Source organism: Rhinoderma darwinii, chromosome 2 (genome assembly GCF_050947455.1).
Source record: "Rhinoderma darwinii isolate aRhiDar2 chromosome 2, aRhiDar2.hap1, whole genome shotgun sequence".
Classification (NCBI taxonomy): Eukaryota; Metazoa; Chordata; class Amphibia; order Anura; family Rhinodermatidae; genus Rhinoderma; species Rhinoderma darwinii.
The window spans coordinates 110584933-110845798 of NC_134688.1; the positions used below are offsets into that span (position 1 = coordinate 110584933).

Consider the following 260866-nt stretch of genomic DNA (forward strand, 5'->3'; position numbering starts at 1 on the left):
ATTCTGTGACCGCACCTCAGATAAAGCAGGTGGGCAGGATAAAAAAAAGGGGAAGGGAGAACTAGTGGGAGGACCAATAGACATAGAGGGGGTCAGAATAATTAGTAAAGAACAGCCCTGTGTTGATACGTAGGTCAGTGAGGTACCGACACAGGGCTGTGTGTATTCTAACACTCGTGCACGAGCCTGTGTCAGGGGGAAAAAAGACACAGATGAAAATCAGAACTTCCGGCAGGGCAGAGTTAGGGAGAAGTAAAGTGTTCGGATTTAATACAGACTGTACATTAGGAATTTTATTAAATTGTTACATAGAATATTAGGTCAAAAATGTTGTGTCCCTGGAAAAACCCTTTAAGACACGTACAACAGGACTCTAGGGGAAATGCACCTTCCCTCAATGACCTTACCTGTCACTGTCTCACAGTACTCAGATTTACACCCAGATACTTACTATGTTTAGTTCTGCTTTTGACACATAAAGATCTGCCCTAGATTTTATTCAACTACATACTATAATGTTATATGCAAAGACAAAACCAGTGCTATTAGTTACATCGTTGATATCATGTATAAGTTGAATAATAATTATCCCAGCACTAAATTGGGGTACATCTACATATCAGTAGAAACACTGACCATAATCACCTGGAGTCAGTTTTTTTATCCAAATACAAACTAAACTTTCCAAACAAATGGACCTCAATTTGTAAAGTAGGTGTCTATGAGACACAAAGACCTTTGTGTCAAAGTGTCTACGAGGCTCCGCACAAAATTAAATCAGTTTTGTTTGATGACATCTATTTTTTATAAATATTGTGCTGGGCTATAATATTATTTTCTGACATGTACTCCTTTACGTAATCTCGTAAATCGTACCTAGCTTTTCAGGCCACTTTTCAGAATAAGCTGTCATGTGCGTGTTTGTGTGTGTACATGATCATGGCCGGCGTCAGCACTTGGTGAACCGAGGCAAGTTCCGGGGGCCCACTCGTCCACCGGGTGCTTTACACTGCTGTCATGGCTCCTCCACGCATTGCCAGCGCTCTGGCCGGGGATTCTGCTCCTGGAGAAGGCAATGACGTCACTATCCATATATGTGATGTCAAGGGCTCCTCCTGGAGCGGAATCCCCTGCCAGAGCGATGCCGACGCTCTGGTCGGGGATTCCAGTCCTAGTGCGAGTCCCAATGGCGCTATCTACAAGGCGGTGTGTTTGGCACTATCTAGAAGGTTGGTGTGTGTGGCACTATCTACAGGGGGCTGTGTGCTATTATCTACAGGGGGGCTGTGTGGCATTATCTACAGAGGGCACTGCGGCATTATGTACAGGGGGTGTGTGTGGCACTATCTACAGAGGGCACTGTGGCACTATCTACAGAGGACACCGTGGCATTTTCTACAGAGGACACTGTATATATGGGGGCACAAACTGGGGGCGTAACTTGTATATGGGAGTATAAACATGGTCTAACATCTATATGGAGGCAAAAACTGACGTTTTCTGTTGTTTTACTGACGCCGTAAGTTCCCCCGCAAAGGGGCCCACTAAGTCTGTGTCGCACAAGGGCCCACATAAACCTGGAGCCGACCAGTACATGAGGAACACTTTCTGACCATTACAGTATATAACTTTTACATGACATTTTTAGAATTTTTCCTCTCTGCAGGTTCTATCCCTAATTCTGTTTTCCCTTAGCTTTAGTGGAGCCTAACTGTTATTGTGTCTGCCATACACAGCACACACATAGCAGAGAACATTTTGCTCTTCTCTCTAGCTATCACACATATAGAAGCTGCAGCAGCCTGGAGAAGATTATACATCTGTAAGGAGCAATCTAGTTTTGAATCCAGCACTGGGGAGAGTTAAAAAAAAACTTACCAGCAGCTGCATGTCTTTGTCTCCTCTCTCACTCTGCTCTGTCTCCCCCTCCCACTTCCATAGACTTCTATGGGCAGCATCTGTGTCTCACGCTCTGCTCCAACCTTCCCAGACTTTTATGGGCAAGTTGTGAAGAGCCCACCCCCTACTTCCTGCAGTCCGTCTCATTTGCTCTGTAATTAGAGATGGACTTAGCTTGACAACAGGAGGTGGACAGGAGATTACAATAAGGGTGACACCTAGTGGCAGTAATTTGAAACAAAATTTGCATGTATTAAACAACTAAATTTTAACAGTAAATGAATTAAAAAGTTGATCTATATCAGGTATACTATAAGATTAGCATATGTTGTTTAAAATGTTAGTGCCCATTTAACAGATTTAATATATTTTCTATATTACATTTGCTTTGCGCCAAACCGTTGTTACTATGCCAGTCAATAGAAAGCCTACAAATATTGTACATGGGTACAGAATGACCAATATCTGAACCTGGCTCTTTGAGAACTGTTAGATGTAAGCCATCTCTTTCCATTGCTTCACATTAACTTTATCTAACTTGCTTGGACCACAACCACATTCAGCCAATTTAATGAGCTAATACTAGCACTGAAACAACATAACCCAGCACTGTTTTCTTATTTTGTATACACAGAACTAAAGAACTGACTTAATAACTCTTTAATAAGTCTTCTCTTTATGCTCAGTGAGTAACTCCTCAATGTCATTCTTTCAGTGCCCTACATACTCTGACCTTGGCTTTTTAGCATTTATATATTTAAAGATTTTTGGGGATATTTGTCTCATTGTGTTTGGTTACTTTTTACATATCCACTTTTTAAATGCCCCTTTCTTGTCATTTATAGGCTTTTTAACATTAGGAGTAAGCCAAATTTTACTTTTAGATTTTATATGTGTTACATTTAGGAACAAGTTTTGCAGTGTAAATTACTCCAATTAGCATCTGTATATTTATTAAAGGGGTTGTCCACTACTGGACAACTGATGACCTATCAACCGGATAGGTCATCAGTACATGATCTGTGGGGGTCTGACACCTGGACCCCGCACTGTTAAGCTGCTCCGGCTGTCTCCGGGCACCGGACCTCCATGCCTGAAGCAGATATCTCCAGTCATGGAATTGCAGCCGAGCTGCAGGAGTGCAGCTCTGCGCCTATTCAAGAGAATAGGAGCAGAGCTGTAGTTCGGCAGCATGGCCGCTATGCAATGTACGAAACCAACTGCTTCCGGCTCCATACATTGCATAATGTGCCATAACATCCGTTGCCCGCAGGCCACCAGAGCAGCTGATCGGTGCGGGGTTCAGGTGTTGGATCCGCACCGATGATATACTGATGATCCATCCGGTGGATAGTTCATCAATTGTCCGGTAGTGGACAACCCCTTCAATGACGCTTTACAATCTTCCATGATGTGCATGATTCAGCAATTCGACCACTGATTGTGAAGGAAGTATACATGAGTATACAGTATACAGTTCTTTACATGAGGCTATTATTTGATATTGCAATGTAGTTGAAATCGTAGTTACATGGTAAAGAGTTGTGTAGAAGAGTCAAATGGTTCACGCTACTAGATTGTTTTCCATGGCAACACCATATTGCAAGACGATTTCATTTACGCACAGTGATATGCTAATTTACAATCAAAATTTTTAGCTAAAGTGGTCGCCTGTGATTCTTTACAAGTTGTGACAATCATAAAATTACTAATAAATTGGTAAATTGTACACATTATTAAAGTGTGTAAACCCAGGGGCGTACTAACCATAGAGACAGGCCGTGCGCCTTCTATGGGGCCCTTGGAGGGAGGGGCCCAGTTCTGGTTGGTCCTATACCATTTGTTCCTGGGTGGAAAGAACCGGTGCAGGAGTCCTCTCTCCAGAGGGGTAGGAAGTCGGCCCAAGGGTCATGAAAATGGCAAAGACGCCTTTCTTTCCTGGATGGTAAAAATTGGCATCTAAATAGCGGGAACATTTTAATCTTTGCTATGGGGCTCCATCTTTTTCTATGTATGCCACAAAACCCACCAGTGTATGTGTTGAAGTGCAATCCCCAACCTGGAAAAATTGGTCCTGATTTTTGTTCTTCCAGTATGTATTTTCAAATCTGCAGCATGCTCTCTCTGACTGTTTATTCTGGTTTTGGTGCAGGTTACATTAATTTATTGCTATGCAATGAGTGAATTCCTGCAAATTTTTCAACACATCCAAATTGTGCTGCTAATTTCAGGCCACTCCGCAGAAGATAAAATCTGCTGCATGTCCACGTGTCCACATGGCCGATACAGGAAGCAACAGGCTAAGGCGCTGTTCACATCATGTTTATGATATGTGTTTAGTGTGTACGCCAGGAAAGCTCTCGGGGAAAATGCTAAATGTGTCAAGAGAGTAACATTACCGCACTGTATATGTTTTTTTTAACGTGTGAGTCTATGGGTAATGGATGCCACTGCATGGCATCCATTACAGGCATCCATTTAACATATATCTCATGAGCAGGACCCGAGTTAGGGGGGGGCAAACAGGGCAATTGCCTAGGGCTCCCATCCTCCCTGCCCAGTGGCGGAGCTAACACTATAGAAGCCATAGCAGCTGCTATGGGGCCCGTCGCAAGTAGCCCGGTGCTAGCAACTGCCAGATACAATTAAATACTATGTCGGAGTTCACTAGGCTACAGGCCACTCACTAGGCTACAGGCCACGTTAGGCCTGCACCCTATAAGACACTGGGACAGAATTCCTGTGCAGGCCGACCTGATAACGTCACTGGATCATGCCGGCCTACGCAAGGGTCCCATCTCGGCATCTCAGGGCTGTGTAGCAGCTCAGTCCTTCGCGTGAATGGGGCTAGGTGAGAACAATTTTATTTTATTTGTTTGTGGGGCTGTGTGGCACCATCTACAAGTGGGGGTGTGTGGCACTATCTACAAGGGAGGGCTGTGTGGCTCTATCTACAAGGGGAGATGTGTGGCACTATCTACAAATGGGGGGCTGTGAGGCACTATCTACAATAGGTGGGCTGTGTGGCACTATCTACAAGAGGGTGTGTGGCACTATCTACAAGGGTGGCTGTGTGGCATTATCTACAAGTTGGGTTGTGTGCCACTATCTAAAAGGTGGGCAGTGTGGCACTATTTACAAGTGGGGCTGTGTGGAACTATCTACAAGTGTGAGTTGTGACAGGGGCCGTGGTGTGGCACTTTCTACAGGGGGCTTTGTGTTCCACTATCTTCAAGGGGGCTGTGTGGCACTATCTACAAGGTGGGCTGTGTGGCACTTTGTCTAAAATCATCCCTGGTCATGAGCCTTTCTTGACGTATATGTTTACGGAGGCCATAATAACTTAGGGGTGACGGAAGCCACAGTATAGCATCTATCACAGGCATCTGTTTCCCTGCGTCAACGTCACACGGAGCCAAAAAACGTGATGTGAATAGGGTCGAAAAGCTAAACAGATGTTCTGAATCCTTCAGACTCTTTCTACAGGGAGCTTTGTGTGGCACTCTCCACAGGGTGCTTTGTGTGGCACTATCTACAAGGGGGGCTGTGTGGCACTATCTACAGGGGGGCTGTGTGGCACTATCTACAGGGGGTTTGTTTGGCACTATCTACAAGGTGGACTGTGTGGCACTGTCTACAAGGGGGCTGTGTGGCATTATCTACAAGGTGGGCTGTGTGGCACTATGTACAAGGGGGCGGCTGTGTAGTACTATCTACAAGAGACTCCTGGACGCGCTAGAAATCCATGATGCAGATCTCTGCACACCATCTTCTGAATTGACTGCATTATTAATACAATAATTCAGCCTTTGGGGCCCCACTTTTAACTTTGCCCAGGGTTTGTATAAAACCAGCTCTGGTCATTAACTTTTCCATCTATGGATGATGGATGCCATTGTATGGCATCTCTCAAAAGCATCCGTTTCCCTGCGCCAATGTCACATGGAGCCAAAAAACGTGATGTGAACAGGGTCTAAAAGCTAAACAGATGTTCTAAATCCTTTAGACAGGGCCACGCAAACAGAAAACCTAAAGCCAGTTCGGATTTGAGGCACCTGCAGACCTTGCAATTTTGTAAAAGTTGTAAATTGTGTTATATTTTGTTGCATCTTGTATGTTTCCTCTACTACTTACATAATTAACGCATCTTGCATTTTAATTTTGTAAAATCAGTCTGTTCTCATCTGACCTGAAATCTATTCCAAATGTTGCATGAATTATTTTGCTTCTTATAAAGGTTGCTCAGCTGCTTTAATTCTTGTCCATTATTTCTTGTGTATTATTAAGTATGCAGGACTGTAACATTTTATAAAGCTAAAAAATATTTCAAAAGTTTGTTTTAATCTACCGTATTTTAGGCAGGATCAGACACAGGACTATGCAGAGTTTTTGAAGACATTTTTTATGGACAGAGCGCTGTGGCCAAATGTTAGCTTAAACTCTATAGCTAAATATGAAAATATCTACAAATATAGCCCTATAGTGCCTAGGTATGGCGTCTTATAAACACAGAACAAAAACCCTGTGTGAGGGAGGCCTAAAAAATGACTACATGATTCCAATGGAAAAATTTGACTTTCTAGTCATTTGGTTGTTAGCTCTAACAGATGAATGTACGTGGTAAGTGTTTCTTAATAGAAGAAAGAAAATAACCCAAAGTATTGAAAGCATTTGGCTATATTAATGCACTTTATTGTACAAAACAAAGTCTATAAAAATGGAGGAGGTGGTGCTAGGGGGCATGAAATTTACAATAACAAGTACTAAAACATATTATAGAGTAACACCATTTATGCACGGCATGAGGAGCTTGAAAACCATGTTGTTTCTCTCTACTAAAACAAAGATAGTCATTCACAACCTTTATTGTGTTGCAGTAAATTTTTTAAAAGTGATATTGAACCAATAAAGAAATACACAAAATAATTGAGATGAAGTATAGCAGACAGAACAAGTAATATATGCTACAGAACAAATCATAATGTATGTGTGATTAGTAACGGATATTACAATGGATTATAATTAATGCTGACTGGGTGCTTCAAGTTCATCCATATTTCGTATTTGCAACTCTAAAATTAAAAATAAAACAAAACACAGCGGTTTTCATGATGGATCAGTCTTTTATAGCATGACCTTCACTAACAGCTTCTTAACCACAGAGAAGTTGTCCAAGCTTAGTAAAAACAGCCATTTGGCTAAATGTTCACTTCTTTGAAGTTTAGAGACGGGATATGTACTCAATGCAGTAAATGTTTTGTAATAAGGTTTATTGAACAAACCTAAAGCTCAACTTAAATGAAAGTGGACAATTCCAAATGGAAATAAACTCCCGGCCCATGTTTGGGGACATGCAAGAAGTTATTTCACAGAGTTTAAATGAATTCTAAACAAAACATATCTGCTAGAGGCAGGGCTGGTAATTTATACTGTATGCCACCATGTCCAGAGGAATGACTTAAAAATCCTGTCCCCCCCGACTATCACACGTCATTTACAATACTGGTCCCCTCATATGGGGCAGATGGACCTTTTAGGCCCTCTCAGGCTCCAGAGCCACTATATCTATGCCCCTGACCACGTCTTTTTCAGTTGCCTTACCTGAACTAGTGCTTCATTGTTATTGTCAGAAGTTCAGATATGCAAAAGCATAAATAGTTTAGCTTAGACCAGTGATGTACTAAAGTATTTACGGTAATAAAACGCCATCCCAAGTTACCAGTGCTAGCAGCATCTAAATCCAGGGTGACTGTAATATAATTCTATACTTTGTGTCTGAGCAGCTCATTGTTAAGTTATACTTTGGAAGCCCAGTTCAGTCCTTTAAGACTCCCCACCATGTCATCTGAGAAGTGACCAAACTGCAACATAGCCAGTCTGGGCGTGGAAGCCATCCAGATATATTGTCCGCAAAACTATTTTAGCATTCATAACAGCTTTCAGGAATATGGAAAAATAAATTTGAAATATATAAAGTCTCTACAAAGAAATAATAAATTCTTGAAAGATTGGTGTCATTGTATCTGCAATATGCATATGGAATAACATGTAATGTATTGTTAACATGGTTTAGAAAAACATCTTTAACCAATTCATGTTTCCATTGACATCTGCAAAAATGAGCTGTCATAATTTGAGTGGACTGCTACATTAAAATTGAACAACAACATTGGGAGATCCCACAGTTTGTCCTTGGCATAATTTACGTTATTTAAATATTTAATTAAATTAGACACAGAACTGAAACAGTATTTGTGTGGATGAAGAAACATGTTTACAGGAATATAATTCTCAACACCAAGTTTCCTCCATTTTACGGATGAGCTCCAGAACAAAGAAATAACAACAGACATAAAACATTCCTTCCCAATATAGACAAATCAAAAGCCTTTTATAAGAACATGTCTGCCCAGTTCTTAGACACAATTTTGTATGGGAGAAATACGTGTCATCAAATCCTACATAAATTTACACACATTGATAAGGCAAAAGATCTACTAAAGTCCCACTGGTAAGCACAGGTTCCTTCCTCAGAGTATCTGTAACTGATAAATAACAGTCACATTGGGCAGTGTCATTTTGGCAGGTCAACACTGAAAAAATAATCCTCCTTCCATCTTCTTTTCGAAGAGCTGGCAGAAAATCCATCTGTTTAGAGTATCCAGCCACCAAATGCAAGTGCAGTAAATGGTGTGTGCTTTTGCACGTAGTTACGAGAACATTAGGTAATGATAGCAATAATGATTATATTGTAGCTCAAAGCTTGAAGCTGCAAACAACTGTTCAGTGATCACAAACAGACAAGTCAAGTTTGTGACAGATAAAGTCCAAGTTTGTGGAAGCTTGCACAGCAATACAGGGCTTTATTAGCATTTGGCATAAGGATATTGTCACCCCTACAGTAGGCATTAGATTGTTTTCTTTCTGTTCTAATGGCAGGCAATCACCTACCTGCAGAAAAACAACCTTCTTTTTCAACTCTATACATACCTGCTACAAACTGTTCCCACTCACATAGGTAAATATACACAAATCAATGATGGACAGTCCCAGCTTGGAAGGGACTACCTCTAGTAGTCCTGGATGTACAATTCTGATGCATGTGGGTGCTTACAGTGCAATGCCTACTATAGAGAATTTACAGCATCTGGACAACCTGTCCCTTCAAGTCTGGAGCCTGTTGGAGACTAAACAGGAATAAAAAAAATGGCATCTGTACTTCCACTGGTCCAAAGACCTTCTATAGTGCAAATGGTGCCATTGACCACCCCAAAATAAAATAAAAACGAGATCCTTTGGATCCCCAATACTAAAGAAATATCCATAGATGTCTCAAAAAATAAACTCAACCTATAGTCTGTGATTTTCTTCTCTACGTTTCTGAAGTATGAAATACAATGAAGAACATCTCTTCTGCCCAAGCTATCATTCCAAATATCTACTAATAATTACAATTTTATTGCTGGTACTAGGATTGCAGTAAATTTGTTCCTGTGACTCTAAAATGTTCTAATACAAATGATGGAAAAAAAAAGCTTAAAAATATAATTATTTAAGTTTTAATTATGTTTTCTGGACATTGAAAATGTACCGAGCTTGCTGTAAAAGTTTCCAGGGCTTATTGTATGCTAACTCATCTCTACCTATAAGTACAGTTCTCGAAATGTCAGATCTTTTAAAGCTATTCGACTTTTAAATCAGGATTTGGGTTACATTTTGCAGCACCTACATATGTTATAGATTTTTTACAAAAAAATGGGATTTAGGAATGACAAGATACTCTCATTGTAGCTGCAAACAGTAGTTGATATGTGAACAACTCCCATTTTTACCCGGGTCAGTATAATTTATTGCCACACATGACATTAGAGGAATGATTGTTTTCCCACAGTGTCCTAATATACCCACATTAGAAGTGCAATTATGGGTGGGTACTTAGAACTTTTTATATTAATGCAACTTAAAAGTATTGGGTGACCTCAGGTGATATGGGTGCCCTGGTTTATCATTTCTTCTTTTTGGGTGCCCTATTTTATAAAGCTAGATATATAATAAAACTGCAAATTTTGACTAATGATGAGTGCAAGTGGTTTGAAATAATAGAGTGGGCACGTTTCTTTGTTAAGATAGACCCAAAATATAAATGAGTTGAAGTTTGCTGGTCTGTTTATCACATACTCATAACGCAAACCAATGAAAAAAACATGATAAATAGGAACTTCACTCAAATCTGATGTTAGCCCAATCCCTGAGAAGCATTAACACTGTGATTCCTTGTGATTTCATACTCACTGGACTGCTATAAGAAGAAAATCCAGGGTAAGCAATTAACATTTTTGGACAAAGTATCTTCCTAGTGTAATATATTTTCAAGTTTTAAGTTTACCCTATTTATTGTGGATCCAGACCTTTGCCACCGATGTTCATACAAGATTTCTGTTACATATGACGTTACATGATTAGCCAAAAGTGGAAACTTACAAGGAATTCTTTATTTAACGTATGCTTTTCATTTTGTATTGCACCGAGCAGTAGATTCAGGCAACCTCCAGAGGATATTCTTCTGGAGTCTCCCTTTAAGGGAATAGTTGCAAAAGATTAAAGGTAAGAGGGAATTTCCAGTGATTTTAGGGCAGTTATGCATGAGTGGGTGGAAAGTAAAGCAAAAAGCAAACCATGCTATGCACTTCCGAGAAGACCAGTATGAGAAAACGTGTATAATGCAACAGGCAGTTGTCAAGTGCAAAACAGATCTTTTTGGTCCCAGTTTGCAACCAACAACTTGCAAGAAATTATTTAAAAAAATCTTAGAATTGAATATATCCCCTTCATACCCATTACATTTGCAGCATTACACAATGAAAAAGATTAGCTTTCATTGTAAGCTGCCTAAATGATAGCAGGTCTCTTTTATCTAGTACAATATGACACATCATGATTCGAGCTGCCACTAGTTTTTTTTCATAATCACATAGGAATAGACCCAAACACTGAGGTGCCAGATTGACTAGATGTAAAGACAATGGCAGTCACTGCAAGACTAAATGCAGAAATAAGACATAAAAGTGTCAAATCTCTAGCGGCTTAACTAGGTTTGGATAAAGGGAGTGGTAGCATAAATACTGCACTATCCCCAAAACCAAATTTTGGTCTGCTTGTACCCTTGAGAGAAAGAAAAGAGTTGAATATGAGTAGTTAGAGGACAGAGAGCCAAAGTCTTAAGAGCATCCACAACGATCTACCACCATTCCAGGAATCTTGCCATAAATAATTTGTTGCTTGTCATTAAAATATAGCATATTAATGGGTGACATTTTGGTAGGGGTACAGCATGGACCAGCAGACCCCCGTGGATTCGCTTGTTGGACCAGATGAGTGTGGGGGTACTTTTGCATGAACATGTACTCGCACTGGCCAGAACAGTAGTTGGCTTTATAGCGTTTGGGAGCAATAATCCAGTCCCAGCCAAAGGCCTCAAAGTCGACAGTAAGCGGGTAGCGACAGCAACGTGACTCAGTAGAGTGCTCATCGCAGTCAAGGCCCAAGTTTCGCTTTGATCGCTTGTTGTTCTCCATAACACGCAATTCCATAAAGGGGTGCTGTATGGGAGGGAAAATAAACATGTTTGAAAATAAAGCTGTGTGGAAAGAAGAGAAGACTGAAAAAAAATTAACAGTTCCTATCATGTATTTATAAAAACGGTAATATTCACATTCCTAAAGCTGGCAATAAACGAGGCTATGTATACCATTGAAAAGAAAAATCATTGTGTTTTGTGTTTTTAAGCAATTTTGTTACTGACTTTTATTTAAAAAAAAATTGTTTTACTTTTTACGATACGATATGTGTCCTGAATCCATAGAAGTTGTATGGTTCTCTTTCAACTGATTACGTCATTTCAGGTGAACGGACGGCTTGGCTGAAAGCAGGTCCTGCGTGAGAGTGGGTCCTGTGTGTCTCTGACACACAGGATCCAGCTAATATCGATATTTGCTAAATCCTGTGTGTGATAGACACGCAGAATCCGCTCTCAGCCGAGCCGTCATTTTTGCTGAACTGACAGTATCAGCTGAGAAAGAACATACAACTTTTATGTATAAAAAAAATTAATAAAATCAATTAGAAAAGTGATTAAATACATAAAACACATTGATTTTAAAATAAAATTATTCCTTTCAAAAGTAGGATCAGCCTTAGTGGAGTAGATCAATTGCATGTCGGATCGTTTGTACGCACATGCCAGACTAAACTAGAAGATCTGAGCAATAAAGAAGACAGGCAGCACTCAAGGGGTGAGGATGAATCACCAGTGGTTTAATCCAATATGCAACGTTTCGGCTTGTGAAATCCTTTATCAAGCATAATAACAGTTTACACAAGCCGAAACGTTGCATATTGGATTAAACCACTGGTGATTCATCCTCATCCCTTGAGTGCTGCCTGCCTTCTTTTTTGTACTATACGTTTGGGGGGTAATTGGGACCATGCCCTTGGTTTGGCGTGCACCATAAGGATCCAAAAGAAACAAATAGGAGTGCTATTACCATCTCTATTTACTAAACTAGAAGATCAGCGACATAGTTTAATAAAATGGTGTAAAAAATTCTGCAGTACACGGTAAACAATGAAAGAATATCATGTTGTATCCCTGGTGCAAAGGAAGATGGTAGTGGTTGCCTAGGCAACCATCTAATTCTCACACATCTTAGAGGCCCTTTAGAAAATGATAGCAGTAACCTGACTGGTTGCCATGGGCAACTACTTCACTTTTGCTTTGCACAAGTTTTGATACATCGCCATTGTTCCTACAGGTTACAACTTTTTCATTTTTTTTCTACTAAAACTTTCCCTTTCTAGTAATTTGTATTCGCTAATTGGCAAGGCTTTGATGCAAGGAAGCAATTTATGTATTGTGGTCATCAAATGAGAGGAAGACAATCATCTTTCAACTACTTTGATGTCATTTTTCCAAACACATCATGTTCTTCAAGAATATGGTATTTTACCAATATATTTCCTTTTTTTACTGTACAATATATTTTTGGTGTCTTATATAAATGCTATTTTATATATCATACAAAAGTAATCAAATTATTAATATGATTGATTATACTTGATTTTTCTGCTATTTAACAGAAAATATACCCACCAGGCCTTCTGCTCCAGGTCCAAGTGATGTGACAGCAAGATCATTTCCATTGGGATCAAAGGCATTAATCTCAATACCCCAGTTGTTGTGTGGCTGCTTGAACCAGTTTTGTAGCACATGCTTGAAATCAATACTTTGCCAATGGCCTGTACGGGAATGTAAGTCAATCTTCAAAGATCTAATGCGAATGTGCTTGCTGCCTTCTTCTGTTATAGGCTTCAGGCGCAGGATCTGCAGGTAGACTGTGGAGGTGTGCTGCACAGGTCGCAGGTAAACCCACAATTGGGCTTTTACAACCTTGGTGAACATAATTTTTGGGCTAAAGTTAAAATAGCAGCAGTAAGGATTCCCATCCAATCTCACCACTGGGTCCGCTGAAAAAGGGAAAGAAAGAGTAGCAATGAGAACGTTAGCAATTGCTATCATGGAAATCTTAACAAAAATATAGGTTTTGATCACTGACTCCCCACACAAACTTTTCTTTCTCTAAAGAAATCAAACTCAGAAACCCTAATTTGTGTCTTCAGTGTTCTCCAACCATCCCAAGGACACTCTTGCTTATTTTGTCTTTTCCCTTGTGGTTTTTGCTTTATGTTGTTTTTTACACAACATAAAGTAAAAGTTTTCTCGAATTTCAGATCTAGGCAAGTTTTTACTGTCTGCTAACAAATGACAATTTATGTAACAATATTCAGCAATATCTAGAAGACATTTGTCATCAAGTAGTAAGATGGTGTGGTGCTGAGGTCCCCATCTCTTCCTGTTCTCCGCCTTAAGGCCAGAAGGGAAAAGAGCTCTCAGCAGAAGTACCATCAAGTACTGCTGTAAGCTGTTATCAACCCCCCCTTCTCCCACTACTATTGCCAGGTCAAACCAAGTGCATTACAGATGTAGAGGCAACGAGTTCAGATGGAAGGTAAAGAAACTTAAAATATGTGGCTAGTATGTTGCGAAGAAATGTAAAAAAAATAAATATTGAGAAGAACTAATTTTATAAAAATGTCCTCACTATTAGACCTGTGAATGTTCATTGGTACAATGAACTTTCTTTTGAATTATCCATGGTCTATCTCTTTAAGAGAAAACTTGAAATCCTGGAAAATGAAATGGACATCACTGGCATTAAAGATTGATAGTCTTTTCTCATTAACATTAAATGTATAAAACATTACAATATTTTGAGACAACAAAGTAATATAGAGGAACACTATAATCTAGAGAATATAATAATTTCATAAGGTTGGTTGCAGGGATAACTACAGTAAAACTGAACCTGCAACTCACAGTCTTCTGAAGCTTTTCAATAGCAGACACTTGGAATGTATTGCTGTAGTTGGCTTTAAGCCTTTTCTTCTTACAAGGTTTCTGCATCCTGAAGCCATGGCAATGATTTTGAACAGTTTGTCTCTATAAAGGTTAAACAGAGCATGACAGCCCTGGACAAACTGTTAATCAAACATGAGAAAACTCATCCTGTACTTTTGTCCATGTAATAAAATGACGAGGATAAAGATGCTAGTATAAGTGAACATGTCTGGCTTTATTAGATTGTTTTCTTTTTAGAATTCTTACATTACGTAAGTGATACTGCCCTATTTTACCTATTTAATAACCCTCACTTTTCTTATTCATCCAGCTTTTGCAATCACTTTTTTTTCCTTCAAACTTGTTTCTCCACCTCTCCCTCCTTCTTTTTCTATGGCAGATCTTAGTGGCACCAGTTCTTCAAGAGACGGAGCCCCGAGGGACAGACGAAGGGACATCTGTTTCTAATAAAGTTTCTGGTGCAGCAGGCCGTTTCAGAGCTCCCCGAGGAGTAATGAACACTGGGGAACAGAGCCAGAATTCCTCCAGTATGGAGCCAAGCCAAACAATCAACTCATCAAAGCCCAGAGAACCAAAGACAAGAGGAGAGGGCAAGTGAAACAGGGGGGACAGAAATAGAAATGTTGAGTGTACAGTATAAAATAAAAAAAATTAAATAGTAAGACAAGAGAAAGGAGGAAAAGTAGAAACAGAAAGGAAGAAGCACAAAGAGATTGTAAATTAGAAAAAGGTATAGAAGAAAGCATGAAGGCTAGAAGAGAAGAGGTAAAGAAATATATAGCAGAAAAGAAAAAGAGCAGCAAAGCAACAGAAAAAAAGAAGACATAAATAGAAAGCGAGAAAGATAGGAAAGACATTAAATAGTAAGACAATAAAAATTGGAAAGATAAGGAGCGAAAGAGACAAATACGTTGTATTTAAAGGAAAGTGGTGGGAGGGAAGGAGTTGGAAATGAGTCAAATGTCCATCTTTGGTAGATTTGCTATTACAGTGGTTTAGACAACCAATGTTGGCTTTTTGACAACATCAGTAACGTGCATACACGTTGCATTGAATACTATGGATGGGTGCTGGAGATCTCCAGTCACAAAAATCTCCAAAAGGTTATTTGGAAGAGTTAGGGTGCTCTATAGTGTATTATTCTTCCTCAATTTGGGAATTTGTAGAGGTCCAGGCTCACACCCACTAATAACATCTCCCTTTTCCCTTTAATTACTATTCTCTCTATTATAAGCAAATTCACTTTGAATTACACCTTCCCCAACATTGGAATTACTGTTTATAGACATAGAACAATTCCCTCATGAATATAGAATATAGAATAGTGATAGCTAGACACTGGAAAAGCCATCATATTCTATCCATCTCTTCATGTGACCGGCTCATGCAGCTTTATGTTACCACCCCATGTGTATAAAAAATTGCGAGAATATTGTACAGAACAAACACTGTTACACTTTGTGTCTCCCTTATTTCCTCATAGATTGTAAGCTCTAGCGGGCAGGGTCCTCACTCTAGTTTGAATTGTAAATTAACTTTGTCACTATGTAATGTCTGATATTGTTTGTTTCATGTAATTGTAAAGTGCTGCATTATATGTTGGCGCTATATAAATAAAGATTATTATTATTATTATTATTATTATCCATCATGGATATAATCCATATGAACACTACTACTACTACTACTACTACTACTACTACTACTACTACTACTACTACTACTACTACTACTACTACTATGATCACTACTACTAAATCCTATTAAAGAATGATAGCCTCTAAACACAATATAGTTCTTTTATTTAATAAATCTTGGAAATGCTGGATATAATTCATATCTGTGACCAAATTACCAACCTAAATATTTCTAATTCTTATTTGATATCCTGAGATTAGGGTGTTATTTGTATTCATTTCTGTATGTGTATCACATTTGTTGTTTTAAAGTTTATTTTCACCTTTTATTCATCCACTGTACTTCATAAAGCATTATGAGTACATAGACGAAATACTACCCAAAAAATTTATTTTTCCAGCAGATCAGTTTCACCCGAGCTACTCATCTGATCAAATTCTTCAGAGACTCTCATCTTTAAATCGGAACTCTATTGTTTGTGTTGAACTTTTACCTTCTATGTACATTGAATTCTGTAACTTGAAAATCCATAATAAAAATTTACTGTTTAAAAAACAAACTACTTGGATAGTGTATGCCTATCATTATTAAATAAGTAGAAGTACAGTTCTACGAACGGAAATTTTTCAATAAGATAAGAAATGAGACATCATGCTACCAAGCCTGCCATTAGAGCAGCAGCAAGGATCTTGAACTACATGTAGTATTATATCCATCTAACTTGTAATTATTCCATTATTATATAAGTATTCTGCTGTGAAATTACCCAATATCACTAGCATTTCTGGGTACAAAATAATGCTAAGCTCCTTTGAAAACAACAGTCCATAGTTTACCGTCAATGATCCCCACGTAAATTGTAAATTAATTTTGAAGGGTGTCCAAATGTTCAGATGGCGTTTGGACTGCATTTTCCACCCCGACTGAAAAGTATATTTGTGGAGATTTATTAAGACTAGTGCAAAAAAATGTTGTGCAGCTGCCTTAAGCAACCAAATCTTTTTTTTCTTTGGAAAATAAAGTAGAAGTCAATTACATTCCTTTACCTCATCCCTATAACCTCTTCTTATTTTATATTTTGTTCTTTATAGCCAGCACTGTCTTCTGCATACAGTGAAGGAAATAAGTATTTGATCCCTTGCTGATTTTGTAAGTTTGCCCACTGTCAAAGACATGAACAGTCTACAATTTTAGGCTAGGTTAATTTTACCAGTGAGAGATAGATTATATTTAAAAAAAAAAACAGAAAATCACATAGTCAAAATTATATATATTTATTTGTATTGTGCACAGATCCCCTACCAACCATTAAGAGTTCAGCCTCCTCCAGACCAGTTACACGCTCCAAATCAACTTGGTGCCTGCATTAAAGACAGCTGTCTTAAATGGTCACCTGTATAAAAGACTCCTGTCCACAGACTCAATTAATCAGTCTGACTCTAACCTCTACAACATGGGCAAGACCAAAGAGCTTTCTAAGGATGTCAGGGACAAGATCATAGACCTGCACAAGGCTGGAATGGGCTACAAAACCATAAGTAAGACGCTTGGTGAGAAGGAGACAACTGTTGGTGCAATAGTAAGAAAATGGAAGACATACAAAATGACTGTCAATCGACATCGATCTGGGGCTCCATGCAAAATCTCACCTCGTGGGGTATCCTTGATCCTGAGGAAGGTGAGAGCTCAGCCGAAAACTACACGGGGGGGAACTTGTTAATGATCTCAAGGCAGCTGGGACCACAGTCACCAAGAAAACCATTGGTAACACATTACGCTGTAATGGATTAAAATCCTGCAGTGCCCGCAAGGTCCCCCTGCTCAAGAAGGCACATGTACAGGCCCGTCTGAAGTTTGCAAATGAACATCTGGATGATTCTGAGAGTGATTGGGAGAAGGTGCTGTGGTCAGATGAGACTAAAATTGAGCTCTTTGGCATTAACTCAAATCGCCGTGTTTGGAGGAAGAGAAATGCTGCCTATGACCCAAAGAACACCGTCCTCACTGTCAAGCATGGAGGTGGAAACATTATGTTTTGGGGGTGTTTCTCTGAAAAGGGCACAGGACTACTTCACCGCATCAATGGGAGAATGAATGGACCTATGTACCGTCAAATCCTGAGTGACAACCTCGTTCCCTTCACCAGGACATTAAAAATGGCTCGTGGCTGGGTCTTCCAGCACGACAATGACCCGAAACATACAGCCAAGGCAACAAAGGAGTGGCTCAAAAAGAAGCACATTAAGGTCATGGAGTGGCCTAGCCAGTCTCCAGACCTTAATCCCATCGAAAACTTATGGAGGGAGCTGAAGATTCGAGTTGCCAAGCGACAGCCTCGAAATCTTAATGATTTACAGATGATCTGCAAAGAGGAGTGGGCCAAAATTCCATCTAACATGTGTGCAAACCTCATCATCAACTACAAAAAACATCTGACTGCTGTGCTTGCCAACAAGGGTTTTGCCACCAAGTATTAAGTCTTGTTTGCCAAAGGGATCAAATACTTATTTCTCTGTGCACAATGCAAATAAATATATATAATTTTGAAAATGTGATTTTCAGTTTTAAAAAAAAATATAATCTATCTCTCACTGGTAAAATTAACCTAGCCTAAAAATTCTAGACTGTTCATGTCTTTGACAGTGTGCAAACTTACAAAATCAGCAAGGGATCAAATACTTATTTCCTTCACTGTACATGTCTCCTGTGATGTACCCCAAGGCTTCAATAATATTTTCTACAAATATCATAGCAAGATTTTCTAATACATGAAGCGTTACATAATGGAAATGTCTTCACAATAAGTTTACGCCTTTCATTTCAAATCTATTTTGCAGAATGCGATTTTACCCTTATCATATAAATAGTTGACCTTTCTTTTTATCAGTTCTTGTTTTCGTATTGCATGTTAGTAACAAATATGGTAACCAAAGCCATTTCTAAGAAATCCTTTTTATAAATATGCATATGTTGACATTACTATTTTTATATGCATAGTTACAATATTTTATTTGCTAAATGAAAAACATAAGGCAACAAGCGCATTCTGTAAAAAGTTCCATGTAAACAGGAAAACATTTCATATAATTCAATTTATTTTGGAAAAGTATTGCATGATATTTAACAACACTTTATCTCATTCGGATAAAACTTGCATATAAATGAAATGATGTTTAATGCAATAAGTCACATCATTGTTCTTTGCAGGAATGTTTTTTACTTTGAAATTTGACTAAATAAAAACATAAGCGTGTTACTGGAAAATTTATAATGTACTGATAGTTTGATATATTACCTTACTTGACCCGTTTTATCAAGATATTGCCCATACCCGCCATCTGCAACACCAACTTTTAATTGGGGACCATGAAGTGGAAACCCTACCGGTAAAGTCCATACATCCTTGCGGGTGTTAAGGGTGGAGAGCAGGGGATTCCTTAGTCTCTGCACCCAAGGTTAGCCTGTGGCAGCGCAATAACGGTTACTGTGATTTAGTCTCTTCACCTGCTGCCAAACTTTTCCCGCGCTACCTTCAACTTCACTTTTGCCAAGTTCGTTTTAGTGCCACTGAATTCTATTCCTGTTCTGCTGTGCTAATCTGCATTACAGCTTGTGAGCCATCACCCAAGCTCCGACCTACAGTAGCCGGGGACCGCCAACCAGGCACGCCCTTGCCTATGCTTAAGGAATTGAAAGATGAATATGTGCAGCTAAGATGAGAGGTTCAACAATTATAGCATCCAAAGGTCTTTGCCACCGCACCTTTTATTGAACCTCAGCCAATGTTACCTCCAGTGGCAGACCTGGATGCGCGTAGACCTGAACTTAAGGTAACCTTATCAGAGGTACTTCCAACCTTTTATCTACAGCTGCTGCTTGCTCTTTTACCTAAAGCCCCATACCTATTAAACTACCCAGGTAAAGGTGGGCACCATAATTATTTTGCTGTAAGGCGACAATCTGTCCAGGGCACAATAATTTCTGAAACAGGATAGCCCTCTCCTCCTTGATCTCAGTGTCTTTCTGTGTGGTGCCCTTCATGTCTTCTGTGGGGGTCGCTGGCTGCCGCAATGACCTTTGATAACCCCCGCGGAACTAACAGAGTCTACAATTAGCTTCCTACGTCAGGGCCTAAGGCCTGTGGAAGGCTACATTATGGAATTTCAAAGGATTTCTGCCGATACACAATTGGACAACTCTGCACAGGTTCTAATTTCATATAGGCTAAGCAACGATCTCAAGGATGAACTGGCTTGCATTAGGGTTCCAGAAGGTTAATTTTTACCAATAATGATTTACAACTTCTCTTCTATTGTACAGCCATTAACCATTCTGACCAGTTCCAAGGCTCCCTTTGTCTGGTCCCAATTTGCTCAAGAAGTTTTGATGACCTCTTCTGCAGATTTACTACAGCAACACTACTCATTCATCCAGATCCTTCTTTACCAATAATTGTTGAGATAGATGCATCCAAGCGATCTGTTGGAGCTATCTTTCCACAGAGAGCGGGATCAGGTCTTATGCATGGTATTGCCTTCTGATCCCCCTCCCCCAAATGGGAGCTGCTCACCCATTTATAATTTTCACCGACCCTAGAAATCGGGAATATCTTAGAACTGCCAAAATATTAAGAGCACATCAAACTCGGTGGGCTCTCTTCTTTTCCAGATTTTCATTCCAAATAACTTATTGTCCAGAAGCGAAGAATAGTAAGGCTGATGCCTTATCCCGTTTTCGGGATCACTCTTGACATCTAGATTTTACAGAACTTCCTTGCTACCTTTCATGACCTGATAACCCTTCTTAAGGATTCTTCCTCACAGTCTGCCTCTGAAATAAGTAACCAAGATAACTGTCAATTGAAGGATAACCTTCTCCTCCTTCGGAAGCAAATACATTTCTTGCTGGTCATGGAGAAATAAAAAAAAACACTGGTTTAGTATGCAGAACCTTCTGGTAACCCCGTTTCACATCGAACTATAGATCAATTATTAAGTCCTGTCTTATCTATGCCTGGAAAAAGGCCTCCCAAATAAAACGTATAGGACTTATCCAATCTCTCCCAGTTCCTTCTAAGCATTGGAGCTCAATTTCGATTGACTTTATTACAGACTTTTCTGCTGTCTGAGATTACATGGCTCACTCATTCCCTTAAATGGGTTGTGTCATGAGAGACATTTATGGCATGTCCGCAGGATATGCCATAATGTTTGATAGCTGCGGGTCCGAACTCCAGGAACTGCACAGATCTCCTGAATGGGGGTCCCCTGAAACCATCATGCCTGGTGAAGGAGTCGCTGGCCGCCGCATCCAGCCAGGGAATCAGTGCATAGCAGGACAGGTTTAGGGAAATAGGTGCGGTTCCCAGAGGTGTCACCTGTATCTATCAGACATTTACGGCATATCCACAGGATAAATATATGGCATATCCACAGGATAAATATTTGTCGTGACACATCCTTTAAACTGTCTTCCATCCACTGCCAAGACCGTTGGAACCTTCAGAGAAATTGTTAAGCTACATTGTGTTCTTGAGATCATTTTTTGATACCGTTCTTTTGCTTCGGCTTCTCCCGAATGTTTTTCATTCAGTAATTATTTAGACTACTTTCCTGAACTACTGTTTCCACCCCCACAATAATTACTGCCAATCACTGGTAGACAGGATATCTCTGCACCAGTTGTACAGGATTAATGAAAAAAATTTCAGGATAACATCATCTGTATCCAACAGTTACTCTGATAAGCTCAGGAGCGTTACAGGATTCACGCAGACCAGAAAGACAAGATTCATCTACTGTAAGTAGCAAGTTGGTTGACAAGGTATGGTTATCCACAATGAACCTACGCTTTTCCATTCTGCCTAAGAAATTAGCACCAAGATATATTGGACCATACAATGTAAAAAAAAATCTATCATAATTGATAACTTGGAAGAGTATAAAGTGGAAAATCTTTTAGACTGCAGATGGTACGGTAGAGGATTGCAATATTCAATTGCCTGGAAAGGGTTCGGACCTGTGTGGAATTCGTGGGAGCCTCTTTGAAATATTCACGCCACAAAATTGATCAAAGAGTTCCATTATTTTCATCAAGGTACATCTAATCTGCGCATCAGGAGGCCGTCCTCGAATAGGGGGCAAAGTCGGGAATCGCGACCCGACATTACCCTCCATCTTCCCGGCAAGTTGCATGGCAGGTATTACACCCAAACTGCCCAATGGTGTACGTTAGCTATGTTGATTCCGGTTGTGATGAATATAGGGCTGTGGCGTCCCTTTACTAGGCCACAGCTCTCTGCTTTACACTCTCCAGCTGCAGCTGATGATAGCAGAGGCTTAAGACCATAAAGGCTGTGTAAAACTTAGAACTATATATATATATATATATATATATATATATATATATATACATACATACATACATACATACATATATACAGTATATATATACACTACCGGTCAAAAGTTTAGGGTCACTTAGAAATTTCCTTATTTTTGCAAGAAAAGCAGTTTTTTTCAATGAAGATAACATTAAATTAATCAGAAATACACTCTTTACTGTGTTAATGTGCTAAATGACTATTCTAGCTGCAAACTTCTGGTTTTTAATGCAATATCTACATAGGTGTATAGAGGCCCATTTCCAGCAACCATCACTCCAGTGTTCTAATGGTACATTGTGTTTGCTAACTGTGTTAGAAGGCTAATGGATGATTAGAAAACACTTGAAAACCCTTGTGCAATTATGTTAGCACCGCTGTAAACAGTTTTGCTATTTAGAGGAGCTATAAAACTGACCTTCCTTTGAGCTAGTTGAGAATCTGGAGCATTACTTTTGTGGGTTCGATTAAACTCTCAAAATGGCTAGAAAAAGAGAGCTTTCATGTGAAACTCGACAGTCTATTCTTTTTCTTAGAAATGAAGGCTATTCCATGCGAGAAAGTGCCAAGAAACTGAAGATTTCCTACAACGGTGTGTACTACTCCCTTCAGAGGACAGCACAAACAGGCTCTAACCAGAGTAGAAAGAAAAGTGGGAGGCCCCGCTGCACAACTGAGCAACAAGACAAGTACATTAGAGTCTCTAGTTTGAGAAATAGACGCCTCACAGGTCCTCAACTGGCAGCTTCATTAAATAGTACCCGCAGAACGCCAGTGTGAACGTCTACAGTGAAGAGGCGACTCCGGGATGCTGGCCTTCAGGGTAGAGTGGCAAAGAAAAAGCCATAACTGAGACTGGCTAATAAAAGGAAAAGATTAATATGGGCAAAAGCACACAGACATTGGACAGAGGAAGATTGGAAAAAAGTGTTATGGACAGACAAACCGAAGTTTGAGCAGTTTGGATCACACAGAAGAACATTTGTGAGACACAGAACAACTGAAAAGATGCTGGAAGAGTGCCTGACGCCATCTGTCAAGCATGTTGGAGGTAATGTGATGGTCTGGGGTTGCTTTGGTGCTGGTAAAGTGGGAGATTTGTACAAGGTAAAAGGGATTTTGAATAAGGAAGGCTATCACTCCATTTTGCAACGCCATGCCATACCCTGTGGACAGCGCTTGATTGGAGCCAATTTCATCCTACAACAGGACAATGACCCAAAGCACACCTCCAAATTATGCAAGAACTATTTAGGGAAGAAGCAGGCAGCTGGTATTCTATCTGTAATGGGGTGGCCAGCGCAGTCACCAGATTTCAACCCCATAGAGCTGTTGTGGGAGCAGCTTGACCGTATGGTACGCAAGAAGTGCCCATCAAGCCAATCCAACTTGTGGGAGGGGCTTCTGGAAGCTTGGGGTGAAATTTCTCCCGATTACCTCAGCAAATTAACAGCTAGAATGCCAAAGGTCTGCAATGCTGTAATTGCTGCAAATGGAGCATTCTTTGACGAAAGCAAAGTCTGAAGGAGAAAATTATTATTTCAAATAAAAATCATTATTTCTAACCTTGTCAATGTCTTGACTATATTTTCTAGTCATTTTGCAACTCATTTGATAAATATAAGTGTGAGTTTTCATGGAAAACTGTGACCCCAAACTTTTGAACGGTAGTGTATATATATATGTATAATGTTTAGGTAATTTTAAGTAACTTTCTTTTAAACTGGTTTTTAGGTCATGAACTTAGATGTGATCATTATTAGCTGGATCCAGGGACACGCAGGACCAGCTTTCAGCTGAGCCGTCAGTGCAGCTGACCTGCTGAAATTGGTTTTGATACATAAAAGCTGTATTTCAAAAAGTAAAAACTTTTTTTTCAAATGGAAAAAAAAACCCAATATAAAAGTTGTTTAAAATCACCTAAAACATTGTTTTATTTAAATAAATCAAAAATATTTTAAATGCCATCAAAGGAAAACTGTACCTTGAATTACTTGCTTGTTTTTTTACCCTAGTTGTGAGTTTCTTGGAGTTTTTCCTGTTGTTCCCTCTGAATTCCTGTGTTTGACCCAGCTTTGACCTCTGGCCGGACCTTTCCTTCTGGTGGTGTTTTCTGGATATGAAGGTGCCTGCCTGTTATCAACCCAAACTCATGTCAACTAGAATATTGCCTATACCCACCATCTGCAGCATCGACCATTTATTGGGGCGGTGACCTGGCAGCCCTACCAGCATAGTCCATGCCTCCTTGCAGTGATTAAGGGTGAAGAATGGGGCGTACTTTAGACTTCACACCGCAGTTCAGCCTGCACCAACACAACAATAGTTACTGTCATTTATCCTGTTTACCTGCTGCCAAACTTCTCCTGCACTACAATCAACTTCCCGTTCGACGTATAATGACACTAAAGTCTATTTCTATTCCATTGTGCTAATCTGCAAATCCTGGCCATGCTGTCCTCACTGAGTGTTTGCAGAGAGAATTTGCCAAGCCTGGAAAGAGATTTGAGCAAGGTGCAAGGTTTAAATCCACCTAGAAAATGGATTCTCATTATGTGGATCAGTGGGACTCTGTACCAAAAATGGATGCCAAGCGCTCAAAAGAATCCATATTCCCATCAGCAGATTCTACCCTGCTTCCAGACCCTATGGACAGGAAGGCTGATGGGTTATTAAAAATTCTTTATCTGCAGCTGCTTCATGTAAAGTGGTTTTCTCTGCAGTTCCGTGGCTAGAGCCGTACGTGTGTGGTTAAGCCAGTTAACCCAAGATTTAGAGGATGGGGTGCCTAGAGATGACATTTGGGAGTCACTACCTCTCACTAAAAATGCGTCTGAATTTCTTTGTGATCCTCCCCTTGATATTATTAAAAAATCATTTAAAACAATGTCTGCGCTAATTCAGCCAGAAGAGCCCTTTGGCTAAAACTCTGGAATGGGGATATTCCTGCCAAGACAAATTGTTGTAATTTGCCTTTTCAGTCAGGTAATCTGTTTGGTCCACAGTTGAAATCTCTTGCGGATGGGAATGGTCACTTCTTTCCTCAAACGAAAATACCTAATCCCAGTATTTAGGTCCTTTTCGTTTTCAAAAGAAAGAGGTCCCTAAAATTCAGAAAGAATTCCAAATTCCAGAATAAGCAGTGGCGGTCCAGACCTCGCCAAGACAACCCGGGTAACTTCAAAAAGAAGCAGAACCAAAAACCCAATGATTGATGATGTCAGAGCTGTAAAAGCGCAGGTGGGAGGAAGACTACATCTTTTTTTTGTCCATTTGGTCAAAGACCTCCTCAGACGAGTGGGTGTCCTCCAAAATTCAAAGGGGGTTCTCCCTAGAATTCAAACGCTTCCCACCGGACAAATTTTTCATCAGTCAAGAAACTCCAGTATTGATTGATCTGGTTCAATAATTTATAGATAAAGGAGCTTTGGAATTGGTCCCATCCAAACAAAAAGGGAATGGAATATATTCCAGAATTTTTTTCTTGACCCAAAACCAGAAATAAAATAAAAAATGGCGCCTAATTATAGATACACATTAAATATCTAAACAAGTTCTTGACAAAAATAAATAAATTCTAGATGGAAACTATTCGATCTGTCCTTGCCATTCTTCAAAAAGACAGTTTATGGCATCCATAGATCTAACAGATGCATATCTACATGTTTCCCATCTTACAAAGCCCCTGGAAATATCTCAGGATAGCCATCCAGAACAAGTCACAAACTCTTCACTACCAATTCAAGTGTCGCCCGTTCGGCTTCACCTTAACACCTCGGGTGTTCACCAAAATTGTGGTAGTTCTCACTGCAGTTTTTCGTCTCCAAGGGGTAACAGTGTTTCCATATCTAGACGACTGGCTGATTGTCTCCTCCTCCAAAGAAGATCTAATTCTCCATCTTCAAGTGACTGGGAGCTCTGAAAGATCATGGGTTCCTGATAAATCAGGAGGAATCTCAACTCACTCCGGTCCAGGAGATAAAGTTCTTGGGGTTCTTGATCAACTCCAAATTTATGTCCCTAAGATTATCTGTAGAAAGGAGAAGGAGAATTGTGACAGAAGTGACTGACTTAATCTCAGACCGCAGAGTCTCTATCTGGTCATCCATGAGGGTACTGGGGCTGTTAACATCATCCATAGAAGCTGTTCCCTGGGCCAGAGCCCACATAAGAGGTTTACAATCGAACATACTGGCCCTATGGAACAAGAACCTGACCAGTCTAGACAAAGTCATCTTTCTCTCCACACCATGAGAGCTCTACAATGGTGGCTAAATCCCCTCAGACTTTCCTCAGGCAAAACTCTGACTCATCATCCTCAGGGTTATGGTCACCTCAGGAGAAGTTTCTTTCATCCAACCTAAGAGAATTGAAAGCGGTCAAGCTAGCACTTCATCATTTTCACTCTGACCTTCACAATCGCAATGTCCTAGTCCAGACAGACAACCTGGCATCAGTCTACTATATAAACAAACATGGCGGCACGAGGAGTCATCAACTTTCCAAAGAGTGCAGAGCTATAATGACATGGTCCGAATCCAATCTTCTGAATATTCGGCAGTTCATATCCGGGGTTCTCTCAGAGCAGACTGGCTTATTCGGAACACTCTACATTCAGGAGAATGGAGCCTGAATCCAGAGATATTCAGACCGATCACCATGAGGATGGGAGTACCAGATCTAGACGTGATGGCATCATGGGACAACATGGAAAAAAATAAACAAAGAAAAAACAAACATTTTTTGTTCTCTGTCCCCAATAGGTAACACAGTAGCCATAGACGGACTGTCGATCAGTTGGTCCAACAAATTGATCTGTCTTCCTGCCTCTTCCTCTAATTCAGAAAGTCCTCAGGAAAATCTTAGATGAGAAAGCAGAAGCCATCGCAGTGATACCCTTCTGGCCACGCCGGGCTTGGGTTTCTCTCACATTATATCTTTCGAGAGGCAGATTCTGGAAACTGCCAGCCCATCAAGACCTCCTTCATCCAGAAAGATTACTTTCACCAACAGGTCCGCAACTTACATCTGACGGTTTAGAGACTGTTTTAGGGACTCCCGCACAATCAGGCCTGTCAGAAGTGGTCATTAAAACACTACTTGTGGCTAGAAAACTAGCCACCATTTCTGTGTACAATAGAGTCTGGAATTTCTATAAAAACTGGTGTGTCTCAAACTCTGTCACTATGGACGTTCTCGCATCGCTTCTTCAATTTCTCCAAGAAAGTTTCAACAAAGGCCTTAAATACAACACGCTGAAGGTGCACTTCACAGCCATAAATGCTCAATTAGAATCAAAATTTTCTAATCCGGCTCTGATCCGGAGATTCTTCAAAGCTATAAGAAATCTAAAACCTGAGGTTCATAATCCTGTTCCTTCATGGGATTTGTCCTTGGGCCTCCAAGCATTAACAGGTCCTCCGTTTGAACCTATTCTCCAAGCTAGATGAAACACATATCCTTCAAAACTCTATTCTTATTGGCAATCACTTCGGTAAAGAGAGTAGGAGAACTGCAGGCCCTGTCATGCAAAGAGCCATATCTTCGCATATTACATGACTGCATCATCCTTCGAACTCTTCCAAATTTCAGACCTAAAATTCCTTCTGCATCACACATTGAACAGGAAATCATCCTAGCTGTCTTTTTTTCCTGAACCAGAATTGGATCATCAAACCTCTCTACATACTCTACATGTAAAAAGAGCAGTGCTCTCATACATTCAGACGACTCAACGATTCAGAAATTCAGAATCCTTGTTCTTACAATTTCATGGCAAAGCCAAAGGTCAAAGACCAGTGAAGCTACCATGGCTAGATGGATAAAAGACACCATCAGTCTGTTATTCTCTGTCCGGGCAGACTGCTCCGATCCATGTAAAAGCTCACTCCACCCGTTCTATTGTAACCTCATGGGCAGAATTTGGTCGTATGCCCTTAGAACAGATCTGCAAAGCAGCAACTTGGGCATCACCTTCAACCTTCATCCGTCACTATAGGTTGGACGTTTCTGCTTCCGTGGATTCAGCTTTTGGCAAAATGGTGTTAAATAAAGCGACTGGATCTCCCACCCTATAAACATTGCTTTACAAATCTCATTTGTGTGCTGCCGACGGACGATCAGGAAAGCTGAAATTTGCTTAGCGAAATTTTCATTTCCTGGAGTCCGGAGGCAGCACAGCTTCCCACCCTAATTAATTATTTTAACTGCTACATACCATACAAGGAGGTGGGGTTTCTCTGGGCCTTATATAGGAGGTCCTTGCATTACTAGTTAATTGGTTATTGCTTGTTAACCTGTTCTCTTCTAATTACACCTTGGGAGATAACATCTCATTTGTGTGCTGCCTCCGTACTCCAGGAAATGAAAATTTCGGTAAGCAAATTTCAGCTATATATATATATATATATATATATATATATATAAAAATATATATATAGATAGATAAATATATATATATATATATGTATATATATATATATATATATATATATATATATATATATATATATATATATATATATATATATATTACATAGTTACATAGTTACATAGTTAGTATGGCTGAAAAAAGACACATGTCCATCAAGTTCAACCAAGGGACGGGAAAAGGGAATGAAAAATTTCTACACATAGGAGTTAATACTTTTTTGTTCTAGGAAATTATCTAATCCTTTTTTAAAGCCATCTACTGTCCCTGCTGTGACCAGCTCCTGCGGTAGGCTATTCCATAGATTCACAGTTCTCACGGTAAAGAAGGCTTGTCGCCTTTGCAGGTTGAACCTTTTTTTCTCCAGACGGAGGGAGTGCCCCCTTGTTTTTTGAGGGGGTTTTACAAGGAACAGGATTTCACCATATTTTTTGTATGTGCCATTAATATATTTATATAAGTTAATCATGTCCCCCCTTAGTCGTCTTTTTTCAAGGCTAAATAGGTTTAAATCTTTTAATCTTTCCTCATAACTTAAATTCTCCATGACCCTAATTAGCTTCGTTGCTCTTCTTTGTATTTTTTCCAACTCCAGGGCATCCTTTCTATGAACTGAAGCCCAGAACTGAACTGCATATTCTAGATGAGGCCTCACTAATGCTTTGTAAAGTGGCAATATTACATCCATGTCCCGTGAGTCCATGCCTCTTTTAATACACGACAATATCCTGCTGGCCTTTGAAGCAGCTGATTGACACTGCATGCTGTTATTGAGTTTATGATTTACAAGTACACCCAGATCCTTCTCAACAAGTGAATCCGCCAGTGTAGCTCCCTCTAGGACATATGATGCATGCAGGTTGTTGGTACCCAGATGCATAACTTTACATTTATCTACATTAAACTTCATCTGCCAAGTGGATGCCCAAACACTTAGTTTGTTTAAATCTGCCTGCAATTCATGAACATCTTCCATAGACTGAACTATATTACATAGCTTGGTGTCATCTGCAAAAATAGAAATAGTGCTATTAATCCCATCCTCTATATCATTAATAAATAAGTTGAATAATAGTGGTCCCAGCACTGAACCCTGGGGTACACCACTTATTACCGGGGACCATTCAGAGTAGGAATCATTGACCACAACTCTCTGGATACGGTCCTTGAGCCAATTCTCAATCCAATTACAAACTATATTTTCTAAACCTATAGTCCTTAATTTACCCATTAGGCGTCTATGGGGGACAGTGTCAAATGCCTTTGCAAAGTCCAAAAACACTATATCCACAGCGGCCCCTCTGTCTAGGCTGCTGCTCACCTCTTCATAAAAACAGATTAGGTTAGTTTGACAACTTCTGTCCTTAGTAAAACCATGCTGGTTGTCACTTATAATACTATTTTTTGTCACATAATCCTGTATATAGTCCCTCAATAGCCCCTCAAACATTTTCCCCACGATGGATGTTAAGCTTACTGGTCTATAATTACCCGGGGAAGACCTAGAGCCCTTTTTGAAAATCGGCACCACATTTGCGCTGCACCAGTCCCTTGGCACTATACCAGTCACTAGAGATTCTCTGAATATTATGAAAAGGGGGACAGAAATAACTGAACTAAGCTCTTTAAGAATTCTAGGGTGTAACCCATCTGGTCCCGGGGCCTTGTGCACATTTATTTTATTTAATTTAGCTTGGACCATATCTACATTCATCCAATTCAGTATATCAACTGATATATTAACAGCACTGGCACCGGCTACATCAGCTGCTCTTTCTTCAGTTGTATATACAGAGCTAAAGAACCCATTTAGTAACTCTGCCTTCTCTTGATCCCCTGTGACCAACTCCCCATTACCATTATCTAGGGGTCCTACATGTTCAGACCTTGGCTTTTTAGCATTTATATACTTGAAGAATTTTTTGGGATTTGTTTTACTATCCTTGGCCACCTGCCTTTCATTTTGTATTTTTGCTAATTTTATTACCTTTTTACAGATTTTATTAAGCTCTTTATATTTTACAAAGGCTGCAGATGTACCCTCAGATTTGTATTTTTTAAATGCCCTTTTTTTGTCATGTATTGCCCCTTTCACAGAAGGTGTAAGCCATGTGGGGTTTAATTTGAGTCGGTTATACTTGTTACCTATAGGAATAAATTTAGCACTATAATAACTCAAAGTAGATTTGAAAATCTCCCATTTATCATTTGTACCATTATTTGACATTAGTTCTTCCCAGTCTATATCCTGAATTGCAGCCCTCATCCTGGGGAATTTGGCTTTCTTAAAATGAAATGTTTTTGCCCTCCCAGCCTGCGTTTGTTTTTTACAGTATAGGTAAAATGTAACTATATTATGATCACTGTTACCGAGGTTTTCACGAACATTGACATTCCCAACAAGATCTGCATTATTAGAAATGACCAGATCCAACAGAGCTTCACCTCTAGTCGGGTCTTCCACAAACTGGCCCATAAAATTATTTTCCTGCAACAGGTTGAGGAAATGTCTCCCCTTTGCAGCTGAAGCTGAACCATGACACCAATTAATATCCCGGAAATTAAAATCTCCCATTATCACTACAGTACCCGCCTGTGCAGCCCGCTCCATCTGTTTATATAGCTGAACTTCCATCTCCTCAGTTATATTGGGGGGTCTATTGATTACACCAAAAGTAATTTTTTCAGTGTTTACCTCCCTTTCTAGTTCCACCCACAAGGTTTCAACCTCCTCACAGTATTCACCCACTATTGTCTCTTTCACACTCGCCTTCATATCATTTCTCACATACAGACATACACCACCACCTTTCCTATTTGTCCTGTCTTTCCGAAAAAGTGTAAAACCCTGTAGAGTTACAGCCCAGTCATGTGAAGAGTCCAGCCATGTTTCAGCAACACCAACTATATCTATATTTTCTTCCAGTATCAAGGCCTCCAGCTCCCCCATTTTGCTTGCTAGACTTCTGGCATTTGTGAACATACACTTTAACTTGCCTGTCAGTTTTTCACTTTTATCAGAAATGTGATTATTTGACATTATTTGGGCATTTTTATTTTCATTTTCACTGCTGTTCTGTAACGAAAGGATCTCCTTATCTTGTTGTCTAGTCCTCTCCCCACATTCTGTTTCTCCTCCCACCAATATAGTCTGACCCCTCTCTAACCTGGCTACCCCTTTTTTTTCTACATTGACCTCCCTCCTCAGCCCTAGTTTAAATACTCCACCACCCCAGCTAGAATTCTCTCCCCCAGCACAGCGGACCCCCTTCCATTTAGGTGCAAATTATCTGCAGAATACAGTTTGTACCCCAATGAAAAGTCAGCCCAGTGCTCTAGGAACCCAAATCCTTCTCCTCTACACCAAGACTTCAGCCATGCATTTAACTCCCAGAGCTCCCGCTGTCTTTCCTGTGATGCGCATGGCACAGGCAGTATTCCTGAGAATACTACTTTGGAGGTCCTTCCCTTCAGCTTGTAGCCTAGTTCTTTAAAATTATTCTTAAGGCTCCTCCACCTACCATTTATTCTGTCGTTGGTACCGACATGGACCACGACAGCTGGATCATCACTATATATATATATATATATATATATATAGAGAGAGAGAGAGACTGTGGGATAAGCTTTAAAGACAAATGATTTACTGTCATTCTTGTGTTTATTTGAATAATTTTGGAAATGGCCTAGTGAGACTAATGGATTATTTTGGCTAACTGACCTAATGATTTTTTTTCTTGAGGTTTTCTGCTGTGAGGCTTTGATAAATGACATTAGTATATCAAATTCTTCTTCTCTGTGTGTCATCCTGTCTTCTTTTATGTGTCAACACTCAATGCCCGGCCTGAAAAGCATATGCCTTTCTTGCTGGTAATCTGCGTGAAATGTAAAGATCTAAACAGCAAGTCATTTACATGTAACGGAAGAAGAGATAAATGCATTACACCAAGAGCACATTTTCTTGATGCCCCAGTTTGATTCTTACCCTATGCTGCTAAAATTCATAGCAAGCCACAGTCCAGAAGCATCCTGTGAATAGAGCTAAATTCCTTTCTATGTTTATTTCTTGTTTGTTTTTGCATAACTAAGTAAAATATAAACTGAAGGCTGGGATTTGAATTCCAAACATCCAAAAGACAGCTTCCCAAGCCCTTTTCTAATTCTTCTTCCCATTCTTTATTTATGATTTATTTTTATTTTTTTACTAATTACTTTTTTGCAAGATGTAGAATTTCTTAAGAAAGGGAGGGGTTTTAATATTTCCTTGGAGGCAGTGGTTACCACTTAGTAATACAGTCACCTGAATATTAGACAAATTTCCAACAGAAGAGCAAGCCAACATTGCAACTGTGTTTTGAAATAAGCAGAACAATCGTCAGATAAAAATTGTTCTCATTGAAACAAAAATTGTAACAATGGCAGCTTTGCCTTGACCATTTAGGAAATTTGTCATTGTTGGTTAAAATATACAATTGTACCTATAACAAATGAGGACGGTGCTGATTTTAAAATATTTTCTTTTTAGGCTCTGTTCACAGTTTGCTTTTTTAATTACATTAGGCATAAGCATCGGGGATGCTCCAGCCCTTACACCGAACTTATCCATGGGGCCCCATGCACACAGCATATGCCAAAAGAGCGTCCGCATACCTTTTTTTTACTTTATAGAAGGTGTAGTGTGATGTGCTTTCCTATACAGTGGCATGCAGAAAAAAATGTATATTGCGCGGGGAGCCATTAGCAACGTATGCCACTGTATGCCTATACGGGGGTCAGCAACCTTCGGCACTCCAGCTGTTGAGAAACTACAACTCCCAGCATGCACTGACAATCAAAGTCTTTATTATTCAAGCCAAAGGCTGTCAGGGCATGCTGGGAATCGTAGTTTTATAACAGTTGGAGTGCCGAAGGTTGCTGACCCCTGGCCTATACAGTGACATATATCCCAAACTTACATCAGAGGTACTCCCGATGTAAATCTCTGACGGAAGAAAAAAAACAAAGTGTAAGCAGAGAGAACATTTTGAACTGACAGAACAGATTTTAATTAGTAGGAAACAATCAGATTGTCACAATGAACATTGGAATTTTCATTTCAATTCAGGTTACCCAATTTTAATGTTGATAAAGTTGACCCTAATATACAAATGTAGTGATCTTTAAATTTACTTTTAACTCGTTAAATACTCAGTGGTAAGAAACTTTAGCTTGACTTTTTCAATGGTTTTCAATGGCTCAAGTGATCAGTTATCACGCGGCAGCAAGTTATCAGAGTCAAGATAAGGATTGCTACATCTGTATGTGAGATACAGGACATTTGGATGAACTTCATGAATCCATTCTTGAGAAAGTATGTGTGTGGATAAGCAAGAATTGTAGGGCTAAGGTTTCCGTTTGTTTCAGTCAGGGTTCCGTTCTGACTGGTAGCTATGACGGAACGGCAGAACGGAACCTGTGACGCAGATGTGAACGAAGCCTAAACTCATCTTTGTGACAGCACATATTGACTGGCAAATAAAGGAAATGCCAAATGCCCTGACCACAAAAATTAAAGATGTTTGACAAAAAATAGTCACTGTCCTAGAGGCCAAAGATATAATCTTTGTTATATTTACAGATGTAGCAAAGTTTATCTTGACTCTGATAGCTTGTTGCAGAACACACAACAAAGGCCATTGAATAGCCATTGAAAAAGTCATGGTAAAGTTTCTTGCCACTGTGTATTTAATGCGTTAAGAGTCAAGATAAAGATGGCTACATCTGTAAAAAAAATAAATGGTAAAACAGGTGACTGTGCTGTGTGGCTGTGTTTCTTCGTATGACTTTGGTCCTCTGACAATGGATGGCAAAAATGTTCAAGAATATCTTAGAGGAGATTAAACTGACATTGATCACAGCTTGTGACAAAGTGGTTACAAAATATCAGTTATGCAAATCTAAACCTGTAAAGTAAAGACAACTTAATTTATTACTCTACAATAGTAGGTTAGTGGAGAGAAAAAAACGGATCTATCTCGGCGCTGCTAGGTGGTATAGGACGAGGAAGAAACAGGTAGTCTCTTGTGATATTGCTGAAACTTTTTTTATTGCAGTAGCAACGCGTTTCGACGCCGAACTGGCGTCGAAACGCGTTGCTACTGCAATAAAAAAAGTTTCAGCAATATCACAAGAGACTACCTGTTTCTTCCTCGTCCTATACCACCTAGCAGCGCCGAGATAGATCCGTTTTTTTCTCTCCACTAACCTACTACCCACCAGCGGTTTCCTTCGGCAACCGGTATTGGATCTGGCAGCAGCACTCGTGGTTATACCGCTTTTACCCTAAAGCCTTCTGGTGAGCATGGTATTTATTCACCCCATCAGTTTACCTCACTGAGTTACGCTATGTGGCGCCGTGGTCTTTTTTCTGTACCCCGCATTACTCTACAATCTAAGGGCCGGTTCACATCAGCGTTGGCTTTCCGTTGAGGGGTTCCGTCGAAGGTTTCCGTCGGATGAACCCCTCAGCGAAAAGTCAAACGGAAACCTTAGCTTCCGTTTGCATTACCATTGATATTAATGGTGACGGAAACTTTGCTACTGGTTTCCATTTGTCACCATTCCGGAAGGTTTCCGTTTCTTCGACGGAATCAATAGCGCAGTCGACTGCGCTATTGATTCCGTCACAAAAACGGAAACCTGCCGGAATAGTAACAAACGAAAACCATTAGAAATTTTTCCATTACCATTGATATCAATGGTGATGCAAACGGAAGCTAAGGTTTTTGTTTGACTTTCCGTTGAGGGGTTCACCCGACGGAAATCTCCAACGGAACCCCTGAACGGAAAGCCAACGCTGATGTGAACAGGCCCTAAATCAATGTTCCATTATTGTGCTAATGTGAAAAAGCTAAAAGATATCTGACCAAAATTAAAACCTAATTTCGACACATACTCTACCTTTTACCAATCTGACAAAAAAAACGATCTTCATGCTCATTAAAACCTTTTTTTTTACCTGTCTGCATTTTATTCCCTTGTTCACGCACACATCCTCCCAACGTAGCCAATGACCTGGAGCCATCTTTCACACTTCTTTTGGATTCATGGTTGGAGCCATCTTGTCCTCTTCTTTCCAGGGCCCTATTTGAACTAGTGTCTGTGACCACGAAAGTTAAAGGGGTTCTCCACTTTGGACAATCCCTTCTTGTTCGAAGGTTTCCCTCACAATAAGTAGATCACAAAGGATTCCCCCCAGCTTAACCAAGAACCTGGAGCCTTCTTTCATACTTTTTCTGGATTCATGGTTGGAGACTTCCAGTCCTCTTCATTCCCAGTCCCCTATCTGAATTAATGTCTGTGGCCCAATACTTGTTAGAATGGTCCCTTGACAATAATCAGATCACAATGTGTCCCCCTGCTGGAACCACCAGCAATCAAATGTAATCTTTTGGGAAACCTGACAGTAAGTGTTCAATTTCCCTGCAGCGCCACCAAAGATGAAATTAAGCATTACACAGTGCCCATTCAAATCAATAGGCTGTGTTGTGTAATGCAGGACAGGTTCTCCAGAGAGAAAGAGAGATCCTGAGGACCCCCTCTATTAACTCAGAATTCCCTAATAGGGTGTATGAAAATGGGTTTTCTAAACTGGACAACTCCTTTTAGTCTTGTAGAAGTCTACACTCTGTGGTCACTAAAACAGGAAGTGATGTCATTTGATTGACAGTTGAAAATGAGAGGGCATAATTTGGAGCATAAGAGGGTATCCCAAATGGAAATGACTGCAGTCATTTTACATGGCATGTTGTACCTGTTACATAAGTCACATTTTGTTTTGTCACAGAATTTTGGCTTTGAAATGGCATTTTCCATTTCTTGATTTATTTTCTTGCTAATGAAAAAGTGATTAAATAAACATATGCTTTCAAAAGACTATTTGAAAAAGCAATAACTGTGCGTCCAGGAGACCTGTAAAGCAAAAGTAGCACAATTGTTTCATTCTTATTTATCCAATCTATTGACATCATAAACAGTGGGTTACATTAAGCAATAAACAGAAAAATATTTCAATATAGATGGTTATCTTGGTTCAACACAAAACATCCCAGTAGCTTGCAGCGTTTTTAGTTTTTTAGTCGCTGGGTCAAATACTGAGGTGAAAGAAAATAAACTAAAAAAGGTAGGTAGAAAATATAGTTTAGGAAGGGACTGATATGAATGTAAAGGAATATACTGTATGTACTATACATAAAGGAGAATTTAAAGTAAAGTTATCTCCAAAGAGCTTCTTTAGCTAAATTTTGTTTTGCAACATTTTTGGGGATAAAAAGGGTTACGTGGGACTTTTAATTGATGGCCTATCCTTAAGATAGTCCATCACTGTATGATTGTGGGGGTCTGATGTCCAGTTAAGAATTGTGACCCCCTTCAATGTTTATTCAGGCACAGTGCATACTGGTGTGGCAGTGCCAGAGGCTTAGCTAGGGGTTTACTATGGGGGGGGGGGGGGGGCGGGACGAAACACATCTGAGTGGGCTGCCCCACACATTATAATGACCTGTTAGTGGTCCTCACACAGTATAATGCCCCTATAGCTTGTACCACAAAGTATAGTGCCCCACAACTGCTCCCACAAATTATAATGCACAATAGCTGTCCCCACACAGTATAATGCCCCTATAGTGCCTCCCCACACACACTATAATGCCCCTAAAGGTGCCCCTCCACACAGAATAATGCCCCCAAAGCTGCCCCCACACACAGTATGATGAATCCTTAGTGCCCCCACATAGTACGATGCCCACGATAAGTGGAGATCCATCTGCTCCTCTGGTCTGTGCAGTGTGTGGCTCGGAACAGACAGGCTCGATGAAGTCCCTACATCACGCCTGTCTGTGCCGAACTGATCACAGCCGGCATTATACAGTGAATGCTGGCGTAAGGAGCTGTCAGCTCCCTGATCCAGCATTGGATTCAACTGTATCTGTGACCTGAGAATGCAGATACAGTTGAAACCAGGACATACCACCGCTGTGGGACTGGCCCTGGGCCCCACCTTCTCAATGGGCCCAGGGTCACTGCCTCCCCTACCCCCCTGCTAGCTATGTCTCTGGGCACTACGGCAGCTCAGCTTTATTCACTTGAATGGGCTAGATTGAGGTACCAGGCAAAGTCATACCTGTATGTGCGTGGATAAACAATGAAGAGACGATGGCACTCCAGCAATCTCTATGGGCCCTTCATTATGCTGATTGTGGGGGTCCCAAAGATCCCTCATTGATGGGTTATTTTAAGTTAGGGCACCAATTAAAACTAGTACAGCAAATGTCATGTCAGAGTATATCGTGTTGTGCTTGTGTATGGTTTTTTTAAACAGTCTAAGCAAAAGTCTAGTTAAGTTGTGAATCTAAAACAAGAAACAATAATGTAGGAAGTTTCTCATAGGCAAGCCATTAAATTTACGGACTGAATAGGCTGACGCTCAGGACTATATGCCTGTCATTTTTAGAAAATCACAGGTAATGAAGTCAATGTGGCTGTGTTGCCACGACCACGACATGACAGTCACAAGAAATCCAAACCTGCTAGGTTTTTTGTGACTGTTGTGTCACGATCGCGGCAAGCTGCTTATTGCAACGCGGCACAATGACATTCATTAACTGCGATGCAGGCAGGATGACACGCCAATTTTCGGCAATCTGTGTAGCCCTAGCCTAAGTCTCAGTTGCCTTCCACTTTAATAGAGACAGATTATGAAGATGTTTCTTAGATTTATTGAATTTATAAATGCTGACATGCCCTGGCATTTTTCCAACGCTTTCCTAAAATAACGAATGAACGCAACTAAAACATTGTTGTATAGCAGATATTTAGGTGTAGTAGCTGTATCCTCATTAAACAGTTATGTGTCACGGCCAAAGTTGCCGTGTAGCTCTAGCCTTATTGTTTTGACCAAAGCAAAAACTACGCACAAAAATAAATAGCTTCACTATTTGGTGCAAACTTTTTTTTCCTAAATATTTAATTTCATTATTCAGTCAGAGGCAGACAATGCATCTACTGTACGTCAGCGCTGCATTTGTTATAAACAGAAACAACGATGCAGATGTGAATAGAGCCTGAAGGCTCTTTTACACTACACATAAACATACTATAACGCTACTCATGTGTTATGACAATGAATATACATTACCTCTAGCCAGGACGTTATAGTATGTTTATGTGACTCCACAGCTATATCGCTATCTGCAGTGTAAATGAATGGAGAGAAATGTATGACGCTGATTGGTCAGCGTCATACACTCCTCTGTACAACGCCCACTTGGTCATATAATAAAACACGCCCAGTTGTCCATTGAGAAACTCATTAGCATAAAGCTAATATAGGTCATAACTCAGTCAAAAATTATAGTTTTTATAAATAAAAAACACTGCTGTAACCTACATTACAGCGCCGATCACATCATGTACAATATAGGCCTCTTATAATGTGGTGACAGAGCATCTTTAAGGCTTAATGACGCAGTGACATTTTTAGATTTTGTCTCTTCGCATTTTGAAAGCCATAACTTTTAAAAATTTTTGTGACGTGGCTGTTACACAAGAGAAATTTACATTTTGTTAGGTGCCATTTAGGGGGTACATATAATTTCTGTGAAATTTATAGCATTTTTGTCTTTTTTTTTTTCTATTTTATATACTGTTTCAAGTCACCTTAAATAATCAGTTAAATTAATTCTTCAGGTTATGGTTGTAGGGATATCTAATATGTGTATGGTTTTTATCTTCATGTAAAGTCAGTGTAACAAATTGTATATTAAATAATCACGTTTATTGTAATTGTTTTTTTTTGCTGACTTTATTTTATTATTATTTGTTTAGCACTTTTTTTAAAGCCGATTAAGGGATGACTATTTTTCTTCTATATTTTACATTTTTTATGTATTAGCATACTTCTTTATGCTGATCCATTATGCACTGGGTCATTATGATACACACTGCTGCTAGGGCAACGCTTAGTGTGCCCTAACAGTAGGCTTTGTGTAAAGTTAGCCATGAGGCCCTTTCTAGGTTCCCAGGGCTGACTGTACAGGGTTCCCCAGTTCCTGATTGCGAAACCGGGAAACTTAGTGACCCGATAAAAATGTCCTCACTCTTAAATGGCCTCCTCCAATCCTGGTCGTTAGAGCGGTAGCTAAGACAGCCAAGCACCAGCTCCCGGGTGGTACCTGTGCACTCTGTAATCCCCCTTTTTCTGCCGTAGACTTTTTATAAATGTTCATGAAGCAACAATTCCATCATATGCAATACAGTAGAAAAAGAAAAGGAAGGTGGTGGATGTAGCTGCAGTTTCCCTGTCTTTCAGTGTTTCTGGGAAACACATGAAGAGGGAGCAGCAGGGTGGATACATCTGATTGGCTCAGAGCACACATCACAGCTCTTGCATCACATCAGTAAGAGCCCATCCACTAAACATGCCTGGACTGAGAAAATCTGCATTTCTACAGAAGCCAGCAAAAGGAAGGAAAGAAACTCAAAATATGTAGGTTACACAACACAACTGTTTGCAACACACCTAATATACACCTACAGCTACCTAAAGATTGACTGGGAGTTTAAAAAATTTTTTTATGAACGCAAATGTTACCAGACACTGAAGCCGCGATGCAGAAGGGAACAGAGCCTAACAAGGAAAAATGCTATATCTGGGCTTATGCGATAATCATATGGACATCGCCATTTCCAATAATGTGAAGTCTCCAATTATCACTTACATGTTACTATTATAATGATCATGGAAATCGGATCAGGAAAATGTTTATTTACATCAGACAAAGATTAGATCTGATAGTTAGGACCCATTTTTTCATAACAATTGGTACTTCAATCTGACAATCTCAGTCAGATTGAAGTGAATAACGCAATGGGTAAACACAGCCTAATATAATAAGGGTATTCCATTTTGAGCAAAATCAAGTTTATTCATTGTACGTATAATGAAAAGTTATGCAATTTTCTGATATATAATGCTGGAGATTTATTAATACTTTCCTACAGGATGAAGCTAGACCTGAGTGGCAGAAAATGCGTCAAATTTATCACAGTGGTGCGTGCTGTATAATAAATTTGGCGCATCTTGCTAGACCTGTTAGACATTTTGCCTCATGCCATCACTTGGCTGGTGTATTTTACATTAATATTTCAAACCAAAAGAATAGGGCATCCATTAATAACTCTGGAGCATTTAATTATGCCTCTTAGCTAATTCCCCTTTTCTAGACACATTTTTAAACTTTCAAGAGGCGTAAAAAGTGTCTAAAACACATAATAGATTTGGTTAAGCGAATGTACGCTAGTGTTTTACAGTACTTCGAGAAAGAATTCTCCCCCACTGTGTATCAATTCCTTGCCATCATCAAGATCTCGGCTTGGAACCAATGGTAACGGGAATCTTCATCAGTCCAGGTCATGTGATGACACAGGGGCACAGGTCGTTACAAGACACAACTCTGATAATTGTATGAGCCGTGCACCTGTGTGATCATCACATGACCAGGGCAGATTTTTTTTTTACTACAAGTTGCCTGCATTTATGACAAGAGGGCAGTATCTGAAGAACATGTCATGAGGACAAGTTATTACATACACGGTTTTATCTTCTTAGGTGGTGGTTGTAATTCCAGTAGATTATGAGCTAGGACTTCCATCGGAGTATGGCATTTTTAAACAGGTATATGCGTTCTATATTTTGAATGCTTTCTACCTTATTAGAACTTTACATTGCCCCTCATACAGGATAAACAAATTGACAGATCTTCTAAATGTCTTCGTTTTTATTAGTTATTGAGACACTATATCCTTATATCCAAAGAATGCTGCTAAAAAAAAATACATATTTATGCGGCTGAATTTTTCTGGTATGATATTTATATATGTGGTATGTAGCAAGAACAAATATACATACCAGCACTAACTCCATGATGTTATTATAACGGCCGTGCTGCAGAACTGCAATTGTGCTCCTATTCACTTGAATAGGAGCAAAGGTGCAGTACTGCAGCTCGGCCGCTATTCGGTGACCGGAGCCATCTGCTTCCGGTTCAAACTACTACATACTGTTCAAGCAGCTGATCGGTGCGGGGTCTGGGTGTCAAACCCCAACCGATCATACATACATATTTATGCGGCTGAATTATTGATTCACTGAATTATTATGATATTTATATATGTGGTATGTAATAAGAACAAATATATATACCAGCACTAACTCCATGATGTAATTATAAACACTAGAATGCCACAGGCAAATAATAGCAGTGGTGCTCAGTAGACAATAAAAATAATAATATCTGTATATAGAATGAATCATGCAGCACTCAACGCTCAATATAACATTTGTTTTTATCAATTATTTAAAGGGGTTGTTCACGACCGGACAACTGATGACATAATTTTCTTCTATATATATATTTTTTTTTAAATGACGTGGGGTCCCCCTTATTTTTCATAACCAGCCAGATAAAACATAGCAGGCTAGCATTACCAAGGTGGGAAGTCACACTGTTTTTTGGGCTTTCCCAGCCTAATAATACCAGCCTGTGGCCGCCCCAGTGCCCGACCATCACCAGCACCCCTGGTGGCAGAGGGTACCGGGGTAATAATGGGGGTTAGTGTTAGCTTTTTCACTGGCTAACATTAAGCTCCAGCCTTAATTATGGACGCTGTAAATCATCCATTTGGACTGCTGCAACCCCTATAGCTACGCCCTTATGTGGCAGTCGCCCGGAGATCCGGCACACCAGGCCAAAGATCCGAGGCTTGGTCCCCGAAAGCCCGGTGCTAGCGACGCCACTGCTCTCCACTTTTACAAACTGAAGGTTCATGGCGCAAATAGCTCTAAATTTTGGCGCAAATGGTTGATAAATAAGTCACATAGCTGACTAGACGCTGTTTTGGATTAAAATGCACCAAAAAAAGGCGTATCAGAAACATGGAGCTCCGAACACTATATTTATATAAAAAAATTATCAGCAGAGAATTTTGTACCTAAAAACAACATAACAATACAAATTGGAGATTTACTTTGGAGAAGCACTCCAGCAATTTTTGATTTTTTTTTTTCCAATATAGTGCATCATACGATATTATTAAAGAATATTGTAGAGGTTCTTGTGTATAGTTTTAGTTGAAGTGACATTTATGGGTTGTCTGCTATCTGGTTCCTTCTTTCCCTCTGATATGGTTCCCCTAATGCAGCCTACATTTTCCATGATGCTTCTGGTTTTGCAGAGAGGACGGAGTCTCATAACATTGCACTTGCTCTACTATTAGTCCTAACTAAGGCTAGCAAATGATAGATTAGTGACGTAGAACTTCTGTACTCACACTGCAGAGTCTTAGAGTATTCTACGAAATACAGCTCAACCTGTTTAATGCTTGTGTCAGTTTTACACAGGAGGCAGTGAGGAGCAGCATCTCATAGAAATACACTGTACTCTCTGCACATAGCACTCACAGATAGTATAGTCAGTTAGAGGGAGTCAGGGGAGTTTTATAAGTCTGCACCTAATCATTGTATGGACTCACCTTCTAAATCACTGCACCACTGCCCTCTTAGATAGGGCAGAAATAATATTTTCAGCAGCACTATGTGCATGGAGTTACATACAGTGGAATAAGAAGGGTGGAGCTGGGTGGTGAGAGGATGGGTCTCAGAGCTGCAAGGAGGGATTTGATAGGTGATGATGAAATCCCGTAGTTCAAGTCAGACACACAGGGGAGGGTGACCTGTCTACATTTGAGAGCATGGTATATTTTGGTGGTCAGAGTGAAATCCCATGACACAGCTGCTCATAATAAAAAGGGTTCAAAATATATAGATGGAACTGACTTGGGAAGAAACAAAACTGCTAGAAAATTGCTGGTAAGTAAGCAGGATATGTGCAAAAAAAAAAACAACAATATTTGCCACAGTGCTCCTTTAAGGCCAAAAGTACTGCTTTAATTGCTGCTGACAATGAGGCGAGAATCTACACAGCATTTTACACATATATTCTTGTCATCCAAGATCATGATTTGAAGGGCCAAAGGGTTTGAAATATCCATACCAGTGTTTCCCAAACTGTAGGTCGTGACCCCAAGGGGGGTTGTGTGAAGACCTCCGGGGGTTGCGAGCCATTCCCCTTTGTCCCATTTTCAACTGTATCTGTGTCCTCAGGACACAGATATAGTTAAATCCAATGCTGGAGCAGGGATCTGACGACTTCGTGCCACAGCATTCACTGTGTAATAACGGCCGTGAGCGGCTCGATGCAGACAGGCACGATGTAGAGACGTCATCGCGCCTCTCTGTGCCGAGCCACTCATAGCACAGCCCGGAGGAACAGAGGGATCTCTTTCAATTGTTGTGGGAACAGGTATCAGTGAGTATTTTTTTTTTTATTAAGCACTATGGGGACAGACTGGGTATGGGAGGCCACTATGGGGCAATATACTGTATGAGGGCAACTGTGGGGGCATTATACAGTGTGGGGGCAGCTATGGAGGCAACATACTGTATGGGGGTAGCTATAGAGGCATTATACTATGTGGGGGCAGCTATGAAGCATTATACTGTGTGGGGCAGCTATGGGGGTATCATACTGTGTGGGGGCAGCTTTAGGGGCATTAGACTGTGTGGGGGCAGCTATAGGGCATTAGACTGTGTGGGGTCAGCTATGGGGGCATTATACAGTGTGGGGGCAGCTATAGGGGCATTATACTTTGTGGGGCAGATATAGGGCATTATACTGTGTGGGGCAGCTATATGGGCATTATCTTGTGTGGGGCAGTGTAAAGGGAAGTGTTTTCTATGTCAGATATTAGTTGTGTGTGTATCTCTGCCATCTGGGGGAGAAGACATTAGACACATCCAATGCATTCACACGAGCTGCCCTTCCCCCCTTTCTCACCAGGTAATTGTATTCCATGAGGTAGCCATAAGCCCATGCCCCCCCTTGCTCGTGCATGAGCATGTGATGTCACACATATGTGAACGGGAGGGTTTAAAAGGACAAACGGTCCCACACCTCTCTCTCTCTTTTCCTGCCTACCTGAAGACACACCAACTCACCAACTTGGACCACATGAACCGCTAAGTATCTTCTCCCCTATACACCCTAAGTAACCCTTTCTCTCCAGCTCCTCATCTGCACATTCCCATACCCTGTTAACCCTTGTAGCCCTGAGTTCCCTAAGTAACCCTTGCAGTCCTGACCACCCCTACTACCCCTTGCGGCCCTGAGTAAATCCAGCAATAACCATTGTTATCCCTAAGTAATCCCTGCAGTAACTTGCTAGCCCTGCAGTACCTGCTATCCCCTGGTATACAGCAACCCATTCCCCTTGTTATCCCTATTTCCTCCTGAGTTCCTAAGTTAACCCTTGATGTCCCGGTTACCTGATTAACCCTTAGTGTACAGGGATAGTTATTGCTAGGTGGGAGTGGGAGAGAAACAGTGAGCATGTACATGTGTATTGTTTTGTAACGTAACTTTTATGTATGTTTAGGTAAGTGGGTGGCGGTATAATTAGGATTGTGATACCGTGTTTATACTGTACTACGTATAGTGTGAGTATACTCAGTATATATTAATTGTTATGTTTATTTGGTTATACTGAAACTATACTGTGATCAGTTACTGTGTTCTGTGTATTTTATATGTAAGTGTGATTATTGTTAGTAATAAATATTACCCTTTATTTACTACACAATTGTATTTACTGAGTCGTATACACTTACGTAGCAGCAAAGCAAGTAGATTAACGTTAGTATAAAGAAAAGGTAGGGGAACTAGGCATAACCCTAGTGACCTTGATTATAAAGGAGGTAGTAATGGTGGCAGACACAAGCAAGTGAAATCCACTATTATACCAGCCCTTTTACACACGTGTGTGTGTGTGTATATATATATATATATATATATATATATATAAATATAATATATATATATATATATATAAGAGCCCCTTTTTCAGGCAGCTATAAGGGCATTATACCGTGTGGGTTCGCTAAGGACTCATTATAGTGTGTGAGGGCAGCTATAGGGGCATTATACTTTATGGGGGCAGCTATAGGGGCATTATCCAGTGTAGGGGCATCTATGAGGGCATTATACTGTGTGTTGACCATTAAGGGGTCACTATACTGTGTGTGGGTGGCCCACTGAGTTAGGGCCCACTCAGAAATGTTTTGCCCCCCGCGTGCAAAACCCATAACTATGCCTCTGATGGCCACCAATGGACGGGTCAGGTACCATCCAATTCCCTCCCCAAATAACACACCAATAGAAAAAGGTGAATAGATTCTAAACAAATTGAATTCAATCCGAATTTTCCAAAAGTTTTGGATTGCGGCACACAAATCAGCAAATGGCCACTTTGCATATTAGAAAAAGAAGAGGGGAGAAGAGGAGATACAAAAAATACCTTACCCACCTAGTAGCAATGCGTTCCAGACTCCTTGGACGACATTGTTTTGTCCCGTTTGACCGCTGCTGCGACACGTCTCTGATGGCCTCCTGAAATGACACCGATTTGTCCCATATGAGGCTAGCAGGGACGCATCGCAGCAGTTTGTCACATGGGACAAAACAACGTCATCTCAGGGGGCCACCAGGGATGTGTCGCTACGTGAGACCAGGAGAGGGAAAAAAGGTTGTTGTTTTTCATTTTAGGGGTGGAATCACAGGTGCCACAATTGCCCTGTTTCTGTTTGACCCTTTGATGTCTTCTAGAACTTAATCCAACTTGGATACCGTCCTAGAAAACATCAGTCAGACAGAGCAATCGGGGGATTTGTAATTCGTGGTAAATTTATTGAATTGGACAGTCGATATGATAGAATCGGCCCGAAACGAATGTTTTACATCCAACTTTCTGGTTTCAATGATTTTTATTGAGATTTTACAGAATAATGAACAGACAAATAAATGTGCATGTCTTAAATCAACATATATCAATACAGGCCAAATATCCGGTATCATCCTGTGTACAAGTCACTAGAGAATAATATTTCGACCTTTGTAAGCATCATCATAAAATGCAAAACGAGCACATGTGCAGCAGTACAAAGACAAACAATCCAAGTTTTTTAACAAACCAGCTTACATATCAATGTGAGAAGGCAGTAGAGAAGTCTCTACAGGGAGAGAATAAACATTTCATCATGTAGAAGTACAGTAAGAGCTATGAGCCCACCAACTCCATCTCTTAACAAATGTGTCAAAAGTAAAATTGCCATGCGTAATAATTCTCTCATATACATAAGACATATTAATCAGCTAAACTAGTTCAGGTAGAGGTGGAGCCGAGGTAGATTTCCAATAGCGAGTTAGAACCAATTTAGCCATGACCAAAATTTTACATACTAAGATCTTAGAGTGTGGAGGGACCTCCTTCAACTCAAGGAGAAGTAAGGCTGTCTGTGGTGACATGGGGACCCGAATCCCAATCAGTTCTCTCAAGAGGTCAAACACCTCCTTCCAATAGCCACAAATAACAGGACATTCCCATAAAATATATATCAGCGTACCGTTAGAGGCATAGTTCCTCCAACATTGGGCTGTGGTGTGGGGAAGCATCTGTTGCAGACGGTCTGGTGTGTAGTACCACCGGAGAACAGTTTTAAGCACGGCCTCTACATGTGAAGAACATGATAAGGAGGCATGTAGTAGTTTAAAAGCCTTGAGTCATTCCTTGTCTGCAAACGTTGTCCCTAAGTCCCTCTCCCACAATTTAATAGGATATACGTTTTTACAAATGTGGCTTGAGTATCAATTAAGTCATAAATATATTTAAGGCCTTTAGGGCCCTTATTCAGCCAGCTAAATAATTTAAGGTTGCATACAGAGTCCAAGTTGTTATGTCTCACCATAAAATTTCAAATTTGGAAATACTTATACAAGCCCCGTGTAGGCAATAAGTATTTGGATCTCAAACAGGAAAAGTCTACTAGTTGGTTATTCTCAAGGATCTGGGAAAGATCCATCACACCATAGTGTTTCCACACGGCAATATTAATGTCCGGAATAACCAACTCAAAAAAATCTATGGGCATACAAGATTTGGGCAAAGGAAGACAATCCTTGGAATATGTATGCAAATATTTCCAGCAGTGTAAGGCAGCCAAAGCAAGCGGAGATATATCTGACACACAAGGTAAATCCCAGTGATGGAGAAATAAAAGTGCTTTAAGCTAAGCTGGAAAAATATAGGAAGTCTCAATAGTAACCCAATGTTTTGTTTTATCAGATCTCCACCAAGGAGAAACTTGAGCAACCAAAGTAGCTATGTAGTACCTATCTATATTCGGGATCCCCATACCACCCCCCCCCCCCAGTTTCCTGTCTCTGGTCAGGATGTGAGAGGCAATCCGAGGTTCCTGTTTTGCCCACACAAATTGTGATAGGACTTTTTGGATATGTTGCAAAAATGTCTTGGGATGATGTATGGGAAGGGTGCGAAGTAAATATAAAAGCTATGGAAGTAGAAGCATTTTAAAGGAGGCGATTCTACCCATCCAGGAGATCTCACATTTTTGTAGCCTGTCAGCCTCACTTTTTATGTCACTAAGGAGCGGTACAAAATTAGTCACATATAAAGACTTATGCAAAGGAGTCAAGTGAAGTACCAAATATGAAATATCGTCTGTCCTCCAATCTAAGATATATTTGGTTTGCAAAAAGTTTAATGTGGACGGAGATAGACACAAGGGGAGAATCTGTGATTTTTGGGTATTAAGCTTATATAGGGAAATATTACCAAATAACTGTATGCATTCTAAGACTGCCGCCAGGGAAGTCTCTAGTTGCGACAAAGACAAAAGTATGTCATCAGCATATAATGAGATAGTATGAGTTAGAGAGCCAACCGGTATGCCATGTACATTTTCATGTACTCTCAGCATCTGAGCAAGGGGTTCCATAGCCAGTATGAATATGAGGGGTGATAGAGGGCAGCCTTGTCTCGTGCCGTTAGTCATTTTTAAATCATCCGATAATACTCCATTAGTCAAGACTTTTTCAGACGGATTTGAGTACAAGGCTTGAACAGCTGTGAGAATTCCCCCATTAAACCCCATAGTGTCCAGGACTGTAAATGCATAAGACCAGTGAATACGGTTGAATGCCTTCTCGGCGTCTAAAGCCAACAGTACAGCTGGTATTCTATGTTTATTAATATGATTGAGTAACCCCACTACCCATCTAGTGTTATCAGACGCTTGGCGACCTGTAACAAGGCCTACTTGGTCTTCTTGTATCATGGATGGAAGTAGAGGAGCTATTCTAGTCGCCAAAAGCTTCGCATAGACCTTAATATCTGTGTTCAACAGAGAGATGGGCCTGAAATTCTGGGGAGTATCCGAAGACTTCCCTGGTTTAGGGATCGTCACAACCAATGCCATTTGATTTTCTCGAGGGAGCGACTCCGAGGACATAGCTTTTTGGAAAAATTTGCTTAGAAAAGGTGTTAAAATATCATGGAACGTTTTATAATACGCGTTAGTCAGGCCATCCGTCCAGGAGACTTACCAGACGGCAGCCCGCGAATAATGTCATATATCTCTGTCTCCGAGATTGGGGCATTAAGGGCAGATAATTGGGATGATGTCTTGGAAGCGAAATATGTTTCAGAAAACCCTCAATTTCTAATGGAGTCGGGCGGGTCGTGAATGGGTCATCCTCCAAATTATACAGGGACGAATAGAATGTTTTAAACTTATCCGCTATGTCTTTAGGGTGCAAAATTTTTCTTTTAGTGTGGGGGTCAAGCAGGAACGGAATTCTAGATTTTCTATTCTGAGCTTTAAGTCTGGCTGCGAGCAATTTACCTTCTTTATTATTTTGCGAGTAGTATTTGGCTTTCATTTTTCTAAGAGATTTTTCATACTCTGTCAGTAAACATTGACATAGGTCCTGTCTAAGGTGAAAGAGCTTCTCTGCATAACTCTGAGACAGAGCTGATTTATTTAACACATCCAACTTATGTATGTCCTCCGTTAACAAAGCGATCTTTGCTAGTCTTTGTTTCTTGACAATATGTCCAAGACGAATCAAAGAGCCCCTTATAAATGCTTTATGAGCGTACTAAAGTGTGTCGATATTAATATCAGGGGTATCATTAGTCTGGAAAAGTAGATCCGGAGTTTTTTGTATATAAAATATAGCTTTTACTTGTTTCTCTTAAAAAATTACTTTAGAAGAAACACAATAGTACAGACGATATATAAAATGTGCTGAGATTTTGATGCTCATTCAAAGCCTGTATCCAGTATCGTGAAGTGATACGACATTAACAGCAGTTCATGCGTGTGTATAATGAATAAAGAGTGTTCATCAAATTTCTTGTCTAGAGATCCTTTCAGGTTAGTGACCAACAGGTAATAATAATGAGTGACCAACAGGTACAAGAGTATGGGGCTCAGTGCCCCCCTACCCGTATGGATGTCATCCGTTTTCTCTGACAAACTTGAGAGCTTGCTGTCCGATGGATCAGAAGAAGGCTTATCTGTATAAAGGATCTCCTCTGTGAACTCTCTTAGTGTGGTTAAAATCTCCCAACGCGTTTCCTCACGGCCACATGATTCTTCAGGGGAGAGGGGCCGTATCCAGCTAGATCCAAATTCTCAGGATTGCTGGAGCAAAATAAACAGGCTGTATGTCTGCAGGCCTGCTTGCAGTGGCAAGAAATCGCTCAGGTACGTCTGTAATTCCTTATCTGGCGCCTGTTTCCTGGCGTCTGACAAGTAAAAGCTATATTTTATATACAAAAAACTCCGGATCTACTTTTCTTTTCTATTTATATTATGGAGAATTCATTAAAAAGAAGTCTGGATGGTGGACTTTATCTTTCATCATCATTCATTACTTATGTATCATTAGTCTGGAAATATTCCTTAAGATCTCGCTCAAGTTCTACTTTGTATTTACTATGGGACAAGAGAAAGGGGTTACAGCGCCACAGGTAAGTCTGATTAATACTGTGTCATTCCTCAAGTTTCAGCGTCACGGTAGCATGGTCAGATCATGTAATATCCTTTATCTGCGACTCTTTAGTCAAGAGTAGTAAATCTATATCCACAATGAATGTCAATACGGGTGTAAAGGATCTGCCAGACACAGCTCCTGTGTCGACGCCCGTGGGTAATCAGTCTGCACCTGCTCCTAGGTCTGATAGAGTGACTCGATCTGCTACCACTCAGGCTGGTAGGCTCAGGAGTGGGAGAACCTATCACAGCCTGGCCAGACGGTTCTAGCTCCCGCCCTCGGTCTATTTATACCTTCATTTCCTGCTTGTCCTCTGCCTGTGATTCTTTCCTGTTTCCTGGCTCTGCTGCTCCTGCTATTATTATTGACCTTGCTTCCATTTGACCCTAGCTTTACTGACTATGCTCCTGCTCTGCGTTTGGTACCTCGTACACTCCTGGTTTTACTCGGCTCGTTCACTACTCCTGTTGCTCACGGTGTTGCCGTAGCCAACTGCCCCATTTCCCTTAGCTTCTGTGTACCCTTGTCTGTTGGTCTGTCGTGCACTTATTGAGCGTAGGGACCGTCGCCCAGTTGTACCCCATCGCCTAGGGTGGGTCGTTGCAAGTAGGCAGGGACTGAGTGGCGGGTAGATTAGGGCTCACCTGTCTGTCTCCCTACCCCATCATTACATAATCACAGGCCCATATACCTTTTCTACCCTGGTCCCTGACACAACTATTGACCCCCTTGAGACCCTGGCTCAGCAAATGCAGGGCCTCTCCTTACAGGTCCAAGCCCTGGCTCAGAGGGGCAACCAGCGTGATGCTACCCTGATAGTGCCCCCCACCTCACCTCTTGAACCCCACCTCAAGTTGCCTGACCGGTTCTCAGGGGACCGGAAGACTTTTTTCTCCTTTCGGGAGAGTTGTAGGCTCTATTTCCATCTAAGGCCCCACTCCTCAGGTTCTGAGAGCCAGCTAGTGGGTATAATTATGTCCCGGCTCCAGGATGGCCCCCAAGAATGGGCCTTCTCCTTGGCTCCTGATGCCCCTGAACTTTCCTCTGTTGATCTTTTTTTTTCTGCTCTCGGGCTCATATATGACGAGACTGACAAGACTGCCTTTGCCGAGAGTCAGCTGGTGACCTTACGTCAGGGTAAGAGACCCGTTGAGGAGTACTGTTCTGACTTTAGGAAGTGGTGTGTACCTTGAGGTGCCAGTTTAGATTGGGTCTGTCGAACGCCCTGAAAGACCTGTTAGTTAGCTATCCCTCTTCAGACTCTCTAGATCAGGTTATGGCTTTAGCGGTACGTCTTGACCGTCGTCTCAGGGAACGATGACTTGAACGTTTTTGTGCTTTCTCCTTTGGCTCCCCCATGATGGCTCCCGAGGTTCCGTTGCTTCGTTCTTCCACGGAAAATTCGGATGAACCAATGCAACTCGGGGCCTCCGTGTCTCCCCAACAACTTAGAGAGCTCCGCAGGAAGAATGGTCTCTGCTTCTACTGTGGGGATGACAAGCATCAAGTGAACAACTGTCCTAGGCGTAAGAATAAGCAGCCGGAAGAACTTCCGCGCCTAAGTGAACATCGGGGAGGTCACTTGGGCGCACAGGTATTTCCCGTAAATATGAAACCTAATAAGATCTTGCTTCCCTTTCAGGTCTCTTTTGAGGATAGGTCTGCTACCGGCAGTGCCTTCATGGATTCAGGGTCTTCTGCTAATATCATGTCTGTGGAATTTGCTATGTCTCTAGCTATGCCATTGATTGAATTGCCTAAACCTATCCCGGTAGTGGGTATCGACTCCACTCCACTTGCTAATGGTTATTTTACGCAGCATACCCCTGTTTTTGAACTCCTTGTTGGCTCCATGCATTTGGAGCAGTGCTCTGTACTGTTGATGCAGGGATTATCGTCCGATTTGGTTTTAGGCCTTCCCTGGTTGCAGTTGCATAATCCCACATTTGACTGGAATACTGGGGATCTTACCAAATGGGGTAATGAATGCTTGACGTCATGTTTTTCTGTTAATTCTATTTCTCCCCCTGAGGAGGTGAACACGCTACCTGAGTTTGTTCAGGACTTCGCTGATGTTTTCTCTAAGGAGGCCTCCGAAGTGTTACCTCCTCATAGAGAATACGATTGCGCTATCGATTTGGTACCAGGAGCTAAGCTCCCTAAGGGTAGGATATTTAATCTCTCTTGTCCCGAGCGTGAAGCCATGAGAGAGTATATCCAGGAATGCCTGGCCAAGGGTTACATTCGCCCCTCTACTTCTCCGGTAGGTGCTGGCTTCTTCTTCGTAGGGAAGAAGGATGGTGGTCTTAGGCCATGCATTGACTACCGTAACTTGAATAAGGTCACTGTAAGGAACCAGTATCCCCTTCCTTTGATTCCTGATCTCTTTAATCAGGTTCAGGGTGCCCAATGGTTCTCTAAGTTTGATCTACGGGGGGCGTATAACCTTATCCGCATCAAAGAGGGGGATGAGTGGAAGACTGCGTTTAACATGCACGAAGGTCATTTCGAATACCTCGTCATGCCCTTTGGGTTGTATAATGCTCCCGCGGTCTTCCAGAATTTCATAAATGAGATTTTAAGAGATTACCTGGGGGTATTTCTTGTAGTGTACCTTGATGACATACTTGTGTTTTCCAAGGACTGGTCCTCCCACATTGAGCATGTCAGGAAGGTGCTCCAGGTCCTTCGGGAAAACAAACTGTTTGCAAAGACCAAAAAATGTGTGTTTGGGGTGCAGGAGATACCATTTTTGGGTCAAATCCTCACTCCTCATGAATTCCGCATGGACCCCGCCAAGGTCCAGGCTGTGGCGGAATGGGTCCAACCTGCCTCCCTGAAGGCGTTACAGTGCTTCTTGGGGTTCGCTAATTATTACAGGAGATTTATCGCTAACTTCTCGGTCATCGCTAAGCCTCTTACGGATCTCACTCGCAAAGGTGCTGATCTCCTCCACAGGCCTCCTGAGGCTGTCCAGGCTTTTGAGATCCTTAAAAGGTGCTTTATCTCGGCCCCGGTGCTGGTTCAGCCCAACCAGATGGAGCCATTTATCGTGGAGGTTGACGAGTCCGAGGTGGGAGTGGGCGCTGTCTTGTCCCAGGGTATCAGGTCCCTTACCCATCTCCGTCCCTGTGCCTACTTCTCCAGGAAGTTTTCGCCCACTGAGAGTAACTATGATATTGACAACCGCGAACTCTTAGCCATTAAATGGGCATTTGAAGAGTGGTGCCACTTCCTGCTAGGCACCAGGTAATGGTCCTTACCGACCACAAGAATCTGGTTTTCCTAGAATCTGCCCGGAGGCTAAACCCGAGACAAGCTCGATGCGCGTTGTTTTTTACCAGATTCAACTTTTTGGTTACCTATAGTGCTGGGTCTAAAAATATTAAGGCTGATGCACTGTCGCGTAGCTTCATGGCCAGCCCTCCTTCGGAGGAAGATCCTGCTTGTATTTTGCCTCCAGGTATAATCATTTCCTCTATTGATTCTGATTTAGTCTCTGAAATTGCGGCTGATCAAGGTTCAGCTCCCGGGAACCTTCCTGAGAACAAGCTGTTTGTTCCCCTGCAAGGGTACTTAGGGAAAATCATGACTCCGCACTATCTGGTCATCCAGGCATCCTGGGTACCAAGCACCTCATTGGCAGAAACTATTGGTGGCCTGGGTTGCCTAAAGACGTTAAGGCCTACGTCGCCGCTTGTGAAGTTTGTGCTAGGTCCAAGACTCCCAGGTCCCGACCAGCGGGCTTACTACGTTCTTTGCCCATTCCCCAGAGACCTTGGACCCATATCTCCATGGATTTTATCACCGATTTGCCTCCATCTCAAGGCAAGTCGGTGGTGTGGGTTGTAGTAGACCGCTTCAGTAAGATGTGCCACTTTGTGCCCCTCAAGAAACTACCCAATGCTAAGACGCTAGCTACCTTGTTTGTCAAACACATCCTGCGTCTCCATGGGGTTCCTGTCAATATTGTTTCTGACAGAGGGGTACAATTTGTTTCATTGTTTTGGAGAGCCTTCTGTAAAAAGTTGGAGATTGATCTGTCCTTCTCCTCTGCCTTCCATCCTGAAACTAATGGCCAAACAGAGAGGACTAATCAGTCTCTAGAACAATATTTAAGGTGTTTTATCTCTGACTGTCAATATGATTGGGTCTCCTTCATTCCCCTCGCCGAATTTTCCCTTAATAACCGGGTCAGTAACTCGTCAGGGGTCTCCCCCTTTTTCTGTAATTTTGGGTTTAATCCACGGTTCTCCTCCGTTTCACCTGGTAGTTCCAACAATCCCGAGGTAGAGGTCGTTCATCGGGAACTGTGCACAGTCTGGGCCCAGGTTCAGAAGAACCTAGAGGCGTCACAGAGCATACAAAAAACTCAGGCAGATAGAAGACGTTCTGCTAACCCCTTGTTTATGGTCGGGGATCTGGTGTGGCTATGGTCTAAGAACTTGCGCCTTAAAGTCCCGTCCAAGAATTTTGCTCCCCGGTTTATAGGGCCATACAAGGTCATTGAAGTCCTCAATCCTGTCTCCTTCCGACTGGAGTTGCCCCCATCTTTTTGAGTACACGACGTGTTTCATGCCTCCCTCCTTAAACGCTGCTCCCCGTCCTTGGCTCCCTCGAGGAAACCTCCTGTCCCCGTTCTCACCCCTGAGGGGGTAGAATTCGAGGTGGCCAAGATTGTGGACAGCAAGATGGTCCAAGGCTCCCTCCAGTACCCGGTCCATTGGAGAGGATACGGGCCTGAGGAGAGGACTTGGGTACCCGCCCGGGATGTTCACGCTGGGGTATTGGTCAGGAGGTTCCACCTTCGTTTCCCCAATAAACCAGGTCCACCTAGAAAGGGTCCGGTGGACCCTCATAAAAGGGGGGGTACTGTAAAGGATCTGCCAGGCACAGCTTCTGTGTCAACGCCCATAGGTAATCAGTCTTCACCTGCTTCTATGTCTGTGAGACTGACTCCATCTTCCACCACTCAGGATGGCAGGCTTAGGAGTGGGAGAGCCTATCACAGCCTGGCCAGACGGAGCTAGCTCCCGCCCTCTGCCTATTTATACCTGCCTTTCCTGTTCCTCCTTGCTTGTGATTCTTCTCGTTTGGTTTCCTGGCCCTGCTGCAGCTTCTTGAACTATTTGTCCCTGCTTCATACTGACCCTGGCTTACTGACTACTCTCCTGCTCTGCGTTTGGTACCTCATACACTCCTGGTTTGACTCGGCTTGTTCACTACTCTCCTGCTCTGCGTTTGGTACCTCATACACTCCTGGTTTGACTCAACTCGTTCACCACTCTTATTGCTCACGGTGTTGCCGTGGGCAACTGCCCCATTTCCCTTAGCTTCTGTGTACCCTTGTCTGTTTGTCTGTCGTGCACTTATTGAGCGTAGGGACCGTCGCCCAGTTGTACCCCATCGCCTAGGGTGGGTCGTTGCAAGTAGGCAGGGACTGAGTGGCGGGTAGATTAGGGCTCACTTGTCTGTTTCCCTACCCCCATCATTACAAGAACAATTAGCATTGCCCTGCTTTGTTTGGAAACCATGGAGACAGGAGATAGTTATCCCCTGTCTCCATTTCAAATCTCCCGCGCGCACATACGGACTCGCGCGGGCGCTCATGAGTCGGCTGGTGATACATTATCACCATGCCGACCCATGCTAGCCGGGGGAGCGCGCCACTCGTACCCCGTTGCGAGCGTACTGGCAGGGTTAAATAGCCCTGCGTCAGTACGCTCAGCAGCTGAAGACGACCACACCACTCCACCAACGAGGAGCAGCTGGGACCTGCCTCCCACACCACCACGAACCGGCTCACCTCTCCTGCTTCTGTATCAAGCTTCTGCTACGTATCAAGTGTAGCAACAGCTACACTTAACCCTCTCTCTCCCTGTCTCCTCCTGCTGTAACCCTTGCTTCCCTGAGTAACCATTTGTGCCCCTGCTGTCCCTGAGTAAGTTAACCCTTGCTCTCCCTGAGTCCCTGAAGTTACTGTCCCTAGGTTAACCCTTGCTTCCCTGAGTAAAGTTAACCCTTGAGTCCCTGAGTTTACCCTTGCTGAACCCTGTTTACCCTTGCTACCCTAAGTACCCTGCAGTGACCCTTGACCTGCACATCCCCAGGTACACAGAAACCCATTCCCCTTGTTCCTCCTTATCCCGTATTAACCCTTAGTGTATAGGGAAAGTTATATTAGGAGGGAGTGGGACAGAGCTAGTGAGCGTGTGAGAATTACAAGTAACTTATGTGTATTGTGTTGTAATGTAACTTCTGTGTATGTTTAGGTAAGTGGGTGGCGGTATAATTAGGATTGTGATACCGTGTTTATACTGTACTGTGATTAGTTACTGTATTTTATATATGAGAGTAATTACTGTATGTTAATAAATATTACCTTTATTTACTATACGGTCTTATTTCCTTGAGAAGCAGCAAAAGCAATTCGATCGATGTTAGTATGAGGAAAAGGTAGGGGAACTAGGCATAACCCTAATGACCCTGATTATAAAGGCGGTAGTAATAGTGGGTGTCACTAACCCGTGAATCCCGCTATTACCCCACCCCCTTTAACACCGCCCATCTGGATCTATATGTATCTAAAGAAGCTGAAAGACCACAGTTTTTTAACAGCTATCAGAACGCCTCTGGATTATTGGAATAATGTGATTGATAAATATCAGGAAAGAGGTAATTCTTTATGCGATTAGCATCTTTTTTCAAGAGATGTGTTTCTTGGATGCATAAAATGTCACACATCCTAGATTTGGCTTCATTCCACATGTGTGAGGACTATTAAGGCCATTTACATTCAGGGAAGCAAACGATATAACCATTATTCAATATGGAGGCGTGCTGATGTCTGATCTAATCCCTAACGGTAAGTATTTGGGAGAAAGCTCCGTACTCCCCGCAAAAGTGGAGATCCCCTAAAGAAAGCATAACTTATCATATGTAAAGCAATGATGTAAGCTCGGGTTAGAATCCGAACTGTAGAAAACAGATGTGAAATAAAATAAATTGAAAAAACAAAAAAAAACAACATCGAAACAAATTCCAAGAAAGGACAAACTGGGTTGTCCCGTGGATCGGGGGTAGAACAGTCCATCCGATGACCGCCAATTGGCACTGAAAGTGGCGGGTGAGAACCGTAAGATCAAGAGAGAGTCCAACAAAATAGCGCGGAGAGCCATACTACGACCATCCAGACATCAAGCCAAGTGCTCAGTGAGGTGACCGCCCACGATGACCAACCATACGCCACTCTTCTCTGATACGTTGTGGAGAGCCCATCGGTAGAGGCTTAGGAAGAGAAACTACAATGTTCCATTGTCGCAAAAGGTTGATGCCATCCGATACAGATTTAATGATATGAGACAAATGTTTGTGTGAGACCATGAGGTGGACCGGAAATCCCCACCGATAGAGAATGTTATCACGTAGAGCCAAAGTTATAGGGTTTAGTTTTCTGCGTAGCTGCAGAGTCACAGCAGAGAGATCTGAATATACGGACACTTCTTTAAACTTCGCCGGAATAGAGATACCCTTTCTTGAGGCATTCAGAAATCGATCCTTGATATGAAAAAAATGCACTCTGGCCAGCACATCTCGGGGTATGAAGTCTGCCAGGTATTTAGGCTTGGGTATTCTGTGTACTCTGTCTATAATTAGGTCTCGTGGGGTACAGGCAGGTAGCAGAGCCTGAATAAAATCTTGGACATACTGACTAAGGTCCTTCAGCGCAATTTCTTCCGAAATTCCCCGGAATTTGAGGTTATTGTGTTTAGACCTATCTTCCAAGTCTGCAATTTTGTCTTTAACTTGTGATAAATCATCTTCCAAGTCATAGTGTGCATCAATAAGGGTGTTATGAGATGAAATGATTTTACTCATTTTCATTTCTACATGTTGCACTCTATGTTCCACTGCTGCTATAGAGGTTGCTAAAGGGTTAATAAGCTCAGCCATGCCTGAATGCAATGACTGGTGAAGCGCCTGCAGCATTGTTTTCAGCATAGATTCTGTGACAGGGTTGGAAGATAAAGGCAGGTGATCAAGAACATGCCCAGGTACATAATTAGAAGAGTCATTATCCCCTACCGTGTCCTGCGTCAGATCGGGATCCTGCAGTCTCATCCTCTGTTTCACAGGACTTTTGGAGGACGGGGAAGATGGCGCCGATTGAGCCGGCCCACGTGGCAATGCAGAGCTGCGGGGGGAGCCGTCTCTGCTTGTGGAGGTCGCGGTAATGGTGGCTGTTGTCGGCGATGTCCTCCCACCAGAGGGGGAACTAACCTCTGGTGACGGCATAGACATGCTCCGTCTCGGCATCGGATCCTCCGGTTTACCCACGAGCAGCGATGAGGCGGTTCAGAGGTAGGTGAACTGGCCTGCGATTCGGATGCCCCCTCGTCTCTCTCCCCCTCAGATCGGCGGGGGTAGTAGAAGTCCGTTAGCTTGACCGGTTTAGCCACCGGTTTTCGTCTCCTCGGCATCTCCAGTCTCCAGGTAAGGTCTGTAGGAAAAATCTCTCCTATTCTCGAGGTGTAAGTTGCTAATTCTAGATGCTAGGTGCTGGAGCTGATCTATCAAGTGGCCATCAGGTTTAGCTGCCAAACCACACCTCCTACTTCCAACTTTCTGGTCGTGCAGTGTTCCATAAAATCCTTTAAAACAAATAAAGTGTGAGGAACACTTTAGGTTTCTTTTTTGGAGAAAACTTCCGGTTATTATTATAAAACATTTAGTCCCTCAGGAGGCTGCATTAAAACACTATGGTTTTGATATATAAAAAAAAGGTGAAAGAGGAGAGACAAGGGACAATGCATTTCTATTAATTTAGAATTTGCGACCCTCTGACAAATATATAGATTCATGGCTGCTAAAAAAAGGCTGCTGTAAATTAGCAACTTCATAAACCAGTGTACAACAGAAAGTTTAGGGAAAGAGCAAAACTGAAAGACACAGTTGATTACAAAGGGGTCCCGCAAAAAAAAGTATATTGTTATTTTACAATGGAGCTTTATGGATGACATATTCAACTATATGGCATACAGATAAATACCCCTGGGCATCCATTCCGCATATATATCAGGAGACAAAAAAGAGATGTGAATAGAGATTCACTGTTTATTTGTTCAATGTTAACAGCGTAAAAATGTAAACATAAAATTTGGCATGTGGAAAATGCTTAGTAACAACCCTTTTGGTATCAATCATAGCCGCCAAATGTATTTTTTATAGTCAGCTAACAGTCTTTGTATTCATGCTTTCGATTTTTTTCCTTCTAGTTTACAAATATTCTCAAGTTGTCTTGCATGTACAGCATGCTTTAATCTATCCACAGATTTTCAAAAATATTCAAGTATGGGGGCAATGAAGACCAATCCAAAACCTTGCAGTAGTTCATGGTAAATGTTGTACCTAACATTCTTTTTATAGCTTAAATTTCTGTTTGGACTGTGGGACATTGGCAATGATTATTTGCTGATATTTCGTAGAACCCATTAGTTCCTCTATCTAAAATGCTTTTCCTGCCAAAGTACTTTTTGTTAAAGAAGCCAAAGCATTCAATCTTTCTTTCATCAGACCACAGCACTTCGTTTTTAAAACGAGCTTACCAGGACTATTGTGTGGATAGATCACTAGTAAAGTTTTTTTCTGATGACTCTTGTATGCAGATCATGTTTGTAATTACCTTCTCCTGCTTTTTGAATGTCAATTTTTTTTCAGATCCTCAGTCAGCCACTTAGAGGAACCGAATGGGATTTGATTGTAAGTGCAAGAGGCTTGAAGGGCCACAGAATTGATTAAAGAACTCTGGTCATCACACAAAGTGATGGCATATCGCTAGGATATGTCATCACTTTGTGATCGGTCGGGGTCGCACTACTGGGACCCCCACTGATTATAAAGTGATGGCCAGGGGCGTTACTAGGAAACACTGGGCCCCATAGCAAACTTTTGACTGGGGCCCCCCTCCGCTGGGTACCACACAACACCCCCCCTTGTAGATAGTGCCTCCCTATAGATTCCACCACACAGCGCCCCCTATAGATAGCACCATACACAGCCTCCTGTAGATAACGTCTTACAGCCCCAATCCCCCTGTAGATAACGCCATAAGCCCCCCTGTAGATAACGCCATACAGACCCCCCTGTAGATAACACCATACAGACCCCCCCTGTAGATAACGCCATACAGAATCCCCCTGTAGATAACGCCATACAGAGTCCCCCTGTAGATAACGCCATACAGAGTCCCCCTGTAGATAACGCCATACAGACCCCCCCCGTAGATAACGCCATACAGAGTCCCCCCTGTAGATAACGCCATACAAACCCCCTGTAGATAACACCATACAGAACCCCCCTGTAGATAACGCCATACAGACCACCCCCTATAGATAACGCCATAGAGACCCCCCTGTAGATAACACCATACAGAACCCCCTGTAGATAACGCCATACAGACCCCCCCTGTAGATAATGCCGTCCCCCCCAAAGAAAACGGCCTATAGTTTGTCCTACAAAAGAGATGTATCCCCTGGATAGGGGATACATGTGTGATCGCTGGCAGCGATAAGGAGAACGGGGGACCGAATGTCCCCCCAAGTACTCCATGACTAACCTCGGACGGGTGGCACGGACCCCCTCATGCTGTGGGCCCCGTAGCAGCCGATACGGCTGCTATAGCGGTAGTTACGCCACTGGTGATGGCATATCCTAGCAATCTAGAGTTTCACTGTTTTTCCCAGCACAATTGAATGGGGCCACGGTGCAGTTCCTTGCAGAGCTGATGTCAGGAAACACCACTGTGCAGGGAATAACTAAGTAGGAGATGCAGCTCTAAATCAGCGCTGCTGCCCCTTCAATCTCAGGTATGAGATATGCCGTCACTTTGTGTGATGAGAACACCTCTTTAATTTCTACTATTGTGTACACTTGACTTGCAATAAGGCCTAAAAAGTTCTCTAAGTCCTGAGAACTTACAAAAACTGTTTGGTTAACTAAAAAGGCACTAAAACTTTTATAAAGGAAAAATATTATGTTTCATTTTTTTCTCTAAAAAAGATCATGCAATTTGACAAGTGATGTCTAACATTTTGCACAACAGTGAATACATAAATGATTACTCTTTAATTACTGTATATAGCCCTAACATATTCTGCAGTCCTTAACAATTCATGAAAGAGAAGACCCCCGTCCAAAAGCTTACAGTTAAAAGGATACACGGTATAAATTTTATCCATTTAATTATGGACTTTTTGATGTTGTATTGTGTAAAAGCATTGACAAATTATTTATTTGACACTGATCCACTGAAAGTCAAGTTAAATTAAAAAAAAAAAAACTCCCCAAAGTGATCTACTTCCATTCTAATTAGTAACCCCTTGGCAGCCACCATGGGGAAGTATGGAGTGGGCTTAGGGGCTGTGCGCGTTCCATACTGTGCGTATGTTACAGCCGACACCTCACTGCAACGGGTGGAATAAAAAATCACTTTGATTTAGCCTATTTAACCACTTAGATGCCACGGTCAATAGCGACCGCGGTATTTAAGCTGTTAGAAAGAGGGGCAACCCCCTCTGACAGTCCATCGCCCCCATAATGCGATCGCGGGGTGACGATGGCTGACATGGCAACCTAATGAAGGCTATAAAAGGCCCCCAGTTCTGCGACCTGCCATCTTTGTGCTCATATTAGGCCCTGCCAGAGGGGGGGAATAGTTTTTTTTATAAAAGTTCCCCATTTTTTCCATTTACAATTAATGTTAAAAATAAAATCAACATAACTGGTATTGCCACGTCCATAAAAGTCGTAACTATTCTAATATAACATTATTTAACTCACACAGTTAACGGCGTAAATATTTTTTTTTTAAACCACCAGAATTTCCGTTTTTTTGGTCACATTAGCTCCCCCAAAAAATGGATTGAAAAGTGATCAAAAAGTTGCATGTACCTCAAAATGGTACAAATAAAAACTACAGTTTGCCTCGCAAAAAAATAAGCCCTCAGGCCACATGCACACAACTGTAAGGGTATGTTCACACGATAGCAGGCATTTACGGCTGAAATGACAGCCTGTTTTCAGAAGAAAACAGCTGCGTCGTTTCAGCCGTAAATGCTCCTCCTCGTAATATACGAGGCGTCTGTGACGCTCGTATATCTTGAGCTGCTCTTCATTGAGTTCAATGAAGAACAGCTCAAATTACGTTGCAAAGAAGTGCCCTGCACTTCTTTGCCGAGGCAGTCAATTTACGTGTCGTCGTTTGACAACTGTCAAACAACGACGCGTAAATTACAGGTCGTCTGCACAATACGTCGGCAAACCCATTCAAATGAATGGGCAAATGTTTGCCGACGTATTGTAGCCCTATTTTCAGACATAAAACGAGGCATAATACGCCTCGCTTACGTCTGAAAATAGGTCGTGTGAACCCAGCCTAATAGTTTTTACTGTAGGCAAATACACATCTGTAGCCATCCGCAATTGCGGAAGCGGCCATAGACTTCTATGGGCGAGTCTGTTTCGTAATTGCGGACAAGAACATGTTCTATATTTTGCAGATCATTTCTATGGCCCGGCCCCACATTTGTAAATATACGGAAAGGTGTCCGTAGCCAATAGAAATTAATGGGTCCGCAATTTCATCCGTAATTATAGATTCTGTAATTACAGATGAGAAATGGGGTCATGTGAATGGGGACTCATACTGCTCAAATATAAAAAAGTTATGGCTTTCAGAATCAAGCGACACAAAACTAATTATTCTTAACAAATAGTTCTTTCTTTATAAAAGTAGTTAAACATAAAAAAACTTTTGTGCGTTCTTCTCGATATTGGAAGATGGTGACATCTCCCCTGAAAAACGCAGCAATTCAGTCCACTTTCCGCAGCAGGAATTTACATGTTGTTGTATGAAAAATATGCACCGCAGGTGAGTTTCTGCTCGAAAATTAGCGTGTGGATGAGATTTGTTAAATCTCACCCACTCTGTTGCTACTGTATTCTGCTGTGTATTTGCCGTCCACAATTGCGGACAGAATATACGCAGCAATTCTGCTACGTGTGGACAAGCCCTTACAGGTACAAATTTACATGGGAAACAATGGTTTTCACCAGAATTATCTATATATACTATTATTTATAAATTACTCAAAAAATTGTTGCAGAACTGTGTGGTGATACAAAATGAATAACAGAACATAGACAAAACTGTTATTAGCCACCGGAGGCAAACAAAAGGGCATTCCAAATACTGATGATGTAAACGCCGCGGTCGCAGACCGCATACCCCTCTCATCCTGCGGACGTCTTCTTCCCCGGAGATGCCAGCACATGTGGCCATCCTGTCCTGCAGTGACCGATAGGGTGCCCACGTGAGCTCATTCCTGGCCTTAAAGGGCCAGCATGCGCACATGTTAAAAATTAACTAATTACTCCCAGATAACCCTGCCCTTTCACTCCTTGCCTGAGCGTTGTTTGTATTCCTCTGTTAGTCTTGCAAATGGTCCCTTAGTCGTATCCTGCTCCCTGTGTTCCCGTGCCCTGCTACCTGTATCCCATGCTGTATTTGTTCCTGTGCCATCACTAGTGTTGGAGTCGTGTTGTGCCATCTGCTACGCCTGCTGACTTACACCACGTCTGGTGTCATCTGCCACATTTTGCATCACCTGCCGCCAAGGTCCCATCTGCGCCTAAGCCGTTGCTACTGTCTGGACTATTACAGGTACCCTTGTGCTTGGACTTTATATTGACTTGGTACACTGTTGTTTGGCCAGCTGTGCGGCATAGTGTGTCCACATACCCACAGATCGTGACAGATGTGTATAATAGAATTAAGATTCTGCATTAAATAACCTAGTATACAGTATATCTTCAAATACCTGCGGATAAAGCTCACTTTTGAAGTCTCTAATGTTAATTTTGTATAGTATGAAATACCTCTCCCAAGATGCGTTTTTTCCTATAATTTATGGGATTATAATACAATCCACAAAATGTATCAAGTTGTTTGGGAATGTTGCATAAACCTAATGTTTCACCACTCTCTGCAGTGCCTTGCAAAAGTATTCAGCCCGTGGTGATTTTTCCTGCATTGTTGCATTACAACCTTGAATTAAAATGTAGGGGTTTTTTACCTTTTGATTTACACAACAAGCCTACCAGTTTGATGGTCTTCAAGTCATGTCACAGATTATCAATTGGATTGATGTCTGGGTTTTGACTAGGCCTTTTCAAGACACTTACGTGTTTTCCCTTAAACCACTCCAGTGTTGCTTTAGCAGTATGATTAGGGTCTTTGTCTTGCTGGAAGGTATTTACTGCCATCCATCTTTCCTTCAATCCTGACCAGTTTTCCAGTTCATACCGATGAAAAGCATCTCCACAACATGATGGTGTTATCACTTTGCTTCATTGTGGGAATGGCATTTTTGGGGTGATGGGAAGTGTTGGGTTTGCGCCACACAAAGCATTTTCCATGATGGCCAAAACCTTCTTTCATATGTTTGGAGAGTTTGCCAAATGCTGTTTGGCGAACTCAAAACTTGTTTTGTTATGTTTTTTTTTCTTTAAGTAATGGGTTTTCTCGTGCCACTCTTCCATAAAGCCCCACTCTGTAGCGTGTACGGCTTATAGTGGTACTCTTAACAGATACTTCCATCTCCACCGTTGCTCTTTGGAGCTTCTGTTATTGTTGGTGTCTTTGTTCAGGGGCGTAGCTAGGGGGGTACGCAGAGCAGCCGTATTAACACAGCTGATCGCTGTTGATAGACGCCCTGCTGCAGCAGTGATCAGCTAGCTGATTTTATATGGCTGCTCTGCGGTGGTCCCATCCTCTCAGGACCCCGTGCTGCTATGGGGCCTGTGCCGCCTAGCACATTACATTTATGGACCGGGCCCCGATGCTAGCGACTGCCACATTCAATTGTATCTCAGGACGCAGATACAATAGAATACCATGGCGGAGCAGCTCCCTGCTCCGCCGTCACTAGGCTACAGGTCATATCATACGCTGGGACGGAGTCCCAGCGCAAGCCAGCGTGATGACATCACTGGTTCTACGCAATGGTCTCGGAGCAGGGAACGGGGCTAGGTAAGTATTTTTTATTTCGTTCTACAAGGGGGGCTGTGTAGCACCATCTAGAGGTGGGGCTGTGTGGCACCATATAAAAGGGGGTGCTGTGTGGCACCATCTACAAGGGAGGGCTGTGTGCAATATCTGTAAGGAGGCCGTGTGTTGCACTATCTACAAGGGGTGGCTGTTTGTGGCACTATCTACAAGGGGGGACTGTGTGTGGTGCTATCTACAAGAGGGGGGCTGTGTGTGGAGCGATCTACAGGGGGCTGTGTGTGGCGCAATCTACAAGGGGGCTGTGTGTGTCGCGATCTACAAGGGGGCTGTGTGTGGTGCTATCTACAGGGGGCTGTGTGTGGCACTATCTACAAGGGGACTGGGTGTCACCTCTCATTTATTTTCTTTTAATTTATTGTCATGCTAACTCCCTTATATAACTATATTGCTTGTAAAATGTAGAAATGGTTTTATGCTCGAGTTACATTAAAAAAAAGTTAAAAATTACAAATCATTTATTGGTAGAGACAGCAAACATGGCGAGGGGGGAAGGAAATGTCAGGAAAGAAGTTGGGGATGCGGGCTCGCCAATCTGAATCTTTTCCCCGGGTGCTGTAGAACCTAGATGTAACGTCCATGGCCACGAACTCCTCCCATCCTGTCGACGCCCTTCTCTCCAGATATGTCTGCACATGTGGCCGTCCTGTTCCACAGCCACCACTAGGGTGCACTCACAAGCTCAGTCCAGCCTTAAGGAGCCAGAGCACACACGTGTGAGATTGAACCGATTGCTCCCAGATCACCCTGGACTATAAGAAGGGCTCTGCCCCTCCCTGCATTGTCTGAGCTTTGTTGTCGTTACCCTAGTTTGTCTTTGCAAAGGGTCTCCTAAGTGTTTTCCAGTTCCCAGTGTTTCCCGTTCCTGCTACCTGTAACCCGTATCCCGTGCTATCTTGGCCCATGTGCCGTATTGAGTTGGAGTCGTGCTGCGCTGAGTACCACGCCTGCCTTGTCCCAGCCGAGCCTGTCTTGCTACTGTCTGAGCTACCACAGGCACACCTATACAAACTATAGACTGTGAGCTGTGTCCTGTTGGCCAGCTGCCATACCGTTAAGGCAGTACGGCCCAGGGGGTACATGTACCCAATGTAACACTAGCTACGCCTCTGCATTGTTGAATCTCTGATTAATACCAATCTTGCCCGGTCTGTGCGCTTTGGTGATCATCCTTCCTTCGTCAGGTTTGTAGTTGTGCAATATTCTTTCCATTTGGTTATTATGGGTTTAAAGGTGCTCCGTGGGATGTTCAAAGTTTAAGATATTTTTTTTTATAGCCTAACCCTGATCTATACTTCTCCACAACTTTGTCTCTGACCTGTTTGGACCTGTTTCATGTTCCTTGCTTAGTGGTGTTGGTGACTCAGGGGCCATTCATAATAGGTAAATTTATGCTGACATCATGTGACAGGTCATGTGACACTTTGATTACATACAGGGACCTTATTCAACTAATTATGTGACTTCTGAAGTTAATTGGTTTGACTAGAAGTTATTTAGTGGTTTCATAGCAGTCACATTTTTTTAAATTTTTTTTTAAATAAGGTATTTTTTTTCTTCCACTGTAACAAATTGGACTATTTTGTCAGATCCGTTAAATAAAATTGAATTCAAAATCCATTTTAATTCCAGGTTATAATGCAACAAAGCAGGAAAAATACCAAGGGGTGAATACGTTCACAAGGCACTGTATGTGACTGTGCTGAATTTATACTCCTACCACAAACCTAAAAGAAACCTCAAAAGAAGAACAAGGGGGTCCCCATCAAACTGGAGAAACAACCTAAGAGCACATAAGCACAGGGAACATAGCACCCCAATGGAATGTATAAATACACTACGGTTCAAAAGTTTGGGGTCACCCAGACAATTTTGTGTTTTCCATGAAAACTCACACTTAGGGTATGTGCACACACACTAATTACGTCCGTAATTGACGGACGTATTTCGGCCGCAAGTCCCGGACCGAACACAGTGCAGGGAGCCGGGCTCCTAGCATCATAGTTATGTACGATGCTAGGAGTCCCTGCCTCGCTGCAAGACAACTGTCTCGTACTGAAAACATGATTATACTACGGGACAGTTGTCCTGCAGCAGGGCAGGGACTCCTAGCATCGTACATAAGTATGATGCTAGGAGCCCGGCTCCCTGCACTGTGTTCGGTCCGGGACTTGCGGCCGAAATACGTCCGTCAATTACGGACGTAATTAGTGTGTGTGCACATACCCTTATATTTATCAAATGAGTTGCAAAATGACTAGAAAATATAGTCAAGACATTGACAAGGTTAGAAACAATGATTTTTATTTGAAATAATAATTTTCTCCTTCAAACTTTGCTTTCGTCTTGGAATGCTCCATTTGCAGCAATTACAGCATTACAGACCTTTGGCATTCTAGCTGTTAATTTGCTGAGGTAATCGGGAGAAATTTAACCCCATGCTTACAGAAGCCCCTCCCACAAGTTGGATTCGCTTGATGGGCACTTCTTGCGTACCATACGGTCAAGCTGCTCCCACAACAGCTCTATGGGGTTGAGATCTGGTGACTGCGCTGGCCACTCCATTACAGATAGAATACCAGCTGCCTGCTTCTTCCCTAAATAGTTCTTACATAATTTGGAGGTGTGCTTTGGGTCATTGTCCTGTTGTAGGATGAAATTGGCAACAATCAAGCGCTGTCCGCAGGGTATGGCATGGCGTTGCAAAATGGAGTTATAGCCTTCCTTATTCAAAATCCATTTTACCTTGTACAAATCTCCCACTTTACCAGCACCAAAGCAACCCCAGACCATCACATTACCTCCACCATGCTTGACAGATGGCGTCAGGCACTCTTCCAGCATCTTTTCAATTGTTCTGCGTCTCACAAATGTTCTTCTGTGTGATCCAAACACCTCAAACTTCGATTCGTCTGTCCATAACACTTTTTTACAATTTTCCTCTGTCCAATGTCTGTGTGCTTTTGCCCATATTAATCTTTTCCTTTTATTAGCCAGTCTCAGATATGGCTTTTTCTTTGCCACTCTGCCCAGAAGGCCAGTATCCCGGAGTCGCCTCTTCACTGTAGACGTTGACACTGGCGTTTTGCGGGTACTATTTAATGAAGCTGCCAGTTGAAGACCTGTGAGGCGTCTATTTCTCAAACTAGAGACTCTGATGTACTTGTCTTGTTGCTCAGTTGTGCAGCGGGGCCTCCCACTTCTCTTTCTACTCTGGTTAGAGCCTGTTTTTGCTGTCCTCTGAAGGAGGTAGTACACACCGTTGTAGGAAATCTTCAGTGTCTTGGCAATTTCTCGCATGGAATAGCCTTAATTTCTAAGAACAAGAATAGACTGTCGAGTTTCACATGAAAGCTCTCTTTTTCTAGCCATTTGGAGAGTTTAATCGAACCCACAAATGTAATGCTCCAGATTCTCAACTAGCTCAAAGGAAGGTCAGTTTTATAGCTCCTCTAAACAGCAAAACTGTTTACAGCGGTGCTAACATAATTGCACAAGGGTTTTCAAGGGTTTTCTAATCATCCATTAGCCTTCTAACACAGTTAGCAAACACAATGTACCATTAGAACACTGGAGTGATGGTTGCTGGAAATGGGCCTCTATACACCTATGTAGATATTGCATTAAAAACCAGACGTTTGCAGCTAGAATAGTCATTTGCCACATTAACAATGTATAGAGTGTATTTCTGATTGATTTAATGTTATCTTCATTGAAAAAAACTGTGCTTTTCTTTCAAATATAAGGAAATTTCTAAGTGACCCTAAACTTGTGAACGGTAGTGTATATAACTACCACGTATCGTCAAAAATATAAATCTTTATTGATAATAAATAACAACAATACATGGTATCACAAAAATGTATATAAATGCACTAAATAAAACAGGTCATACACGGAGAGCAGCATCAGTACGGTACAGATGTAATTATACCCAGAGGTTGACAAAGACAACCCATCTCAAAAATGACATTCCATTCCCTACCACACCATAAATACGAGAGATATAGCTGAATAGCAGTAGTCAAAAAACCCAAATAGAGGGCTAATAGGTACGCAGAGTAAATCCTAACTGGTGAGAAGTATGACAAGACCAAAATACAGTAAAGCCAATGGATGTTTAAAGTAGCAAAACTACATAAATCACCAGGGATGTAGATAAAAAAACGTACCCAAAGACATGGTGGAGGGAGGAGGCGTAGAGAAATGTGGCACACAAAAATGCCTCGACGCGCATTTCGACTAAGAGCGGCTTTGTCAGGAATTTATACTCCTAGCCTCAGTGGAAAAATCACCTCATAACTTGTCAGGAGCGGGGCAATGGCTGTATTACAAAGCCATAGCCCTGCCCTAACGGTGGAGATCAGAGAAACCTCTAATCTGCGCCGTTATTCCCCTGAATGCTGCGATCAAAGCTGACCGCAGCATTCAAGGGGCAAACGCGAAGGGGTATGCCCCTTGGATCGTGTCACAGGGAATCCCTGTGTCACGACGGAGGGACATACCATATGTGGGCGGACATTGATGGACCCCAGGGCTGTGTCACCATATTTCCTATTGTTAGGGCATACTTAGGTATGTGCTAACAACTGCCTGTGTATTCTAAATATATATAGATATATGCCAGTACATTAAACGGGTATTCTTATTACAACAAGTTACCCCCTATCCGTAGGATAGGGGGTAACTTGCTGATAGGTGGGCGTCCGACAGCTGGGACCCCACAGTTTAGGAGAACGGGGTCCCGTACCGCTCATTTGAACCGAGCGGCAGGTTGCTCATGTGAACTGCCACTCCATTCATTATGGCAGCGCCGGAAACAGCCGAACGCTGTATGCACCTATCTCTGGCACTCCCACAGAGAATGAATGAAGCGGCACTGCGCACAATCGACCTGCCGCTCGGTTCTAACGACGGGTACGTAAACGGTTGGTGTCCCAGCTGTCGGACACCCACCGATCAGCAAGTTACCCCTTACCCTACGGATAGAGGGTAACTTGTTGTAACTGGAAAAGCCCTTTACAGTTTAAAAATAAAAAAAGTAAAAATAAAGTAATTTTAAATAATTTTATACACAAATAAAAATACAAATATTTTTACAATAAACCATAAAATAAAAGTCTCAATACATAAAATATACACACATTTGGTATTGTCGCGACCATAATAACCTGCACAACGAATTTATAGCGTCATTTATGATGTGTACAGTATAAAAAAAATAAAATAAACTGCTTTCTTTCACTTATTAATGTGAGGCACGAGTAATTAACCCCATCATGTACCTCACACATTAACCCAATGTTGTCCATTATGACTGAGAAACACAATGGGGTTAATTATTATTAATGTGAGGCACACGGAGGTTCAAAATTCATCACACCTTGTGCCTCACATCAGAAAATGGAAGAACTTTTTTATTATTGTTGGCAAAGTATCGTTTTGGTATCGAGAATTGCAATACTAAACAAAGTATCGGTATCAAGTCAAAATTCTGGTATCGTGACATCCCTAATGTAATGTACTGTCTTCAATTGTATCCGCGTCCTTAGGAAGCGGGTACAATTGAAAGAGCCGGTGAAGCAAGGGAACCATTAGTTCCCTTCCTCATCATTCGACGCTTTCTTGTGGCACTGCCTGCCATCGTTCCGATGGAGCAGGCCTGATCACAAAAGACCGGGCCTGCATCAACAGAAACTTTGTTGCTGACTGCTGAGCCCCGCCGACGCTAGTAACTCCTAGTGCGGGGATTCCTTTGTATCTGAAGGAGTCCCCGCACTAGGTTTATAGTGGCACACGCACCCGAGATGCGCCAAAATTCTGGTGCATTTCGGGTGATCCTGTGTCACTTACAAGGCTTAGTAAACTAAGCAGTGACAGCTCTAAGCTGTCATTGGTTAGTTTACATCACGTGGTGGCCGGTCACCTAAGTTCATCGGCCTACTTTTAAAAGTAGGTAACCTGGGACCACATGATGTAAATGAACCAATGATAGCTAAGAGTAGGGGGTTTTATTTCAATAAAATATTTTTCATGTGTCTGTTTATTTTAAAAACTATATTACTACTGCCTTATTAATGGTGGCTGTCTGATAGATAGTGTCCATTACTAAGGTGGGGCTCAGTGTTAGCTGGTGCAGAGGCTAACACTAACCCCCTTATTATTACCCCGGTACCCACCGCCACCAGGGGTGCCGAGAAGTGCCAAGTATGAAAAATAGGCCTTCCCACCCTGGTAATGCTAGGCTGATGCTATGTTGTATCTGGCTGGTTACGAAAAATGGGGGGCACCCCTCTTTGTTTTATTTAAATTAATAATTGAAAAAAAACCTTTTTTTCCATAACCAGCTAGATACAATAAAGCAGCTGCAGCCTAGCATTACCAGGGTGGGAAGCTGGGAAGCTTTTCCAGGCTAATAATATCAGACTGCATCCACCCCAGTACCCAACCATCACTTCAGATGGTTGGGTGCTGGATTGTATCCAGCTCTTCCTAGCACCCCTGGTGGTGGTGGGTAATAATAGGAGGGTAGTGTTAGCCTCTTCACTGGCTAACACTAACCCCAGTCTTAGTAATGGATGCGCTCTTTCAGCCAGCTGCCATTACTAAGGCAGTGGTAATGAAGTTAAAAAAAACACCTACAAAGAAAATATTTTATAGAAATAAAAGCCCCCACACAACCCTCGTTAACCATTTTATTGAAAATAAAATCGCCGTCATCAAAGTAGTCCTTGAATCCAATGAAGTCCAACAACCGAACCTGTAAAAAAAAAACCCACGACACATTAGTAACACTAATAACTGAAAAAGCAAAACGATTATTATACTTACCTTCCTGGGTCTGTGACAGTAAACTACGCAGTGACAGCTCTAAGCTGTCATTGGTTAGTTGACTTCACATGGTCCCAGGTTACCTCCGTTCATTGGCCTACTTTTAAAAGTAGGACGATGTACTGAGGTAACCGGCAGGGCGTTTTTTGCTCCAGTCGGGAAGGGGGGCCGCTGCAGGACTGTTTTTCTTTTCTAAAAAAGAATAAACTCTGACCTGATAAATAAAAAGGGAAATGGGCCCCAGTGTTCATGTAGGGGGCAGAGGAGGGAATGTTAATGGGGTAGCACTGAGCATTTCTTTTAGGGTATGTCCACATGTAGTGTAAACACTGCAGATTTTACGCAACGATTTTCATTGCGAAAGATCCGCAGTGTAATACAGTAGCAGTAGAGTGGATATTTGAACAAATCTCATCCACACACTGTAAATAACCCACCGAAAAAACATTCATAAATTGACCTGCGGTGTGTTTTTTCTAATCCGAAGCATGTCAATTTATGTTGTGGTTTTCTGTTGCAGGTTTTTCCTATTGAATTCAACAGGGAGGTAAAACCCACAACAATTAGAACTGCCATAAATGCTTTATATGGGAATACCTCTTTAACACATATTGTGATATTAATTCAATCATAAACGTATCTTAGCATATTTCTGCCTGAGTTTTTCAAGGTTTGTATAATTTTGTTAGTAGAACATTTTGTATCTGCCCAAAAAATTACAATCTTCATTTTCTGTATTTCATTCATTGGAAACAACATCCCTGCTGTACGATTGCTGTAAAAGCTTTAAAGGGAACCTGTCACCAGGATTTCACCTACTAATCCAGCAATACCTGGTGGTAGTGGATGAAAAATAATTTCTATATAACCTATAAGTGTCTCCTTAGTTAGCTCTGTAGCTTTAGTATTCAGATTTTTTAGTGCTCCCACACCATATGCTAATGAGCATAAAAGAGTCAATTCTTCATTTGAAAAGAGTCAAATCTTCATTGCTCAAGTCTTTCAGAGTTTTTCCCGCCTGCTTACTTTTGATTGACAGCTCGTCGCCTTCCCCCAGCACACAAAATACCGCGCTTGTGCATTGATGTCCACTTCTGGTGTGTGCGTACTACGGGACACCGGATTATTACGATAAAAGGCGCAAAATGTTCGCAGACCGTTATTTACAGTTGGAGGAGGAGTTTAGGAGAGGGGATAACGGCAATGAATTTTGATAGCAGCGGCCAGTGAGGGATAAGTAAAGTTCAATAGGGGAAATGCAGATGACATGTTCCCTTTAAGTACAAGAAGTGCCACCTAGTGGTAGTAACCTCTAGTACAGTTCATTTTTGTAAGGTACCTCTGTAGCTAATCCTACTGATCTAACATCATGAAGGGCCAAGTTTCCAATGACTTCTATTGTTACAGCATTGCAGAGGCACATTTTGTTACTATATTAGAATCTTAAACTATAGGGATTTGTCAGCACTATAAGCCCTTACACCAAAGCTACCAGCCAGATTTGATGGGTGTATATATATATATATATACTGTATTTCACTTAATATGGTGAGCAAATATTCAATACATAATTGTGTATACATTTAAAATAGCACAAAAAAATGGCCACCCCCGCTCAATGTGCAGTTTTTGGTACAGATTTGAGATCCTACAGTGCTAACAAAAAATCAAAGCCTGATTCTACTCAAAATCTAAACATTTGTATGTTTCGTGTTTACACTCCAGTTAGTCTCAATATACTGGTCCCCTATGTCACAATCACAAAGAAGCTGAGGTATGGGAAGCTGTTTGGTGAGGTGATCGCACTTTAGAGCTGTATAGTTGTCCTTGTGACATGGAGGAACACTGCAGTCACCAGTCAAGTACTTTTCTCTGACTAAAAACAGAAGGGCTCTGCAGTGTCAAGGAGTAAAACAAGATTACCCTTATGCCATGGGCAGACCCAGGAACAGCTATACAGTGTGAGGACCTTACCAAACCTGGTATTTTTATATCCCAGCTCTCTGGACTATTGCAAGGGGGATATAAGGGTTAAATGCATTAACACCTAATGTTTAGAATGAGTTGGACTTTAATATGGTCATTAGGAGAGCAGCAGATAAATCCTCAACAGTCAAACCAACACAAATCATGTATGACTAATGAGTTCTCCTAAGCCGCTAGGCACCTTACCTAACCTCTGGTGTATTCTCTAGGGATAGTTTATAAAATGTATTGTAAATACATAAATAGTTTATAAAGAATTGCAAGGTTTAATCTAATTAATATCATAATTATTAGCATTACAATGGTTGAAGATAATCTCTTCCAATATGTCCGATTAGGGTATATGGACTTCATAAGGGGCTTACCTACTATGGACCCACTGGTGTAGCTATAGGGGTCGCACGGTCGCAATTGCGACCGGGCCTCGAAGCCAGGGGGGCCCACAGCCCCCCGCACCACATCAATAAAAAGTTACTATAGTAACTCGGGCCGCGGGCCCCTGTTACTATAGTAACAGACTGTACTTACCTTCCTGGTTCCGGATCGCAGCGGAGGTCCTGACATCAAGCGCTGTGCGCAGCGCATGACGTCACAGCGCTATGCGCCGCGCACAGCATCGAGACGACAGAACTACCGCCGCGGCTGAAGAGGAAGGTAAGATTAGCCCTGACTGGCGGGGTCCGACTCCCGGGACCCGCCAATCAGCTGTTTTGAAGGGGCCGCAGCACTCGTACGAGAGCTGCTCCCCTTCATTCCGGTCATTTCATTCCGGTCACACTGTGAATCGGTGTCGGCGATTCACAGTGTGAGCGAGTAGTGAAATGAAGGGGAAGCAGCTCTCGTACGAGTGCTGCGGCCCCTTCAAAACAGCTGATTTGCGGGTCCCGGGAGACACATCAGCTATTGATGGCCTATCCTGTGGATAGGCCATCAATGTTTAGAGACTGCACAACTCCTAAGCCTACGATGTAGCAGGCTTAGGGGGCCCATGAGACAGGATCACAGATTGTGTGATGCTGTATGCTGGGCCCTGTATCTAAGCCAATCACATGGTAGGCTTAGATACATGGCCCATGCGTGATCCTGTCTGCTGGGCCCTGTATATAAGCCAATCACATGGTAGGCTTAGATACATGGCCCATGCGTGATCCTGTCTGCTGGGCCCTGTATATAAGCCTACCACACTGTAGGTTTAGATACAGGGCCCCAGCACACAGTAATCTTATACTGTATAAGATTACTGTCTGCTGGACCCTGTATCTAAGCCTACGTTGTGGTAGGCTTAGATACAGGGTCCCACAGACAGTATCACACATGGGCCCTGTATCTAAGCCTAACACATGTGTTACTAATCGTTTTTCTTGTGTGTTTTCTTACAGGTTCGGTCGTTGGACTACGGCGGATTCCAGGACTACTTCGATGACGGCTTTTTTTTGTATTATCAATTAAATGGTTAATGAGGGTTGTGTGGGTTTTTTTTTTATTTCAATAAAATATTTTTTCTATGTCTTTGTGTTTTTTTTTTAAACTATATTACTACCGCCTTAGTAATGGCCTCCGGTTGATTGACAGTATCCATTGCTAAGGCGGGGCTTAGTGTTAGCCGGTGCAGAGGCTAACACTAACCCCCTTTATTACCCCGGTACCCACCGCCACCAGGGGTGCTGGGAAGAGCCGGGTACGATCCAGTACCTGACCATCTGTAGTGATGGTAGGCCACTGGGGTGGCCGCAGGCTGGTATTATCAGGAGGGGAAAGGCCAGATACAGTGGCCCTTCCCACCATGGTGATGCTAGGCTGCTGCTGCTTTATTGTATCTGGCTGGTTATGAAAAATGGGGGGGACCCCACGTCATTTAAAAAAAAAAAAATAATAATTGGAAAGAACGATGTGGGGTTCCCCCCCAATTTTCATAACCAGCCAGATACAACACAGCAACAGCAGGCAACATTACCAGGGTGGTAGGTGCCACTGTTTTTGGCCTTCCCCAGCCTAATACTACAAGCCTGCGGCCATCCAGGTGCCTGACCGTCACTACAGATGGTCGGGTGCTGGTTCGTACCCGGCTCTTCCCAGTACCCCTGGTGGCGGTGGGTACCGGGGTAATAATGGGGGTTAGTGTTAGCCTCTGCACCTGCTAACATTAAGCCCCGCCTTAGTAATGGAGGTTGTCAATCAGCCAGCGGCCATTACTAAGGCGGTGATAATAAAGTTTAAAAAGATACAAGCACATATAAAAAATATTTTATTGAAATAAAAAAACACAACCCCCATTAACAATTTTATTGAGAATAAAAAAAACGCCATCATTGAAGTACTCGAATCCGACGTAGTCCAACAACCGAACCTGTAAAAAAAACACAAACACACAAAAATAATCAGTAACACATAAAGAAGCAAAATTATTATTCTTACCTTTCCTGGGTCCAGCGCTGGAGCCGCAATGTCAGCGAGCTGAGCCCTGTATCTAATCCAATAATGTGTGATACTGTCTGCTGGGCCCTGTATCTAATCGTATCATGTGTGATACTGTCTGCTCAGCCCTATATCTAATCCTATCATGTGTGATACTGTCTGCTGAGCCACTGTATCTAATCCTATCATGTGTGATACTGTCTGCTGGTGTAATGACGGGGGGTAAGGAAGTTTTCCGGCTGCTTATTCTTACGCCTAGGACAGGTGTTCACTTGATGCTTGTCATCCCCACAATAGAAGCAGAGACCATTCTTCCTGCGGAACTCTCTACGTTGTTGGGGGGACACGAAGGCTCTGAGTTGCATAGGTACCTCCGAGGCTTCCGTGGAAGAACGAAGCAACGGAACCTCGGGAGGCATCATGGGGGAGTCAGAGGAGAAAACACAAAAACGTTCACGTTGTCGTTCCCTGAGACGTCGGTCAAGTCGTACCGCTAAAGCCATAACCTGGTCTAGGGAGTCAGAAGAGCGATAGCTAACTAGCAGGTCTTTCAGGGCGTTCGACAGACCCAACCTAAACTGGCACCTTAAGGCAGGGTCATTCCACGAGAAGCTACGTACCACTTCCTAAAGTCAGAGCAATACTCCTCAACAGGTCTCTTACCCTGACGTAAGGTCACCAGCTGACTCTCGGCAAAGGCAGTCCTGTCAGTCTCGTCATAAATAAGTCCGAGAGCGGAAAAGAAAAGATCAACGGAGGAAAGTTCAGGGGCGTCAGGAGCCAAGGAGAAGGCCCATTCTTGGGGCCCTTCCTGGAGCCAGGACATAATTATACCCACCCGCTGGCTCTCAGAACCTGAGGAGTGGGGCTTTAAGCGTAAATAGGGCTTACAACTCTCCGGAAAGGAGAGAAAAGTCTTCCGGTCCCCTGAGAACCGGTCAGGCAACTTGAGGTGGGGTTCAAGAGGTGAGGTGAGGGGCACTACCATGGTAGCATCAGGCTGGTTGACCCTCTGAGCCAGGGCCTGGACCTGTAAGGAGAGACCCTGCATTTGCTGAGCCAGGGTCTCAAGGGGGTCCATAGTAGTGTGAGGGACCAGGGTAGACTAGGTATAGGGCTTGTGATTATGTAATGACGGGGGGTAAGGAAACAGACAAGTGAGCCCTAATCTACCCGCCACTCAGTCCCTGCCTACTTGCAACGACCCGCCCTAGGCGACGGGGTACAACTGGGCGACAGTCCCTACGCTCAATATGTGCACGACAGACAAACAGACAAGGGTACACAGAAGCAAGGGAAAAGGGGCAGTTGCCCACGGAAAAACCGAGAGCAACAAGAGTGGTGAACGAGCCGAGTCAAACCAGGAGTGTACGAGGTACCAAACGCAGAGCAGGAGAGTAGTGAACAAGCCGAGTCAATCCAGGAGTGTACGAGGTACCAAACGCAGAGCAGGAGAGTAGTCAGTAAGCCAGGGTCAATATGAAGCAGGGTCAAATAGATCAAGAAGCTGCAGCAGGGCCAGGAAACCAAATTAAAAGAATCACAAGCAAGGAGGAACAGGAAAGGCAGGTAAAAATAGACAGAGGTCGGGAGCTAGCTCCGTCAGGCCAGGCTATGATAGGCTGTCCCACTCCTAAGCCTGCCATCCTGAGTGGTGGAAGATGGAGTCTGTCAGCCAGACATAGAAGCAGGTGCAGACTGATTACCTATGGGTGTGGATACAGAAGCTGTGCCTGGCAGATTCTTAACAGCTGGGCCCTATATCTAATCCAATCATGTGTGATATTGTCTGCTGGGCCCTATCTCTAATCCTATCATGTGTGACACTGCCTTCCGAGCCACTGTATCTAATCCGATCATGTGTGATACTGTCTGCTCAGCCACTGTATCTAATCCTATCATGTGTGATACTTTCTGCTGAGTCACTGTATCTAATCCTATCATGTGTGATACTGCCTTCTGAGCTACTGTATCTAATCCTATCATGTGTGGTACTGTCTGCTCAGCCACTGTATCTAATCCTATCATGTGTGATACTGTCTGCTCAGCCACTGTATCTAATCCTATCATGTGTGATACTGTCTGCTGAGCCAATGTATCTAATCCTATCCATAGTTTATAGGGTCATAGTGCTATAGATATGCTATGCTGTCTCCTATACACACATCTTTTTTTGGGCGGACACATATGTATTGGGGCTATTTCCCCTGACATTTTAAGCCCTGAGGGTATGTTCACACGGCAGCGTCCGTTACGGCTGAAATTACGGAGCTGTTTTCAGGAGAAAACGGCACCGCAATTTCAGCCGTAAAGGCATGTTTAGGCGTCTTTCGCTGCGTCCATTACGGACGTAATTGGAGCTGTTTTTCCATGGAGTCCACTTAGGAGACCCAGCGATGCAGCTGAAAGCTGCGGACCGTCGGCCATGAGAAGTTTGCAGGGGGGGGGGGGCCCAATAAGAACTTTTGCATCGGGGCCCATGAGCCTTTAGCTACGCCCCTGTATGGACCACTCTATTAGCCATAACGAAGAACCTCTAAGCAATAGCTTTTTCCACTCAGATGAACAAGCCCGTCCATATATTACATGATCAGCCATTATATTGAATGACCAGTATATAATACTACAGTTTCCCTGCACCAGGGTAAATGTATGGCCACATGTAGCTTCCCTCAGCGATAACCACAGATTGACCGGGGTGAGAGAAGCCCGGCCATTGGTGATCAGCTTATCATTGGGCTAGCTTCTATTTAAAGATGTGCTGCACAGACAAATAAAACGATAGCAATACATACATCTTAATGGAACTAATACATGATTTAATTTACTTAAAGGGATTGTCTTATCACAGACAACCCCTATCATATGGGAGCCGGCTGATTTAGCCGGGGAAGCCGTGGCAAGGCAGGCATTTGTAGCATTATATTGCAGCTATTTAAATAAATGGCTGTCCATGTAATATGTGGACGGCTTGGTCAGCCAGAGCGGCTCTCCATCTTGGCTCATAGAGAGGAGTCCTGGGGGGCATATAGACAGGGTTGTCTTTATGAAACAACACTTTTGATGAAAAAATGTAAGGTCTCCTACTTTAAGGGAATCTGCCATCCACATTATGCTGCCCTCAGTGATTTCAGCAGTTTGTCAAACCTTTTTTCTTAGATGAAGCCATTTGTGAGAACTGATATGCAGAGCCTGGGCAGCGCCACCAGAGATGAGTCTGTCGTATTCATGAGCAGCCGCTAGCTCTTCTCACTCTTGACTGAATGACAGACTTCTCCCTATTACTGTGCATAGGGAGACATCTGTCAATTACTAAAGAGTCAAAAGCAGCAGAGTGGTGAGGTTAGTCAGGTACTTAAGCTGTCTGTGTTCTGTACAGCCGACAGCTCCAGTGCAATTATTTTTTTTTATGTGCCTTCCCTTACTGCTTCACAGAGCCCCTATCCCTCTACAAAGCCCTTGCCAGTTAAACTCTCCTATTTGACCCTGCTCCTCCCCCACAAAGCCCTGCCACTATGTTTTCCTGCTGCCACTATGTTTTCCCTCTAGCCCTCTCCCCACGAAGCTCTGCCACCTATTGTTGCCACCTATTTTTACTCTCACCAGAGCCTCTGCCCATCTACTGCCTCCCCCTTCCTCTCCACAGAGCCCCTGCCAGGTCGCATCTGCCCCCTGCCACTTTCCATCTCCTTGCCACCACAGTGCCCTGCCTCCTAGTGTCTCCCCCTTGGCCCCTGACAGAACACCTGCCCACCTTCCTCACCCAGCTACTCCACAGAGCACCTGCCAGGTTACATCTCATCCCCCTACATACCCCCCAACAGAGCCCTGCCACGTTTGTGTCTCCCCCTGCTCCCCCCGCAGAGACCCTGCCATCTTGTGTTGTTTACCCTTCCAGAGCCTTTGCCCACAAGTTTCCCCCTTGCCATCCCCCTGGGTAATGTGGGGTAGCAAGGGCCCAGACACATTGGCTGTATGAGGCCCAGAAATTCCTGATGGCGGCCCTACGTACATCATCTGCATATTCTTTTTTTATTATTACATTTAAGTCACATCGATTGTAAGCTCTTGCGAACAGGTTCCTCAATTCTCTTGTTTGAGTTGTTAACATTTTTTGTCACTATGTAATGTCTAATATTGTCTGTACTTGTTTCCTCTGAATTATAAAGTGCTGTGGAATATGTTTGGGCTTTATAAAGACTATTATTATTATTAATATTATTATTATTATTATTATTATTATTGTTATTAAGTTACTTGCAAAATTGTTTGTTTTAATATCACATCCTGCTAACTTAACCATAAATGTTACAGTTGAGCACAATTACAGAATCTATCTGTTCTGTGCTAGATTTACCACAGTGCAAATTCACCAAGCTCCTTTTATTAAAGAATAATTTAACAACCCACTAGTTTCCACATTTGTGATGTACCAAGTCACCAAGTCACATCCTAAGACAAACGAATACTACAATGCAAATAGAAATGACAACCTCACATGTATAAGCTCTATAGAAGCTACTTAACAGAAGGAACACTCTACATTTTCCAAATATTTATCCAACAATAGAGTAAGAACGGCTCTTGTATTTCTTTAAAAGAATGTGCTGAAAAACATCTTCAGGTAAGGGCATCTAGGCAACTTATTTTCTAAATGCAGACCCATTGGCAATCAACCAGCCGAAACCAGGTCCAGCAGATTGTTGCAGAAGTTCTATGAAAAGTTTACCTTTATATAATAATGAATATAGTATATTTTCTCCCATGAGTTATAAGAGGAATTAAACAGAACAGAACATTAGTTTAGGAAATAAAAGAGCAGTTCTAAGTTAAACTTTCAATCATAAAAAATTTGTTTCATGTATGATTAATGGGAGCTGCAAATGTTTTATACTTCTGATTTTCAATTTTCTCCTATCACTAAAAACATTTTCTGCAAACCTATCCTAATATATACCTATTTGCAACCCATTGTCATTTACAAGTTAGCACATCTAAAGTCTACTGTAAAAACCCTAGAAGGGATACTTACAAAGGAAGCTTGGACTTTAGGGAAATTATACCCCCATCCCCTATATTGCAAGATAGGCAAAAAACAAGGATTGCAACCTAATAAAGATTTCTAGATCATTTTAGTGATCTTCCTTGTCCACAAGTCACAATTATTATTTTTTAAATTAATAATATTCTTTACAGCTGCTCAATACCCTGATGGGGACCAGTTTTACATCGAGCTATTCTAAGGCTTTATTCACACGACCAGGTGTCAAATCAGCCATGAAAAACTGCAGTTTTTCACGGCCGATTTGCACCCGTGCAGGACCCGTTTTCATGGATCATGGATCCTTCATAGACTTGAGTCTATCGAGGGATCCGGCAAAACGGGCAAAAATTGTTAAAAAAACAGCTGTGTGAATAGCCCCATAGACATGCATTGATTTTAATGCAGCCGTGTGACGGCCGTTAAAAAAAACGTCCGTCACACAACTAATTATACCTGTCGTCTGAATAGGGTCTAATTTATTTCCTTTTTAGAACTACTAACAATTTTTAGTCCCAATTTACTCAGAGAAAACCTGGTCCTCTAGAATATTATATTAATAATCTAAATTTCTTATATAGTGGTAATATGGAACAGTTAGAAAACTTTTTATTTTATTTATATTGACTCAATAATTTGAACTTGAAAGATATAGTAAACATTTCAGATAATAGCAACTCTAAAAAAAGACACAGACAATAATAGCTATTAGGGTGGATAGTTGCCATTGAACAAAATAGCTTGTAAATGTGCTGTAAGGATAGTTTAAAATTTTACAAAGCAATTGTGAATTGGACTTTCATGATGGGTCTACCTTTGCCTACCTTTATTTAGCCACACTTGCTACAATTTAATAAAAATCAAATTTGAAAAAATAAATTGCACAATGGATACTGATATAAGCATTGGATACTGCCATAAGCATGGAACAGAAAAAAAAAACTGTAACAAGAGACCTCTTCAGAAGAATTTATTCAAAGTTTTACATCTGGTTAATGAATAATTGTTCAAAAACAAAACCTAAAAATATGAGACACATAAGTATGGGAAAGATTTAAACCAAAATTTAAAACCAGTGAGAGAATAATTCTGAAACACTGGTCCATTCTTTAAGAAGATAAAACTTTGACCCACTCTCTTCCTCTCAAGCCAAAGTTCATTTATAAAAGAGGCAGTAATTTCAGACTGGAAGTCACTACAACAGTAAAAAAAAAATCCAATCTCATTAACATAAAAATTGTCTGGTCCATTTGGTAGTATTTTATAGATACAATCATATGTTGTCCTGGAAAAGTTTGCTGATTGAATCTTGGAGTACATGAGACTTATCAACAAACTAGAAACTGAACATATATGGTAGGGGTACAACAACATTAGTGAAACAGGGAAAGTTGAAATCTATAGTCATCTGTTTCCTAAATTTCCTAACCTCTCCTTTAAATCCCTGGAGTCTTCTTTTGTTAAGCCCTTTAATATACTGGACCAATTTTGGCTATCTGCTTTTATTCGCCAAATTCCATCTTCTTCGTTCCTACCTATTCAGGCAGGAATCCAATCCAAGAACTCAACAACATTGGGGAAAAATAATGTTATATCGCTAAGAATTTCTGAACTCCCACTTACAGAGACATATCATACCTAATATTGATTTATCCAATTAGAAATACTTCTGGTATACTTACTGTTAATCAAATTTAGAATTGTGATAATCTTGTCCCCTTATTAGATATTGAAAGCTATTTCCAGATTCCCAAGCGGGATTTTTATAAATTATATGGACAGTGATGTCAGGAGCAGAGCTGGAGTCCCAGGCAGAGCACTAGTAGCTCTCTGCCCAGGACTCCGACTCTGGGCTTTCCCCTGACATCACTGTCCATATATGGACAGTGATGTCAGGGGCTTCCCTAGAAATCCCGAGCAGAGCCTATACTCGTGCTCTGCTCTGGGACTCTGGCTCTGGTGTTGCCCCTGACATCACATTCCAGTCCAGGAGGATCCCCTGACGTCACCGTCTATGGACAGTAACGTCAGAGGCTCCTCCAGCAGAGTAATCCCCGGCCTAGGCGTCGGCAACGCTCTGTCTGGGGATTCCACTCCTAGAGGGAGCCCCAATGAAGCTATCTACAGGGAGGTGTGTGTGTACTTACTATACTGTTGAACTATCTACAAAGGACACTGTGGGTCTATCTACAGAGGGCACTGTGGGTCTATCTACAGAGGGCAATGTGGCACCATCTACAGTGGGCACTGTGGCAATATCTACAGAGGGCACTGTGGCATTTTCTACAGAGGACACTGTGGCACTATCTAAAAAGGGGCTGCCCAATCTTACATAGTTACATAGTTAGTACGGTTGAAAAACGACACATGTCCATCAAGTTCAACCAAGGGATGGGAAAAGGGAAGGGAAACATTTCTACACATAGGAGGTAATATTTTTTCGTTCTAGGAAATTATCTACTGTATTTTTCGGACTATAAGACGCACCTGACTATAAGACGCACCCAGGTTTTAGACAACAGAAAATAGGGGAAAAAAAATCATATTTTACTTCTTTTACAAAGAAAAAACTTATTGTATATAACTATTTACAAAATTATTTGTTCAGTTTCACCACATTCTGAGAGCCATAACTTATATTTTTCTATCGTTTGAGCGGTGTGAGAGCTTATTTTTTGCGGGACGAGCTGTCGTTTTTATTAGCACTATTTTTTAGATTTATTTATTTTACGCCGTTCACTATGTTAGTCAAATAATGCTATATTGTAATAGTTTCAGACTTTTACGGATGCAGTGATACCAATTTTTTTATTAGTTTTTTTAATTTGTACATTGTGCTTGGGGAGAAATGGGAAAAGGTTTTTTTTACTTTGAAACATTTTTTACACTCCTGAAAATTAATTTGACTTTTTTTTTTTACACATTTTATTAGTTCCCCTAGAGGACTTGACCCAGCGATCATTAGATTGCTGGCACAATACACTGCAATACATGGATGAGTGAATAGTAGTGAATGGCAGTTACAGAAGCAGCGTAGCATGCTACGCCATTTCCGGAACTACTATTCAGTTGTATGGGAGTTACGGAAACTGCGTAGCTCAGCGAGTTATGCTGTTTGCGTAACTCGACCATGTAACCAGGAAGTGAAGTGGCCGGATGGCAGCGGAGCCGGGTAAGATAAAACGGGGCCCCGTTCTAGAGATAGATGCGGGTCCCAGAGGTGGGACCTGCATCTATCTGACATTTATGACATATCCTGTGGATATGTCATAAATGTCCTTCATGGAAAAACCCCTATAAATTCCGCGGTCTCTATTGATTGCGACATTTAACTAGTTAAACGGCCAGGAACAGTTCCTGGCTGTTCCTGACCGTTAGAGCAGCATGTCAGCCGTGAGCCCGCTCCATACATCATCCTCGCCACTCCATGATGTGCTGGCACATCATGAGTTGGGGAGGGGTTAAGTAAGGAGCGGTGAGGGGGCTGGCGCTGCCAGGTCCCTTGACTGCCGACTATAAGACGCAGGGACTTTTTAGCAAGATTTATTCTTGCTTAAAACTGCGTCTTATAGTCCAAAAAATATGGTAAGCCTTTTTTAAAGCCATCTACTGTAGCTACTGTGGCCAGCTCCTTCGGTAGACTATTCCATAGATTCACAGTTCTCACAGTAAAGAAGGCTTGTCGCCTCTGCAGATTGAACCTTTTTTTCTCCAGACGGAGGGTGTGCCCCTTGTTTTTTGAGGGGCTTTTACATGGAATAGGATTACACCATATTTTTTTATATGTGCCCGTCATATATTTATATAAGTTAATCATGTCCCCCCTTAGTCGTTTCTTTTCAATGCTAAATAGGTTTAATTCTTTTAATCTTTCCTCATATCTTAGATACTCCATGCGCCTTATTAGCTTCGTTGCTCTTCTTTGTATTTTGTCCAACTCCAGGGCATCCTTTCTATGAACTGGAGCCCAGAACTGAACGGCATATTCTAGATGATGCCTCACTAATGCTTTGTGAAGTGGTAATATTATATCCCTGTCCCGCGAGTCCATGCCTCTTTTAATACACGACAATATCTTGCTGGCCTTTGAAGCAGCTGATTGACATCGCATGCTGTTATTTAGTTTATGGTCTACAAGTATATCCAAATTCTTCTCAACAAGTGACTACCCAGTATAGCTCACCCTAGGACATATGATGCATGCAGATTGTTGGTACCGAGATGCATAACTTTACATTTATCTACATTAAACTTAATTTGGCAAGTGGATGCCCAAACACTTAGTGTGTTCAAATCAGCTTGCAATTTACGAACATCTTCCATAGACTGAACAATACTACATAGCTTGGTGTCATCTGCAAAAATAGAAATAGTGCTATTAATCCCATCCACTATATCATTAATAAATAAGTTGAATAATAGTTGTTCCAGCACGGAACCCTGGGGTATACCACTTATAACTCGGAACAATTCAGAGTAGGAATCATTGACCACAACTCTCTGGATAGGGTCCTTGAGCCAATTCTCAATCCAATTACAACTAAATGTCCTAAACCTATAGACAGTAATTTACCCATTAGACGTCTGTGAGGGACAGTGTCAAATGCCTTTGCAAAGTCCAAAAATACTATATCCACAGCGGCTCCCGTCTAGGCTTCTGCTCACCTCTTCATAAAAACAAATAAGGTTGGTTTGACAACTTCTGTCCTTAGTAAAACAGTGCTGGCTGTCACTTATAATACTATTTTTTGTCACATAATCCTGTATATAGTCCATCAATAGCCCCTCAAGCATTTTCCCCATGATGGATGTTAAGCTTACTGGTCTATAATTACCCGGGGACACCTAGAGCCCTTTGTGAAAATAGACACCACATTTGCCCTGCGCCAGTCCCTTGGCACTATATCAGTCACTAGAGAATCTCTAAATATTATGAAGAGGGGGACAGAAATAACTGAACTAAGCTCTTTAAGAACTCTAGGGTGTAACCCATCTGTTCCCATGGCCTTGTGAACATATATTTTATTTAGCTGGGACTATATCTGCATTCAGCCAATTCAGTATATCAACTGATATATTAACAGCACTGGCACCGGCTACATCAGCTGCTCTTTCTTCTGTTGTATATACAGAGATAAAGAACGCATTTAGTAACTCTGCCTTCTCTTGATCCCCTGTGACCAACTCCCAATTACCACTATTTAGGGGTCCTACATGTTCAGACCTTACCTTTTTTGAATTGACATACTTGAAAAAATTTTAGGGATCTGTTTTACTATATTCGGCCTTTCATTTTGTATTTTTGCTGATTTTATTACCTTTTTACAGATTTTATTAAGATCTTTATAATTTACAAAGGCTACAGCTGTACCCTCAGATTTGTATTTTTCAAATTCCCTTTTTTTTCATGTATTACCCTTTTACAGAAGGTGTAAGCCATGTGGGGTTTAATTCTAGTCGTTTATACTTGTTACCTATAGGAATACATTTTGCACTATTATTACCCAAAGTAGATTTTAAGATCTCCCATTTATCATTTGTACCATTATTTGACATTAGTTATTCCCAGTCTATATCCTGAATTGCAGCCCTCATCCAGGGGAAATTGGCCTTCTTAAAATTAGGTGTTTTTGCCCTCCCAGCCTGTGTTTGTTTTTTACAGTATAGGTAAAATATAACTATATTGTGATCACTGTTACCAAGGTTTTCACAAACATTGACATTCCCAACATGCTCTGCCTTATTCTATATGACCAAATCCAACAGAGCTTCACCTCTAGTCGGGTCTTCCACAAACTGGCCCATAAAACTTTCCTGCAACAGGTTGAGGACATTTCTCCCCTTTGCAGTTGAAGCCGAACCATGACACCAATTAATATCCCGGTAATTAAAATCTCCCAATATTACTACAGTAACCCCCTGTGCTGCCCGCTCCATCTGCTTATATAGCTGACCTTCCATCTCTTCAGTTATATTGCTGGAGTCTATAAATTAAACCAAAAGTAATTTTTTCAGCGTTTACCTCCCTTTTGCAATTCCACGCACAAGGTTTCAACCTCCTCACAATCTTCACCCTATAATGTCTCTTTCACACTCACCTTCATATCACTTTTCACATACAGACATACACCACCACCTTTCCTATTTGTCCTGTCTTTCCGAAACAGTGTAAAACCCTGTAGATTTACAGCTCAGACGTGTGAAGAGTCCAGCCATGTTTCAGCAACACCAACTATATCTATATGTTCCTCCAGTACCATGGCCTCCAGCTCCCCCATTTTGCTTGCTAGACTTCTGATTTGTGAACATACACTTTAACTTGCCTTTCAATTTCTCACTTTCAGTATCAGAAATGTGATTATTTGACATTATTTGGGCATTTTTATTTTAATTGCTGTTTTGTAACAAAAGGATCTCCTTATCCTGTTGTCTAGTCCTCTCCCCACAGTCTATTTCTCCCCCCACCATTTTAGTCTGTCCCCTCTCTAACCTAATTACCCCTTTATTTTCTACATTGACCTCCCTCTTCAGCCCTAGTTTAAATACTGCCACCCCAGCTAGAATTCTCTCCCCAGGACAGCGGACCCCCTTCCATTTAGGTGCAAATCATCTGCAGAATACAGTTTGTACCCCAATTAAAAGTCAGCCCAGTGCTCTAGGAACCCAACTTGCCATTCTTGGGTCTGCCAAATGCTGCCAACTGAGCAGCCGGACTGCATTTAGCGACACTTAAACTGGAAAACTGGATTGTTAAAAAAAGGACGTGGAGTAAACTCGCAAATTTCCGTTAAGTTTAAACTTAGCGCTATTATTATAGTAATGTAGTATAGTTATAGTAATGTAGTATTATTATAGTAGTATAGTATTATTATAGTAATGTTGTCACAATCTGTGGGTATGTGGACAAAGAGTGTACCAAGTCAATGTATATATAGTCCAAGCACAAGGGTACCTGTAGTAGTTCAGACAGTAGCAACGGCTAGGCTCAGATGGGAACTTGGCAGCCGACACCAGGTGTGGTGTAACACAGCAGGCGTGACCTGTGGCACAATACGACTTCAACTTTCTAAGGCACAGGAACAAAGGTAGAACGGGATACAGGTACAGGAACACTGGGAACTGGATAACTTGAAGGGACCATTTGCAAGACTAACACGGGTAAACACAACAATGCTCAGGCAAGGAGTAAATGGGCAGGGCCCTTCATATAGTCCAGCGTGATCATGGGCTAATTAATGATTATTTCCATGTGTGTACACTGGCCCTGTAAGTCCGGGCACGAGCGTGCGCGCACACCCTACGGAACACAGCAGAATGGAGCGGAAGTGTGCGCTAGCGTTTCCTAGGGAGGAGATGCGGGCCAGCGCTCACAGATCCATGGCTGCGGCCGTCAGGGGGTGAGTAATCCCGACGGTCTGCGGCCGTGGATGCTACAAATGTAGTATTCTTATAGTAATGTAGTATTATTATAGTAATGTAGTATTATTATAGTAATGTAGTATTATTATAGTAATGTAGTATTGTTATAGTAGTTCGAATAACTAATTGATTAACAATACTTTTGTATTGTATCAAATTTGAAAGTACTGCTGCCCGTCAACTTCACATTTTTTCTATGTGCGACACATTTACCCGGTCGCGTTTAAGGCCACTGGTCTAGGGCCTTTATCCCAGCTCATAAATATTCTAGATGTGCATCCTATCTTGAATCCACCAGGAAGCTCCTATATAAATGGTACTATACACCCTATAGACTCTCACTAATATAACCTAATGTATCTGGAGTTTACTGGCGATGCGACTTGGAGATTGGTAATATTAAACATGTATTTTGGGATTGTTCACTCGTAGCTCAATTTTGGATGGAAATTCAGTCCTTCCTATAGAATCTCTTGGGAGAATCAACGTTGTTTTGTATATTGTAGCCTTGTGTGCTTATAATTTTTGTAGGTTGTATATTGCATTGCCGAGCACAGCTGTTACTATTATTCCTGTCAGGGGTTTTCACAGTTAGTTAATTCAGCTGCATATTTTCCCGCATATAGGACAGGGGTCGCCTTATTGGTATCTCTTTAATCAATGTTGGGCTGGAAGACGTACATCACACTGATTGTACCATTGTATTTAATACACTTACTATGGCTAAAATACTCATTGCCAAATACTGGAAGTCTACCACAATACCCACTTTGTCTGAACTAATCAATACGGTTAGTTAGAGTTGTGTTATGGGAGGGATGCCGAAACTCCAACTATTTACCCAGTGGAAACCTTGGATTCACAAACCTTGGATTCACACATGTTATAATTACCCCAAGGGTAGAGGGTAGGTTTCGAGCGGCAAGCTCTTCTTTGAAATCGGAGGAAAGACTTTGTCTATTTGTGGTCTGCCAGGACTTCTGCTTTGTGTTTTGTTCTGTTCTTTTTCTTACTTTTCTTTTCTTTTCCTTTTAGTATCTATGTTTTCTACAGGTTGCCTTAAACTATTGCCATGTACTGTGGATTTGTATTCATATGACCAGCTTTCTTTTGTACTGATTCTCTCTATATGATATTGTATTGCATTTAACATCTATAACAAAATGTCTGTATTGACCTCTGTTAGATTTTCACTTTTGTGTATTGGTCTTAATCTACTTATTCTGTATCTTGATGATTCTTTGATACATATGGCATAGTTTTTACTCTGTTTTAAAATAACTTTTGCTAATAAAAAGAACGTTCATAAAAATCATTGCAATCATTTTGGAAGTTGTTAAATTTAAATGTTCATTGTCCAACTTTTCCTTTTAAAGTACACTGCCATTGGGAGCGAATTTCAAAAAATGGTGGCATATTTACCATAATTATAATGAGGAAATATCCATCCAAGGCTTGTAGGAATTTTTAAACCCCTGATGTTATATGCAGAAGATGGTCATGAGCATGGTGAAATTGCATGTAGGATTAGTCAGGAAATCTGTGCAGGAGCAGAGTAATACATGGCTTTGAAGGTATGGGGAAAGGATTTCCTAATTAATGAGTGTGACTGTTTTAACTAGAAGAGATAAAATGTGTTACGATGCTGGTTCTCAGATCTGGTATCTAATAGGAGGGGCAAACATGAGTTCTCAATTATAGTTAGATGTAATGCGGGGTATAGCACACAAGTAGAGAAATCAGCAGTGGTGAAATGTTATACAGGGTGCGGAACAGAAGTAGAGACATCAGCAGTTGTCAGACGTAATGCAGGGTTCGGTACACAAGTAGAAAGATCAGTTGCCGTCAGATGTATTTCAGGGTTAGGTACACAAGTAGAGAGATCAGCTGTGGTCATATATAATGCAGGATTGGTACACAAGTAGAGAGATCAGCTATGGTCAGACATACTGCAGGTTTCAGTACCCAAGGAGAGTAATAGTGGAAAAGCACAGTAAACATGGATCACTGACAAGCTGTATTAATTACGCATAGGATGAACTACGGTGTGGGTTAGTATAAGGCAGAAATTATTGTGATTGGTCATAAGGCAAGTGCAATCCATTAACTAATCACTAGGTACAAAAGCCCACGGTTGGGCAAAGCTAGAAAAAGCAAGGACTCTGCCTAGCATAGTGGTTAAAGCTGCAAAGTATGACTGTGAAGTTTAGGTACGTTCAATTACTGACAAAATGTAGAGCTTGTTCCAGCAGTTGTTGCATACTCTATGCATAAAGGAGATATTCTCTCTCTTAGAGTATCCTTAACTGATTTTTAAATGCTAAAATATGTAATAGAGATTTCCTGTCTTGGTACATGGAAAAAGCAAGATTAACCCCTTCCTGATATTTGCTGTATATGGTGGATGCAGGGAGGGAAAGAATGGAGCGGGCTCACTTACTGAGCACATACTATAAGATGTGGGTGTCAGCTGTATTTTACAGCTGATACTCAACTGAAATGGACGGGATCGTAGATTACTGCAATCCTGTTCATTTACCCCCTAGTTGCTGCAGTCAATTGCGACCATGGGATCTAAGTCCTTAGAAAGAGGGAAACAGTCCCCACCGGCATCTCCAATCCAGCTGTTGCGCAGGACCAGCGTGCACCCAAGCTGTCAGTGGCAACTAAGGGTTAAATGAATGGGATCGTAGTAATCTGCATGAGGAACGGTTAGCCCAAGAATGTATATATAAAGAACAAGAATTTATATTAGATCCCAGCGACGCCAAAAAACAGGCGTGGTTAAGTTTGGGTCACCAATAATTAGCACTGTTACAAGAAAAAGCACAGAGGAAACTATTCTTTTCTAAACAATCCTACTTTGAGCTAGGTAACCAGGCAGGAAAGTTTTGGGCTCATATTGTGCATCAGAATAATGCCTCCCCAGCTATTCTCAAAATTTCATCGGAACAGGGTGATGTCCTTTTAGATAATAACCTAATTCTAAATAGCTTCAGGAAATTTCAACTTTACTCGACACATTATTCCAATTCCCAGGCTTAAAGAGAACCTTTCACCTCCCCATACATGTGCAGCTGACTGCAGCATGTACTGGGGAGGGCTGAACAAACCCTGGGGCACTTTACATGTTTTTGCTACCTCTCTGTTATTTAGATATCGGTGCCGTTATATTTGGCCCCCGATATTTAAATAACCCCCTGAACAGTCAACGGGGCGTGTACTGGCAAGGGGGCGTGTTACTATGGCTGTGACACTGTCCAATCAGATATGGACAGTGTTACAGCAAGAGCAAGGAGAGAGAGAGAGTGTGCGCGCGTGCGCACACTCTCTCACTCTCACTCTTCAGCTTTCAAGATTAGTCTCCTGCCGAACTGGTATGGGGGTGTGTCACTGCTATGAACAGTGTAAGAGCTGTGGAGAGGAGAGCGCGCTCTCATCTCTTCAGCTCTTGCGAGAGATCAGTCTTGTATTGTCTGCCGAATTGCCAATGGGGTGTGTCTCTGCTACGGACAGTGTAAGCGCTCCCCAGCTCTTACACTGTCCGTGGCAGTGACACGCCCCCTTGCCAGTTCAGCAGACAAAGTACAAGACTGATCGCTCACAAGAGCTGAAGAGATGAGAGCTCCTTTCCACAGCTCTTACACTTTCCGTAGCAGTGACACACCCCCTTGCCATTTTGGACTGCAATCGCACACTCTCTCTCCTTGCTCTTGCTGTGGCACTGTCCATATCTGATTGTACAGTGTCACAGCCATAGTAACACACCCCCTTGTCAGTACACGCCCCTTTGACTGTTCAGGGGGTTATTTAAATATCGGGCGCCAAATATAACGGCACCGATATCTAAATAACGGAGGGAGGTAAAAAAAAAATGTAAAGTTCCCCAGGGTTTGTTCAGCCCTCCCCATTACATGCTGCACTCACCTGCACATGTATGGGGAGGTGAAATGTTCTCTTTAACTTGAAACATACTTAAATGAGATCTCCTTTCCCCAACTATTGGACTCAGACTTTACATTAACAAAGATCGAAAGTGCTATCTCAGACATTGATAAGGGTAAATCTCCAGGCCCTGATGGCCTCCCATTGGAGGTTTATTCTAGATATTCTCCTCAATATGTTTAAAGTAGCTCATAACTCAGCAGTGCTTCCGGACTCTTTATATGAGGCTACTATTTTGGTGATCTTAAAGCCTGATAAAAACCCACTAGAGTGTAGCTCATACAGACCCATTTCACTACTAAGCGTAGATTACAAATTACTGACCAAAATATTAGCTAACCGTCTCAACCCTGTCATTCTTAGCATTATCCACTCAGACCAATCCGGCTTTATGCCAGGTAAGAGTACCACAGATAACATATGCAGGGTACAGATCATCTCTCAGTTAGGTAGAGCCCATTATAAAAAGTGGGCCTTGGCTTCACTACATGCAGCCAAGGTTTTTGATTCAGTAGAATAGCCATACATGTTTACAGTACTAAAGAAAGTTTGGTTTTGGTCCTCAATTCATCAAGTGCATATCTATTCTTTATAATAAAAAAAACCTAGGGCCAAGCTGTTAATTATTGGTCAATGCTCTGCTTTTTGCAATTTGGGAAGGGCACCCGTAAGGGATGTCCCCTATCTCCATTACTGTTCACATTGGCGATTGAACCTCTGGCACTCCGGCAGGATACTATATTCCGTGGTATTTCCCTGGGGGAAAGAGAGGATCGCATCAGCCTATATGCGGACGATCTAATTCTATTCATAGCAGACCCAGATATTTCCTTACTTAGGGCTATTCATCTTCCAGTGGTAGAGGACTTTAAATACTTAGGCATTTATATTACTAAACAGGCTAATAAATCTCATGCAAATATATTTACCCTCTACTAGATTATACAGAATCCAAATGTAAAGTATGGGGGACTTTACCTTTATCTACTCCTGGACATATCAATCTAGTTAAAATGCTACTTCTCCTGAAAGGGTTATATCTCCTTGAACATGTCTCGGGTCCCATTTCCAAATCCTTTTTTTTTCTCCAAATTACAGTCGTTATAACTTCCTTTATATGGGGAATTTCCAGACATAAATTAAGTGTGAGTATTCTGCAAAGACCGAAAACACAGGGGGCATGGCCCTGCCTGACTTCTATGTATATTTATTAGCTGGTCAGCTCCGCTTTCTTCATGTATGGACCCAAACTATCAATCCAGTTAGTGTTGAATACTACCTAGCAAATTATTTGGAGATGGACACGTTTTGACCAGTCTTGGAGAGACCAAACCTCTTTCCTCGCTGTCTGCTGTTGCTTCACAGGTTGGCCATTCAGCTTTGGAAAGCTGCTAAAAATATATCTAATTACCGTGACCTTCACCCCACAATACCTCTCTAGGAAAACCTCATGTTTCCACATCTTTCACTTGTTGAAGAGAATATGTTTTGGATCTCACATGTTGTCCGGACTCTGGGGGATTAGTACAGTGATGGGACTCTTCTCTCCTTTACACAAACACAAGAGTTATATGATGTACCACGTACATAATTTTATAAGTATCTGCAATTATGACACGCTCTTCTGAGCCGGTTTCCAAATGTGTCTTTCCCCATATATGATTATCCTTTCATTTGAATTTTTATTTCTCAGGGACCCAGAGGCATTATATCAGCCTTGTACACATATATCTTGGGAAATAAACTGAAATCTACTCAGTTAGCATCCGAGACTAGGTGGAGAACACTTGTTCCTGGTTTATCTTCGCAAGACTGGGAGGAAGCACTGGCATCCCCACTTTATTTTTCTCCTGCAGTTAACAACCACATGACCCAACTGTATTTTCTACATCTATGCTACTTATCTCCAACACGTCTTCATAAAATGGGGAAAATCCCACACACTAGATGTCAAAGATGTTCTGAACTGCAAGCTGACTTCTGGCATATGGCATGGGAATGCTCATATATTAATTCATTTTGGAAAGAGATCGTTTCACATTTGACAACTATTTTGGGGATTCCGGTGCCACTCAACCGCGAAGTGTGTCTTCTTGGTCTCTTAGATGAGTCGTCGTGGCCACATCATACTATTTTTCTCAGGGAATCTTTATTTTTTGCTAGAAAGGCCATTGCACTCAGATGGATGGGAGATACATCTCCAACCTTTGGTCAATGGAAGAGACTAATCAACATGACCATTCCCTATGAGAAAATTGTATATGCCAACAGAGGCTGTCCCAAAAAATTCCAGAAGGTGTGGGGGATATGGAACACATCCCCATTAGCTCTTTCTTCTCCGAGATCGCTGAGAGCGGGTCTTCCCTTTTGATATTTGAGGTTTTGGGAGAGTCCAACATCGGGCTATATAGAAGGTCCCATCGCTGTACATAGCTGTGACCGGATGGTTTGGAGGTCTTGTATCCCATGTACATCAATCTATCAGATTATCAAAATATGGTGATATATTGTTGTGTGCAGAACTCACATGTGCAATGTTAGGTACTGTTATGTTTTGTTTTAACCCCTTCATGACCAGGCCCTTTTGCGCGTTAATGACCAAGGATTATGTTTTGTCTTTTCACTATCGCGTTCTAAGAGTGCTAACTTTTTTTTTATTCCACCCACATACCCGTATAAGGGATTATTTTTTGTGGGACGAGTTGTATTTTTCAATTGAACCATTTTTGGGTGCATAGAATATGTTATTTAACTTTTATTAACTGTATTTTAGGAAAGAATTGAAAAAAATGTTATTATTTTAGTTGTTACGATCACGGCGATACCATATATGTGTATGTGTTTGTTTTTTTTTTTTTTACACTTTTGCTAAATAAACCCACTTTTTGGGGAAAAGAGTGGTTTTATTTGATTTTTACTGTAATCTTTTTATTTATTTTTTTCATAAACTTTATTTAACTTTTTTTTTCTTTGTCCCACTAGGAGACTTCACTTTGCAATCTTCTGATCGCAGATATAATGCTTTGGTATGCTCAGTATACCAAAGCATTATTGCCTGTCAGTGTAAGGGTGGATTTACACGAACGTGTAATACGTCCGTGCCACCCGCGTGTTTTTCATGCGTGTGGCACGGACCTATGCAAGTCTATGGGGCAGTGCAGACTGTCCGTGATTTTTGCGCAGCATGAGTCCGCTGCGTAAAACTCACCACAGGTCCTATATTTCAGCGTTTTTCGCGCGCACCACACAGAAGCACTTCTGTGGGACGCGCGTTATTCGCGCAACAGCAGTCAAAAATATGAATGAAAACAGAAAAGCCCCACCTGCTTTTCTGTTTACAAACATCCAAACGGAGTGTCATAATGATGGCGGCTGCGTGAAAATCACGCAGCCGCACATCCTTTGTGATGACACAAGCGGAGCTGTTAAGTGCCTTTTGCGCACTTAAAACCCCGCGTTTTTTGCGTGCGCAGAAACGCACACGCTCATATAAATCCCCCCTAAAACTGACGGGCAATCTATTAGGCCCCCGGCTGCCATGGAAACTGATCGGCGCCCTGCAATATCGTTGCGTGGCTGCCGATAGGATGACAGAGGGAGCTTGAAGTACTAGGCTCAGTGCCTAAGTTTAAAGTACTGAGAGATCCCGATGATAGCATGCCCCCTTAAAATTTCTACCTAGTGAAGGGTTGTCATTAAGACATTATTTTGTGCATTTAAATCATCAAATACATTCATGTTCACACAGATAAATCCACTATTCAAGTCAGATAGGATGCACATATTGCTATATTTTGTGATTTTAATCCATAAAAGGTCATTGTATGTATCGAAAAGGAAACAGTTTTTAAACTATGTATACTAAGGGGCCTTAAATTTAAATTTCTTCTGATAAGACTCCTTCAAAATTTTTAGCTAAAGTGCTCATTTAGAAGTTTCAAGTTGCAAAAGTGATGACAACTTGTGACAACAAATGGAGTACAAGAATGTCCAATATGTGAACTTACCTCATGAATAAATGCTGTCATCGCCAAAAACATTGATAGGTAAGACAGTCTAGGAAAAAATAGGGATAGCAGAAAAAAAGTAAGGGGTAAAAAAAGGGTGGAAAACAACAAGAAAAAAATAAGTGTTTGGTAACATGTGGACATGAGAGTTGATAGTGATGTATGGGCACAGATTAGGAAGTCCAGCCTAAATTAAGGCTGGTTTTCCAACGTTAGAAATCCCCAAAACCAAGTTCGGTCAAAGTGACAATCACAGAGACGCTACAGAAGTGGTCAGGAGAATGAATTCACGTCCTGGCTGGAGGTAATGTATATTCATTGTTATGACACATGAGTAGCGTTATAGTGTGTTTATGTGGCTGCAATTAGCGATATAACTATATCGCTATATGCAGTGTAAATGAATGGAGAGAAGTGTATGACGCTGATTGGTCAGCGTCATACACTCCTCTGTACTACGCCCACTTGGTCATATAGTAAAACACGCCCAGTTGTCCATTGAGAAACTCATTAGCATAAAGCTAATATAGGTCATAACTAAAAAATTATCGTTTTTCTAAATAAAAAAACACTGCTGTAATCTACATTACAGCGCCGTTCACATCACGTACAATATAGGCCACTTATAATGTGGTGACAGAGCCTCTTTAAGTGTTCTTAGACATACCCAGAGCTTTCATATGGTATATAAAAGTTCTTAAAGTGAATCGGTCACTTGCAGAATATTATATAGGTTCAAGATGCATCTGTGCCAAATGGCAAAATAAAATATGCTCTTCGTTTAAAGAGGCTCTGTCACCAGATTTTGCAACCCCTATCTGCTATTGCAGCAGATAGGCGCTGCAATGTAGATTACAGTAACGTTTTTATTTTTAAAAAACGAGCATTTTTGGCCAAGTTATGACCATTTTCGTATTTATGCAAATGAGGCTTGCAAAAGTACAACTGGGCGTGTTGAAAAGTAAAAGTACAACTGGGCGTGTATTATGTGCGTACATCGGGGCGTGTTTACTACTATTACTAGCTGGGCGTTGTGTATAGAAGTGTCATCCACTTCTCTTCACAACGCCCAGCTTCTGGCAGTGCAGATCTGTGACGTCACTCACAGGTCCTGCATCGTGTCGGCACCAGAGGCTACACTTGATTCTGCAGCAGCATCAGCATTTGCAGGTAAGTAGCTACATCGACTTACCTGCAAACGCCGATGCTGCTGCAGAATCATCTGTAGCCTCTGGTGCCGACACGATGCAGGACCTGTGAGTGACGTCACAGTGCTGCACTGCCAGAAGCTGGGCGTTGTGAAGAGAAGTGGATGACACTTCTATACACAACGCCCAGCTAGTAAAAGAAGTAAAAACGCCCCGATGTACGCACATAATACACGCCCAGTTGTACTTTTACTTTTCAACACGCCCAGTTGTACTTTTGCAAGCCTCATTTGCATAAATACGAAAATGGTCATAACTTGGCCAAAAATGCTCGTTTTTTAAAAATAAAAACGTTACTGTAATCTACATTGCAGCGCCGATCTGCTGCAATAGCAGATAGGGGTTGCAAAATCTGGTGACAGAGCCTCTTTAACATCAAATTAGAAGGTATACAGCCCTCTCATTCTTATAAGTTCACTGTATTTATGAGATGAGCGTTGCCGTTTTCTACTCCCCGCCCTATGTAGTTCTGAATGACAGCAATTTCTGTATAAGCATATCTAGCCAGGTGGCTTAACCCCTTCCCGCTCCTTGACGTACTATTACGTCATGGCAGCTGTATCGTTCGCGCTCCATGCCGTAATAGTACGTCTCGGGAATAACGGCCGTTTCGGCCGTCCTCCCGACACATACAGGAGCTGTGACGCTGCTGTCTTGTTCAGCAGCTGTCACAGCTCCTACAGCGGGGACCGATCGCTGTGTCCCCGCTGATTAACCCCTTAAAAGCCGCGTTCTATAGAGATCGCGGCTTTTTAGGGGTTAAGCTGCCATCGCCGGCCTGCTACGCGATAGCGGCCGGCGATGGTGACTATGGCAACCGGACACCAAACAATGGCGTCCGGCTATGCCATAGACGGAAGCCTAGTGGGTCCTGACAACGTCAGGACCCACTATGCTTGCTGTCAGTGAGTAGCTGACAGTTCTAATACACTGCACTACGCATGTAGTGCAGTGTATTAGAATAGCGATCAGGGCCTCCTGCCCTCATGTCCCCTAGTGGGACAAAGTAATAAAGTAAAAAAAAAGTTAAAAAAAGATGTGTAAAAATAAGAAAATAAAAGTTTTAAAAGTAATAAAAGTAAAAGTCCCACTTTTTCCCTTATCAGGCCTTTATTATTAATAAAAATATATAAACAAACAAATAAACTATACATAATTGGTATCGCCGCGTCCGTAACGGCCTGAACTACAAAATTATTTTGTTATTTATCCCGCACGGTGAACGCCGTAAAAAAAAATATTAATAAACCGTACCACAATCACAATTGTTTGGTCACTTCACCTCCCAAAAAATGGAATAAAAAGAGATCAAAAAGTCGCATGTACCTAAAAATGGTACTGATGGAAAATACAGTTCGTTACGCAAAAAATAAGTCCTCGCACGGCTTTATTGATTGAAAAATAAAAACGTTATGGCTCTTAGAATAAGGTAACACAAAAAGTGAATGATTGTTTACAAAACGTATTTTATTGTGCAAACGCCATAAGACATTAAAAAAAACTATAAACATCTGGTATCGCCGTGATCGTATCGCCCCGCAGAATAAAGTTAATATATCATTTATAGCGCACGGTGAACGCTGTAAAAAAAAAAGTATACAAAAACAATAGTAGAATTGCTGTTTATTAGTCACCACGCCACCTAAAAATAGAATAAAAACTGATCAAAAAGCCGCATGCACCCCATGAAAACTACAATGGATTCCTCAAGGGGTCTAGTTTCCAAATTGGGGTCACTTTTGGGGGGTTTCCAATGTTTTGGCACCACAAGACCTCTTCAAACCGGACATGGTGCCTAATAAAAAAGAGGGCTCAAAATCCGCTAGGTGCTCCTTTGCTTCGGAGGCCGGTGCTTCAGTCCATTACCGCACTAGGGCCACATGTGGGATATTTCTCTAAACTGCAGAATCTGGGCAATAAGTATTGAGTTGCGTTTCTCTGATAAATCCTTTTGTGTTATAAAAAAAATGGTATAAAAAGAGTAAATGTCACCTCTACTTTGCTCTAAATTTCTGTGAAACACCTAAAGGGTTCATAAACTTTCTAAATGCTGTTGTGAATACTTTGAGGGGTCTAGTTTCTAAAATGGGGTGTTTGATAGGGGTTTCTAATATATGGGCCCCTCAAAGCAACTTCAGAAATTAACTGGAACCTAAAAAAATAAATAAATGAGGCAATACTTCGCTTCTTACATTATACTGATAATGAGCCGTGCCCACTCCGAGATGACCCCAGTTTTGACCGTTTGTATAAACGGAGACCCCTATTAGACCGTTCCAGTGCCCGGTTTTCCCAAGCATACACCCCCGAGAAGTGTTTTTCTATTGATGAGTCCCTGGTACATTTTAAAGGGAGGGTTCAATTCCGCCAGTACCTGCCAGGTAAGAGGGCAAGGTATGGCGTGAAGATGTATAAGCTGCGAGAGTGCATCAGGGTATACCTACAGATTTAGGATATATGAAGGAAAGGCCACCCCCAAACCAGACTGCATCCTGGACTACAATAGGTACATGGGAGGGATGGACTTGTCAAATCAAGTCCTGAAGCCCTACAGCGCCATGCGGTGAGGTATAAGAAGCTGGCCGGGCACATCATACAGATGGCTTTGTACAATGCGTATGTGCTACGTCGATGTGCAGGCCAGAGGGGAACTTTCCTGGAATTTCAAGATCTAATCTTTAGGGACCAGGAAGGGGGGGCGCATCGTACCAGGGCAACACTTTCCAGGAGAAGGTCCCCAAACCGGTGGAAAGGGAAAGAGTCAAAAGAGGTGCAGAGTCTGCTATAAGAGGGGGATAAGGAAGAACACAATATACCAATGTGACACGTGTCCCGAAAAACCAGGGCTCTGTATAAAAGATTGTTTTAAAATGTATCATACATCCCTTGATTTTCAATTTACCCTGATGCACTCCGCACAGCTTACCCCCCTCATCTTTCCCTTCTGAGCCCTGCCGTATGCCCAGGCAGCTGATAACAGCCACATGTAGGGTATTGTCGTACCCAGGAGAACCCACATTACAATTTAAGGGGTGTATATCTCCGGTGGCGCATGCTGGGCACACTATATTGGACACTGAAATGGCATATACATATATAAAATTGCAAATCTCACACTGCACCATCTGCTGCGCATTATCTTTTACACAGTACCTGTGGGGTCAAAATGCTCACTACACCTCTAGATGAATGTCTTAAGGGGTGTAGTTTTTAAAATGGGGTCACTTCTCGGGGGTTTCAACTGTACTGGTACCTCAGGGGCTTCTGCACACATGACTTAGCACCAGAAAAGCTCCAGTAGGCCAAATGGTGGTCCTTTCCTTCTGAGCCCTCCCATGGGCCCAAAGGGCAGTTTATCACCACAAATGGGGTATTGCCGCACTAAGGACAAATTGGGCAACAAAATGGGGTATGTTGTTCCTTGTGAAAATTAGAAATTTTGATCAAAAATGACATCTTATTGGAAAAAATATCATTTTTTTCATTTCACAGCCCAATTCAAATAGGTGCTGTGAAAAAACTGTGCGGTCAAAATGATAACAAAAACCATAAATGAATTCCTTGAGGGGTGTAGTTTCCAAAATGGGGTCACTTCTGGTGGGTTTCCATTGCTTTGATACCTCTGGGGCTCTGCAAATGCAACATGGCACCCGAAAACCAATCCAGCAAAATCTGGACTCCAACAAACACATAGCGCTCCTTTCCGTCTGAGCCCTCCCATGGGCCCAAACGGCAGTTTATCACCACAAATGGGGTATTGCCGCACTAAGGACAAATTGGGCAACAAAATGGGGTATGTTGTTCCCTGTGAAAATAAGAAATTTTGATCAAAAATGACATCTTATTGGAAAAAATATAATTTTTTTCATTTCACAGCCCAATTCAAATAGGTGCTGTGAAAAACCTGTGCGGTCAAAATGATAACAAAAACCATAAATGAATTCCTTGAGGGGTGTAGTTTCCAAAATGGGGTCACTTCTGGTGGGTTTCCATTGCTTTGATACCTCTGGGGCTCTGCAAATGCGACATGGCACCCGAAAACCAATCCAGCAAAATCTGGACTCCAACAAACACATAGCGCTCCTTTCCTTCTGAGCCCTCCCATGGGCCCAAACGGCAGTTTATCACCACAAATGGGGTATTGCCGCACTAAGGACAAATTGGGCAACAAAATGGGGTATGTTGTTCCCTGTGAAAATAAGAAAATTTGATCAAAAATGACATTTTATTGGAAAAAATATCATTTTTTTCATTTCACAGCCCAATTCAAATAGGTGCTGTGAAAAAACTGTGCGGTCAAAATGATAACAAAAACCATAAATGAATTCCTTGAGGGGTGTAATTTCCAAAATGGGGTCACTTCTGGTGGGTTTCCATTGTTTTGATACCTCAACGCCTCTTCAAACCTGGCATGCTGCCTAAAATATATTCTAATAAAAAAGAGGCCTCAAAATGCACTAGGTGCTTCTTTGCTTCTAGGGCTTGTGTTTTAGTCCACGAGCGCAGTAGGGCCACATGTGGGACATTTCTAAAAACTGCAGAATCTGGACAATACATATTTAGTAGTGTTTCTCTGGTAAAACCTTCTCTGTTACTAAAAAAAAATTGAATAAAATTGAAATTCAGCAGAAAAAATGAAATTTGCAAATTTAATTTCCACTTTGCTTTAATTCCTGTGAAATGCCTGAAGGGTTAAAAAACTTTCTATACGCTGTTTTGAATACTTTGAGGGGTCTAGTTTTTAAAATGGGGTGTTTTATGGGGGTTTCTAACACATAGTCCCCTCAAATCCACTTCAGAACTGAACTGGCACCTTCAAAAAAAGGCTTTTGAAATTTTCTTAAGAATATGAGAAATTGCTGTTTATGTTCTAAGCCTTGTAACGTCCAAGAAAAATAAAAGAATATTCAAAAACGATGCCAATCAAAAGTAGACATATGGGAAATGTGAACTAGTAACTATTTTGGGTGGTATAACTGTCTGTTTTTCAAGCAGATGCATTTAAATTCTGAAAAATGCTATTTTTTGTAAATTTTCTCTAAATTTTGCAATTTTTCACAAATAAAGACTGAATATATCGACCAAATTTTACCACGAACATGAAGCCCAAAGTGTCACGAGAAAACAATCTCAGAATCGCTTGGATAGGTTTAAGCATTCCGACGTTATTACCACATAAAGTGAAATATGTCAGATTTGAAAAATGGGCTCTGAGCCTTAAGGCCCAAACTAGGCTGCGTCCTTAAGGGGTTAAAGTCTGGGAGGTGGGGACTGTGCTCTCCTCATGAATACAGCGGACTCGAAAGTTCACAAGTCCACTGTATTCCTTCTACCTTGATTTTCAGCAAACTAAGACTATGTTTACATTCCGTTATGTGGACATGTTCGGCGTATGTGTCAGGAAAGCTAAACACAGGCATACTGTAAGCTGAACGCAGTCACAGGCCCCCATTAAACCGACGGAGGCCAAAAGAGTGTTCTTGTTCTTGACCTCTGTCGGGGCAGTATGCGTGTAAGATACAGTGCTATGAAAAAGTATTTGCCCCTCACCCAATTTCTTCTATTTTTGATAATTTTCCACATTTAGCAAATTATGTTTCAGATCATTCAAGTGATTTTAATATAAGATAAAGTCAATATGAGCAGAGCTGCAGTAACCCAGCAAGGCCGCTATACAGTGGTTGGAGCCTTTTTCTTCTGGCACTGACACCTGCATAATTTCTGGCACCTGGGGGTCCGGGTGTTTGACCCCCACTGATCATATACTGATGATCTATTCTGCAGCTAGGTCATTAGTACAAAAAACAGCTCCCAACCTGGACAACCCCTTACATTTTTTATTTTTTTTTAGCCATTCAGTGGTGGACTTGCTTGTGTGCATTGGATCTTGTGTCCTGCTGCATTACCCAACTACGCTCGAGCCTTAAGTCATCCATTCTCCTTTAGGATTTTCTGATAGAGAGCAGAATTTAGAGTTCCATCAATTATGATAAGTCATCCTGAAGAAGCAAAGCAGCCCGAGATCATCACACTACCACCACCACCATGTTTGACTGTGTTAATATGATGTTCTTATGGCAGAATGCAGTGTTGGCTTTATGCCAGATGTAATAAGACCCATTTCTTCCCAAAAAGTTCCACCTATGACTCATCAGTCCACAGAATATTATCCCAAAAGTCTTGGGGGTCATCTGGATATTTCTTGGCAAATGCGATGTTCTTTATGGTCAGCAGTGGTTTGCGCCTTGCAACTCTCCCATGGATGCCATTTTTGTCCAGGGTCTTTCTTATTGTGGAATCATGTACAATGACCTGCAGTCAGTTCTTTAGATGTTCGTCTGGGTACTTTTGTGACCTCCTGGATGAGGCGTCGGTGCACTCTTGGTGATATTTTGGTAGGCCGGCCACTCCTGGGAAGGTTCACCACTGTTCCAAGTTTTCTCTATTTGTGGAAAATGGCTCTCACTGTGGTTCGCTGTAGTCCCAGAGCCTTAGCAATAACTTTGTAACCCTTTCCAGACTGGTAGATTTCAATAACTTTGTTTGGCATCTGTATTTGTATCTCTTTAGAAGGTGGCAGCATGGACTGCTCTTTGAGACCTTCTTACCTGCTTAACATTGCCAGATGGGTTTTATTTAAGTGATGTTTAGATTCAACAGATCTGGCAGTAATCATGCCTGGGTGCGGCTAGTAAAATTTAACACAATTGTTAATTGAATTAGGTTAACTGCTTGATTTAGTATAACACCTACTAAGATAGTTGGGCTAATAAATGCATATAGCAACTCAAGTGAACTGTGTGATATATGAATATGAACACCTAAATAAGAAATCACACATGAACCATTATAAGTGAAAAATAGGCAATATTTTATTGAAGACAAAATCGTTAAAAATAAATACATTGGCAGTAACATTGCCCATAGAAAAAGGATGCGCACATAGGTCGGATCCCACAGCCTCTATAGTAAAGTGCAAATAGTGCATGCAAAGACTGGAACATAAGTAATACGGTGAATATGGATGGAAACCATCCAAAGCAAAGAAGTATAAAAAAACAGACAGCAGAAGTTTTTAAGTTGTAAGGTTTTTTTTAACACTGCAAGGAATGGCTGACTTATGTCACTGTATGGCTATATAGTAGCATATGTCAGAGGTATGCATCAGCGGTATACATCAGGGAATATACCCCTGAAAAATAGATTTGAACAGTCATACATTTTTTGTGCAATTTGCCATAAACACAGAGCCGTTTCTAGGTCAACATAGTATTTACAAGTTACAGATGTGCTTTGTTCACATTAGGAGGTGTAATGACGCAAAGAAAAGTAGAATATCAGAGAAATCATAGATAATAAACAGAGCATAATAGTAAGTTCCTGGTAATGCATGGGATAATTTTCAACAGGGTCTAAATTAAAGGTGCATTTGCGTGAACTGTTTGTGGTCCTATCCACTATTAGGCTATGTTCACACGAAGTGTTTTCAGGCGTGAAACCCCTGAAAAACGGAAGCTGAACGCCTCCAAACATCTGCCCATTGATTTACTTTAGCGTGTAAACATACCCTTAGAGCAGGGGTCTCAAACTCGGCCGGGTAAGTGGGCCACATATAGAAAAAATGTGAAGTTGACGGGCCGCATTACTTTCAAATTTGATACATTACAAAATTATTGTTAATTAATTAGTTATTTGAACTACTATAACACTATATTACTATAATAATAGCTCTAGGTTTAAACTTACCGGAAATTTGCAAGATTTCTCCACGTGCTTATTTCAACAATCCAATTTTACAGTTTAAGTGTCGCTAAATGCAGTCCGGCAGATCAGTTGGCAGCGTTTGGCAGACACACAAATGTCAAAATTAGGCAGCCCCTTTTTAGATTGTGTCACAGAGCCCTCTATAGATACTGCCACAGTGCATTCTGTAGATACTGCCACAGTGTCCTCTGTAGATACTGCCACAGTGCCCTCTGTAGATACTGTCACAGTGCCCTTTGTAGATGCGGCAACAGCGCCCTCTGTAGATAATGCCACAGTGCCCTCTGTAGATATTGCCACAGTGCCCTATGTAGATGATGCCACAGTGCCCTCTGTAGATAATGCCACAGTGCCCTCTGTAGATACTGCCACAGTGCCCCCTGTAGATACTGCCACAGTGCCCTCTGTAGACAATGCCACAGTGCCCTCTGTAGATAATGCCACAGTGCCCTCTGTAGATAATGCCACAGTACCCTCTGTAGATAATGCCACAGTGCCCTCTGTAGATAATGCCACAGTGCCCTCTGTAGATAATGCCACAGTGCCCTCTGTAGATACTGCCACAGTGCCCTCTGTAGATACTGCCACAGTGCCCTCTGTAGATGCTGCCACAGTGCCCTCTGTAGATGCTGCCACAGTGCCCTCTGTAGATAATGCCACACACACCCCTTGTAGATAGCACCACAGACACCCCCAGTAGATAGCTCCATTGGGACTCCCTCTAGGAGTGGAATCCCCAGCCAGAGCGTTGCCGACACTTTGACCAGGGATTCCTCCCCTGGAGGAGCCCCTGATGTCCCTGTTCATACACAGTGACGTCAGGGGATCCTCCTGGACCAGAATGTGATGTCAGGGACAACCCCAGAGCCGGTGTCCCAGTGCGGAACACCAGTATAGGCTCTTCTCTGGAACTTTGGGGAAGCAACTGACATCAGTGATGTCAGGGGCTTGCCCAGAGCTGGAGTCCCGGAGAAGAGCCACTTCTAGCACCCTGCCTGGGATTCCAGCTCTGCTCCTGACATCACTGTTCATATATGGACAGAGATGTCAGGGGCAACTTCAGAGCTGGAGTCCCGGGCAGAGCACTACTAGCACTCCTACTGGAGCTCCAGCTGTGCTCCTGACATCACTGTCCAGTTCTGGGGAATCCCTAGACATCGCTGTCCATATATGAACAGTGATGTCAGGAGCAGAGCTGGAATCCCTGGCAGGGTGCTAGAAGCGGCTCTGCTCCGGGACTCCAGCTCTGGGCAAGCCCCTGACATCACTGATATGTGGACAGAGATGTCAGGGGATTCCAGAGTCCTGGAGCAGAGCCTATGCTAGCGCTCTGCACGAGACTCCGCTCTGGGGAACACCCTGACAAAACTGTCCATATATGGACAGCGATGTCAGGGAATTCCACAGAGTCCTGGAGCAGAACCTATACTAGAGTTCTGCTCGGGACTCAGGCTCTGGGGAAGCCCCAGACATTGCGTGTCCATTCATGGACGGCGATGTCAGGGGATTCCACAGAGTCCCGGAGCAGAGCCTATGCTAGCGCTCTGCTTGGGACTCCGCTCTGGGCAAGAACCTGACATCGCGTGTCCATTCATGGACAGCGATGTCAGGGATTTCACAGAGTACCAGAGCAGAGCCGATACTAGCGGCTCTGTGTCCCGCGGGCCTCAGATGACAGCCTCAGGGGCCGCATGCGGCCCGCGGCCCGCGTGCTTGAGACTCCTGCCTTAGAGTATGTCAACAAAGTAGATCTGAAACATACCCTTGGGGTATGTTCACACGCTAAAGTAAAAACGGCTGTAAAATACAGAGCTGTTTTCAAGGGATTTTCACCTGTTTTTAAAGCATCAAACATTTTTTGATGCGTTTTTGGAGCCGTTTTTCTATTGACAAAATTAAAAACGGCTCAAGAAGTGACATGCACTTTTTTTTACGGGGCGTTTCTTTACGCACCGTCTGAATGAAAAGCCATTTTTCCCATTGAAATCAATGGGCAGATGTTTGGAGGCGTTTAGCTTCCGTTTTTTCAGGCGTTTTTCGAGGTGTTTACGCTCCGGAAAATGCCTGAAAACACAGCGTTGGCACATACCCTAAAAGCAGCAATTTACAAGGATATTCTTGGAGCAAAAAAGTGAAGAACTTTTTCATTCTGGGCTATGAAGTTTAATGAGCTCTTTCAATATAATTGCACAAGCTCACAGATTTAAATTCTATGTACACCTTTGAGGGCATTTAAACAAACATAAAAAATGTATTAGTCAGTATGATTAGTATAACTTTGTAAATAGTTTTTATTAAAAATTATTTTTACTTTTGGAGATACAGCTGTTCTGTATTCTCTATACAGAACAGCTGTATTGTTCATTTTTTACTGAATCTATCAGGTCCGCGGGACTGACGTGTTCAGTGTCGGTGGGTCCTGTGTGTTTCTGACACACAGTATCCACCTGTAATCGATCACATCTAAACTATGAACTTAGATGTGATAGATTACAGGTCAACCCTGCATGTCAGAGATACACAGGACCCGCTCTCACTGAATCCGTCAGGTCCGCAGGAACGATACAACTGTTCTGTATAGAGAATACAGAACAGCTGTATCTCCAAAAGTAAAACAATTTTTTAATAAAAACTATTTACAAAGCTACACCCTTCATACTGACTGATCTGTTTATTTTAAAAAAAATGCCCTCAAATGTGTACGTTATTCAATAGAAATGATCAAATTTTAGCTGCCTGTAGCTACCACTAGGGGGAGCTTAGGAGTTTAATGAAGACAGTTTAGAAGCATTCAAAAGCAGCTTTATAAATAATTATTTGGTGAGCTCCCCCTATAGGTGGCTCCAGGCAGAAATTTTGCACTGAATTGTGTGCTGTATAAGATTCTTAAGGACAACAATCTGTCTATGAGCTGAAGGGTTATTATGTTATGCAAAATTACAAATGATTCAAATATCAAAAGCAAGTCTACATCTGAATGGCTTTAGATAAAGAAAGTTGCTGTTTTAGTTTGCAAAGCCAAAGTTCAGATATTAGGAACCGTCGGTTCCTTTAAGATCGCCTTGACTACTGGTCTACCTTCTGGGCGGTTCTGGTTTTACTTTGAGCCTATATCTCTTCTCTGTCTTTCTCCCTATTAAAGGTCAGGGTGGAGTATTTATACCTGGCTTCCTCCACTTGTTCTTTGCTTGTGATTTACTTGTCTTCAGGTGTTTTGATCAAGCTTCTGACAATACCCCATACCTCTGACTTCTGGACTTCTTGGAAACTAAACTCGGCTTGTCTCTGGATAACCCTTTGTTTACTGATTTGGAATATCTGCTCCCGGCTGGTTTTGACCTTGGTTATACCTGATATACACTTGCTTTCTGATTTGGATTTTCAGTTTACCCTCTGGCTGTCTGGTTATCCTGTTCAGCTTTGCCTGCATTGCACCTCTTATCCAACACTGAACTCTGCTAAAATAACCTGTGTTCTATGCAGAAAAAAATATCCTGCCCAGCAGTCGGCTCTGGCGAAGACCATAGAGTAGCCTTAGACTCTGTTGATCAGAGTTATGATGGATTTGAGGTTGCGGATTCATTTGCACGCTTACTCCCGGAAGTTTCCTGCAGCCTTTAGGGAATAACTCGCATAGCAATTCCATAACATAATCACAAGTTTATTTATATTATATTTTTTCACGATGGAACCTATGCAAGCCCTGTTGGAACAGAAGGACGATCTGACTCAGCTGGTAGAAGGTCTGGCCGTAAGGATTCAACAGCATGAAACTGCACAGGCCCAAGCAGTCGTTCCAGTCGCAACTCCAATAGTTGAACCAAAAGTGAACTTACCTGATCGTTTCTCTGGTGACAGTAAGTCTTTTGTTAATTTTCTTGAGAGTTGTAAAATATATTTTCGACTAAGACATATCTCCTCTAAAATTGAGCAACAGCGAGTGGGTATCGTTATTTCACTTTTGCAGGGTAATCCTCATACCTGGGCCTTTTCGCTGAGACCTGTTGCCCCTGAACTTTTATCTGTGGAGATCTTCTTTGAGGCTTTAGGTTTAATTTATGGAGAACCAGATATCACTGCAGTGGCTGATGCCAATCTGTTATCTCTGCAGCAAGGATTGCGTCCTGTCGAAGATTATTGTTCGAAATTTAGACGATGGTCCATTTCTTCACAATCGAATGATACTGCACTCCGTTGTCAGTTCCTGGCATACACTCAAGAACTGTTCCAAATGTCCAGCTCCGGAAAACTTCAGAGCCTAGATGGTCCCTAGGAATGCCATCTGGGCAGTCAAGTTTTTCCCACCTTTTCTAATAAAAATCATTTTGCCTGTTAATGTATGGTTTAATAATGTTTGTATTTCTGGTCAAGCTTTTGTAGATTGTGGTTCTGTGGCTAATTTCTTGGATTTTCAGGTTGCAAAGAGATTGGCTATCCCCCTTGTTCAGTTGAGTAGCCCAAAGTCTCTGCTATAGATAATAACCCTCTCTCTCAGGGGTCGGTCAAGTTCTTTACTACGATTGTTACTTTGGAAGTGGGTACTTTGCATACAGAACAAATCACTTTCTTTCAAATTTGCCTTCTGAGATAATTTTAGATATTTCATGGTTGCAGACACATAATCCTGTTATTGATTGGGTAAAAGCAGATTTGGTTAAGTGGAATTCTAAATATATATCTACTACTAATGTATCTTGCAACGCACCACTGTTGCCTCAGTGTATTCAATATTTTGAGGATCTTTTGTGAATCTTTCCCCCCTCATAGACTGTACGACTGTCCCATTATACTTCTCCCTAATGCTAAGCTGCATAAGGAGCGGATTTATAATCTTTCTACTCCAGAAAGACAAGCCATGAAAGATTATATTAAGGACAGTCCCTGTATTCACCCATCTACTTCTCCGGTGGGTGCAGGTTTTTTCTTTGTTGAAAATAAAGATGGCGGTTTAAGACCCTATATCGACTATCGTGAATTAAATAAGATTACTGTTAAGAATCAATATCCTCTTCCACCCAACCCGGACCTGTTTAATGAGTTCTCAGGAGCCAGGTGGTTCTCTAATCTAGATTTACACGGGGCCTACAATTTGGTTCGTACCTGCAAAGGGGATGAGTGGAAGACAGCATGTAATACCCAAGATGGTCATTATGTTTTATGCTCAGCGGTTTTTCAAAACCTGGTTAATGATATTTTCAGAAATTTTATAGGACGCTTTGTGGTTGTGTATCTGGGCGATATTCTTGTGTTTCCTTCCGATTGGTCCTCTCATGTTCAACATTTTAGATCCGTCTTTCAAGTATTGAGGGAAAATTGTCTTTAAAAGGAAATTTGAAAAATGTCTTTTCGGAGTTAAGGAAGTTAATTTCTTGGGATATGTGTTGTCTCCTCATGATTTTCGTATGGACTCTGCTAAGGTTCAAGCAATTCTTGATTGGGTCCAACCCACTTCACTAACAGCTCTGCAGAGGTTCTTGGGTTTTGCTAATTATTACCGAAAATCTATTCATAATTTTTCCTCCATTGCCAAACCTTTGACGGATCTTACTAAAGTGGGTTCTGATCTCGGAAATTGGAAACCTAGTGTGGTCTCCGCCTTTGAAACCTTGAAACAGTGTTTTATGGAAGCGCCTGTTCAACCTAACCTCTGTAGCCCCTTTATTGTTGAGGTTAATGCCTCATAAATAGGTGTAGGGGCTGTTTTGTCTCAAGGATCTTCTGTATTGACTAATTTGCGTCCCTGTGCTTTTTTTTCCCGCAAATTTTCTGCCACTCAAAATAATTATGATATAGGTAATCGTGAGCTTCTTGCTATTAAGTAGGCGTTTAAAGAGTGGCGCCACTCTCTAGATGGGGCTAGACATCAAATTACTGTACTGACTGACCATAAAAACCTGACTTTTTTAGAATCAGCCAAAAGATTCAATCCCAGACAGGGTAGGTGGGCCTTGTTCTTTACCAGGTTTGACTTTACTTTAACCTACAAACCCGGGTCTAAAAATGTCAGTGCCGATGCATTATCTCAAAGTTTCTGTTTCTCACAGCTCCCCGACATTCATCCTGAACCTATTTTATCTAAGAGTATAGTGGTTTCTGCAATATCACCTGATGTTGCAACTGAAGTTGTTTGTATTTCCTCAGTTTAGATTTAATTTGCTCAATGAGTTACATGATTCTGTTTTGTGTGGCCATTCAGGGATAACTGGTACTAAAAAATTTGTCTCACGGCTCTATTGGTGTCCGTCTTTGTCTCTTGGATTTTAACCTAGGACCCCCAGCGTTGCAAGGCAGTAGTGCTAACCACTGAGCCACCGTGCTGACATCTGCTTGCTTTCTGATTTGGATTTTCTGTTTATCCTCTGGCTGTCTGGTTAGCCTGTTCAGCTTTGCCTGCATTGCAACTCTTATCCAACACTGAACTCTGCTAAAACAACCTGGGTTCTATGCAGCAAAAAACATCCCGCCTTGCGGTCGGCTCTGGCGAAAAGCATAGAGTAGCCTTAGACCCTGTTGATGGATTTGAGGTTGCAGATTCATTTACACTCTCACTCCCGGCAGTCTCCTGCAGCCTTTGGGGAATCACTCGCATACCAATTCCATAACATCAAACTTTATTCTATTAGAGTAAAACCATTAGTAATGCAGAACAGAAAAAGTTAATAAAGGGAGTGTGTCGCTAGAAAATTATTATTATTTTTTTTTAGTTAAACATTTAGTATATAAATGATTAGACATTGTTCTAATTTATTTATTTTTTTTCACAAGTCAGGAAATATTATAAATTAGATTCTAATTTATAACATTTCCATATGCTGGTCACTAGAGGGAGCAATTCCCAAAATTGCAGCATTGCAACGTGGTAAAGCAACCACATTGATTTATGATGCAAAATTGGAGAAGACACACTCGGTCTAGTGTGCTCAATTAATCCACCTCCTTTATCCTGGCTAGTGCCAGGAGAAAGGAGGGGGTTGAATGTTCAAACCTCCTACACTGTGTGCCGCCATTTTTTGCGCGAATGCACAGTGTAGTAGACTTACATACAGTGGTAATCACACAGTAAAACACGAAATAAACACAAACATAACTTACCTACTCCTGCTTCCCTCCGCTGAGTCCGCTCCCTCCGCTCCCAGTCCTTGCTTCTGAACACATGTCCGGAAGCCGCGACCGGAAATAGTCATCTTACTGTGTGGCCGCAGCTTCCAGTCCACATGAAAATGGTGCCGGATGTCGCTCGGCCGCATGCGCCGTTCCCACACAGACGGCGTACACCATAGGGAATGGAACGGCTCCCGTTCGCATTCTCTATGGGGATGTATGTGCCGTATTCCATCTCTGTATGTGTCGTTAATCGACACATACAGAGATGAAAAAAAATGGCAGCCCCCATAGTGAGGTAAAAGTTAGAAAACAGAAAAAAGTAAAACACAAAACACACGAATAAATAAAATGTATTTTAATAACACACTAAAAGCTAACTTATATAAAAAAATAATAATTTTGCGACACCTGTCCTTTAAGACAGCAGTTCTGTAGCATAACTTAAAAGTCCTAATAGTAAATTAGCATGTATAACTACCAACCTCAAGCCTCTGTGTAATGACAGCCCTGGGATTAAATTATAGTAGTGCCAGCAGGGTGTCGTGTGAACCCTCCTTGTCAGCAAGGGATTTGATTTAGGGCTACTCCGGGGAGCGGAGTCTAATGGAACTCCCAGTCTTCACTCTTTAACCCCTGTCCATAGATATGGACTTTGCTGAAGGACTACCCATGGAGTAGTCCACCTTTGTGACGACTGACGTTGGTAGAGGCAGAGTGGTAAATGTAGCTATAGGTCTGGGCAGACGACAGAGGTTTAACATGGTTAAACCTATCAATAGGTCTGAGCAGGTGGCAAAGGTTTAACACGATAGACGTTGCAATTGGTCAGGGCAGGCAGCAGGCACGCATGGTCAAAAACTGTCAAAAGTTGGTACACAGGAATTTCAGAAGACAAGATTGCAAAAAACTAGGAAGGCAGAGGAACATTAGAAACCAAATTGCTCTGGCAACGATCACCAGAGCAGGAGTAGCTTAATAGCAGAGTCAGGTAATAATTAGAAAATTGACGCCCGGTAGGATCCAGTGGAGTCAGAAGTAGAGGAACGGCGTTGGACTGGAGGATGACGGACCACTGTGAGTACACTGCGGGGAGCAGGGGCTGCTACACTCTAAGAGAATTTTTGCAAACCTTTTGGTACACCCTTATAAAACATACATTTTATTTTTGCTCCATAGAACTATGCTATAAAAGTGTGATCAGTTGAGGTCTAATGAAATTCCTAAGAATCAAGGTTGTCGGGCCCCTTCCATAAAGTGAATCGGAGATACAGGAATAGTTAATTGTCTGTTTTAGTATCTCATGCCCTTTAATAGACGGTAACTATGCATGTGCAGTCACTCCTCTACAGGAATAGATAACCCTATTCTTGAAATTGGGGGTTCCTAGTGGCCCTTATATCACACTATAATATCTAACTGATATCCCATAAAAGTGTATGGTGTGAGAACATCTTGTAAGTCTAAGGATCTGTCATGATGAATTTTTTTAAGTGAATGGTAACATTTTTGGAATGGCCCGCCAGAGGATCCTCAATTGCATTCTGGTTCGGACACAATACTAAGACATAACAGGGCTCGTGAGGCGCCGCAAAGGACAACTGCACTTCCTGTTGGGTTTATCAGTTTTTTCGGGTATTTGACTAATAAAGTGTTAGTTCTTATTTATGATATGATTTCTGTGTGTAATGAAAATAGAAGAGCTATAATAATAATAATAATAATATTTATTTATATAGCGCCAACATATTCCGCAGCACTTTACAGTTCAGGGGGTACATTGTACAGACAATATCAGACATTACATATTGACAAAACTAATTTACAATTCAAACAAGAGGAGTGAGGACCCTGCTTGCATGAGCTTACAATCTACGAGGAAATAAGGGAGAAACAAAATGTAAAAAATGCTTGTTAAGTACAATGGTCCAGCCATCTTTTATACACCTAAAATATGTGTATAAACGATGGCTGGGTAGTACACATAAAGCTGCATGAGCCGGTCACCAGCCGATATCTGTGTATGACAGACATGAAGTGCATTAGGGTGCAAGGAGTGTGGGGGATACTGCTGAATGAAGGGGTCAAGTTCTCATGACTAATGTAAAAGGGGGCCATGGAAAGGAGTCAGATTAGGAAATGTTATAGGCCTGTCTAAAAAGATGTGTTTTCAGGGCACATTTAAAACTGTGGATGTTGGGAATTGATCTGATTGTTTGGGGTAGTGCATTCCAGAGCATTGGTGCAGCACCGAAAAATCTTGGAGACGGGAGTGGGAGGTTCGGATTATGGTGGATGTAAATCTAAGGTTGTTGGCAGAACATAGAGCACGAGTAGGGTGGTAGACAGAGATGAGGGGGGAGATGTGAGGTGGTGCAGCACTGTGGAGAGCTTTGTGGGTGAGAGTAATAAATTTGAATTTAATTCTGCAGGGTATGGGCAACCAGTGCCGTGACTGGCAGAGGGTAGAGGCGTTGGTGTAGTGGTTGGTCAGAAAGTTGAGCCTGGCTGCTGAATTAAGGATAGATTGGAGAGGGGAGAGTTTAGTGAGTGGAAGACCGATTAGTAATGGGTTACAGTAATAAAGACGAAAGTGAATCAGAGCAACAATGAGCGTTTTGGCTGTTTCCATAGTAAGAAAAGGGCGTATTCTGGAGATGTTTTTGAGGTGAAAATGACAGGAGCGTGTAAGTGATTAGATGTGTGAAGTAAAGGAAAGATCTGAGTAAAAAATCATCCCAAGACAGCGGGAGTGCTGCTTAGGAGTTATGGTAGTGCCACACACTGAGATGGAGACATCGATTTTAGGTAGGTTAGTAGATGGTGGGAACACACGAAGCTCAGTGTTAGAAAGATTCAGTTTCAGATAGAGAGAGGACATGATGTTAGAGACAGCGGACAGAGAATCACTGGTGTTCTGTATTAGAGCAGGGGTGATGTCATGGGAAGAGGCATAAAATTGGGTGTCATCCGCGTAGAGATGGTACTGGACGCCAAATCTGCTGATGGTTTGTCCAATAGGGGCTGTGTAGAGGGAAAAGAGAAGCGGACCTAGGACTGATCCCTGAGGAACCCCAATAGGAAGGTGAAGAGGAGAAGAAGTACTGTAGAACGAGATAAAAGTGGATGTACCCTTCTTCTGGAGATTTGGCTTCGTAATGGCTTCCTCTGGTAGGCCCAGTGTAACCAAGTCCAACACTAAAAGTAAATTACTGGAAAATGGATTGAAAAACGAATTGTGATGGAACTGAGTAAACTGATTTTTAGTTTGACTTCCTTTAGAAATGAATGGGATCTTTTTTGAATGTAGCAATAAAAACGTCCAGGGCTATGAAAATTCTGTGGATTTCAAATATCACAATTTCATGAGTGTTCATAGAGGAACATGTTTCTCAAGTCATTAAAATTGCTGTGTGATTTATACTGCTTACATATGTCATGTAGTTTACACTTCAGGACAAGGTTATGCATTGTTTCAAAAGCAATTAACTAAATGTTCACCTTACTGAACTACTATCATAGCAACATCTGGGCTGCATTGAGTTGAAATAGGTCAAAGTCTACCTGCACGTGTCAGATTTAATAGGCTCCAGCTGCTGGGTAAACAAAGACCCAATGACCTGGACTGGCAAGTAAGGGTATAGTACATGCTGGTGAATGTGACAGGTCCCTGAAAATGTTATTAATACATTACATGGCCTTATACACACAGCCTAATGACTCTCATTATGTAATCTTATACAATGGGCTCTTACTTTACCCTAAGCATTCAGTTTAAAGGTGCCATAATAATTTCTGTTTAGTTATTGATGCACCTTAATTTATATTAGCTAAAGAAGCACAAATATTTTAAGTGATAAATGTGAATTTGTGCCATTAATTTGTGGTATTCAAATAATTGTTTCCAAATCTGTTTGATATTGTTGTTTTGGACGGGCTGAAAAACTATCATTATAATTAGGATTGTTCCAGTCGGTAAAAAAGTAAAGTATGTGCAATATGTTGGTTAACAATGAATGACCAATGAATAATAAGACATTGTGAAATCTCATTGAGGTAAAACTGTGCATATAAGTAATGGCTGCATAAAAAAACGGAAACAAAACTGTTCTGTAATAGAATGAGCCATAAATTCAGTATCTGTATAGTAATGGTTGATCACTATTATGCTTTCCTAGCACCATTTTACACTTAAAGTGTTTATATGTCACTTCGGTGGCCTTAAAAAGCAGCAAATTATGGCGCACGCCATATTTGCCCAATCATTTGCAACTTCTTGCCGTTTAACACTTTTCTTGCCCCTTTTTAAAAGTTGCAGGAAAATTGGGCAGGGTAGTAGAAGGGGCATGCCGCAGACCGAAATATTTACTAGAATTTAAGCCAGAAATTGGCATAAATGACAGGGCAAACCTATGCCTGCTCATAGCAAGCATAGATTTGAATTACCTGCCCACGGACAGGAAAATATGCGCTTGCTCACACTCTCCAAACGTTTCTCATAGATTACACAGACACTGCATCAACCCAGTCAGCCAATCACAGAGACTCTATGATTTTCTGAGCTGCTTTATAATTGGCTGATAGCAGTTGATGCAGTGTCCTGGTGTGTGCCTGGGCGATCTACAACCACAGAAGGAGGAGAAAGAAGTCCTGCAGTACAGGAGGTTACATTAGCCTTGTACTGTATATCTGCTGCTGATTGTAGCTTGGTCATCTTCTGTTAGATCTCTGTACTTATATTTGTATGCACTGAAATTATGAATATTCTGAATATGTATTATATTGTTATAAGTGGAAGTATTGTGTACTCATGGTCATATGTGCTGTGGAAGTTGGGGGGGGGGGGATTTTGCTTGATTTATTTTTCTTTTCTTTGTATTGGGGTGATGTGTTGTAACAAAAATGTTTTCTTTTTGCAATAAAAATTTACTTGATAAAAAAATAAAATAATAAAGATTCACTAGCTTCAGGGGTTGCCCTGGTTTTTGTAAATAAAGGTCAATAGACATATATGCTAAAAAAAAAACCTGATTACTAATGTACGTGTTTTTCTTCTCTGCTTTAGGAGATGTAGACAAATAATGTAACTGTCTGGTGTCCAAAGGAGATGTCCATGGACAGAGAGGGCAGAGTGTAGACTGGTTCATTCTATAGACATAACTTGAAGCTCCTGAGCCCTGGTTACGACTGCTACCTCATCACCCCTATAGCTCCTTCATTCTATAGGTCTCTTCACTCACATTTGCTATGTGTGAATCTTCGGATGGTAAGATGTAGAAGAACATAACGGAATACACAGCATGTTGGACCTAGAAGTGAATGGGCTACAGTAGTAGAAAACCATGCTGGGCCCCACTCTTGATAGGATTAGTTTGACAGGGGCTCACTAAGGGTAGACTCACACCAACATTGCGAATTTGGTGTGGATTTTCCTCAGCGTATACACAGCAAAATACGCATGTGTTACATGCAAATTTTGCCACGGATTCACCAGGGATTTCAGCCCTTCTACATTGAATTGGGTGAAATCCGCAGTGAACATCCTGAGCAGGATAAGCATGCTGCAGATTTGAAAATCTGCAGCACACACTGATTACAGTGTAGTCAATTTTCAGAAGCATGTGGATGAGATTTGTTAAATCTCTTGCATTTGCCTGCAAATTGTTTTAACTGCCGATTTTCCGCCAACAAATCTGGACAGAAGATCCGCAAAAATCCTCTACGTTTTGCAGCGGATTTTGCTGTGAATCAGTGTAAAATCTGCAATGAAGTCATGGCAAAATCCACGCTGAAAATCTGCACAAGAATAATTTAAGGAAGAAGGACTTAAGGGCGGGTTCACACATAGCGGAATTTCACTTAAATTCCGCTGCGGACACTCCGCAGCGTTAATCCGCAGCGGAGCCGTTTCTCCATTGACTTTCACTTTAATTTAGCAGTGTTCGTTTACACGATGCGTACAATTCCGCTGCGGAGCATAGGCTGCGGAGCGGAATTTGGTGTCCGCAGCATGCTCTGTCTGTTGCGGAGCAGTGGCGGACTGGTTGCGGACTCATGGCGGAATTTCTCCATTGACTTCAATGGAGAGTCAAAATTCCGCAATGAAGTCCGCAGATCTTATGTGTGCTGCGGAGCGTATTGTTTTTACTACCATGACATTTCTTCATTCTGGCTGGACCTATGTATTTCTAGGTCTACAGCCAGACTGAGGAAGTCAATGGGGCTCCCGTAATGACGGGAGCGTTGCTAGGAGACGTCTGTAAATAGTCACTGTCCAGGGTGCTGAAAGAGTTACGCGATCGGCAGTAACTGTTTCTGCACCCGGGACAGTGACTACCGATCTCAATATACATGTATCTGTAAAAAAAAATATAAGTTCATACTTACCGAGAACTCCCTGCGTCTCTCTCCAGTCCGGCCTCCCAGGATGACGTTTCAGTGTAAGTGACGGCTGCAGCCAATCACAGGCCAAGCACAGGCTGCAGCGGTCACATGGACTGGAGCGTCATCCAGGGAGGTCGGGCTGGATGCCGAAAGAGGGACGCGTCACCAAGACAACGGGCGGTAAGTATGAATTTCTTTGACTTTCACTAGGGAAAGTGCTGTCCCTTCTCTCTATCCTGCACTGAATAGGGAGAAGAGAAGCACTTTTCCTGCAGTCCGCAGCGGCCAGTCCGCATCAATTTTCTGCACATTTTGTGCAGATCCGCTGCAGAATCTGCAACGCAGATTCTGTGCGGCATTGATGCGGACAGTTGCGGAGGAATTCCGCCATGTGTGGTCATGCCCGAAAAATCCAGAAAATGATCTAATTTCAGTGCAGATTTTTTTACGCTACATGTGGATGGGGTTTTAAAAACCCCATCCACTTGTATTGTACTGTAAATTAACAGAGATTTGCCATGCGGAATTAGCACCCAAAATTATAGGCTTCACCCTATAGCTGAAGATTCACAAACTGGAAGAAATATTTAATTTGTTGTAATTTACATGAATCCATCCTTCCTTGTGTCAAGGTTAATGCTGAAGGGGGTCATGTAATAGTGTGAAAAATGTTTGAGACACACATTATACATATGTTTATACTGATATAGCATTATTTGAAAGGAGTTCTCATTCACTGTTTACTTCCAGTGGATACAATTCTGTCCATAGTCATATGATGGACACACAGGTGTCGGGATGGTTAGAAGACACTGCTCAGGTCCTCAATGCAAACTCCTTAACATGGTCCACCCTACTATGTGCCCTTTATAATACTGGTGTCTTCTTATGTGGTGGGCTTTTGGGCCCACTCAGGCACCAGGACTCGAGTGCGACTGCCACCTCTGCACCCCCGATAGCGACTCCGCTGGTTAGAAGACTGGATATTTAAATCGACTCTGAAATGAGGTGTGTGCACATTTTTGGAAGTATTCTCAGTAAATATAATAGCGTTTTATACATCGCTGGCATACATCCACAATGCTAGTATTAGCATATGTTAGATATATATTTAACATTATTAAAAATGGAAATGATAAAATAGAAGACAATCGTGGTATCTGTGTGGCACTGATACTGTGCACAAAACAATACTGTGTACATTAACCCATAATGACAATCATTACCTAACCCTAAACCCCTTCCTGCCTTGTGACATAATAGTATCTGACTGACTAATACATCAAATTGATGTTACGGATACAGGAGCTGTGCCTGCGCCATCACTTGCGGGTGCTGCCTGCACTATACAGCCACCACTCCGATCTATAACTCCGATCCTGGTGCCATGGTCCATAGTAATGGTGCACCCGAAGGTGTTTGACAGAGGGAGGGGGCTCTGTCTCAGCCAATTGGCACCCCCACGACATGATCGTGCACTGCACATGAGTTACTATGACAGCCAGGGGCCTAAATAGGAGGAAGCCTATAATGCCATGCCAGAGGCGCCTGAGGCTGGGTTCACACGACCTTTTTTCAGACGTAATGGAGGCGTTTTAAACCACGAATTACGTCTGAAACAACGGCTCCAATACGTCGGCAAACATCTGCCCATTACTTTCAATGGGCTTTACGATGTACTGTGCCGACGACCTGTCATTTTACGCGTCGCTGTCAAATGACGGCCCATAAAATTACAGCCTCGTTAAAAGAAGTGCAGAACACTTCTTGGGACGTAATTGGAGCCGTTTTTCATTGACTCCAATGAAGAACAGCTCCAAATTACATCCGTAAAAGACGCCCCGCAAAACGCAAGTACATGCAATTACATCTGAAATTCAGGAGCTGTTTTCTCCTGAAAACAGCTCCGTAATTTCAGACATAATTGCAGTTATCGTGTGCACATACCCTAACACTGACAGGGAATAATATACCAAATCATTATAGAAACGATCAGATGATCGCAGAATCAAGTTTCCTAGTGGGACAAAAAAAAAGAAGTGCAAACAAATGTGTAAATGAATTTAAAAAAAATAAATTAAAAAAAATAAATAAAACATTTATTTATTTCAGTTAATTATATAGCGCCAACATATTACGCAGCACTGTACAGAGGTCCTCTTTTACTGTCCCCATTGGGGCTCACAATCTAAATTCCCTATTGGTATGTTTTTGGGGTGTGGGAGGAAACCGGAGTACCCGGAGGAAACCTACGTATGACGCATGTCACATTTTTTTTGGGGGGGGGGGGGTAATTAGGATTTAGAATTTATTTACAAAAGTGAACCATATGTACCCAAAAATGCTGCTAATAAAAACGTCAACTCGCCCCATTCAGCTACATCGACAGAAAATGAAAAGGTCATGGCTCTTGGAATGCAGCCACGAAAAAATAAAATAAAAATCACTGCGTCCTGAAAGCTCAAAATAGGCTGCGTCATTAAGGGGTTAATTTTGTTTAAATGCTAATTGACAAAAAAAAAAAAGAAACATCTTTCTCAAGAAACAAATCAGTCTATTGTTGTTTTGCCAAATGAAGGCCATTCCATGTGTCAGATTACCAAGAAACTAATGAAACTGTATGAGAGAAGAAGGCAAATTGGATCTAACCACAATAGGTTCAGGAGGCTCGATGCACAAATGCATAAAAGGACTAGTCGGCAGTCTCTTCCATGAATAGTACATACTAAATACATGTTATATCAGTAAAAAGACAACTCCAGGATATTGGCTTTACAGGCAGAGTGACAAAGGAAAAGCCATATTTGAAACTTGCAAATAAAAATAAAATGTTAAAAAGGCCTAAAGAACACACACATTGGATAATGCATAATCGGGTCAAACATAGTGGAGAAAAGGCTATTTTATGCGGTAGATTTCATGTAAGTGGAAGATTTACAGAGTGCAAGGAGTAATAAACCACAAAGGTTCTCTATTTTATAACATTAAACCAGATAGGCCAGATTAAGCGAAGCTAGGTTCTCCAGCACCCGGGGCAAAGATTCAGATTGCCCCCCCCCCCAACTTATTTCCCGACATCTTCTTTCCCCTCGACATTTTTTCTTTCTTTACCAATCAATGAGGTGTATGCAATTTTTTTCGAGCATAAAAGCATTTCTACATTTTACAAGCAATATAGATATATAAGGGAGTTACCATAATAATTAGCTAAAAGAAAATAAATTAAAGATGCGACACACAGCCCCCTGTAGATAGCGCCACACACAGCCCCCTTTAGATAGTGCCACACATAACCCCTGTAGATAGCACCACACACAGCACCCTGTAGATAGCGCCAAACACAGCCCGCTGTAAATAGCACCACACACAGCCCCCTTTAGATAGCACCACATACAGCCCCCCTCGTACTTAGTGCCGCACAACCACCCTCCCCTTGTACATAGTGCCACACAACCCCCTCCCCCTTGTACTTACTGCCACACAACCCCCTCCCCCCGTGTACTTAGTACCACACAACCTCCCTATTGTACTTAGTGCCACACAACCCCCCCTTGTACTTAGTGCCACACAACCCCCCTTTCCCCTTGTACTTAATACCACACTACCCCCTCCCCCCTTGTGACTCACCGTTAGGAGGAGAGGAGGCAGGAGGTCTTGCATCGGCGTTCTGACTGGGGTCGGCGCCGGCCCGGGAGTCACTTACGTGAGGTGAGATGACAGGTCAGGTGACTGGACTGGTCCACTCCTGGGCCGGCACCGACCCCAGTCAGAATGCCGCTGCAAGACCTCCTGACTCCTCCTAACGCTGATCGCTGCTGCAGCCATCCGTCATTCAGGGCGCCTGTCAGCAGCGATCAGCTGTTTTGATACAGCTGCTCTGCAGTGCCCGCCCCCCTTCCCTACCTCAGAGTTGAACCCGGGGCACATGCCCCACCTGCCTCCCCTAGCTATGCCCCTGATTATGCCATCACCAGTGGTCAGAAGGACAATAATCCTAAGCATATTTCTAAGATATGAAACAACTCTTTAGTGAAGAAACAATGAGTACTGTCTTTAAAGGACTGGCAGGCACAATTTCCAGATATCAGTCCAGTTGAGCTCTTGTAAAACTGGATTGTATGGAATTATTTTCAAATTTTACAGTGCAATTCCTCTCACATGTGGGAAGCGCCACAAAAGCCATGAATTGAAATTACCCCTGAATGTCTTTGGAAAAGTACAGAATGACAAATATCTGCAAAGTAAGTAGTGCAAATAGAGGATTTTTAAAAAATGTAAAGTTTGATGAAATTATGAGAAACACAAATTAGGCCTTGTTCACACTGCATATTTTCAGGCATATTTCAGAGCATAAAACGCTCCTAAATACATATTGAATACGCCGGCAAACAGCCTTCAATTGTTCTTAAAAGAAAAAAGCAGTGTATTTCATACGAATCTTAATTTTACGCCGCTGTTTGAAAAGATACAACGTAAAAGCATGCCTCGAATGAAAGAAGTGCATTTCCCTTCTTCAGGCGTCTTTGAAGAAGATTTTTCATATTTCCAACTCATTCCTAAAAAAACTTTGAAAATACACCTCAAATAACGCTTAAAAAAATGCTTGCAAAAATCAAAATTGCTTTGAAAATCAGCTCCAAATACACCTGGATTCAGAGGCTATTTTCTCTTGAAATCAGCCTCGTATTTTTCATCCTGAACATATGCTGTGTGAACGTAGCCTAATAAGTTTGGATATTGTCAATATATTACTTGAATTTCTGCTGAATTTAATGGAACCTTGATAAATTAGTATCAATTATTTTCGTATTGCTGCATAACCTGATTATGATTTATTGTACGGACAGATGACCATTATCCTTAAAGTGACCCCTCAAGCTAAAAATGTATTTTTTTCCCAGAGGGAAGGTGCCCACCCCACCTTTCAATTTATACTTGCCTAGTCCCTGTTGTTCCGGAGATTAATGGGGTCTTGACGCGAGCGTCTTCTTCACCGCAGCTGCCTGTGCAGGTCCCTAGCAGCAGTTGTCATGAGCTGCCCGAGAACCTCTACAGGAAATAACTCTCTCTCTTTGTGTGCCGAGTAGGGACTAGGTAAGTATTCTTTATTAAACCAAATGATTATTTTATGCTGCCTAATGATGTTGTTGCGTACATGATCACATGATACGACTTATATACAAAAAATAAACAGGGTCAAGAAAAGCAGAAGCAAGGAATTCAATGATAGGAGATTAGGGAAACAAAGGGCCAGCTATATAGAGCCTCTATGAAACTGATGCCAGATAACAGTGTAATATACTGTATTTTTATTAAATAAAAGCTAACCAGAAAATTCGAAGTCTTTAAAAATCTATTTGACATAGGCCACTGGTCATGTGAATGAGCACTCGTGCGAATTCTCACTCATGATCACTGCCCTGTAGAAAAAGGGCAGCAATCAGCTGACAAATGACCAATTGCTAATTTGTCAGCTGATCGCAGCTTTTTGTGGCCCAAAAAATGGTTGCTTGTCGGCAGCACATTTTCCAGTGAAAAAAGGGGATGTGCTGCAGAGAAGATGCAAATGTATGGGGACGAATGATCATTCTTCCCCATACGTTCCCATCATTGCTCCGTTTGACTGGAGCAAACGAATGCCGATCAACACGCTGTTATCCACGATCGGTGCTCATTACCGGGCCAAAATCCGCCCATATAAAAAGCACCTTTATAGACGGCTGTTTGTTCGTCTAACTTAATGGAATCCTGACATCTAAATTAACATATTATACTGTGTTGCCCAGGTGGTAAAAGACAGTGACCTTCTTAAAAAAAGCTATTCTGTCACCTTCTGATGAACGTAGGAGATGCTAGTCAGCCCTTGGGAATATCTCTTATATCTGGTTCTTATGTCCCGAACTTGATCAGTTTTGGCCCCAAGTGAGACTAAATCAATCTGCCATAAAGACATTCATATTTCCCCAGAACTTAGGTTATTTTGGATCCCAACACCAAAGATTATACCCTCCAAACAATCGTGATTGCAAAACTTCTGATCCCACTTCATTAGCGATCTATTGACCCACCTACCATTCACCCAGAAAATTGAGAAAAAGTTCAGGTTTGAAGAAAATAAGCCTTGGAAAATAAAACATAACATCTTCTGTCCTCTTGATGTCAATGGATCTCCTAGACTGAAGAGCCCTATCTAGGTACCTTATCCAACATACCTATCTCATAGTGACCCTATTCCTTTCGCTAATTTGGTGCTCAGCTTTAATATGACTCTTATACTGCAACTTTTTCTATGGTGTTGTTACCTGTGCATGCTTTGGAAACCCACCACAGACTATGTCAAATTGTCTCAGGGTTAAAGATTTTGATGTCTAAAATATCACCCAAGTTTAGTATTCTTTTTATCAGCATTTAATTCAACGTCTATAGATATTTCCTTTGTTTGGCATTTCTATATTTCACAGGAAATGTTTGTGCTGTCTATTAAATAGCAGTACAAATTTGCCAACTTGAATATTTTAATTAGACTTGTACTATCAGAGATCTAGAAATCAAAAATTCTCTGGAGTCCAAACTTCGAATTATAAATAAAAGTAAAAGTATGAGCGTAGCACACTAGTGGTGGGAAGTGTAAACTAAATAATGCAAATCTGGTAAAATCATATTCACATGTGCTGGACAGGTACTGTATATGACTTGTGATGAAATGCATAAATTAAATGTCCATCGGTTGGTGCTTCATTTTTCCCCAGCATAGACATTGATTTAAATTATAAAATTCTATAGGTCTAAATCTGCCATTAGGGGTTGTCAAGTTTAAAAAAAAACTAATTTCATATACCCGATTTGGGAATTATAAATAAATAGAGGGTGGTCCTCTGTTCAGGATCCTCATCTCTTTAGAGTAGAGAACAGTTACAAATAGTGTCTCTCTCTGGAGGACTTGTCACCTGTTCTGCATTACACAGAAAACACATTGATTTAAATGGACACTGTGTGATGTTTAATTTCCCCTTTGGTGGTGCTGCAGGGAAATTGAATACTTACTGCCCGGTTCCCCCACAGATAAAAGCTGAAAACTGGGGGTGCCAGCAGAAGACACTTTGTGATCTGCTTATTGTCAAGGGACCATTCTAACAAGTAAAGATTGTATGAAACGGGACAAACTCTTTAAGAGCTTACTTTATACTGTATATACTATAAACTCAATAATAAAACTACGTGCAGTGCGCTCCTAAGCTCCTCCTAGTGGCCTCTGCAGGCAGACACAATGGTTTATATTATCCGCTACAAAGACATATAGTTGTCTGGGTGCTGTAGGTACTTGCAATGAAAAACTCAAGCACTCCTTTGGTTGAAATATGCAAAATAGGTTTATTTTAAATAAGGCAATATAAGAGAAAAGGTGTACCCATAGTACAAGCTACCCATCTTCACAGCGTCGTTTCCCATTAGTTTTTTTCTATTGACCAGCTGCAATAAAGTTTGATAAAGGCCGGATTGTGGCCGAAACGTTACACCCTTTCTCTTATATTGCCGTATTTAAAATAAACCTATTTTGCATATTTCAACCGAAGGAGTGCTTGAGTTTTTCATATTAAGAAAGTAATCAGTACAGAATGTTGAACCTAAAAACAACAGTGTAAAAAGGTTGACACATATCCAGTATTAGTAAGACACCTTCTTTGTTGCAAGATTAAATCATTTTTACAATAACATTACTTCACAAAAATATTAGTAAACACAAATTCTTCTTCTTCTTCTTCTTCTTCTTCTTCTTCTTCTTCTTCTTATTATTATTATTATTATTATTATTATTATTATTATTATTATTACTATTAATATGATTATTATGATTATATCTAATTTTGATTATTTCCTGTGCTAACACATTCTACTTTTTGTTTTATGGCAAGTTGGGCAATGACTTCAGAGCTTCTTTAAAAGATTTCTTTATATCTCAATTTAGATGCTTATACTGTCCCAACTGGTGGCAAAGCCTGAGAACACAGCAAGTCTGCTGCCAAAAACTAGGATTCCCATTATGTTACACTCACAATAAATCAAGTACATTGCATAGTATTACATAATCGGCTTGCAACACTGCTTGCTAAAAATGCTCATTATTGCAATTTTCTGTCCCTATAAAAGTTTCATTACATGCAGTCAATATATAAAGACCACGGTTCTCCAGTCCATGTTTTATAATGACATCTCCAATTCAATTGCACTACCTCATCCACACATGACACCAGCCATTCATTTCCATGACCTTCCCCATGATTACGGGATGTCATTTGTATTGCTATGTGAAAAGCAGATGGGTCCCAATTATTGTTCACAGGAGTACTTAATTATGCTTCAGTAATTCCCACTAAGCCAACTGCTAATATGTGGAGTATTATTAACTACGCTGATACAGAACACACAAAATGCCACGATCCCTTCTCGAATTTTATTCTTTGCTGCTTACCATGTAGAGAAAACCTTGGTTCAATATCTTTTATATGTAGTATTATTAATATTGAACAGACAGTTAGGCATGAAAATACCAAAAGTTGTTCTCTGACAGACCTGCAATTCTACATGACAAAAATTACACTTGTTATCCATCTCATTATACTCACTAGTGTTTTTCCAAGGTAACTTAAAGGTTATGTATACCTTTGAAATATTTTTTTTTTTTTTTAATAAAAAGTGTGTTTTGTGCAACTTTCTAAATACTTTTTATTAAAAATTATTTTTATTTTTTTAGATACAGCTGCTTTGTATCCTGTATACAGAGCAGCTGTATCTTTCGCTAAGACCTGAATCCGTCAGGTCTGTGACACTGACGGGTTCCGTGTAAGCGGGTCCTGCATGTCAGACCTGTTATCGTTCAAATCTAAGTTATGAACTTAGATGTGATCGATAATAGCTCGATCCGGACCCGCTGACACTGAACCCATCAGTGCTGCTGACCTGACAGATACAGGTTTCAGCGCTAGATACAGCTGCTCTGTATACAGTATACAAAGCAGCTGTATCTCAAAAAGTTAAAATATAATTTTTAATAAAAAGTATTTAAAAAGTTGCACAAAACACACTGATAGGCATTTTTATTAGGTGGGCAAAGCACCTACAGTAGGTTAAAACCCAAAGTGGATAAGTCTTTCTATATTTTTACCCATAAACTATTCTGTGTTACAGAGCTATAGGCACTCCATGTGGTGCTGTATGGTGATATGTACAGTGCCGTATTACAAACATATTATCCGCTAAGCAATACTTTTAGCGGAGAATGCTTTAGTAATATGGCATCCAATGGAACATGCTACAATTTTTTATACAGAATCTGACAGAATTTTTTTTTCTGTATGCCTCTGTACAAAAGCATTTGCCTAATATACTATAAACTAAAACCCATATACATAAATGTATTTCTAGAAGAAACTACAGTCTATTTTACCGTTATAGATGGATTGGTATGTTTGTATCTATCTAAAGCTATATAAACAGCATGTTGATTGAAGTATGTAAGGTAACATTTATTTTAATTCAGTGTCAGCAAAGAAAAGAATAGTAATATATTACATGACTTTTTTTTGTATATTATAAAACAAAATATAATACACTTTATGTAATGTGTACCTATGACGTTGTTTATTTTATTTCCATATATAAACGCGTCCAAAATTCTGTGCTGATTAATTTCATAAAATGTATTTATAGGGGTTTATTAAAGAGGTCCTAATTTTCTGATTCATATCACAGACAACCCATTTAATCTAAGAGCCGCCGCGGTCAACAGCTGTTTATGCACCCAAGACCCTTGGCAAACAGCTTAATTTGCCAGGTGATGATGCAGCTGGCTGCAGGGGAAATGTAGTATTACATAGAGGTCACTCAAAATAATGGTACTCCATGTAGTACAAGGAGGGCTCAAGTCCGCTACACTGCTTGTCAGTGGTTCTCTGTTCTGGCTAATAGAGGGGGGTCCTTAGTGTGGAACCCCCCTCTTTTATGTATATATACCCTAACAGGGCATATAGATAGGGGTTTTCTTAAAGGGGATTTTCCAGTCCCAAAAAATTGATGGCCTATCCGCAGGATATGCCATCAATATGTGATCGGTCGGGCTCCGAGTCCCTGCACCCCCGCTAATCAGCTGTTTTGAAGGGTCTGCAGCGCTGCTTCTTCTTTAATTCTACTTGCTGACTGTGAATCACAAACATAGAATCATACAGCTCCTACTGAACAAAATAATAAATCCATACAATAGGCACCTCCAGTGTTGGCAGCCAGAATTTTATCATTTAAAACCGAAATAGTGTAAAAAAAAAAATAGATCACAATCACTCCTTTCACACCTTAGACAGGTATACATCTATATATATATTATATATATATATATATATATATATATATATATATATATATAAAAAATTAAATGATGTGTAAAAGAAAGTGGGTGTCTTTTTCTTTCCTTCTTCATGGCTTTTGTGTCTCACTCTCCACCCCTGATAAGTTGGTGGGCTCTTCTTGGTGTGATGCTAGTTCTATGTTTAGCACTGTTGTAACCAATCAGACCCCCAACTTTTGACCCAACCCGTCTTACAGCAAGCACCTCACAGACAAATAAAAAGATAGAGAGAGAGAGAGAGAGAGGTACTGCAGTTGCATCCCCTTCCTCACCTTGGGGTTTGTTCACACTGCTTATTTTCAGGCAGATTTTGGAGCAGAAAGCCTAGTTTTACTCTCCTAAATACACTTGAAATAAGCCTGCAAACAGTTTCCCATTTGTTTCAATGAGAAACTCTTGTTTACACTCAGAGGATAAAACCTTCTTTTGATCATGTTCAACTAACACAAGAGAAAGATCATGGCTTAGAATACTGACACTTGTACACGAAGAGTGTTGAAATGTTGGCCAAGAAATCTCTCTCCGCCCATTCAGTAGATAGGGACCCACATGCTAAGCATACAGAATGCACCTTCGAATGCCCCACCATGGGAGTTCAGGGAGTTGTTCAATGGGTGCTGAGCACCTACAGAGACCATTTTAGTTTGAAGATTACTATCCCATAAGAGACAGCAAACTGAGCTTTAAGGGTATGTGCACACACACTAATTACGTCCGTAATTGACGGACGTATTTCGGCCGCAAGTACCGGACCGAACTCAGTGCAGGGAGCCGGGCTCCTAGTATCATAGTTATATACGATGCTAGGAGTCCCTGCCTCGCTGCAGGACAACTGTCCCGTACTGTAATCATGTTTTCAGTACGGGACAGTAGTTCCACGGAGAGGCAGGGACTCCTAGCATCGTACATAAGTATGATGCTAGGAACCCGGCTCCCTGACTGTCTTCGGTCCACTACTTGCGGCCGAAATACGTCCGTCGATAACGGACGTAATTAGTGTGTGTGCACATACCCTAAAAATGGTCAGGAATCGAAACACAAAAGTATATTAGAAAATTGCAGAAATTTTCGTAATAGAGGAAAAAAGCTTTATTTACATAAAACTGTAAAACCTCTTTAAATCATGGAAACAAAGCTCTTTTTCTCACTGGTTCATATCTTTAGGGATATGTACTTTGAATAGGTAGCGATGTCACTATATTTGATACATAATACAACCTGCCTATGTCAAATACACAATGCAGATTGCAATAATATTATTACTTGGTTCAAGTGCAAAGCTCTTTATAGTAGTTGCACAAATAAAACCAAACTATTAGGGTATGTTCAAACGCCCTATTTACGGACGTAATTCGGGCATTTTACGCCTCGAATTACGGACAAAAAAACGTCTCCAAATCGTCTGCAAACATCTGCCCATTGAATTCAATGGGTCTTACTGTGTTCTGTGCAGACGGGCTTTTTTTTACGCGCCGCTGTCAAAAGACGGCGCGTAAAAAGACGCCCGCCTCATAGAAGTCATGTCACTTCTTGGGACGTAATTGGAGCCATTTTTCATTGACTCCAATGAAAACCAGCTCCAATTAAGTCCGTAAGAGACGCCGCGAAAAACGCGTGCACTTGTCAAAACGTCTGAAATTCAGGAGCGTTGCCTTGTGAACATACCCTTAGTCTCAAAACAGCTCCTGATTTTCAGACGTTTTTTGTGCCACTCAGCGTTTTTTCGTGGCGTTTTTTACGGCCGTTTTTGGAGCTTTTTTCACTAGAGTCTATGGAAAACGGCTCCAAAAACGTCCCAAGAAGTGTCCTGCACTTCTTTTTCGCAAACCGTTTTTTTCCACATAAAAAAACGCAGTGAAAAACGCTCCGTCAAAACAGAATTTGCTTCCGATTTTTCGGCCGTTTTTTGGGCGTTTACGGCCGTGTGAACATACCCTTAGGTCCTATTGAATTTACTGAATGATCACATTGGCCCCACCCCAGAAATAAATAAGGAGCAGGTGATGTGATCTTACTTGACCACAAAGTACTGAAAAAATACAGTACACGTGGTTTGGTAGGACATAAGGGAGTTCTTCACGCTGTATTCTAAGGGTATGTTCACGCGGCAACACCAAATACGTCTGAAATTACAGAGCTGTTTTCAGGCGAAAACAGCTCCTAAATTTCAGACGTTTTGACAAGTGCACGCGTTTTTCGCGGCGTCCATTACGGACGTAATTGGAGCTGTTTTTCAATGGAGTCAATGAAAAACGGCTCCAATAACGTCCCAAGAAGTGACATGCACTTCTTTGAGGCGGGCGTCTTTTTACACGCCGTCTTTTGGAGACATTTTTTCAGACGTAATTCGAGGCGTAAAACGCCTGAATTACGTCCGTAAATAGGGCGTGTGAACATACCCTAATAAGTGTGTTTTCTAAATGGCTAAGAGGAATCATGCAGCCTGCTTTATTGGGGGCCATTCCATGGGTGCACACTAGCTTAGTTTACTCAGGCATATAACAGATAGATACATAACAGTGCCTCCTTAATTAAAGGGGGTTTCCAGCTTAAGGCTATGTTCACACAGAGTTTTTTTGACAAGTTTTTTGATGCGGAAACCATGCCGCAAAACTCGTCAAAAACGGCCCGAAAATGCCTCCCATTGATTTCAATGGGAGGCGGAGGTGTCTTTTTCCCGCAAGCGGTAAAACCGTCTCGCGGGAGAAAGAAGGGACATGCTCTATCTTCGGGCGTTTACGCCTCTGACCTCCCATTGACATGAATGGGAGGCAGAGAAAGCCTATTTCGCTGCGTTTTATGCCCGCGGCGCTCAATGGCCACGGGCAAAAAAAACGCCACGAAAAATGCAGCGAAAATCAGCGTGCAGGGAGAGGAAAATCTGCCTCAAAATTCCAAACTGAATTTTGAGGCAGAAATTCCGCCTGCAAAAAACTCTGTGTGAACATAGCCCAAGGGTATGTTCTCACGGGCGTAAACGCCTGAAAAACAGCTGAAAAATCGGAAGCAGAACGCCTCCAAACATCTGCCCATTGATTTCAATGGGAAAACGGCGTTCTGTTCCGACGGAGCGTTTTTCGCTGCGTTTTTCACGCGTAAAAAAACGGCCGCGAAAGAGAAGTGCAGGACACTTCTTGGGACTTTTTGGAGCCGTTTTCCATAGACTCTATTGAAAAAAGCTCCAAAAACGGCCGTAAAAAACGCCACGAAAAACGCGAGTGGCACAAAAAATGTCTGAAAATCAGGAGCTGTTTTCTCTTGAAAACAGGTCCGTATTTTCAGTAGTTTTTGCTCACTGCGTGTGAACATACCCTTATGCAAACAACCCTGAGATAAACAGCTTGGAATCCAAACTGATACAATGTAGCAAACTATCAGAGACTTGTTCAGTTGCTCCTGATGTCAGGGCGGATTTACACGAACGCGATATACGTCCGTGCCACCCGCGTATTTTTCACGCGTGTTGCACGGACCTATGTAAGTCTATGGGGCAGTGCAGACTGTCAGTGATTTTTGCGCAGCGTGAGTCCGCTGCGTAAAACTCACGACAGGTCCTATATTTCCGCGTTTTTCGCGCATCACGCACCCATTGAAGTCAATGGGTGCGTGAAAATCACGCGCACCACAGTGAAGCACAGCAATTTATTAATGTAAATACATTTGTAATATACTTACATTTTCCAAAGTGGCCCCGTTTCCAGATCCTGCCGTGGGGAACGTGACGGTTGACGTCACTCTCTGGCCGCTATGTTGATTGTTTTCTGGGTATACGTCACTTGTGACGTGCCATGTATGGGCTGTTCTGCTGTACAGCCCGTAACGCGCATGCGCAGTCCCTGCTGTTCTCGAGATAATAGCAGGGACCGCGAATACGCGTTACAACAATACAGCCCATACACGGCACGTCACAAGAGACGTGTCGTATACACGGAAAATAATTGAAGATCAACACAGCGGCCAGAGAGTAACGTCACCCGTCAAGTTCCCCACGACAGGATCTGGAAACGGGGCCACTTTGGAAAATGTAAGTATATTACAAATGTATTTACATTAATAAATTACAACCATTAACACATAGTCATTTTATCTCGGACAACCCCTTTAAGGGACTAATCTCTTCTGCATACCACAAAAGTTCTGGGGACTGTCGGTAACCAATAGCGTAACTAGAGATTTGACAGATAAATAACAGTTACATGTACAATTTTTAGCCTCTGGATGTGAGCAAAAGTGTCCTCATTCACTGACAGCAAACACATTTCTTAAAAATGGAGAGAAATTGAATCCTTGAGTACATTAGAAAGTTGCATAACTTTTAATTTATACAATAATTAATCGTTATTTACATACAACTGGGAAAGCAATATGGGAAGTCTGAAGTACTAGTTTTTTCACAAGAAAAGTATTCAGTATTCAGTTTTCAATGTGACAACTGATGTCTAAATGAGTTGTTACAGTGATCTAGCTGGCAAACCTCTGGTAAGGCTACTGGTTACTGAGAGTCCCCAGAACATTTGTGTCATGCAGAAGAGATTAGTCCCTTAGGTTAAAAGGTCAAGTGAAACCAGTAGGGCCATTAATGCTCAATCAGCAAGCAATAGTGTGGTCAAAGAACAGGGGCAAGGTCATGGATGGCACGAAAGGTGATTAACAAAATACTATGATGGTTAATTAGAATAGCATTCAGAAATAGTAAAGGATAAACAGTATAAAAAATATAACACAAGTAATAAATAAATGCTACTAATAAAATATCATACAATAAAGACAAAGTGAACATTCATTTAATTTTTTAAAAATAGCTTCAAATACACTACGGCTCATAAAATGTAAATACACCACCAGATTCGTCTATATCTCAGTAAAGGAAGAACGTGATACGTGTGTTTTGCACAGAAATGTGTTTTAAACACTTTCAGCACTCACATGCAGTGCTAGTAGCGGCTCTGCTCGGGGACTCCAGCTTTGGGCAAGCCCCTGACATCACTGTGGCAGCATCTGCGGAGGGCACTGTGGCATCTGCGGAGCGCACTGTGGCAGCATCCATGGAGGGCACTGTGGCAGCATCTACGAAGGGCACTGTGGCAGCATCTACAGGGGGCACTGTGACAGCATCTACAGAGGGCACTGTGGAAGCATCTACAGAGCGCACTGTGGCAGTATTTACAGAGGATACTGCGACATTATCTAGGGGTGTGTTGCATTATCTACAGAGGGCACTGTGGCATTATCTACAGAGGGCACTGTGGCATTATCTAGGGGTGTGTTGCATTATCTACAGAGGGCACTGAGGCATTATCTACAGAGGGCACTGTGGAAGCATCTACAGAGGGCATTGTGGCAGCATCTACAGAGGGCACTGTGGCAGCATCTACAGAGGGAACTGTGGCAGCATCTACAGAGGACACTGTGGCAGCATCTACAGAGCGCACTGTGGCAGTATTTACAGAGGACACTGCGACATTATCTAGGGGTGTGTTGCATTATCTACAGAGGGCACTGTGGCATTATCTACAGAGGGCACTGTGGCATTATCTAGGGGTATGTTGCATTATCTACAGAGGGCACTGTGGCATTATCTACAGAGGGCACTGTGGCAGCATCTACACAGGACTCTGTGGCAGCATCTACAGAGGGCACTGTGGCAGCATCTACAGAGGGCACTGCGGCAGCATCCACAGAGGGTACTGCGGCAGCATCCACAGAGGGCACTACGGCAGCATCCACAGAGGGCACTGTGGCATTATCTAGGGGTGTGTTACATTATCTACAGAGGGCACTGTGGCATTACCTACAGAGGGAACTGTGGCAGCATCTACACAGGACTCTGTGGCAGCATCTACAGAGGGCACTGTGGCAGCATCTACAGAGGGCACTGCGGCAGCATCCACAGGGGGCACTGCGGCAGCATCCACAGAGGGCACTACGGCAGCATCCACAGAGGGCACTGTGGCAGCACCCACCGAGGGCCCTGTGGCACTATCTAAAAAGTGGCTGCCCAATCTTGACATGTGTGTCTGCCAAACGCTGCTAACTGAGCCGCCGGACTGCATTTAGCGTCACTTAAACTGGAAAACTGGATTGTTGAAATAAGCACGTGGAGAAATATCTTAAATTTTAAACCTAGCGGTATTATTATAGTAATGTAGTATTATTATTCTAGTAATATAGTGTTATAGTAGTTCAAATAACTAATTGATTAACAATCATTTTGTATTGTATCAAATTTGAAAGTAATACGGCCCGTCAACTTCCCATTTTTTCTATATGCGGCCCACTTACCTGGCCGAGTTTGAGACCCCTGGTGTACATGATCAACCATGACCTGGACAACCTCGAGTGACACAAAACAAACTGGACAAATTCAAAACAGCTTGTCAGATCGATGCTGCTCTGATGGACATGAGAAAGAAAAGCATGTCAATTGCGACTGTCGAACGCCGACTTGTAACCAGTGGGATGTGTTGCAATCCGAAAACCATTGCTTAGGCCCAGTAAAAAGCACAGGAGCTGGACCACTAGTCAGTAGAAGAAGGTTCTTTTCACAGATGAATCGAAGTTTGAGGTGTTTGGGTCCAAGAGGCGAGAGTTTGTTCATTGTGCGACAGGTGAGTGCATGCTTCCTGCTTGCATTCAGCCCACAGTCAAGCATGAAGGAGCTTCCATCATGGTCTGGGGATGTTACAGAGGTGGTGCGGTTGGTGGATTACTTAAAATTGAAGGAATCATGGACTCCAAGAGATAGCACCACACCCTGGTACGCCATGCCATTACTTCTGGCACCCGTTTTATTGGATGTGGTTTCCCACTGCAGCAAGGTAACAACCCAAATCAAATCTCCTGTCTTTGCAAAAAATATATTCAGTCATAAGAACGACAACAGGTGCTAAGGAAGGTTGTGTGGCCACCCCAGAGTCCCAATTGAAATCCAATTTACGTCCTTTGGATCATCTGGACAGGTGTGTTCCAGATGTGCAAGTTACAAGACTAAATCACCTTTGGGAGTAGCTACAAGAGAAGTGGGCTGCAATGGGAGCTGAAACTTTAGACAAGTGACCAACAGAATGCACAGGGTTTGCACTGCTGTGATGGCTACAAAAGGTGGAAAATTTCATGTGAGAAAAATATAAGGAATTTAAGACTTAATTCATTTGTAAACAATGTTCATTAGTACAAAGCATGTTTATTTGCCTAAATACAGTAAATCCATATTCATCACAAACTAGCTTCTTAAGTTAATTTCTAAAAAAAAATCGATGATTTAAGTGGTGTATTGAAATTAATGAAGAGTGGTGTTATAGTGAGAAAGCAGGCCTATAAACATAATTTATATTACAAAAAGTAGCAATGCTAATGATGAAGCAGCGAGGACACTTTACAATGTTAATATCTCCCTCCACTTTACTATGAAAGTCTAAATCATCATTGATGCAACCAGTTGGTTTTAGAAGAATCAGTCAAATGGAGACTGTAGTTTACTGTAAATATAATAGCATCTGAAAGGTCCAACTGCTGAGGAGTTAGACTATTGAAAAGTTAGGAAATGTATAGAAAAAGGTAATCAAGTAAAGAATATGGCACTGTGGTACATCGACCTGGAACAATGACCTGGAAAAATGAATCACTACGGAAAGATGGCACTAGGTATGGAAGCCATCAGCATTTTTAGGACAATAAAAAACAACCACATTTGATGTAAGTCAAATACCGCACTCCACTGCAACACACCAACCCGTCTGCAGCAAAATATAGGGCAATGCTGAAAAAAAACATCTGAAGTCTGCCGGAGAACCAAGACTCGGAAAAAAAAGTTTATTTTCGAGCTAGACCGTTATTCCAAGCATAATGTCAAAAGCTGCACATAAATGGCTTTAAATAACTATACTAATATCATTAAAAGAATCATGTTAGAGTCCAGACTTCAATCCTATTGAGAATCTGCGATTGAACTTCAAAATACGTACTTCATCACTCACTGTAACTTTGTAACTTGACTGAGGCCTGATTTACACAAGCGTGTGCGTTTTGCGCACGCAAAAAATGCGGCGTTTTGCGTGCGCAAAATGCACTTAACAGCTGCGTGTGTCATCAGTGTATGATGCGCGGCTGCGTGATTTTCGCGCAGCCACCATCATTATGACACTCCGTTTGGATGTTTGTAACCAGAAAAGATCGTGGTGCTTTTCTGTTTACATTCTGAGTTTGACAGCTGTTGCGCGAATCACGCAGTTCGCACGGAAGTGCTTCCGTGCGACCTGCGTGGTTTTCACGCACCCATTGACTTCAATGGGTGCGTGATGCGCGATAAACACTGAAATATAGAACATGTCGTGAGTTTTACGCAGCGCACTCACGCTGCGCAAAACTCACGGACTGTCTGCACTGCCCCATAGAGTAATATAGGTGCGTACGACACGCGTGAAAAGCACGCGCGTCGCACGCGCGTATATTACGCTCGTGTAAATGATGCCTGAGTTTGAACAGTTTTACATAGATGAATGGGGAGAAAGCTGATATATTCACACAGATTTAATTAAAGGGGTTGTCCAGTCCATAAAAAGTGATTGCCTATCCTCAGGATAGGCCATGAATATCTGATCGGTTGGGGTCTGACTCTCAGCACCCCTGTCGATCAGCTGTTTAGATGATGAGCGCTGAGCGCTGCTTCCCCTTCATCTCCTTTACTGCTCACACTGTGAATCGACGACACACTTGTAGCCGCGGTTCACAGTATTACAGCCTTCTCTCATTGAAGTGAGTAGATTCACAGTGTGAGCAGTAAAGGAAATGAAGGGGAAGCAGTGGTCGTACGAGAGCTGCGTCCCCTTCAAAACAGCTGAGTGGCGGGGGTGACGGAAGTCTGGCCCTGACTGATCAGATATTGATTGCCTATCCTGAGGATAGGCCATCACTTTTTTTGACTGGACAACCCTTTTAAGGCATACGGTCATATTACAGCCTGCTACACCACAGCAAGGCTAAAATTGCTGTCAAAGGTATCTCTACTGCATATAAGGAGAGTAACCTGCTACGCCACAGCAAGGCTAAAATTGCTGTCATAGGTAACTCTACTGTATATAAAGAGAGTAAATGCATTCAGTTTTTTTGTGTTTAATACTGAATGAATGTAGATCACTTTGTAGGAGAAAAAATTGAGACTCTTTAGTATCTGATTCTCAATTCTCTTTCTTACATTTACTAGCTAACACAGTAGAAATTATTTGATCACTTTGGAAAAATATGTATTAATTTTTACATCAAAAAGTTTTATACCGTTGATCAGTGTCAAAATGCCATATTAAATCTATGGAGATTTAATATTATAAGATCACTTTCACATGGCAGTATTGTGGTCAGTATTTTACATCAGTGCTGTTTGTAAGCTAAATCCAGAAGTGGGTCCAAAACACGGAAGAGGTACAAATCTTTCCATTATACTTTTTCTCTGTGTAAGTTCCAGTCCCGATTTTGGCTTACAAATATTAATGCAAAATACTAAACAAAATAGAAGCTATAAATAGGGAAAAGGGGGGAGGAAATCCTCCAGCTCACCATTAGTTGTGTCTGTAAACAGACAGTGCCCGAAATCCCGCACGGCCAGCGGTGAACAACAGGAAAAAAAAGAGAACCAAAATCTAGCGCTGAAAGTAAGTAAAATAGAACTCCTGTTCCAATTTTATTGGTAGTGTAACAGGTTAAAAAGAACTTAACAGGATAGTTCAGTAGCAAGGCAGAGTACAGAGATGGGTGGAGGGTGAAGGATCACAACATATTTCTTTGGTTAATTGTGCCAACATAACATTTTCAAAATGTAACCAGAGGTGCACAAATCCATAAAAGCAATGTCGTCAATTAAAAATAATGTGTCACTGTACAGCTGTCATATGGGTAAAACACATGGAAAATGAGCACCTTGGGGGGTTCAGTTACTCACAATTACCAAATGGTGATTATTTTTTTTCCCTTTCACAGCAGGATGAATTTTACAAATGATAAATGAGAAGCAGTGTCCACTGAAAAAATGTGGGAAACAATAATAATAATAATACAAATAAAATAACATTCCCTAATCTGACTCCTTTCCATGGCCCTCCTTTTAGATTAGTCATCAGAATAAGATTCCCTCACACTCCTTCTCTTCATGTCCGTCATACAGGGATACTGGCTGGTGACCGGCTCATGCAGCTTTATGTTACCACCGCATGTGTATAAAAATGGCCGGACCATTGTACAGAACAAACACTGTTACACTTTGTGTCTCCCTTATTTCCTCATAGATTGTAAGCTCTTGCGAGCAGGGTCCTCACTCCTCAGGTTTGAATTGTAAATTAACTTGGTCACTATGTAATGTCTGATATTGTTTGTTTCATGTTCCCTCTAAATTGTAAATAAGTGCTGCGTAATATGTTGGCGCTATATAAATAAAGATTATTATTATTATTATTATTATTATTATGTAGCAGTGGCAGAAGGAATATCCTAATTTATGATTATCCTATACTGTGCATGTAAATGAGTATACTTTGGGGACATAGTACGAAATTGATTGCAATGTTTAGAATTGGGAACATTTATCCAAGGTTTTTATAGTCTGAGATGTGAGACAATACAAAACTCATCCACGAGCAGACATAAATTCCAATCGGTGCTATAGCAAGGAATGGTATATTTTAGCTCATTACAGAAAAAACTAAAAGAATTACAGGAGGACTCCTTAATAACCTGGATTACATGGTTGCCCATTCATGATGATTTTCACCCCAAAAATTTTTTTCATACTAATCTCATTGCTGCATAAATAGTAGACCACTTTCAACAGTGTGCTCTTGTTCTTGTTCGAGATCCTTGTAAGGATGCCTGAAACAATGTTAGGCAAAATGTATAGAATGCTATATTTCTTTTTTTCTTGTGTATAACTGGAATTTATACTAGATCTATGTATGAAAGTTTGATTTTTCAATAAAAAATTTGAAAAAAAAATCAAAAAAAAAAAATAGTAGACCACTTTCAATCTGTAATAAATAAAATGATCAATGTAATAAAAAAAGTTTTAAGATTTAAAGGGGTATTTCCAGGATCAACATTTATCACCTATCCATAGAGGCACCGCACATGCTGAATGGAGTGGCACCGCGAATGATCGTCTGGCATTCTATTCAAAGTTCTCCTCATTGCGGTCTTGCTGTGAGGAAAAACGGGGGGCGGAAGGACCCCTGTTCTAGTGATCGGGGCAGTGATCGTCCAATCATATCGGAAGGACCCCCAGCTATCAGATACTTATCACCTATCCTGTGGAAAGGTGATAATTGTTGACTCTGAGAATATCACTTTAAGTTAAGAGCCTGTTTCTGTCACTTCCTTAGACTATAAGTGACAGATCCAAAGCTGACTCTTCTCTGCTTACCTTCTCCTTTGCGGGTGCTTCGGCTTAGCTACTTCTACACGGGGAGTGGGGGGTCACAGGCTATCAGAAGTTGAGGGTTTAAGATTTCCCACCTATCCTATGGATATGCCATAAATGTCTGTTGTCGTATAACCCCAATAATTGACATAATGCTAGAATTAGGCAGAGGCATTACACAATTTGAAAAGTATGACTCCCATATAATCACCTTTACAAATATTAGTTCATACTCTGAGGTATACCATTTTAATTATGTGCAACAGTAGTATTGAGATGAAACATAGTTTCTAAGGCCTAAAAAAGACATAGGTCCATTCAGTTCAGCCTATTATTCTGCAATGTTGATCCAGAAGAAGGCAAAATCACATGAGGTTAAAGCCAATTTTCCTAATCTTAGGCAAAAACTTCCTTCCCAACTCCAATATAGCAATCAGAATAAATCGCTGGATCAATGACCTATCTCAAGTAATCTATTAAACATAACTTGTAATATTATTACACTCAGGAAGGGCATCCAGCCCTCTTTTGAACTCTTCTGCTGGCAAAGAGTTCCATAGTCTCACTGCTCTTACAGTAAGGAATCCCCATCTATGTTTCTGTAGAAACCTTCTATCCTCTAGGTGTAGAGTATTCCCCCATGTTATAGTTACAGTCCTAAGTATAAATAGATCATGAGAGAGATCTCTGTATTGACCTTTGATATACTTACATATAGTTATTAGTTCACCCCCTCAGTAATTTTTTTTCTAAACTAAAATAACCCTAATTTTGATAATCTTTCTGGGTACTGTAGTCCACCATTCAATGTATTACTTTAGTTGCCCGACCTTTGAAGCCACTCAAGCTCTACTATGTCTTTCTGGTTCACTAGTGCCCAAAACTGTACAGAATATGCTGTCTGACTAGTTATAAAGTGGTAGAACTATGTTCTCGTCATGTGAATCTATGCCCCTTTTGATGCAACCCATAATCTTGTTTGCCTTGGCAGCACCTGCCTGACACTGGTTGCTACTGTTAGGTTTACTCTAGACTAAAATTCCTAAGTCCTTTTCCATGTTGTTTTACCCAGTATTTTCCCGTTTAGTGCATAACCTTATATTTATAAGTGTTAAAGTTGATGTGTCAGATATTTATGCTTCCCTGTCTGAGGGCAGCATAAAGAAGTGACAGACATCCGTAATTTAGCATGCTGTCACTTATTAAATAACGTAAAGTATTTTAGGAGTATTTAGAACTTATATTTGCGGCACACAGTCAGCTATTACTGTGAACAAAGAGAGAAGTGTCAATCAGTGTCTGGAGGACAGGGGAAGGTGGGGGAGCAAGAATATATAACTATATGCTTGGATTCATACTTATAAGTTCTCAATACTCCTAAACTACTTTGTGACAGAAAACTGTCTTCCTTTGTGTTTATTACTTAATGATATGCATTAAATGGGCAGACTGCACCCACAGAATTAAACGCCTTCATTTTTCATTACTCCCAAATTTTATTAATTTCCTGTTGCATATATAGTACTTATTCGTATGATTCCAGTTAAAATCTCCAAGTGAGAGTGACAAGGAGCAATACACTTTAATTCTATCTGATGAAAATAAACTCCAGTGTAAAAAAAATGTGAAAGCACTTATTCTTTTATAGCTTTCATTCAGACAAAGGATAGGGCTTTTGAGCCCAAGCAAACTATTGGCACCGTTTTGTGAAAGTAAGTTATCCAAATGATCACACTGCTGCCAAATACAGATCTGCTCAACGCCTCTGAACTGTGGGCAACTTGGATCGTTTCAGTTATGTTGGCAAGCATTGTGTCCAACTTGTTCAGCGCAAAATTAACATGTTCAAGTACACTCATAAGCTAAATATTGCTGAGAGTCAATGTAGAACTATTCTACAGTATATATATTTATGGTGAAGAGCAGAAGTTTTGTAGACTTATATACAAATACAATGTTAGTTCCTTTTGGTTGAAAGGACAATTTGTCTATAGAAATTGTATAAAATAATTGTACAATGATATAATAACTGTATTACATTTACAAAACACAAGTACATGATCCAGTTATGTATTTTTCAAATAAAAGTAAATCCAATCATCATATTATCATACTCATAATAATCATACAACTGAGACAATGTATTACTTGGTGGATTATATGGGGAGACAAAGTTCAGTAGCCATAAGTCATGACATGTAGAATCTGAAGTATGATGGCCTGTGGCTGCTTCTCTGTATCTAGCTTCAGCCCTATGAAGTATATCAAGAGGTCCTGTGGTTATTATAGTTATTGCAACTCCTTTGACTTTTACTGTTTATGACGGTTTCTGTGATTTTTATTGGGGCTGCCACTTTTGAAAGGGTTCTGTTGCTGTTAGTGTTATGGGGTCTTGTAGTAGTCACTGTTTTAGTCAACCTATGGTAGGTACAACATGTTATGATTTTATGTTCATTTTTAGGCTGTGGCTATATGGAGACAGACAATTAAGATTATTCATGGTATGATTGTAATAAAATTATCACTTTTTCCCATAGTAACTAACTGAAGTCGCATTGTGATCAAGCTTTTTCAGCAATTCACTTTCACAATGGAGCATTATCTATTGGTACATTGGCACTCGAATTTCTCGGATAGATGATGGGCAATTTGTGCATATTCTGTCAAAACAGTTCATCATGCCTTGTATATACCATTGTGTGTTTGTCCACATATATGCTACTGTTATTTATACAGGTTTCTTACATCAACATCAATGTAATACATCCACAGAGGAGTATATATTATCATTAATATCAAAGTGTGCATATAGGCTAAGTACATCTTTAAAAACTTTTTTTCGTTTTTAATAAAAATGTCAGTCAGTGTGTTTGGTGTACATTTCCAATTAGTTAAAAAAAATAAAATTGTATTTACTTTTTGAAATACAGCTGTTTTGTATCCAGTATACAGGGCAGCTGTATCTACGCTGAGACCTGAATCCGTCAGGTCAGCGGCAATGACGGGTTCAGTGTCAGCGGGTCCATGCAGGATCCATCTGTTATCAAGCAAATCTAAGTTATGGACTTAGATGTGATTGGTAACAGCTCGATCCTGCATGTCAGAGACACGCAGAACCCGCTGACACTGAACCCGTCAGTGCCGCTGACCTGACAGATACAGGTCTCAGCCCTAGATACAGCTGCTCTGTATACAGGATACAAAGCAGCTGTATCTCAAAAACTAAAAATAATTTTTAATAAAAAATAAATTAGAAAGTTGCACCAAACAAACTGATACACATTTTTAATAACAAAAAAATAAAACGTTTTCAAAGGTGTTCATAGCCTTTAAATGTTGTATGCAATGGCAATATGCAGCTCTTTAGCACTTCTACAGTATATGCCAGCATCAAAATATTGCTTTCCTAACAATATATACATCATGATTATTAGCATACAGACCTCTCTGTGTTTAGATCATGATATACTAGATACACATTCCTGGACACACAAGTCACTGAATATTTACAGATGTAGCCAAGTTCATCTTGACTGATAACTTGCTGCAGCGTGATATCACACAAGAAAAGCAACTGAAAGTCACTGAAAAAGTCAAGTTAACGTTTCTTGCCACTGTGTATTTAATTAGTTAAGAGTCAAGATAAAGATGGCTACATCAGCGTAGAAAATTTTGTACATTATTTATTCTAATGTTTGTAAAATATTTTTCTTCATGCACACCACCATGGAGGTTTTGCACCAGCAAGTATTATTAGGTCTGTTGTTTTATGAGCAGCAACCCAAGGCTGCCACATCTGATATTTTCTACCTATAAATTTTTATAGTTTCCTAAACACACATGCCATGCCTCTACACACTTCTCTATCTAAACAGGTCAAACGAGTGTTATTTTAGGCCTTTTAGCAAGGGTAGAGGTTAGGGGTCATTGGTGTCATGTACACTTCATAGACAATTAAACCAAGATATTTGTGTAATTGGAAACATTTACTACAGTGACTCCCAAGCATCAAAATGTCATGACCCATCTGGCACTAAGTTTAGTTTTGAGGTGCAATATAATTACTTAACTAATACATGTTAAACAATGTTGAAAACATGCAAAGAAATAATTAATAACCTGTGTCTTGTTATCAGAATACAAGTTCTTAGAACATTACAAGTCGTTTCTTCTATAATCTGCCCTGTTCTCCCAGGAAGGTATTGTAAAAACATCAAAGACTCTTATTATATTATATGGAAATCATTGGCGCTACTTTAATGCAGTTTCCGGTATCCTATTATATGACAACTGCTCAAATTATATAAATGCAACTTAAAGCTGATCTGAAGGCTCCAGCCTTACTGGAGCGCATTTGCCTCAGAATATGTATAGCAATTGCCTGATAATGTGCTTTTTTTCTCACTTGTGCTTATAGTTTATAATTAGGGTATGTTCACACGGCCTATTTACGGACGTAAATCGGGCGTTTTTGCCCCGAATTACGCCCGAAAATAGTGCCTCAATAGCGCTGACAAACATCTGCCCATTGAAAGCAATGGGCAGACGTTTGTCTGTTCACACGAGGCGTATATTTACGCGCCGCTGTCAAATAACGGCGCGTAAATAGACGCCCGCGTAGAAGAAGTGACCTGTCACTTCTTTGGCTGTAATTGGAGCCGCTATTCATTGACTCCAATGAATAGCAGCGCTAATTACGGCCGTAATTGACGCGGCGTTCAAGCGCCTGCACATGCCGGTACGGCTGAAATTACGGGGATGTTTTCAGGCTGAAACATCCCCGTAATTTTAGCCGTAACCGACGCCCTCGTGTGAACATACCCTAATTCTCTCCATTAAGGTATTGATTTCCTGGTAAGCTTGTGTTGGACTGTAATTATACACAGCAATCAATCTAAACAAGGTGATGGCCTGCAGTGTAAAGCAAAAGGAGCAGAGCAAAAGCTTGAACTACTCATGAGAGAGAAGGCAGATTTCAGACTAACTCCGACTCCCATTCGACAATTGTTAGAAGAATTTTCCATACTTATCAATAATGATTCGAGTTTTCATCTGAATAACGGTAATATAATTTTGTATATATGTGTTTTTATTATTTTTCATATTTAGATGTTATAAGGTTATGTGATAAAAAAACAAAAAAAAAAGATAACGTAAAAAACCTGAGTTGGAACTTAGGTACTGAGACTGGGTCTTAGTTATATTAAGCAGAGGTCTTAATATAAAAACCTGGGAATAGCGGTTCTCGAGGTTAGTAGTCCATAGCCTATGTGAGAAGGCTACAGGTAATAAATAACTCCGTGCAGCACGTAAAAGATAAAGTACTTGGAGATTTGGAGGATCTCCTATAGATTAAGTATTATGATTATTTCTTATAGAGTATTATGATTGTTTCTTATAGAGTATTAGAATTATTTGTTAGAGTATTAGGATTATTTGTTTTATAAAGTTTAAGATCGTGACTAAAAGTATTGAATGATTGAGATAAACTAAATCCAAAGTTAAAGAAAGATAAAGACTTTCAAACTGTGGTGTAAAGACTCATCCAGGACATCTGCTGCTCGTCTGACCAGCCTCTTATTGTCTCTGGACGCCCCTGACACCAGAAGTTTTAAGGTAATCAAGTATTTCTTTGGTGCAGTTAAAAGAAATGGTTGTTCTAGATGAAACATATATGAGACTCCTTGACTGTGAAGAATGAATGTATGAGGGTTAAATAAATAAAACCCTGTGTGTATAAGGGAGTCCAATTAGGAATGGTCCTTTGTAAAATTGTTACAGGGACAAATCAGTAGGAAAAATACTGTTAAAACACCCAGGAACATGAAGTATATGACTGATCAGCATAATACTTGTAAATATTGTTGTGTTTTGTGTGTGTTCTGTGAAACTTTGGTGAAAATACCTTGTGGTCAAGATATATGAGTTATACAGAAATATAGAATATGATAGTAGGTTTTGTTATTCATATCGAATTTGTCTGTTTGTTAATCGTTAATCATGTGTCTTGTCTAAATGTGGTAAAAGTGAGAGTTGAGACAGTGTTTGACATTTCCTCGTCGTGGTCACCTTGGGTGAGCGACATTACTGTCTTGGGACTGTGTTTTGGTAAGCAGCTCTAGGCGTGTAGAGTGCAGCGAGTCCTACAGTCCAGGGAGAATAACGTTTTGGTGCAGCAAACACTGTTATTCAATATTCCCAACTGACCATCAAAATTCTACAAGACTCTTTGAATGAGATCAAATTAGAGTCAGATCATAGAATAGTCAAAATAATTGATAAAGGATACAAAGTTAATCAAATCTTTTCATATTAAAAGTGCTCGTAAGATTCCTATTCTAGAAAAAAGAAAAAATAAACTATTTAGGTGTCCATTAAATAAATAGAGAGACATATACTAAAATTGCTAAATTAGATTTCCTTTCAAAAGGACACTGCTTGTAACATGTGGTTGTTTGTGTTAAAAAGTATTAAATATTCCTTTAGAAGGGGATGTTAAGTATATGCACAAATTAGATGTGGTGAATGTACAATGATGATGATGATAAAGGTGTGGCAAATTTGGATTTAAAAGGACTTTGAGGGTAATTGAATGTTATAATTTAGTGAAGGAAAAAGAGAAGTATGATGTAGACGTGTATACAGCGTGTGTGTTGCAGACTAGTCTGGGGAGGAAATGAAATTGTGTACTGTTTGATGTGAGATGTTTTTCTCAATCCAGATTAAGAACTGAATTAATTGAATTTCAAATTATTATTATTATATGTAAAATTAGTGTGTAAAAAGTCCTAGAACATTGAACTAAAGTACAAGATTGTGTAAATAGACTGACTTTTTAATTAATTAAGTTAGCTATATAAAATCAGGTTTTAAAGTTATAAATACCGCTTCCTTAAATCTACAAACTTGCAAATGACAATGTCTTGTTTGATATGGAACATGAGTCTGATTGGCACAGTTTAATGTTACTTGACGCCCCAGGGTTACCAGGTGTCACTGATGAACCTTTGACTAACTATGATGTTCAGTATTTTATAGACGGATCCAGATACTGGAATGAGCAGACAGGACATTTCTCCACCGGGTATGCAGTAGTCCAGGAAGGTAAGACAGTGTTGAAAAAGTCACTGCCCTCCAGCAGCTCTGCCCAGGAGGCAGAACTCATGGCACTCGCAGAAGCATGTAAGTTGGGCACAGGTAAAAGGGTGAATGTCTATATAGACTCGAGGTACACCTTTGGAGTCTCACACGATTATGACACAATATGGCGAGCAAGAGGCTTTCTGACTGCAGCAGGCAAACCAATACAACACTGGTTTGCACCTGGATTTCAGAACGCAGCTGCTCAACATGTAGAGGGTTGCCTGACATGCGTCAGACACAACCCCGGAAAAATGATAAAAACACCCAGTAAGCACACGCCTTGCCTTGATTACCTCTTCCAGCGACTGCAGGTGGACTACATACAGCTACCCGAGGTGAGTGTATATGAATATGTCCTTGTATCTATTGAAATGTTTTCAAATTGGCCTGAGGCATGGCCAGTAACCAAAAAACATAGCTAAAAACACTGCTAGGAAAATACTCAGTGAAGTAGTATGCTGATATGGGGTCCTGAAGTAATCGAGAGTGACAGAAGAACCCACTTCATAGGAGAAGTATTAGGGCATATACTTACTAGCCTCGGCATCACACAGGCATTCCATACACCATATTATCCATGAAGGTAAACATCTAGATGAAGGAAGAAAGTCAGCAATACTCCAAGCACCGAAACCTCTGACAAAAAAACAAATGATGTCCTTTTTGTGTATGACTAACTTCTGCAGGAGTTGGATATGCTGATATTACAGGACCATTGATGTCTTTGATTTATGAAGAGGCATTTTTTTTTCAGATAAAACAGGTTCTTGTAGGATCTTCAGTGCTTGGACTAACTGATTTAATAAAAACAACAAAGAATTTTTTTTTAATTCAAACTGTAGATTGTAAAAATGGATACATGACTTCAGTGCTAACACAGGAGTATGGGGGAAAGGATAGACCTCTAGCTTACTACTCATCAAAACTCGACCCTGTAGCTAGAGCCTTACCTCCATGTGTTCAATAAGTTGTAGCCACCGCAGAAGCTATAAGAGCTTCACATTAGTGACATTTATGATAGAAAGATGTACCACTTTAAATTTTTTGACCTTGATGTCTACTGCGGAGGATGGTGAACCACATGATTGCCGATCCTCCATAGCAGAAAGAGTGTTAACAAGATCAGATCTTAAAGACATTCCACTACTAGATAGTGATCTCATACTGTTTGTAGATGGATCTTCCAAGAACAAATACATCCTACCCAGCAACTTATTCAGATGTGCAGTTATATTGAGCCATCGGACAAGCCATGTCTCAACAGGGGGGATGGTAGAGATCATATCTAAAGTGTTCATGGCATATGGCTTTACTAACTACTCTAAAAAAAAAAATTTAGTTTAGCTTGTTTAACATGCGCCAAATATAATTCACAGGGGAATGTAAGACCAAAAAGAGAACAGTTCCCAAATCCACAATATCCATTCTAACACATTTGTATGGATTTCATTGAAGTTGTTTTTGCTTCCTAAGATATTAGGTATATGTATAAGGGTGTTGATTTGAAAAAATTTGGCTTGAGACACTTGTCAGATAAACTATCTGTGAATATTATGGTATCTATGGTATCTATGAATATTTCTGTGAGTAGATGTTACAGGTAATAAGCTCAGATTAAGGTACAAATCCTGCTGAAAAGGGTAACAACATGTGTGACATAAAATGTACCCAGTAACTACATATTATCTATGTGCCCTGTCCAGAGGGACAGAGAAGTTTCTCTCATATAAAGGTGTTTGTTTGATTTGATGTACAAGACTTGTCAATGAACTGATGAGACCCAAACATGAGAGCTGATAGCATGAGATTGGTGATAGAATTATTTTCTTAGTTGAGACCCTGTTGTTTATATTGTCTGAGGTTTATAATTATAATGTATATAACATGTCACGGTATTGTGAATAACAACTTGAGGTAAGAGGTGAAGGTCACTGGTTGTTGTCACTCATATGTAAGAAGTACATGGCAGCAATGAGAGCCCGGAGGTCATGTGACCTGTATGTCTTTAGGTTTGAGAAAGATGCTGCCCACGACCTGTTATATCTGCAGGGGTAAAAGTCCCATTAGGACAGTAAGTGACAGTGCAACAATTATGACCAATATGTACCGTGGGGGAGAAGTTTGGATTATTGCCAATATTAGTAGGTTTAGCAGTAAAGAATGCTCATAATATAGAGAAAGTGGCCAACAGATTGGAAACTGGCACAGATTACGTGTTTTATGTTTTGAATTCTGCCCAAAGGGGCATTTGCCAAGTAGTTGGCTCAACCTGTTGCCACTGTATAGACCTTTTTGGCCTTATGCAGGATAGAGCAAGCTAAGAAAATAAAGTCCGTAAGGGGGATAAGCCCTATTTTAAGTACCTGGCTTGGGTACAAAATGTCCTCAAATAAACAAAAGGTGGGAAATATGAAAGTGATTAAAATAATGTTTAGATTAATTCATTTTGTGCAGCAGTCATCTTGTCTGGAGACCCCATCTTGTTCTTATGTAGTGAATAAGAAAGATATTGTTTCTTTAAGACAAGTATATTAATGCTGATTTCGCATGTTATTAAAATAGTTATTTTTGACATTAGTTCCTATGCGAAACCCAAAGAGAAGAAATTTTGTTTAGTGATTATTGCTGTATTCACCAAATGGGTTGACTATTTGTAATACCACAGTTACATCCATTCTCTAGGATGGATGAAGAGTTTGATTTTACACTTGCTGAATATATGGCAAAAATGCTAACCAACAAGGAAGTTTCTATCTCTAATTGTATTCCAGGTGTACCTATACTTGAACCTGAACCTGTGAAGCCAGGAAATTGGATATTATTTTCATTGAAAAAGATCATATCAGGTTCTGCTTACCACACCTACGGGGCCGTACAGATAGCCGAATGTACCTCTAGGATACACTTATCACACTGTAAGGTAGTTAGGGAATTGCCACTATCCTCCTAGGCTATAAGAGACTGATTACAAAGGGTGGTCATTTGTTAGAAGTGACTGGTCTCAAACTTCAGCGAAGAAAACATCCAGAGCCTGGGAGGAGACAGGGCAAAATGTTATTAGTTATTCTAGGTATTCTATGGGGGTCCAAGGTGTGTCAACCAAAGGTATGGGATCCCTGGGACACAGGGTCAGAGTATGATTTCCTAAAGACTTAGCTTAAAGAGTTAAATATTTTAATTTCACTGAAGGTGAGACTGCAATGTATGAAATAGATTTCCGCTCTGTGTTGTAGATCAAGGCAAGGATAGAAACACATCCCACAAACTAGCATATTCAGATAAATACATTTGTACTATCTATGTAAATACCCTAATAAAAAGGATAAGGGACTATATGATATAGGAATTGATGTTTCAGGTACTGGCCTATAGGGCATTTCTTGCAACTGAAAGTTTTTTAGTTACAAAGATAGACCTACCCTGTAAAGTTTATCTGGCCAACTTCACTTATGAAGATAAATTGACATTAGAAACAGGTTACAGTGATAAACATGAATGGTTAGTCTGGATTAGATACACTGCAATCCAAAATAATAGAACTAACTGTATCGCTTGTGCAAAAGCCAGACCACATCCGGCTACTATATCTTTCAGGCTATCAGATAAGGAGAACCCACAAGGTCTGCAATGCGTGTTATCTTTATATAATGCATCATATAATCCAGGTGATAAATTATGTAAGACATTCTCTTTATTGTACCCACCTGTGGGGAGAGATGAAATCCCTCCCTTAGTAGTGGCTTACCCAGGCAACTACACCTGCTTTCTGAGGAATGGGCAAGGTAAGAAAGTAGGGAACCTCACTGAACAATTTTGAGACCGATAATGGTAATTACTCCTCTAATTGGTTTACCAACCAGACAAGGGCAAGGACTGATCTCTGGTGGCTATGGGGAGGCTACTGGCCAAGTGGCAGGGAAGCTGTGCTCTGGTTCAGCTTCTGATGCCATTCCACTTGTTTTTAGCACCTGAGTTTCAGAGAAGGAGTAAACGCCCTGGAGACTAGCTGAATCGCTATAAGCGGTCTATCCCTGGAGGTTCCTTTGACCATAGAATATACATAGATGAAGTACGAGTACCCTATGGGGGGGCAAATGAGTTTAAGGCCCAAAATCAGATTGCATCAGGCTGCGAGTCTGTACTTTTCTGGTGGTCTACGATAAATAAGAATGTCGACTGGATTATTATATTTATTACAATCAACAGAGATTTGTTAATTTTACCAGAGATGCAATAAAGGGCATTGCAGATCAGTTGGGACCTATATCTTTAATGACATGGTGAAATAGAATAACCCTGGATATGTTACTAGCAGAGAAAGGGGGTGTCTGCAAAATGTCTGTTGTACTTTTATTCCCAATAATACAGCTCCTGATGGCAGTATTACCAAGGCATTGGAAGGACTCAATTCCCTGTCCGAAGAGCTTGCAGGAAAACTCCAGAATAAATGACATCTTCACCTCATGGAGTGAGGGGTAGTTTGGAAAATGGACTGGCCTGGTAACATCTGTACTCATGACCATTGCTGTTGTTGCCAGTATATTGACTGTTTGTCGATGCGACACTCTGCATAAGAGGATTGATCCAAAGATTAATTGAGACCTCAGTGACAAAGACAATGTGCCAAGAGATTCAAAAGAAGAGAACCTGTACTGGATAATCTTACAGAACATGTCTACATAAATTTATAAGAGGAGGGAATGTTAGAATAGTTTTATTTTAAATTTATTGTTACTTCATGTAATAGATATTAAATGTGCATGCAGGGTTCTCAGAAAATGCTTTAGCTAACAAAAGGTTAAATATGTTATATTCTTAAGTGTGTAAGTCGGTTGGATTTCTTAATAAAGATTGCAATCTCCAGAGGAAGTCCAACGTGGCCTAATCTCATTCTGAAGTGTAACATTTCATATGACAGGAAAGCCACAAACGGTTTTCAGTTGGTATATGTGTATATAAACCTATGATTATGTAATGAAGGCAGACAACTGCTGATTTCGACTTGTCTCCTCATCGATGAGAATAAAACTCTTATTGGGATGAAAACTTGAATCATTATTGATATTCTAACACAATGCATCTAAGTCGGAGCCACTGCCCTATCAGAGCAGAATGAAGAAAACAGCCAAGCAGCAAACACTGAAGAAAATAAATAGCCAGACGGCATTACCCAAAGGTACTAACTTATAGTACATATAACTTTGAGCCCAGAACTAGACAGCTTTTGCTATATCACAACAACATGTAAATATATATACGAGATATGAACAAAAGTATTGGGACACATCTCTTAATTATTGAATGCAGGTTTTTCAGTTCGTCCCATTGCCACAGATGTATAAAATCCAGCACCCCGCCATGCCGTTTCCTTTACAAATATTTGTAAAAGAATGGGTTGTTCTAAAGAGCACACTGAATTCCAGTGTGGTACTGCAATAGGATAACACTGTTGTAACAATTTCAGTTTGTGACATTTCTTTCCTCCTAGATCAACTGTGAGTGGTATTATTGAGTGGGTGAGTGGTATTATTCCCTTTTAGGAACCACAGCAACTCAGCCACGAAGTGGCAGACCACGCAAAGTTACAAAGTGGGGTCACCGAGTGCTGAATTGCATATTTCATATAAGTCCCCAACGCACTGATGACTTAATAACTGTAGATTTCCAAACATCCTCTGGCATTAACATCAGCACCAGAAATATGTGCCAGGAGCTTCATGCATGTAAGCCTTACATCACCGGGCACAATGCCAAGTGTCGGATGGAGTGGAGTAAAGCATGCCGCCACTTTACTTTGGAGCAGTAGAAACATGGAGTTTCAAATCCCCGTTCTCTATCTGGCAGTCTGGGTTTGGCGTGTGCCAGGAGAACGTTACCTGCCTGACTGCATTGTGCCAACTGTAAAGGTTGGTGGAGGAGGGATAATGCTATGGTGTTGTTTTTCAGGGGTTGGCCTAGATCCCTTAGTTCCAGTGAAGGGAAACATTAATGCTTCAGAATACCAATGTAGCGTCCACGGCCTCAGACCATCGGGATTACTCACCTCTCGACGGCCGCAGCCATGAAACTGTGTACGCTGGCCCGCATCTACTCCCTATGAGACGCCAGCGCTCACTTCCGCTCCATTCTGCAGTGTCCTTTAGGGTGCGCACACATGCTCGTGCCCGGCCTTAAAGGGCCAACGCGTGAACATGAAAATAATCAATTAACCCATGATCACCCTGGACTATAAGAAGGGCCCTGCCCCTTTACTCTTTGCCTGAGCGTTGTTTGTATTCCTCTGTTAGTCTTGTAAATGGTCCCTTAGGTGTATCCTGTTCCCTGTGTTCCCGTGCACTGCTACCTGTATCCCGTGCTGTATTTGTTCCTGTGCCATCTCTAGTGTTGGAGTCATCTTGTGCCGTCTACTACGCCTGCTGACACGGCTGGTGTCATCTGCCACGTTTTGCATCACCTGTTTCCAAGGTCCCATCTGTGCCGTTGCTACTGTCTGGACTATTACAGGTACCCCTGTGCTGGACTTTGTATATACTTGGTATATACCCACAGATCGTGACAGTACGCTCAGGCCATGGACCCCGTTGGTCAACCTAAGACCTTGACGACATCACAAGCCATGCAGGCGAATATGCTAGTCTGATAATTACGACAAGACCAACTCCTCCAGGCGGTAAACGCCATTACACATTGGCTGGATGCGCAAGCTGCAGTCATCATATCATCCGTTCCAGTTGCTCCGGCTGTTCCTCCTGCTACTCCTCCTGTCAGTACCAGCGCTACCTCCTGATTCTTGTTGCCACTACCTCCTCACTACGACGGAGATGCAAGGACCTACAGGGGATTTCTGAACCAGTGCCAGATCCACTTCAGCCTACATGTCAGTGCATTTCCTTCTGATGGCGCAAGGATTGTATTCATAGTTTCTCTCCTTACTGACAAGGCCCTGGCATGGGCGAACCACATCTGAGAATGTCAGGGACCGGAGACCCGTAACCTACAGTGTTTCCTAATTACTTTCCGCACTGTATTTAAGGAACCTGGAAGAGTCTCTTCAGCAGCTGCATCCCTGCTGACCCTTCACCAAAGAGATACCTCCGTGGGCGAGTACGCCATTCAGTTCTGTACCCTTGCGGCAGAGCTGATCTGGAACAATGAAGCCTTAGTGGCTACATTCTGGCAAGGTCTCTCCTCCAATATCAAAGACGAGCTTGCCGCTCGAGACCTACCCTCTACCCTAGATGACCTAACCCTTTTAGCCACCCGGATTGTCATGAGGATCCAGGAACGGTCTCAAGAGATTCACCGGGTCAGGAGATTGCCCAGGCTGGCTCCTACATTCCAGCAACCCCTGCTGCCCTCACCAGTTGTTCCACCAGAGGAACCTATGCAGGTGGAGCGGCTCAAACTGTCTCCCAGGAGAAACACCACAGACTCACTTCAAGACTTTGTCTGAATTGCGCCCTCGGAGACCATGTTGTGCGTTTGTGCCCTCAGTAGCCAAAAAAACTCCAATGCCTAGGATTGGTTGGGGAGACAACCCTAGGTGGAATGGCGCTATATAGAAAGTTCTCCTTTAAACTGTCCATTCCCGTGACCATAGTGTCTGGTGAAAAGACGCACCGGTTCTCTGCATATCTGGACTCGGCGTCAGCAGCAAACTTCATCCAAAAATACCTGGTGGATTTTCTCCAGTTGCCCACAGTCCCTCTGGAGACGTCTTTGGCTGTTGCCTCTGTGAATGAACTGCCTCTGCCCGACCCGATCATATCTGAAACCAAGCCAATGAAGCTCCAAGTTGGAGCTCTTTATTCTGAACTAATTTCGTTTCTTGTTTTGCCTAAAGCCTCAGGACCACAGGCTTCAGGAGGGAAACATGAAAGGAGTTGGGGATCTTGAGGGTAGAAGGAAGCCGAATCTTATAAGAGACAGGGTTAATTTGCTGTATGATCTCAAAAGGTCAGAGGAACCTGGGAGCAAACTTGTATGAAGGCACCTTCAGACGGATATTCTTTGAAGACAGCCAGACTTTGGTCCTCGGAAGATACCGAAGCGGCTCTCTTCTTCTTGTATCCGCCTTTCGCTTCATGCGATCGACTGCCAGCAGAATAGAGGACCGGGTTTGCTGCCAGATCTGCAGAAAGTCCCCGAATACAGAGTGAGCTGCGGACCCCTGGGATGAAGCTGAAACAGGAAGAGGAATTTGTGGATGTGCGCTCCCTACAGGACAAAGCAGAATGGAGCGGTAGTGAGCGCTGGCGTCTCCTAGGGAGAAGATGCGGGCCAGCGCTCACAGATCAATGGCTGTGGCCATCGGGTGGTGAGTAGTCCCGACGACCCACGGCTGTGGACGCTACAGTATCCCCCTTCTTACGCCTCATCTTCTTGGGACCAGAGCGAGAGAGGAAATTCTTAATGAGGGTAGGAGCATTGAGGTACTCTTCTGGCTCCCAGGACCTCTCCTCTGAGCCAAACCCCTTCCAATCCACCAGATAAAAAGTTCTTCCTCCTACTTTTTTGAAGCCCAGGATCTCCTTATCCCCGAACACATCAGAAGAACCGCAGGGAGTAACTGAAGGGCTAGGAATTTTTGTGTAGCGGTTCAGGGCCACAGGCTTCAGGAGGTAAACATGAAAGCAGTTGGGGATCTTGAAGGTAGAAGGCAGCCGAATGTTGTAAGAGACAGGGTTAATTTGCTGTATGATCTCAAAAGGTCAGAGTAACTTGGGAGCAAACTTGTACGAAGGCAGGAAGATGTGTTGGATGAAGAGGTTAGTCAGTCGAGAAGCAGAAGGTATGCCGGTCAGCTGAACAAAATGAGCCATCTTCGAGAATCGGTCCACCACCACCAAGACCATATTGCATCCTGCTGAGGAAGGAAGGTCTGTGACAAAGTCCAATGCTATATGCTGCCAGGGAGTGTTGGGCACAGGCAGAGGCTGCAGCATGCCAGCAGGCTTGGAGTGAGCAACTTTGTTGGAAGCACACACAGTGCAGGAAGCGACAAAGTCCACAACATCTTTGGGCAGCGTGGGCCACCAGAAATGATGAGCAATCAGATCTCGCGTCTTACGAACCCCCGAGTGCCCAGCCAGTTTGGAGCTGTGTCCCCAGCGAAGGATTCTCCTCCTGTCTGCCAACCGCACAAGCGTCCTCCCCGGAGGGATGTCTCTAACTTGCAGAGGGTTATCAGAGATAATGCAGGATGGATCTATGATACATTGAGGTGACTCCACAGTGTCCTCTGTTTCAAATGACCTAGACAGGGCATCGGCCCTCACATTTTTGTCAGCGGGACGGTAGTGGAGCACAAATTGGAAACGGGTGAACAGCGACCACCTGGCTTGACGGGGGTTCAGCCGTTGAGCCGACTGGAGATATGTAAGGTTCTTGTGGTCAGTGTATATCAGGATGGGGTGGGCTGCGCCCTCTAGCCGATGTCTCCACTCCCCCAGAGCCAATTTAATGGCCAGTAACTCCCGATCCCCAATAGAGTAATTGCGCTCTGTGGAGGAAAAAAGTCCCGGGTAATAGCCACATATCACTGCCTTTCCTTTGAGGCCTCTCTGGAACAGAAGTGCACCTGCACCAACAGAGGAAGCATCCACTTCCAACGAGAACTGTCAAGAGATGTCAGGATGATGGAGGATTGAGGCTGAGGTAAAGGCATTCTTGAGGCTATTAAATGCAGATTTTGCCTCTGGAGTCCACATCTTGGCGTTTACACCCTTCTTGCTAATGGTAGAGATGGGAGTCGTCAATGATGAAAAGTTTGTATAACGCTTGTAGAAGTTGGCGAATCCCAAAAAACGCTGTATGGACCGCAGGCCCTGAGGATGTGGCCAATCCAGGATGGACTTTACTTTCTCAGGACATATCCTGAGGCCTTGATCCGAGATGATGTAACCCAGGAAGAGCAGGGAGTTATTTTCCAAGACGCACTTCTCCAGCTTGGCATACAGATGATTCTTCCTTAATCGCAGTAAAACTTACCGAACATGCCTCCGATGAGTCGTCGGATCTGGAGAGAAAATCAGAATATCATTGAGATAGACCAGAACACAGACACAGAGAAGATCTCGGAAGATATCATTGACAAATTCCTCAAAGACCGTGGGAGCGTTATACAGACCGAATTGCATCACCAGGTATTCGTAGAGCTCATCTTGAGTGTTGAACGCCGTCTTCCACTCATCACCTTGACGGATTCGGATCAAATTGTAAGCCCCACGCAAGTCTAGTTTTGAGAAGACGTTGGCTCCTCGTATGCGGTCAAATAGTTTGGAAATTAGTGGCAACTGATATTTGTTCTTGACCGTGACTTGATTGAGACCACGGTAGTCAATGCAAGTCCGAAGAGATCCGTCTTTTTTCTTGACAAAGAAGAACCTGGCCCTGGCCGGGGAGGAAGATTTTTATATGAAACCCCTATCCAGATTCTCCTTGATATAGGCCGACATAGACTATGTATCTGGCAAGGAGAAAGGGTATACCCGTCCATGGGGAGGGGACGCATTTGGAACCAGTTCAATGGGGCACTCATAGGCCCGGTGTGGAGTAAGCGTCTCAGCGTCCTTCTTGCTGAGGACATCCACAAACTGAGAGAAATGAGGGGGTAATCTTGCCAATGACTGAGGCAGAGGAGGACAGGATGGATCTGTAAGGGCATGACCACACGTGGCGGATTTCCTCCGCAACTGTCCGCATCAATGCCGCACAGAATCTGCGTTGCAGATTCTGCTGCGGATCTGCACAAAATGTGCAGTACATTGATGCGGACTAGCTGCTGCGGACTGCGGGAAAAGTGCTTCCCTTCTCCCTATCAGTGCAGGATAGAGAGAAGGGACAGCACTTTCCCTAGTGAAAGTAAACGATTTTCATACTTACCGGCCGTTGTCTTGGTGACGCGTCCCTCTTTCGGCATCCAGCCCGACCTCCCTGGATGACGCGCCAGTCCATGTGACCGCTGCAGCCTGTGCTTGGCCTGTGATTGGCTGCAGCCGTCACTTAGACTGAAACGTCATCCTGGGAGGCCGGACTGGAGACAGAAGCAGGGAGTTCTCGGTAAGTATGAACTTATATTTTTTTACAGGTTGCTGTATATTGGGATCGGTAGTCACTGTCCCGGGTGCAGAAACAGTTACTGCCGATCGCTTAACTCTTTCAGCACCCTGGACAGTGACTATTTACAGACGTCTCCTAGCAACGCTCCCGTCATTACGGGAGCCCCATTGACTTCCTCAGTCTGGCTGTAGACCTAGAAATACATAGGTCCAGCCAGAATGAAGAAATGTCATGGTAGTAAAACCAATACGCTCCGCAGCACACATAAGATCTGCGGACTTCATTGCGGAATTTTGACTCTCCATTGAAGTCAATGGAGAAATTCCGCCATGAGTCCGCCACTGCTCCGCAACAGACAGAGCATGCTGCGGACACCAAATTCCGCTCCGCAGCCTATGCTCCGCAGCGGAATTTTACGCCTCGTCTAAACGAACACTGCTAAATTAAAGTGTAAGTCAATGGACAAACGGCTCCGCTGCGGATTAACGCTGCGGAGTGTCCGCAGCGGAATTTAAGTTAAATTCCGCCACGTGTGAACCCAGCCTAACAGGCAGCGGCTGCGACATTTGGAGCCCCATTGGAGAACCTCTCCGGAATTCCAGCCAGGACTGGGGCATGTAGTCGGAGCCAAGGCAGGCCCAGTAGGATTACTCACCCCCCCCCCCGATGGCCGCAGCCATGGATATGTGAGCGCTGGCCCACATCACCTCCCTAGGAGAAGCCAGCGCTCACTTCCACTCCGTTCTGCTGTGTCCTGTATGTCCCATCTGTGCCGTTGCTACTGTCTGGATTATTACAGGTACCCTTGTGCTAGACTTTTTTTATACTTGGTACACTGTTGTTTGGCCAGCTGCTACCCCGCTACGGCGGTGGGGCCTAGTGGGTCCACATACCCACAAATCGTGACAACCCAGACTTTTGGACAATTGTATGCTTCTAACTTTGTGTGAACAGTTTGGTTAAGGCCCTTTTCTGTTCCAGCATGACTGGGCCCAGGGCACTAAGCAGGGTCCATGAAGGCATGATTGGGTGAGTTTAGTGTGGAAGAACTTGACTGGCCCGCACAGAGCCCTGACCTCAACCACATGGAACACCTTTAGAATGAACTAGAATGGAGATTGCGAGACAGGCCCTCTCGTCCAACATCAGTGTCTGACATCACAAATGTCCTTCTGGATAAATGGGCAAAAATTCCCACAGACACACTCCAAAATCTTGTAGAAAGCTTTCCCAGAAAAGTGGAAGTTGTTTTAGCTGAAATTTTAGCTGCAAGTCCATAATAATGCCTATGGATTCCGAATGGGATGTCATAAAAGCTCCTGTAGGTGTAATGCATAGGCATCTCAATACTTTTGTCCATATAGTGTATATATATATATATATATACATATATATATGTGTATATATATATATATATATATATATATATATATATATATATATATATATATATATACAGTGAAGGAAATAAGTATTTGATCCCTTGCTGATTTTGTAAGTTTGCCCACTGTCAAAGACATGAACAGTCTAGAATTTTTATGCTAGGTTAATTTTACCAGTGATAGATAGATTATATTAAAAAAAAAACTGAAAATCACATAGTCAAAATTATATATATTTATTTGCATTGTGCAAAGAGAAATAAGTATTTGATCCCTTTGGAAAACAAGACTTAATACTTGGTGGCAAAACCCTTGTTGGCAAGCACAGCAGTCAGACATTTTTTGTAGTTGATGATGCAGGTCTCAACGCAGCCACATTCACTTACATTACTGTGATGTACGCATTGCGACACAGCAATCTTTGGATGTGCAGCCTGTGTTGCAGCCAAAGTCACCATGTAGCCCTAGCCTTAGACAACTAGTAATATATATCTATCAGGAGAGAAACCTCCATATATTTACAATTTTATAGTGAAGTGAATATTAAATTGTAATAAATCATATAATGGTCATAGAAATGATTGAGAGATAATCTAATACAAAATCTCTCTCAACTTTATAACCCTGCTCTTGTGTAAAGACTTTAATGCTTTATTTGAGAAGATTTGAATGGAAAACTGGCAACTGCTATCCCAGGGGATACCCAGAAGAAAGTGGCCTGTAATACTGGCCTCACATGTACAACAATGCACTATTATAGGCATAAAGAGCCCCTTCTTATAGGGATCTCATTATTATGGAAATCCCTTAGCAGGTATTGCAGAGATGATTATTTGCAGCAAAGGAGAACAGTTTCTTACCCGTAAAGTGGTCAGTAACCCAGTTGGCAAATGCCCCATGACCTTTTTGCCACCTATCCCTGAACTAAATACTCCACATTTCTAGCTCAAATCTAAAGCTGCTTAAAGGGTTTGTTCAGGAGTATAACCCATATGAAAAATGTTGCATTATGATATACTAGAATAAAAATGTTATACAATGTTCTGACAGAACTTTTTTTTGTTAGCTTTTTTTAAAATCCTGTTTAATCACTTTAAAGAGAACCTTTCACTACCCCAGACCTGTGCAGCTGAGTGCACCATCTTATAGGTGCTGCTGCACAGACCTTGGGGCACATTGAATTGGCTGTGTTGTCTAAGCCGTTCTGGAGATATCGGTGCCGTTATAATTGGCGCCCCATAATTTATGCACACGCGCTTTCCTCCTCTCTTCTGCTAATGTCAGCAAGTGATGAGAAGACTGTGTGATCTTGCGAGAGAGGAGAGCACGTGCGCACACACGCAGCAGAGAGATCACACAACAGAAGCCGATCTGACACTGTCCGCAGCTGATGGGACTGCGTCAGAGCGCTGACCATCATGCCCCCCTGCCCTTTCCATGTCCAGGAAGGCGCACTGACCGTACAGGGGATAATTTACATATCGGGCGCCAATTATAACGGCACCGATATCTCCAGAACGGCTTAGACAACACATCTAATTCAACGTGCTCCAAGGTCTGTGCAACTGCTCCGATAAAATGGTGCACTCAGCTTCACAGGTCTAGGGTAGTGAAAGGTCCTCTTTAAGTAAGTATAGAGAATGACGGTGTTGGCATGCAGCAATGAAGATTGGGCATCATTGCCCCTGGTAGCACAGGGCCCTTTGCTAGACAAATTTTAAAACTCATCTGGGCACTTGGATTATTTTTTTTATTTACCCACGAGTTTCCATTTAAAGGCTTGCAATTGGAGCAAGTCATGCAAATAAAGCAATAAAGCTGTGGAAAAATAGCTCATTTGTCAAATTATAGACTGTTTTTCCAAAATTCTATAGCCAACTCCACATTTGTCAACTATAGATAGTATTCCATAGCTTGTTGAAGGAATAATTAATTTCATAATTCATAATGCACATTAGGAAACTGCTGTTTAAGCTAACCCCTAACTGGAGATATTCTTTATCCATCTCGTAAACTTCTCCATCTCTAAAGTAGATGAATTAGAATGTGCAGTTCACCTCAGAATTCACAATAGATCAGGTAAGGTTACTTCTTTAAGTGAACACGCATCATTTTTTTTTCGCACTTTGGGCATTCGATCTGCAGATACCAATTAAGAGAAATTGTATTAATTTGCATTGTGATCTCATAACTGCAATTTTCAGGAATTATCCTTGAAACGTGTTACTATGCCTACAAAAGGATTCGTGTTTAACATAGAATGACGGAATTATTTTTCTATTGGAAGAGATTGAGTAATGATTTACAGAATTACATAATGCCTATTGAAGCAAGCAAGTTATGTGCTCATTCCTGCACAAGGTTATGGCAGCGCACACAAATTCCACATGATGAAAAGATCTAATGAAACTGTTGGGTTGAAGCATCACAAAGAATAGGTTTTATGCTGGAAATAAAACAAATTCTTCATGAGTGATGTAGCATTATTGCTGGTTTTTATTCTGTCAGGACTCTCATCAAGTATATTCAAGATGGAAAGAACAACTGAATGTTTAGATTGTATAACATCTATAGATCTATTATGGACTATGAGATGCAGCAATGGTACTAATAAAACTTAGTGCTTACCATGATTCATTTGTGTTCCCTGAATTTATATAGCAGTTTATATGGAGTTAAAAAGCAGGGCACCCTACCAGAAGCTAATCGCAACTGGGTGAGACTATGTGGGCTCTTGTTTATGGGATCTCCCCTATTGTGACAGGGGGGTCACATGTTTAAGAATCACAAGGTGCCCGCTGCAATTAATGGACATACTTGCCATCCATTGTTGACAGTGGGCATAGACCCACTCCAGAGCTGTGCTAGACACTTCTCTCAGTGTTGTACATCCTCTACTAGCTAAACATGACCTGAGGAGGCAATTACAAAGGGATTGTTACAAACTAAAACCCCTTTAAACATATTTCCATACCGTGATTAACATTGAAACATGTTGTTCTATATATCTTAACATCTATGTTTCAAATTTGCAATGCTCAAGTTTTTAGGTTGAGAACCTAAGCAAGAGCTATAGATCTTTTTAACTTAAGGCCTCATTCACACGAGCGTGAATCACGTCCGTGTGGCGGCCGTTAAAACAACGGCCATCACACGGACTCATGCATTTCAATGGGGCCGTTCACACGACCGTTGTTTCAACAGAGCGTGTGAACGCTCCGTTGAAAAACAGAACAAGTCCTATTTTACTGTGTGTCACGCATCCCTCCATAGACTGTAGTCTGTGGGGGATCCGTGACAACGCCTCCCGCACGGGTCCACCTCAGCCGTGGAAAACGGCAGTTTTTTACGTCCGAGGTGGGCTACTTTCGTGTGAACGCAGCCTAAAGAGGATCTGTCACTAGGTCATATAAGTTGAACTGGTTTACTGACCTGAATAGCGCTGTCTCCCTCATTCCAGCGCTGTTTTTTGGGGGGGGTTTTTGCTGGATCCCTCTCCCCCTTGTTCCAGAAATATGGCCAACTTTTGAGTTGGCTTCCTCTATTCTAATTTGCTATAGTTAGCCAACAGGGCGTGAACTACCCATAAAGCTGCCTCACGCTTATTGTGTTAGCATCAGAGATAGGGAAGCTAGCTCCACGCCGATGCCTTACAGCAAATTAGCATATAGGGAGCCAACACAAAACCGGGCCATATCTCTGGAACGGGGGGGGGGGGTTCAGGAAAAGGAAAACAGTTCTGGAATCAGGGAGACATCGCTATTCAGGTCAGTTAACCAGTTCAACTTATATGACTAGTGACAGGTCCTCTGTAAGAGAGGAAGACACAAGACATGACCCTGTGTGCAAGCACTGTGGGGTCTGGGAGAGTTTTTGCGAAGAAAATGGGGCCAACCTGTGGGATAGAATAGCAGGACTGGACAAATCCATAAGCCAGGTTGTAAATATACCTAGAAATTTAATGCTGGCACTTGATATTCTGGGTTGTTTTTTATCTAATGGTTTTGGAAGTTCTTTTTACCTGACTACTGTTCTATAACATGTGAGCTAATGGTCAAAAGTGTCCATGCTCATTTCTTCTTGCACAATAAAATATATTCTACATCTGATTGAAGAATTAAAAATTAGAATACATGACCCCAATACTCTCTAACACTATGTAATGACAGGTTAGGGAGACAGACAGGTGAGCCCTAATCTACCCGCCACTCAGTCCCTGCCTACTTGCAACGACCCGTCCTAAGCGACGGGGTACAACTGGGCGGCGGTCCCTACGCTCAGTAAGTGCAAGACAGACAAAACAGACAGGGGTACACAGAAGCAAGGAAACGGGGCAGCTGCCCACGGAGACACCGTGAGCAACAAGAGTGGTGAACGAGCCGAGTCAAACCAGGAGAGAGCGAGGTACAAAACGCTGAGCAGGAGAGTGGTCAGAAAGCCAAGGTCAATAACAAGCAGAGGATCAGTAGTACAAGCAGCAGCAGCAAGCCAGGAAACAAGCATAAAAGAATCACAGGCAAAGGAAAAACAGGAAAGGCAGGTATAAATACACAGTGGGCGGGAACTAGCTCCGTCTGGCCAGGCTGTGATAGGCTCTCCCACTCCTAAGCCTGCCATCCTGAGTGGTGGAAGATGGAGTCAGTCTCACAGACATAGGAGAAGGTGCAGACTGTTTGCCCACGGGCGTCGACACAGAACCTGTGTCTGGCAAATCCTTTACACACTAGTTATAAACTCAATAAAATCCTGTGTTCTCAGCTTGAATCCCGAAACCTAGGAACACAAAACATGCCCCTGTTCCAATAGTAGTGCTCACAGCAGACTGTCCTCAAACTATTGCCAAATAGTATCCATATAGGTCAAACAATAGTGCCAGTTGAATTAAAAAACCAACATAGAATTATCCATACCATTGTTTCCCCAAGGCAAAATTACTCATACTATTTGGCACCCAGGAATCCAGGACTGCTTCAAGGAATTCAGGTCATGTTTCCCGCAAGACACATTGTGGCCACCCTGGTTATACAGTATTGTAGACGTAGATTGTTTTTAAGTGGAAAGTCAGTCACATATTTCAGAATCGAATATTTATCTTTTTGATTCTTTATAGACCCTCTCGTGATTGTGTATATAACTGGTCCAAAGTAAAATATAGTATTGTATAATACAGAATAAAGGCAGCGATTCATTTTTTTGAACCAGAAAAGTACAACCTATAAAAACATTATGAGCTAGGAACTTTTTCCATGTGACGATATTGGCTTCTAATAAAAGTTTTGTGTAATCTAAAAAACTTGGGTCAAACCACAAAATTACCATTTTGAATCCTGATCACGGCCTTCGGTAATAGATATGGATTCTACCATTCTTCAACTAGCAGAACATTCTTGTGTTATTTATAATATCATTTTAATAAGAACAAACACAAGCATCTCGCTATAGAATGGAAAAGAACCACAAAACTCATAAGAGAATGAGGAGCAGTTTTTTCTATAATGGCTAATAGAAGGCTGACGCACATCCTTACAAAAGAGCTTTGTTTTACAGTGGATAGAAATGGCCTTGGTCATGGACATTGGGTTTCAGCTAGTCATATTCTATCATTTTACATGAGTCACCATTGTTGCCAGTATCAAATACCTGTATCCTGTAGCTGTATTGTTGTAATCTCCTCAATAAACTTTGGATCTGTATAATAAACTTCTGTTCTGTATTATAATAAAAACATGCATATAATATTATAATAAAACATGCAATAAATTGTGCAACAGAACACTAACTTTATTTTCCAGCTTATTTTTAGCACCTTAAGTATTATAAAGGACAAGAAAGTTATAACTACACACATGCCTCTTGATAATATCTCAGCGAGTATAACTATGGTACGCATAGAAGTTACTTGTCAATGTATATTAAAGGTTCGATAGCTAAGAGTTTGGCCAATGAATTGGAAATTTCCGTAGAATTGAGAAGTAACAAGGTTATGTTCTATGTGGCAAAAACTTAGAGTTGAAGGTATAATGACTATTGGGTTTATTGTATAATTTAAGCAAACATGAACAATGAAGATCATGGGACATTATACGGTTTAGGTATTTAGCATGAGTTGGAATAGACATAGGGGATTAGAAATGCTTCCAGTCACATTCCTTTAACACTGCCAAATGGATCTGTACATCTCCTCCCAAAACCAATGAAAAGGACAACACAAGGACCCCATGGGGTAACCACCGCCAGGCTTTGTTATTACTGCACATGGTAAAAAGGAAAAACCAACAGAAGTGACCTGAAGATAACAAAAGACTAGAGAGAATGAGCCAAGGAGAACGCAAAACCAAACCGAAAATAAAAGGGGATAACAGCAAAGAATTAGCAGAAGGGATAACCAGGGAAAAGCATAAAAAGGAAAAGACGTTGGAAATGGAATATAAATTGTTGACAAGAGAGAAAAAATAAGAATGAAAATAACATACACATGAATATGTGAATGCATGTTCGTGTACACACAAATACACACACGCACACACACACACACACACACACACACACACACACACACACACACACACACAAACATATATATATATTTATTTTATTTTTTTAAATATATATATATATATATATATATATATATATATATATATATATATATATATATACACCAGTTTAAAAAGTCATATTTTCAGTAGGGGTAGAAGATGCCTTTTTGCAAAACATCTGCAGACAATGTCAACCAGCAAAGCAAATGTTCTACATAGGCTGAAAAGCATGACACAGCAGTATTCAGCTAAAGACAAGGGACTTTTCAGGCTGAATGACTTCAGCTGCTTGGAGAAACTTGCTCTGTCAGAATGTGGAAACCATATCACTTGTTGAACAATTGTATTCAGGTAAATGACTTTTCTTCTGTCAGTTTGGAGGACCAGGTCAGGCGACCCCTTTTCACATACAGGACAGTTATTTGTCTTATCAGGCATTGCTTTTTAAGCAATGCCCAAAACATTCAGGCAATGCAATACTAATAGAGAGTACGGTAATGATAAATGTAACTTATATAAAATGTATATTAAACTTACTAATGATAAATGTAACTAATATAAAAGATGAAATGTTACTTCAGACTTACTTCAGTTGAATTAAAAAACCAACATACCGTTACCCATACCATTGTTTCCCCAAGACAAAATTACTCAAAATATTTCTATCAATATTTTGCCATAATTGTCACAAGAAACAAAACTAAATGTACAACAAACAGAAATTTGAAGAAATAGTAGATGTATTGATCTTCTTTAAAAACAGTTGATCAAATATTGTTTGATCAGCCCAAATTCCTGTGCACGCCATAAATAATTGTACAATTATTATAATCGATATCCAGTGTATTGAATGTGCTCCCAGAAAATATTGCTTCTGACTCGCCAAATTGCCAAATACATGTTACAATTTACAATTGTAAGTCAATCAAAAAACGTTTTGCATCAAAACTTATATATGTAATACATTGTTACGTTGATCGGTGAATGGCTGTATCATATTAAAAATCATAACATAATCATTATTATTCTGCCACTTCTCCAGATCATGGAGTGTTCTTGGCATCCACACTTTGAGCAATCTAACAAATATCTCACTACGGCTGGGTTCAGAAAGAACAATTCTGAGAAGGTTGGACTTGTGATCCAATTAAGATGATTGCAAACGACTATACAAGTAGTATTACCACGCAGATGCAGATACAATGTGATCGGTTCCTTTAAAGCATCAATCGGAGTCTGACATTTGGAGGCCATTCATTTCTATGCTAATGACTGTGCTCCCCACAATAGAGCCTGACTTATGACACAAATCTTTATCATGTCAGTGAATTACTATGGCGTGAATGATCATCAATTGAAGACAATCCCTGGAGGTCATTTACATGCAGTGATTATTACTAGATGCTGTCAGAATGAATCAGATTGTAGGCAAAATACAGAGTGTAACCCCAACCACAGGCTGGTCACCTGCACTCATGTTTAATGTTCACACCTTAAGAAGTTGGTTCAGGTCATTGATTAAGTTCTTGATAACAAAAAAATTGAAGCCAAGTAATTCTTGATATCTTTCCCAAGACATATTCTAGGGTGCACTAACTACTGGACTGGGTATTTACTTATTGGCAGCCTTCCTACAGTAAACAGGTCACTGCATGTACATTATAGGTTGGCTAACTCACCCCTCTGGAACTGGCACCCATGTAAAATAAAGAACGGTGTGTGACAGTAAATGAATATAAAAGCTCAGACCTCTAGTAAGGGGCATTATTAGACAATTAACCTCTGCATACACTCAGGTGATGGCATGAAATTGCCACTTAACCCCTATTATGCCCAGGAGAATTGCAGGCAGCCCCTGCCATCCATTGCCTGCACTGATGATCAATGGGTGAGCTGTCACACGTGGGTACACAGCACGTGTGAGTGCCCTGACAAGCAGTAACGTCCAGCGCTATAGCAATAGTGATTGATGCCATGCTGAGAAGTGGGGTGCACTTACTTTCCTGTGCCATGCTGATGACAGTCTCCGTGGTGGCATGATACTCATCCTCTTCCACGAAAGCATTATGCTGGAAGGAGTCTCCCTGAAACTCGTGCTGGTCCAGGATCTGCTGGAGAGGGGGTGCCTTGGGCAGCAGCTGGTTCACCACCTCCCGGGTGATGTTAGGGGCCTCCTTTAGTCTGAGTTTGCTGAGGATCTGAGACTTGATGCTCTCCAGCCTCATCTCTTTGCTGTGCTTCCTCCACATACACACCGGGCAGTCCTGCTCCTCACTTTCTCCCAGTGAGGTCTCCACCTGCAGGGCTCCTTTCTCCATCATAGACTCTCCTCCGCTCTTGGAAAACTCCAGGGACAGGACCAGCATGCAGAAGAAGAGTGGGTAGCGCTGAGACAGCATAGCTGAGTGCCCAAGCTGAGTAGTGCTGCTGCTGCTGGTGCAGAGAGGACAGCTGCCTTGTGCAGGTCTTTATAGGGGAGGGGTAGGCAACCACAGATCATGTACTAGGCACAGGGACTCCTTCTTTTTATATCCCAACTGTTCTCTGTCGTAAAATGCTTTCATTGGCTGGAGAGGTAACAAAAGGCCCCTAGCAGGGCTGTCAACAAAGTAAAACACAGGGAGAGAGGAGAGGAAGAGAACAGGAGCAAAGTGACTACTCTGGATTCAGCGACTTGGTACAGGGAAGGGGGCTGTGACACATCTTAAAGACACAAAGCCCTCTTATTGTAACACTCCTGTGCTCCCTCCTCATCCACCTCTGGAACAGGGAACACCCCCCCCCCCTTTATTGCTGTTTTATGACATGCAGAACCTGTAGCTGAAGGCAAGTGCAGGACACTCTCTGAGATCTCACACAGACACACACATACTTCTTTATATGTATATATATATATATATATATATATATATATATATATATATATATATATATATATATATATATATGTATATATATATATATGTATATATATATATATATATACATCCGCACACACACGCACATGCATACATATATATATATATATATACACACATACATACACCATATGTAGCTGAGGCTGAGGATTGTTAACATCATATTCGGTGCATTCTGATATACAGATGTAGCAGCAGGGTTGAACATGGCATTTGTCAGTCGATGCCATTATGGTCATGTGTTGCCTCAGGTTTGTCTCTATATTAGATCAGTGAATTATCCCATCGCACAGGTAAATGACAAATTCTGATCTGCTTCATCTGTGTGGTTTCAGCAGCCTATATACCTGCAGTTTACACAGCTCCCAAGATATCAAATATAAATTAAAGAAATGGATTTTACAAATGAACGTTGTTTTTATTATTTTCCAGTATTCTGCATAACGGAAGGTTTATGTGGATGACCTACAGGTGATTCAGAGTTATCTTACTTCTTTTGTGGGAAATTTCAAGCCAAGCAGTTTAAAGTACCTGTGCCCTGCAGACTATCACAGGGGAGTCCATATTGTTATTAGCAAAAATCTCACTTAACTGACTTTAAAATATATATATAGCAGTAAATAGGCAGCACTCACAAAGGCTTATGCTGAAAAAAGTGGGTGCTTTATTGACCCCAAAAGTGCTTTTTGTCTAGAGGGACAGTGGTCAGTTCCCTAAGGCTTGCACCTCCTTTCATTTAAGCCTGTGCTGCTGGATTCTATTTGTGTGTGTGTGTGTGTGTGTGTGTGTGTGTGTGTATACGCACACACACACACACACACACACACACACACACGCGCGCTCACACACACACACACGCACACACACGCGCACACACACACACATTAATTTTAAAAAAGCAATAAGAATGGGAGGGATGGTAGGTGGATATTGGGATGAAGTGACATCACATTTTTGGGGTAAGACTGCAAGTTTCAGGACATATTTCAGGACTGCAAATAATCCTACTTTACATCATACAGTACTTTTCCTGAACTTGTATTTATATAATATTGGCTTGTTAGGCTACATGCAGCAAAACCGCAGAAAAGACGCATCGTGTACATTGACCCTTACACAACATCGTACAGTTAATGCACTGATACCAGTGAAGCTTACAATCTAAATTCTATATCTCAGACACAATTTCATAGCAAGTCTGTTTTTGGAATGTGTGTGGTATTAGATGGAGTACCAGTGAATTTGAAGAAAACCTTTGATATAAAAGTCTCACCAGCTCCTTTATTCTTATCATTTTCAGTCCATTTAATATACGAAGATGATCTGCCTGGACTGGACGAGCATGCCCTGGTACCCATCTTTTCTAGCTAATTGCCAGAAGATTGCCCCTGTATATGATAAAAAGGAGCTATGTATTAGGGTATGTTCACACAGAGTTTTTCGCTCGCGCCCATTGAGTGCCACGGGCAAAAACGCCACGAAATACGCTTTCTCTGCCTCCCATTGATGTCAATTGGAGGTCAGAGACGTAAACGCCCAAAGATAGGGCATATCGCTTCTTTCTCCCACGAACATTTTTTTTCCGCTCGCGGGAAAAAAACGCCTCCGCCTCCTATTGAAATCAATGGGAGGCATTTTCGGACGTTTTTTGTTGCGTTTTCCGACGCGCTTTCCGCGTCAAAAAAACTGTGTGAACTGGGCCTTATAGTAATAGGGGAGCAGCCAACCCTATAGGAAGAGCTACATTTTCAGTTTGGCCCAGAGGTTCTCTATAAAGAGTATCTCCAAAATCTAGGTGAATGATATTTACTGAAATAGTGCACCTTATGCTGCCCGATTCCTCCACTATTTTATTTTTGGTCACCTTAGTTGTCGCTGTAGATTGCCTGTGTCAGTGAGAGTTTGCAAAATAGCTACCCTACCATAATAACTATTAATCAACTTGTTTTGGACACATTCTGGGCAAATTTTTAACTATTCTTTTCTATTCACCGTAAAGTGGAAGCGCACCTAAGCCCCAAACATAAAAATGAAAAATTAGACTGGAGCAAATATATCAATAGCTCAATATCCCACTTCATCCACGTAATACATAGCACAGATTTGGGATATTGTGCACAGCGCCCCACATCGAAGTCCTTGAATAGCGGTTTGTGTGCCTGCCTGTGACATGGAGGTTAAGAAAAGTAGTCACCACTGAATTTCTTACCTTGACTAACAATGCTCTAAGAGCTGTCCCTAGACACTTTCCATAACTGCCTTTCAGTTAGATATAGAGATGCCAATAAATCATCTGATCTGACTAATAAAAGGAGAATAGTGATAATTATATATAAAGATACAGTGAAGGAAATAAGTATTTGATCCCTTGCTGATTTTGTAAGTTTGCCCACTGTCAAAGACATGAACAATCTAGAATTTTTAGGCTAGGTTAATTTTACCAGTGAGAGATAGATTATATTTTTAAAAAAAACAGAAAATCACATTGTCAAAATTATATCTATTTATTTGCATTGTGCACAGAGAAATAAGTATTTGATCCCTTTGGCAAACAAGACTTAATACTTGGTGGCAAAACCCTTGTTGGTAAGCACAGCAGTCAGACGTTTTTTTGTAGTTGATGATGAGGTTTGCACACATGTTAGATGGAATTTTGGCCCACTCCTCTTTGCAGATCATCTGTAAATCATTAAGATTTCGAGGCTGTCGCATGGCAACTCGGATCTTCAGCTCCCCCCATAAGTTTTCGATGGGATTAAGGTATGGAGACTGGCTAGGCCACTCCATGACCTTAATGTGCTTCTTTTTGAGCCACTCCTTTGTTGCCTTGGCTGTATGTTTCAGGTCATTGTCGTGCTGGAAGACCCTTCCACGAGCCATTTTTAATGTCCTGGTGGAGGGAAGGAGGTTGTCACTCAGGATTTGACGGTACATGGCTCCATCCATTCTCCCATTGATGCGGTGAAGTAGTCCTGTGCCCTTAGCAGAGAAACACCCCCAAAACATAATGTTTCCACCTCCATGCTTGACAGTGGGGACGGTGTTCTTTGGGTCATAGGCAGCATTTCTCTTCCTCCAAACACGGCGAGTTGAGTTAATGCCAAAGAGCTCAATTTTAGTCTCATCTGACCACAGCACCTTCTCCCAATCACTCTCAGAATCATCCAGATGTTCATTTGCAAACTTCAGACGGGCCTGTACATGTGCCTTCTTGAGCAGGGGGACCTTGCGGGCACTGCAGGATTTTAATCCATTACGGCGTAAAGTGTTACCAATGGTTTTCTTGGTGACTGTGGTCCCAGCTGCCTTGAGATCATTAACAAGTTCCCCCCGTGTAGTTTTCGGCTGAGCTCTCACCTTCCTCAGGATCAAGGATACCCCACGAGGTGAGATTTTGCATGGAGCCCCAGATCGATGTCGATTGACAGTCATTTTGTATGTCTTCCATTTTCTTACTACTGCACCAACAGTTGTCTCCTTCTCACCCAGCGTCTTACTTATGGTTTTGTAGCCCATTCCAGCCTTGTGCAGGTCTATGATCTTGTCCCTGACATCCTTAGGAAGCTCTTTGGTCTTGCCCATGTTGTAGAGGTTAGAGTCAGACTGATTAATTGAGTCTGTGGACAGGAGTCTTTTATACAGGTGACCATGTAAGACAGCTGTCTTTAATGCAGGCACCAAGTTGATTTGGAGCGTGTAACTGGTCTGGAGGAGGCTGAACTCTTAATGGTTGGTAGTGGATCAAATACTTATTTCTCTGTGCACAATGCAAATAAATATATAGAATTTTGACAATGTGATTTTCTGTTTTTTTTTTTATATATAATCTATCTCTCACTGGTAAAATTAACCTAGCCTAAAAATTCTAGAATGTTCATGACTTTGACAGTGGGCAAACTTACAAAATCAGCAAGGGATCAAATACTTATTTCCTTCACTGTATGCGTGGTTACAAGTGGTTATTGTAAAATAATAATTGGATATTAAAGAGGCTCTGTCACCAGATTGTGCAACCCCTATCTGCTATTGCAGCAGATAGGCGCTGCAATGTAGATTACAGTAACGTTTTTATTTTAAAAAAACGAGCATTTTTGGCCAAGTTATGACCATTTTTGTAGTTATGCAAATGAGGCTTGCAAAAGTCCAAGTGGGTGTGTTTAAAAGTAAAAGTCCAAGTGGGTGTGTATTATGTGCGTACATCGGGGCGTTTTTAATACTTTCACTAGCTGGGCGCTCTGATGAGAAGTAACATCCTCTTCTCTTCAGAACGCCCAGCTTGTGACAGTGCAGATCTGTGACGTCACTCACAGGTCCTGCATCGTGACGGCCACATCGGCACCAGAGGCTACAGTTGATTCTGCAGCAGCATCAGCGTTTGCAGGTAAGTCGATCTTACCTGCAAACGCTGATGCTGCTGCAGAATCAACTGTAGCCTCTGCTGCCGATGTGGCCGTCACGATGCAGGACCTGTGAGTGACGTCACAGATCTGCACTGTCACAAGCTGGGCGTTCTGAAGAGAAGAGGATGTTACTTCTCTAAAGAGCGCCCAGCTAGTAAAAGTATTAAAAACGCCCCGATGTACGCACCTAATACACGCCCACTTGGACTTTTACTTTTAAACACACCCACTTGGACTTTTGCAAGCCTCATTTGCATAATTACAAAAATGGTCATAACTTGGCCAAAAATGCTCGTTTTTTAAAAATAAAAACGTTACTGTAATCTACATTGCAGCGCCTATCTGCTGCAATAGCAGATAGGGGCTGCAAAATCTGGTGACAGAGCCTCTTTAACACTCTGATATCCAGATTCATTTTTACATCTATAGTCACTTTAAAGAGTTTTTTTTCCCCAACCATTGACATTAATGGTAAATGTCATCGTTGGCTAATCGGAGGGGATCTGACCACCTGGACCCCACTGTACCCTAGAACAAAGGCACTGCAGTGCTATGTTAAAAGGTATGTACAGGATTAAAAAAAACATGGCTGCTTTCTTCTACAAATAGCTCCACATCTGTACTTGGGTTGTCTGCTATTGCAGCTCAGCTCCATTGAAATGAATGAGGCTCAGCTGCAATACCATACACAACCTTTGGCAGTTGTGGCACTGTTTTTCAAATAAAGTAGCCATGTTTTTCTAATCCTATACAACCCCTATACGCTACATTTTCTCTTATACAGCAACACTCCTGACTATAGGCTGCATCCCTTTTGTTCTTGGGATCAATGGGGGGGGCACATCAGATGACCACCATTCAGACATTAAGGGCTTATTCAGACGACAGGGAAAGTCGGCCGTGTCGCAGCCTTTTTTTTTAAGGGTTGTCACGCGGTTGCATTAAAATTAATGCATGTCTATGATGCTATTCACACGGCCGTGTTTTTTAACGGACCGTGTGAACGGCCCGGGAATAAATAGGACGTGTCATATTTTTGCCCATTTTCCCGGATTACTCAATTGCTGAAGTCTATGAGGGATCAAGTCCCGCACAGGTGCAAATGGACTGTAAAAAAGACGGCCATTTTATGGCCAATTTGATACCCAGTCGTGTGAATATTTATGTATCCTAGAAATATGACATCAATGTTACTGGTGAGGGAAACCCTTTAAGTTGTGGACTAAGAAAAATTATTATTTTTTATTATAGGTTACAGAACCTGTTAAGATATGCCATAACTTACTGCTACTCCAACCCAATGCTATGCATGTACTGCAGCTCAACCCCATTTACTTAAATGGGGCTTTGTTGCAGTTCTATGTGCAGTGAAAGTGCTGAAGGGATCATGGCCCTTTTGTTCTGGGGAGATGGTGGATGGTTGTGATCAGAAGTTTATGCTACAGCAGCCAATTTTCGGTTGATCAGAGTTTGTAAAAGAGCACCCATAGGGGTGATTTATTTGTGCACCTGAGGATCTTTGTGCGTGGTCGGATATGTTTGTAATTAGTCAAAAGTGCTAAAGGACGACTGATTGTTCATATATCTTACAGTCGGTTTCCATCTCATGTCTATGGACTGTTTCATCTGACTACCCAGAATACACTGACCTGTGAACACAGTAAGGCCTCAAGCACACTTCAGTGAAATGCTTCAGTGTGCTATCCGTTTTTTTAATGCATAGCATACTGACCCATTCATTTCTATAGGGCCATGCACACTTCTGTTTTTTTTGCGGAATCGCGTGGCCGTTCCTCAAAAAATAGAACAGGTCCTATTCCTGTCCGTTTTTGCAGATCAGTCTCGGCCATTCTATCCATTGGTCTGTTAAAACTACAGACTGCACACGAAAGCCATACGTGTGCGGTCTGTGTTTTGCGGATCCGTTATTTGCGGCCGTATAATGGCCACGATGTGTGCTTGAGGCCTAAAGAGGTGGAATTATAAATAAAACAGTGTGTAATGCAAAATCAAAAGGATAAATAAAGCAAAGTAACTATAAAATTTAGGTCGATTTTCAGTTATTTAAAAGTTACTCCTTTAAGTAATGTTGGAACCTGCTCTATTTCCCCTGAGGCAGCCGCACTGAGAGGCAGCGATACGCAACACTACAGCCTTCCGGGTCAGGTATATTTCCGTTTTGTGACTTTGTTTATTCTCTCTATATGCCCTTTTCTGTGTGCTTGCTTTCAACTGCATCCACAGCATTATTGTTCTGAATGGTGCTTTTTTGCGTCCACTTTTGATATTTTCTTGACATAGCTCAGTTCAGGGTTGTTCTATTACACATAAAAAAAAATGTTAAAAAAAATTTGGCGTAGGTGTCCACAATATCGACCCGTTTTGCTATTATTACTATATTTACATATTTTTTGTCCTATTTGATACATATGTTGAGGCTGTAGTTTTGCCCTGCTTATTTGACATGGGCTTATGTTTGTATGTTTTTAATTGTTTTTAGCTTGTGTGCTATTTTTTGATTAATAAAAGCTATTCATTTTTGTACTATTTGCATTGGGTGTTCGCTTATCTGATTGTGCTTCTTTTTCTTGTTGTAGAACCTGACATACTTCTAATGTTCTCCAGATTTTAAATAAATATATATGTTTTATTTTCTTACGTTCATCTGTATCAGATATCGACACAGTGCTTGCACCCATCTCTATGGCTTTACTGGATCATGTACTTGCGCTGCCATGTTGCATATTTTCTGGCTTACGTAAGCCTCATCTTGATACATTTTTCAAGAATGGCATACTACTCCCAACATCATCATAAAAGTCCTGTAATGGTTGAAGGGTAACTCCAACCAAAACATAGCTTCATATGTAATGATAACATCTGATAATGATTCTATGAAAACAAAGAAACAGGGAAGTAGAAATTAGTGGAAATATTTTATGATTCTGTAATGTCAGCCAAATCTATGTTTTTATTTTGACAAGGGTTACGTTTTAAAACTGCCATTCACAAATAAAATTTGTATATTACATGAAAGTCTACTTTAAATGACACTATTATTATTGTTATGACAAATTCCACATTCAGATTGAAAAGGTAAAAATAGACACTGATCCCAAGAACGGAAAAGCAAAATTGACTTTGTCTGTTTGAGGGTGAATGCACACGTGAGAGATTTGTTGTACAAATTTCTGCAAATAAAAATGAGTTACATTCATCTGAATTGTGCTGTTTTGGCGGCAAGCACATGGATTTCTGTAAGCTCTATTGAGATGAATGGGAAAGTTTCAGAAATTTCTGAAAAAAATCTGCCGGTTATGAATATAATAATAGGGGAAAATTACTACGCAAAATGCTAGGTACACAGTTTTTTTCCAATTTTGTGTGATTTTAGATTTAGAACTGGGGTAGGAGCAATAGATTAAGACATTAAGAAAAGCAAGTTTTTCCCCCAATTTAAAAACAAATTTCCAACACTGTATCTAAAGTGAAAGGGGACTTTTATGAAACAACAAGCTACAAATCTAACTAGAACACCAAATGCTGAGACAAAACTCCATTATTCCTACCTAAATAGTGAATTCCCATGAATCAAGAGCAATGCCTCTGTAATAGCCCCTTCTACCTTTGAGTTCTTCATCTGTACTCAGATATGAACATTTTCATATTATTGTTTATATTGTTGTTGTTCTTACGGTGCAGTTATATTGGTGCTTCTGTAAAAGGCTGTTTACTCTAGTCACTTACCTTCACAATACACTTCTTTCCAAGTGATTGTTACAATAATTGGCCAGTGTGAATGAAGGAAAAGATCAACAATAAAACCATCATTTATCACTGATCTCTATTGATCATGCCACCATAAAAATCATCGTGATCAGCGGCGTCATTATCACTCACTCATAGGGACATTTAGATTGACAATAGGCATTACTGCCTATTGCACCGCTCTCTCTAGAGATGTCGCTGGCCCATAATGACACTCCTCGCTTGATGTGAAGGAGTTTCCTCTCGGCCAGTTGTTTGATCACACTGATGGTAGATGCTCAGCCGAGATTTTTCAAACCACTAATCGTTCATTTAATTATTTAAGATATTGAGCTGACAATGGACATAGATTTATAAATAATCTTATACAATGGATTTTCTGGCGTTCGACATGATCATCTTGCCCTGTTTAGTTATAACATTCATCTATGTGTATTGTTTTTGCGTTTTTTTCAAAAACAACATAGGCATTTTTCACCATAATTGTGTATAACGATTTTAGGCCCCTTACCAATAGTTATGATCCAGTTTCATCAGCACTCATCAAATGCAAAAACAGAGTAAAACACCATACAATTCCCTGCCTCTGCCTCTGAAAACTATTGTATTGATGATTTATTTTATCTTGACTCCACTGACCTCAATCATGGCTCAGCTGTTATCTGTCAGTCAAAGGGTGACCAAGTTTCATGAATATATATTGTTTAGACAATGCCATTTGAACTGTGCTTTAATGGGCATTTAAACATTGGGAAAAAAAAGCTGCATTTTCAAGTATATTGGTATTTTAGCAGAATTAGCCAGTCTTGAGAAAAAAAACCCACGTTTAAGTTACAAAAAAAAAGTAAAACAATCTACAGTAAATAGTAAGAAAACATGATCCAATATTTAGCAACTATAGTAAGGATGATTATATTAAGAGTCAGTGGAATAATTTCCATTAACTAAATAGCTGAGTTACTATCTTACTATTTCCAAACCATCTCAAGAAAGCAAGGGGAAAATCTATCCTCACAAAAGAGTCAAATTATATTATAGTCATTTATAAACAACATACTAATAACTACAAAGGCCATCATATCACATGGCTGACTAAAGTGTTGCTATCCAAAGGGAAAAATACTATCACATGTAATTATTATAATATAAAAATAAATCCACAATTACTATTATATATTCTATTTCCATAGGCAAAACATATAGACTTGCTATAGAAACATACAGTATGGTAGCCACTTAAAAAAGACCTTAAAATAATTCATCATATGAAGCACATAATTTATTGGTACAATATATACTGTTTCAGGCCACCATCTTTGGCATTTTTCAAGCTATTTTCTATTTATATGCCTTTTCTATATATATATATATATATATATATATATATATATATATATATATATAAAATTTTAGATATATATAAATATACTTATATATATTATATATATATATATATATATAATAATTATGTATATATATATATATATATATAGTATATTATATACATTGTATATATGTATATACGCTACCGTTCAAAAGTTTAGGGTCACTTAGAAATTTCCTTATTTTTGCAAGAAAAGCACAGATTTTTTGAATAAAGATAACATTAAATTAATCAGAAATACACTCTATACATTGTTAATGTGCTAAATGACTATTCTAGCTGCAGACGTCTGGTTTTTAATGCAATATCTACATAGGTGTATAGAGGCCCATTTCCAGCAACCATCACTCCAGTGTTCTAATGGTACATTGTGTTTGCTAACTGTGTTAGAAGGCTAATGGATGATTAGAAAACACTTGAAAACCCTTGTGCAATTATGTTAGCACCACTGTAAACAGTTTTGCTGTTTAGAGGAGCTATAAAACTGAACTTCCATTGAGCTAGTTGAGATTCTGGAGCATTACATTTGTGGGTTCGATTAAACTCTCAAAATGGCTAGAAAAAGAGAGCTTTCATGTGAAACTCGACAGTCTATTCTTGTTCTTAGAAATGAAGGCTATTCCATGCGAGAAATTGCCAAGAAACTGAAGATTTCCTACAACGGTGTGTACTACTCCCTTCAGAGGACAGCACAAACAGGCTCCAACTAGAGTAGAAAGAGAAGTGGGAGGCCCCGCTGCACAACTCAGCAATTAGACAAGTACATTAGAGTCTCTAATTTGAGAAATAGACACCTCACAGGTTCTCAACTGGCAGCTTCATTAAATAGTACCCGCAAAACGCTAGTGTCAACTTCTACAGTGAAGAGGCGACTCCGGGATGCTGGCCTTCAGGGCAGAGTGGCAAAGAAAAAGCCATATCTGAGACTGGCTAATAAAAGGAAAAGATTAATATGGGCAAAAGCACACAGACATTGGACAGAGGAAGATTGGAAAAAAGTGTTATGGACAGACGAATCGAAGTTTGAGGTGTTTGGATCACAAAGAAGAACATTTGTGAGACGCAGAACAACTGAAAAGATGCTGGAAGAGTGCCTGACAAGCATGGTGGAGGTAATGTGATGGTCTGGGTTTGCTTTGGTGCTGGTAAAGTGGGAGATTTGTTTAAGGTAAAAGGGATTTTGAATAAGGAAGGCTATCACTCCATTTTGCAATGCCATGCCATACCCTGTGGACAGCGCTTGATTGGAGCCAATTTCATCCTACAACAGGATAATGACCCAAAGCACACCTCCAAATTATGCAAGAACTATTTAGGGAATGAAGCAGGCAGCTGGTATTCTATCTGTAATGGAGTGGCCAGCGCAGTCCCCAGATCTCAACCCCATAGAGCTGTTGTGGGAGCAGCTTGATCGTATGGTACGCAAGAAGTGCCCATCAAGCCAATCCAACTTGTGGGAGGGGCTTCTGGAAGCATGGGGTGAAATTTCTCCCGATAACCTCAGCAAATTAACAGCTAGAATGCCAAAGGTCTGCAATGCTGTAATTGCTGCAAATGGAGCATTCTTTGACGAAAGCAAAGTTTGAAGGAGAAAATTATTATTTCAAATAAAAATCATTATTTCTAACCTTGTCAATGTCTTGCCTATATTTTCTAGTCATTTTGCAACTCATTTGATAAATATAAGTGTTAGTTTTCATGGAAAACACTAAATTGTCTGGGTGACCCCAAACTTTTGAACGGTAGTGCATATATATATCCCAGATTAGAAGTCTATGCTATTATTTTTATTTTCTAGGAATAAATCTTTTTGTTATGTGGTAAGGGGGCACAGTGCCCCCTGTAGATAGTGCACCCTGTAGATAGTGCCACAGTGTCCCCTGTAGATAGTGCCACACAGCCCCCTGTCGTTAGACTTCTATGGGAGCCAATCGGCTGTGTGAATAGCCCTATTTGGGGTCTATTGTTTTACTGCAAGCGTGCCGTGTGAATAGGGCCTAAGGAGGTCCAGTATAGAAATGTCTAATTGTGAAAGGGTCCTCTGACCTCAAAAAACTGTGTTTTCATAATTTTCTGCTCCATAGCCAAATATTCTCTAACAAAATAGGATAGTATTTGAGATATTTTTATAATCTTTTAAGACTTATAAGTACACATATGTAGAAATGGGAACCTGATGAAAAGCTGGCTAACTGATGCCAACTGATAAGCAAAAATACCTTTTAAATCAATGGGCATTAACTCATTGATGTTAGTTCATTATCAATACAATACAAGAATGGAGGAATAGAAATTGATGGCAATTTGATGGATATTTTTGGGTTATTTTGTGTGTTTTTATTTGTTGCTTGATTTCTTTTGAGGACTTTATTACATCATCATCTTCTTTCAGTGGCAACATTAATTCTATAGTTGTCTCACATTTATTATCTTGTATTCTGAATCATTATTTGTTTTTTTCATCAATTTTCCAATTTTTATCAAGATCACTTAACATTTGCTTTATTCTTTTTGCGATACCAACCATGAAATACGTTTTTGTGTCATCTGCAAATAAACATACCTTCCGCTTGCAGACCACATATTACCACAAATGTCAATGTTAAAAACTAAATATAAAACAAAGTAGGGCTCAATACTGATCCCTACCATTACCACTGATTACTTATCCTTACTTTGAGTTTTTACAGTACAATTTACTAATCTTTATTTTTTTCATAGTTTCTTAACCCTTCTATAAACATGTATCCCTTTTATTTTTCCATCTTCACAGTTCTTCAGAAAAGTGCATGTTCCTTTGGTATTTATACCTTTGTTATAATGCTACTCTTAATGGAACACTTGGCAAAACTAAAAAGCCAAAGAGGGCGGGGTTTGACAAAGGAATTAAAAGAACACCTTACAAAGCTGACCCCTTCACTCACCTCAGACCCTGCAAAAAGCATTCATTTTAACTGATATTTATATATGGTGAAAGAGGACTAGGAGGCCTCACTCTGATATTAGATGGTTATAAACACTGGTAGCAATCTATAGCTATTATTGCCTGCACCTGCCTAAACACAGTGTATAATTTTTGACCAGAGTGTTCCTTTGTTACGTTTAGCAGCAGGACTGCTGCTAATCAATGATTTCTGTTATGTCTGTGTTTGAGCAGTGCTAGGCAATGACTTTGGTCTGAGTCTGCATTTGGTCATCATTTAGCTTTGCCTCGTTAATTAGGATGGAGTACTTTTTTTGGGCTTATATATACTTCAGGCCTGAAAGACTCAGGAGCTAGTTATAGTGTTTCTGGCATATGCTAAACTCTTTCCAGATTCTAGTTGGTGACTTTGTTCTTGTCTATGTGTTTGTTTGTACCATGGAACTTGTTGGTACTCTGAGGGATCTAGTTTTTGTATAGTGGTTTTATGTGTATCATGGGATTAGCTGTTCCACTGATTTGTTTGCCTTTCCTGTGTGTTTGGTCTGCTGCCAAGGTTTTGTCTTACCCAGTGGCGGATTAAGTAGACCATAGGCCCTGGGCTGTTACCCAAACTTGGGCCCCCCTTCTCCACTGCCGCCATGCAGGGCCATAACGATTATTAACGCTACCTTTTTTGTGCAAACATTAACAAATGGGTGTTACCATTCCCCTTGTCAAAGGGCTGTGTCCCTACATACTGAGAGTATCACGCTTTGCAGGGACACATCCTTCTGACAAGGGGAATGGTAACATGCATTTGTCTATCAGTCCTGGACTGCACAAAGTTTTTTTTTGTGAAATACAAGGATTTCCTATAATAAACATGTCAGGAGAGGTGACAGATTCTCTATAAATCTAGTGACACACAGGTGATGACATCTCAGATTCTATTTTTTTTTTTCCTCTTTTCTTCTCCATCGGGTCCGTCCAGACTTCATGACGACTTCTCCCAGTCATGACCCATTGCTGCAGAATTTGCCAACCAGATGTCTTCGGCTCTTCAGTTTTCCAACATTTCCAGACCTATAAACGAAGATACAATTATTATGGTGCCACACACTGTGCCCCTAAATATAATAGCACCAAACACTGTGCCCTTGAATAAAATAGTACAAAACACTAAGCCCGTGAATATAATTGTGTCACAAACTGTAAAGTAAAGCACAACATACACAGTGCCCCTGTAGATAGCACCACATCCCCATATAGATAGCACCACAGACCCCATGTAGATAGCGACACCCCCCACAGTAGATAGCGCCACATAACCCCATGTAGATAGCATCACACACATCCCCCTGTAGACAGCGTCACACACATCCCCCCATAGATAGCATCACACAGCGCTCCCCGCCTTGTATATAGTGCCACACAGCGCTCCCCCTTGTATATAGTGTCACACAGCGCTTCCCCTTGTATATAGTGCTACACAGCGCTCCCCCTTGTATATAGTGTCACACAGAGCTCCCCCCTTGTACATAGTGCTACACAGCACACCCTCTTGTATATAGTATTACACTGCACTCCCCCTTGTTTATAGTGCTACACAGCACTTCCCTCCTTGTATATAGTGCTACACAGCACTCCCCCTTGTATATACTGCCACACAGTGCTTCACCCCTTGTATATAGTGTCACACAGTGCTCTCCCTCTTGTATATAGTGCTACACAGTGCTTCCCCCTTGTATATAGTGTCACACAGCTCCCCCCTTGTATATAGTGCCAGCGGGCACTTGTCCCCTTGTATATAGTGTCACACAGCTCTCCCCTCTTGTATATAGTGCCACATAGCGCTTCCCCCTTGTATATAGTGTCACACAGCTCCCCCCTTGTATATAGTGCCACACAACACTTCCCCCCTTGTATATAGTTTCACACAGTGCTCTCCCTCTTGCATATAGTGCTACACAGCACTTCCCCCTTGTATATAGTGTCACAAAGCTCCCCCCCTTGTATATAGTGCCACACAGCGCTCCCCTCTTGTATATAGTGCAACACAGAGCTCCCCATTTTATATAGTGCCACGCAGCGCTCCCCCTTGTATATAGCATCACACAGCGCTCCCCCCATGTATATAGTGTCACACAGCGCTCCCGTCTTGTATAAACTGTCAAATAGTGCTCTCCCTCTTGCATATAGTGCTACACAGTGCTTCCCCCTTGTATATAGTGTCACACAATGCTACCCCCTTGTATATAGTGCCACACAGCGCTTCCCTCCTTCTATATAGTGTCACACAGCACTCCTCCTTGTATATAGTGCCACACAGTGCTCCCCCTTGTATATAGTTTCACATAGTGCTCTCCCTCTTGTATATAGTGCTACACAGTGCTTCCCCCTTGTATATAGTGTCACACAGTGCTCCCCCTTGTATATAGCATCACACAGCGCTCCCCCCCATGTATATAGTGTCACACAGCGCTCCCGTCTTGTATATACTGTCAAACAGTGCTCTCCCTCTTGTATATAGTGCTACACAGCGCTTCCCCCTTGTATATAGTGTCACACAATGCTCCCCCTGGTATATAGTACCACACAGCGCTTCCCTCCTTGTTTATAGTCACACTGCACTCCTCCCCTTGTATATAGTGCCACACAGCGCTCCCCCTTGTATATAGTTTCACACAGAGCTCTCCCTCTTGTATATAGTGCTACACAGTGCTTCCCCCTTGTATATAGTGTCACACAGTGACCCCCTTGTATATAGTGCCACACAGCGCTTTCCCCTTGTATATAGTGTCACACAGAGCTCCCCCTTGTATATAGTGGCACACAGTTCTCCCCCTTGTATATAGCATCACACAGCGCTCCCCCTTGTATATAGTGTCACACAGTGCTCCCCCTTGTGTATAGTGTCACATAGTGCTTCCCCTTATATATAGTGTCACACAGCGCTCCCCTCTTGTATTTAGTGTTAAACAGCCCTCCCCCTTGTATATAGTGTCACACAATGCTCCCCCCTTGTATATAGTGCCACAATGCGCTTCCCCTTGTATATAGTGCTACACAGCACTACCACCCCTTGTATATAGTGCTGCACAGCGCTTCACCCCCTTCTTGCATATAGTACCACACAGCGCTTCCCCCCTTCTTGTATATAGTGCTACACAGCACTTTCCCCCTTGTATATAGTGTCACACATTGCTTCCCCGCTTGTATATAGTGCCACACAGCGCTCCCCCTTGTATATTGTGCTACACAGCGCTCCCCCCTTGTATATTGTGCTGCACAGCTCTTCCCCCCTACTTGTATATAGTGTTACACAGCCCTTCCCCCCTTCTTGTATATAGTGCTACACAGTGCTTCCCCCGTGTGTATAGTGCTACACAGCGCTTCCCCCCTTGCATATTGTGCTGCACAGTGCTCCCCGTTTTTGTACATAGTACCGCATAGCGCTTCCCCCCTTCTTGTATATAGTGCTACACAGCACTCCCCCTTCTTGTATAGAGTACAATACAGCGCTCCGCCCCTTGTATATAGTACCACACGGCGCTCCCCCTTGTATATAGTGTCACACAGCGCTTCCCCCCCTTGTATATAGTGTCACACAGCGCTCCCCCTTGTATATAGTGCCACACAGCGATCCCCTTGTATAGTGTCACACAGCGCTCCCCTTGAATATAGTGCCACACAGCTTCTCCCCTCCTTATATATAGAGCTACACAGCGCTCCCCCTTTATATACTGTAGTGTCACACAGCGCTCCCCTTGTATATAGTGCTACACAGCGCTTCCCCCTTGTATATCGTGTCACACAGCGCTCCCCCCTTGTATATAGTGCCACAGAGCACTTCCCCCCTTGTATATAGTGTGACACAGCTCTCCTCCCTTGTATATAGCATCACACAGCGCTCCCCCCTTGTATAGTGTCACACAGCGCTCCCCCTTGTGTATAGTGTCACATAGCGCTTCCCCTTGCATATAGTGTCACTCAGCGCTCCCATCTTGTATATAGTGTCAAACAGCGCTCACCCCTTGTATATAGTGTCACACAACGCTCCCCCTTTGTATATACTGCCACAATTCGCTTCCCCCTTGTATATAGTGCTGCACAGTGCTTCACCACCTTCTTGCATATAGTGCTACACAGCACTCCCCGTTCGTGTATAAAGTGCTACACAGTGCTCCCCCTTGTTTATAGTGCCACACAGTGCTTCCCCCCTTGTATATAGTGCCACATAGCGGTCCCACACTTGTATATAGTGTCACACAGTGGTCCCCGCCTTGTATATTGTGCTGCACAGCGCTACCCCCCTTCTTGTATATAGTACCACACAGCGGTCCCCCCTTTGTATATAGTGCTACACAGGGCTTCGCCCCTTCTTGTATATAGTGCCACACTGCGCTTCACCCCTTTGTATACACCGCATTCCAAATTATTATGCACATATTATTTTTCGCTGATTTTAATAAATAGTCGATGCAAATGACAGTCAGTATTATCTTTAAGCCATCAACCGTTGGAGTATAATGCGAATTTTATTGAACAAATCTCCTAATAATAACAAATTTTTTTTTAGAAGTAAAAAACTCAAAATGCACTGTTTCAAATTATTATGCACAACAGAGATCAAAACATTTTAAAGGTTGTAAAGAGAACTAAAATTGTAATTTGTTGAATTTGCAGCATCAGGAGGTCATATTTACAGAAATGAAAAGCTCTTTCAATCAAAAAAAACTTAACAGGCCAAGTTACATGTTAACATAGGACCCCTTCTTTGATATCACCTTCACAATTCTTGCATCCATTGAATTTATGAGGATTTGGACAGTTTCTGCTTGAATATATTTGCAGGATGTCAGAATAGCCTCCCAGAGCTTCTGTTTTGATGTGAACTGCCTCCCACCCTCGTAGATATTTTGCTTGAGGATGCTCCAAAGGTTCTCAATAGGGTTGAGGTCAGGGGAACATGGGGGCCACAACATGAGTTTCTCTCCTTTTATGCCCATAGCAGCCAATGACACAGAGGTATTCTTTGCAGCATGAGATGGTGCATTGTCATGCATGAAGATAATTCTGCTACGGAAGGCACGGTTCTTCTTTTTGTACCACGGAAGAGAGTGGTCAGTCATAAACTCTACATACTTTGCAGAGGTCATTTTCACACCGTCAGGGACCCTAAAGCGGCCTACCAGCTCTCTCCCCATGATTCCAGCCCAAAACATGACTCCGCCACCTCCTTGTTGACGTCGCAGCCTTGTTGGGACATAGTGGCCATTCACCAACCATCCACTACTCCATCCATCTGGACCATCCAGGGTTGCACGGCACTCATCAGTAAACAACACAGTTTGAAAATTTGTCTTCATATATTTCTGAGCTCACTGCAACCGTTTCTGCTTGTGAGCATTGTTTAGGGGTGGCCAAATAATAGCTTTATGCACACTTGCAAACCTCTGGAGGATCCTACACCTTGAAGTTCGCTGGACTCCAGAGGCACCAGCGGCTTCAAATACCTGTTTGCTGCTTTGCAATGGCATTTTAGCAGCTGCACTCCTAATCCTATTAATTTGTCTGGCAGAAACCTTCCTCATTATGCCTTTATCTGAACGAACCCGTCTGTGCTCTGAATCAGCCACAAATCTTTTCACAGTACGATGATCACGCTTAAGTTTTCTTGAAATATCCAATGTTTTCATACCTTGTCCAAAGTATTGCACTATTTCACGCTTTTCGGCAGCAGAGAGATCCTTTTTCTTTCCCATATTGCTTGAAACCTGTGGCCTGCTTAATAATGTGGAACGTCCTTCTTAAGTAGTTTTCCTTTGATTGGACACACCTGGCAAACTAATTATCACAGGTGTCTGAGATTGATTACAATGATCCAAAGAGCCCTAAGACACAATACCATCCATGAGTTTAATTGAAAAACGAATAATTAAATGTTTATGACACTTAAATCCAATGTGCATAATAATTTGGAACACGGTGTATAGTGCTACACAGCGCTCCCCCCTTTGTATATATAGTGCTACACAGCGCTTTCCCCCCTTGCTTATAGTGCTACACAGTGCTCCCCCCTTGTATGTAGTGCTACACAGCGCTCCCCCCCAAAGAAAATAAAAAATATTTCACTTACTTTGCCCCGTTACCGAGACTTACGGAGCGCTATATATCCTCCGGGTGGGACGCATGCCCAGACCAGCGTGATGCAGTGATGTCATCATGCTCGAACTGCGCAGGGAGTCTTCGCAGAGCCTAACGTGGCCTGCAGCCTATAGTATTCAGGACGCAAATACAGGTAAATGTGGCTGTCGCCCTCCGGTGCTAGCGATGCACCCAGGCATGAGGGGCCCCGTGCAGTGTGTATTCAACGTGTTTTTGCCAAAAAATGCGTCAAAACCGCATCAAAAATGCATGCTTTAAGCTTCCCATTGACATCAATGGGAAACCGCATTGTAGTGCATACGATGTGGTTTTCGTTACGCTCACATGTTTAAAAAAACACGTCATCCAAAAAAAGAAGCATCAGGTCAATTCTTGTCACGTAAAATGTGCCGAAAATGCCCTCAATACGCGCCTAAGGGTATGTTCACACGCAAAATGAAAAATGATTTTCAGCCATATTTGAAACCACACAAGTTTTCTAAAGCATTTTTTGCGCCCGTTTCTGGAGCTGTTTTCTATTGACACATTGAAAAACGGTTCCAAAAACGGTTTAAGTAGTGACATGCGCTTATTTTTACTGGGCGTTTTTTTATGCGCCGTTTAAAAAAAAACAAAAAAAAACGGATGAAACTAAGCCGCCTGAACGTACCCCAATTCCCGTAGTCAATGGGAGACCTAATTACGTGACAAAAACGCGTTGAAAACACGTAAAAAAAGGGTATGTTCACACAGGGCGGGTAGAGTGCAGCCCAGCCTGTGATTGGCCGCAGCAGTCACATGGGATGAAACGTCACCCCTGGAGGCAGGGCTGGACGCAGAAGCAGAGCAATCTGGCTAAGTATAATGTTTTTGTTTTTTTCTGAGTTGCAGCTTTTCAGCCGCAAATGTCACAGCAACTGCTGTTCGTTGCGGGTCTTATATTCAATGGGGATAACCCACAACCAAAAACAAGCGATTCCACAGCATAAATTGACATGCTGTGTATTGAGAAAACGCACTGCAGGTCAATTTAGAAATGTTTTTTTGTCAGGTTTTTTATGCAGCGTATGGATGAGATTTGTTCCAATCTCATCCTCTTCGCTGCTACTGTAATACACTGCCGATTTTGCGCAATGAAATCCGTTGCAGAAAATCTGTGGTATTTACGCTACATGTGAACCTGATCTAATCCTACCATGTTGATCCCAAAGAAGGCAAAAACCTCAATGAGACGGATGCCAATTGCCTCATTAAAATTCCTCCTCCACTCCAAATATGACAATTAGAATAAATCCCTGGAACAACATCCCATCTCCAGAATCTAGTAATCATAACTTGTAATGCTATATATTTTTTTAATAAGCTTCTTTCTTTATGTGGTCATTAACACAGAACATTGGCTGAGTCCTTGCGACCAGGATGGGAGGCCATTAGTTCCATTCAATATAGATTCTTTTGACATGCTGCCGATGCCCCGTTAAAAGAAACTCTATAAAAATTCTGCTTGTATGTAAGAGTGAATACTTAACAATCGCAATGTTAGGATTCATTATCTTTTAATGGTAGACAGGTACAGTGGCACTGCAGCCCGGTCACGGTCTACAAGCCCGCTCGTTTACATTACACTAGGCACTCCTCTCAGACTGCAGAGAGAGAATGAAACTGCCTGCTTGAATCAGTGCTTATGCTGCTTTGATCACAGAACTTTACAGACACCGACCACTTAGAATTCCCTGTTTGGGTAAAATATTCAAGTTATTTTAGCTGTCTCTCTATCTCAGCAATTAAGCTAATAAACAGCATCGAGCGATATTTTATTCATTCTAAATTAGAACCTTAAAGAGGCTCTGTCACCGCATTATAAGTGCCCTATCTTGTACAAAATGTGATCTGCGCCGTAATGTAGATTACAGCAGTGTTTTTTTATTTATAAAAACAATCTATTTTCACCAAGTTATGACCTATTTTAGCTTTATGCTAATGACTTTCTTAATAGACAACTGGGCGTGATTTTACTTTTGACCAAGTGGACGTTGTGGAGAGAAGTGTATGACGCTAACCAATCAGTGACCAATGAGCGTCATACACTTCTCTCCATTCATTTACTCTGCACTAAGTGATCCTGCATTGTTCACTATGTGCAGTCACATACTCACACATTAACGCTACTGAAGTGTATTGACAGTGAATAGACATCACCTTTAATCAGGACGGGATGTCTATTCACAATCCAGACACTTCGGTAACGTTTGTGTTGTACTTACAGCACAGCACAGCACAGCACATCGAGATCACGTTGTGCTGTCATTTACAGCGTGATTTCGCGAGATTATGCTTGCTGTGCTGTAAGTCACACACAAACGTTACCGAAGTGTCAGGATTGTGAATAGACATCCCGTTCTGGTTGGACGCGATGTCTATTTACTGTCAAGACACTTCAGTAACGTTAATGTGTGAGTATGTCACTGCACATAGTGAACAACGCAGGATCACTATGTGCAGAGTAAATGAATGGAGAGAAGTGTATGACGCTGATTGGTCACTGATTGGTTAGCATCATACGCTTCTCTCCACAACGCCCACTTGGTCAAAAGTAAAAACACGCCCAGTTGTCTATTAAGAAAGTCATTAACATAAAGCTAAAATCGCTCATAACTTGGTGAAAATAGATCGTTTTTCTAAATAAAACCCACTGCTGTAATCTACATTGCAGCGCCAATCACATTATGTACAAGATAGTACTTATAATGTGATGACAGAGCCTCTTTAATATAGAATTTTAGTTGAATTGGTTTTAAGTGAATCTTTGGAGGTACACTTTAAAGAATACAATATAACTACTGAACTACACCAGGATATACACTTATAAAAGTTTTCTGGCAGTTTTCAATCAGTGCAACTTGAAAGCTATGCCTCATTTTTTTTTAAGGTTGCAGCTCATTAGCATTTTAATATTAACTTTTGGGCTTGCCCTTTAAATAACGCTGAGGTTGAGGTGTTACCACAAGGTGGGCTGTGTAATAAATATATGAATATTAATTAGCCACAGCCTCTTGCAATATAGTCCATACAAGCGTGCACCTAAATGCAGAAGGACAACTGATTTAGTTGTACCATACAAGTGTGCACTGGCACGCTGTAGAATTTCCTGTAGCCACAAAGAAGTTGCGGCTCAATAATGTTCATACATTCAGGTGTTACCAAAAGGTGAGCCCTTCAGTGAATATGTGAATATGAATGAGCTTACATTTAATTAAACTAGAGATGAATAAACAGAGCTTTAAGGGTATGAATACCTTTAAAAACATTTTTGTTTTTTTAATATAAATGTGTATCAGTGTGTTTTGTTCAACTTCCTAAATACTTTTTTTTATTAAAAATGATTTCTACTTTTTGAGATACAGCTGCTTTGTACTCTGTATACAGAGCAGCTGTATCTAGTGCTGAATCCTGTATCCGTCAGGTCAGCGGGACTGACGGGTTAAGTAACAGCGATGTGAATGGGGCCTTACCAATCACATCCAAGTACAGAACTAAGGGCCTGTTCACATCAGCGTTGGCTTTCCGTTCCGGGGCTCCATCTGAGGTTTCCGTCGGGTGAACCCCGCAACGGAAAGTCAAACTGAAACCACAGCTTCTGTTTCCGTCACCATTGATAGCAGTCGACTGCGCTATTGATTCCGTCGAAAAAACGTAATCCTGCCGGAATGGTGACGAACGGAAACCATTAGCAATGTTTCCGTCACCATTGATATCATTGGTGACAGAAACGGATGCTGTGGTTTCAGTTTGACTTTCCGTTGCGGGGTTCACCCGACGGAAACCTCCGCCATAAAACCCGGAACGGAAAGCCAACGCTGATATGAACAGGCCCTTAGGGTGCGTTCACATGTATCAGGGCCTGTTCACATCACCGTTCGCTTTCCGTTCCGGGGTTCCGTCGGAGGTTTCCATCGGGTGAACCCGGCAACGGAAAGTGAAAGTGAAACCACAGCTTCCGTTTCAGTCACCATTGATATCAATGGTGACGGAAACATCGCTAATGGTTTCCGTTCGTCACTATTCCGGCAGGTTTACGATTTTTCGACGGAATCAATAGCGCAGTCGACTCCGCTATTGATTCCGTCGGAAAACCGGAAACCTGCCGGAATGGTGATGAACGGAAACTATTAGAGATGTTAGATTGGATACATGATAGATTAGATACATTTTGTGTACCATGTCAGGGCTCTCCTTCTCTGCTCTGGCTCTAGTGCTACACTGAAGTCTGACGCACACATTGTAATGTCACAGGTGTCATATTCAGTGCAGTGCCAAGGCCGGCGCCAAGGAGAGAGCCCAGAAGGCAGCTGCTGTCCACTGACCTCACCTCAGATCTTCGAAGCAGCCTTGTAAGCCTGCAAAGACGCCAAACACTAGCCCTAACTTAAAGGTGGAGCTAGTTTTTGGTGCCATTACAGCTACCCAATCCCACCCCGCATCTCCTACCCACCCCACACTGCGCTGGGATTGCTGTTGTTTCTATTCACTCAACAGGGTCCGACCGTCGGCCGTTAAAAACTGCCATCTAGGTCCGTTTTTGATGGCCGTTTTGCATCTGTTTGGTATCCGTTCCATGTTCGTGTTTCTGTTTTTGACAAATTTTTAAAAACATATGAATTTCATGTGTAGATAATGAAGCAGTGCCCTCTGTAGATAATTCCGCAGTGCCCTCTTTATATAGTGCCACACGCCCCCCAGTAGATAATGTTACAGTTCCCTCTGTAAATAGTGCCACACTGCTCTCTATATACAGTGCCACACCCCCTGTAAATAATGCCACCCTCCCCCTGTATATAGTGCAAGACAACCCCTGTAGATAATTCCACAGTGTCCTCTGTATATAGTGCCACACCCCCTGTAGATAATGCCGTAGTACCCTCTGTAGATAGTGCCACACATCCCCTGTAGATAATGCTGCAGTGCCCTCTGTAGATAATTCCACAGTACCCCCGGTAGATAATGTCACACAGTCCTCTGTAGATAGCACCAAACAGCGTCCCCTGTAGATAGCACCACACAGCGCCCTGTGTACAGCGCCCCTGTAGAGAGTGCCATACAGAGCTCCCCTGTAGATAGCGCCACACCACTGTATATAGCGCTTCCCCCCTTCCCCTGTAGATAGCGCCACTGAAGCTTCCTCTAGCAGCGGAATTCCCGGGCCAGTGCATTGCCGACGCTGTGTCCGGGGATTCCCTCCAGGAGGAGCCCCTAATGCCACAGTCCATCTATGGACAGTGACGTCAGCGATTACCTCTAGAAGCGGAATCTCCACCAGAGTGTTGCTGACACTCTTGGAAGGGGATTCTGTTCCAGGAGTAGCCCCTGAAGTCACTGTCCATATATGGACTGTGGCATCAAGGGCTCCTCTTGGAGGGAATCCCTGGCCACAGCGTCAGATTCTGCTGCTAGAGGGAGCTACAATGGCGCTATCTATAGGGGGTAGCGCTATATACAGGGGTGCGGCGTATCTACAGGGGTGCTGCTGCTATCTACAGGGGGGCATAGGTGGCACTCAATTCCGCTCCTACTGCTTGGGCAAAGCATCGTCAATGCTCTAGCCTGGATTCCCATGCCAGGTTCTGCCGGAAGGTGGATGCAGCAGCACCCGGCGTTGAACTTGGGAACAATAGATTAAATAGTATACGGTGCAGGACCTCCCAGGGAGCTGGGCATAAAAACGCTGCTGGTAACATTTTTGGATTCGGCTCCTGCACAAGTCCGGCTCCGTACGGCGGCACAACTTATGTCCCATGTGCCAGAACTGATCCCATAGAAAGCTATGGGATCCGTTCTAACATCAGTTTCCCTCCGGCTGTTCTGCAACGCGCCGGTGGGAAACTGATAGGGGCCACTGACATATGTGAACGGCCCCTTAGAACAACTTTTTTTGTTATTGAATGTAACATAATCAGGTTATGTATTATTTTTACCTTATAAATAAAATAACAGTGTAAAATTAATTAAAATGAGTATGAAATGAATAAGACAATTTTAGATTATTAAAAGCTAGAATCCAATGTATTATGAAGACTATTCTTTGTTAATAATTCTGAATACATACAGTTCAAACATTTCTAGTGAGTAAATGACTTTGGTAAAATGCTTTGGAATCAGGAGAATGTACAATCATGTTTTGCACAATGGTGCCATCTCCTGGAAAATACAGAAGTTCTAATTTTATATCCGGCTCAAACTTCAATCGGTCCAATGTATCTGCTCTTGCTTTCTTCCATTCTTAAGATTGCCAGGACATACATAGACAACCTGAAGAAGCAGTGGAAATGCACAAGGATGCTCCATCAGTAAAAAAACTAAAGTCAGTCCAACAGTGCATACAAACACTGATTGTTTCAAAAGGCTAAAATTGTAGTCCTAACGAATAAAGTAACATACAATTATTCCTCCAATAGTAAATCCTGATCTGCTTGCACCATAGCTGCTATATAACAATAAAAGGGTTTGGCAGAGTTGGAGGGGCCTCCATCGCAGATCCGGCAGGGATTACCGGAGATTACCAGAGACAATAGAGCAGTATGCTGCGCTATTGTGTCCGGTAAAATCATGGCCAAGCCGAAGGAACCTATTAAAGTCAATGGGTTCCGTCGGCAACCGGCGTTTCCATTACTCCCTTGTTCTGCTCCTCTAACGGAGCAGAACAACGGAATGGCACAATGCAGATGTGAATACAGACTTAGAAGTACAACAGTGATAAATGTATATGGTAAGTAAACTCTAGTGAATTAAAAATACATGATCAATACACCCACACATTTCCTTCAAAGCCTTGGTGCAGGCTTTGCTATATACTCGGAATACATATTCTAGCCCATCAATTTTTAGGGTATGTGCACACGCTAGCTTCCTTTTACGTCTGAAAAGACAGACTGTTTTCAGCAGAAAACAGCTGCGTCGTTTCAGACGTAAAAGCTCCTCCTCGCATTATGCGAGGCGTCTTTGACGCCCGTAATCTTGAGCTGCTCTTCATTGATTTCAATGAAGAACGGCTCAAATTACGTTGCAAAGAAGTGTCCTGCACTTCTTTGCCGTGGCATTCAATTTACACGTCGTCGTTTGACAGCTGTCAAAGGACGACGCGTAAATGACAGGTCGTCGGCACAGTATGTCGGCAAACCCATTCAAATGAATGGGCAGATGTTTGCCGACGTATTGTAGCCGTATTTTCAGACATAAAACGAGGCATAATACACCTCGTTTACGTCTGAAAATAGGTCGTGTGAACCCAGCCTGAGACTGAATCCTTATCAATGTAGATGTACATTCAAGGACAAGTTATATATATGAATAAGTTATATATGGTACCAAACGTGGTTAGTCCAATGCTGAATTCATGTATAACATGCTGTACCATCTCAGTTACCAAGTCTAGTCATCAGGTGCTTCTTTTATATGTAGAAACCATATTTGCTGTCATGAAAAAGCAAATATGCTGTGATTGGTGTACTGTACACCAGCGGTCCCCAACCTTTTTTTAACCAAGGACCAGTTTTATGCAAGACAATTTTTCAGCGGACCAGCAGCAGGGGAGGGGGGGGGGGGTTGTTCTGTTTCAGGTCAGTTCACACGCTGCACGAATACTGAGGATTTTGTTGCGGATAATCCGCAGTGTAATACAGTAGCAGCAAAGTGGATGAGATAGAACAAATTTCATCCAAACGCTGCGTAAATAGTGAGCGGAGAAATTACCATGTGGTGCGGAGTTTTATTCCGCAGCATGTCAATTGTTCGTAAACGCTGCTTACTTGTTACGGGTTTTCCCCATTGAATTCAATGGGGAGGTAAAACCCACAAAAAATAGCAGTTGCTGCGTTTATTGCGGCGGAATCACAAATAATCTTATACTTACTCAGAAGTCTGTTTCTTCCTCCAGACCGGCCTCCAGTTATGACGATTAATCCCATGTGACCGTTGCAGCCAATCACAGACTGTAGCGGCAGTCACATGGGATCAAACATGATCCCAGGAGGCCGGCCTGTATGCTCAGCAGTTTTTCGCAACGGACATTCCGGGCGAAAAACTGCACCACAATTTGGTGCAGTTTGAATTCCCTGCGACCATCGGGGCCCATACAAGATACTGCGGCCTAGTAACAAATGATCTATGGCTCGGTATTGGTCCGCGGCCTGGTGGTTGGGGATCACTGCTGTACACCATCTAATTTCCATATACATCATATATAGTGGCTGGCTGTCCAATGGGTAACAGTAACAGATAATTATCAGTGCTCAATATAACTTAGAACGTAATAGGGTATGGTTCTAAACTCTTAGGGTATGTGCACACGATAACTGCAAATACGTCTGAAATTACGGAGCTGTTTTCAGGAGAAAACAGCTCCTGAATTTCAGACGTAATTGTTCATACTCGCGTTTTTCGCGGCGTCCATTACGGACGTAATTCGAGCTGTTTTTCAATGGAGTCAATGAAAAACGGCTCCAATTATGTCCCAAGAAGTGTCCTGCACTTCTTTTGACGAGGCGTCTTATTTACGCGCCGTCTTTTGACAGCGACGCGTAAAATGACAGGTATGACAGGTCGTCGGCACAGTACATCGTAAACCCATTGAAAGCAATGGGCAGATGTTTGCCGACGAATTGAAGCCGTCTTTTCAGGCGTAAATCGAGGCGTAAAACGCCTCCATTACGTCTGAAAAGAGGTTGTGTGAACCCAGCCTTTGCTGGTAGGTCAGTAAACAGGAGAGAATTTGTTTGGCCTTTGGACTTATATCACACTTGTAGTTTGAGGGTATGTTCACATGCTTAACAAAAAACGTCTGAAAATACGGAGCTGATTTCAGAGAAAACAGCCTCTGATTTTCAGGCGTTTTTGAAGCTGAAAATGAAATTTGGAGCTTCTTTTGTGGCTTCTTTTCAGGCGTTTTTTTGAGGAGTTTTTTGAGGAGTTTTTCATAGTGTTCAATGGAAAATCAGCTCCAAAAAACGCCTCAAGAAGTGACATGCTACTTCTTTTTACGCTCCGTTTTTTTAAACAGAGGCGTAAAAAGACGCCCCATATGAACTAAATGCTGTTTTTCCCATTGATTTCAATGGGCAGATGTTTGTAGGCGTTCAACTGCCATTTTTTCAGGCGTTTTTAGAGGCGTAAATGCCCTGAAATACGCCTGAAAACACTGCGTGTAAACATACCCTTAGTGGAAGCTTTTTTTTTTCTTCATATAAACAACAAATCTCTTTACTTTTTGCTTTTTATGAAACAGAACAGAATAATGAAAATTGTGTATATATTAGTGAGGGTGTCCGGGATCATTAGCCTGTATATTGCTTGCGAAAACATTATTGCCTTATATAGACTAAATATCAGTATATTTCACAAAGAATTTGAATGTATGAAACAAGATGGAGTTTGCATAAGGAACACGCCTATTGAAGACACCGCCCCTGGAATGCAAGAGGAGTGTGCAGATGAACTCACAACTGAATAGAGCCAATAGAGCTTAAGCACGTCCCACATCTCTAGGGAGGAAACTTGTAATTCTTTGTTCAATAAAGTTCAGTTGTACTTCCTACTCCACTGAGGGAGGATCTCTACCAACATTTGTCTGTCTGGTATATTTCTTCCAAGCATGCTGTAATGTCGGGGTAGGGAGACAGACAAGTGAGCCCTAATCTACCCCTGCCTACTTGCAATGACCCGCCCTAGGCGACGGGGTACAACTGGGCGACGGTCCCTACACTCAATAGGTGCACGACAGACAAACAGACAAGGGTACAAAGAAGCCAGGGAAATGGGGAAGTTGCCCACGGGGACACCGTGAGCAACAAGCGAAGTGAACGAGCCGAGTCAAACCAGGAGATGAGCGAGGTACAAAAACGCAGAGCAGAAGAGTGGTCAATAAAGCCAAGGTCAAACACAAGCAGAGGATCAGTAGTTCAAGAAGCTGCAGCAGGGCCAGGAAACCAGCAGAGAAGAATCACAAGCAAAGGAGGAACAGGAAAGGCAGGTATAAATAGACAGAGGGCGAGAGCTAGCTCCGTCTGGCCAGGCTGTGATAGGCTCTCCCACTCCTAAGCCTGCCATCCTGGGTGGTGGAAGATGGAGTCAGTCTCACAGACATAGAAGCAGGTGCAGACTGATTACCTATGGGCGTCGACACAGAAGTTGTGTCTGGCAGATCCTTTACAGTACCCCCCCTTTTATGAGGGGCCACCGGACCCTTTCTAGGTGGACCTGGTTTATTGGGGAAACGAAGGTGGAACCTCCTGAGCAATACCCCAGCGTGAACATCCCGGGCGGGTACCCAAGTCCTCTCCTCAGGCCCGTATCCCCTCCAATGGACCAGGTACTGGAGGGAGCCTTGGACCATCCTGCTGTCCACAATCTTGGCCACCTCGAATTCTACCCCCTCAGGGGTGAGAACAGGGACCGGAGGTTTCCTCGAGGGAGTCAAGGACGGGGAGCAGCGTTTAAGGAGGGAGGCATGAAACACGTCGTGTACTCGAAAAGACGGGGGCAACTCCAGTCTGAAGGAGACAGGGTTAAGAACTTCAATGATCTTGTATGGCCCTATAAACAGGGGAGCAAACTTCTTGGACGGAACTTTAAGGCGCAAATTTTTTGACGATAGCCACACCAGATCCCCGACCACAAACAAGGGGTTAGCAGAACGTCTTCTATCTGCCTGAGTCTTTTGTATGCTCTGGGACGCCTCTAGGTTCTTCTGAACCTGGGCCCAGACTGTGCACAGTTCCCGATGAACGACATCTACGTCGGGATTGTTGGAACTACCAGGTGAAATAGAGGAGAACCGTGGATTAAACCCAAAATTACAGAAAAAGGGGGAGACCCCTGACGAGTTACTGACCCGGTTATTAAGGGAAAATTCAGCGAGGGGAATGAATGAGACCCAATCATATTGACAGACAGAGATAAAACACCTTAAATATTGTTCTAGAGACTGATTAGTCCTCTCAGTTTGGCCATTAGTTTCAGGATGGAAGGCAGAGGAGAACGACAGATCAATCTCCAACTTTTTACAGAAGGCTCTCCAAAACAATGAAACAAATTGTACCCCTCTGTCAGAAACAATATTGACAGGGACCCCATGGAGACGCAGGATGTATTTGACAAACAAGGTAGCTAACGTCTTAGCATTGGGTAGTTTCTTGAGGGGCACAAAGTGGCACATCTTACTGAAGCGGTCTATTACAACCCACACCACCGACTTGCCTTGAGATGGAGGCAAATCGGTGATGAAATCCATGGAGATATGGGTCCAAGGTCTCTGGGGAACGGGCAAAGAACATAGTAAGCCCGCTGGTCGGGACCTGGGAGTCTTGGACCTAGCACAAACTTCACAAGCGGCGACGTAGGCCTTAACGTCTTTGAGCAACCCAGGCCACCAATAGTTTCTGGCAATGAGGTGCTTGGTACCCAGGACGCCTGGATGGCCACATAGTGCAGAGTCATGATTTTCCCTAAGTACCCTTAGCCAGAATTGCAGGGGAACAAACAGCTTGTTCTCAGGAAGGTTCCCGGGAGATGAACTTTGATCAGCCGCAATTTCAGAGACTAAATCAGAATCAATAGAGGAAATGATTATACTTGGAGGCAAAACACAAGCAGGATCTTCCTCCGAAGGAGGGCTGGCCATGAAGCTACGCGACAGTGCATCAGCCTTAATATTTTTAGACCCAGCCCTATAGGTGACCAAAAAGTTGAATCTGGTAAAAAATAACGCCCATCGAGCTTGTCTCGGGTTTAGCCTCTGGGCAGATTCTAGGAAAACCAGATACTTGTGGTCGGTAAGGACCGTCACCTGGTGCCTAGCCCCCTCCAGGAAGTGGCGCCACTCTTCAAATGCCCATTTAATGGCTAAGAGTTCGCAGTTGCCAATTGTAAAGGATCTGCCAGGCACAACTTCTGTGTATACGCCCATAGGTAATCAGTCTGCACCTGAGTCTATGTCTCTGAGACTGACTCCATCTTCCACCACTCAGGATGGCAGGCTTAGGAGTGGGAGAGCCTATCGCAGCCTGGCCAGACGGAGCTAGCTCCCGCCCTCTGTCTATTTATACCTGCCTTTCCTGTTCCTCCTTTGCTTGTGATTCTTCTCGTGTGGTTTCCTGGCCCAGCTACAGCTTCTGCTATTTGATCCTGCTCCATACTGACCCTGGCTTACTGACTACTCTCCTGCTCTGCGTTTGGTACCTCGTTCTCTCCTGGTTTGACTAGGCTCGTTCACCACTTTTGTTGCTCACGGTGTTGCCGTGGGCAACTGCCCATTTTCCCTTAGCTTTGTGTACCCTTGTCTGTTTGTCTCGTGCACTTAATGAGCGTAGGGACCGCCGCCCAGTTGTACCCCGTCGCCTAGGGCGGGTCGTTGCAAGTAGGCAGGGACAGAGTGGCGGGTAGATTAGGGCTCACTTGTCCGTTTCCCTACCCCCATCATTACATAATCACAAGCCCTTATACCTAGTCTACCCTGGTCCCTGACACTACTATGGACCCCCTTGAGACCCTGGCCCAGCAAATGCAGGGTCTCTCCCTACAGGTCCAGGCCCTGGCTCAGAGGGTCAACCAGCCTGACGCTGCCATGGTAGTACCCCTCACCTCACCTCTTGAACCCCACCTCAAGTTGCCTGACCGGTTCTCAGGGGACCGGAGGACTTTTCTCTTCTTTCGGGAAAGTTGTAAGCTCTACTTTCGCTTAAAGCCCCACTCCTCAGGTTCTGAGAGCCAGCGGGTGGGTATAATTATGTCCCAGCTCCAGGAAGGGCCCCAAGAATGGGCCTTCTCCCTGGCTCCTGACGCCCCTGAACTTTCCTCCGTTGACCGTTTCTTTTCTGCTCTCGGACTCATTTATGACGAGACTGACAGGACTGCCTTTGCCGAGAGTCAGCTGGTGACCTTACGTCAGGGTAAGAGACCTGTGGAGGAGTATTTACCTGACTTTAGGAAGTGGTGCGTAGCTTCTCGGTGAAATGACCCTGCCTTAAGGTGCCAGTTTAGGTTGGGTCTGTCGAACGCCCTGAAAGACCTGCTAGTTAGCTATCCCTGTTCTGACTCCTTAGACCAGGTTATGGCTTTAGCGGTACGACTTGACCGACGTCTCAGGGAACGACAACTTGAACGGTTTTGTGTTTTCCCCTCTGACTCCCCCATGATGCCTCCCGAGGTCCCGTTGCTTCGCTCTTCCACGGAAGACTCGGAGGTACCCATGCAACTCGGGGCCTCCGTGTGCCCCCGACAACGTAGAGAGTTCCGCAGGAAGAATGGTCTCTGTTTCTATTGTGGGGATGACAAACATCAAGTGAACACCTGTCCTAGGCGTAAGAATAAGCAGCCGGAAAACTTCCGCTCCTAAGTGATCATCGGGGAGGTCACTTGGGCGCACAGGTATTTCCCGTAAATATGAAACGTAATAAAATCTTGCTTCCCTTTCAGGTCTCTTTTGGTGATAGGTCTGCTACCGGCAGTGCCTTCGTGGATTCAGGGTCTTCTGCTAATATCATGTCTGTGGAATTTGCTATGTCTCTAGCCATGCCTTTGATTGATTTGCCTAAACCTGTCCCGGTAGTGGGTATCGACTCCACTCCTCTTGCTAATGGTTATTTTACACAGCATACCCCTGTTTTTGAACTCCTTGTTGGCTCCATGCATTTGGAGCAGTGCTCTGTACTGTTGATGCAGGGATTATCGTCCGATTTGGTTTTAGGCCTTCCCTGGTTGCAGTTGCATAATCCCACGTTTGACTGGAATACTGGGGAGCTTACCAAATGGGGTAATGAATGCTTGACGTCATGTTTTTCTGTTAATTCTATTTCTCCCCTTGAGGAGGTGAACACGCTACCTGAGTTTGTTCAGGACTTCGCTGATGTTTTCTCTAAGGAGGCCTCCGAAGTGTTACCTCCTCATAGAGAATACGATTGCGCTATCGAATTGGTACCAGGAGCTAAGCTCCCTAAGGGTAGGATATTTAATCTTTCTTGTCCCGAACGTGAAGCCATGAGAGAGTATATCCAGGAATGCCTGGCCAAGGGTTACATTTGCCCCTCTACTTCTCCGGTAGGTGCTGGCTTCTTCTTCGTGGTCTTAGGCCATGCATTGACTACCGTAACTTGAATAAGGTCACTGTAAGGAACCAGTATCCCCTTCCTTTGATTCCTGATCTCTTTAATTAGGTTCAGGGGGCCCAATGGTTCTCTAAGTTTGATCTACGGGGGGCGTATAACCTTATCCGCATCAAAGAGGGGGATGAGTGGAAGACTGCGTTTAACACGCCCGAAGGTCACTTCGAATACCTCGTCATGCCCTTTGGGTTGTGTAATGCTCCTGCGGTCTTCCAGAATTTCATAAATGAGATTTTAAGAGATTACCTGGGGGTATTTCTTGTAGTGTACCTTGATGACATACTGGTGTTTTCCAAGGACTGGTCCTCCCACATTGAGCATGTCAGGAAGGTGCTCCAGGTCCTTCGGGAAAACAAACTGTTTGCTAAAACCGAAAAATGTGTGTTTGGGGTACAGGAGATACCATTTTTGGGTCAAATCCTCACTCCTCATGAATTCCGCATGGACCCTGCCAAGGTCCAGGCTGTGGCGGAATGGGTCCAACCTGCCTCCCTGAAGGCGTTACAGAGTTTCTTGGGGTTCGCTAATTATTACAGGAGATTTATTGCTAACTTCTCGGTCATCGCTAAGCCTCTTACGGACCTCACTCGCAAAGGTGCTGATCTCCTCCACTGACCTCCTGAGGCTGTCCAGGCTTTTGAGGTCCTTAAGAAGTGTTTTATCTCGGCCCCGGTGCTGGTTCAGCCCAACCAAATGGAGCCATTTATCGTGGAAGTTGACGCATCCGAGGTGGGAGTGGGGGCTGTCTTGTCCCAGGGTACCAGGTCCCTCACCCATCTCCGCCCCTGTGCCTACTTCTCCAGGAAGTTTTCGCCCACTGAGAGTAACTATGATATTGGCAACCGCGAACTCTTAGCCATTAAATGGGCATTTGAAGAGTGGCGCCACTTCCTGGAGGGGGCTAGGCACCAGGTAACGGTCCTTACCGACCACAAGAATCTGGTTTTCCTAGAATCTGCCCGGAGGCTAAACCCGAGACAAGCTCGATGGGCTCTATTTTTTACCAGATTCAACTTTTTGGTTACCTATAGGGCTGGGTCTAAAATTATTAAGGCCGATGCACTGTCGCGTAGCTTCATGGCCAGCCCTCCTTCGGAGGAAGATCCTGCTTGTATTTTGCCTCCTGGTATAATCATTTCTTCTATTGATTCTGATTTAGTCTCTGAAATTGCGGCTGATCAAGGTTCAGCTCCCGGGTACCTTCCTGAGGACAAGCTGTTTGTTCCCCTGCAATTCCGGCTAAGGGTACTTAGGGAAAGTCATGACTCCGCACTATCTGGTCATCCAGGCGTCCTGGGTACCAAACTCCTCATTGCCAGAGACTATTGGTGGCCTGGGTTGCCTAAAGACGTTAAGGCCTACGTCGCCGCTTGTGAGGTTTGTGCTAGGTCCAAGACTCCCAGGTCCCGACCAGCGGGCTTACTACGTTCTTTGCCCATTCCCCAGAGACCTTGGACCCATATCTCCATGGATTTTGTCACCGATTTGCCTCCATCTCAAGGCAAGTCGGTGGTGTGGGTTGTAGTAGACCGCTTCAGTAAGTTGTGCCACTTTGTGCCCCTCAAGAAACTACCCAATGCCAAGACGTTAGCTACCTTGTTCGTCAAACACATCCTGCGTCTCCATGGGGTCCCTGTCAATATTGTTTCGGACAGAGGGGTACAATTTGTTTCATTGTTTTGGAGAGCCTTCTGTAAAAAGTTGGAGATTGATCTGTCCTTCTCCTCTGCCTTCCATCCTGAAACTAATGGCCAAACTGAGAGGACTAATCAGTCTCTAGAACAATATTTAAGGTGTTTTATCTCTGACTGTTAATATGATTGGGTCTCATTCATTCCCCTTGCCGAATTTTCCCTTAATAACCGGGTCAGTAATTCGTCAGGGGTCTCCCCCTTATTCTGTAATTTTGGGTTTAATCCACGGTTCTCCTCCGCTTCACCTGGTAGTTCCAACAATCCCGAGGTAGAGGTCGTTCATCGGGAACTGTGCACAGTCTGGGCCCAGGTTCAGAAGAACCTAGAGGCGTCCCAGAGCGTACAAAAAACTCAGGCTGATAGAAGACGTTCTGCTAACCACTTGTTTATGGTCGGGGATCTGGTGTGGTTATCGTCTAGGAACTTGTGCCTTAAGGTCCCGTCCAAGAAGTTTGCTCCCCGGTTTATTGCGCCGTATAAGGTCATTGAAGTCCTCAATCCTGTCTCCTTCCGACTGGAGTTGCCCCCATCGTTTCGAATACACGACGTGTGTCATGCCTCCCTCCTTAAACGCTGCTCCCCGTCCTTGGCTCCCTCGAGGAAACCTCCTGTCCCCGTTCTCACCCCTGAGGGGGTAGAATTCGAGGTGGCCAAGATTGTGGACAGCAAGATGGTCCAAGGCTGAGGAGAGGACTTGGGTACCCGCCCGGGATGTTCACGCTGGGGTATTGGTCAGGAGGTTCCACCTTCGTTTCCCCAATAAACCAGGTCCACTTAGAAAGGGTCCGGTGGCCCCTCATAAAAGGGGGGGTACTGTAAAGGATCTGCCAGGCACAACTTCTGTGTATACGCCCATAGGTAATCAGTCTGCACCTGAGTCTATGTCTCCATCTTCCACCACTCAGGATGGCAGGCTTAGGAGTGGGAGAGCCTATCGCAGCCTGGCCAGACGGAGCTAGCTCCCGCCCTCTGTCTATTTATACCTGCCTTTCCTGTTCCTCCTTTGCTTGTGATTCTTCTCGTGTGGTTTCCTGGCCCAGCTACAGCTTCTGCTATTTGATCCTGCTCCATACTGACCCTGGCTTACTGACTACTCTCCTGCTCTGCGTTTGGTACCTCGTTCTCTCCTGGTTTGACTCGGCTCATTCACCACTCTTGTTGCTCACGGTGTTGCCGTGGGCAACTGCCCCTTTTCCCTTAGCTTTGTGTACCCTTGTCTGTTTGTCTCGTGCACTTACTGAGCGTAGGGACCGCTGCCCAGTTGTACCCCGTCGCCTAGGGCGGGTCGTTGCAAGTAGGCAGGGACAGAGTGGCGGGTAGATTAGGGCTCACTTGTCCGTTTCCCTACCCCCGTCATTACACCAATATCATAGTTACTCTCAGTGGGCGAAAACTTCCTGGAGAAGTAGGCACAGGGGCGGAGATGGGTGAGGGACCTGGTACCCTGGGACAAGACAGCGCCCACTCCCACCTCGGACGCGTCAACCTCCACGATATATGGCTCCATTTGGTTGGGCTGAACCAGCACTGGAGCAGAGATAAAGCATTTCTTAAGGACCTCAAAAGCCTGGACAGCCTCAGGAGGCCAGTGGAGGAGATCAGTACCTTTGCGAGTGAGATCCGTAAGAGGCTTGGCGATGACCGAGAAGTTAGCAATAAATCTCCTGTAATAATTAGCGAACCCTAGGAAGCACTGTAACGCCTCCAGGGATTCAGGTTGGACCCATTCCGCCACAGCCTGGACCTTGGCGGGGTCCATGCGGAATTCATGAGGAGTGAGGATTTGACGCAAAAACGGTATCTCCTTCACCCCAAACACACATTTTTCGGTCTTAGCAAACAGCTTGTTTTCCCGAAGGGCCTGGAGCACCTTCCTGACATGCTCAATGTGGGAGGACCAGTCCTTGGAAAACACAAGTATGTCATTAAGGTACACTACAAGATATACCCCCAGGTAGTCTCTTAAAACCTCATTTATGAAATTCTGGAAGACCGCGGGAGCATTACACAACCCAAAGGGCATGATGAGGTATTCGAAATGACCTTCGTGCGTGTTAAACGCAGTCTTCCACTCATCCCCCTCTTTGATGCGGATAAGGTTATAAGCCCCTCGTAGATCAAACTTAGAGAACCATTGGGCCCCCTGAACCTGATTGAAGAGATCAGGAATCAAAGGAAGGGGATACTGGTTCCTTACAGTGACCTTATTCAAGTTTCGGTAGTCAATGCATGGCCTAAGACCACCATCCTTCTTCCCTACGAAGAAGAAGCCAGCACCTACCGGAGAAGTAGAGGGGCGAATGTAACCCTTGGCCAGGCATTCCTGGATATACTCTCTCATGGCTTCACGTTCGGGACAAGAGAGATTAAATATCCTACCCTTAGGGAGCTTAGCTCCTGGTACCAAATCAATTGCGCAATCGTATTCTCTATGAGGTGGTAACACTTCGGAGGCCTCTTTAGAGAAAACATCAGCGAAGTCCTGAACAAACTCAGGTAGAGTGTTCACCTCCTCAGGGAGATAAATAGAATTAACAGAAAAACATGCCGTCATGCATTCATTACCCCATTTGGTAAGATCCCCAGTATTCCAGTCAAACGTGGGATTATGCAACTGCAACCAGGGAAGGCCTAAAACCAAATCGGACGATAATCCCTGCATCAGCAGTACAGAGCACTGCTCCAAATGCATGGAGCCAACAAGGAGTTCAAAAACAGGGGTATGCTGTGTAAAATAACCATTAGCAAGAGGAGTGGAGTCGATACCCACTACCGGGACAGGTTTAGGCAAATCAATCAATGGCATAGCTAGAGACATAGTGAATTCCACAGACATAATATTAGCAGAAGACCCTGAATCCACGAAGGCACTGCCGGTAGCAGACCTACCACCAAAAGAGACCTGAAAGGGAAGCAAGATTTTATTACGTTTCATATTTACGGGAAATACCTGTGCGCCCAAGTGACCTCCCCGATGGTCACTTAGGCGCGGAAGTTCTTCCGGCTGCTTATTCTTACGCCTAGGACAGTTGTTCACTTGATGCTTGTCATCCCCACAGTAGAAGCAGAGACCATTCTTCCTGCGGAACTCTCTACGTTGTTGGGGGGACACGGAGGCCCCGAGTTGCATGGGTACCTCCGAGTCTTCCGTGGAAGAACGAAGCAACGGAACCTCGGGAGGCATCATAAGGGAGTCAGAGGAGAAAACACAAACACGTTCAAGTCGTCGTTCCCTGAGACGTCGGTCAAGTCATACCTCTAAAGCCATAACCTGATCTAGGGAGTCAGAAGAGGGATAGCTAACTAGCAGGTCTTTCAGGGCGTTCGACAGACCCAATCTAAACTGGCACCTTAAGGCAGGGTCATTCCACCGAGAAGCTACGCACCACTTCCTAAAGTCAGAACAATACTCCTCAACAGGTCTCTTACCCTGACGTAAGGTCACCAGCTGACTCTCGGCAAAGGCAGTCTTGTCAGTCTCGTCATAAATGAGCCCGAGAGCAGAAAAGAAAAGATCAACGGAGGAAAGTTCAGGGGCGTCAGGAGCCAAGGAGAAGGCCCATTCTTGGGGCCTGTCCTGGAGCCGGGACATAATTATACCCACCCGCTGGCTCTCAGAACCAGAAGAGTGGGGCTTTAAGCGAAAATAGAGCCTACGACTCTCCCGAAAGGAGAAAAAAGTCTTCCGGTCCCCTGAGAACCAGTCAGGCAACTTGAGGTGGGGTTCAAGAGGTGAGGTGAGGGGCACTACCAGGGTAGCATCAGGCTAGTTGTCCCTCTGAGCCAGGGCCTGGACCTGTAGGGAGAGGCCCTGCATTTGCTGAGCCAGGGTGTCAAGGGGGTCCATAGTAGTGTCAGGGACCAGGGTAGACTAGGTATATGGGCTTGTGATTATGTAATGTCGGGGTAGGGAGACAGACAAGTGAGCCCTAATCTACCCGCCACTCAGTCCCTGCCTACTTGCAACGATCCGCCCTAGGCGACGGGGTACAACTGGGCGACGGTCCCTACACTCAATAGGTGTACGACAGACAAAACAGACAAGCGTACAAAGAAGCCAGGGAAATGGGGAAGTTGCCCACGGGGACACCATGAGCAACAAGCGAAGTGAACGAGCCGAGTCAAACCAGGAGATGAGCGAGGTACAAAAACGCAGAGCAGAAGAGTGGTCAGTAAAGCCAAGGTCAAACACAAGCAGAGGATCAGTAGTTCAAGAAGCTGCAGCGGGGCCAGGAAACCAGCAGAGAAGAATCACAAGCAAAGGAGGAACAGGAAAGGCAGGTATAAATAGACAGAGGGCGGGAGCTAGCTCCGTCTGGCCAGGCTGTGATAGGCTCTCCCACTCCTAAGCCTGCCATCCTGGGTGGTGGAAGATGGAGTCAGTCTCACAGACATAGAAGCAGGTGCAGACTGATTACCTATGGGCGTCGACACAGAAGTTGTGTCTGGCAGATCCTTTAGGGTATGTTCACACGGCCTATTTACGGACGTAATTCGGGCGTTTTTGGCCCGAATTACGTCTGAAAATAGCGCCTCAATAGCGCTGACAAACATCTGCCCATTGAAAGCAATGGGCAGACGTTTGTCTGTTCACACGAGGCGTATATTTACGCGCCGCTGTCAAATGACGGCGCGTAAATAGACGCCCGCGTAGAAGAAGTGACCTGTCATTTCTTTGGCCGTAATTGAATAGCAGCGCTAATTACGGCCGTAATTGACGCGGCGTTCAAGCGCCTGCACATGCCGGTACGGCTGAAATTACGGGGATGTTTTCAGGCTGAAACATCCCCGTAATTTCAGCCGTTACGGACCCCCGCCGTGTGAACATACCCTAACACATGCCCTCAGTTTCCAAATTACAGAGATGGGTATTCGGTGTGGACTAAGGCTGGTTTCACACAACCTATTTTCAGATGTAAACGAGGCATATTATTTTACGTCTGAAAAGAAGGCTACAATACGTCGGCAAACATCTGCCCATTCATTTGAGCCGTTCTTCATTGAACTCAATGAAGCACAGCTCAAAATTTACAGCTGTCAGAGAAGCCTCGCAAAATGCGAGGAGGAGCATTTACGTCTGAAACGAGGCAGCTGTTTTCTCCTGAAAACAGTCTGTCTTTTCAGACGTAAAAGCCTGCTACCGTGTGCACATACCCTAGGGGTATGTGCACACGATAGCAGGCATTTACGTGTGAAAAGACAGACTGTTTTCAAGAGAAAACAGCTGCCTCGTTTCACACGTAATTGCTCCTCCTCGTAATATACGAGGCGTCTGTGACGCTCGTAAATCTTGAGCTGCTCTTCATTGAGTTCAATGAAGAACGGCTCAAATTACGTTGCAAAGAAGTGTCCTGCACTTCTTTGCCGAGGCAGTCAATTTACGCGTCGTCGTTTGACGCGTAAATTACAGGTCGTCTGCACAGTACGTTGGCAAACCCATTCAAATGAATGGGCAAATGTTTGCCGACGTATTGTAGCCCTATTTTCAGGCGTAAAACGAGGCATAATACGCCTCGTTTACGCCTGAAAATAGGTCGTGTGAACCCAGCCTTACACGGAAAGGGACCTTGACAAGGGTATGTTCACTCGCTTAATAAAAAACTTCTGAAAAATAAGGAGCTGATTTCAGAGAAAAGAGCCTCTGATTTTCAGGCGTTTTTGAAGCTGAAGGTATGTTCACACGGCATCGTCCATAACGGCTGAAATTACGGGGATGTTTTCAGGAGAAAACATCCCCGTAATTTCAGCCGTAACGGCATGTGCAGGAGCTTTAAAGCGGCGTTCATTACGGACGTAATTGGCGCTGCTTTTCATTGGAGTCAATGAATAACGGCTCCAATTACGCCCCAAGAAGTGACAGGTCACTTCTTTGACGCGGGCGTCTATTTACGCTCCGTCATTTGACAGCGGCGCGTAAATATACGCCTCGTGTGAACAGACAAACGTCAGCCCATTGCTTTCAATGGGCAGATGTTTGTCAACACTTTCAAGCCGCATTTTTCGGATGTAATTCGGGACAAAAACGCCCGAATTACGTCCGTAATTAGTGTGTGTGAACATACCCTCAGAATGAAATTTGGAGCTTCTTTTGAGGCTTCTTTTCAGACCTATTTTGAGGCGTTTTTTGAGGAGTTTTTCATAGTGTTCAATGGAAAATCAGCTCCAAAAAACGCCTCAAGAAGTGACATGCTACTTCTTTTTACGGAGCTTCTTTTTACGCTCCGTTTTTTGACAGCGAAGCGTAAAATAAAGGCTTGTGGGAACAGAACATCGTAATTCCCATTGAAAGCAATGGGCAGATGTTTATAGGAGTATTAGTGGCGTGTTTTCCAGCGTAATTCAAGGCGTAAAACGCCTCCATTACGTCTGAAAAGAGGTCGTGCGAACATACCCTAATTTGTCGCAAAAGTGACCACAACAAAAACTACTTTTTCCAAAGAAATAAACATAGGATTTTACTTCTTTTCAAATCCACTCAGTCCACTCACTCCTCTGCCACAAAAACTCTATGGCTGGGTTCACACGACCTATTCTCAGGCGTAAACGAGGCGTTTTACACCTCGATTTACGCCTGAAAAGACGGCTTCAATACGTCGGCAAGCATCTGCCCATTCCTTTCAATGGGTTTGCCGACGTACTGTGCCGACGACCTTTAATTTTACGCATCACTGTCAAAAGACGACGCGTAAAATGACTGTCTCGGCAAAGAAGTGCAGGACACTTCATTGGGCGTAATTTGAGCCGTTTTTCATTGAATCCAATGAAGAACAGCTCCAAATTACACCCGTAATTGACGCCTCGCAAAACGCGAGTACGAGCAATTACGTCTGAAATGCAGGAGCTGTTTTCTCCTGAAAACATCTCCGTCATTTCAGACGTAATTGCAGTTATCGTGTGCACAAATCCCAAGGGCACAAAAGTTCTGTGTGAACTATAGGAGCAGGTGCAATGCTGTTAGTCCAACTTTCTGTAAAAAAGACAAAATGTTCACATATTGATCTTGAAGTTTAAAGGGGACATATAAATTAGAAAATGACTAGAATATTTAAATCAGGTTTTTGTTATAAACAAGTTTTGTTTCTTTTTCATTTTGTTGTTTGTTTTTATCCAAAAATATTACCATTTTTGCTCTGGCCACTAGAGCATACACAATATTGTCTTATATTTCCTGTTTTCTGTAGCTCACTTGTCAGCTTTGCTGAATAGATTGGGACAGAAAGAGCAGAACAATCTCATTATCATTAGATGGTGGGAATTTTAATGACTACTCTATTGTAGTGCTGGAGGCCTGGATAAGTAAAGATAGCATGATACACACAGATAAGGTAAGATAAGTACTCCATCACTCTCTGGAGACTGTAATGGGGGTTTTACACAGGACGATTAATGGGTAAACGAGCGTTATATTAATAATAATTGCCCTGTGTAAACAGGGGAACGATCAGCAGATGAACAAGCAAACGCTCGATCATCTGATGGTCATATCGTTTTAAAAAAGTAAAAGATTATCGTTGTCGGCAGAACATCTCCCTGTGTAAACAGGGAGACTCGCTGCCGACATGATAATAATGGATGGAGACGAGCGATCGGAGTAACAACCGCTCGTCCCCATCCATAGCTCCGTGTGACAGGAGCAAGCGTGCGCCGAGCAACGATGTGTAAAAGGGCCTTAAGAGTATGTTCACACGTGGCAGATAAGCTGCAGGTTTTCTGTCTGGAGTTGCAGACGAAAATCCACTGAGTATTGCAGTAGCAGCAAAATGGATGAGATTTTAACAAGCTCATTCACATGCTGTGGAAAAGCTCCACACGTAAATTAACCCACGGTGTGGATTTTTAAAATGACAGCATGTCAGTTTACGTTGCAGATGTCACTCCTTTCAATGAGAGGGGTGAAATACACAGCAAGAAACACAATCCACAGCAAAATATGCATGTCTAACATTTAAATTTTGAAACGGAAATGCTGCAAATTCGTGGCAAATTCCGCAGGTGTACTTTCGTCTGAATCTCCCGTCCTGTGTGAAAGTGCCCTAATAGTCTATTAGATTAAAAGGAGAAAAAGTCACGGCGCCACCTTGTGCAGATCAGTCGGGAAAGGGTGAGAAAAGAGTACAAGTAATGTGCTCACCTAGATACGATGGTAATAAGCGTCAAAGTAAGAACCACAGTGCTGCTGCCAGATCCGAGTCGGTATCCAATTGGACCGCTTAGGTAGAGAAATTTGCAGGAGAAAAAGGGATCATTCCAGGGGCGCTGCTGTGTGGTAGGAATAATAGGAACGAAATCCGGAGATAATTGTTATTCAATTTTTTCGAATAAATTGAATAACAATTATCTCCGGATTTCGTTCCTATTATTCCTACCACACAGCAGCGCCCCTGGAATGATCCCTTTTTCTCCTGCAAATTTCTCTAATAGTCTATGACATTTCTGTCAATTAACTCCCATTAATTTCAGCTGCAATAAAGCATACACACCCTGCTGTTTTGTCTACATAGATAATACTGGAAGATCATTCACACAGGAATGTTTTTAAAAATAAATAACTAGCTATTACATTCCCTTTAAAGAGGCTCTGTCACCAGATTATAAGTGGCCTATCTCCTACATAATATGATCGGCACTGTAATGTAGATAACAGCAGTGGTTTTTATTTAAAAAAAACGATCACTTTTGACCAAGTTATGACCTATTTTAGATTTATGCTAATGACTTTCTTAATGCCCAACTGGGTGTTTTATAGCTTTTGACCAAGTGGGTGACCAATCAGCATCATACACTTCTCTCCATTCATGTACTCAGTACATAGTGATCTTGCGAGATCACAATGTGCTGTCACTTACTCACACATTAACTTTACTGAAGTGTCTTGAGCGCCGCCGCCGCCGCCTTGCTGTAAGGGGGGTGCCAGCTGGTCAGGTACCACTCCCTGACCTCAATACTGGCTGCCCCGCACTGCGGCTACCGCTCACCCACTCACCCTCCTCATCTTGCATCCTGAGTGATGATCATGCGTGATGACATCATTCAGGATGCAAGACAGGGAGGAGACTAGCTGCCCATGTGTTTCTGGGGTGGTTTGAAATGCAATTTCCCCAGGACTCAGCTCCAGCAGCATCATTGGTCACAGTGCACGGTTTGTGAGCAGCCCAGCAGGCCAGTCACACTGTAGGCTTTGGTTGTATGGGGGCACTGGTGGGGGGTCTAAAATGAGCAATAATGGGAAATGGGCAGAGGATTCAGTGCCACCTTGGTGCCCATATGCAACTTATTGCCCCTCCATTGTTCTTCTGTTCAGTGCCCCTTCAATGCACATTTGCCATTTATTGCCCCTTTATTGTTCTTCTGTGAGAAAGGGTGCTAAAGGAGCAGTAATTGGCAAATAGGCATCAAGGAGGCACTGAACAGAAGGACACTAAAGGGGCAATAAGTTGCAAATGGGCACCCAGGTGGCACTGAACGACACTGTTATTAAATGGCAAATGGGCACATGATTCATTTCGACCTTAGTGCACAATTACCATTTGTTGCATTTTTAGACCCTGTACACATTACGTTAAAGGGGTTAAAAATAAATTCTGTTGAAGCAGTAGAGAAGTTAAAGTGGTATTCCAGTTACAACAAGTTACCCCCTATGCTATTCGGTGGGTGGTCAAACAATGTATTTGGCTATCTCCGGCGCTCCAGTAGAGGCTTCGATCCGTGCCATTAACCCCTTAAATGCAGCAGTCAAAAGCGATTGCTGCATTTAAGGTGTTTGCAGCTCATCGGCACCCCAGCAATGAAATCGCCGGGGTGTCGGTGGCTGCAATGGCAACCGGAGGCCTACTAGTGGCCTCCCGGTCTGCCTAGTACGGAAAATTTCCAGTCCCCGCCCTGAGGCTGGATCTAAAAGGCTTCCGTAGCCGCCGGAAAGATGGCGCCGACTCAGGAGATAAGCCGGCGTCATCAGCAGTGGATGTCAGCTGTATATTACAGCTGACATCCACCTGTAACGGCAGGAACTCGAGCTTTCTCCAAACCCTGCCATTAACCTCTTACGATAAGGCCACACGGAGAGGCCCTGACACGGTCGCAACGCGGCTAACAACCGCGCCGACACCATGTTCGGTGCGGCTGTCAAACAGCTTGTTAGTGGCCGCATGTTAACGCGGGTAAACCGTCCCTTTATCTGCAAAATCGTGCGGCCATGAATTAATACACCCTTTATGGCCGCACGATTTAGCAAATTACAACAACTTACCTCCTATTCATTCTCTATGGCAGCGCCGGAAAAAGCCGAACACTGCACTTGGCTATCTCCGGTGCACCCATAGAGAATGAATGGAGCGGCAGTGCGCATGCGCAAGTAACCGGAATACCTCTTAACAAGGTATTTGTCAGCCGCTCCTACATAGTGCCAGCGCGGTTGTTGGCCGCGTTGCGACCGTGTCAGGGCCGCTCCGAGTGGCCGTTACCCTTAGATGCAGCGATCGAAAGAGATCGCTGCATCTTTGTGGTTGTCAGCAGATCAGAAGCTCTGCCCTGCAAACGCAGGGCAGGCGACTGCTACTATGGTAACAGGAGACCTAACAATGGCCCACTGCTCTGCCATTACGGAAGCCGATTAGGCCCCTCCCGGAAGCGAAGCCTAATCGGCTTACTGTCAGTGAATGACTGACAGATCTAATACATTGCACTATATAGGTATTGCAATGTATTAGAAAAAAAATCTGACAGTTTTACCTTCAAGTCGCCTAGTGGGACTAAAGAAAAGTGTAAAAAAATAAAAAGTTTGAAAAAAGTGAAAAAAAAGGTTGTAAAAAATATAATAAACGTTTCAAGTAATAAAATAGAACAAAATATGCCTTTTTGTCTTATCAAGTCCTTTATTATTTAAAAAAAAATTAACCCTACATATTTGGTATCGCCGCGACCGTAACGGCCTAAACTATAAAAATATTATGTTATTTATTCCACGCGGTTAACAGCGTAAAAAAAAACATAAAAAACAATGCAAGAATTTCTGTTTTTGGTCACTTTGCCCTAAAAAATTAAAATAAAAAGTGATCCAAAAGTTGCATGTATCCAAACATCGTACCTATAAAAACTATTACTCGTCTCTCAAAAAACAAGCCCTCATACAGCTCTGTCGACGGAAAAATTAAAAAGTTGTGGTTCTCATTCTTACATTCTTTTTCCAAAAGTAATTTTATTGTGCAAAAAGATGTAAAACATAAAAAAGTGCTATAAATCAGGTATCGCCGGAATCGTACTGACCCACAGAATAAAGTTAACATGTAATTTATAATGCATGGTGAACGCTGCATAAAAAAAAATAATAAAAAACTATGCCAGAATTGCTGTTTTTCGGTCACCTTGCCTCCCAAAAAATAGGATAAAAAGTGATCAAAAAGTCGCATGTACCCCAAAATTGTACCAATAATAACTACAGCTCATCACGCAAAAAAAAACAGCCCTCATACCACTACGTCTATGAAAAAAAAAATTAGTTAAGGCTCCAAGAAGTCAGGAAATAAAAATATGAAGTTGTGCAGGCCCGAGGGGAACATTTCTTCTGTTTCAAGAGGCGATTTATCGTGGCCCAAAAATTAGGGAATCAGGAAGGGGAGGGCCCAAACATATGTGCTGGAAGCGAGGGTGCCCGTATTATACCAGGACAACACTTCCCAGCAAAGTCCCCCAAACTGCAAGTGTGCGGAGTGTGGACCAAAAGGCGGATAAGGAAGGACACCATTTATCAGTGCGACACTGGCCTGTGCAGAAAGGATTGCTCCACAGCGTAACACACATCTATAGATTTGTTTATTGTTTTTTTTTTTACCCCATTATTATACCACCTGACTATACCCCTGATGTACTCTGCCCAGCTTACATGTACCCCCACATTATAAACTGAAATACCAGTAAAACTCCAAACAAAACTACTACCAAGCAAAATCTACACTTCAAAAGCCAAATGGTGCTCCCTCCCTTCTGAGCCCTACAGCGTCCCAAACATCAGTTTACTTCCACATATATGGCACCGCCATACCCGGTAGAACCCTTTTAATAATTTTTGGGGTGTGTGTCTCCAGTGGCATAGGTTGGGCATGACATATTTGCCACTGAATTGGCATATCTGGGGAAAAATTTAAATTTTTACTTTGCACCATCCGCAGCGCATTCATTTATGGAAAATACCTGTGGGGTGAAAATGCTCACTATACTCCTTAATAAATGCCTTGAGGGGTGTCGTTTACAAAATGGGATCACTTCTCAGGGGCTTATTTTATTACTTCACATCAGAGCCTCTGAAATTGTGAACCTCAATTTCGAATGGTACTCTTTCACTCCTGAGCCCTGTCGAATGTCCAGGCAAAAGATTAGTGCCCCATATAGGGTGCTTCTAAAACCAGGAAACAGCATAATAATTAGAGAGCTGTTTTGTTATGGTGGCACAAGCTGGGCACAACGTATTGGCATATCTATGGAAAAAAATCCTATTTTCACTCTGCAACATCGAGTGCACACTAATTTCTGCAAAACACCTGCGGGGTTAACATGCTCACTACACCCTTAGGTGAATACCTTGAGGGGTGTAGTTTCCAAAATGGGGTCACTTCTGGGGGGGTTTCCACTGTTTTGGTCCCACAGGGGCTTTGCAAATGCGACATATCGACCAGAAACCAATCCAAGCGAAATGGTGCTCCTTCCCTTCTGATCCTTGCCGTGTGCCCAAACAGCAGTTTATGACCACATATTTGGTCCAGTACATATTCCGTACTCCAGAGATGTTTCTTTACAAATGTTGGGGTTCTTTTTTTCCTTTATTTGTTGAGAAAATGAAAAATTTTGAGCTAAAGCTACATCTTATTGAAGAAAAAGGACTGTTTTTACTGCCCAATTCTAATAAATTCTATGAAACACCTGTGGGGTCAAAATGCTCACTACACTCCTAGATGAAATTCTCAAGGGGTGCAGTTTCCTAAATGGAGTCACTTTGTGTTTTCACTGTTTTGGTCCCTCAGGGGCTTTGCAAATACGACATGGCCTCCGCAAACCATTCCTGCTAAATTTGAGCTCCAAAAGCCAAATGGCGATCTTTCCCTTCTAAGCCTTGCTGTGTGTCCAAACAGCCGTTTGTGACCAAATGTGGGGTAATGTTTTACTCGGGGGAAATTGCTTTACAAATGTTGCAGTGCTGTTTCTCCTTTAGTCCTTGTGGAAATGAGAAAAAATTAGCTAAACCTACATTTTCTTTGAAAGAATGTAGATTTTCATTTTCACGGCCTACTTTCAATAATTTCTGCAAAAAACCTCTAGGGTCAAAATGCTCACTATACCCCTAGATAATTTCCTCAAGGGGTGTAGTTTCCAAAATGGGGCCACTTGTGGGGTGTTTCCACTGTTTTGTCCCCTCAGGGGCTTTGCAAATGCGACATGGCCTCCGCAAACCATTTCTGCTAAATTTGAGCTCCATAAGCCAAATGGCGCTCTTTCCGTTCTAAGCCCTGCCATGTGTCCAAACAGCCGTTTATGACCACATGTGGGGTAATGTTTTACTTGGAAGAAATTGCTTTACAAATGTTGTGTTGCTTTTTCTCCTGTAGTCCTTGTGAAAATTCGAAAAAATTAGCTAAACCTACATTTTCTTTGAAAGAATGTACATTTTCATTTTCACGGCCTACTTCCAATAATTTCTGAAATAAACCTGTAGGGTCAAAATGCTCACTATACCCCTTAATAAACTCCTTGAGGGGTGTAGTTTCCCAAATAGGGTCACTTTTGGGTGATTTCCACTGTTTTGGCACCGCAAGAGCCCTTCAAACCTGACATGGTGCCTAAAATATATTCTAAATCAATAAATTTTTTATTGAAAATTTTTTACAATTTTTTTCAAACAGTATAAACCATCCTTGGTCCTAGAACATGGACCTGCATACAATAATACATACATGTGATATGTCATTGAAGGATATACATAAACATAAACAAGAAAAAACAGACAACTTTGCTATGCCATTTTCAATCCAATGTTAATACTAATTATGTCATGTTACCAGATACATTTCTTCACTTAGGTGTAATACTTCGAATTTACCCAAAGCTCCCAATAATGTGAATTCTTGGCATAACCAGAGGGAGATTGTAATAGCATGGATTCATGGTGACATGCTACATTTACCCTGCCTATCACTTCCGATAAAGAAGGGGAAATAGTTGATTTCCAGGACTTGGCAATTGCCATTCTAGCAGCAATGAAAACATGGTGTACTAGTACCCGATGCTCTGCCATTATGTCTTCCAAACCAATGTCTAGAATAGCCAATTCCGGACAGAACGGCATAGATTCTCCTGTAATTTCTAGTATGAGGTGAAAAAGCTCCCTCCACATTTCCCCCACCTTGGGACAGGACCACCACATATGCAAGGTGGATCCCAGGCAACCACATCCTCTCCAGCAGCCATTGGAACTGCTTTGAAATATATGTGCACATCTGGAAGGTGTTAGGTACCATCTCATGTGAATTTTAAGGGTGACTTCAATATGCTTAACACATTTGGAATGACGAGTAATCCAACTAGAGGCCTTCAGCCATTGTGCCATGGAAAACGTAGAACCCATCTCCCGTTCCCATCGTAATATATGTTCTGTCTTCCCCGAGGACTGTTTTTTCAAAATTAGATCGTAGCTACAAGCTAAACCCTTACTGTGACCTTGCCATTTAAACAGGAATTTGTGATATGAGGAAAGCTTTGTAGGTTGAGCTGGGATAGCAATTGTTTGTATCATATGTCGTATCTGGAGATACTGGTAAAACATGGATTTATTTACGTCATATTCCCTTACCAACTGCTCAAAAGATTTCAAGTGTTTTCCCTCATATAAATCTGAGAGGGCTGTTACGCCTAGCGATTCCCATGTCTGCAAAAATACATGTGGGACTAAAGGTTGAAGTGCCTAAAATATATTCTAATCAAAAGGAGGCCTAAAATCCACTAGGTACTCCTTTGATTCTGAGGCCTGTGCTTCAGGCCAATAGCACACTTGGGCCACATGTGGGATATTTCCTAAAACTGCAGAACCTGGGCAATAAATATTGAGTTGCGTTTCTCTGGTAAAACTTTGTGTTACAAAACAAAATTGATTAAAAAAAATCGATTTCTGCAAAAAAATAATGAAATTTGTAAATTTCACCTCTACATTGGTTTAATTCCTGTACAACATCTAAAGGGTTAAGAAACTTTTTAAATGGTGTTTTGAATACTTTTTCAATTTTTTTTTAAATGGGATGACCTATTGGAGGTTTCTAATATATAAGTCCCTCAAAGCCACTTCACAACTGAACTGGTCCCTGATTGCCTTTTGAAATTTTCTTGAAAATGTGAGAAATTGCTGCTAAAGTTCTAAGCCTTGTAACGTCCTAGAAAAATAAAAGGATGTTCAAAAAACAATGCCAATCTAAAGTAGACATATGAGGATGTTAATTAGCAACAATTTTGTCTGGTATAGCTGCCTAACTTACAAGCAGATACATTTAAATTTTGAATTTTTTTTAATTTTTGCCATTTTTCACAAAATTTTGGTGTTTTTCACAATTAAATACTGAGCAAATTTTAACAGTAACATAAAGTCCAATGTGTCACGAGAAAATAATCTCAGAATCGCTTGGATAGGTAAAAGCATTCCAAAGTTACTACCACAAAGTTAAACATGTCAGATTTGAAAAATAGGGCTCTGTCAGGAAGGTCAAAAGTGGCCAAAGCGGGAAGGAGTTAACAGCTGATAATTCCCAACAATGCTATTTGCTAACAAAACCTATTCATTGATGACTAATAATTTTGTGCAGCATCTATTATAGATGCTGTACGATCAGTGCCGCCATCAGGAATTTCTGGGCCCCATACAGCCAAGATGTCTGGGACCCCCCTCCATTACAGGGGGTGGGCAACGGAAAGTGTGGCACTCACGTTTGTACGTTATACACATTAACTGATTTTGGTGTTGGTGTCAATTACAGTGAAGGAAACGATGGACCAGGCAGTGACCGGTTAATGCCCTGGATTTTGATCTAATTAGCTAAAACGTATCCGACTGTATGGCATACAGTGCGATAAGTCGCCCGGGGAATGGCCCGGGGGAAACTACGGAAGTCACTGTCCATGAACAGGGCTGGAGCCTTCTACTGGCGCTCTTCCCAGGGATTAGGGCGCTGTTCCTGATGTCCATATATGTAAAGTGACGTCCAAAGCTTTGCCAAGCCTGAGTACACGGCCGGAGCATCGGCAACGCTCTGGCCAGGGATTCCAGCCCTGGAGAATCCCCTGACGTCACTTTACATATATGGACAGTGATGTCAGGAGCTTTCCCAGGGACAAAGTCCACGGGTAGAGCAATTGTGATGCTCTGCCTGGGGACTCCGGAATAGCAAAGTCTACAACGCTATTCCATCCTTCAAAAATAAGGTATACCGACGGCTACCAGCTAGACGGAGGCTAAAAGGACGTAATGGAGCCCTGCGAATTATCGTCTACGTTGTTTATAGTGTACGTGAGATTTCCTGACGTATACGATAAACTTAGGGCAACAACATGATGTGAAGGGGCCTTAAGGGAGGGGGAAGCGCTTGTGAGGATGTAAGGAGAACTAATCCTCCGTTCTTACGTTGCCATTAAAGTTCAATGTGTTTTTCAACAGCAAAAATCTGAGGCTTCCCCTTTGATTTATGATGCCGATGTGCAACAAGCGTGTATCAGATCCGCACGAGAATAAGGCCCTGTTCACACAGTTTTTTTTTGCCGCATTTATGCAGCGGAAACCGCGTTGGAAACTGCAGCAAAAAACAGCCGAAATCGCCTCCTATTGATTTCAACGGGAAGCAAAGGCGTTTTTTCCCGCGAGCGGAGAAAAACGCTCGCAAGAAGAAGCAACATGCCCTTTCTTCTGCCATTTCCGTCTCTGACCTCCCATTGACCTCAATGGAAGGCATAGAAAGCCTTAAGTCCCATTGTCATTCAAAGCTGTTTATCCTCGGCTTTTCTATGTAATATAAGTCGCATGCTACTTATTGCTGTGGTGGATTTCTTATCATGGTGCGGACAAAAATACACGTGAAAATCCAACATGTATGAACGGGGCCTTAGGGTGAGTTAAAAAAAAACTGTTAGGCCAAATGCACACGACACTTATTACATGCAAATTTGTCGTGGGTATTTTTGTGCGGCAAATCCGCAGTGTAATAGAGTACCAGCAAAGTAAATAAGATCAAGAAATCTCATCTACATGTCGCATTTTCTGCACAAAAATTGACCTGCGGTGCGTATTTGAAAATATGACACATGTTCATTTGTCTTGCGTTTCTGCTTGCGAATTGTTTCTGACTAGTTTTAAAAAAATTAAGAAATCTGCAGCATAAAACCTGCACCTATTTCCGCATCAAAATGTAAAAACCGCACCTAAAAACGTATCAAAAAACGCACTGTAAGGCCTCATTTACACGAGCGTAATAAACGCGCGTGCGACGCTCGTGCTTTTCACGCGTGTCGTACGCACCTATATTACTCTATGGGGCAGTGCAGACAATGCGTGAATTTTGCGCAGCGCGAGTGCGTTGCGTAAAACTCACGACATGTTCTATAATCGTGCGTTTTTCGCGCATCACGCACCCATTGAAGTCAATGGGTGCGTGAAAACCACGCATGCCGCACGGAAGCACTTCCGTGCGAACTGCGTGATTCGCGCAAGAGCTGTCAAACTGAATGTAAACAGAAAAGCACCACGTGCTTTTCTGTTTACAAACATCCGAACGGAGTGTCTTAGAGATGAGCGAACCGAACTTCACCGGGTTCGGCCGAACTCGTTTTGACCGAACCCGGCAGGAGACAGTCACTGTCCAGGGTGCTGAAAGAGTTAAACTGGTTCAGCACCCTGGACAGTGACTTCCGATCCCAATATACGTGAACGTGTAAAAAAAAAAAGTTCTGACTTACCGATAACTCCCGGCTTCTTCCTCCATTCTGACCTCCCGGGATGACAATTCAGTCCAAGTGACAGCTGCAGCCAATCACAAGCCAAGCACAGGCTGCAGCGGTCACATGGACTGCCGCGTCATCCAGGGAGGTGGGGCCAGATGTCAAGAGAGGCGCGTCACCAAGGACGCGTCACCAAGGCAACGGCCGGGAAGTTCTCGGTAAGTACGAACCTCTTTTTTTTTAAACAGGTTACTCGATATGGTGATCGGAATTCACTGTCGAGGGTGCTGAAAGAGTTACTGCCGATCAGTTAACTCTTTCAGCACCCTGGACAGTGACTGACGTCGACTAGCCTCATCTCTATGATGGCGGCTGCGCGAAAATCACGCAGCCGCGCATCATACACTGATGACACACGGAGCTGTCAAGTGCCTTTTGCGCACGCAAAACGCTGCGTTTTTTTGCGTGCGCAAAACGCACACGCTCGTGTAAATGAGGCCTTAGGTGCAGATTTTACCTGCGGAATTACCTGCAGTTTTGATGCGGATTTTGTGCACCATATTCCTTAATGTGTGCATTATAGAATTTGCTAGGGATTTACAGCAAATGAACCCTTTACATTGTAAAGAATGAAATACGTTCCAATTCTGCAACATAATAGGCATGCAGTTGATTTAACCCCTTCCCTCCTCAGCCATTTTTCAGATTTTCACTTTTGTTCTTTCCTCCCCACCTTCCAAAAGCTATAATTTTTTTATTTTTCCGTCTATATAGCCAAATGAGGGCTTGTTTTCTGCGGGAAGAGTTGTAGTTTTTCATGGCACCATTAATGTACTGAGAAGCTGAAAAAAATATATTTGTGGGGTGAAATGGGCAAAAAACAGCGATTACGCCCTTTTTTTGGAGGTTTTGTTTTACGGCATCCATCAGGCGGTTAAAACTACATATTCACCTTATTCTACAGGTTGATACAATTACGGCGATACCAAATTTATATGTTTTGTTTTATGTTTTACCACTTTTAAACAAATAAAACTGTTTGCTAAATGAAAATTTTTTTTGTTTCGCCATATTCTGAGAGCCATAACTTTTTTATTTTTCCATCAATTTAGCGATGTGAGGGCTTACATTTTGCAGGGCGAGCTGTAGTTTTCACTAATTCCATTTTGGGGTATATGCAACTTTTTGGTCACATTTTTGGAGCGCTAAGGTGACCAAAAACCAGCAATTTGCGTGGTTTTTTTTTTTAGTTTTTTTTTTACGGCATTCACCCAGCGGGTTAAACAACGTTATATTGTGATAGTTCAGACTTTTAAGGATGCGGCGATACTAGTTATGTTAGCTTTTACAACATTAATTTAGGGAAAAAAGGGGAAAAGGTTTTGTTTTTTAACTTTTAATACTTTATTAGATAATTACTTTATTTATTATTATTTTTTGTAACATAAAAAAACCCTTTAATTAACTGTTTTTTACTTTAACTTTTTTTATTTGTCCCCCTAGGAGACATGAAGCAGCGATCCACTGCATGATATACTGCAATACTAATGTATTAGTATATCGTGATACTGACAGTTGCCTTTGAAGCCCTGCCGCGGGGCGGGGCAATCTTGCCGCAGGGGGGCGGGAGCGATGACCCCCCTGAGTCTAACACTTTAAATGCCGCGGTCGCAATTGACCGCAACATTTAAGCTGTTAAATGGGTGGAATCAAAGTGATCTTCGATTCCGCCCGTTGCAGTGAGGTGTCGGCTGCGTAACACGGCCATCACCCGCTGTGTACGGAGTGAGCTCAGCCCGTGAGCTCACTCTATACTTCCCATACATACCTAACCCTTATCACGTACAGTTACGTGATATCGCGTTAAGGGGTTATAAATCAGCAGCACATCCTAAATTCCATGAAGATTTTTTCTCTGCTCCATGTGCATGAGGTTTTGACCACCCCATGCACGAGTTAGGGCTTATTCAGACTAACGTGTTAATCGTCCGTGTGATGGACATTTTTATAATGGCCATCACACGGCTGCATGTATTTCTATGGGGTTATTCACATGCTCGTTGCTTTAACGGACCGTGTGGAGGGCCTGTAAAAAAAATAGGACATGTCCTATTTTTGTGCATTTTCACGGATCCCTCAATAGACAAGTCTATGAGGGATCTGTGAAAACAGGTCCTGCACGGGTGCAAATCGGCCATGAAAAATGGTCGTTATTCACGGCTGATTTCACACACGTTCGTCTGAATATAGCCTTATATTGCAATTTGTAGTGAATTTTCAGTGCGCAATCCGCACTAAAAATAGGAGACAAGTAAGTGGCCTTATTCAGACGTCCACGTTCGAAATGTTATATACGGACAGTGTATCGGACATATTTCCCGGACCGACCACAGTTCAGGGAGCCGGGTTTCCCGCAGAGAGGCAGGGACTCCTATCAGCATTGATAACTGTGATGCTAGCAGTCCAGCTCCCTGAATTGTGGTCGGCCTGGGAAATACGGCCGATACACGCTCCGTATATCACGAACCAAACACGGCTGTCTGAATAAGGTCTTAATAAAGCTACACAGTGTGGTCAAATCCCATTTTTTTTGACACAATTTTTGCAAAATCGTGGCAAAAACGTGATTTGACCGCACTGTGAGAATATAGCCTAACAGCACTATTTTTTCATGTTGTGTATCCTTTTTTTAATGCAATTTTCTTAATCGCGACACATATCACGCGATTTTACTGTGATTTTTATATAATCGCGGCAAGATTGCGCCATTTTTGCCGCAATTGTGAAAATCACGGCAAAAAAAACGATAGGAAAGCGTAAAAACAAATAAAACCATTTTAACATACTTTATATTTTCTACAAGTGGGGTCAGAAAGAATTGGAAGCAGGATGCAGAGGGAGAAATACTCACCAGCCCGTAGGTCCAGGCGGCGGTGTAGAGAAGAAGCTGGGGGGCGGGATCTTCACACAGAGCTTCTGCACATGCTACATCTTCCCCGTCCAGTTCGTGAAGCAACAGGTCTGCAGGGGGGGCCGCAAGTGTTTGCGAGGGGGGGGCACGCGAGGGATGCGAGGGGGGGCGGACGACTGCCTGGCGGGCCCCTATTCTTCAGCCATGTGGCCGGGCCACTAACGGGAGTACTGCTAGTACTGCCCTGATGGCGGCCATGTGCACGATACCCAGCATACATACAGGAGGAGGCGGCCGGCCACGTCCACCTCCCCTGTCTCCTCTCGACGGTATGTATGTTTGTCCGCAAGTATATGCCAGATATATAGTAGTGTGTTAGGCTACTAGCTAACCCTTATGGCTGAATTAACTGTCCCTAACCTACTACAGTTGCGTCCCAACGTGCGTTTCGCCGAGTAACTTTCGGCTTCTTCTATAGTTAATTCAGCCACGAGGGTTAGCTAGTAGCCTTGTAGCTTGTAGTCATATAAGAGAACATGCAGCACACACAACTTATATATACATGCACAGAGAACAAATCAATTATTTAAAAAAAAGACCAAAAACAGTGAAAAAAAAAAATGGCCACGACATCATCTGTTACAAAATAGAAGAGTGTGATTGACATATGGAAGAACTAATGGTGGAGTGGCAGCAAGTATTCAGGGGGTAACGATGTAAAAGAGAATGGTTTCAGAAGAAGATTCACTTCACTCAGAGAAGTCTCCAGTAACATCCGTGACTCGTCTGTAAGTTAGGAAGATATAATTAATATAAGTTAGGAATACTATGACCTCTGTGGCTGGAATGGTATGATGGCTTTTACCGTGACCAGGTCTTGCCTGATTTTCATCAATACACTGAGTATCTGTAATGTCCGTGGCTGTGGGCTGTCAGCTCCGTTCTCCCCCTGACAGCCACAGCCACAAGTCGGCAAGCGCTGGCCCCAGCCTCCTCCTCAGGAGAAGCCAGCGCTTGCGTCTACTCAGCACAGCCGGATCTCGTATGGTGCAGCGCATGCACTGGACCTCGTTCATGAACTTTGACCCGTGAGTACTCTGGACTATAAGAGGGGTCCAGCCCCCTAGTTCGATGCCTGAGCTTTTTTGTGTATTCCTAGTCTGTCTTGCATATGGCCCCCTAGTGTTTCCTTGCTCCCAGTGTTCCTGTTCCTGTATCCTATAACTTGTATCCTGATCTAGTGCTGTGCTGCGTTGTATACGACACCTGTTCTGCTTCTCCACACCTGACCTCCACCTGCTGCCAAGTTCCTGCCAATCCTGCCTTGCTACTGTCCTAGCTGCCACAGGTACCCTATACGAACTATAGACTTTGACCTACGTCCTGTTGGCCAGCTGCCTTACTGCCAAGGCGGTACGGCCCAGTGGGTCCACAGACCCCTCGTGACAGTAAGCTCAGGCCATGTACCCCGCTGGTCGATCCAAGACCATGACGACGTCACAGGAGATGCGGGTGGATTTGCTGGACCTCCAGTTCTCGACAGGACCAACTCCTCCAGGCTTTGAACATTCTTGTACGTCAGCAGGAGGCTCGAGCTGCTGTTCCTCCTACTACACCTCCTGGCAGTGTTGATCCTCAGACTACACCTCCTGGCAGTGTCGACCCGCGTTTTTCTTTGCCTCTTCCGGACCGCTATGATGGAGACGCAGGTTCCTGTCATGGATTTTTTAACCAGTGCCAGATCCATTTCAGCCTGTATTTTAGGACATTTTCATCTGATGGCGCAAGGGTCGCTTTCATCATCTCTCTCCTCACTGGCAAGGCTCTTACATGGGCGAACCCTATCTGGGAGAGACAAGGACCAGAGACCCGTGACTTCCAAGCCTTTCTCGGGACTTTTCAAATGGTGTTTGAGGAGCCTCGACGGGTCTCATCTGCAGCGGCTACCTTGATTAGACTATGCCAAGGAGACACCTCCGTGTGCGAGTACGCCATCCACTTCCGCACCCTGGTGGGAGAACTGTTATGGAACAATGAGGCCTTGGTAGCTGCATTCTGGCATGGACTGTCTCCTAAAATTAAGGGCGAACTTGCCGCTCGAGACCTGCCATCTACCCTGGATGACCTCATCCTTCTGTCCGCTCGGATTGATATGCGGATCCGAGAACGCCTCCAAGAGGTTCGTCGGGAGAGAGACCCACCTAGTCTAGTACCTACTCTGCAGCAACCCCTGCTGTCCTCAGATGTCGATCCTCCTAAGGAGTCCGTGATGATGGACAGGGGTAAGCTATCCATCCAGGAGAGACAACGCAGACGCACTTCGGGACTTTGTCTTTATTGCGGCCTCGGTGGCCATCTTTTGCGCCTGTGCCCCCAAAAGCCCCAAAGCCTAGGGTTGCTAGGAGTGACAACCCTGGATAAAAAAGGACTTCCGTCCAAATTGTCCATACCAGTGACCATAGTGTCCGGCGAGAAAACGCATCAGGTCTCTGCGTATCTGGACTCTGGATCCGCTGCTAATTTCATCCGTAGAGACCTGGTGGACCTTCTTCAATTGCCTACCACCCCTCCCTATGGAGAGCCCATTGACAATTGCTTCAGTGGATGGTCTACCCCTGCCAGACCCAGTTATTGCTGTGACCAAACCACTGAGGTTCCAAGTAGGGGCTCTCCACTACGAACTGCTGTCGTTCTATGTCCTACCCAGAGCCGTTGATCCTGTGTTGCTGGGCCTGCCTTGGCTCTGATTGCATGCTGCAGTCCTGGACTGGAACTCTGGAGGGGTTCTCCAGTCGGGCCCGAATGTCACAGTCGTTGCCTGGAACCGATTCGTTCGGCTCAGCCTCCTATGCCTCAGTCACTGGCAAGATTGCCTAGTCATTTTGCTTCATTTGCGGACGTCTTCAGCAAGAAAGAGGCGGAAACACTGCCCCCACATCGGGCGTATGACTGTCCTATCGAGCTGGTTCCTGGTGCTTCCCTTCCCCGTGGCAGGGTATATCCTCTCTCTCTGCCAGAGACTCTATGTCCGCCTATATTAGAGAGAACTTAGAGCAGGGCTTCATACGCAAGTCTTCTTCTTCGTCAAAAAGAAGGATGGTTCTCTTCGTCCCTGTATAGACTACCGGGGTCTCAACCAGATCACGGTGAAAACTAAATATCCATTGCAGGGGCATAACTACCGCAGTAGCAGCCGTAGCAGCTGCTACGGGGCCCGTAGTGTCAGAGGGGCCTGGGCCACCTAGCACACTATGTCCTGACGTCAGCATCCTGACGTATGTAGCAGAGGCGTGGAGTTTGAAGGGAGCTGGAAACCACTGGCTTTCAGGTAAATACAAGTGAATAGGGGATGTGCAGCATTCCTTAGATTGTATGCAGCACATCCTCCGTAGTCCTCGAACGATCTCCTCCCCTCTCTGCACTGTGTACAGCAACTGCCGAAGCTTCCTCCAGCGGTCGGGTCGGAGAAGAAAGAGGAGGCAGGCTCACGAGTCACAGCAGTCTTAGATAAACAGCATGTCGGGACAAGAGGAAACTTTGCCTTTTCTGTGCCGTCTCTCTCCTCCGTTATTTCTGCAGCTGGTTATCAGCTGCTTTTTTTTTTTATCTATGCTCCTATCCACGGGTGTCCTGGGGTGGGGGAAGTGTAAAAGTATCCCATCTGTGAACCTGGACTGCCTACATGACAGATCTATCATAAAAGGTTAGGTCATATATGAGTCTGTATAAGTGCTCATGTATTTGTGTGTATATGTATGTATGTGTATATATATATATATATATATATATATATATATATATACATATATATATATATTTATTTATTTATTTCATGTGTGTATATATGTGTGTGTGTGTGTGTGTGTGTGTGTGTGAATATATGAGTGTGTATATTTGTTATTTATATATGTATGATACTGCAATTGTAACGAGAAATGTATATGTATATATTAATGTACTTTATTTTTTATGTTATTGTATATATATTCCCCAGCCCCAAAAAGATTAAAGGGTACCTCCAATGTTGCTGTGTTCCTGGCATTCTTTAAATTTAAATCTTTTTGGCAGTTCCGGTAGTATTGCTGCAATTATATGACGGTCAATATTGTAGATAAGCTTTAGTGCGTCATACGGTTGCCTTGTCAACAGTACTGCCCGATCTGCCAGCTGAATCTTCCGTTGTCAGGTATAAACTTCTAGTGGGGGACGAGAACACCAGCAACATTGGAGGTACCCAGTGGCTTAACTACTGCTGTAGCAGCCATAGCGGCTGCTACGGGGCTCGCAGCATGAGGGGGCTCGTGCCACCTGGCCCGACACATAACATTATGTGCTGGGTTGCGTGGCATGGGCCCCCTCACTCCCGGTGGCGTCACTAGCACCGGGCAGCCGGGGCCTCTGGCGACTGCCATGTTTAATTGTATCTGCGTCCTTTGGACGAGGATACAATTGAACACTATTGCAGAGCAGGGAGATAGCTCCCTGCTCTGACGTTTACTAGACTACAGGCCATGTTAGGCACACAGCCTATAAGGTGCAGGGACAGGATCCCTGTGCAGGCCAGCCTGGTGATGTGATTATTAAGCTGGCCTATGCAAATGTCCCGTCTCAGGCTGCGGAGGAGCTGAGGCTCCATTCGTCGCGGGTACAGGGCTGAGCATAAGTTTTTTTTTATTTGTTTGGGGTGGCACTACCTACAAGTGGGGGCTCCTTGGGCTATGCGGCACTATCTACAATGGGGGCTGTGTGGCACTATCTACAGGAGTGTGTCCCGGTGCTTTAAGTTTTGGGTCAGTTTTTTTTTCAGCTATTACGACTATGAAAGAACATAATTATGTGATAACAGATGTTAGAAAATCAGTGCTAAACTGTTTGTTACAATTTTTGTAACCCTGTAACTAAAGTTTAATAAGAGTACACTAGTGGCCTAGCTGTATTTTTACATTGCACACAAAACTGCTAAATGTTCATTGTTGGGGGGTGGGGGGTGTAAGATGTGGGGTGGGGGGGTGTTTGTTCCGTGCGATGTGGGCCCAGTCAAAAGTTTGCTATGGGGCCCAGTCTTTCCTAGTTACGCCTCTGATCTATTGCCATTGATCTCAGAATTATTTGACCGTATACGTGGTGCCAAGATTTTTTCCAAGTTGGACCTGCGGGGTGGGGGGCTTACAACCTAATCCGGATTCGCCAGGGTGACGAATGGAAGACGGCATTTAACACTCGGGACAGACAGTATGAATATCTAGTAATGCCCTTTGGCTTGTGTAATGCCCCCGCGGTCTTCCAGGAGTTTATTAATGACATTTTCCGTGACATCCTCTATGTTTGTGTAGTAGTCTATCTTGATGACATCTTCATTTTTTCTCCAGATCCTATGACTCATCAGAAGCAAGTCCGTCAAGTCTTGCTGCGGTTAAGGGAAAATCATCTGTACGCCAAATTGAAGAAGTGCGTATTTGAGAGAGATGCTCTACCCTTCCTGGGCTACATCATCTCGTATAGAGGTCTCAAGATGGATCCTGAAAAGGTAAAGTCCGTCCTGGAATGGCCATGTCCTCAAAGCTTGAGGGCCATACAGCGCTTTCTGGGATTCGCCAATTTTTACAGACAGTTCATCCCAATCTTCTCTTCACTGACATCTCTAATCCCTATCTCTAACCTCACCAAGAAGGGCATGAACGCCAAGGTGTGGACTCCTGAGGCAGAGTCCGCATTCAATACCCTGAAGAGTGCCTTCACGTCAGCCTCTATCCTCCATCATCCAGACGTTTCCCTACAGTTCTCGTTGGAGGTGGATGTGTCCTCTGTCGGTGCTGGCGCACTCCTGTTACAAAGAGTTTCCAAGGGCAACTCTAGGGTATGTGGATATTTCTCTCAGCTATTCTCTTCCGCAGAGCGCAACTACTCGATTGGGGATCGGGAGTTACTGGCCATCAAATTGGCCCTGGAGGAGTGGAGACATCTACTAGAGGGCGCAGCTCACCCCATCCTGATTTTTACGGACCACAAGAACCTCACCTACCTATAGACAGCCCAATGGCTGAATCCTCGTCAGGCCTGGTGGGCACTGTTCTTTGCCAGGTTCCAGTTTGAGCTGCATTATCGCCCGGCTGACAAGAATGTAAGGGCCGATGCTTTGTCCAGGTCCTTTGAGACAGAAGACACTATGGAGATGCCCCAGAACATTATCGACCCATCATGTATGGTTTCAGGCAATCCACTGCAAGTTGGGGACATCCCTCCAGGGAGGACTTTTGTGCGGATGGCTGACCGAAGGACAGTCCTCCGCTGGGGACATGCCTCTAGACTGGCAGGTCACGCGGGGACTCATAAGACCTGGGATTTGATTGCCCGTCATTTCTGGTGGTCCACGCTGCCCAAAGATGTTATGGAATTTGTTTCCTCCTGCTCTTTGTGTGCAGCTAACAAGGTCGCTCACTCCAGACCGCTGGTCTGCTCCAGCCATTGTCTGTCCCCGATGCTCCCTGGCAGCATATAGCTATGGACTTTGTTACTGACCTGCCTCTCTCTGCCGGATGCAGTACTGTCTAGGTGGTGGTGGATAGATTTTCGAAAATGGCCTACTTTGTTCCTCTGACCGGTCTTCCATCTGCTCCTCAACTGGCCAAGCTGTTTATCCAACACATCTTCCGCCTGCACGGCTTGCCGCAGCATATTGTGTCTGATCGGGGGGTTCAGTTCACCTCGAGGTTCTGAAGAGCCCTCTGTGGACTTCTAGGTGTAAAGTTGGACTTTTCCTCGGCCTACCATCCTCAGTCCAATGGACAGGTCGAGAGGATCAATCAAATCTTGTAGAACTACCTGCGTCACTTCGTCTCTAGGCAACATGATGACTGGGTGCAGTTGCTTCCGTGGGCTGAATTCTCCTACAACAATCATACCAGCGAGTCCACAAGGAACACTCCGTTCTTCATAGTCCTTGACCAACACCCACGAATACCTCTCCCGGTTCCTGATTCATCCAAGGTACCAGCTGCTGACGTGGCCTTTAGGGACTTTCTACAGATTTGGCGGCAGACTCGATCCTCCATCCTGCTGGCAGTTGAACGTATGAAACGGAGGGCTGACACAAGGAGAAGAGAACCGCCTCAGTTTCTTCCTGGCACAAAGGTCTGGCTGTCCTCCAGGAACATTCGACTAAGAGTGCCATCATGCAAGTTTGCTCCCAGGTTCCTCGGAACATTCGAGATCCTACAACAGATCAACCCTGTCGCCTATAAGCTTTGGCTGCCTCCTACCCTCAAGATCCCCAACTCCTTCCATGTATCCCTCCTGAAGCTAGTGGTCCTGAACCGCTACACCAAGACTCCTAGCCCTGTGGTTGTCGCCAGCGCTTGCCGACTCGTGGCTGCGGCTGTCAGGGGGAGAACGGAGCTGACAGCCCGCAGCCACGGACATTACAGTATCAAGGAAAGCGGAGGGAAAACGTAGGCCAGCCTGAAACTCCTAGGGGTGCACACGGCATCCACTGCCAAGGGATTGTCTCCCTGATAAAGGGAGAGAAATATTTCCACCAGGCGCTGAACCTGTTCGCCGTGAGATCAATCGCTGGCACTTCCCACATTCTGGTAATCTGCTTGAAGAACTCTAGATTCAGAGTCATTGCTCCCGGGACTGTTAGACTTCGATTCAGTCGGTTGAGAGAGCCTTGAATACGTACAGCAGGCGATGGGTAGGTTCAACTCTATCCATATCAAGACCTTTCCCACCTCCCTGAGAAGGGGTTCTGATCGGGTGCCACCCTGCCTGATGTTATAATATCCAACTTTACACGGACTGCTTTCCCCTGGACTTGTAGAGTATATAATATGGTTTTGAGTTCCTTTAGGATCAAGGACATAGAGCTCTAGAGGGGACTCATTGAGGCCCGGACTGTATACCTGTAACGACCGCAGTCACGGATTGCCGCTTTCTCTCATCTCCCAGCGGCCTCGACCAAAGAACTCTGACTTCCTGCAGGCGTCTCCCTCCCCAGAGACGCCAGCACATGCGGCCGTACTGCTCTGCAGTGTCCGCACATGTAAAAAGTTCCCTAACCTCTATCTTTAAATAAATAAAAAACAGATACGATTAGGCATCCCTCAAACATCTCCTTTATGTTATTATAAGGCATTTACTGAATATACGGTATTCTCTCTTATGGAATAAAGGGCATATTTGCCCTCATCCTCGGATTACATGACAGGGTTTGAACACTGGATAAGAACAGGTGTGTGGTCATGCTCAGTAGGAATAGACAGACGCCGAGATTCGGCATCGAGACATAGGTACTATGACTGTCATGGATCTTCAGATAGTGAGTCATTAATTAGAATGTAAATTATGTCATATGTTTGCATAAAATTTGATTGATCAATTAAAGATGGGACATTGAATTGAAGGGTCAGTGTATGCACTAGTTCTTAAATGTTTGTCACTATGCACTTTTTTTTCTCACTGTAGAGATGTATGCTATATGTCTCTTATATTTTATATAAATGTCTATTTATAATGTTATTCACTTAACGAATGTAAGTATGTGATCTTATGGAACACCCTATTTAGACCTCATGTTACATATTGTTGTAACTGCTTGAGAAAGGTCCGGATTGGGACTGAAACATTGCACTTTGCCATATGGGTGAATAAAAGCTTTTTCACTTTTTTTGATACCAAGACGTGGAGTTCTGCCTATTCTTTGAAATCCTAAATTCCTTGGACTATTGGTCATAGTCTGGAGGCTTGCACACGCACATCCTTTAACCCCTTCCCGCTATTGGGCGTAACTGTACGCCCGAAAACCAAGTGAGTTCCCGCAGACGGGTGTACAGTTACGCCCTGGAGAAAAAGCGAGCACAGGAGCTGTGCGCGCTTTATCTTCAGCGGCTGTCAGCTGTTATACACAGCTGACATGCCGCTGCAATGGCTGCGATGGCTGTTACCGCCGATCGCACCCATTTAACCCCATCAATGCGGCTGTCAATGACGTCCGCCGCATTGAAGTGGTTGACAGAGGGAGGGAGCTCCCTCTGTAACCCCCGGGCCCCCCCGCGATGGATCGCGGGTGGCGTTTGTTGCTATGGCAACCAGGAAGCCGTTACTAGGCTTCCTGGTTGCCAAGGTACGGTAGCCTATTATGTCCTGCCCGAGGCAGGACCTAATACACTAACTGTCAAATGAAAAATGACAGTTACGATGCACTGCACTACATAAGTAGTGCAGTGCATCGTACCGGGGATCAGAAGACCAGATCTTCAAGTCCCCAGGTCAGTGTAAAAGAAAAAGTAAAAAATGTAAAAAAAAATGTGAAAGAAAAATAAATAAAAAGTTAATAAATAATAAATAAATAATAAAAACAACACTTGCCCTGTTTCCCTGATCAACTCCTTTATTATTACAAAAAAAATGAAAATATGAAAAAAAAACTATACATAATAGGTATGGCCGCGTTCGGAACGGCCTGATCTATAAAAATATCACATTATTTTTACCGCGAGGTGAACACCGTAAATTTTTTTAATAAAAAGCAATGACAGCATTTTATTTTTTGGTCATCTTGTCTCAAAAAATTTTTAATAAAAAGTGCAAGTTATGCAAAATGGTACCAATAGAACTACAGTTCGTCACGCATAAAACAAGCCGTCCCTCAGCGATATCAACGAAAAAAGAAATGGCTGTCAGAAAATGGCGACACTAAAACATGATTTTTTTTAGAAAAGAGTATTTTTATTGTGGGAACGTAGTGAAACGTAAAAAAATGAAATAAATTTGGTGTCGCTGTAATCGTATCGCCCCGCGGAATAAAGTTAACATGTTGTTTATACTGCACGGTGAACACTGTAAAAAACAAACAAAAAAGAAACGTGCTGGAATGGCTGTTTTTTGGTTTCCTCATCTCCCAAAAAATGGAATAAATAGTGATAAAAAAATCGCATGTACCCCAAAATGGAACCAATAAAAATTACAGCTCGTTCCACAAAAAACGCGCCCTCACACAGCTCCGTCAACGGAAAAATAACACGTTATGACTCTCAAAACGCAATGATGCAAAATGATTCTAAATGACGGCCCAGACTCATTTTTAGGTCCAGTAGAATTTTACTAAATACCCCACATCATCATTTGCTGGACCCCACAGGTGGACCCTGTAGATGCAGCGGTGATGAGGAAACTTTAAGGCCTTGTGCGGCTTATAGGGCTAGTGAAGAAGTCAAAGATTAGGCAATAACGGAGCGCAGATATTTTGTATAATACCCAATAAACCCGGCCTGTGTATAAAGGATTGGTTCAAAGCGTACCACACCAATCCATGGATTATTCATTCTCCCCATTATTACATCATCCTATTATGACCTGTTGCACTCCGCCCAGCTTACATATGCCCTGATGTACTCCACCCAACTTACATATACCCTGATGTACTCCGCACAGCTTACATATACCCTGATGTACGCCTCACAGCTTACATATACCCTGATGTACTCCTCACATATTACATATATCCTGATGTACTACGCACAGCTTACATATATCCTGATGTACTCCGCACAGCTTACATATATCCTGATGTACTCCACGCATATTACATATACCCTGATGTACTCCGCACAGCTTACATATATCCTGAAGTACTCCTCACAGCTTACATATGCCCTGATGTAGTCCGCCCAGCTTACATATGCCCTGATGCACTCCGCCCAGTTTACATATACCCTGATGTACTCCGCCCAGATTACATATACCCTGATGTACTCCGCCCAGCTCACATATGCCCCCACATTATAAGCTGAAATACCACTAATACACCAAGCAAAATCTGCGCTTCAAAAGCCAAATGGGGGTCCAACTGAGCCTGGCAGTGTACCCAAACGGCAATTTCTGACCACATATGGGGTATTACTGTATTCTGGAGAAACCGCTTAAAAATGTATGGGATGTGTGTCTACGGTGGTACAAGCTGGGCACAACACATTGGGCACTGAAATGGCATATTTGTGGAAAACAGCAATTTTCAATCTGCAACATCTATTGTTTACTCATTTTTGCAAAACACTTGTGCGGTCAAAATGCTCAATACACCCCTAGATCAAGTCTTTGAGGGATCTAGTTTCCAAAATGGGGTAATTTTTCGGGGGTACCACTGTACTGGTAAGAAGAAATGAAGGGAGGAAACCTCCAGCTCACCAGTATGTGCGTCTCCTGACTCTCTGCTCGGATTCCCGCTACGGCTGGCGGTATATAATGGAAAAAACAAAGGAAGTAATCCAGCGCTGAGTCCAGTTGTGAGTTAAAAAGGAAACGTTGTTCCCATCTTTATTGAAGTAGTATGATTAAAAATCGTAGGGAGACGCAGTCCCAGAAAAATTGTGAGTAGGCGGTGTGCCCTGGCCTACGCGTTTCGAGCAGCTCCTGTGCTCTTAATCATGGCAAAGAAGTGTGAGGACAACCATCCTCCTGTCTGCTTAATAAGCGTAACCAATGAGTACGCAGGAAAAACAGGTGAATAGTTAACCCTAGCTGCTGATTAACTTCTCAGGTGAGATACTCCTGTATATGGATAAGATACGGGAAGTATATATTAAACATAGAGAGGAAAACCCTTTCTATGAACCCGTACTGTTAACACATCAGATGGTAAAAGAATATAGAAATTACAACTGTATTAAAACCAGTTCAGGGATACTCAAAACTACAGCATATAGTATACTGGGTTAGATAATAAATATAGCAGTCAGGACGACTTAGTCCCCACAGTTCTCACAACGTATATCACAGATGTTATCAATTCAGTATACGGAATTTAAAAACAACAACACATATTAATGGTTTAGCTCAGTCAGAAGTATAACATTCTCCAACAAATACATATATAAGGTATTGAAATATATAATATAAGCATCCAAAAACATATCGAAAATACAATTAAAAAGAGAAAACGGGAATGTAGTTCCCGTTAAAGTAAAATATAAATCGATTTACACAAATATGATCTAGATAAAGGTATGTAAACTATATAGTAATAATAATTACATGTTGTAAATATAATTCAGTTCATCTCATAATCCCAAAAAAAATTATATCTATTTCCATGAGTTTTATATTGGAATTGAACAGAAAAAACAACCAGGTCTGAACAGGTGTATAGAATATTCATGCGTTTTGTTCCGAATGTATGCAAAATCATTCTCAATGTTTCCTATACTGATTTATTTCAAAAAAGAGACATGTTTTCTGAGTCTACATTAAAAAAGAGTATTCCCAAAATTATTCCTGAAAATCTATATGACGTCAAACAGTGTCGGAGAACCCTCATTGTGTACCATATCTATTTGGCATTACGTACTTATGTATAATATACTTTATCCCTAGGTGTGTGACAACATTCGCAACAGGACATTGCTGGAGATATAAGCCGATTCTCACAGAGAGGAAAAAGCACGATGCCCATGATTTATCTATAATCAAGATAGAATGCAACCTGAAACTGCATATCCAGAATATCAATGCATAAGGACCTGTTTTTATACAATAAATTCTACAATATATAGAATAAGAAAATGAAACATATGTATATATTAGCTACCTCTGATGAAATGTAACTATAGATGTAAATATCAAAAAATAAACAGAATTCATTCTACACTAGATCTGGTATTCAATAATTCTGGATTGTATCTCACGGGAAAAATACTCCACACAGGGAATGTTGCTTGGACATCTAGATGTCATAGTTGTCCTTGCCCGACTAAATGAAACTGACATTAATGTATTTTCACTGAAAAATTGATAATGAATGTCGTTCCAATATTGTTAAATATAGTTCACCGCCTGAAAGAACGATTAAAATGTAAAGTTTATTAATAGTATTTATAAAATTGTGGCTCAACCAGCCACTGATACCAGACCAGGCATAAGCAAGCGATTAGCGACAAGAGAAAATGGTTCAGAGTGAATGATGTATCTCACACCTAAATAGCACTTCCCCTGCTAATAGTATAAATTCCGCTAAAACCTTGCCAAAAATCACTATCTATACAGATCCTACGCGTTTCCTCATCACACTTAAGGTGATGTTTCCTCAGGGATTCATAGATATAAATTGTAGTTAAATTCTAAAGTGTTTCAATGGTTGCAATGTTACAGCACTGGATAGCACTGTTCATGTGCTGATTATTAGCCTCCAGGCGCATGCACGGCTCTAATACACTGTCCGTACACGCGCCGAAAAGACCCATGGTTTAAAAGGCTGAGAGCCCACCCTCAAAAGGTCGTCCCCGGGGGAAGCCACCAATCCGCGTCCTACACGACAGCCTGTGACGTGCCGGAGGCGGCTCCCCCGGACCTAGCAACCAGTGAGGGTTCCTGAACGCCGAACGCGTCCATAGTAACTAGGGGACGCTAGACGCGGCTCCTGAACTGTCAGTCGACAGCAATACACATACGAATACAGTTAATGTAATACACGGCAGTGTAAAAGAACCAGGCCGTGTAAGTACAATGGGAGAGGTGAGCCCTCATGAGAGCCGTCTTAGTAGGAGACAATGCTCTCGAACGTGACACAGTAAGTGTCCTATTATCCCAGACGTCAGCCAGGGATCACAGATGCATCCAGACAGCGTATATAGCATCGCCGAAAAGGTATGCTAGGTACAAGTTATGGGGGATCCACAATATTAATCATCCCGTCCCAGTTTACCTTAGAAGATCGCACGCACAGGCACAACTCGCGCCCACTGACCAGTGGTACACAGGAAGAATCAACTGGTAGCATACTCAAGTGGTATCAAAATCAGAAGTAAGAGTATACTGAGTCAGAAGAGCCGGGAGAGCTAGAACATGTGAGAAACGCGGAAAAACGCGTTCAAAAACGCATGGTGTGCATGGAGGACAAGGGCCGATTGATCCACAGATACCCAGGAGTGGCATATATTGTAAATATGGAAGACTCCCTACATGACCCAGCAAGCCATAGGGTCACATTATGTGATTAAAGGAAACAAGAGTAAGAGATTTGTTCGTTAATGCCATGAGGGTTAATTGTCTGCATTCTAAAAATCCATTCTGCCTCTTTTTGTAATATCTTCTTATCCAGGTCCCCCCCTCTTAGGAGGGGTCTCACATGTTCTATTCCCTGGAAGACAAGGGCAGTAGCATCCCCATCATGGCAGGACCACACGTGTCTTGATACCGGGGTGTCCACTTTCCTTCTGACATCCCCAATGTGGTCCCGAATCCTTCTCCTAAATTCCCTTTTGGTCTTACCCACATATTGTAGGCCACACTTACAGGTAATCAAGTAAACAATGCCCTTTGTTTTGCAGTTTATGAATGACCTGTTGTCAAAGGTTTTACCAGTTTGGGTGCTCGTGAAGTTCTTACTACATAATATGGACACACAGGCTTTGCATGTTCCACATCTGTATGTCCCTTTGGTACTGTTAACCAGCCAGGTACTACACGGTATCATCGGTTGTAAATGGCTATGGACCAGTCGGTCCCTGAGATTACGTCCCCTTCTATAGGTAATGAGCGGGGCATCCCCAACAATGGCCCCCACATCTGGATCTACCTTAAGAATGCCCCAGAAGCGTTTGAGCACTTCCCTGACCTCTCTGTTGGCCGAGTCAAAAGTACCAATGACCCTGATTTGTTCTTCATTTGTTTCCCTCGGTTTTGGGTTAAGCAGGTCCTCTCTATTGCACCCAAGTGCATTCTGATATGCCCCTCTCAACACATCCCTGGGGTATCCCCTATGTCTAAATCTGTTCTCTAGATCACGTGCGGATATCCTAAAATCGGTAATAGTAGAGCAATTCCTCCGTGCCCTGAGGTATTGGCCCTTTGGTATCCCTCTCTTTAAGTTAGAAGGGTGCCAGCTTTCCCACCGTAGTAGGCTATTGGTCGCCGTCTCCTTGCGATACATATTGGTCTCCAGAATCCCCATGTCCGTCTTAGAGATCGTAATGTCCAGAAAGGTGATCCTAGTGTCTTGAATCTCAGATGTAAAGAAAAGACCTAATTCATTGGCATTCAAGATCTCCACAAATTCCTTAAATTCCTCCCTGGTCCCTGTCCAAAGGATAAGGACATCATCTATAAATCTCAGCCAGAGCAAGATAGATGATGACCATTTGTCCATCAACTCACTGAACACAACCTCTTTTTCCCACCAACCCAGATATAGGTTGGCAAAGGTGGGTGCACATGGACTACCCATAGCTACTCCTCTGAGTTGATGGTAGATCTTCTGATCAAATAAAAAGAAGTTGTGTTCTAGGACAAACCTGAGTAGCTCAATCACAAATTTATTGTGGGCCTGGTATTGTATCCCTTTATCCATCAGGAAGTGTTCAATAGCTCTACACCCCTGATTATGTGGAATGGAGCTATAAAGTGACTCAACGTCAAGAGATGCCAATAGAGTCTCACCATCGCAGCGTATACCCTCAAGCTTTCTCAGCACATCCATTGTGTCCCTCACATAAGATGGCAGGGACACAACGAACGGCCTAAGCACCTGATCAAGGTACAGGCTAGCGTTTTGTGTGAGGCTCTCAATCCCCGATACAATGGGACGACCCTTCAACGGGTTCACCCCCTTATGTACCTTAGGTAAGCTATAAAACGTTGCCGTTTGTGGGTACTCTGTTAGAATGAATTTCATTTCCCTATCATTGATAAGGTTATCCGATTTCGCCGGACCAAGGATGTCCTTTAATTTCTCTTTGAAAGTGGTCATCGGGTTACTGGCAAGGACCCCATAGCAGTTATGATCATCCAAAATATCGTGGCACATCCTGCTATATTGTGATCGATTCATCACCACTATATTCCCCCCTTTGTCAGAGGGTTTTATAATGATATTGTCATCCCTCTCTAGAGATAACAGAGCTGCCATCTCTCTAGTGGAAAAGTTAGAGCCATGCTCCTTTTGATTGATTAATTTAAGTTGGTCCTCCACTACCTTAACAAAAACATCAATGGGGGTGTTGTCACTAAGGGGTGCATATTTAGTTGACGGGACCCTTAGCTCTGTAAATGGGCCCTTGCCCTCCTCCCTGTGACCCTCCTCCCATAGATCCTCCAGCAGTCTAAAATGTGGGAGATCTTCTTCCATGATTCCTAATTCAAGGCATTGCCGTTTGTTATGCATCTTAAAAAACTTTTTCCACTTAAGTTTCCTGGCAAAGAGGTTGAGGTCCTTAACCCACGTGAAAAGATTAAATTTATTGGTTGGGACAAATGAGAGGCCCTTGCTGAGTACCTCCACCTCCTCTCCTGTGAGATTACGTGTGGAGAGGTTCATTATCTGGAGTCTATCACTGTTCCCTCCTGAAGTTCCTATAGCTCCCTTCTGTCTCGCAAAAGGTAGTCTGAGATCGGGTGGTTCTTGGCTAAAAAACCACCACGATGCTGACTCTTTCCTCTGCCTCTGCCTCTAAAGTTTTGACGGGTCTGGTATCTACCAGTTTCGTTCCCTCCCTGACCTCTTCTGGGTGGATTTCTACCAAACTCTGAGTCCGATTGTTCCTGCTCAGATGAGGAAGGATCGGTATCAGGCTCATGCGACAAACCAGTCCTAGCACTATAGTCAAAGATTCTTCCTTCTTTGAAGTCCACAGTGTCACGTACAAATTGGAAATGTTTCCTTTCTTTAATGTGACACGTGAACTTCTCAACTGTTTGTTGTAGAACAGCCTCCTTTCTTTCGTATTCTGAGTTGTTGTTAAATTTTTTAACTGCAGTAATACACTCTTTTAGTTCTTGACTACTACGTGCCAGGCTGATATGTTCCTCCTCTAACAAAATTCCCATAAACCTCAATGAGGATTCGATCGATTCTTTCTCCCACTTTTTTAAAAGCTCAGGGGAGCGAACCCTCACTGCAGGGATAAGGGAAATTCTCAGGCCCCTTGGAACAATTTTGTTTTTGATGTACGTTTCTAGAGTTTGAATTTCCCACCAGGATCTAATGTGGTCTTTATATACTTTAGTTAGTTGTCGAAAAGAAGCAGTAATGCTTAAATTATGAGACTGCGGTATCAGTTCTTTGTCTGAGAAAACCTCCCTCGCATCTGTAAACCATTTGTCGGTATTGATGTCACTCGTCAGGAATCCTGCCATCCCCACTAAATGATATCGTTAAATAGTAGATTCACTGAAAAATTGATAATGAATGTCGTTCCAATATTGTTAAATATAGTTCACCGCCTGAAAGAACGATTAAAATGTAAAGTTTATTAATAGTATTTATAAAATTGTGGCTCAACCAGCCACTGATACCAGACCAGGCATAAGCAAGCGATTAGCGACAAGAGAAAATGGTTCAGAGTGAATGATGTATCTCACACCTAAATAGCACTTCCCCTGCTAATAGTATAAATTCCGCTAAAACCTTGCCAAAAATCACTATCTATACAGATCCTACGCGTTTCCTCATCACACTTAAGGTAATGTTTCCTCAGGGATTCATAGATATAAATTGTAGTTAAATTCTAAAGTGTTTCAATGGTTGCAATGTTACAGCACTGGATAGCACTGTTCATGTGCTGATTATTAGCCTCCAGGCGCATGCACGGCTCTAATACACTGTCCGTACACGCGCCGAAAAGACCCATGGTTTAAAAGGCTGAGAGCCCACCCTCAAAAGGTCGTCCCCGGGGGAAGCCACCAATCCGCGTCCTACACGACAGCCTGTGACGTGCCGGAGGCGGCTCCCCCGGACCTAGCAACCAGTGAGGGTTCCTGAACGCCGAACGCGTCCATAGTAACTAGGGGACGCTAGACGCGGCTCCTGAACTGTCAGTCGACAGCAATACACATACGAATACAGTTAATGTAATACACGGCAGTGTAAAAGAACCAGGCCGTGTAAGTACAATGGGAGAGGTGAGCCCTCATGAGAGCCGTCTTAGTAGGAGACAATGCTCTCGAACGTGACACAGTAAGTGTCCTATTATCCCAGACGTCAGCCAGGGATCACAGATGCATCCAGACAGCGTATATAGCATCGCCGAAAAGGTATGCTAGGTACAAGTTATGGGGGATCCACAATATTAATCATCCCGTCCCAGTTTACCTTAGAAGATCGCACGCACAGGCACAACTCGCGCCCACTGACCAGTGGTACACAGGAAGAATCAACTGGTAGCATACTCAAGTGGTATCAAAATCAGAAGTAAGAGTATACTGAGTCAGAAGAGCCGGGAGAGCTAGAACATGTGAGAAACGCGGAAAAACGCGTTCAAAAACGCATGGTGTGCATGGAGGACAAGGGCCGATTGATCCACAGATACCCAGGAGTGGCATATATTGTAAATATGGAAGACTCCCTACATGACCCAGCAAGCCATAGGGTCACATTATGTGATTAAAGGAAACAAGAGTAAGAGATTTGTTCGTTAATGCCATGAGGGTTAATTGTCTGCATTCTAAAAATCCATTCTACCTAGATAAAGGTATGTAAACTATATAGTAATAATAATTACATGTTGTAAATATAATTCAGTTCATCTCATAATCCCAAAAAAAATTATATCTATTTCCATGAGTTTTATATTGGAATTGAACAGAAAAAACAACCAGGTCTGAACAGGTGTATAGAATATTCATGCGTTTTGTTCCGAATGTATGCAAAATCATTCTCAATGTTTCCTATACTGATTTATTTCAAAAAAGAGACATGTTTTCTGAGTCTACATTAAAAAAGAGTATTCCCAAAATTATTCCTGAAAATCTATATGACGTCAAACAGTGTCGGAGAACCCTCATTGTGTACCATATCTATTTGGCATTACGTACTTATGTATAATATACTTTATCCCTAGGTGTGTGACAACATTCGCAACAGGACATTGCTGGAGATATAAGCCGATTCTCACAGAGAGGAAAAAGCACGATGCCCATGATTTATCTATAATCAAGATAGAATGCAACCTGAAACTGCATATCCAGAATATCAATGCATAAGGACCTGTTTTTATACAATAAATTCTACAATATATAGAATAAGAAAATGAAACATATGTATATATTAGCTACCTCTGATGAAATGTAACTATAGATGTAAATATCAAAAAATAAACAGAATTCATTCTACACTAGATCTGGTATTCAATAATTCTGGATTGTATCTCACGGGAAAAATACTCCACACAGGGAATGTTGCTTGGACATCTAGATGTCATAGTTGTCCTTGCCCGACTAAATGAAACTGACATTAATGTATTCTGTCAAGAATTACATAAGTAACCCGTATAACTAATGGTACTGTTCAAAAATGTGTGGTACTAAATATATTTCAAGTACTTTATTCCATATAGGAGGGACCTCCTAACAAATGTTAATAGTGAGGAATATTGAGTATGAATTACGTAGTCAACCACTGTGTTATATCAAATAATTTATATTCTAGAACATAATATTATCAGTGAGTGTATTTCAAATAATAATGTATGATCCCCAGGAACAATCAGATTATGATAAATTCCAATAGTTCAAATATTATCACACATTATTAGGCCAATATCTCAGATTGCAAATGTCTCTGTCCATACTAGATGGTGCTGAAAACTCTCTAACCTGTCACAATAAAGCATTATATAAGGAAAACACCTCAAGAAATTTAAACCCTTGATTAGATCCCCGTAAAAGGAATGATTAGCTGTCACAGTATTATACCCATACATCTCAACACGAGTATCTGAAAGATATTCGGAGAGAGAGGGTTCCGTGACTAATGTCGCTGTCCTCAATGTATGGTGCTGAAATTGATGGTAAACTGTAATAAATCGGGTATATCCCCAGATATCTGATCCAATAGTATGTACTACCAATCTCTCACCCTATACTAGATGGTACTGGATATGTTGGGAACTATCACTAAAAAAAAAGGTATGTGGTGAATATCTATAAGGTCTAGATCACTAGAAAGAGTCCCTGAATTGGAGTGGGTGAATATCAAAATAATATGCCCACTTATCTCAACGAAAGTACCACAGGGATATTGAAAGAAAAAAAAAAAAAAAAAAAAAAAAAAAAAACAACCCATTTCATGACAAATGTTATGTTCACAATTGGTGGTACTGAAAATATTGATGAGCCACAATATAGCTCCATAATAAATAATTTTCCCGTGGGGAAGAGCATATAGTTGTTAAACTCACATTGTCTTGTGGAGATAAAAATCAATACTTGTGTGTAACTTATGATTTTAGTAATGAAACATGAGTTCCTTCTTAACATTCAAACCCTGTGGGAATCGTGTTTCCAAATTGTAAATCCAGAAGGCTTCCCTCGTTAACAGGCGTTGTCTGATATTCCCCCCTCTTACAGTACCTCTAACTTTTTCCACTGCATAGCAGCAAAATGAGTTGACACAACGGTTATGTTGTGAAATAAAGTGTCTGGAAATGTTTGAGATGTTCAAAAAATTGGGGTTCCTGATATAACTTAGATGTTCTAAAACCCGGAGTTTGAATTTTCTGATGGTACACCCCACGTATTTTAGCTTGCAAATAGTGCATTCTATAACATAGACGACATTATTGCTGTTACAGTTGATGTACGATTTTATTGGAAAATTAATGCTACCTGAGGAATTAGAAAAATCCTTGGTGATCTTGGAAAAGTTACAGACCTTACATGGATGTATTCCACATTTAAAGTACCCTTTATGGGTTAACCATGTGGGTTTAGGGAGACTAGTAGTCAATAAAGAAGGGGCCAGCATGTTCCCAAGGGTTGGAGGTCTCCGCGATACTACACGACATCCACTTCTCAATACCTCTTCTAATTTGGTATCTTCATACAGCAAAGGAATGTACCTAAGTACCATATTTTTAATGAGATTGAATTGATTGCTGTATTGAAGTACCAAAGTTGGTATGTTAGTGTCTACTGTGCTAGAGCTTGTAGTGTCTATATTACGTTCAATGGACAGGAGATCATCCCTATCCTTATCTTTGACGATGGTTTTGGCCCTTTCCAATGACCAATTCCTATACCCACGGGCTGTAAGTCTGCGACATATCCTGGATTCCTCTTTAATATATCCCAACTGTGTACTACAATTCCTCTTGGCCCTTGTCAGCTCACCCACGGGTATTGCCAAGATGGTGTGCTTGGGATGACAACTGGTGGCGTGTAGTATCGTATTCCCCGATATGGGTTTATGATAAATCTCTGTGCACACCTTTAAGCCATTTTTGGAAACAAATTTGATATCCAAAAAATTAATGGTTGTGTCATTGGTAACATGTGTAAACGTTAGGTTGAGATCACTATCATTTATGAAGGCCATGAACTCTTGTATGGCAGACACATCACCCTCCCAAATAAATAGGAGGTCGTCGATGTATCTGCCATACCAGTGGACATGGCCCACATATGGGTTGGACAGGGAAAAAAGAGTGGACTCCTCCCACCAGGACATGACCAGATTAGCCAAGGACGGAGAGAACTTTGCCCCCATAGAAACCCCCCTCCTCTGAAGATAGAAGGTGCCCGCAAAATTGAAATAATTGTGGGACATCAAGAAATTGGTCACCTTGACTATAAAATTTTGCAAAATCGGGTCATATCCACTGTACTTGTGTAAATGGTGGGTGAGGGCCTCAATAGCAACACGGTGTGGAATGCTTGTATAGAGAGAGACCACATCACAGCTCAACCAAGTATGGTCTGAGTTCCAGATTTTGTTCTGAAAGATAGAAAGAACATCTTTCGTATCCCTCAAATGACCTGGCGCCCTTAAAACCAATGGTTGAAGGTGGCAATCAAGCCACTCTGAGATTCTCTCTGTTAGGGACCCTATACCGGATACTATAGGCCGCATCGGGGGCGGAACAATGCCCTTGTGTGTTTTGGGCAATGCGTGCATTATAGGTATTACCGGAAATTCCACATATAGGTAGTCATATTCTTTTTTACTTAATAGTCCCTCATCCAAGCCTTCATCAAGTACACTTCTCAATGCACTGGAGAAGTCATTGGTGGGATTACCGCACATTTTGACATAAGTATTGGCGTCATCCAACAACAAGAAAATTTGGTCCATATACATGGCCCTATCCATAATGGCAATGGACCCTCCCTTGTCCGCCATCCGAATTACAATGTCCACATTTTCTTTCAAAGATTTAATAGCTTGTTTCTCCGCAATGGATAAATTATGAGAGGTTTTGTCACATCCAGTTAGATTCTTGATTTTATGTAACTCTCTCTCTATAATTGATTGAAAAGTGTCCATAGCTTCCGTGCGGGACTGAGTTGGATAAAACCAAGCAACATTCCCTGTGTGGAGTATTTTTCCCGTGAGATACAATCCAGAATTATTGAATACCAGATCTAGTGTAGAATGAATTCTGTTTATTTTTTGATATTTACATCTATAGTTACATTTCATCAGAGGTAGCTAATATATACATATGTTTCATTTTCTTATTCTATATATTGTAGAATTTATTGTATAAAAACAGGTCCTTATGCATTGATATTCTGGATATGCAGTTTCAGGTTGCATTCTATCTTGATTATAGATAAATCATGGGCATCGTGCTTTTTCCTCTCTGTGAGAATCGGCTTATATCTCCAGCAATGTCCTGTTGCGAATGTTGTCACACACCTAGGGATAAAGTATATTATACATAAGTACGTAATGCCAAATAGATATGGTACACAATGAGGGTTCTCCGACACTGTTTGACGTCATATAGATTTTCAGGAATAATTTTGGGAATACTCTTTTTTAATGTAGACTCAGAAAACATGTCTCTTTTTTGAAATAAATCAGTATAGGAAACATTGAGAATGATTTTGCATACATTCAGAACAAAACGCATGAATATTCTATACACCTGTTCAGACCTGGTTGTTTTTTCTGTTCAATTCCAATATAAAACTCATGGAAATAGATATAATTTTTTTTGGGATTATGAGATGAACTGAATTATATTTACAACATGTAATTATTATTACTATATAGTTTACATACCTTTATCTAGATCATATTTGTGTAAATCGATTTATATTTTACTTTAACGGGAACTACATTCCCGTTTTCTCTTTTTAATTGTATTTTCGATATGTTTTTGGATGCTTATATTATATATTTCAATACCTTATATATGTATTTGTTGGAGAATGTTATACTTCTGACTGAGCTAAACCATTAATATGTGTTGTTGTTTTTAAATTCCGTATACTGAATTGATAACATCTGTGATATACGTTGTGAGAACTGTGGGGACTAAGTCGTCCTGACTGCTATATTTATTATCTAACCCAGTATACTATATGCTGTAGTTTTGAGTATCCCTGAACTGGTTTTAATACAGTTGTAATTTCTATATTCTTTTACCATCTGATGTGTTAACAGTACGGGTTCATAGAAAGGGTTTTCCTCTCTATGTTTAATATATACTTCCCGTATCTTATCCATATACAGGAGTATCTCACCTGAGAAGTTAATCAGCAGCTAGGGTTAACTATTCACCTGTTTTTCCTGCGTACTCATTGGTTACGCTTATTAAGCAGACAGGAGGATGGTTGTCCTCACACTTCTTTGCCATGATTAAGAGCACAGGAGCTGCTCGAAACGCGTAGGCCAGGGCACACCGCCTACTCACAATTTTTCTGGGACTGCGTCTCCCTACGATTTTTAATCATACTACTTCAATAAAGATGGGAACAACGTTTCCTTTTTAACTCACAACTGGACTCAGCGCTGGATTACTTCCTTTGTTTTTTCCACTGTACTGGTACTATAGCTCAATGCAACATGGTGTCAAAAAATGAATCTTATAAAATCTCCACTCCAAATAGCAGTTTATGACCACGTGTGGGGTATTTCCCTACTCTGAAGAAGTTGCTTTACAAATGTTATGGTGCTTTTTCTCCTTTATTTGTTGAGAAAATGAAAATTTTTTAACTAATGCTGCGTCTTATTGGAAAATAATGTAATTTTTCATTTTCACTGCCCATTTCTAATAAAATATATGAGACACCTGTGGGGTCAAAATGCTCACTACACCCCTAGATGAATTCCTCAAAGGGTGTAGTTTGCCAAATGGAGTCACTTTTGGGTAGTTTCCACTGTACTGCTACCAAAGGGGCTTTGCAAAAGCGACATGGCGCAGAAAAACCAATCCAGCAAAATCTGCTCTCCAAAAGCCAAATGGCGCTCCTTCCCTTCTGAGCCCTGATGTGTATTCATACAGTACTTCATTACCACATATGGGGTATAAAAAATGAATCTTATAAAATCTCCACTCCAAATAGCAGTTTATGACCACGTGTGGGGTATTTCCGTACTCTGGAGAAGTTGCTTTACAAATGTTACGGTGATTTTTCTCCTTTATTTGATGAGAAAATGAAACATTTTTACCTAAAGCTGCGTCTTAGTGGAAAAAAAATGACATTTTTCATGTTTACTGCGCAATTCTAATGAAATCTATGAAACACCTGGGGGGTCAAAATGCTCACTACACCCCTAGATTAATTCCTCTAGGGGTGTAGTTTCCCAAGTGGAGTCACTTTTGGGGGGTTTCCACTGTACTGGTACCTTAGGAGCTTTACAAATGCGACAAGGTGCCGAGAAATCAAACCAGCAAAATCTGTACTTCAAAAGCTAAATGGCGTGCCTTCCCTTCTGAGTCCTGCCGCATCCCCAAACAGCCGTTTATGACTACATGTTGGGTATTTCCGTACTCTGGAGAAGTTGCTTTACAAATGTTGGGGTGCTGGGGCGTGGCTTGGACATGGCGGTGTAGAGACGTGTCTTCTCGGAGCTCCGGACCCACGCCACAGAAATTGCCCGTTAAGGGCTTACTCACCGATCCCCGGCGCAGTATGACGAAGGGGAGAAGCCGTAGGAACCCGCCGGATACCTCGGGAACTCCCTCCATAGGCCGATACCTTCGGTCCTCTTTGGACGGCACTCCGCCGCGCTCCGCATCTTCACCTCCTGTAGGCCGCACCCAGCCTCCGTCGCCACGTGGGGCTTCTCCGCCTCCCCCTCTCACAGACCCAGATCTGTCCGGCGGCCGCTCGCGCCTTCCTGGAGGAGAGATGTCGTCCCCAGCAGGAGGTCAGTGCTCAGCAGGGGGCATCGGATCGGCTTCCCCACTCCAGCCCTCGGCCCTTCTCCCCATACTGCCTCAGGCAGCCCCCGGTCAGGGGACATCAGGGGAGCCAAGGCACGCGGCTGCACAGCAGCAGCTCCCACCACCACAGCCGGGTGCACCGAGCCAGGACACGCCGGCCATCTTTAGGGGGTCACAGGCCACATCGTCATACTCGAGGGAACCCCAGTCAGTCTCTTCCCAGGGTCCCCCGTTATCCATGGAGCGAACCTTAGCAGAATTATGGGAGATGGTCAAAGTACTCCCCACCAAAACCGACCTTGATCACTGTCTTGCCCGGCTGGAAGAGAAACACGATCGGGCCATTGGCGCAGTCACACAGGAGGTACATGCATTGACCGCAAGGGTTGAAACTTTGGAGCGACAGCATTCCATATCCGCACTAGACATCTCTGTCTTATCACAGTCCCAGGCCACCCAAGCTACGCAAATACGGGACTTCTCTTTACACCTGGATAATGTAGAAAACAGGGTGAGATGGAATAATTTGAAGCTACGAGGCATACCAGAGTCTGTCCCCCCGGATGGACTTTATGACACTGTGTCACAAATTTTTAACAACCTCCTTGACCGACCGCGGGATATGGCTATCGAAATGGACAGAGTCCACACATTAGCGGGCCCCCGGAACAGAGACGGAAACCGACCCAGGGACGTGATCTGTAGAATACACTTCTACAAACAAAAAGAAGACATTGCCAGGAGAGCCTGGGAGAAGGGGTCTGTTTCCTTTGAAGGCGCTGACATCACAATCCTACCAGATGTCTCGAGGCTGACGCTCTCCATGCGCAGATTAGTCCGACCCTTGCTGGAGGCGACAAAGGCTGCTGGCGCAACCTAAAGATGGGGATATCCCTTTCACATTATTCTCCGCAGGTTGGGACAATCCTTTGCAGTCCAGTCCCCAGATGACCTAGAGGAAGCGTTCCGGTTTTTGGAGATCTCACCGGTACGGTTACCTGACTGGACCGAGCCTCCGGCATCGTTTGCACTCAGAGGGGGTCCGTTTCCAGAGTTCGTGTCCCGCTTTCCGCCACGGAGCAACCCGTGACCCGACTTCCAGTGACGATCCCCGCACGGAGACCGCAGATTCGGGCCCATGGATTCCCGGCCCCCAAGACACCGCTCTCCTTGAAGGGACTGATAGCCCCCCTGTGTCTCTATATATGGACAGATAAATGCATTCCCTTTTTTCCCTCCTTTTTCTCCTGCACGACTGTTGGCGTTGAAGGGGTTGCTTCAGAGGCACAGCTCTAACGGAGGGTCTAGGGTGCAGGTTTATTTTGGCTGGGGAGGCTACTACTGCGGTTTATTTTTGAAGGGGAAGGTGGGTTTAGTTGATAGATGATCTGGTGGGTTCGGGGCTTCGATACAATTTATTGGGAATTTTTTACTGTTGATTGCTGTGTTTGTGAGACACTGTTTTCTACACTCCTGTTCTTCCGCGTTCCCCATTAGGTTTTCCAAGATCTGCGCTGTGGCGGGAGGCTTCCTCTGGGAAGGCGTAGCTCTCGTAGAGTACTGGAGGTTTTAGCACTCCAACCTTAGAGTGTTTGTGTTTTTCGCTTTTCTCTTTTCCATTCTTTTCCTTACTTCCCTCCCCCCCTTCTGTCCATACCGCTGTCTGTCACCATGTCTGACATAACTGTTATCTCTCTGAACGCACAGGGGCTGAATATTCCCGAGAAGAGGTCCTCCATTCTCTGTCTGTTGTGGAAAAGGAAAGCGCATGTGGCGTTTCTGCAGGAGACTCACTTTCGGGCTGACGGTATACAGAGGGTCACACACTCCAATTACCCGGATGTATACCACAGTACGTCCCCTGACTCCAAGACCAAAGGGGTTTCTATCCTGATTTCCCGCTCTCTACACTGGGAGTACGTGGAGACTTGCACAGATGGAGCAGGCCGGTACCTCTTCGTGAAGGGTAAGCTGGACAACACACTGTACACTCTGGCTACCTACTACCTCCCCAACACTGGTCAAGTAGCCTTCTTGGAAAGGGTGCTTGGGGCTTTGGACGGCTTTCTGGAAGGCACACTTATACTGGGGGGGATTTGAATATCACGCTTGACTCCTTGTTAGACTCTTCGAGAGGCCATTCCTCCCTATCCCGGGCGGCACACCGTCGGATGCGTCGGCTGCTGCGTGAACACCAGGTAGTGGATACGTGGCGGGTCCTGCACCCTTTGACCAGGGATTATACGTTCTACTCGGCGCCCCATAACTCCTACTCCAGACTCGACTACTTCTTTCTGCATCACACACACCTCCCTAGCCTTACCTTGGCATCCATTGACAGCATCACACTATCTGATCATGCCCTCATTACTCTCACTCTCTCCTGTCCTGCCGCCCACTCTCGCTCTTGGCAGTGGCGACTGAATGAGTCGCTTCTCCAGGATCAGATGGTGGTCTCGGAGATTCGTAGTGGAGTACTTCGATTTAAACGCCACATCGGGGGTAGATCCCTTTTGTATCTGGGAAGCACACAAATGTGTGGTGCGCGGGGCTTTTATCCAGGTGGGTACTAAACTTAAAAAGGAACAATTGGCACTCTTGAGGGACTTGTTGACCCGGATACATCGCTTGGAGCAGTCACATAAGGCAACTCAGGATAGGGTGGTGGAAGCGGAATTGGGACAGTTGAGAGATCAGGTGCGTTCATTATGCCTGGCTAAGGCAAGGGCCTCCATAGTTAAATGTAGACGTCACTTTTATGAATTTAGTAACAAACCCGGAAGGGCTTTGGCTAGAGCGCTTAGAAAGACCCGCGCCCGTACATATGTCCCTTATGTTCTAGGTCCACAAAATCGCCGCCTCCAGCTTCCACAAGACATCTCAGAAGCCTTCCGTGCCTACTATCACGCTCTTTATAATCTCCCCCGAGCACCTCCTTCCTCGGAAGGTGGTGGTCACCTGGAGAAGATTGACCAGTACCTGCGGTCATCGGGGATGAAATGTATCTCCCTCCTGAGGCGATTGCGGCTCTGGATGCACCCATTTCCCCGGAAGAATTGGCATGGGCACTGAAGGTTTCACCCACTGGGAAGGCACCGGGCCCGGATGGTCTGCCCCTCAAATATTATAGGGCCTATCCGGACTTGCTCTCGCCCCACTTCCTCCAGGCATTCAATTCTATTACTGAGGGGGGGGCCATTCCCCGAGATACCTTGAGGGCCCACATTACGGTCATACCGAAGGAAGGGAAGGATTCCTCCCTGTGCCAGAATTATAGTCCCATTTCGCTACTTAATGTGGATTTGAAACTATTTGCTAAGATTCTGGCACAGAGGTTGACTCCGCTCTTGCATAACGTGATACATAAAGACCAGGTGGGCTTTATGCCATCGCGTGAGGCACGGGATAATACCACCCGAGCGATTAATTTAATGTACCAAGCAGCTATTGCTACCCCTCCCACTTACTTTCTGTCAAGGGATGCGGAAAAGGCGTTCGACAGAGTCAACTGGGACTTTATGCAGGCTACCATGCGGCACGTGGGTTTAGGAACACACATGATAGATTGGATTTCAGGCCTCTACTCTTCCCCGACGGCCCAAGTTAAGGTCAACGGATATTACTCCCCATCATTTGCAATTACCAATGGCACAAGACAGGGCTGCCCCTTGTCCCCATTAATTTTAATTTTATGTTTGGAGCCCTTCTTGTGCCATATTCGCTCCATTCTTGACATTGCGGGCATAACCCTGGTCGAACGGGTACATAAGGTTTCGGCCTATGCGGACGACTTTCTTTTCTTCCTCACGTCTCCCCGGATTTCCTTGCCCAACCTAATGGTGGAATTAAATAGATATTCGCAACTGTCTAACTTTAAGGTCAATTACCAGAAGTCCGAAGCCCTCAACATTTCGCTGCCGCAAAATCTGGTCGACGATTTGTCAGAGTCCTTTCCATTCAAATGGGCAAGAGACTCCCTTAAATATTTAGGGGTGCAGCTTCCTGGGGACCTGTCTCACCTTTACGCAGTGAACTTCCCTCCGTTGCTTCAATGGGTGAAAGCTGATCTGGATTCGTGGACTTCTGGTACCTTCACCTGGTTTGGGAGGTGCGCAATTTTCAAAATGAATATTTTGCTGCGGATTCTGTATCTCTTTCAGGCCCTCCCGATACATGTCCCACGTCTGTTCTTCCAATCTCTGTTGTCTCTCCTACACAAATTTATCTGGGCGGGGAAACCTGCGCGTATTGCCCGTTCAGTGCTTTTTCGTACAAAGTGGGAAGGGGGTGTGGGTCTTCCAGACTTTATTTCCTACCATCACGCCTCCCACTTGGCATGAATCCTAGACTGGTTCAGACACCTAATGAGATTAAGGAATGGGTGTCCATGGAACAGGCATTTCTAACGGTCCCCCTGCAGACTTTACCGTGGTTAGGTAACCATACTCCCCTGGCCGCACGGACACAACCGACGATCGGGCCCACCTTGGCGGTTGCGGCACGGATATTTCCTAGGGCAGAGATCTCTCCGTCCCCCTCTGCCCTGTACCCGATCTTGGGTAACCCTGCCTTCCCGCCAGGGCGGGAAGGAGGTCCCTTCCTGCTATGGCTGAGGGCGGGTCAGGGACGTGCGACACACTTCTTGAAGGAGGAGAGTTGGATGTCGGGCGCACAGTTACAGTCCTTGACAGACCCTGTCTCCTTTTCTACATGGCAGATCACCCAGCTACGACATTTCCTGGTGAGCTTAACTAACCCGGCGGCGTATGCGCGGGATAGCTCCCCGTTTGAACTTTTATGCATTGGCACGGTGCGACATTCCCTCTCTAAACTATACAGACTTTTGGTTTTGCCCTATAACCAGCGCATCCCTTCCTACCTGCTCAGCTGGGAACATGATCTGGGGCTCTCATTCACTCCTGAACAGCGGGATCGTCTGTTTACCATGACACACAAGTCCTCAATGGCCAGTAGATATCAAGAGGCAGGGTTTAAAATTCTGTCTCGTTGGTATAGGGTGCCTTCCAGATTGCACACTATGATTCTAGCGGTTTCACCTCTGTGCTGGAGATGTGGGGACCATGTGGGTACAATCTTTCATATTTTTTGGGACTCTCCACTCTTGGCTGATTTTTGGTCTGAGGTGTGGCGCATTTCCTCTAAATTTACGGATTTCAACCTTCCAAGATCACCGGAACGTTTTCTGCTCCATCTGTGTGAGATGCCTTTGTCCATGTATAGGCGCTCAGTCGTTCGCCACTTGGTGAACGCAGCGAGAGAATGTGTACCAGCGTTGTGGAGACAGCCCTGTCCCCCCTCGGTTGGCATGTGGTGTCACAAGATCCAGGAGACTATGAGAATGGAGGACCTCACAGCATCGATGAAAGGGTCCCATTCCTCCTTCCTCAAAACATGGCGGGAATGGATCAGGTTTCAATCCTCCGAGGAATACAAGGACATCATGGCTTCGGGTCCCTCTCCCTAGGCTCAAGTATGTCAGACCCATGTCTAACCGCCCCTCCCTTTCCTTCTGTCCTTATATTATTCTTCCTTTCTTCACTATATCTCTGTTTACAATGGAGTCTTATGCATCGCTGCGGGTTCAGGGTGCATAGCTGCATGCCTTCCAAAACCATTCTGAGAGATATTGCACTTGTTTTTGTTTTCACTGACATTTTTGCTTTGTATGTAACGGGCCTGAGGCCGATGTCAATACCGCATTGGTGTGTGTTCTGAAGATTTTTGTCTGATTGTCTGTTTATCTTTATATTACAAAATCAAAATAAAAGGATTTATAAAAAAACAAAAAAATGTTGGGGTGCTTTTCATCATTTATTTGTTGAAAAAAATAAAAATTTTGAGGTAAAGCTATATCTTATTGGAAAATAATGTAATTTTTCAATTTCACTGCCCAATTCTAATTAAATCTATGAAACACCTGTGGGGTAAAAATGCTCACTACACCCCTAGATTAATTCCTCAAGGGGTGTAATTTTCTAAATGGAGTCACTTTTGGGGGGTTTCCACTGTACTGGTACCTTAGGAGCTTTACAAATGTGACATGGTGCAGAGAAATGAATCCAGCAAAATTCAGTTTTCCAAAAGCTAAATGGCGTGCCTTCCCTTCCGAGTCCTGCCGCTTGCCCAAACAGCAGTTTATGACCACATGTTTGGTATTTCCGTACTCTGGAGAAGTTGCTTTACAAATGTTGGGGTACTTTTCCTCATTTATTTGTTGAAAAAATTAAAAATTTTCAGGTAAAGCTACATGGTATTGGAAAATAATGCAATTTTTCATTTTCACTACCCAATTCTAATGAAATCTATGAAACACCTGTGGGGTCAAAATGCTCAATACACCTCTAGATGAATTCCTCAAGGGGTGTAGTTTCCAAAATGGGGTATTTTTTCGGGTGTTTCCTTTGTTTCGGAACCACAAGACCTCTTCTAACCTGACATGGTGCCTGAAATATAATCTAAGAAAAGGAAGGCCCTAAAATCCTCTATGTGCTCCTTTGCTTCTGAGGCCGGTATTTCCGTCCAGTAGCGCACTAGGGCCACATGTGGAATATTTCTAAAAACTGCAGAATCAGGGCAATAAATATTCAGTTGTGCTTCTCCGGTATATACCTTCAGTATTACAGGAAAAATGGATTAAAATGGAATTTCTGCAAAAAAAATGAAATTTGTAAATTTCCCCGCTACTTTGCTTTAATTCCTGTGAAACGCCTAAAGGGTTAAAACACTTTCTGAATGATGTTTTGAATACTTTGAGGGGTGCAGTTTTTAAAGTGGGGTGATTTGTGGGGGTTTCCAATATATAAGGCCCTCAAAGCCACTTGACAACTGAACTGTTCCCTAAAAAAATGGGTTTTTGACATTTTCTTGAAAATGTGAGAAATTGCTGCTAAACGTATAAGCCTTGTAACATCCTAGAAAAATAAAAGCATGTTCAAAAAATGATGCCAATCTAAAGTAGACATATTGGAAAAGTTAGCTAGTAACTATTTTGTGTGGTATAACTATCTGTCTTACAAGCAGATACATTTGAATTTAGAAAATGCTAATTTTTTTAAAATTTTCTCTAAATTTTGGTGTTTTTCACACAAAAATATTGAATATATTGACCAAATTTTTTCACTAACATAAAGTACAATATGTCACGAGAAAACAATCTCAGAATCGCTTGGATAGGTAAAAGCATTCCCGAGTTATTACCACTTAAAGTAACACACGTCAGATTTAAAAAATGAGGCTCTGTCATTTGGTCCAAAAGTGGCTCAGTCCTGAAGGGGTTAAAAGGCAAATTTATCTTACTTGCTGGTGCTGCTCTTTGTTGTATTTTTCGTTTGTGTAGACTTATGAGCTTGCACATTTTTTGAGAAAATGTCATCACCACCTACAAGTGCTACTTTACCTACTCCCAATATGCCTATGCAGAGGAGGATGTGAACCGGATCCTACAGAGCCTAGAGGGAGATGTCGCTTTTCTCAGTACACCATCTATCACGGACCTAAAATTAAGGTATGAGTTGGAGTCCAAACAAAGCATTAATTTATCATTGCATCTTGCCACATTGGGTCAATATTATAAAGCTAAAAAATTCCCTGGGGAATGAGGTCGAATTTACAACCGTATTTGTTTGCACAGAATGCTACATTCTGTTCTAAGTTTGAGCAGCTCTCACATCGATATTCAATGGATGTAATGCTTCTAAACATTGAACATTTGCAACTGGAACTAGTGAACGTGAATCAAAAAGTACAGGACACTGATGAGATGTTGAAATCTATGTTATCTGTGGAAATATATGATAAATTTAAAGATGGATGTGCAGTCTTCCTACAGAACTTCAGGTCGGAATTGGAGGACATCAAACGAAATAAATGGTACAGAGACTTGGATGACTACCAACAGGACCGGGTTTACAATTGGCAAGTAGACGAAACAAGGAACACCAATGTAAATATGCGTGAATCCAATAGGAGACGGAATAAACAAATGGGGATACAAAATATACAAGATCATCGAGGTCCAAAAATGGGACAGTTTCCTTTTTTAGGAATACCAACAGACTAAATGGATGCAGATATAAACCCACGAGACAGGGCGGAAGGAGATGGCGCAAAATCCAAGAACCATCGTACCAAGCCGAATGCCTCAAGGACACAGAGTTTGAGGCGCAAGGACAGAACATAGTGGTAAATATCTCCATTAAACCACTTACTAATTCACAAATGACTCTATTGAACAGGGGCCTCTCTTATTTTCCAAATGTAAGGCCAAATTGGTTTGATATAGAAACAGATCTGTACAAGTTTTTTTGTTCCATAAAGCTTAAAACATGGTTCTCGTGTCAGACTGTACCGAGTAAAGATATATGTTCAGATTTGTCTCAAACATTTTGGATTATATAACCAAAGTAACTTTATACCTCCAATTAAAGTACCTGCAATTGAAACATTTATGTCAATAGTGAGAAATGAAATAGACGTATTGACGGTAAATTATGATTGTAGTAGTTTTAGGCATCCGAATATGAGGCAGGACGAGATTCGGGCACTTATGGCGCTTGTCCATGACCACGATCTGGTTATCAAACCCACCGACAAGGGGGGTGTGATCGTGGTCATGGACAAAAATACGTATATGTCTGAAATACGTCGTCAATTGAATGACCAGAATGTATATAGACAAGTATCGTGTGACCCTAAATTTGCCATAATGAGTAAGATCAAATTTATTTTAGATGAAGCAAAAGCGACAGACTTGATAGACAACGACCTATACAAATATCTATTGGTCGAACATCCTGTTTCTCCCGTTATATATGTCCTCCCAAAAATACATAAGTACCGTATTAATCCCCCGGGGTGACAGATAGTGTCTGGATGTGACTCGGTTTTGAGTCACATTGCCATTTTTTTGGATAAAGCATTAGGGAGATTTGCGACTCAGACAAAATCATATATACGTGACACAAGTGACTTTTTGACCAAATTGCACAACTTGGACTTAAAAAACAGGGGTGAAGTCGATCTAGTCTATTTCGATGTCGTGAGTTTATATACATCAATTAACCATGACAGGGGCTTGTCAGCCATATCTAGGAAACTACAGATGTCAGACTACACATGAGAGTCGTGAATTTATATTAAATTTGCTACAAATTGTCCTTACGTGCAACTACTTTTTATTAAAAAATGACTACTTTTTGCAATTGCGGGGAACCGCAATGGGTGCAAACGTTGCGCCTATATATACCAACATTTTCATGAGCATCATGGAGGAGGAGTGTGTCTATTTGTCCCATCACTTCAGACTAGTTCGAGTGGTGGAGATATATAGATGATCGCTTCCTGATTTGGCATGGCAGTTTAGAGGAATTAAATGCCTTCCACGAATTCTTGAATACTATGGATCCTGACCGGAGTTTCAATGTTGTACATTCCCAAAATAAAATACAGTTCTTGTATGTGGAAATTAATTTGTTTGAGAACATACTTTCCACTATCTTGTTTATCAAACCAACTGATAAAAACTATT

General features: G+C 42.4%; 1 protein-coding gene and 1 long non-coding RNA gene across 2 annotated transcripts; one reads left to right on the forward strand and one right to left on the reverse strand.

The window, feature by feature from the left end:
* Positions 1-10375: 10375 nt before the first annotated feature.
* On the reverse strand, positions 10376-170619 carry GDF11 (growth differentiation factor 11). Its single transcript, XM_075852112.1, has 3 exons — positions 169981-170619; positions 13049-13422; positions 10376-11498 (listed from the first exon to the last, which is right to left on the reverse strand). The coding sequence occupies exons 1-3, from the start codon at positions 170378-170380 to the stop codon at positions 11118-11120; spliced, it is 1155 nt and encodes a 384-aa protein (XP_075708227.1). The 5' UTR covers positions 170381-170619; the 3' UTR covers positions 10376-11117.
* On the forward strand, positions 149139-154045 carry LOC142742406 (uncharacterized). Its single transcript, XR_012881372.1, has 2 exons — positions 149139-149334; positions 153368-154045. It is a non-coding gene; the product is annotated as an uncharacterized LOC142742406 (long non-coding RNA).
* Positions 170620-260866: the final 90247 nt, after the last annotated feature.

Coding starts and splice junctions, on each gene's coding strand:
- GDF11 (XM_075852112.1), bottom strand. CDS start 170,380: ATGCTGTCTCAGCGCTACCCACTCTTCTTCTGCATGCTGGTCCTGTCC. Junction 13,423..169,980: donor CATCAGCATGGCACAGGAAA/GTAAGTGCACCC, acceptor TCCCTTTTTCAG/CGGACCCAGTGGTGAGATTG. Junction 11,499..13,048: donor GACCTGGAGCAGAAGGCCTG/GTGGGTATATTT, acceptor CCTCCCATACAG/CACCCCTTTATGGAATTGCG.